The following is a 288,358-nucleotide window of genomic DNA, read 5'->3' as shown; positions in this document are numbered from 1 at the left end:
TATCACTTGGCTTTCTGTCATTTGCAACCAAAATAGTTTTAATTACTACAATCAACTTCTGAAATTCTTTATTCAACTGGTATATTGTTGAAAGATTGCAAAAGGGAACATGTGCAATCATGGCTGCTTATGATTCACCAAAGCAAATAAAATTATCAAACTTGAACAGAAGATTAAAGAGGGACTTCCCTGGTGGTGCAGTGGTTAAGAATCCTCCTCCCAATGCAGGGGACATGGGTTCGAGCCCTGGTCCGGGAAGATCCCACATGCCAAGGAACAACCAAGCTCACACACCACAGCTACTGAGCCTGCGCTCTAGAGCCCGCGTGCCACAACTGCTGAAGCCCGCGTGCCTAGAGCCCGTGCTCTGCAACAAAGAGAAGCCACTGCAATGAGAAACCCGTGCACCACAACAAAGAGTAGCCCCCGCTCGCCACAACTAGAGAAAGCCCCCACACAGCAACGAAGACCCAACACAGCCCAATATAAATAAAATAAAATAAATAAATTTATTTTAAAAAAAATATTAAAGAGATTCCACAATTACTAATTACCCACATAATGCAACCACAAGAAAGAGGGTGAGTCCAGGTTTTCTCTTACTTTTGCCTGTCCTAGCAAAGGAAAAAGAAACCAGAACCACATGATATCTACCAGTTACTCAGAAATGAGCAATAATAGGACAAAAATCACTTGAAGCATGCTATCAAGTGACTAGAACCCCAGTCTCAGCAACCCTAGAAGACAGCAAATTTTTAGGGATCCCCTCCCCCCAAACTCTCTTATAACATACCTGTTCCTTTGAGATTTTGATGGGATTCTATTTTCCTATTCCATTGGGCTGGTCCAATGTGTGTTCTTTCAAACACCACCGAGCAATTCTCAGCAGACACTGACTGGGTGTCCTACAATTTAACTCAATTCTGACACTATCTACCTGGACATAGTGTCAGATCCCCCAGGTTAAGGGCTTAGTCCTATGAGACTGCACCTCCCTCCCCTAACCTCAGGTGCCAATGGCAAGTCCAGGCTGTCACCTGGGCCTCTGGCCCACTAGATAAGAGGTTTCCATCACCCCCTCTTTGGGTTCAAGTAATTTGATCGATCAGTTCATAGGACTCAGAAATTTACTTATTTTACCAGTTTATTATAAAGGATATTTTAAAGGATACAGATGAACAGCCAGATGAAGAACATAGGCAAAGTACATGGGAAGGGGTTCAGGGCTTCCATGCTCTCTCTTGGGGGCACCACTATTCCAGCACTTCCATGTGTTTACCAATCAGGAAGCTCTCTGAACCCCATCCTTTAGGGTTTTTATGGGGACTTAATTACATAGGCATGGTTGGTTAAATCATTGGCCGTTGGTGATTGAATTCAATATCCAGTCCCCCTCCCCTCCCCAGAGGTGAGGATATGGGGGTGGGTAGTGGGACTGAAAGTTCCAGCCCTCTAATCACAAGATTGTTTCCCCTGGCAACAAGCCCCCATCCTTAGGTCACCTAGGGGTTTTCCAAATGTCACATCATTAACATAACATAATTTTCTCTCTCTTCACTTAGTAAGTTCCAAGGGTTTTAGGAGCTCCATGCTAGGAATGGGATGAAGGCCAAATATATATTTATTATAAATCACAATATCACAGCAGAGAAACAATTTCCTTCTCAAGACATTGATTATGTAAATGTTTTTCAGGATTCCCCCTCCACAGTCATGAGGCTCTAGAATTTGGAATGGGGCCTAGCTTTACTTAAGAAGGTGTTCTTCTAACCCCCTTTCCTTTTAACCCCTTAAACATCCTTCTATTAGCTATTTTGACAATGAATCCATTAGGAACTTCCAATTAAACAGGTTTCCAGTTTTAAATAAAAGAAAATCATATTCTCTATCACCAGTACCAATTCAGTCAATCCTTATTATTCATATTAATAGGAATAAAATGTGTATTATCCCAAGCAGCAGATAATACCAATTTAACTTTTACAGTTAAGTGTGTTATCTGCTTTGTAGATTCTCTAAGATCTCTTCCCTACGATTATACTACAGGATCTTAAGTTATAAAAGAAGTATCAAGTTGGAAGGAACTTGAAGCCAGGAATAGAAAAGGAAATATGAGTTTTGACTATTAGTAAATGGGGGGGATGTGTACATCTTAATTTTAAATATAAAAGATTTTTGGATAACCCACTTATCTATCTCTTTGTGTGGAAAACCAAATAACTAATACAGCTGGCTTTGGAATGCAGTTTCACACTCTGGCATATGCATGCATACATACACATTCACCAAACTCTCAAATGCTTCTTCTCTATATGTTTGACTCTCTATTAGTAGGCTTTAATGAGAAAATACTAGCTCCTATTTTATAAAGAAGATATTATCTTAGCCTTGTTTCCCTCCCAAAGCAGAACCTGAGGCAAAAACTTCCTTGTAGGTAGGTTATTTTGGAATATGGTTCCTAGGGAACAAGACTGCAGGACAGGAAAAGCAAAACAGAAAGAAAGCAAAGCCTTCTGTTATTGACTTGGCCTTTACTATGAGCAGCCAGTACTTGATCCACCATGACCTTCCAAGGAGCCTTATTTCAGAAGTGTCCTGGGGATAAAAGATGAAACAGAGGGATATACCTGCTCTTCTCTCCCATTGGTCAAGGGTGGCTCAAGTAAGAGTTTATTCCTCTGAATTTTGGGGTTGTATATTTGTATGTACAGAGCAGTATCCCATGATGTGGTATCAGAGAAGTCATAGGGCAAGAAACTAGAGGTGCATGACCATGGCATGAGCCCAGAAGCCCTGCATGAAACAGATTAAAGTCTACAGGAACTAGCTGCAATAGAAGTAGCTCAAGTAAGAAGTAGACCTGACGAATTTTTTTAAGTAATGCACAAAGCTGTCCAACACAAATAAGGTCATAGGATTTGAAACCAAGAGGCAACTTTCAGAAATGCTTCTTTTGTCAAAATGCTATACATCTGCTCATGAACATGCTCCCAACATCTTGCGTCAACTAAAGAGGAAAGGAGAGTTTCCTCTGTATGGTCCCTGTCACCAGAGAGAAATGTAGTGATTTTATCTAGCACAAACTTTCAGCAAGGAAGACAGATGGCATATTCCTGAAGCATGATTTGATTGTTTGATGGGGAGATAAAAGACAGAGTATCATGAATTCAACAAATACAAGATCATGCATGGCTAAAAATATTCAGCAACAAACTAAAAAAAAAATGAGAAAGCTCTTGGGTAATCATTATTTTTCATGAAGAATAATCAAGAGTCTCCAGGATAAACCATTCTCAAGGCTCAAAAGCAGCAAGACTCCCTGAGGTTCAGCTTAAAATGATCTATTGGTATCATATTTACAGTGGACATCCCATAAGAGAGGTGCAAAATTAGACAAGATACTCTGTACAAAAATGGGAATTTCTCTTAATAAGGTAAAATTCACTTAAGATGTCCATGTACCAACTAAAGATATGACAAAAAGCAAGGTAAAAAAATGAAGTCTGCATTTATTCATTTGATCCTTGCTAGTCTTGAAATAAGCCATGACTATCTGAGTAAGACCCTAAAGGAAATTAAAGTATGGAGTTTAGGAAAACAAGGTAGCTGGCAGACTGAAAAGAAAAGATTGTCTTTCCCTTAGGGTTTCTATGGGAATTGGAGGTTAAACTCAGTTTATTTTGCAGCAGGCAAATATTTTATATATAGTATTCCACAGAATGGAAGAAGCTCCCTTTGTCAGTCAACCAACTTGAACCAAGAAGGTTGACACCAAGGCTGTTCACACCCCTTACCACACACTGGAGGCTGCTGGACTCTCCTCCAAGTGAGTCAGCAAATGCCAAAAATGTCAGGACAGTAGGCAGAATTTCCAAGGAGGAAGTGCTTTATAAATGCTAATGTAATTATCTTGAAAATTGTGAACCTAAGTTTTTTTTATTCTCCCCATAAATCATGTTTGCCATTAAGGCCAAGCCACAAGACTTAATGCCTTAATGAAGGAGGCAGGGCCATGTAGAACAAAGATGTCTACAGAAGAGAAGAAGGAAGTGACTTAGAGGAAATCCCCACCAGAAAGAAAGGGCAGGTCATATCCTATCTGGAGGGGAAAAGCAGACTGGGGGCAGGGGAGAGTGTAGGAGGAAGAATTTGTCTGGTCCCTAAGGGCCCAAGCACTCCTGTCTCACTGATCCTTAGCTCAGGCAGTGGGGACAGACAGTGAAAGGATAGAAACCTAAGATAAATAAAGAGGAGGCAGTAAAAAAGTGATTCAGACAGGCCTGTAGGCCAATGTGAGGACCCAAAAATGTAGCTGAGGGTAAGGACTCTCAATTCTGCATCATACTTCCATGGAAAGGTAACTCTATAATAGAGGCTGGACCAGGGGTTGGACATCCTGGGCAGGGCTACTAGATGGGACTTAGCCAAGACCTGAGGACCTGCCAAGCCTAGGAAAACCTGGGAAAAATGGAGTCAGATGCAATCCTAGCCATAAACTTCTGCAGCAAAGTCAGCATGGTATCCAGAGTCCAGGAAGAGCATAAATCTCTCTCCTCCCTTCTGCCATGAAGACAAATGAGCTACCCTCATGTCTAGATACAATGTTGGCTGAGAAAAAAAAAAAAACTCTATGAACTTGAGTTTGGGGGTAAAACAAAGCAAAACAAAAAACAATACATACACACACACACACACACACACACACATAGATATGTATAAATTCCAAAAATGAGACTATTACCATTAATTGGCATGCTTAAGTTCCCTTGTCAGCCTCCAGCAAGATGTAGACTTGACAGCAAAATGAAATAAATTATAGAAAATAATACTATAGCATTTGCACATCTGACTTGTGTCATTCATGACCAATTAGATTATGCTGAGGTAATAACCCCACATCTCAGTAGTTTAACACAATTATTTCTTTGCTCATGCAACATGTCCATTTTACATCAGTGGGGTTATGGGTGGGGCGTCTCTTGTCCACATTGCCATCATTCCAGAACCAGAATAGTGAAGGCTCCATCATCTGGAATATTTCAGGTTCTGCAGGCAGAGGTAAGAGAGAAGTGGAGGGTCTTACACAGCAGTAATTAGATACTTTGGTTCACATGACCTGTGCCCATAGCCCACAGGTCAGACTAGTTACATGGCCCCATCCAAATAGAAGACAGATGTACAAGAGTAGCTTCTGTGGGCCAAGAAGAGAGGCGAACAGGATAGGGTGAGCATTAGAAGTCTCTACCACATAAGGCAGAGACTTATCCTACTACATAAATTATTTTTTTGAAAGATTAAATTACCCAAATTTCATGTTATCTCCCAGAAGGCAAAATGGAAGTACCCCACGCACCCAGGTCACCTTTTCTTTCTCAAATTTATCTCAGAACTGGTCTGGGCTTCTTCATCCTTAATCCAATCTCCCACTGCTACCATCCTTACAAATCCTTTCCACGGTGCCTGCATGAAATTACCCATTCCTGGGAAACTAACTTCTCTATTCTTGGTTCCCTCACTTTCCCTTGACTTCCAAACACTTCCTGGCCTTTACCAAGTCCACCTGGACCCTGCAATGCTCTCATAGCACCCACTATTCCCCTGTATGCCTCTGCTTCTGAAGCACCCATGCAGCCAAACCCCAACATTTGTAGGACTTTCATAGCCCAACATCCTGCGGTCCCAATAGTCAAAGGCTAATTAAAATAGAACTAATCAATAAAGTTCAGTCTCAGCTGTCTGATACTTTGAAAACTGCAAAAATCTGGTCCATTTAAACTGTATTAAGATTTGAAATCAATTCTAATATTTTATGACCTAAATGCTTTTTATTTTTTAAAAAGCTTTCTTCCTGGGCTTCCCTGGTGGCGCGGTGGTTGGGAGTTCTCCTGCCGGTGCAGGGGACGCGGGTTCGTGCCCCAGTCCGGGAGGATCCCACGTGCCGCGGAGTGGCTGGGCCCGTGAGCCATGGCTGCTGAGCCTGCGCGTCCGGAGCCTGTGCTCTGCAACGGGAGAGGCCACAACAGTGAGAGGCCCACGTACCGCAAAAAAAAAAAAAAAAAAAAAAAGCTTTCTTCCTGCTTTGTGTCACCTTGCTCATGAGTGCTGATGGGGAGCCTAGAACTTCCTCTGATTGGACCATATATGAGCAAAGCCAGGAAACGTCACCCTGATGTTTGTCCCCATAGCATACGCACTGCTTGGAAATCTGAAATCATCCCAAATAACTCGCCAAATTTGCCCACATATTTGCATTCGCTTTACCATGAGCTTCCGTAACACCAAGGATTTCTTTCATTTCCCTCCCAGTCTTTATCTAGAGGTTGTGAATCTTTCTAATCTACCCTCTAACCTGGACAAAGACAATAATTTCTTCTAAAAATTGGTCCATGGTGCTGACTTAGTATGTGGGGAAAGAAGAGCTTTGCCCCAGATTTAAATCTTCAGAGGTAAAGGGTATGATTTAGCCTGATTCTTTTTGCACATGTCTGGAGGGAAATTGGTGGAAGTTAAGAACAGAGTGGATCAGGGAATTCAATGCCCTCTTGTCAGGGAGGGGAACAGCTTCATAGGAAAGCTTCTCTCTTATATGGGTGATGTCTGCAAACTCCCAAGGGCCTTCAGTAATTGTTTGCATCTTCACCATATGTCACTTCCTTGTGCCCTTCTGAGAAGTCATCCAGCAAACTGTACAAATACTGCCTTAACGAGACTGTGAACCTGAGATACAGATACAGACCTTTTCCTGAAGCAACATTTTCATGGTCTGCAAAGTAGGAAGGAAAAAAAAAGCATTCCTAAAATTAGTGACGCAAGTCCTTACCTCAACCTTCAATCTCTTCTCAGAGGTGTTTATCTCTTCTCTACTTCCCTCCTCAAAAACTCTTTGAATTTAATAGCTTATGTTCCTGATAGTCACTAAATCTTTAGCAGATTGTATTTTCTCAAAGATGGATGTGCACCAATATATATATCCCATTCCATATGCTCCTCTTGCAATGTGATTGACACTCTCCCCACTGAGAGGCAGGACCTGTATTCCTTGATCTGAACCTGGGTGAGCTTGAGACTGCCCCTACAAAGAGACTATGGCAGAAGTGAAGCATGTGACTTCTGAGGTTAAGCCAGACAAAGGAGACAGCGTCCACCTGGCTCTCTATTTCAGGAAACTCACCCCTGGAACCCAGCCACCATGCTGCAAATAAGTCCAAACTAGTCCATGCAGAGAGACCACATGGAGAAGCCCGAATGGAGAGAAACTGTGGCCCCAAATGGCACCTAGTACCAGCTGCTAGTTGAGTGCACGAGCCTTCAGATGATTCCTGCTCCCAGCTTCACATCTTCTACCTGATGCCCCAGGCATCAGGGAAGAGGAAGCCAGCCCTGCTGTGCCCTGTCCAAATTTGTTACCCACAGAATTTGAGAGCATAATAAATGTCTGCTTTATTCCACTCAGTTTTAGGGTAATTTGTTTTGCAGCCATAGTAACTGTAACAAAACCTTTCCTGATATTTTATCTTTCATTTAATCTTTAGATTACTCAGAGTGACTTTTGCAAACAATCTAAACATTATATAACATCCAGAGTAGTGAAAGGATTATTTCTGCCCATCCACATTTCAATGAAATAAGATTTTGTTCCTCCATTTGGAAAACGAAGGCAATTCTCAAGGTCATGGATGAAAACAAAACAGCTGGAATGTTTCCTATCTTTATTTCTTATAGGAAGACAATGTTTTTTAAACTAAAACTCTGTTTTAGTTTGATAAGGCCCTTGAGCCCACAGAAAATATAGTAGTTATTTTTGTGCCTCCTTGGCTTCCTTTAATTTCCAAAGAGTTGAAAAGAGTGGAGAGCAGTTTCAAAAAGAGACCAATAGGGCTTCCCTGGTGGCGCAGTTGTTAAGAGTCCGCCTGCAGATGAAGGGGACGCGGGTTAGTGCCCCGGTCCGGGAAGATCCCACATGCCGCGGAGCGGCTGGGCCCGTGAGCCATGGCCGCTGAGCCTGCGCGTCCGGAGTCTGTGCTCTGCAATGGGAGAGGCCACAACAGTGAGAGGCTCGCGTACCACAAAAAAAAAAAAAAAAAAAAAAAGAGACCAATAGTAACTTCAGGGCCCATTAATCTGAGAGGGAACCAGAGCAAGTGGCCTGCAGGGCTGGTTTTCATAAAGATAAAATTAGTAAGAACCTCTTTAGTAAGGAAAAGGGTGGGTGAGGAATAAGTGAGAAATGTCATGAAAATATAAAATAGTAATAAGGGATAAAAACTTTCCAATAACCTTTCTGTAATTGAGAGACAGTTTTCATTTTAACTCACATTTTCATCAAAGTTACAAGGAAATTCAAACTGAACTTCTTTTTTCTGTCTACACTCCCTCACCCTCCAGTAACTCATCTAGCCTCTAGCTTTGAATCTTTCCTCTTTTCTCACAAGTCCCAAATTTGTATCTTCAGCCCAGATCTTGTCCCTACACTCTAGACTCATATCCATCTGCTACCCAGCATCTCCACTTGATGTCTAACAGGCATCTCAAGTTCAGCTTCTCCAAAAAACAGACTTCTGATATCCCTCCCCAAACCTGTTCCTCTCCCGGCCTTCTCCACTTTAGGTGATAGAAATTCTACCCTTCCAACGGCTCAGGACAAAAACCTTGACATCACCTTGACCTCACTTTCACAAACCACAGCCAACCCATCAGCAAATCCTGATGGCTCTAGCCTCAAATCATATCCGGAATCTAACCATTCTCACGACCTCCACCACTGCTAATTCCATCCAAGCCAACATCATCTCTCATCTGGATTGTTGCCACAGCCTCCTAACAGGTCTCCCTGCCTCCATCCTTTCTTTCCTGTGGTATGTTCTCACCCCAGGAACCATAATAATCCTTTAAGAATATAAGTCAAATCATGTGCTTCCTCAGATTGGAATCATCTACTGACTTTGCATCTCATTCAGAATAAATGCCCCAATCCTTAAAATGTCAAATAAGACCCATCATGATTGGCACCCTATTACTTCTCTCTTACCCCTCTGCCCCTGGCTCACTCTGCTCCAGGCTCACTGGCTTCCTGACTGTTCCTAGAAGATACCAAGTACCCTCCTGCCATGGTGCTTTTGGACTTGCTCTTCCCTTTTCCAGGAACACCCCAAACTCCAACCCCACCCCATATCTGTGTGGCTCATTTCGCACCTCCTTCACCTTATCAACAAAGAGGTACCTCACCACCCTATTTAGAACAACAAATACCATGCCCTCCAGATTCCTCTTCCCAATTTTATTTTTCTTCAAAGACCTTATTACTCCTCAACATTAAATAAGTAAATAAACAGACATGTTTGTTCATTCACTTACTGCCCATGTTCCCCATTTAGAATGTAAGTTCCATTAGAGCAAGGTTTTTTTTTTAGTCTATTTTGCATATGGCTGAACTTCCAGTGCCCAGAGTAGTTTCTGGCATATAATAGTCACATAAATGGTCAGAATAACATACACCTGTCGATGAATGAATAAACAAACAAAGGAACAATTAGACCATAGTTGATTCACAGCCAAGCACCACCTGTGCTGAAGGCAGAAGACACATGGAGAGCTTTAGAGAATGCCCACATCTGCCTGGCCAGCTCCTGGGTACACAAGTTGCTCTGGAAATTCTCCTGAGTGCAACGTGATGGCAGTTAGACTTGAGGGTCTTGGGTCACTCTTGTCTTCACCCCAGGGGACACAGCATTGCTCCATGAAAAGCATAAGCTTTAGTATCCAGAGACTGGTGTTAAAGCCCACGAACTGTTTGGATGATTCTAGACAAGTCACTTAACCACATTGAGTCTTGGTTTCCTTATCTGTAAAACAAAAACAATATCAGTTATTTTTCATAACAGATGCAATAAAGATTAAATGAGGTAACATATGGAAACAATGATCTATAAATTATAAAGGGGTAAATAAAAATAAAGGTTGTAATTATATAAGAAAACAACCTTGATTTGAGCCTACTTAGTAATTAAAGCAGAGTCACATATCCAGTGTAATTGATGGGTACCTGATTAGTCATATAAATGGCCAAAATGACTGGTTGGTTATTGCTGTGAGACTTAACTGGCCTAAAAGGGGAGGCAACTGGGAAATTTTTTAGTACCCACAAGTGGTGTGTACTCTACATTCATTATTTCATTTTATCCTAATAAAAATTCATGGGAGGTAAGTATTACAGAAGTCACATTAAAGTGATAAGTGAGGTTCAGAGAGTTTAAGTAACTTGCCAAAACTCCCTTGGTCAGGTAGCTAGGAATTACAAGGCCATTTCCAAATCACCAAGTCATGTTCTTGGACTTTAAAAATTAAAACTCCCTACCAGTGATTTTTAAATGTGTTAAAGACAGGTTATCCATATAAAATGTAGATGAAAGGGATATTACAGAAGAATATGAAATATTTCATCAAAATTCATAGAAAATGAGAAAAGCCTGATACAAAAGGATACATACTCTTTGATTCCATTGAGATGAAATTCTAGAACAGACAAAAGCTGTGGTGATAAAATCAAAATAGTGATTAATTCATGTGTGTTGGGTGTGGGGGGCAGGGATTGCTTGGGAAGGGGCTATGGGAACTTAATAGGGAGATAGAAATCTCTTTCACCTTGATAATGGGTTATATGGTGTATATATTTGTCAAAACTCATCAAACTGTATACTTAAGACCTGTGCATTTCACTGGACATAAATTGTTGTCTTAGTGTGTTCTGGCTGCTTTAATACTGGTAGCTTATAAACTACTGAAATTTATTTCTCACATTTCTGAAGGCTGGAAGTCCACAGTGCTAGCATAGTCGAGTTCTGATGAAGGTCTGCTTATGGGCGGCCGACTTCTGGTTATGTCCTCACATGGTGGAAGGGGCAAGGGAGCTCTCTCTGGGGTCTCTTTTATAAGGGTATTAATCTCATTCATAAGGGCTCTATGAATTTAAGGGGGGATACAAAATCATTCAGACCATAGCAATTGAATTTTTAAGGTTTAAAGTCATGGAAAATTGATTTTTTTAGGCTTGGAACCCGAGTGAAAGGTAAAGGCACTGTTTTAAGGACTTTTATTAAACCTCAGGAAAATCCAGTGATGTAGTTTGGAAATCTAACTCATCTCCAAGATGAAGAAGTTGAAACAATATACAGTAATTTTTATGGTCCACACAGTCAAGAGGGGTGGAGCTAGGATTCAAACCCTAGTGGGATGTAATTAACCCCCCACTACAGCTGTCTCTGAAGATGGCTTGTTATGACAACAATGAAGCTGGAAAAGGGAAGTTTGGGTTCATTTTTTCCAAATATATACCAAGTCTTTAGCCTCAGCATCATGTGGATAAACAGAATACATGAATACTTAGTAGCCAGTCCAGACCTTATTCAAAGAGGTGCCTTAGTAGGAAATTACAAGGAAAAATGATAATCTGTGGCCCATAGGGATAGAAATGATTAGATTGTGTCTCTTATACTACAATACATCTTATTTGTTTCTTCATATTTTACCTTACTTAAAAATTTTAAAAAACATTTAATCTTATCTTCATAGGAATAAATAAGGTAAGCATATGGCTTTGAGTTGTAACAAAGAATGAACATTAGATTGAATAGCCACCATAACCAAGATTAAAATCATTTCAAATGAACCCCATTTAAAACTAATGTGGAAGCTTTAGCCACATTGTATCATGTGGCCTATTTTCAATACACCTCCCTTTGTACAATAGCTTTGATTTAACGTGGGAGAAGAGGCAAGAATAAAAATGTCTCAGAATAGATAGGAGCCTTATGGAACATTATTCCCCTAAAGTCCCTTCCTTTAATGACTGAATTCACTACATCTTCCTTAGAAAGGCAAAATGGTAGGTAATTTCAATTCAAACAACCATGCAGAACATAGCCAATTTAGCAGGTCACAAAAAAGAATTCAGAGGAAGCAGGGAAGATATTAACCACCATAACGAAACAACAGAAGATAAATAATAGAATCTCGCTTACCACACAGGTCTCTAACTATAGGGAATAAAACTTCCTTGATATTTTTCTCAAATGAGACATTAAACAGAAAGGCCTTGGAAGAGAGAAGCATTTATTTGGGTGAAAGAAACATAAAATAGTTACATGATATAAATAATGGTAATACTAAAGAACATAACTGGCTCATGCAAGCAAAAACTTTTGCAAAACCTCTAAACTACAGTGCAGAGGAGTTCAGGTTTGTTACAGGAGGCCTTAAAACAGTGCTGTCCACTAGAACTTTCTGTGATGGTAGAAATGTTCTTTATCTGTTCTGTCCAATGTGGTAGCTGCAAGCCACATGTGGCTAGTTGAGCACTTAAAATGTGGCTAGTGTGACTGAGGAACTGAAGTTTTAATTTTATTTAAGTTTAATTAATTTAAATTTAAATAACCAAATGTGGCTAATGGTCATTGTATTGGACAGTATAGCATGGTTTCAAAGAAATAAACATTTGAGACTAAACCCCATCAGGGGTTTCAAAGAAATCCCTGATGACTCTGTCATTTCCCAAACTGACTTTTGGACGTTAATCAGTCTGTATGGTTTAAAGAGTTCAATTTGTTGTAGACACCTGCTGTTCCCAGGGGTGAAACTTATAGCCATGTCTGATGAAGGTTTGCCTCATAGTAATGAAATGGATTGTGACATTCAGAAACACTCTCACTCCTCACCTTGGCCCATGAGATTCCCAGAGTATGGTCTTACACAGAGTTGATGTAGTCCTTTACCTGATTCTTAGATTCTAAACCAAGAAAATAAAAAGGTCTCTGATGGGTTTCTTGGGAAGAAAATAAAATTGGTCTGACAGCCTGGCCTCTCTTCAGCAAGAGCTTGTTGCTGTTCTTAATAGATTTCTTCCATGTGGCCAGCTCTGCCACATGCTATAATGCTATAGCATTATAATCCTCTAACTTTCTATCCTCTACCAAATAAATTTAGTCCTTGGTAGAAACCACCCATGGAGTCTATGTGGTGAAATTCACTTCAACTAACCAAAGCATTAAGCTTTTGTTATGAAGATCACAAATTTAGCTAAAGATGGAATGCAGATTTCATTTAATCAACTGGTAATAACTGCCTGGAGCAGTTATTAATAATAAATTAATAATATCCCTAATCTTACATATAGAAAATCCTTAAGACTTCACCAAGAAACTATTAGAACTAATAAATGAATCTAGTAAAGTTACAGGATAGAAAATCAACATACAGAAGTCAGTTCCATTTCTATACACTAACAAAGAACTATCTGAAAGAGAAATAAGGAAAACCACATTTACAAGAGCATCTAACAATAAAATACTTAAGAATAAATTTAACCAAGGAGGTGAAAACTCTGTACTCCTAAAGTTATAACACACTGATGAAAGAAATTGATGAAGAGGCAAGTAAATGGAAAAATACCCTATGCCCATACATCAGAATAATAATATTATTAAATATTATTATTAATAAAATGTCCACACTACCCAAAGACATCTATAGATTCAATGCAATCCCTATCAAAATTCCAATGACATTTTTCACAGAAATAGATACTTCAATCCTAAAATTTGTGTGGAACCACAAAAGTCCCCCAGTAGCCAAAACAATCATGAGAAAGAAGAACACAGCTGAAGGCATTACATTTTCTGTTTCAAACTATATTACAAAACTATGGTAATAAGAACAGTAAGTTAGTGGCATAAAAACAGACACCCAGACCAATCGAACAGAATCAAGAGTCCAGAAATAAACCCACACATATACCATCAACTAATATTTGACAAACCAAGAATATTCAATGGGGAAATTATATTCATATAGAGAAGAATGAATTTGGATTTGTATCTTACACAACTCAGAAATATTAACTCAAAATGGATTAAAAACTTACATTAAGACCTGAAACCATAAAACTCCTGGAAGAAAACATAAGAAAAGCCTCCTTGGCATTGGCCCTGGCAATGATTTTTTGGATATGACACAAAAACCACAAGTAACAAAAGCAATAAACAACAAGTGGGACTACATCAAACTATAAAAAGCTTCTGCACAGCAAAGGAAACAATCAACAAATTGAAAGGGCAACCTACAGAATGGGAGAAAATATTTGTAAGCCTCTGAGAAGGGGTTAATATCATAATTACATGAGGAACCCATACAATTCAATAGCAATGAGACAAATAATCTGATTTTAAAATGGACAAAGACTTGAATGGACATTTTTCCAAACAAGACACACTAACAGCTAGCAGGTATATAAAAATGTACTCAACATCACTAATCACAGGGAAATGTAAATCAAAACCACAAAGAGATATCACCTCACAATTGTTAGATTGGTTATCATCAAAAAGCCAAGAGATAACAAGTGCTGTTGAGGATAAGGAGAAATCACTGTGCACTGCTCATAGGAATGTAAACTGGTACAGTTACTATAAAAAAAGTATGAAGTTTCCTCAAAAAATTAAAAATATAACTACTGTATGATCCAGAAATCTGACTTCTGGGTATATATTGGAAGGAAAAGAAATCACTATCTTGAAGGGATATCTTCAATCCTATGTTCATTGCAGCATTAATTATAGCCAAGAAATGGAAACTACCTGTCTGTCAATGGATAGATAGATGCATAAAGAAAATGTTCTGTGTGTATATATATATGCGATGGAATATTATTCAGTCATAAAAGAAGGAAACCTTGACGTTTGCTGTAATGTGAATAACACTTGAGATCATTATGCTAAATAAAATAAGTCTAACAGAGAAAAACAAATACTGTATGATCCTTATACAGTATCCTTATAAATACTTATATGTGGAATCTAAAAAAGCTGAACTCATAGAAAAAGTAGATTGATGGTTGCCAGGAGTTGGGGGGTGGGGGAAATGGGGGTATATTGGTCAAAAGGTGTAAACTTTCAGTTACATGGTAAATAAGTTCTGGGGGGTTAATGTACAGCATGGTGATTACAGTTAACAATATTGTATACTTGAAAAAAACAATAATGTCCTGAGGTGCCTTGAAGTGCACTTACGTTTAGTGGAAAATCATGCTGTAATCATTTAGTAATATTTTCCATGGGCTCACAAATGGGGACTTGTGGCTTCTGAGCTGTCTATCTGCCACCCCTATGTGAGCCAATGTAGTGATACACAGTTGAGGAAAACATAATCTAAACACATTTGCCACTAAATATCCAACAAGAGAGCATTATAGATATAACAGAGCACAGAGATAATATAGATCAATTGCAACGGGAACAATTGTGGCTGGCATCATGGAAGAGGTGGCATTTGAGCTGGATTTTGAAAGATGCATGGATTGTAGAGTGATAATGTGGAGGCATTACTGACAATAACAGACACAGGGATGCACAGCATGTCAGAGGAAGGGCAGATGTGTGACAAAGGTAGAAGGAGGTACACTGAAAGATACTGCTGAAAAGACAACATGGAGCCAAATCCATAAAGGCTTTGGATGTCATGCTACAGAACTTTTTTAAAAAATAAATTTATTTATTACTTACTTATTTATTTATTTTTGGCTGTGTTGGGTCTTCGTTGCTGTGCACGGGCTTTCTCTAGTTGCGGTGAGTGGGGACTACTCTTTATTGCAGTGCGTGGGCTTCTCATTACGGTGGCTTCTCTTGTTGTGGAGCACGGGCTCTAGGCATGCAGACTTCAGCAGTTGCAGCACATGGGCTCAGTAGTTGTGGCTCACAGGCTCTAGAGTGCAGACTCAGTAGTTGTGGGGCACGGGCTTAGTTGCTCTGCAGCATGTGGGATCTTCCCGACCCAGGGCTCGAACCCATGTCACTGCATTAGAAGGTGGATTCTTATCCACTGTTCCACCAGGGAAGTCCCAGAACTTGTTTTGTAGTGATAGGTAACCAGCAAAAAATTTTGAGCAAAGCTGTAGCATGGTCAGATCTGTATTTAAGAAGACAAGTTAGACTGCCATGAGCAGGACGGGTAGGTGAAACAAGACATCAAATGTAGCAGGACATTCTATTAATTTTCTGGTAATATACGTTTCAAAAATTGAGTTCAGAGGCCTTCTTATAACCATGACTGCTGGTTGCCAACCCAACGACCATTTTCTCTTCTTTATTAGTTTATAAAATCTTACTGTTGTTCAGGCAGGAAAATGCACAAAGAAGTTGGGCCTTTCACCTTACTTCAGGAATTGAATCATTGTTGGTCCATAAGATTCATTGCTTTTTGCTAGAGATTTTTTTCAATAGGCACAGAAAAGGCATTCAACAAAATTCAGTGTATGTGCATGATAACTTTTGGAGGTGACGTATATGTTTATTACCTTGATTGTGGTTTCATAGGTGTATGCATATGTTCAAATTCATCAAATTTTATACATTAAACGTGTTTCTTTGTATACCAACTATATTTCAGTAAAGTTGTTTAGAAAAACTCTTGTCAAAGCAGGAATAGAAATGAGTTTCCCCCATCCAATAAAAGCTGTCAAAAAAATGTGTAACTAATGTTTTCCCTAATAGTGAAATACCGAACGCTTCCACCCCAAGATTGGGAGCAAGGCAAAGATGTCTGCTCTCACAACTTTTACTAAACATTGTCCTTAAGGTCTTAGTTGTTCACTAAAACAAGAAAATAAGTAAAAAGCATAAAGTTTAGAAGGAAGAAGTAAAACTGTCTTTATTCACAGTCAACAGACTATATGTAAGAAATGTTTTAAATAATCTACTAAAAAACTGGTAGAATGAATAAATGAATTAACAAAGTCACAGAAAGAAAACAAGATCAATATACAAAAATCAATTGTATTTCTATATTTTAGAAATAAACATTTGGAAGATAGTCTTAAAAATACCATTTGAAGTATATAGCCAAAAGCATTGAAAGCAGGGATTCAAACAGATATTTGTACATCCATGCTCATAGCAGCGTTATTCACAATAGCCAAAAAGTGGAAGAAACCCAAGTATCCATTCCAATGATAAATGAATAGATAAATAAAATAGGACATATGCATACAATATAATATTATTCAGTCTTAAAAGGAAGGAAATTCTGACACATGTTACAACATGGATGAACCTTGAGGACATTATGCTAAGTGAGATAAGCCACTCACAGAAGGACAGATATTGTATGAGTCCACTTACAGGAGGGACCTAGAGGAGAAGTTACAGGACTCAAATTCATAGAGATAGACAGTACAATGGTGGTTTCCAAGAGCTGGGGGAAGGAGGAACTGGGGATTATTGTGTAAAGGGTACAAAGTTTCAGTTTGGGAAGATGAAAAGAGTTCTGGAGATGGATGGTAGCAATGGATGCACAACAGTGAGAACATACTTAATACCACGGACCTGTACGTTAAAAATAGTTAAAATGAAAAAATTTTATGTTATGTATACTTTACCATAATTTTTAACTTCTTTAAAAATATCGTTAACAGGTCTAAAGGAGGGCCTCTGGAGGCTGCAGTTCTGGAGTTTGGAGGTATCCAGTGTTCTGCTTATGCCTCTGGACCGTCTCCAGCTCAGCATTGCATCTCTCATTCAGTTGTCTCACTATCCCCAGTGGTGTTCAAGGATTCACACTGATTTCCACAGTGCAGTGCTAACCATGGCAAGATGTGGCCGAATAGGTCTGCTAATGACAGCCTGACTTCATGTGTCAAGGTCCTGAATGCTCTTCCTGCTACCTTGTGCATTTATTGATTCTTTGGAGACACCTCATAGCTGCCATGTGGATGACAGGCTCTTGGTGTTCCAGCCAGGCATCAGGGCTGGGCCCCTGAGGTGGGAGAGCCAAGTAAAGGACGTTGGTCCACCAGAGACCTCCCAGCTCCATGTAATATCAAATGGCAAAAAACTCCCAGAGATCTCCATCTCAACGCCAAGACCCAGCATCATTCAACGACCAGTAAGCTACAGTGCTGGACACCCTATGCCAAACAACTAGCAAGACAGGAACACAACCCCACCCATTAGCAGAGAGGCTGCCTAAAATCATAATAGGGTGACAGACACCTCAAAACACACCACCCGATGTGGACCTTCACACCAGAAAGAAAAGATCCAGCCTCATCCACCAGAACATAGGCACTAGTTCCCTCCACCAGGAAGCCTATGAAACCCACTAAATCAACCTAAGCCACTGGGGGCAGACACTAAAAACAACAGTAACTATGAACCTGCAGCCTGCGAGAAAGAGACCTAAAACACAGGAAGTTAAGCAAAATGAGGAGACAAAGAAAATCAGCAGATGAAGCAGCAAGGTAAAAACCCACCAGACCTAACAAATGAAGAGGAAATAGGCAGTCTACCTGAAAAAGAATTCAGAATAATGATAGTAAAGATGATCCAAAATCCTGGAAATAGAATAGAGAAAATACAAGAAACGTTAAACAAGAACCTAGAAAAACTAAACAGCAAACAAAAAATCATGAACAGCAAATAAACGAAATTAAAAATCCTCTGGAAGGGATCAATAGCAGAATAACTGAGGCAGAAAAACGGATAAGTGACCTGAAAGATAAAAGAGTGGAAATAACTACTGCAGAGCAGAATGAAGAAGAAAGAATGAAAACAATTGAGGACAGTCTCAGAGACCTCTGGGACATACTAAACACACCAACATTCGAATTATAGGGGTCTCAGAAGAAGAAGAGAAAAAGAAAGGGACTGAGAAAATATTTGAAGAGATTATAGTTGAAAACTTCCCTAATATGGGAATGGAAATAGTTAATCAAATCCAGGTAGCACAGAGAGTCCCATACAGGATAAATCTAAGGAGAAACTAACTGACACATATTAATCAAACTATCAAAAATTAAATACAAAAAAAATTTTAAAACAGCAAGGGAAAAACAACAAATAATATACAAGGGAATCCCCATAAGGTTAACAGCTGATCTTTCAGCAGAAACTCTGCAAGCAAGAAGGGAGTGGCAGGACATATTTAAAGTGATGAAAGGGAAAAAACCTACAACCAAGATTACTCTATGCAGAAAGGATCTCATTCAGATTTGACAGAGAAATTAAAACCTTTACAGACAGGCAACAACTAAGAGAATTCAGCACCACCAAACCTGCTTTACAACAAATGCTAAAGGAACTTCTCTAGGCAGGAAACACAAGGGAAAGAAAAGCCCTACAATAATAAACCCAAAACAATTAAGAAAATGATAATAGGAACAGACATATCGAAAATTACCTTCAATGTAGATGGATTAAATGCTCCAACCAAAAGACATAGACTGGCTGAATGGATACAAAACAAAACCCATACATATTCATTCTACAAGAGATCCACTTCAGACCTAGGGACACATACAGACTGAAAGTGAAGGGATGGAAAAAGATATTCCATGCAAATGGAAAGCAAAAGAAAGCTTGAGTAGCAATTCTCATATCAGAAAAAATAGACTTTAAAACAAAGCCTAATACAAGAGACAAAGTAGGACACTACATAATGATCAAGGGATAAATCCAAGAAGAAGATATAACAATTGTAAATATTTATGCACCCAACATAGGAGCACCTCAATCCATAAGGCAAATACTAACAGCCATAAAAGAGGAAATTGATAGTACCACAATTATAGTAGAGAACATTAACACCCCACTTTCCCCGTTGGACAGATCATCCAAAATGAAAATAAATAAGGAAACACAAGCTTTAAATGATGCATTAAACAAGATGGACTTAATTGATATTTATAAGACATTCCATCCAAAAACAACAGAATACACATTTTTCTCAAGTGCTCATGGAACATTCTCCAGGATAGATCATATCTTGAGTCACAAATCAAGCATTGGTAAATTTATTAAAATTGAAATCATATCAAGTACCTTTTCTGACCACAACGCTATGAGACTAGATAAAAATAACAGGAAAAAATCTGTACCAAATACAAGCACATGGAGGATAAACAATACACTACTTAACAACCAAGAGATCACAGAAGAAATCAAAGAGGAAATCAAAAAATACCTTGAAACAAATGACAATGAAAACACGACAACCCAAGACCTATGGCATGCAGCAAAAGCAGTTCTAAGAGGGAAGTTTATAGCAAAACAATCATACCTTAAGAAACAAGAAACATCTCAAATAAACAACCTAACCTTACACTTAAAGCAATTAGAGAAAGAACAAAAGAACCCCAAAGTTAGCAGAAGGAAAGAAATCATAAAGATCAGATCAGAAATAAATGAAAAAGAAACGAGGGAAATGATAGCAAAGATCAATAACACTAAAGCTGGTTCTTTGAGAAGATAAACAAAATTGAAAAACCATTAGCCAGATTCATCAAGAAAAAAAGGGAGAAGACTCAAATCAATAGAATTAGAAATGAAAAAGGATAAGTAACAACTGAAACTGCAGATATACAAAGAATCATGAGAGATTACTACAAGCAACTCTATGCCAATAAAATGGACAACCTGGAAGAAATGGACAAATTCCTGGAAATGCACAACCTTCTGAGACTGAACAAGGAAGAAATAGAAAATATGAATAGACCATTCACAAGCACTGAATTTGAAACTGTGATTAAAAATCTTCCAACAAACAAAAGCCCAGGACCAGATGGGTTCACAGGTGAATTCTATCAAACATTTAGAGAAGAACTAACACCTATCCTTCTCAAACTCTTCCAAACTATAGCAAAGGGAGGAACACTCCCAAACTCATTCTATGAGGCCACCATCACCCTGATACCAGAAGCAGGCAAAGATGTCACAAAAAAAGAAAACTACAGACAAATACCACTGATAAACATAGATGCAAAAATCCTCAACAAAATACTAGGAAACAGTATCCAACAGCACATTAAAAGGGTCATACACCATGATCAAGTGGGGTTTATCCCAGGAATGCAAGGATTCTTCAATATACGCAAATCAATCAATGTGATACACAATATTAAAAAACTGAAGGAGAAAAACCAAATGATCTTCTCAAGAGATCCAGAAAAAGCTTTTAACACAATTCAACCCACATTTATGATAAAAACCCTCCAGAAAGTAGGCATAGAGGGAACTTTCCTTAACATAATAAAGGCCATATATGACACCCACAGCCAACATCGTCCTCAGTGGTGAAAAACTGAAACCACTTCCACTAAGATCAGGAACAAGACAAGGTTTCCCACTCTCACCACTATTATTCAAAATAGTTTTGGAACTTTTAGCCACAGCAATTAGAGAAGAAAAAGAAATACAAATCAGAAAAGAAAAAGTAAAGCTGTCACTGTTTGCATATGATATGATACTATACATAGAGAAACCTAAAGATGCTACCAGAAAACTACTAGAGCTAATCAATGAATTTGGTAAAGTAGCATAATAAAAAATTAATGCACAGAAATCTCTTGCATTCCTATACACTAATGATGAAAAATCTGAGAGAGAAATTAAGAAAACACTCCCACTTACCATTGCAACTAAAAGAATAAAATATCTAGGAATAAAGCTACCTAAGGAGACAAAAACCTGTATGCAGAAAATTATAAGATACTGATGAAAGAAATTAAAGATGATACAAAGAGATAGAGAAATAATACCATGTTCTTGGATTGGAAGAATCAACATTGTGAATATGACTCTACTACCCAAAGCAATCGACAGATTCAATGCAATCCCTATCAAACTACCACTGGCATTTTTAACAGAACTAAAACAAAGAACTTCACAATTTGTATGGAAACACAAAAGACCCTGCATAGCCAAAGCATCTTGAGAAAGAAAAACAGAGCTGAAGGAATCAGGCTCCCTGACTTCAGACTATGTTACAAAGTTACAGTAATCAGGACAGTATGGCAGTGGCACAGAAACAGAAATATAGAACAATGGAACAAGATAGAAAGCCCAGAGATAAACCCATGCACATATGGTCACCTTATCTTTGATAAAGGAGGCAAGAATATACAGTGGAGAAAAGACAGCCTCTTCAATAAGTGGTGCTGGGAAAACTGGACAGCTACATCTAAAAGAATGAAATTAGAACACTCCCTAACACCATACACAAAAATAAACTCAAATGGTTTAAAGACCTAAATGTAAGGTGAGAGACCATCAAACTCTTAGAGGAAAACATAGGCAGAACACTCTATGACATAAATCGTAGCAAGATCCTTTTTGAGCCCCCTCTAGAGAAATGGAAATAAAGACAAAAATAAACAAATGGCACCTAATGAAACTTAAAAGCTTTTGCACAGCAAAGGAAATCATAAACAAGACGAAAAGACAACCCTCAGAATGGGAGAAAATATTTGCAAATGAAGAAACTGACAAAGGATTAATCTCCAAAATTTACAAGCAGCCCATGCAGCTCAATATCAAAAAAACAAACAACCCAATCCAAAAATGGGCAGAAGACCTAAATAGATATTTCTCCAAAGAAGATATACAGATTGTCAACAAACACATGAAATAATGCTCAACATCATTAATCATTAGAGAAATGCAAATCAAAACTACAACGTGATATCATCTCACACTGGTCAGAATGGCCATCATCAAAAAATCTAGAAACAATTAATGCTGGAAAGGGTGTGGAGAAAAGGGAACCCTCATACACTGTTGGTGGGAATGTAAATTCATATAGCCACTCTGGAGAACAGTATGGAGATTCCTTAAAAAACTAAAAATAAAACTACCATAGGCCCCAGCAATCCCACTGCTGGGCATATACCCTGAACAAACCGTAATTCATAAAGAGTCATGTACCACAATGTTCATTGCAGCTCTATTTACAATAACCAGCACATGGAATCAACTGAAGTGTCCATCAACAGATGAATGGATAAAGAATATGTGGCACATATATACAATGGAATATTACTCAGCCATAAAAAGAAATGAAGTTGAGTTATTTGTAGGGAGGTAGATGGACCTAGAGTCTGCCATACAGAGTGAAGTAAGTCAGAAAGAGATAAACAAATACCATGTCCTAACACATATACATGGAATCTAAAAAAAAAAAAAAAAAAAAAAGGTCACGAAGAACCTAGGGGCAAGATGGGAATAAAGATGCAGACCTACTAGAGAATGGACTTGAGGACACGGGGAGAGGGACGGATAAGCTGGGACAAAGTGAGAGAGTGGTAGTGTATATATGGACATATATACACTATCAAATCTAAAATAGATAGCTAGTGGGAAGCAGTCACATAGCACAGGGAGATCAGCTCAGTGCTTTGCGACCAGCTGGAAGGGTGGGAGGGAGGGAGATGCAAGAGGGAGGAAATATGGGGATATATGTTTATGTATAACTGATTCACTTTGTTATAAAGCAGAAACTAACACACCATTGTAAAGCAATTATACTCCAATAAAAATGTTTAAAAATATCATTAACAGAAGGGCACAAACACACACACACACACACACACACATAATTTAACAAATGACATGCAAGTCCTATACACCAAAGCCCTATATGCAAAACATTGCTGAGCAAAATTATAGAAGGCCTAAGTAAATGGAGCAAAAAAAAAAAAATGTTGGAAACTCATCCTACCTGATTTCAAGACTTATTATAAAGGTACCGTAATCAAGACAGTGTGGTATTGGTAAGGATAAATAGATTAGTAGAACAGATTAGAAAGCCCAGAAATGGACCACACATTTATAGTCAATTGATTGGAACAAAAGAGCTCAGGCAATTCAACTGGGAGAAAGAAAGTCTTTTTAATAAAGGGTGCTGGTACAACTGGAAAAGTACACGGAAAAATATTAACATGAGATGAATTATAAACCTAAATACAACAGTTTAAACTATAAAGTTTCTAGGAGACACACATATGGTCTGGGTGGTAGCCCAAGAATTTGCATTTCAGACAAGTTTCCCAGATGATGTGCAGGCTGCTGGCCCAGGGACCACATTTTAACATTGTTTTTTAACAGTGTGGAGCAAGAAAAAAAAAGTGATAACATTTTTTTTTTCACTCAACTCTTCCCCTTGAATAATTAGAAAGTAAAATAGTAACTTCTTAGGAATAAATTGAAACTATTAATAATTTAGGATTAAGTAGAAATGATAGAAGCTGTGAAAAAACATCTTTTTCAGCCATGTTGAATTTAGGACTAGGAAATAACAGTTTTCTGAGAAGCCTAACTGGATACGGTATACCAAGAGAAATTTACTGCCTTAACCCAAAGAAAAATAGTCGTGCATATAATATGTACCCTTGCTTATGTGCCCAACACGAAGATAAGATATTCAAGTACATTTCAGCCTGGCAGCCCATTCTGCTAGGTCATGCTCCATGATGAAATGTCATTGCCATTTCCCTGGATTAGAAAAAAGCCTTCTGTATGGAGACTTCCCTAATGTTCTTCTGTGATTTGCCATTACAATCACTCTCCATGTCATGCTTCTTTTTGCTTTTTTTTTTTTTTTGCGGTACGCGGGCCTCTCACTGCTGTGGCCTCTTCCGCCGCGGAGCACAGGCTCCGGACGCGCAGGCCCAACAGCCATGGCCCACGGGCCCGGCCTCTCTGCGGCACGCGGGATCCTCCCAGACCGGGGCACGAACCCGCGCCACCCGCATCGGCAGGCGGACCCTCAACCACTGGGCCACCAGGGAAGCCCTCTTTTTGCTATTTTCTTTGAAGCTTTAGCCAGGCAGTTTGCAGCTAGTACATATTCCTTAGAGCAGTAAACAAGCTTTAAACAAATAGGTAGTATCAAGGAATTTTGTAGCTTTATAAAGGGGACCTTACAGATGACGATCTTACAGAGAGGCAGAGAGAGTGCAAGGCTTTAGAGCATGGGCTATAGAGTTTGGCAGCTCTGAGTTAAAATCCTGCTCTACCATTTAACTAGGAAGGATTTCTAGAGCAGTTTCTTCAACCATTTAAGGTCTCAGTTTTCTCACATGTAAGAAGAGAAAATCTCTTGTGAAGATTAAATGGGACAATATGTAGAAAGTACTCAGCCCCTTGCTTGAGCCTAGTGTGAGTAACTATTGTAAGTATAATTGGGATAGTATCTTAAACCATATAAATGTGCATTTCTCCTTTGTATTTCCATATGAAGCATCTCCTTAGCCAGTATAAAGCATTAATCTGGGGAAGGGGATGGCCAGGGAGTATGGAGTAGAAAGGGAAAGAAAAGACAATTAGGAGATTTATTGCAGAAACATAAAGAAAATAATTAATATTCAGATTCTAGCAGGCAACAAAAATGTTTTTGAGCACAAACTGAGAGAGAGAGAGAGACGAAAACTGAGGTGCTGAGCATTTTATCTGAGAGACTGAGTGTTGACGTAAAGGGGCCATGTGGTAGGTTTCTTGCCAAACTGATTGCTGTCATGCCTCTCTTTGTATCCAAGCCCTTTGCACCATGACTTTGCATGCCTCCATCAGGTGAATGGTCCAGCAGACTAAACAACAAGTGCAAAGACACTGAGGCAAGAAGGAGCTTGACAGTGTTCAAGAAACACAGAGAAGGCCAGTGTGGTTGGAGTGCAGGGAGAGGGACTGGGGAATGATAGAAAGTGAAGTCAGAGAGAGGACAACACCAGACCATACACAGCCTTTGAGACTAGAAATCTCTGGCAACAGTAGAAGGAAAAGCCCAAATCACTGTGGCCTGCTTATACATGAGTACAGAAGGACCTATGGTTAAAATATCAAAATGCTTTCATTCCAGTTGGTAAATAGCCACTGTGCTGATCCCACCTAAAAGTCCCCTCAGCTCTGGCCAGCCATGCCCCTCCCTGAGGGCCATAAACCTTCCAGGATCCTGTAATTTAAGAATTCAGGGTAACTAGAAGCCTCTAACCCTGATCTAGTGCCATGACTACAGATGCGTAACATTATCCCCAGGCAAAAGGAAGAGCATTTCTTTATATACATCTTTATGAAGTTCAAAATAAACATGTATTCATTCACTTAGTAAATATTTATTAAGTACCAACTATGGGCCAGGAGGTATTAGAGGTGTCGGGGATGAGTGAGAGTAAACAGACCAGTTTCTGCCCTCACAAAGCTTAGAGTTTGTACTTTAGGCCAATTATTGCCTGTAGGGAGTAATTTTTAGGCAGTGGTTCTTAACCTAAACTACACAGCAGAATCACCAGAGCGTTTTTAAAAGTACTGATACCTAGGTCCCACCCCAAGAGGGTCTGATTTAATTCCTCTGAGTAGTGGCCAGGGCATTGGAAATTTCTAAAAGTCCGCCAGCTGATTCAATGTGCTACCAGGGCTGAGAACTTCTCTCCTAGAGATATGAGCCAACGTGGATGACAGAGTGGAACTGTGACATTTTAGTAAAATTTATGGTTGCAAACCTAGAGAGTTAAGTCTTCACTGCATTTTAATGCATAAAGATAAATCAAGATGGAAACATGATTCTTTCAAAGGTGTTTTTCAGAAAGTTCTGGAGGCCGTCTTTGTAGAATGGTGTCCTGACTAATGCTGCCTGGCAGTCTGACCCAATGTTAGGCAGGTCAACTCCACGTATTCTGCCAATACTCAGCAAAACTCTGGGCTTTGTGAAATAGAATTCCTGAGGAGAAGGACCTGTAAATGTGAACACTCCTATCCTTCTCTTCCCCCACCCATGACCTGTCTGCACGTCCCACCCAAAGCCAGCAGTCAGTCTGAGGAATGGGTGAACGCCCAGGACTCCATGCCATAGCTAAGGAATCCAGCCCTTGGGGTCAACAACCAAAACTTGAGATTGCTTTTCACACGGATTTATTACCTCTCCAAACCACTTTCCAGTTGCTTCCTTCAGCTGTCCATCAAGTGACAAATGTTTAGGATGAAACAGAATGAGAAACTCCTTGAAAAGATTTGACCCAAAGGAGAGTCGAGAGGAGCTATGGAAAGGGAAACATGCACCAAACGCTGGGCTGCAGCATAAAGATTTTTCTAGATTCATTAGGTCACAGAGAAGCATCAAAGCACATTCTAGGACAATGAATGTGCTCAGGGCTAGCTCTTGATTATTCTGTCCTAATGAAGGGGGACAATGATGTGAGTTTTCTGAAACAGCGGCTGATTTTAATGAGCGGTTTGGTTTTGACTCTGGAAATCACTACTAGGTAAATAAAAACGTACCCAGCATGTCTGACCATTTTTCAGCTGGGCAGCTTGGAATGTGGCCAAGAATGTAGAAAGAAAATGGCTAGCATTTCAAAATTCATCTGAGAAAACCCACAAAACAGAAGCATCTTAGTGGAAACAACAGAGCTCTGAATTATGATTTAGAAGGCAAGAATTCTTGTCTCTGGTCTATCGTGACCAGGTGTGTGACATGGGTAAGTAACTTCTCTTCTCTCTGTGCCTCAGTTTCCTCACTTTTAAAATGAGGGGACTAGACTTAAGTGATCTCCAGTAGAACAGATGGGTAAAATGGAATTTAATATCTGAGAGAGAGAGAGAAAAAATACTGATGTGTGAAGCATGAAGACCACTGTCAGGGAGTAACCAAGTTTGTATTTGGAGCCCAAGACACTCGTAGGGGATGAGGGCAGGAGGGGATCAAGACGCTTACACTTTTTCTCAAAAATTATAACTAGTCAGGGCGAACTGGGGATTGCCCTGATCTATTCTTAGAGTCAGGGAAGGGCCACGAGAACCCTAGGTAAACTCACCACCAAGGAGAAAAGACAGGACCACCAGCCCAGCTTCTGCACCAACTTAGGAGTTCAAAAGTGTAGTGCACACTGGGACCAGACCCAACCTAGGATCAGGGAGCAGGCTTGAGTCCTGGGGAAGTGGCCATGTGAGTGAGGAGCTATAATGATGGGAATCCAAGCCAGGTTTGCCTGAAGCCCACCACTGGCTGAACTTACTCCTGAGGGCTGGGACCTTCTCTTTGGTCCTTTAAAGAAGAGCGGTGGCCAAAGCAAGCTACACTAGCGGCTTCCCCTAGAGCCACCAACCTCTGTGGAACGACAAGAGTCCCCAGTCTCAGTTGGGACTCCAGAAGTTGAAACAGAAATGACCAGGAGAGCCCTGGCCTATTAGAGGAAGGGGATCCCAGCAAAGGTCACTGTATTTCCTGTTCACTGGGCATGCGAGAGCTCCCATATTCAACTTTGGGACCCCACCTGAGTGGTGCCTTATTTGCATCCCAAACTATGAATTGGAGCACTCCAGTTATAGATCTATAAGATCCCTTACAGCTCTAATATGATGTGGTTTTAGTGTACCCACACTAATATCACAAAGACTGACTTTATTTCAGAGTTTAGCATATAACTATCCCCTTAAGTTTGTAGACATTGGGACTCCTGTCTAAAAATAGGGAGAAATGGGTAAATTAGGGATCCATCTGTGACCATTACATAGCTTAAAATAAACACAAAAGGCGTATAACTGCTAATGATCCATGAATTCACTCCATATGCATGCATTAGAGATCATTAAAGTGAAAGCTGGGAATGCAAAAGATAATTATATAGTTTGAATATCTAAAAATTTTTCCTCATAGAGGGCATATTTGTATGTATGTGTAAAATATAAGTGTATTACCCCCAAATGGAAACTGAAACACATGCTTGCTTTAGTGGAAGGTGATCATTATATTAATTTCCTGTTTCAAATGGCCTTAGACAATAACCATCAGCTTTGTAAACATGCGGACCTCTTGATCCAGCAATTTCATATGTAGAAATTTAACCTGATGAAAATTTTCACCAGTATACAAAAACAAATATATATGAATGTTCATTGTCACAACATTGTTAACAACGAAAAAACTGAAAAGAATGAAATATTCATTAATAAGGGATTAGTTAGATAAATTAGCAGGCATCCATATGCCAGGATACTCTGAAATTATTAAAAATAGTCAAATGTACTTTTATAGCAGAGAAATAATTTTATGTCAACTGAGGGAGCTGACATTTACAGTTTGTATGTTTACCCCATATCCATTCCCTGCCTCAAATCAAATCTACATTGAGGCTGAGGCCTTCCTTGTGTCAGGGAAGTTTGGTTACAAAGAGTGCTGATCACAAAAAGATAATTCCTCACACAGGTCAGAATGGCCATCATCAAAAATTCTACAAACAGTAAATGCTGGGGAGAGTGTGGAGAAAGGGAACCTTCCTGCACTGTTGGTGGGAATGTAAATTGGTGCAGCCACTATGGAGAACAGTATGAAGGTTCTTTAAAAAACTAAAAATAGAGCTACCATATGACCAAGCAATCCCACTCCTGGGCATATATCCAAAAAGATAGATGCAGCCCAATGTTCACTGCAGCACTATTTACAATAGCCAAGACATGGAAACAACCTAAATGTCCATCAACAGATGAATAAATAAAAAAGATGTAGTATATTTATACAATAGAATATTACTCTGCCATAAAAAAGAATGAAATAATGCCATTTTCAGCAACATGAATGGACATAGAGATTATCATACTAAGTGAAGTAAGCCAGACAGAGAAAGACAAATATCATATGGTATCACTTACATGTGGAATCTAAAAAAAAAAAAAAAAAACAAATGAACTTATATACAAAACAGAAATAGACTCACAGACATAACAAACTTATGGTAACTAAAGGGGAAAGGGGGGAAGGGAAAAACTAGGAGTTTGGGATTAACATAAGCACACTGTTATACATAAAATAGATAACCAACAAGGACCTACTGTATAGCACAGGGAACTATACTCAATATTTTATAATAACCTATAAGGGAAAAGAATATGTATATATTTATATATACATATGTGAACTTGAATCACTTTGCTGTCCACCTGAAACTAATGTTGTAAATCAACTATACTTCAATAAAAAAAAAACACAAAAAGATAATTCTTAGTGCTTAGCACCAATGACAAGAGACCCAGAGAAAGGTATTCTCACCATCCCACTGGCACACTTTTGAGAATGAAAGTGAGTGCTATTAATAATGACATGGAAATAACCCAGACTGTTCTGAGGAAACAGGGACACACTACCTGGACCTTTCCCTGAAAGTTAATTCATTTTCTTATAAACCAAAGACAAATGTCATCTTTTAGTAGATAAGGCCCTTGCTCTCATGGAGACTTAGGTGAGGGGAGATGGCAAATAATAAAGAAAACAAAATAATGAACAAGATAATCAGAGACTAATAAAGCTTTGAAGAAAAAAATTTTAATGGGTGAAGTGATGCAGGGTGGGGAGGTAGAGTGGTCAGGAAGACCTGCTTGAGAAGAAAAGATGTGGTGGGAGATCTTAATGTCCAGAGAGGGTTGGGCATGCCAAGATGTGGGCGGAGCACTCCTGATGGAAGACCAATGACCAGTGATGCCCGAGGCCTCTGATGTGTTGAAGGAATGCACCCTGTGAAAGCAGAATTTGTTGGAGGGTTAATCAAGGGGATGACATGATCTATATCACGGTCTAGGGGAAGGAATGAGAAAGAAGGAAACAGAGCCAAAGATACCTGATGGAGGGGGATGGATGATGTGTCTGGGGAGAAAATTAGTAAAGGCAGGAAAAGGGGGGTGGGTGGGAGCACAAGAAAGAACCATCCCAGCAACTGCTCCAGACTAGAGGTAGTATAGCTGGTGCTGATACTGGACAGTGCCAGGACTGGCTCACCTGAGGGGCTCAGGAGTTTTTCTAAAACTCCAGGGAGATCAGAGGGAGATAGCAAGAAAACCTCGGATTGGAGATGTGTAGCCTTGCCAAGAAAAGGCTAGTGCAGAGTTCACTCTTAATCTACAAACAGCAAATGCTGGAAAGGGTGTGGAGAAAAGTGAACCCTCCTGCACTACTGGTGGGAATGTAAATTATACAGCCACTATGGAGAACAGTATGGAGGTTCCTTAAAAAACTAAAAATAGAACTACCATATGATCCGGCAATTCCACTACTGGGCATATACCCAGAGAAAACCATAATTCAAAAAGACACATGCACCCCAATGTTCATGCAGCACTATTTACAATAGGCAGGACATGGAAGCAACCAAAATGTCCATCGACAGATGAATGGATAAAGAAGATGTGGCACATATATACAATGGAATATTACTCAGCCAGAAAAAGGAACAAAATTGGGTCATTTGTAGAGACGTAGATGGACCTAGAGAAGTCATACAAAGTGAAGTAAGTCAGAAAGAGAAAAACAAATATTGTATATTAACACATATATGTGGAATCTAGAAAAATGGTACAGATGAAACAGTTTGCAAGGCAGAAATAGAGACACAGATGTAGAGAACAAATGTATGGACACCAAGGGGGAAAGTGGTGGTGGTGGTGGTGGGATGAACTGGGAGATTGGGATTGACATATATACACTAATATGTATAAAATGGATAACTAATAAGAACCTGCTGTATAAAAAAGAGAATAAAAAAGAAGAAAAGGAAGAGGGAGGGCGAAATGAGGAGTATGGGATTAACAGACACAAACTACTATACATAAAATAGATGAGCAACAAGGATTTACTGTATAACACAGGGAACAATATTCGATATCTTCTAGTATCCAGTAATGGAAAATAACATGAAAAAAATATATATATATATAACTGAATCACTTTGCTGTACACCTGACCCTACACAATATAATACATCAACTATATTTCAATTAAAAAAATCTGTAACAAAGGATATATTAAAAATTTTAAAAACTCACACAACTGTACACCAAAAAGAGAGAATTGTACTGAATGTAAATTTAAAAATAAATTTTAAAAAGCTTTGGAGAAGAACCGTTTCTCACTAGGAATTCTGGTCTGAAGCATCGGTGCAAGGCCTCTGCCCAGAGCAACCTATGAGCAAATGAAACTAGACAGAGCACAAAGGAAAACAAAAGGTACTACAGACCCGCCTCTTTGCCCTGGAAGTGTACTTGCGGCATGTTTCTCCAGGCCTTCAGGCTTGGGTCTTGGACTGGAACTACACCACCAGCTTTCCTGGACCTCCAACTTGCAGAGGTATTTCTCGGCTTCCAAAATCAACTGTGTGGTTGACAGGGTCTTGTTGCTCTGGCCAGGTGTCAGGCCTGAGCCTCTGAGATGGGAGAGCCCAGATAAGGACATTGGACAACCAGAGACGTCTTGGTCCCACATAATATCATTCGGCAAGAGCTCTCCCAGAGATCTCCGTCTCAATGCTAAGACCCAGTCCACGCAATGACCAGCAAGCTCCAGTGTTGGACACCCCATGCCAAACAACTAGCAAGACAGGAACACAACCCCACCCATTAGCAGAGAGGCTCCCTAAAATCATAATAAGGCCACAGAGACCCCAAAACACACACCAGACATGGTCCTGCCCACCAGAAAGACAATATCAAGACTCACCCACGAGAACACAGGCACCAGTCTCCTCCACCAGGAAGCCTAAACAACCCACTGAACCAACCATACCCACTGGAGGCAGATACCAAAAACAACAGGAACAACAAACCTGCAGCCTGTGAAAAGGAGACCCCAAACACAGTAAGTTAAGCAAAATGAGAAGACAGAGAAATACACAGCAGATGAAGGAGCAAAGTAAAAACACACCAGACCAAACAACTGAAGAGGAAATAGGCAGTCTACCTGAAAAAGAATTCAGAATAATGATAGTAAAAATGATCTAAAATCCTGGAAATAGAATAGAGAAAATACAAGAAACGTTTAACAAGGACCTAGAAGAACTAAAGAGCAAACAAACAATGATGAACAACACAATAAATGAAATAAAAAATTCTCTAGAAGGAATCAATAGCAGAATAACTGAGGCAGAAGAACGGATAAGAGACCTGGAAGATAAAATAGTGGAAATAACTACTGCAGAGCAGAATAAAGAAAAAAGAATGAAAAGAATTGAGGACACTCTCAGAGACCTCTGGGACAACATTAAATGCATCAGCATTTGAATTATAGGGGTCCCAGAAGAAGAAGAGGAAAAGAAAGGGACCGAGAAAATATCTGAAGAGATTATAGTTGAAAACTTCCCTAATATGGGAAAGGGAATAGTCAGTCAAGTCCAGGAAGCACAGAGAGTGCAATACAAGATAAAGCCAAGGAGAAATATGACAAGACACATATTAATTAAACTATCAAAAATTAAATACAAAGAAAAAATATTTAATACAGCAAGGGAAAAGCAACAAATAACATATAGGGGAATCCCCATAAGGTTAACAGCTGATCTTTCAGTAGCAACTCAGCAAGACAGAAGGGAGTGGCAGGATGTGTTTAAAGTGACGAAAGGGAAAGACCTACAACCAAGATTACTCTACCCAGAAAGGATCTCATTCAGATTTGACAGAGAAATTAAAACCTTTACAGACAAGCAAAAACTAAGAGAATACAGCACCACCAAACCAGCTTAACAACAAATGCTACAGGGAGTTCTCTAGGCAGGAAACACAAGAGAAGGAAAAGACCTACAATAACAAACCCAAAACAATTAAGAAAATGGTAATAGGAACATACATATAGATAATTACCTTAAATGTAAATGGATTAAATGCTCCAACCAAAAGACGTAGACTGGCTGAATGGATACAAAAACAAGACCCGTATATATGTTGGGTACAAGAGACCCACTTCAGACCTAGGGACACATACAGACTGAAAGTGAGGGGATGGAAAAAGATATTCCATGCAAATGGACATCAAAAGAAAGCTGGAGTCCAAGTGGAGCAAGTGAGCTGAGTGGTTGTGTAGTCGCGTCCCGGAGACCAGTAGCGCTTGCAGCATGGCTGACTGACTGAAGAGCAGATTACAGAATTCAAAGAAGCTTTTTCACTATTTGACAAGGATGGTTATGGAACTATAACAACAAAGGAATTGTGAACTGTAATGAGGTCTCATGGGTAGAATCTCACAGAAGCAGACTTACAGTACATGATTAATGAAATGGATGCTGATGGTAATGGCACAATTGACTTCCCGGAATTTCTGACAATGATGGCAATAAAAATGAAAGATGCAGACAGTTAGGAAGAAATTAGGGAAGCATTCCATGTATCTGATAAGGATGGTAATATCTATATTAGTGCAGCAGAGCTCCGCCATGTGATGACAAACCTTGGAGAGAAGTTAAGAGGTGAAGAGGTTGATGAAATGATCAGGGAAGCAGATACTGATGGTGATAATCAAGTAAACTATGAAGAGTTTGTACAAATGATGACAGCAAAGTGAAGACATTGTACAGAGTGTGTTAAATTTCTTGTACAAAAACGTTTATTTGCCTTTTCTTTGTTTGTAACTTATCTGTAAAAGGTTTCACCCTACTGTCAAAAAAATATGCATGTATTAGGACTTCATTCCTCCATGTTTTATTCTCTTATCTTACTGTCATTGTCCTGAAACCTTATATTTTAGAAAAATTAAACAAGTAACACGTTGCATGTGGCTTACTCTGGATATATCTAAGCCCTTCTGCACTTCTAAACTTAGACTGAGTTTGTCAAATGAGGGAACATGTGGGTTATGCCTTTTTTTTTAAGTTGTTTTCTTTAGGAACTGTCATCATGTTGTTCTTGAAGTGTGGAGCTGTAACTCTGTGTGGACTATGAACAGTCAACAGTATGTACTTAAAAGTAGCACTATTGCAAAATTGGTGTTTTATCCAGGACTCATACACTATCTTTTTGTACTGCTGGTCCTTTACCAGAAGCAATTTCTTTTATTGTTACTTGCTTGTTGTTTTAGCCACTTAAAGAAAATCTGCTTATGGCACAATTTGCCTCAAATCGACTCCAAGATGTACATTTGTTTTCCAATAAAAATTACAATTTACCTAACAAAAAAAAAAAAAAAAGAAAGAGAACTAGAGTCACAATTCTCATATCAGACAAAATAGACTTTAAAATAAAGACTATTAGAAGAGACAAAGAAAGACACTACATAATGATCAAGGAATCAGTCCAAGAAGAAGATAAAACAATTGCAAATATTTATGCACCCAACATAGGAGCACCTCAATACATAAGGCAAATGCTAAGAGCCATCAAAGGGGAAATCAACAGTAACACAATAATAGTAGGGAACTTTAACACCCCACTTTCACCAATGGAAAGATCATTCAAAGTGAAAATAAGTAAGGAAACACGAGCTTTAAATGACATATTAAACAAGATGGGCTTAATTGATATTTATATAGGACATTCCATCCAAAAACAATAGAATACACTTTGCTCTTAAGTATCTATGGAGCATTCTCCAGGATAGATCATATCAAGCCTTGGTAAATTTAAGAAAATTGAAATTGTATCAAGTAACTTTTCCGACCACAATGCTATGAGACTGGATATTGATTACAGGGAAAAAACTGTAAAAGATACAAACACATGGAGGCTAGACAATGCACTACTAAATAACCAAGAGATCACTGAAGAAATCAAAAAATACCTAGAAACAAATGATAATGAAAACACGATGACCCAAAACCTATGGGATGCAACAAAAGCAGTTCTAAGAGGGAAGCTTATAGCAATACAATCCTACTTCAAGAAACATGAAACATCTCAAACAAACCACCTAACCTTACACCTAAAGCAATTAGAGAAAGAAGAACAAAAAACCCCAAAGTTAACAGTAGGAAAGAAATCATAAAGATCAGATCAGAAATAAATGAAAAAGAAATGAATGACACAATAGCAAAGATCAATAAAACTAAAAGCTGGTTCTTTGAGAAGATAAACAGTTTTGATAAACCATTAGCCAGAGTCATCAAGAACAAAAGGGAGGAGACTCAAATCAATAGAATTAGAAATGCAAAAAGAGGAGTAACAACTGACACTGCAGAAATACAAATGATCATGAGAGGATCAACTATATGCCAATAAAATGGACAACCTGGAAGAAATGGAACAATTCTTAGAAAAGCACAACCTTCCGAGACTGAACCAGGAAGAAATAGAAAATATAAACAGACCAATCACAAGCACTGAAATTGAAACTGTAATTAAAAATCTTCCAACAAACAAAAGCCCAGGACCAGATGGCTTCACAGGCGAATTCTATCAAACATTTAGAGAAGAGCTAACACATATCCTTCTCAAACACTTCCAAAATATAGCAGAATGAGGAACAAGCCCAAACTCATTCAACGAGACCACCATCACCCTGATACCAAAACCAGACACAGATGTCACAAAGAAAGAAAACTACAGGCGAATATCACTGATGAACATAGATGCAAAAATCCTCAACAAAATACTAGCAAGCATGGGATGAAGTGAGACAGTGGCATGGACATATATACACTACCAAGTGTAAGAGAAGATAGCCACTGAGAAGCAGCTGCATAGCACAGGGAGATCAGCTTGGTGCTTTGTGTCCAACTAGAGGGGTGGGATAGGGAGGGTGGGAGGGAGACGAAAGAGGGAGGAGATATGGCGATATATGTATACATACAGCTGAGTCACTTTGTTATACAGCAGAAACTAACACACCATGGTAAAGCACTTATACTCCAATACAGATAGTTTTAAAAATAATACTAGGAAAAAGACTCCAACAGCACATTAAAACTATCATACAACATGATCAACTGGGATTTATCCCAGGAATGCAAGGATTCTTCAATATATGCAAATCAATCAATGTGATAAACCATATTAAAAAACTGAAGGATAAAAAACATATGATCATCTCAATAGATGCAGAAAAAGCTTTCAACAAAATTCAACATCCATTTATGATAAAAACCCTCCAGAAAGAAAGCATAGAGGGAACTTTCCTCAACATAATAAAGGCCATATATGGCAAACCCATAGCCAACATTGTTCTCAATGGTGAAAAAATGAAACCATTTCCACTAACATCAGGAACAAGACAAGGTTGCCCACTCTTACCAATATTATTCAACATAGTTTTGGAAGTTTTAGGCAGAGCAATCAGAGAAGAAAAAGAAATAACAGGAATCCAAATTGGAAAAGAAGATGTAAAGTTGTCACTGTTTGTAGATAACACGACACTATACATAGAGAATCCTAAAGAGGCTACCAGAAAACTACTAGAGCTAATCAATGAATTTGGTAAAGTAGAGGATACAAAATTAATGCACAGAAATCTCTTGCATTCCTATACACTAATGATGAAAAATCTGAAAGAGAAATTAAGGAAACACTCCCATTTATCACTGCAACAAAAAGAATAAAATACCTAGGAATAAACCTACCTAAGGAGACAAAAGACCTGTATGCAGAAAACTATAAGACACTGATGAGAGAAATTAAAGATGATACAAATAGATGGAGAGATATACCATGTTCTTGGATTGGAAGAATGAACTTTGTGAAAATGACTCTACTACCCAAAGCAATCTACAGATTCAATGCAATCCCTATCAAACTAAGGCATTTTTCACAGAACTAGGACAAAAAATTTCACAATTTGTACGGAAACACAAAGGACCCCGAATAGCCAAAGCAATCTTGAGAAAGAAAAATGGAGCTGGAGGAATCAGGCTCCCTGACTTCAGACTATACTACAAAGCTACAGTAATCAATACAGTATGGTACTGGCACAGAAATATAGATCAATGGAACATGATAGAAAGCCCAAAGATAAACCCATGCACGTATGGTCACCTTGTCATTTATAAAGAGGCAAGACTATATAATGGAGAAAAGACAGCCTCTTCAATAAGTGGTGCTGCGAAAACTGGACAGCTACATGTAAAAGAATGAAATTAGGACACTCCCTTACACCATGCACAAAAAAAAAAAAACTCAAAATGGATTAAAGACCTAAATGTAAAGCCAGAAACTATCAAACTCTTAGAGGAAAACATAGAACACTCTATGACATATATCACAGCAAGATCCTTTTTGACCCACCTCCTAGAGAAATGGAAAAAAACCCAGAAATTAACAAATGGGACCTAATGAAACTTAAAAGCTTTTACACAGAAAAGGAAACCATAAACAAGATGAAAAGACAATCCTCAGAATGGGAGAAAATATTTGCAAATGAAGCAACTGACAAATGATTAATCTCCAAAATATACAAGCAGCTCATGCAGCTCAATATCAAAAAAACAAAAAACCCAATCCAAAATGGGCAGAAGACCTAAAGAGACATTTGTCCAAAGAAGATATACAGAGCCAACAAACACATGAAAGGATGCTCAACATCACTAATCATTATAGAAATGCAAATGAAAGCTACAATAAGGTATTACCTCACACTGGTCAGAATGGCCATCATCAAAAAATCTACAAACAATAAATGCTGGAGAGGATGTGGGGAAAAGGGAACCCTCTTTGCACTGTTGGTGGGATGTAAACTGATACAGCCACTATGGAGAATAGTATGGAGGTTTCTTAAAAAACTAAAAATAGAACTACCATTTGACCCAGCAATCCCCCTACTGGGCATATACCCTGAGAAAATCATAATTCAGAAAGAGTCATGTAGGGCGGAGGGGAAGATGGTGGAAGAGTAAGACGCAGAGATCACCTTCCTCCCCACAGATATACCAGAAATCCATCTACACGTGGAGCAACTCCTACAGAACACCTACTGAATGCTGGCAGAAGACCTCAGACCTCCCAAAAGGCAAGAAACTCCCCACGTACCTGGGTAGGGCAAAAGAAAAAAAGAAAAAACAGAGACATAAGAATACGGACGGGACCTGCACCAGTGGGAGGGAGCTGTGAACGAGGAAAGGTTTCCACACACTAGGAAGCCCCTTCGCAGGCGGAGACTGCTGGAGGCGGAGGGGGGAGCTTCGGAGCCGCAGGGGTGAGCACAGCAACAGAGGTGCGGAGGGCAAAGCGGGGAGATTCCTGCACAGAGGATTGGTGCCGACCGGCACTCACCAGCCCGACAGGCTTGTCTGCTCACCCTCGGGGAGGGCGGGGCTGCGAGCTGAGGCTTGGGCTTTGGTTGGAGTGCAGGGAGAGGACTGGGGTTGGCTCCGTGAACAGAGCCTGAAGGGGTTAGTGCACCACGGCTAGCCGGGAGGGAGTCCGGGAAAAGCTCTGGAGCTGCCGAAGAGGCAAGGGACTTTTTCTTCCCTCTTTGTTTCCTGGTGTGCGAGGAGAGGGGTTTAAGAGCGCTGCTTAAAGGAACTCCAGAGACGGGTGCGAGCCGCGGCTAAAAACGCGGACCCCAGAGACGGGCGGGAGATGCTAAGGCTGCTGCTGCCGCCACCAAGGGGCCTCTGTGCGAGCACAGGTCACTATCCACACCCCTCTTCCGGGGAGCCTGTGCAGCCCGCCATTGCCAGATTCCCAGGATCCATGGACAACTCCTCCGGGAGAACGCACGGTAGGCCTCAGGCTGGTGCAATGTCACGCTGGCCTCTGCCGCCGCAGGCTCACCCCGCTCTCCGCACCCCTCCCTCCCCCCGGTCTGAGTGAGCCAGAGCCCCCGAATCAGCGGCTCCTTTAACCCCGTCCTGTGTGAGCAAAAAACAGACGCCCTCTGGCGACCTACACGCAGAGGCGGGAACAAATCCAAAGCTGAGTCCCTCTGAGCTGTGAGAACAAAGAAGAGAAAGGGAAATCTCTACCAGCAGCCTCAGAAACAGCAGATTAAAGCTCCAAAATCAACTTGATGTACCCTGCATCTGTGGAATACATGAATAGACAATTAATCATCCCAAATTGAGGAGGTGGACTTCGAGAGCAAGATTTATGATATTTTTACCCTTTTTCCTCTTTTTGTGAGTGTGTATGTGTATGCTCCTGTGTGAGATTTTGTCTGTATAGCTTTGCTTCCACCATTTGTCCTAGGGTTCCATCTGTCCATTTCTTAAAAAAATTTTTTTCTTAATAAATAATTTTAATAACTTTATTATACTTTACCTTCTTTCTTTCTTTCTTTCTTTCTTTCTTTCTATCTACTTCTACTAACTCTTTCTCTCTACTTTTTCTCCCTTTTATTCTGAGCCGTGTGGAGTCTCTTGTTGCTGCAGCCAGGAGTCACTGCTGTGCCTCTGAGGTGGGAGAGCCAACTTCAGGACACTGGTCAACAAGAGAGCACCCAAATCCACATAATATCAAACAGCGAAAACCTCCCAGAGATCTCCATCTCAACACCAGCACTCAGCTTCACTCAACAACCAGCAAGCTACAGTGCTGGAAAACCTATGCCAAACAACTAGCAAAACAGGAACACAACCCCACCAATTAGCAGAGAGGCTGCCTAAAATCATAATAACTCCACAGGCACCCCAAAACACAACACCAGACGTGGACCTGCCAACTAGAGAGACAAGATCCACCCTCATCCACCACAACACAGGCACTAGTCCCCTCCACCAGGAAGCCTACACAACCCACTGAACCAACCTTAGCCACTGGAGACAGACATCAAAAAAAACGGGAACTACGAACCTGCAGCCTGCAAAAAGGAGACCCCAAACACAGTAAGATAAGCAAAATGAGAAGACAGAAAAACACACAGCAGATGAAGGAGCAAGATAAAAATGCACCGGACCTAACAAATGAAGAGGAAATAGGCAGTCTACCTGAAAAAGAATTCAGAATAATGATAGTCAGGATGATCCAAAATCTTGGAAATAGAAGAGACAAAATGCAAGAAACATTTAACAAGGACCTAGAAGAAGTAAAGATGAAACAAGCAACGATAAACAACACAATAAACGAAATTAAAAGTACTCTAGATGGGATCAATAGCAGAATACCTGAGGCAGAAGAACGGATAAGTGACCTGGAAGATAAAATAGTGGAAATAACTACTGCAGAGCAGAATAAAGAAGAAAGAATGAAAAGAATTGAGGACACTCTCAGAGACCTCTGGGACAACATTAAACGCACCAACATTCGGATTATAGGGGTTCCATAAGAAGAAGAGAAAAAGAAAGGGACTGAGAAAATATTTGAAGAGATTATAGTTGAAAACTTCCCTAATATGGGAAAGGAAATAGTTAATCAAGTCCAGGAAGCACAGAGAGTCCCATACAGGATAAATCCAAGGAGAAACATGCCAAGACACATATTAATCAAACTGTCAAAAATTAAATACAAAAAAAGCATATTAAAAGCAGCAAGGGAAAAACAACAAATAACACACAAGGGAATCCCCATAAGGTTAACAGCTGATCTCTCAGCAGAAACCCTGCAAGCCAGAAGGGAATGGACATACTGAAAGTGGTGAAGGAGAAAAACCTGCAACCAAGATTACTTTACCCAGCAAGGATCTCATTCAGATTTGATGGAGAAATTAAAACCTTTACAGACAAGCAAAAGCGGAGAGAGTTCAGCACCACCAAACCAGCTTTACAACAAATGCTAAAGGAACTTCTCTAGACAAGAAACACAAGAGAAGGAAAAGACCTATAAAAACGAACCCAAAACAATTTGGAAAATGGGAATAGGAACATACATATCGATAATTACCTTAAATGTAAACGGACTAAATGCTCCCACCAAAAGACACAGATAGGCTGAATGGATACAAAAACAAGACCCTTATATACGCTGTCTACAAGAGACCCACTTCAGACCTAGAGACACATAAAGACTGAAAGTAAGGGGATGGAAAAAGATATTCCATGCAAATGGAAAGCAAAAGAAAGCTGGAGTAGCAATTCTCATATCAGACAAAATAGACTTTAAAATAAAGACTATTAGAAGAGACAAAGAAGGACACTACATAATGATCAAGGGATCGATCCAAGAAGATGATATAACAATTGTAAATATTTATGCACCCAACATAGGAGCACCTCAATACATAAGGCAAATACTAACAGCCATAAAAGGGGAAATCGACAGTAACACATTCATAGTAGGAGACTTTAACACCCCACCTTCACCAATGGACAGATCATCCAAAATGAAAATAAATAAGGAAACACAAGCTTTAAATGATACATTAAACAAGATGGACTTAATAGATATTTATAGGACACTCCATCCAAAAACAACAGAATACACTTTTTTCTCAAGTGCTCATGGAACATTCTCCAGGATAGATCATATCTTGGGTCACAAATCAAGCCTTGTTAAATTTAAGAAAATTGAAATTGTATCAAATATCTTTTCCAACCACAACGCCATGAGACTAGATATCATTTACAGGAAAAGATCTGTAAAAAATACAAACACATGCAGGATAAACAATACACTACTTAGTAACGAAGTGATCACTGAAGAAATCAAAGAGGAAATTAAAAAATACCTAGAAACAAATGACAATGGACACACAACGACCCAAAACCTATGGGATGCAGCAAAAGCAGTTCTAAGGGGGAAGTTTATAGCAATACAAGCCCACCTTAAGAAGCAGGAAACATCTCGAATAAACAACCTAACCTTGCATCTCAAGCAATTAGAGAAAGAAGAACAAAAAAACCCCAAAGCTAGCAGAAGGAAAGAAATCATAAAAATCAGATCAGAAATAAATGAAAAAGAAATGAAGGAAACAACAGCAAAGATCAATAAAACTAAAAGCTGGTTCTTTGAGAAGATAAACAAAATAGATGAACCATTAGCCAGACACATCAAGAAAAAAAGGGAGAAGACTCAAATCAATAGAAATGAAAAAGGAGAAGTAACAACTGACTGCAGAAATAAAAAAGATCATGAGAGATTACTACAAGCAACTCTATGCCAATAAAATGGACAATCTGGAAGAAATGGACAAATTCTTAGAAATGCACAACCTGCCAAGAATGAATCAGGAAGAAATAGAAAATATGAACAGACCAATCACAAGCACTGAAATTGAAACTGTGATTAAAAATCTTCCAACAAACAAAAGCCCAGGACCAGATGGCTTCACAGGCGAATTCTATCAAACATTTAGAGAAGAGCTAACACCTATCCTTCTCAAACTCTTCCAAAATATAGCAGAGGGAGGAACACTCCCAAATTCCTTCTGCGAGGCCACCATCACCTTGATAACAAAACCAGACAAGGATGTCACAAAGAAGGAAAACTACAGGCCAATATCACTGATGAACATAGATGCAAAAATCCTCAACAAAATACTAGCAAACAGAACCCAACAGCACATTAAAAGGATCATACACCATGATCAAGTGGGGTTTATTCCAGGAATGCAAGGATTTTTCAATATACGCAAATCTATCAATGTGATAAACCATATTAACAAATTGAAGGACAAAAACCATATGATCATCTCAATAGATGCAGAGAAAGCATTTTAAAAAATTCAACACCCATTTATGATAAAAACCCTGCAGAAAGTAGGCATAGAGGGAACTTTCCTCAACATAATAAAGGCCATATATGAGAAGCCCACAGCCAACATCATCCTCAATGGTGAAAAACTGAAAGAATTTCCACTAAGATAAGGAACACGACAAGGTTGCCCACTCTCACCACTCTTATTCAACATAGTTTTGGAAGTTTTAGCCATAGCAATCAGAGAGGAAAAGGAATCCAAATTGGAAAAAAGAAGTAAAGCTGTCACTGTTTGCAGATGACATGATACTATACATAGAGAATCCTAAAGGTGCTACCAGAAAACTACTAGAGCCAATCAATGTATTTGGTAAAGTTGCAGGACACAAAATTAATGCACAGAAATCTCTTGCATTCCTATACACTAATGATGAAAAATCTGAACGTGAAAGCAAGAAAACACTCCCATTTACCACTGCAACAAAAAGAATAAAATATCTAGGAATAAACCTACCTAAGGAGACAAAAGACCTGTATGCAGAAAATTATAAGACACTGATGAAAGAAATTAAAGATGATACAAATAGATGGAGAGATATACCATGTTCTTGGATTGGAAGAATCAACATCGTGAAAATGACTCTACTACCCAGAGCAATCTATAGATTCAATGCAATCCCTATCAAACTACCACTGGCATTTTTCACAGAACTAGAGCAAAAAATTTCACAATTTGTATGGAAACACAAAAGACCCCGTATAGTCAAAGCAATTTGGAGAACGAAAAACAGAGCTGGAGGAATCAGGCTCCCTGACTTCAGACTATACTACAACGCTACAGTAATCAAGATAGTATGGTACAGGCACAAAAACAGAAAGGTAGATCAATGGAACAGTATAGAAAGCCCAGAGATAAACCCACGCACATATGGGCACCTTATCTTTGATAAAGGAGGCAGGAATGTACAGTGGAGAAAGGACAGCCTCTTCAATAAGCAGTGCTGGGAAACCTGGACAGGTACAAGTAAAAGTATGAGATTAGATCACTCCCTAACACCATACACAAAAATAAGCTCAAAATGGATTAAAGACCTAAATGTAAGGCCAGAAACTATCAAATTCTTAGAGGAAAACATAGGCAGACCACTCTATGACATAAATCACAGCAAGATCCTTTTGACCCACCTCCTAGAGAAATGGAAATTAAAACAAAAATAAACAAATGGCACCTAATGAAACTTCAAAGCTTTTGCACAGGAAAGGAATCCATAAACAAGACGAAAAGACAACCCTTAGAATGGGAGAAAATACTTGCAAATGAAGCAACCGACAAAGGATTAATTTCCAAAATTTACAAGCAGCACATGCAGCTCAATAACAAAAAAACAAACAACCCAATCCAAAAATGGGAAGAAGACCTAAATAGACATTTCTCCAAAGAAGATATACAGACTGCCAACAAACACATGAAAGAATGCTCAACATCATTAATCATGAGAAAAATGCAAATCAAAACTACAATGAGATATCATCTCACACCAGTCAGAATGGCCATCATCAAAAAATCTAGAAACAATAAATGCTGGAGAGGGTGTGGAGAAAAGGGAACACTGTTGCACTGCTGGTGAGAATGTGAATTGGTTCAGCCACTATGGACAACAGTATGGAGGTTCCTTAAAAAACTACAAATAGAACTACCATATGACCCAGCAATCCCACTACTGAGCATATACCCTGAGAAAACCAAAATTCAAAAAGAGTCATGTACCAAAATATTCATTGCAGCTCTATTTACAATAGCCCGGAGATGGAAACAACCTAAGTGCCCATCATCAGATGAATGGATAAAGAAGTGGCACATATATACAATGGAATATTACTCAGCCATAAAAAGAAACAAAATTGAGCTATTTGTAATGAGGTGGATAGACCTAGAGTCTGTCATACAGAGTGAAGTTAGTCTGAAAGAGAAAGACAAATACCCTATGCTAACACATATATATGGAATTTAAGGGAAAAAATGTCATGAAGAACCTAGGGGTAAGACAGGAATAAAGACACAGACCTACTGGAGAACGGACTTGAGGTTATGGGGAGGGGGAAGGGTGAGCTGTGACAAAGCGAGAGAGAGGCGTGGATATATATACACTAACAAACGTAAGGTAGATAGCTAGTGGGAAGCAGCCGCATAACACAGGGAGATCAGCTCGGTGCTTTGTGACCACCTGGAGGGGTGGGATAGGGAGGGTGGGACGGAGGGAGACGCAAGAGGGAAGAGATATGGGAACATATGTACATATATAACTGATTCACTTTGTTACAAAGCAGAAAGTAACACACCATTTTAAAGCAATTATACCCGAATAAAGGTGTTAAGAAAAAAAAAGAGTCATGTACCACAATGTTCACTGCAGCACTATTTACAATAGCCAGGACATGGAAGCAACCTAAGCGTCTATCAACAGATGAATGGATAAAGGAGCGGCACATATATACAATGGAATATTACTCAGCCCGAAAAAGGAACGAAATTGCGTTATTTGAAGTGAGGTGGATGGACCGAGAATGTTTCACACACAGTGAATTCAGAAAGAGAAAAACAAATACTGTATCATAACACATATATATGGAATTTTAAAAAAAACAGTTCTGAGGAACCTAGGGGCAGGACAGGAATAAAGATGCAGACATAGATAATGGACTTGAGAACATGGGGAAGGGGAAGGCAAGTTGGGACGAAGTGAGAGAGTGGCACTGACTTATATACACTACCAAATGTAAAATAGATAGCTAGTGGGAAGCAGCCACATAGCACAGGGAGATCAGCTCAGTGCTTCGTGACCACCTAGAGGGGTGGGCTAGGGAGGGTGGGAGGGAGATGCAAGAGGGAGGAGATATGGGGATATATGTATATGTATAGTTGACTCACTTTGTTATACAGTAGAAACTAACACAACATTGTAAAGCAATTATACTCCAATAAAGATGTTAAAAAAATAAAATAAATAATAAACCATTCTCCCCCCCCTAAAAATAAAAAGGTACTACAAACAAAAGTGAGGTTTTGAAAATAGGGTTTATATCACATATTTACATTTGGATTTCTCTGACTACTCTTCAAGATTTAAATAGTCGTGAAGATGGACTAGAAAAAGTCTTCCATTTCTGTATTTTTCTGCTACTTCTTTGTATTTCCTGCTATTATTTTTCAAGTAAATGATGATAACTTATTGAGGTAATAAAGTTTCTTTACTATAAAAAAAAGCTTTCAAAGAAAAGAAAAATAATTTACTTTTAATCATATTCATTACAATCACAATTTATCTCAGGCTTAGTCACTGGGAATTGAGCTGACTTGAAGCTCTAGGCAGAAGAGGTAATTTAGGTTGTTGGATTTTTCCTCTGTATGGATATGCTCCACAGTGATGAATACTTTGCCATTTGATCTTTTCTGGACTATGTGTCATGTTCCATTCGTCCATTTTGCCAATAACACACTGTCTTGATTTATAAAGACTTTATAAAAAACTTAGTTTTAGAGTAAGTCTTAAAGTCAGGCAGTGTGAGTTCTCCAACTTTGTTCTTTTTCAAAATTGTTTCACCTATTGTGCAATTTCATATTTTAAAAACTTATTTTAATATTTTGTGGAAACGTTTTTATATTTATTAAATATAGCTGCTTTGTTTACTTTTATCTGAAAAAAAAGGAAAATAAAAGAATGAAGCGCTGTCAGTAAGGGATACTTTGGGCTGAAAGTGAATCTGTCATTTCTGTGCCTTAAACAAAGAGGGGGTTTATTTTTCCCTCACATAAGAGAAGTCTGAAGATAGGTGTCTGCTAGCATTGGTTCAGTGGCTCAACAGTGTCAGGGCCCACGTCTCTGTGGTTCTCTTGACCTCTCCCTCATGGTCACAAGATGGCAGCTACACCTACTGCCATCTTGTCCATTCACGGTAGAAAAATGTAACTTTTGTCTCCCTGTCCAGAATTCTGTCAAATGCCTCCTTTGGCTTCAAGAGAGGTTGGGTATGGTATTTTTGTCTTTCAGTCTGTGAAATAGACATAGACCAGAAAGAAGGGGTTTGATATGAGAGTCAGGAGTACCAACCTGAGGTGTTGGCCACCAAAGATTGAGGAGAGGTTTTAAAAAAGCTTTTCATTGAATTCTGCACCCCCCAAAAATATTAGCAAATAAAGCAGTGATTTAGAATCCAAATGAAGCCACATCACTTTCCTTCTCAGTGTTGCACAGGAACCACCTCAGAGCCTCCTGATCCTGCCTCTCATGAGCATTAACTCTCCCCCAGCACTCACATAGGCCTTGAGAGTCAGAGACACCAGCTAGAAAAACAAAGCTAGTGTATTGCTGAAGGACAAGAGTGACATTGTGACCAGGCTACAGCATAGCTCTCTTTAATAAACTTTCAACTAAAGAATGTTGGAATTCAATGCATGTCCATGAATTGCCTGTTTCAGTCCCTGAATGGGGAAAACTTGGCATTTCTTCTTTCTCTCATTCAGTAAATATTTATAGGGCTCCTATGTGCCAGGCACTGGGTGTTTTTTTATTCTTCTTCCTTTTATTATTGTTCCTTGTCCTGTTTTCTTGGATTATTATTCTCTCCAAGTGTCTATGGGGATACGTGTAAAAGTATACGACAATATGTCAAACCTGCAGAGCGCAGAGCACTGTCAGAGCACTGCTCACACTCCGGAGAAGGAAAGACTGAGAAGGCGTGAAGGAATCAGGATGCAAGAGAATACCTGTGAGGAATGGTGTTTCTTACAATACTCATGTGCTTATTCATGCATTTATTTGTTCACTAAATATTTATTGAGTCCATTTGCTAGATTCTGGAGATATTCTGGTGAATATACAGATAAGGTCTCTACCTTCATTGAGCTTAAACTTGTTGTGGGACAATATTTTTGAAATATGAACCAATGTTATTTCTCCCAATAGTTCACGTTTTCTTTCCCTCCTCCCAATCAAGTAGCTAGGCTATGCTCATTGCCTCAGTGGAGAGATGAAATAAGCAGAAAGCAGAGAATAAAAGGAGATTTCCTATACTTTAGGGGAATAGAAATGACATTAAGCATAAACAGTATGTTAGCATGAATGGACCACACCCATACAGACACCTCACTAGATGGCAAAGATTCATCTGAGCTGAAAGGGGGAAGAGAGATGGAGGGCAAGGGAATTGCCACAGAGGCCAGCGGGGAAAGGAAGGAGCACTCCAGACCTGAAAAGGCTGTGGATGAGCACAGCTGTATCTCAGCCCAGGGCCAGAGTGAGGAGAATTTGTGGGCACCAAGGAACCAGATGGCAACCAGGCTGCATTTACCCAACACAGAGGGAGAACCCACCACCCACACTGGGTCTATACAAACTATCCTTTCCCCAGGCATCCAAACTCCGTGCCCGCCTCTTCTTCCTGGGCACACAGTTATGCTCTATTTCCCAGTCTCCCTTGCAAAAAGATGAAGTCATATCATGAAGCAGGGAGTTCTGGCCAATGGTCTTGAGAAGAAGTGATATACGCCATTTCCTATCCTGTCCATAAATACTTCCAATACAATCCCCATGCTCCCTCTTTCCTGTTCTGCCAGGTATAAATGACAGGTTACAAGGCCACAGGAAATGGCAAAGCCAAAAGGTGGAAGGAGCCTGGGTCCCCAAGTCCCTTCTTGGAAGAGTCCCTGAGTTTCTGGTCCCACTCTGACCAGAAACATCTGTGTTATGTGAACTGAAGTTAATTTTTCTTGTTAAGCCACTAAAATGTTGAAGTTTGTTACAGAAATTTTAGCCTACTCTGACAAATATTCCAAGCAACGCCCCCAGCTCAAGTAACACTTTCCTGTCCCTGGACCTAGTTCACTCCTTACCCAAGTTAGTCCATGAGGACAGGTACCTCACTGCAAAATACCAGGACACGGTAAGCACCCTCCCCCAAAAGAAGGTGGGGCCCTCACAATCTACCACGTGGTATGATGAGAAAGGGAAAGGTCCTGCTCTTTTACTTGTGAAGCTAAACAGAACCTGCTTAAGATTTTCCCTGAGCTAGAAGAATTATTAAGCACACAAGCATCACAGTGTAGAAGGGGAAAGAAATATGCAACAAGCAAGTGTAGAGTTATATGCTGAGCTCCATGGAAGAAAAATAAAAATAATCTGGAGAGAATAATAGGTGAGGATATAACTTATATTAGGGAGGGGGAATGAGTGAAGACTTCTCTGAAGAAGGAACAGTTGAACAAAAACCTAAAGGGGGAATCACAGCCAAGCAGGTTAACAGCCAAGGGAATAGCATTCCAGGCAAAAGGAACAGAATGTGCAAAGGCCCTGAGAAAGGAAAGAGGTTGGCTTATGTGAGGATCTGAAATATGCTAGTATAGCTGTGACACAGAGAAAAGAGTATGATATGGGGATGGAGAAATAGGCAGAGGCAAATTCATATTGCCCCATGTAGACTTGGCTCTTGATTTTGCATTTTATTACAAGAGCCTGGGAAGGTGTTGAAATATTTTAAGGAGGGATCATGGTCAGGACTGCACTTTTAAAATATCAAACTGGCCAAGATGGAGACTGGTTGGGAGGGAAGTAAAAGAGGAAGGAAAGAGCCAATGTAAGAGGCTATTTCAGCAATCCAGGCAAGAGATTAATGGTGTGTTGAATTAGAGGGATGGCAGCATGTATGTGGAGAGAATTGGATGAGTCTAAGATATACTTGGGAAGCTAAATAGAATGGAGCTCTTGCATTCAATATCTTTAAACTCTAGTGAGAGATGGGAGCAGGAATAAGTGGTACAAGACAGTTCTCAGCTGGGCGCTCTAAGGGTTGAGAGGATGTGGAAAATGACAGTAACAGCAGCTTCTCCTGTCTGAACCACCATAATTTGAGCAGGGTGGTTTGGAGGAGGTGGAGGCTGCAGGGAGAGCTGGGCTTGGAATCAGAAGGTTGTAGCCCAGTTGGGTAGGTGACTGTGTGCTCACTCAGCTGTGCTGTCATGCCAGAGGGATAGAGCCCAAATAGGTAAGCGACTCAGAAACCTAACAAATAAGGCCTCTGCCTGGACATGATCTAAACACTATGGAGGAGGGTGGCACTCAAATAATTTCACCCTTTACCCATCCTTATTAGCTAATGATAATAATAATAAGAGGAAGAATAGCTAATATTATGGAGCTCTTTGTGCCAGGCCCTGTGCTAAGGAATGTGTTACATTCTCTCATTTCAGCTCACTAGAACTTTAGTAAGATAGCTATAATCATTACCACTGTTTACTAACACTAGTGCCTAGAAATTAGAACCTTGTACAAGGCCATGTCTTTAGTAACTACAGTAGCAAATATTCAAACCCAGCTCTGTCTTGAATCCAGAGCCAGGCTTCTACCTGTATCATCTAACATGTTGAGAAGGATTCTGAAGATGCATTTGGGTTCAATGGGGCAAAGTCAGGTAGATGCAGTCTGGTCAGTCATGTATTTGCCACCTCTGTACTGAATACTTCCAAAATATATCAATCCTATTTAAATAAAAGTATAATAGGGCTTCCCTGGTGGCGCAGTGGTTGAGAGTCCACCTGCTGATGAAGGGGACACGGGTTTGTGCCCCGGTCCGGGAAGATCCCACATGCCGCGGAGCAGCTGGGCCCGTGAGCCATGGCCGCTGAGCCTGCGCGTCCAGAGCCTGTGCTCCACAACGCGAGAGGCCACAACAATGAGAGTCCCGCGTACCGCAAAAAAAAAAAAAAAAAAAGTATAATAGATGCTAGGATTAATAAATCTGTCTCTCCTAGCTGTCTTACTATAAAGTGAGTGCCTTATAACCATGCTGCCTTATTCTAAAAGATAAATCAATATGGATTTCATCCAACTTACAATAACAAAAGAAAATTGTAATTATACTTTCTAACCTTATAGAATATCATATTCTAATATTTCTAATATGTCATTCTAATATGTCTAATGTCTGGTTATATTTTTCAGCCCAACTAACTAGAAAAAATATTGTTTGAAGAATCCAATACACAGAGGCCTCTAGACACCTTAACACAACAATTCTAAAAACATTATGAAATATTAAAAACCTACTTTGAGATCCTCTTCTCTTTAGAGCTCAACTGGAGAGTCACATCAGGCTAGAAAATGGTTCTGGGGCAAAGGCAAGCTTCGAGCTGTCAGGGAAAGGCTGCATTGAAACAGAACTGCATCGTCTCTAGGAACTCAATGTTAACTGATAAAAACCAACATTGTTGTTCCTGAATGCTCTCATGAGAAAAGAGCATTTTAAACTACTAATGTGGTTTTCTTCTCCTCACCCCCTTTCCTACCCCCAGGGGAGAAAATGTTTATTCTTCTAATATAATTTCTTTCTTCTTTATGTCACCAACTGCCTCGTGATAGTATTACACTTGACTTCTCTTATTGAGAAGTTGCCAACAACCAAAAGATAATTAGCTTAGTTTTTCAGACATATAAAAATGCCAGAGAGCAGACCATGCACATTTAATTGTAAATAGTGTCTGACTGCTCATATCTCAATGAAATTTTCTGGGGTTGTAAACAGTTTTGCATCTTAAAGAATGCTTTGTGCAATAGAATGTTTTGCTGAAAGGAGCTTGGTCCCTAACTTTTAGGGAATATAAGTGGGATAGGGCAGGTAATCAGCAGACATTCATGAAATGTCTACTTAGTCAGGCACATTGCTAAACTCTGAGGATACACAGAAGAGAATTGACAGTGTAATAAAGAAGGGAGAGAAGATCTGTACAACACCTCTTAGAGTGAGCAAAAGAGACTAGTATAGATATTAGAGTAGTTCTCGAAGTTGTGATCCCCAGACAAATATCATCAGCGAGGAGCTTGTTAGAAATGCAATTCTCGGGCCCTACATGAACCCTACCGTGAGGGTGGGCCTAGAAATCACCCTCCAGGTGATTTTAATGCACACTAATATCTGGTAACCACTGGTTTAGCAAAAGAGATGACAATAAAGTGTAATTGCTTAGATCTTGTATGGGTTACTAATATCTAACCAAGAAATAATGAACTTAGATGCTGGGGCCTTTCGGAGTGACGTAACCCAGCCCTTATGAGGCAGGTTTGAGGTTTCAGTCATGCCAACATCTAAGGCCATTGGGTGTCCCTCCAGCTTTGATTCTTGATACATTTCTATATTAGTTTCCTATTGCTGATGTAACAGATTACCACAAATTTAGTGACATAAAACAACAAAATTTATTATCTTTCAGTTCTGGGGGTCAGAAGTCCAAATTCAGTCTCATTGGCCTGAAGTTGAGGTGTAGGCAGATCTGCTTCCTTCTGGAAGCTGGGGGAAAATCCATTTCCTTGTCTTTTCCAGCTTCAAGAGGCCACTTGCATTCCTTGCCTAATGGCCCTGCATCACCTTGACCACTGCTTCCCTCATCACATCTCCTCTGACTCTGTCCTTCCCACCGCCTTCTTTATAAGGACCCTTGTGATTATACTGGGCCACCCACATAATCCGAGATAGTCTCCCCATCTCAAGCTGTTTTACTTTAACCACATCTGCAACAACCCTTTGGCCACGTGGGTGGCATACTCACAGGTTCCTGGGATTAGGACATGGACATCTTTGAAGGGCGTTATTCAGTCTCCCACAACTTCCCCTTCAGTGTTGTTGGGAGAGCAGGGAAGAGGGATGGGGCAGGAGGTATTGAGTTAAAGAGTTCATAGGTGGATAGGATTAATAAGTTAGTTCATGTTAAATAAATAAATAAATAAAGTCTGTGGGTTCTGGAAAAAAAATAAGTTATTTCAGTTGTTAGGTTGTTTCACTCTGTTGGGTAGCCATTTCTCCAATAAAATCTCAGTCAAGCATGCGTGGCTGGGGGCACCCAAAAAAAGCAGAGTCAGTATGGTCAGCAAGGCCCAGCCCTCCTGAGCAGGCCTGCTTATCCCTGTGTTCACCTGTCTACTGGACATCACTTGGGCAGACCCAGAACTAAACTCTTCATTCCTCGTCCCTGTCCTGCCACACCCAAGCCAACCTGTTTTTCCTCCATGAGTCCCCAACCCAGAAACCTACACCATATCTTAGGCTCCTCTTTCTCTTTCACTCCAAAACCCCCACCCCCACCCCAGCCGCCCCACATCAAATCAGCCACTGAGTTCTATCAATCCCACCTCCCAGATATCTCTCTTCATCTTCCACCACCCTGACCAGGCTTGTCTCAAGGGGCTCACCATTCCTTACCCCAAGTTTTTGCAAGGGCCTCTTAACTGGTTCCCCTGGTTCTGGGAGTGCCACCTTTATCACCACTGCTGGGAGAGTATTTCCAAAACATAAATCTGTCACCCTTTTTCTCTGCTGCTTAAAACTCCCTAATGCCATCTTAGAATAAAGACCAACCCCTTAACAAGGTGGTTAAGGCTCTTCAAGAGCACCCTTAACGTACCTGGTCAGCTTCATGTTAGCCATTCCCTCAACAAATTATTTACAGATCCCAGAATGTACCTTGACCCCTCACACCTCCTACCTTTTGGACAGGCTCTTTTCTTTGCTGGAACATCCTCATTCAATTCTGTACCTGGCTGGAGTGACAACTCTTTAAGCCTTCCTCTAGGCATATTGCCCTGGCCTCTTACATCTAACTTAGCACCCACTACTCACCCTGGAAGCACTTATTACCCTAAATTACAGTTGATGATTTAATTGTAATCATCTCTCAGACCATTAGACTGTGAGCTCCTTAAGTGTAAGGATTATTCCCAGGGCCCAGCACAGTGCAGGGCACACAGTAATTGTTCAATACATTTCTTAGTTGAATTGAGATATTACATTGGGAAATGCTAGCTAAGAAAACAAAAAGGAGTGGGAGTTAGGAGGAGAGTTAGGATAGAGTCCTAAGTGCCTAGTAACTGGAGCAGATCAGAAAATTTTAGGGGACACCCATTGGGACATATACCCATGAGGACATAAAGAATAAAAAGAAAAGACTTTCAACAATCTCAGCTGTTCCTGAGGATCAAATCCAGAGAACAGACAAGTAAGAAAGCCACCCATGCCATTCAACACAGCAGCTTCAAGTGGAATATAGAAGGTACAGAAGAAGGTGAGGGAAGATGGTCCGGCTTACAGGGTGTCAAGTACTTTACTGTGCTTGAACTTTACTGTGCATCACAATGTGGGGAGACCTTATTCAAAATGCATATCCTGGTTCAATCAGTCTGGAGGTGGGGGACCTCAGAATCTGCATTTTTATCAAGCGTTCTGACCAGTCACTTTGAGAAACACTTGAATATGTTGCAGTAAGATACTGACTATAAACTACATTCTAGAGAATGTTGAGATAAAAAAGGAAGAATATGGGCAGTATATAATTTGAGGGTGTTAGGTAAAAATGTCAGGAGGTGTGCATCAGTAACAGCCAACCACTAGGAAATGTGTGTGTGTACACACTTACACACACAGGGATTTGTTATGGGGATTTGACCTTACGGAATTATGGGATCTGCACAAGCAGTTTCTGTGAGGCTGTCTTTGCGTCTGGAGCTGGAGCATGAAGTCCACAGGGTAAATAGAAGGGAAGATGGATGGAAAGTGGAGGAGATCAAGAGCAGGCCAGAGCCCACAAACATGAGCTGGAGCCCCACAAGGATGGACTGAGACCCATGCCATTTCTCGCTGCCTCTGAGTGGTGTGGTATTGTCCCAACTTCACAACTTCAAAAGTTGGAACCTTCCTAATGGAGCTAAATTCATACACCTGGCCTAGGAATGGGAGCACGGAAGGAGGGTCCAGGGGAAGGTAGGGCAGTTGCAGACCAGGCTGCTACCTCACGGCAACCACGGCAACCATGGCAACTGATAAGTGGCAATGTGTGCAAGCTACAAAATGGCTGCTGCTTCACTTCCACCCACCCAATCTCCCACAAGAATCTCACTTTGGCCCAGATAACTAAAAATATACAGGGAGGAGAATTCTGGGAAATGCAGTTCAGCTTAGTCAAGTTAACACATTACAAACCCACCACAAGGGTGTGTGTGTGTGTGTGTGTGTGTGTCTGCGTGTGTGTCTCTGTGTGTGTGTGTCTGTGTGTGTGAAGAAAGGACAGGGATCACCAGATGGAAAGGCTGGGGAGTCAATTAAGAGGGATAATTGATTGAGCAATAGCCCAGCAAAATAAGGAAGGCAAGGGGTCTGGGCTTTGATGTTTGAAAGGAGGGACATCCTTCCTCTATCATAAATAGAAAGAAGCAGGGTAACAGGAAAAGGGAGGGCAGGGCTGGAGTGGGGAGGAAGTGGGGTATCTTGCACCAAAGCACACTCGTTAGAAGAAAAGGAAAGGAGGCAGACAACTTGAGACCCCATGTGGGGAGCACGGCCCTTCTCAAAGATAAAGAACAACTTGTGTCACTTTCATTCTGAGGGTCCTCACATAAGAAAACTTTCAAGAGCAACCAACTCAAAGAAAATCTGAAGTCTTCTGGTTGTGGATACAGGATGAACTAATGTTCTTCCAAAACCCAAACTGTGACATAATTTTGAAATATGGTTATTAAGCACATCACTGTGAAGTTAAGGATGGTTACAGAGCTCACATCTTAGCATATGGTCTGCTTCTTCCTCGTTGAAGTTGTTGGCAGCATAGCTGCTCACAGCTTGGTGTGCTGTGCTAGCATCAGCATGAGAATTTAAGGAATGCCACGCCATGTCAGCCAGTCCATCTAAGATTTCTGGCAGAGAGAGGCCCCAAGGGGAACTTCATGGGCAAGGCAGAGCTCTTCTTTAAAACTTAAACCTACAAGTTAAGGATATACCCAAACGCCAACAAAACTTCCCTAATCTGAGTCTATTGTGAATGAATGGCCTAATTCACCTTCAGCCAATTTATTGTCTTCACTTCTTCTTGGGGTAGTGATTTCTCTTAGTTGACTTTCTATGCAAAATGGAACAGTTCCTCTTTTTATTAACTTTAACTCTTCTGGTTTCAGGCTTCAAAGAAGCCCCCCAGCTCTAATAGACAAAATTTGATGAGCAAGACCCATTCAAACTCTCCTTACTTGATTTTATGAACTTCTGGTCATGTCTCCTTGACCTTTTACTTTCTGGACTAGAAAATGTTTGTTTGTTTGTTTTTTTCTCCTGAAAAGAATCCATTTGGAGAAAAGAATTAGACTTGAATATAGATTATCTGGACTTCACTTGCAGTTTTCCTACTTGCTTGGGCAAATTAATCTCTGAATCAGTTTCTTCATCTTTAAATGGAGATATCAACAGGTACTTCACATGTTAATTATAAGGATTAAATGAGAAAATACAGGTGTTAGGGCATAAGCTAAAAAGAACCTAAAATATAGAGGCTTAAGTAAGACAGAAATCTGTTTCTTATGTAGTATTTGGAATTAGTGGCTGGTAGGTGTCTCTACATTCTCAATATACAGCTCTCATTTGTGGATGGGTTATCTCCCAGCCAGCAGTGTGAAGGACAGAGATAGTGGTGGGAAAGAGCTTCCTTTTTAAGGTGTGACCCAGAGACCACACACATCACGGTTGTTTATACCCCACTGGCCAGAATGTAGTTATGTGGCCACATCTAACAGCTAGGGAGGCTGGGAAATGTCTCTATCTGGATGGACATATGCCCAGTTAAAATTGTGGGGAAGTGGTTTGTTATTAAAAGGAAGGATAGAATGGATATTGGGGGATAATGAGCAATTTATATCAGCTACCCTGTCACTATTACATAGATTTCTATTATGGTTTAAAAAAATATGACCTCCTATTTCTCATCCCCCTTCCTATGGACAAAGAATCCCATATAGCCTGCAACTTGAAAGAATAGAAGATGAGTTTTTTGGAGGCAGAGAACCATGTCCTACTCATCTCTACATCTTCAGAACCTAACACAGAATTATTCTTAATAAATGGTTATCAAAGTGAAAAATCATAATCATTCCTAGAGCCCCCATCTGGGTTAAACCCTTTTTGTAGCATGTGGATTGTAGACTTTCCAGCTGTAATGAGCTGTATATATGCCATATATATAACACTATTGGCTTCACCTACCATATGATCCAGTAGTTTGCATAGTGAAGCACTTAATATGTTCTTGGTGTGTTGTATTTTTGAGGAGAAAAGAGTAAAATCTAAAAAAAAAAAAAAAAAAAGCCTAGCTCCTAAAGCAAGGTCATGTTCTCTCAAGGTGACTATTTAAACCAAACATGAGGCCATTAACTTTAAAAATGTTTACTATTCATTTTCTTGGCAATCAGAGGAAACCTGACACAGAAACAGCCACTGGGAGCCATAGTCTGGTGTACTTAGCTATGTGATAATATCCTGTAAACCCCCTTTCTTCATAACTAGTCCCAGAATGGAATTGTTTTGCCTGAGGTTGGGGAAACCAACTGAAAGTTTTCACAGAATCTCAAATCTTAGATTCTGCCAGTTATGTGTAGTTGCATAAGGTGAGTAGTGTGGGGGAAAACTGACTTAGCTACATAGAGGAAGGAAATATACCTGGAAAACAGAAAAGAACTTAACATTATTGGGCATCTATCCCATATCTGACATTGTGCTAGAACGTTATTTAATTTAGTTCGGATAACAAGTTTAAATGAGATAGGCTTTGTTACATGAAGTTTAAGGTTAAAGAAGTTAAATAACTTATAAAAGATCACTGTTGCACATTGGGTTTCTAGGAAGCAGACACTGAGACAGAGGTTTGTGTTCAGCAAATTTATAGAGCGTATCCTCATGATTAATACCTAGAGAAGAAGGGAAGGAAGCAGGGTTGGACAGAGGGAGGATATGGGCTTCGATGCAGTCTCAGTGAGGCCTCAGCTGATCCCATGGGGAGCCCTAGAGCTGTGATGGCCCTTAAGAGTTGTTCCAAGTTGGGGTGAGGGGGCCAGGATTTTATACTCCATGACAACAAGTTGGATGCAATCTATAGCACTTGCAGCAGCAGGAGAAAATAAATTCTTCAGTCCTAAATAGGGATCCGAGCAACACAACTCAAATTCCGCTATAGTTAAACAGCTTGGAAGTAACAAAGTCAGAATACAAACACAGCTCTGACACCAAAGCCCATACACTTTTGTACTGGCTTGCCCCGATAGGCAATCAGCTAGTTGGTTAGTTATACATTCTAACATTTTAGAAAATGGTAAACAGGAAAATAATTTGCATTCTGGTTCTGGAAATATGGACTTCGTGTCTTACATCATGAGATTTTTCCAAGTTTTATGTAAATAATTCAACCTTGGATCCACTGTTTTTTATGATTAACACCTTTAATAAGGTTATACACAAAAATTTCCTTACTTCTTAAACTAGATCCAACCAAAACAATAAGTATGCTAAAGACTTAACACATACCCTATCTAGGCTGATTCATTTGATAACTTCCAAATGCTTCATCTTAGAATTCTCTTAGAAATTGGGAATCACTGAGTAGCATAATTTGTGTCAGATGTGTGGCATTTGTTTCTAAATATATTTGATCACCTAAGGCCTAATGTTTAAGTTCAGATATTGGTTCAGAACTCCCAGGGGAAAAAGATGTACAAGGATTCAGAAAGACAGTAAAATGCATATGCCTCTCACCTTGACATGGAAGCCTGAAAAGTATAGCTAAAATTTATCAGCCATGTTCTTCAACTTGAAAGTTATCATGACTGAGCCAAAGTAAAACCCATGGTAGATAAAGCATTCATCCATTCTCTCTGTTTACAGAGAACCTATGCCATACAAGGATCAGTGTTAACTACTCTAAGCACCCTGGCCATGACTTAGCTCTTTCAGAGAAATTTGATCAGCTTTCCAGCTGCATCATAACAATATCTTTTTGCTGTCTTGTTTTAGAACAAACATTCTATGTAACAAGTGAAGCCAAATATCCTTGTCAAATGTTTTCATGTATATACAATTATATACAATGTTTCATATATATATATTACATATGTAATTATGTCTAATGTTTAGATGGTACAAAGTTCTGCAATTTGTGATTACGGAAATCAAAAGAACTGGCATTTTTGTTACAATCTCCCTTTCAAACTAGCATAAGAAAAAGCAAGTCATGTATTTCAAAGTATACACTGAAAAAGATTAAAATTAAGAACATCTGGAAAATTTTTCACTTGTATATGGCATTGTATTATAATCGGGTCCTGCCATCCTCCACAGTATCCCTACCCCAGACATTGAAATGTTTTCTTTCTTCTAGTACAGTGGTTCTCATAGTGAGGTCCCTGGACCTCCAGGCATCAGCATCACCTGGGAACTTTAGAAATGCAAATTATTGGGTCCCTCCACACTCTCCTAAATCTGCAACTTGGGAGGTGGGGCTGAGCAATATGTGTGTTAATAAGCCCTCCAGGTGATTCTGGTACATGCTCATTTCAGAACCATGGTTGTAAGATTACACATTAAACTATGTTTTTCAATTTCCACTCAATATATGTTTATTTGGAGTCATGTAATAAGTGCTATACATTATTCAACCTTTGTCACTGGCACTTGTGCATCATGTCTCATTATTTTAAATACATATTTACGTAATACTGCATATTATGTATGTTGGACACAATTGTGTTTTCACAAGCTCTCCAGGCAATTCTGATGCATGCTCAAGTCTGAGAGGCGCTGCTCTAACTCATTATCCTTTAGTCCTGCCCTAAACAGAAACCTGGCATGATCCACAGCAATAAATATAAATGGTGTACTCATCTTTAAAGAACAAGAGGCAAGCAAAGATCTAAGAATTCTTGGCAGCAGAGAGCATAATTTTGCATTTCCAAGCAATGAAATGCATCAGCTAGAGTGGCAAATTCTGCATAAACATTTGGGTTTGAATCTCCATTCTTTAATCTCCTGGCTGTTGCTTCTCAGGAAATCATTTAATCTTTACAATAGTTTGTTTCCTTGGAGGGCTTTGCCTTGGGCATCTTTATGGTACCCTCCAGCTCTTATGTTATGATTCCAAGCACCTCAATCAATATGTATATTATCATTTTCAGAGATACCCATATTTTTCCATTTCATGCTGTTACTCAAAAGCATATCAAAACTCTTAGAACTCATGATAAGAATACAACCCAGTTAAAAAGTGGGCAAAGAATCTGAATAGATATTTATCCAAAGAAGATACACAAATGGCCAATAAGCATATGAAAAGATGCTCAACATTATTAGCCCAGGGAAATGCAACTCAAACCCACAATGAGATACCACTTCACACATGGCTGTTGGGAATGTAAAATGGTGTAGCACCTTTGGAAAACAGTTTAGCAGGTTCTCAAAAGACTAACAGACTTCCCATATGACCCAGCAATTCTACTCCTAGGTACATACCAAGAGAATTGAAAACATATGTCTATGCAAAAAGTTGTATGCAAATGTTTATAGTAGCATTATTCAGAATAGCCAAAAAGTGGAAACAATACAAACATCCATCGATGAATGGATAAATAAAATGTGATGTATCTATACAATGGAATATCCTCCAACAATAAAAAGGAATGAAGTAAGGATACATGTTACAGTATGGATGAAACTCAAAAATATTATATTAATTAAAAGAAGACAGTCACAAAAGACTACATATGATTTCATGCATATGACATTCCAGAATAGGCAAAACCATAAAAATCTGTAGATACAGAAAGAGTCGTGGCTACCTAGGGCTGGCAATGCTGAGGGGAAATGGGGGAGGGAGGTGACTGTTAATAAAAAAAAAAGTTCTGAAACTGATTGTAGTGCTGGTTGCACAGCCCTGTGAATATACTGAAAACCATTGAATTGTACTCTTTAAATGGGCGAGCTGTATGGTAGGTGAATTATATCTCAATAAATCTGTTACCAAAAAATAAAAGAATATTCTCTCCTGGTCAATTTCTCCCCTTGTCATATCAAATGGCCATCAGTGAGACTAAACTAATGTCTTTATGAGTATAATAGTCTGGAATGAAGTACCATCCTACTGTTATTTAAGTCACTATTGGAATACTCAAGCAATGTATTAGATGCAATGTAGATTGGTCAACTCATGATAATTCTATGTAACTTTTAGTCAAACCTAACTCCTAACAAAAGGCATTTACAAAGATAAATGCTAGAAGCCATTTCTTTTATTATTATACTGTAAATGACCATTGCAAATTAATGGCACACTTTGAACTGGGCATAAACAGGACATCTACAGAATGAGCAAACATTTCTCAACTCTTTCTTTAATCCTTGAATTCATTCAGTGTGAATTCTAAAAGTGGATGTGAGGGGGTTACAAAAAGGAAACTTTCTTTCTTCTGAAGCTCACTGCCTTTTTAAGTTACACACACACAAATGGTGCTTTGAAAACTTCAGCTAAATTATGCACATGAAAATAAACAACAATCTAGAAAGCAAATTCCTAAAAGACTACATTGATGAGGCTAATCACAATAACAAATTGGGCTTACAGAGCATGCTGAATGTCTGTGGACAATTAGCCCTACCTGTTTTATTTGCTCAAGTTTCAGGTAGACCAAAAGACATTCCTTGTGAAAGTCTCCATGACTAATTTTTCCTTAATCAAATCAGGAATGCAAATTTCCTTTCCTAATAAATAACACAGAGCCAGAGGACATAATTTTCACTATCGAAAGGACTCTGGATACATGAGGACATTTCAGAAATCTGGGCCAAATGGTATTTTAAGACTTTAAGAGCTAATAAGAATCTGTGTTATGTTTAACTGCACATTACAGTGAAACAAAATCTTTAAGCTGTGAGAACATAAATAGTTGATTGCTGCTGGTTAATTATGGCCTAGCCTATCAGACTGACAAAAAATCATATCTTCAGAGACTGCTGTTTGTATAATTGTTAACATTTGAGGGAATGAGGAGCTGCTTTAAAAAGCTGAAATTTATATAGATTCTATCCTTATGAAAATGTAAGCAGGCATACATTTTTGCATATAACTTCATCAACATACCCCAAGAGGGTTCCACGAAACCCCCTTTCGTGAGTTTAAGAACCCACGAAAACTTGAAAAAAGAACTAGAGATAGCACGACACACTCATGGCCATAATAAAAAAAACTTCGACAACACCAAATGTTAGCAAGGAAATGGAAAAACTGGAATTGTCACATACTTTGGGAAACCATTTGGCAGTTTCTTAAAAAGTTAAACATGCAACTACACTGTGATTCAATAATTCCACTCTTAAGTATTTACCCAAAAGAAATGAAAACATGCATCTATACAAAGTCTTATATGAGACTGTCCTTAGCCCATTCTTGATAGCTAAAAACTAGAAACAACCCAATGGCCATTGACAGGAGCATGGATAAATAAATTATGTTATATTCATACAATGGAATCCTATACAGAAAAATATAAAAGAATGTGCTACTTATATCCACAACAATGTGGCTAACTTTCAAAAACATTATCCTGAATGAAAGAAGCCAAGCACAAGAAAGTATGAAGTTCTAGAACAGGCAAAACTAACACACTGCAGTAGAAATCAGAACAATGGTGTTTCTTAAGGGTGTGATGGACTAGAAGGGGGTACATAGGATCTTTATGGGTGTTGGAAATGTTCTATATCTTGATGGAAGTATGGGTTACATAGGTGTATGCATTTGTCAAAATTGATTGAACTGTATATTTAAGATCTATGTGTTTCAATTAATGGAAAGTATACTTTAATAAAATATTTTTTAGAAACAGAGATGAATCAGGGATCTGTAAGTATAAGTAAGAGAATTCAGACTTTTTTACTACATATTTAGGCCAGTATTAGTAAAAGCACTGGAAGAGATAGTACTGGAGAAGCACTGGAGAGACAGTATTGCTTCTTTAAATTGATTGCTCTAGTAGAAATATGACTGTATTTTGTACAGTTTATTTAGCATTTTCCTACATCTTTCATTTGATTCTCATGGCAACTCCATGGGGGAGGTAGTATGATCACCCTCCCCATTGTGCAGATGATAAAATTGAGGTTCAGAGAGGTTGAGGGTTCTGTCCAAGGTCACACAGTCCACTTGCAGCAGAGCTAGGGCCAGAACCCCTATTTTCTAAAGGAGGTTTTGTGCTCATTTTACCTCTACATTTTTAGAGAGAAGAAAGTTATGATAGCCAGAGAAATAACTGAGTTAGATTCTAGAACATGGATATTACTTAGTGAATTAAAAATCCAATGAATTTGACACACATCGTTAAGAGGTTCTAGCCCCTTGTTTTTAGGGTTCAATAATACCTTGTTCACTGAAAAAGCATGGCTGGACCATGCCAACAACTCTCTGGGTTAGTGTGAGTTTCTCTGTTACTCACTATCAAGTTTCACTAATCATTTTAAGGAGACATGTAATTAAGAGGTACAGGTGAAGCAGGGAGGAGTCCAGGATACGGAGGGTGGTTCCCCAGGTCCTCTCTTCCTACATCAGACATGTACTCTTTAGCCCATGGCAGAGATGTGTGGGTTACCTTACACAACAGGGAGACTGTAGGTTATGAATCATCTCTATTTTTACCCAGATCATTATGACTTAAATGGAATCCTCCAGGGAGCCATGATTCATAACTCAAAGACTCTAAATTAGTCTTCCATAAGCAATCCTAATCCAGGATCAATTTTGCTAAAAGCATTCCATAAATGGGGTGTCTCTTGCTAGTCAGTCTCATTAGTTTATTTACCAGGAGCCCGATTATCAGCATGTTCATAAAGAGATTACATTGGGTCACTTGTTTTCTTTATCTTCCAGGAGTGTCCTCCTGGTTACATGAGATAAAGGATGATAGGCTAGCTGCTTAATTTCTTCCCCCAGGACTGAAATCCAAGTGATACACCACAGACCACAGTCCAGTGCTGCCACCACTTATTTCTCGGAATCTCGTATCATAAGGAGGCTTTTCATGATGAGACTGGAGGGCACAGAGCTGGTGAGGCACATGTGAGCAGAGCCATCCCAAGGACCAGGTAACTAGGCCATGATGCTGGCAGTGATTTAGAGGAGTGAGTGATGGGGGGACTAGTGCTATATAAGTAGAACAATTAAATGTTGGAGCCCACTTTTTTTTTTAACATCTTTATGGAGTATAATTGCCTTACAATGGTATGTTAGTTTTCTGCTTCATAACAAAGTGAATCAGTTATACATATACATATGTTCCCATATTTCTTCCATCTTGCAACTCCCTCTCTCCCACCCTCCCTTTCCCCCACCCAGGTGGTCACAAAGCACCAAGCTGACCTCCCTGTGCTATGCGGCTGCTTCCCACCAGCTATCTATTTTACGTTTGGTAGTGTATATATGCCCATGCCACCCTCTCACTTTGTCACAGCTTACCCTTCCCCATCCCCATATCCTCAAGTCCATCTTCTAGTAGGTCTGTGCCTTTATTCCCGTCTTGCCCTTACGTTCTTCATGACCTTTTTTTTTCCTTAGATTCCATATATATTTGTTAGAATACGGTAATTGTTTTTCTCTTTCTGACTTACTTCACTCTGTATGACAGACTCTAGGTCCATCCACCTGACTACAAATAACTCAATTTCATTTCTTTTTATGGCTGAGTTATACTCCATTGTATATATGTGCCATATCTTGTTTATCCATTGATCTGTTGATGGACACTTTGGTTGCTTCCATGTCCTGGCTATTGTAAACAGAGCTGCAATGAACATTTTGGTACATGACTCTTTTTCAGTTATGGGTTTCTCAGGGTATATGCCCAGCAGTGGGATTGCTAGGTCGTACGGTAGTTCTATTTTTAGTTTTGTAAGGAACCTCCATACTGTTCTCCATAATGGCTGTATCAATTTACATTCCCACCAACAGTGCAACAGGGTTTCCTTTTGTCCACACCCTCTCCAGCATTTATTGATTGTAGATTTTTTTGATGATGGCCATTCTGACTGGAGTGAGATGATATCTCATTGTAGTAATGATTTACATTTCTCTAATGATTAATGATGTTGAGCATTCTTTAATGTGTTTGTTGGCAATCCGTATATCTTCTTTGGAGAAATGTCTTTTTAGGTCATCTGCCCATTTTTGGATTGGGTTGTTTGTTTCTTTGATATTGAGCTGCATGAGCTGCTTGTAAATTTTGGAGATTAATCCTTTGTCAGTTGCTTCATTTGCAAATATTTTCTCCCATTCTGAGGGCTGTATTTTCACCTTGTTTCTGGTTTACTTTGCTGTGCAAAAGCTTTTAAGTTTCATTAGGCCCCATTTGTTTATTTTTGTTTTTATTTCCATTTCTCTAGGAGGTGGGTCAAAAAGGATCTTGCTGTGATTTATGTCATAGAGTGTTCTGCCTATGTTTTCCTCTAAGAGTATGGTAGTGTCTGGCCTTACATTTAGGTCTTTAATCCATTCTGAGGTTTTTTTTGTGTATGGTGTTCGGGAGTGTTCTAATTTCATACGTTTACATGTAGCTGTCCAGTTTTCCCAGCACCACTTATTGAAGAGGCTGTCTTTTCTCCACTGTATATTCTCGTCGCCTTTATCAAAGATAAGGTGACCATATGTGCATGGGTTTATCTCTGGGCTTTCTATCTTGTTACAATGATCTATATTTCTGTTTCTGTGCCAGTGTCATACTGTCCTGATTACTGTAACTTTGTAGTATAGTCTGAAGTCAGGGAGCCTGATTCCTCCAGCTCTGTTTTTCTTTCTCAAGATTGCTATGGCTATGCAGGGTCTTTTGTGTTTCCATACAAATTGTGAAATTTTTTGTTCTAGTTCTGTGAAAAATGCCAGTGGTAGTTTGATAGGGATTGCATTGAATCTATAGATTGCTTTGGGTAGTATAGTCATTTTCACGATGTTGATTCTTCCAATCCAAGAACATGGTATATCTCTCCATCTATTTGTATCATCTTTAACTTCTTTCAACAGTGTCTTATAATTTTCTGCATACAGGTCTTTTGTCTCCCTAGGTAGGTTTATTCCTAGATATTTTATTCTTTTTGTTGCAATGGTAAATGGGAGTGTTTTCTTGCTTTCACTTTCAGATTTTTCATCATTAGTGTATAGGAATGCAAGAGATTTCTGTGCATTAATTTTGTATCCTGCTACTTTACCAAATTCACTGATTAGCTCTAGGAGTTTTCTGGTAGCATCTTTAGGATTCTCTATGTATAGGATCCTGTCATCTGCAAACAGTGACAGCTTTACTTCTTTTCTGATTTGGATTCCTTTTATTTCTTTTTCTTCTCTGATTGCTATTGCTAAAGCTTCCAAAACTATGTTGAATAATAGTGGTAAGAGTGGGCAACCTTTTCTTGTTCCTGACCTTAGTGGAACTGTTTAGTTTCTCACCATTGAGAATGATGTTGCTGTGGGCTTGTCATATATGGCCTTTATTATGTTGAGGTAAGTTCCCTCTATGCCTACTTTCTGGAGGGTTTTTATCATAAATCGGTGTTGAATTTTGTTGAAAACTTTTTCTGCATCTATTGAGATGATCATATGGTTTTGGTCCTTCAATCTGTTAATATGGTTTATCACATTGATTTCCGTATATTGAAGAACACTTGCATTCCTGAGACAAACCCCACTTGATCAGGGTGTATGATCCTTTTAATGTGCTGTTGGATTCTGTTTGCTAGTATTTTGTTGAGGATTTTTGCATCTATATTCATCAGTGTTACTGGCCTGTAGTTTTCTTTTCTTGTGACATTTTTGTTTGGTTTTGGTATGAGGGTAATGGTGGTGTCATAGAATGAGTTTGGGAGTGTTCCTCCCTCTGCTATATTTTGGAAGAGTTTGAGAAGGATAGGTTTTAGCTCTTCTCTAAATGTTTGACAGAATTCGCCTGTGAAGCCATCTGGTCCTGGGCTTTTGTTTGTTGGAAGATTTTTAATCACAGCTTCAGTTTCAGTGCTGTGATTGGTCTGTTTATATTTCTTCCTGATTCAGTCTCAGAAGGGTGTGCTTTTCTAAAATTTTGTTCATTTCTTCCAGGTTGTCCATTTTACTGGCATACAGTTGGTTGTAGTAATCTCTCATGATCCTCTGTATTTCTGCAGTGTCAGTTGTTACTTCTCCTTTTTCATTTCTAATTCTGTTGATTTCAGTCTCCTCCCTTTTATTTTTTTTTGATGAGTCTGGCTAATGGTTTATCAATATTGTTTATCTTCTCAAAGAACCAACTTTTACTTTTATTGATCGTTGCTATCGTTTCCTCCATTTCTTTTTCATTTATTTCTGATCTGATCTTTATAATTTCTTTCCTTCTGCTAACTTTGGGGGCTTTTTTTTTGGCGGTACGTGGGCTTCTCACTGTTGTGGCCTCTCCTGTTGTGGAGCACACGCTCTGGACACGCAGGCTCAGTGGCCATGGCTCCCAGGCCCAGCCGCTCTGCGGCATGTGGGATCTTCCAGGACCGGGTCATGAACCTGTGTCCCCTGCATCGGCAGGCGAACTCTCAACCACTGCACCACCAGGGAAGCCCTCTTTGGGGGATTTTTTGATCTTCTTTCTCTAATTGCTGTAGGTGTAAGGTTAGGTTGTTTATTTGAGATTTTTCTTGTTTCTTAATGTAGGATTGTACTGCTATAAATTTTCCTCTTAGAACTGCTTTTACTGCATCCCATAGGTTTTAGGTTGTCGTGTTTTCATTTTCATTTGTTTCTAGGTATATTTTGATTTCCTCTGATTTCTTCAGTGATCTCTTGGATATTAACTAGTGTATTGTTTAGCCTCCATCTGTTTGTATTTTTTACAGTTTTTTTTTTCCTGTAATTGATATCTAGTCTCATAGCATTGTGGCTGGAAAAGATACTTGATACAATTTCAATTTTCTTAAATTTATGAAGGCTTGATTTGTGACCCAAGATATGAGCTATCCTGGAGAATGTTCCATGAGCACTTGTGAAGAAAGTGTATTTTTTTTTTGGATGGATTGTCCTATAAATATCAATTAAGTCCATCTTGCTTAATATGTCATTTATATCTCATATTTCTTTATTTTCATTCTGCATGATCTGCCCATTGGTGAAAGTGGGGTGTTAAAGTCCCCTACTATAATTGTGTTACTGTCAATTTCCTCTTTTATGGCTGTTAGCATTTACCTTATGCACTGAGGTGCTCCTATGTTGGGTGCATAAATATTTATAATTGTTATATAATCTTGGATTGAACCCTTGATTATTATGTAGTGTTCTTCTTTGTCTCTTGTAATAGTCTTTATTTTAAAGTCTATTTTTAAAAAAAAAATAATAAAGTCTATTTTGTCTGATATGAGATTTGCTACTCCAGCTTTCTTTTGATTTCCATTTTCATGGAATATCTTCTTCCATCCCATCACTTTCAGTCTGTATGTGTCCCTAGGTATGAAATGAGTCTCTTGTAGACAGCATATATCTGGGTCCTGTTTTTGTATCCATTCAGCCAGTCTATGTCTTTTGGTTGGAGCATTTAATCCATTTACATTTAAGGTAATTATCGATATGTATGTTCTTTTCCCATTTTCTTAATTGTTTTGGATTTGTTATTGTAGGTCTTTTCCTTCTCTTGTGTTTCCTCCCTAGAGAAGTTCCTTTAGCATTTGTTGTAAGGCTGGTTTGGTGGTGCTGAATTCTCTTAGCTTTTGTTTGTCAGTAAAGGTTTTAATTTCTCCGTCGAACCTGAATGAGATCCTTGCTGGGTAATCTTGGTTGTAGGTTTTTTTCCCTTTCTTCACTTTAAATATGTCCTGCCACTCCCTTCTGTCTTGCTGAGTTTCTGCTGGAAGATCAGCTGTTAACCTTATGGGGATTCCCTTGTATGTTATTTGTTGCTTTTTCCTTGCTGCTTTTAATACTTTTTATTTGTATTTAATTTTTGATAGTTTGATTAATATCTGTTTTGGCATGTTTCTCCTTGGATGTATCCTGTATGGGACTCTCTGAGCTTCCTGGACTTAATTGACTATTTTCTTTCCCATATCAGGGAAGTTTACAACTATAATCTCTTCAAATATTTTCTCAGCCCCTTTGTTTTTCACTTCTTCTTCTGGGACCCCTATCATTTGAATGTTGGTGCATTTAATGTTGTCCCAGAGGTCTCTGAGAGTGTCCTCACTTCTTTTCATTCTTTTTTCTTTATTCTGCTCTGTGGTAGTTATTTCTACTATTTTATCTTCCAGGTCACTTATCCGTTCTTCTGCCTCAGGTATTCTGCTATTGATTCCTTCTAGAGTATTTTAATTTCATTTATTGTTTAATTCATCATTGGTTGTTTGCTCTTTAGTTCTTCTAGGTCCTTGGTAATGTTTCTTGTATTTTCTCCATTCTATTTCCAAGATCTTGGGTCATCTTTACTATCATTAACGTGAACTCTTTTTCAGGTAGACTGCCCATTTCCTCTCCACTTGTTTCGTCTGGTGGGTTTTTACCTTGCTCCTTCATCTGCTGTGTGTTTCTGTCTTCCTATTTTGTTTAACTTACTGTGTTTGGAGTCTCCTTTTCACAGGTTGCAGGGTCATAGTTCCCATTGTTTTTGGTGTCTGTCCCCAGTGGCTAAGGTTGGTTCAGTGGGTTGTGTAGGCTTCCTGGTGGAGGGGACCAGTGCCTGTGTTCTGGTGGATGAGGCTGGATCTTCTCTTTCTGGTGGGCAGGACCGAGTCCAGTCATGTGTTTTGGGTTGTCTGTGGCCTTATTTTGATTTTAGGCAGCCTTTTTGCTAATGGGTGGGGTTGTGTTTCTGTCTTGCTAGTTGTTTGGCATAGGGTGTCCAGCACTGGAGGTTGCTGGTCATTGAGTGGCGCTTGGTCTCAGCATTGAGACAGAGATCTCTGGGAGAGCTTTCGCCATTTGATATTATATGTGGCTGGGAGGTCTCTAGTGGACCAATGTCCTGAACTCGGCTGTCCCACCTCAGAGGCTCAGGCCTGACACTCGGCCAGAGCACTAACACCCTGTCAGCCATACGGCTCAGAAAGAAAGGGAGAAAGAACGAAAGAAAAGGAAGGAAGGAAGGAAGGAAGGAAGGAAGGAAGGAAGGAAGGAAGAAAGGAAGAAAGAAAGAAAGAAAGAAAGAAAGGAGGGAGGGAAGAAAGAAAGAAAGAAAGGAAGGAAGGAAGGAAAGAAAGATAGAAAGAAAAAAGATAACATTATTAAAATATAAATTAAAAAAATTATTAAAAGTAAAAAAACTAAAAAATAATTTAAAAAAGAAAAAAAGGAAGAAGAGAGAAACTAAACCAAAAAGCCAATCCACCAATGATAACAAGCGCTAAAAACTATACTAAAAAACAAAAAACATAAACAGACAGAACCCTAGGACAAATGGTAAAAGCAAAGCTATACAGACAAAATCACACAAAGCAGCGTACACATACACATTCACAAAAAGAGAAGGAAATATATATATATATTTTTTTTTAAAAAAGTAAGAGAGCAACCAAATCAATAAACTAATCTACCAATGATAATAAGCTCTAAATACTGAACTAAGATAAACATAAAAACAGAAACAAATCAGATGCAGAAAGCAAACCCCAAGTCTACAGTTGTTCCCAAAGTCCACTGCCTCAATTATGGGATGATTTGTTGGCTATTCAGGTATTCCACAGATGCAGGGTTCATCAAGTTAACTGTGGAGATTTAATCCACTGCTCCTGAGGCTTCTGAGAGAAATTTCCCTTTCTCTTCTTTGTTCACACAGCTCCTGGGGTTCAGCTTTGGATTTGGCCTCGCCTCTGCATGTAGGTCACCTGAGGGTGTCTGTTCCCTGCCCAGACAGGATGGAGTTAAATGAGCGGCTGATTAGGGGGCTCTGACTCACTCAGGCTCGGGGAAGGGAAGGGTACAGAATGTGGGGTGAGCCTGCAGCAGCAGAGGCCAGTGTGATGTTGCAACAGCCTGAGGTGTGCCGTGTGTTCTCCCAGGGAAGTTGTCTGTGGATCACGGGATCCTGGCAGTGGCGGGCTGCACAGGTGTGAATAGTGACCTGTGCTAGCACACAGGCTTCTTGGTGGCTGCAGCAGCAGCCTTAGCATCTCAATCCCATCTCTGGGGTCCGTGCTGATAGCCGTGGCTCGTGCCCATCTCTGGAGCTTGTTTAGGCAGCGCTCTGAATCCCCTCTCCTCGCACACCCCAAAACAATGGTCTCTTGCCTCTTTGGCAGCTCCAGACTTTTTCCTGGACTCCCTCCCAATTAGCTGTGGCACACTAGCCCCCTTCAGGCTGTGTTCGTGCAGCCAACCCCAGTCCTCTCTCTGGGGTCTGATCTCCGAAGCCCGTGCCTCAGCTCCCAGCCCCCACCCATCCTGGCGGGTAAGCAGACAAGCCTCTCAGGCTGGTGAGTGCTGCTTGGCACTGATCCTCTGTGTGGGAATCTCTCTGCTTTGCCCTCTGCTCCCCTGTTGCTGTGCTCTCCTCTGTGGTCCGAAGCTTCCCCCCCCACCCCCCATCTCTGCCAGTGAAGGGGCTTCTAGTGTGTGGAAACTTTTCCTCCTTTACAGCTCCCTCCCAGAGGTGCAGGTCCCATCCCTATTCTTTTGTCTCTGTTTTTTCTTTTTTCTTTGGCCCTACACAGGTACTTGGGGAGTTTCTTGCCTTTTGGGAAGTCTGAGGTCTTCTGCCAGCGTTCAGTAGGTGTTCTGTAGGAGTTGTTCCACATGTGGATGTATTTTTGCTGTATTTGTGGGGAGGAAGGTGATCTCCACGTCTTACTCCTCTGCCACCTTGAAGGTCCCCAGAGGCTCTTTAAATAAAAGATGATGCTGTTGAAAAGTGGGCATCCATGAAGTGGAGTGGAAAGTAGCACATTTAGATCTTTATCATACCACTTCCCTCTTGAGTCTGTCCTTTGAATCACAGACAACTTCTCAGCCAATCCACATTAACTCTGATCTTCATGAATGGGATGCAATACTTGATAGCCAAGTTCTTTTGGGGAGGAGGCAACACTACCAGCAAAAGCTTCTGCCCCTGTGAAGTGTGACCTGACCCAACCGGAAGAATGCTGCTACCAACAAAACATGCCCAATCAGTGTAACCTGGAGTCCACTTATTGAAGACTCACTACCACAAACTTATAACATTACCTTCATTTTACTGATGTGGAACTGAGGCTCAGAGAGGTTAAGTAACCTGCCCAAGTTCACAAAACAAGTGAGGAAAAGCCAAGATTTAAATACAAAATTGCTTGAGGCCTAATCTCAACTTCACCATTCCGCAACCCCTATATTCACCATGCTTATAAGGCTGGAGCTTGGACTCTGCAAACCAACATTTCAGTTTTTCCACGTGCTCACTTTGAGGCAATGCCAATTGGGGGCACTAGAGGGAGACTGCAAAGTTGGTGGAGGGAGAAAGGATGTGCTTTCTCCTGTTTGCTTCCTGTTACTCTAAGTGTCACCCCAGAAATGCCTCTTCACCCCAACATTAGCAGATTCTTCCTGTGGCAATAGCTGAATCTAGTTTGTAGTTTCTTTGACATGTAAAACTAGCCTCAGGAACACTTGCGCCAGCCATCCTGGGCCACCTCCTCAGAGGTCTAGGTCCCAGCCCCCAGGACCATCCTCTGAGTTTCCAAGTTTTAATAATTCTAACCTCTTCCACCTGTTTCCCCCAAACCTGGGGGGAGAGTGGCTGCATCCTGCAATTATTGTCTCTGATACCTCAGTGTTCTCTTTTTTACTTTTTCAATTATGTAGCTAACAATTCTTTAAATTTCACTCCCCACTCACGTCCTCCATTTGCCTCTATAAGGCAGAGTGGGACTGTCCCTTCCCCTTACTCAGATCCTACCAGACTAGCTTTCATTTTATTTAGGGTGTGGGGTCCTAGGAAGGAAATTGAAGTTTATTTAGTAGTGTCTGCTGGAACTTTTTGGTCACTGAGTATTCTTAATTTGATATATATTATTTTTCATCAACTCTATTGAAATATAATTTATGGAAAATAAACTGTATTACTTCAAAGGATACAATCTGATGCATTCTGACATATATATACACGGGAAACCATTGATACAATCAAGATTCACCCCCAGCCAAGGTTTCCTCATGCCCTTTTTCAGTCCCTCCCTCTACCCGGGACCCCAGACAACCAACCACTGATCTGCAATTAGCTTGCATTTTCTAGGATTTTATATAAATGGAATCATACTAGTATGCAGACTTTTGTGTCTGGCTTCTTTCACTCAACATAATGATTTTGAGATTCATTCATGTTGCTGCATTTATCAATCATTCAGTTCTTTTTATTGCTAAGTAATAATCTATTGCACAGATGTACCATAGTTTGTTTATCCATTCAAGTGTTGATTCACATGTGGGTAATTTCCAGTTTGGGGTTACTATAACTAAAGCTGCTACGGATATTTATGTATAAATCTTTGTATGGTAAATACCTAGGCACAAAGATATGTTATTTTTAAATTGAGTTGTAACATACATAAAGTGCACAAATCATAAATATGCAGACTGACAATTTCTTATATTTATATACACCAGTGTAACACCACCCAGATTGATTTAGAACATTTTCAACACACAGAATGTCCCTCTGTTGTCCTTCCAAGTCATCAGACTCCTGCAGAGGTCATCACTATTCTGACTTCTGTCTCCATTGATTGCTTTTTCTTGTTTTGGGACACCATATAAATGGAATTATAGAATATGTACACACCCTTTGTGTCTGGCTTCTCTTGCTCAGCATGTGTGTGAGATTCAGTCATGATGTTAAGCATAATTGGAGTTTATTCTTTTTATTGAAGTGCTGTGTTACACTGTATGGATATACACTTATTTATTCCCTTGTTGATGGATATAGGGTTGTTCCCAGTTTTATTTCACTTATAAATATAGCTAATATGAACATCCTTGTACACACCCTTGGTGAACATATAATCTCATTTTTCTTGGCCCAGGAATGGAATTGTTGGATAATGGGGTAGGTTAATGTTTAGCTTTCCAAAGTGTTTTTATCAGTTTACACACCTACCACCAATATATGACAATTTCAATTACTCCATATCCTCCTCAATATTTAGCATTGAGATCTTTTTAATTTTAGTCATTCTAGTAGATGTGTCATGCAATCTCATTGTGATTCTAATTTATATTTCCCTGATGAAAAATTATGTTGGGAACTTTTTCATGTACATATTGGTCATTTGGAATATACTCTTTTGTGAAGTGTCTATTCAAGGCTTTGTCCATTGTAATTGGGCTATTTATCTTTTTATTATTGATTTATAGGAGTTCTTTACATATTCTGAATATAAAGCCTTTCTTAGATTCATGTACAACAAATACATATATCCTAGTCTGTGGCTTACATTTTCATTCTCTTCAGTGTATTTTGATGAACAGAACTTATTTTAATAGTTTAATGTAACAACTTTTATGACAAGTGTTATTTGTGTCCTCTTTACAAAATCTTTGCCTATCCCAAGGTCACTTAACATCAATTTAAGATCACTTAGCTACATAAAATTTCAGGGTTTCAAAGGCCAGGGCTCATGTACTGTGTAATAAATCTTGGGTCCTACCCCCTAGTAGACAGCCCTGACATCATACATGAGGGGTGAGTGGGAGCAAGAAGAGCAGTTTGGGGCAAGACAATGGAGACAGATCTCAGGAGAGATGGAAAGGTTATGAAGGGAGATGTGGAGATGTGGAAAGACAAGATGGAGAGAAGCAGAGAGAGGAAAAGAGAAAGAGGGTGAGGAGGGAAGGGATGTCTTCCCAGCCTGAGCAAAGTATGCCTCTGTCTCAGGAATCCCAGCACTCTGGCAAAGCAGGGACCCACCAAGTGGGCAGGACTCGAGTCAGGGAAACAAACAAGATCAGAAGTTCCTTCCCCAGACCTCCTAACCCTCCCTCCCCTCTCTGTGCTCAGGCTAATAAGCACTTACCCTTGAAAAACACTTTTTAAAACATCGGCTTATTTTGTTATAAGAAATCTTCATTTCCCAAGAATGTGCTGAGACATCATTACATTAAGGTGTATCTGAAGCCACAACTAGGTTTTGACCAATATCCAGAAATTAAACCTGACAAAATGTGTAGTAATCATAAATGTGGACTTTGAAGTCATATAAACCTAGGTGCCTTTATTTACCCACTCCTGTCCTTGGGCAATTTCATAAACTTCTGTGAGTCTCAGTTTCTTCATCTATTAAATAAGCATTTATTTATTCATTCATTAGCAAATATTTATTGAGTGCCTATTATGTGCTAGAGACTATTACTGTCCAATAAAAATTATTTACTCCCATGAAGATTGCCTTCTAAGGGGAAGCAGACAATAAACACGATGAAACAGCATAATGTATAGTACGTTATACAGCGATAAGTAGGGAACAACTGGAAGAATGGATTTGCTGTTACCTAGGATGGAGAAGGCTGCAGGGGGTGCCAGATGAGGGGAAATATCAGGGCCTTTGGGTACATTATGTTTTAGATGGCTAAGGAGATGTCAAGACACTTGGATATATAAGTTCAGGGAAGAAGTGCAGATTAGAGATACACGTTTGGAAGTCACTAATGAATAAGTAGTATTCAGAGCCATAAAACTGGAGGAGATCATCCAAGGAGTGATTGTAAAGAAAGAATATGAAAATGTGGCTCCACTCACAGGGTTGGTGGTGGTGGTAATGTATGTGTGTGTGTGTGTGTGTGTGTGTGTGTGTGTGTGTATGAGGTTTAGTTGGATTAATACTAAGTGCTTTATTTATTGAGTGCTTAATATGCACCAGATGCTGTGCCAAGAGTTTTATATCCCTTAAATCATTTAATTTTCTAGGAAGTAAGTGATATTATTTTCTCCATTTTAAAGATGATGTTACTGAGAAAGTTTATATTTGCCCAAAGTCATGGAATTAGTAAGTGATAAAATGGGGATTTGAACCCAGAACGCATGTCCTTAATCCATATACTTCACCTCACATAATCTAATATAAAAATCTAATACCCACTGGTCATTCTAATACGTTATAATCACTTAATTAAATGCCCCCTCCACTATATATCAGTTTGTGCCTTGGATGATAACTTGTCTGACCATTGTTTGAGATCCTCAGTTTCAAATGGGCATATTAATAATAATAATGACTCTTCTGCCCAACTAATAGAGCCACTGTGAGGGCCAAATGAGGTAATGTCTAAAGAATTATATCTCCATACCTGTTACAGAACATAATCGCTATCACTGCAAAATAAGCCTGAGTTTTGCAAATACAGGATCGGATCAAATTAGTTCTGTTCATAAAATATACACTCCAGGTGCACAGAAGCATTACACTTTAGACAAATGCTATTCTTTGCATGATATGTTTGATCTTGACTCGGGACTTCAGCAACTGGCAGCTCATAAACTGGAACATACACTGAAATATGTGCAGAAATAAAAACAGAAAATTTCCACAATGGCAAGAATTTTTTTAAATCGATGTTTTGAATTGTTTTTTTCAGTTACACTATTGGAATGTCTCAACATTAAATTATCTTTTTAAGTTTCTGGACTAATGTAAAAGCACTTTAGTTGGGTAAGAATTATTTGCTTCCCTGTTTCTTGATTTTAATATTAGGAAATATCTCCATACATAATACACATTCCCATAGCTAGAAGGAATTTGACCTAGGACCTCAAATGCCTGCTTCGTGCTTTTTTAAGGAGGTAAAAAATAGGTAGACAAAGTGTGGAATTTGAAGTCAGAAGACGAGCGTTAAGTTCTTTTTTAAAAAATTTATTTATTTTTTGGCTGCTTTGGGTCTTCGTTGCTGCGCACAGGCTTTCTCTAGCTGTGGCGAGTGGGGGCTACTCTTCGTTGCAGTGCGCAGGCTTCTCATTGCAGTGGCTTCTCTTATTGCAGAGCACAGGCTCTAGGTGCGCAGGCTCAGTAGTTGCAGCTCACAGGCTCTAGAGAGCAGGCTCAGTAGTTGTGGTGCACGGGCTTAGTTCCTCCGTGGCATGTGGGATTTTCCCAGACCATGGACTGAACCCATGTCCCCTGCATTGGCAGGCAGATTCTTAACCACTGCCCCACCAGGGAAGTCCCAAGCAATAAGTTCTAATATGCTAGCTAAACCTTTCCATGGCAAGTTTAAAATATTTTTTTCTTCTCTTCACAGTGCCTGCTCACAGATATGGCAGGATGTTAAGACTTGAGCAGAACATCTCCTTGATCTTGGGTTATTTCACTGACCACCAATAAGCAGAGTTTTGTTAGGAACTTTTCACTCAAAACAATATAAGATGGAAAATACAGAACTACAATTGACTAAACATCCACTGGTCCCCCAGTTATATGCTTATCGTTGTACCCCATACACTAAGGAGATAAAAAGAATAAATAAAAGTTGTGGTCCTTGCTCTCTAACAGCCACAATCTATGATCAAAACCACACATAGATGAAAAATAATTTTAAAGATTTATAAGCCAGATTTGAACAAAAATAAACAATATGAGAATGACCATGCTTCTTAGTATGTGGAGGAAACTCAAAATGAGGAAAAATTATTATAAAATCATCAGGAAGGAGTTCATGGAGGTTGATTGGAGATAGCTATATCCATCTGCACCATTTTATTTCCTACCAGACAATTTATTAGTTTCTGCAACCACAGGCCTTGGGTGATTTTGATTGACATTTCATTGCTCTGTGACTTGATTTCTTCATTTAACAAACAGAAAATCAAACTCCTCATTTCTTATATAAATCTCAGGGTGACAGCTGGAGAACATTGGGAAATACCTCATATTATTATTGCAGATATATTTGAGATAAAATGCAGATAAATTAAATTATATGTCATAGACACTTATAACTATGATAATTAAGAGATAGCCCAGTGAGTCAACTTACCTCTGCAGCCTAAACTTAAGATAGGTGAAAATAAAGATCTTATGACAAGGTAGATTCACATAGAATTGTGAATGAAGCTTACAAGTTTTTAAACATTTCAATCAGCACTTTTAATGTATCAGGAGTGGGATGTTGAGAAATAAATCAGTAAAGTGCTTCTAGCAGGGCAATAAGGGCTTTTTTTTTTTTTGAGAATTAAGGTTTTTTTTAAAAATCAGGTCAAAATTAATTAACTCGATTGCTGCCAGGAGCATCTGAACCATTTATTTTTCCTGTGTTAATTGGACAGCAGAGATTTCCCTGGTGAATTCCTTAGTGAAAGGTGTAGAAGAAATTCTTCCATCTAATTCAACCTGTGAGAAATGGTCCAGGAAATGTTTGTCAAATAAATAAATCAGTAAATGAATGAATTAATCAATCATTAAAAATAGACATTTATATGCTGAAAATTATCCTGCTCTTTTGAAGGAATGATCTGTAATTAGTACTGTTTTTGTCAAGTATTTTTCTGTTCTAAAATTAAAGTTACAGGGAGTGTGGCCAAGATGGCAGAGCAGGAAGACCCTGAGTTCACCTCTTCCTGCAAGCACACCAAAAATATAACTACTTAAAGAGCAAATATCTATGAGAATGACCTGACGACTAGCAGAAAAGGTTTTCCACAGTTAAAGATATAAAGAAGGAACTACCACAAGATTTGTAGGAGAAGTGAAGATGCAGTAGAGTCAAAACACACACTCCCAGGGAAGCAAATCACAAACAGAAGGATAATCACAATTGCAGGGGTTTTCCCAAAGGAGTGAGGGGTCCAAGCCCCACATTTGGCTCCCCAACTTGAGGGTCCTGCATGGGGAAGAAGAGCCCCTTGAATGGCTGGCTTTGAAGGCCAGTGGGGCTTGTATACATGAGAGCCACAGGGTGTAGAGAACAGAGATTCCACTTAGAAAGGGTGCATGAAAAATCTCATATGCTCCAAGACCCATGGCAGAGGCAGTGATTTGAAAGGAGCCTGGGGCAGACCCACCTGCTGATCTTGGAGAGCCTCCTGGAGAAGCAGGAGGCAATGAGAACTCCCCCTGGGGACACAGGTGCTGGCAGCAGCCATTTTGGGGATCTTGTCTACCATGAAGACACTGATACTGACAAGCACCATTTGGAGTGCTCTTGCTAGCCTAATAGTGCCCGGGGGGCTTACCTGCCCGCCAGCAGGCCAGCACCAGTCCTGGGACCCTCCGAGGCTGAGTAGACAGCTGCACAGGGACCTGGCTCCACGCACCAGCAGATGGCAGCCACTGCATAAGGCAGGGCCTGGCAGCCAATCAGGCCAAGTCAGTCCCACCTATCAGCTCACCCACAGTAGTCATCCCCACTACAACAGAAGGACCCACACCCACACAACTCACAAAGGAAGCACCCCTAGAGCATATAGCTTCTTTTTTTTTTTTAAAGAAGATGTTGGGGGTAGAAGTTTATTTATTTATTTATTTTTGCTGTGTTGGGTCTTCGTTTCTGTGCAAGGGCTTTCTCTAGTTGTGGCAAGTGGGGGCCACTCTTCATCGCAGCGCGCAGGCCTCTCATTATCGCGGCCTCTCTTGTTGCTGAGCACAGGCTCCAGACGCGCAGGCTCAGTAGTTGTGGCTCACGGCTCTAGTTGCTCCGTGGCATGTGGGATCCTCCCAGACCAGGGCTCGAACCCGTGTCCCCTGCATTAGCAGGCAGATTCTCAACTGCTGTGCCACCAGGGAAGCCCATAGAGCATATAGCTTTGATGACCAAAGGGGAGTGTGCTGCTGGGCCCCATAAGATGTATCCTACATAAGGTCATTTCTCCAAGATCAGGGAAATGACCTACCTAATACATAGAAATAGGCACAGAGAATTAAGCACAATGAGGACAGAGAGGAACAAGTTCCAAATAGAGGAACAAGTTCCAAATGACGGAACAAGACAAAACCCCAGAAGAAGAACTAAGTGAAGTGGTGATAAGCAATATCTGATAAAGAGTTCAAGGTAATGATCATAAAGATGTTCAACAAACTCAGGAGAAGAATGGATGAACACAGTGAGAAGTTTAACAAAGAGTTCGAAAATATAAAGAAGAACCAAGCAAAACTAAAGGATACATAACTGAAATTTAAAAATACACTAGAATGAATTAATAGTAGTTTAGATAATACAGAGGAATGGATCAGCAGACTACAAGACAGAGAAATGGAAATCACTCAAGCTGAACAGAGAAAAAAGAAAAAAGAATTTTTTAAAATGAGAAGAGTTTAAGAGACCTCTTAGACAACATGAAGCATACTAACATTGCATTATAACGATCCCAAAAGTAGAAGGAAAGGCAGAAATCTTATTTGAAGAGAAAATTGATGAAAACTTCCCTAGCGTGGAAAAGGAAACAGAAATGCAGGTCCAGGAAACAGAGTCCCAAACAAGATGAGCCCAGACAGGTCCACACCAAGTCATATTGTAATTACAATGGCAAAAATTAGAAATAAAGAGAGAATTTTAAAAGCAGCAAGAGAAAAGCAACTAGTGACATACAAGTGAACTCCCACAGGACTATCAACTAAGTGTTCAGCAGAAACTTTGCAGGCCAGAAGGGGATGGCACAATATTTTCAAAGTGATGAAGAGGAAAACCTACAACCAAGAATAGCCTACCTGGGAAATTTTATATATATATATATAAAATTTATATATATGTATATAATATATATGTAATATGCGTGTGTGTGTATATATACAGGCTGTTATATATGAAACTCATGGTAACCACAAACCAAAAATCTATAATACATACACACAAAAAATAGAGACAGGAATCCAAACATAACACTGAAGATAGGCACAAAATCACAAGAAAAGAGAGAAAAAGAAGAAGAAAGCAACAGAAAGAACTAAAACACAACCAGAAAACAAAATGGCATTAAGTATATACCTGGCAATAGTTACTTTAACTGTAATTGGACTAAATATTTCGATCAAAAGACAAAGAGTGGTGGAATGAATACAAAAGCAAGACCTATATATATGCTGCCTACAAGAGACTCACTTCAGATCTAAAGACACACAGAGACTGAAAGTGAGAGGATAGAAAAATATATTCCATGTAAATGAAAAGAAAGCTAGGGTATCAAACTTATATGAGACAAAATAGCTTTTAAAACAAAGACTGTAATGAGACAAAGAAGGACATTGCAAAATGTAAAGGGATCAATTCAAGAAGAAGATATGACAATTGTAAATATAAATGCACCAACATAGGAGCACCTAAATACAAAATGCAAATATTAACAGACATAAAGGGAGAAATTGACAGTAACACAATAATGGTAGGGGGATTTAACACCCCACTTACATCAATGGATAGATCATCCAGACAGAAAATCAATAAGGAAACAGTGGCCTTAAATGACACATTAGACCAGATGAACTTAATAGATATATACAAAGGCAAAATACACATTCTTTTCAAGTGCACATGGAACATTCTGCAGGATGGATTACATGCTAGTCCACAAAACAGGTCTCGATAAATTTAAGAAGACTGAAATCATATCAAGCATCTTTTCCAATCACAATGGTATGAGACTAGAAATCAACTACAAGGAAAAAAACTGCAAAAAACACAGACGCATGGAGGCTAAACAATGTGCTACTAAACAACCAATGGGTCACTGAAGAAATTAAAAAATACCTAGAGACAAATGAAAATGGAAATGCAGCAATCCAAAATCTATGGGATGCAGCAAAAGCAGTTCTAAGAGAAAAGTTCACAGCAATTCAAACCTACCTCAGGAAATAAGAAAAAAATCTCAAATAAATGATCTAACCTTACACCTAAAGGAAGTAGAAAAAGAAAAACAAACAAAACCCAAAGTTAGTAGAAGGAAAGAGATCATAAAAATCAGAGCAGAAATAAACAAAATAGAGACCAAAAAGAAAAAGACAAAGAAAAGATCAATGAAACTAAGATCTGGTTCTTTGAAAAGAAAAATAAAATTGATAAAACTTTATCCAAACTCATCAAGAAAAAAAGGGGGCCCAAATAAACAAACATAGAAATGAAAGAGAAGTTACAACCAACATCACAGAAATACAAAGGATCACAAGAGATTACTACAAACCATTATATGCCAATAAAATGGACAACCTAGAAGAAATGGATGAATTCCTAGCAATGTACAATCTCCCAAGACTGAATCAGGAAGAAATAGAAAATCTGAACAGACTGATTACTAGTAAAGAAATTAAATCAATAATTTAAAAAAATCTCCCAACAAACAAAAGTCCAAGACCAGAGAGCTTCACAGGTGAATTAAACCAAATATTTAAGGAAGAGTTAATGACTATACTTTTCAAACTATTCCAAAAAATTGAAGAGGAAGGTATGCTTCCAAACTCATTCTATAAGGCCAACATTCACACTGATAACAAAACCAGGCAAAAACACCACAGAAAAAGAACACTATAGGCCAATATCCCTGATGAACATGGATGTAAAAATCTTCAACAAAATATTAGCAAAAAGGATCAAACACCATAATCAAGTGGAATTTATCCCAGGGATGCAAGGATTATTCAATATCTGCAAATCAATCAATGTGATACACCACATTAACAAACTGAAGAACAAAGATCATATGATCATCTCAATAGATGCAGAAAAAGCTCTTGACAAAATTGCACACCCATTCATGATAAAAGCTCAATAAAGGGAACATACCTCAACACAATAAAGGCCATATATGACAAGTCTACAGCCAACATCATATTCAGTGGTGAAAAGCTGAAAGCATTCCCTCTAAAATAAGGAACAGACAAAGATGCCCACTCATGACACTTTTATTCAACCTAGTATTGGAAATTCTAGCCACAGCAATCAGACAAGAAAAAGAAATTTTAAAAATCCAAATATAGGGACTTCCCTGGTGGAGCAGTGGTTAAGAATCTGCTTGCCAACGCAGGGGACACGGGTTTGAGCCCTGGTCCGGGAAGATCCCACATGCCGTGGAGCAATTAAGCCCATGAGCCACAACTACTGAGCCTGGGCTCTAGAGCCCACATGCCACAACTACTGAAGCCCGTGTGCCTAGAGCTCATGCTCTGCAACAAGAGAAGTCACTGTAATGAGAGGCTTGTGCACCGCAATGAAGAGCAACCCCCACTTGCTGCAACTAGAGAAAGCCTGCACCCAGCAACAAAGACCCAACACACACACACACACAAATAATTTGAACTGTAAAAGAAGTAAAACTGTCACTGTTTGCAGATGACATAATACTATATATAGAAAATCCTAAATACACCACCAAAAAAACTATTAGAACTAATATTATCAAAAAGATAACAAATAACAAGTGTTAGTCAGGATGTGGAAAAAAGGGAACTGTCATGCACTGTTGGTGGAGATGTAAATTGGTGCAGCCTCTATGGAGAACAGCATGGAGGTTCCTCCAAAATTAAAAATAGAACTACCGTATGATCCAGCAATGACTCTTCTGGGTATTTTTCTTAAAAAAAAAAACAACAACCAAAAGCCTAATTCAAAAAGATATATGCACCTTTATGCTCACTGCAGCATTATTCACAATAGCCAAGATATGGAAGCAACCAAAGTATTCATTGATAGATGAGTGGACAAAGAAGATGTGGTATATGTATACAATTGAATTACTCAGCCATAAAAAAGAAGGAAATCTTGCCATTTGTGAAAACATGAGTGGATCTAGAGGGTATTATGCTAAGTGAAATTAGTCAGCCAGAGAAAGACAAATTCTGTATAATTTCACTTATATGTGGAATCTAAAAAACAAAACAAATGAACAGTCATAACATACAGAAAGAGAGTCATAAATACAGAGAACAAACTGGTGGTTGCTGGTGAGGGGAATGAATGAATTAGGTGAGGAAGATGAAGAGTTACAAACTTACAGTTGTAAAATAAATACGCCACAGGGATGAAATATACAGCATGCAAAATATAGTCAGTACACAGACCTACTAGAGATTGGACTTGAGGATATGGGGAAGGGGAAGGGTAAGCTGTGACAAAGCGCGAGAGAGGCATGGACATATATACACTACCAAACGTAAGGTAGATAGCTAGTGGGAAGCAGCCGCACAGCACAGGGAGATCAGCTCAGTGCTTTGTGACCACCTGGAGGCGTGGGATAGGGAGGGTGGGAGGGAGGGAGACGCAAGAGGGAAGAGATATGGGAACATATGTATATGTATAACTGATTCACTTTGTTATAAAGCAGAAACTAACACACCATTGTAAAGCAATTATACTCCAATAAAGATGTAAAATATATATATATATATAGTCAATAATATTGTAATAACTTTGTAAGGTGACAGATTTTGTATGGTAACTAGACTTATCATGGTAATAATTTTGTAATGTATAAAAATATGGATCACTATGTTGTACACCTGAAACTAATATTTTTAAGTCAGTTATACTTTAAAAAATAATTAATTAATAAAAATAAAATTGAAGTTACAGGATTCTAGAAATTCACTTTGAGGTAGTTACCTGAGGGACAAGTCCTCAAACAGAACTTAGGGTTATAAGCAAGCTCAAAACCTGTCAATATTCTCAGATCTGCCCATAAGCTGAGAACTTCCTGACATAAAACCGAAATTTACCATGAGGTTTACTAAGTTGCTCTAGCTGAAAAAGAATGAAACAAGAAGTCTGTGCTGGAGGCAGCTGAGAAGCAAAAGAAAACTGAAAGGGCCCTTGGAATAGGGGGTTATCATTAAAGTCCTCTCAATTAGGCTTACACCCATACCTAGTAGATAAATAGAACAGACCTAGACACATGCTGGTGAATACGGCTCAGACAGGTTGGATACGTTGGAAAGAAATGGACCAGAGGTGAGGCTAGGACTTCCAGAAGTCATCTCTCCCTGTAGTAGCTCAAGGAAGAGTAAGGGAGATGATATTCCACCAGTGGGCTGGAGCTCAGGGCAGCTCCGTGTGGGGAGGAATAGATAGTCCTGTTGTAACAAAGGGGCCAGTGGAACTTCAAGGAGGAATTTAGGGCAGCCCAGGGCCAGGGAATGCAACTCTAGGATCTAAATCCAGGGTAAGTTCCTACTAAAAGTTTGTTAAAGATATTAAAATGTTCCCCAAGAGGCCAGATGCAGTAGTAGCCCAGAGTGGGGGAAGCCCTGGATGGACTCCAATACCCAAAATCTTACTTGACAGCTCCTCTCAGGGCCCTCAAATGACCTTCAAACTCAACATATCAGAAACAAAAAACTCATGAAAAACTTGTTTCCTGAAAGCCAGGTCTCAGCCCTGATGCCCCTTCCCTCACCCTCCATATCCAATTCCTTTTGTCTGACCATTTCTCTCCATCTCCATCATGATGCTAGTTCAAGCCACTCCCTTTGTTTGTGTGGATTTAGAAGTAACCTCCTAAAGAATATCTCCTGAACCACTTTTGTCTCTATAGTAATCTGTTCTCACCCGCTACCAGAGAGGGCATCTTTTCAAAATGCAGATCTAGTCATGTCATACCGTTGGTCAAAATGCTTTAAAGCATTCTCACTACTTTGAAGATAAAGGAGAAACTCCTTATGACAGTCTACAAAGCCCGGAATGCTCTGGCTTCTACCCACCTCTCTATAGCCTTTCTAGCTCCACACTGCCCTCAGCCATCTGTTCTGGCCATTTTGTCCTTCTTTAAGCCCTCTGCACTCACTAGATTCTGTCTAGCCAAAGGGCCTCTCATCTAGGAAGTCCACCTTATCCTTTCAGACTTTAGCTCAAACAGCTTCTCTCCAGGAAAGCTTTCTTGACCTCCCTGGCCAGGTTAACTCTCTCTTTTCTGGGTGACTTATACTGGGAATTGCTCTACAGTTGCAATTTAACACTGATTCACACAGTTTGTTTTTATTACTATTTCTCTGTAGATTCCCTAAGCTCCATGAGTGCAAGGTGAGGGTCTGTTTATTTCTCACCACTAGACCTCAAGCTCTCAGAAAACAGCAAACGGGCCAAGCATTGTTGAAAAACAAAAATGAATGAATGGCACAGAAATGTAAGCCAGAAAGAGCCAGGGACCACCTGAGTGTCTTTCTTCCTGTTTCTGATCTCCCTTATATGTGACCAGTAATGATTTTAAAACACAGTTTGTCACAAAATGCTCCCCTAGTCCAGGAACTCCTTGGTGAATGTCCTAAGACCTCACTGACGCAGAGCGAGATTCCTGGTTATAACTCCATCAAGGGACAAGGCTTTGGGCACTGTCAAGTCAGCATCTGTAAGTCTTGTTGATGAAATTAGGATTTTTCTTCTTGCAATGTAAGTGTAATTTTAATGGCAGGTCATCTTTGAGATGTATAGAGTATAAAAATTGTGAAACCTAGGACAATGGGAAAATATTCTCATAATTGTGTTTAACATGTTAGGCTAGAAATGAAAGAAAAGTTATTTTTAAAGACCTTATTAATGAGATAATCTAGAAGAATCATTGCTAGAAAAATAATTTTTAATCAAATGTAACATCTACATGTATTTTCTGACAGAGAAGAAATTCTCTTTCAAAGGCTTCCATATTAACAACTCATAAAAGATAGAACAAGTGAGGAATCATACTTTCTGATTGTTTAATTCACTTTTTAAAAAATTATATTAGCACTTTAATATCCATGCTTTTCAAGGTGGAAGTGAAAGGTATTAAATACTTGACATTGTGATTACTTCTTTTTTTTTTATGTTTCAGACCAAGACTCTCTACTTCTTCCATCAAAGTTCTCATATTTAATATATTATTTTCAAATAATCCACAGTAAATATCCATAATATGCTTCCTAGTATGACTCTAGTCATTTAAGAACTTTAGTTCTAAAGTCCACGTGTTTGTTTGTTGAATGAAAAGTCTGCTCTTAAGTGTTTTTAGAAATTCCAAAAGGTTCTGTTTTGAAGCACCAAACCTAATGAAAAATAAACATGCTTTTACAGGCAAAACACACATACTCATGCACATGTGCACATAGATAGATATACCTAACATAAAAGTTTTAGAATATCATCAGTAATACTAACAGAACTCACTTACTGAGTGAGTGTGCCAGCACTGGGTTGAACAATTTATAGATATTATCTCCTCCCACCCACTACAACTTTGTGAAGCAGACTATATTTCTGTTCCCATTTTATCATTTAAAAAATTCTGATAAAATACTAAGGCTATACTAAGAGTTAAAATATACTAAGAGTTAAAATACTAAGGCTATACTAAGAGTTAAACAAATTGTTTGAAGTCATAGCCATTAAGGGTGATAACCTTGGTTAAATAAAGCGGTCTGAAATGGAACAATTAATACATAAACAAACTAAATTGTTTATTGTTAATCAATTTTTGGCAGGGTTGCCGAGGGTCTGACTTTCTCATACACACATCAGCATAACCTAAAATACCAAGGACTGAAAGAAGGCAATTACTACAGAACAAACAAGATGCTGATTAGTATATCATCCTTTCCATCCCAAATAAAAATGTCATTCATCTCACTCACATAATTCAAAAGCTAAAAAAATAACCCTGTAGAAAATACCAATTAGTAGTTTGCAGTGAATAAATGTTGACTTTGTCTCTGATTAATGCTCTGGAAATAATGAGAATTGGTTCCAATAAAGTGGTCTTTCCTTGTTGCTAAATTTCAAGGAGTGCAAATCAAAAGTTCAACATAAATAGACAAAATCTTCAGGAAACTGGGTGATAGTCACCATTCTGAATGACTATTGTCATCCTGTTTGTGTTTCTATTTCTCACAGGAGTTTTAGTTAAAATCTTAAACAGTCTCATGCTTGAAAATTTTGTCTTTCCTGATTTAACAAGAAGCCCCATGCAGGGGCAAAATTTGCAAAGTAATTACCATGGAGTGGTCACATTATTTCAATATTCGTCAGGGACCATCTTTATCCCTGTAGAACATATGTGTGCTCATTCTACTCTACTGCTCTGTGCCCCCAAGACCCTCAATGCTGTTCTTGATGCAGTCAACATCATTCTTTTAAGCATTATAAAGCATATTCCTTAAAAATAATTCTGTGGAATCTACTCTACTGAACTGAGACACATATCAAGTTAATGTCAAAGCTACATTGGCAATGCACTAGAATGTTAGAATAGAGTTCATTTCTTCACTCTAATCATTATTTAAGCAATCATATTTCTGATTTTATAATTCTCTTTTGGGAGTTGTGATACATATTTCAAAAATCCCCTGAGAACTGGAATATTTCTCTCTTGACCTAGAAAAGGGAAACTATAATAGGTTTTCAAAATGAAAACACCCAGTATTACCTTTGCCTAGTGTGCTACAAAAGGAACTCATTAGCATTCAGTCACTGAGGGACCTCTGGACCAGGTGTCAGGAACTGAATTCTAGATGCTGAGCACTCCGCCACTCACCTTTTCGACCTGCTAAGGGACTCATAGGTGTTCTCCGTCCAGAACCAAGCTTATTCACCTCTGAAATGGGCTCACAGTAAAAACCCTACACCAACTCATTTATATCAGCTGCACAAAGAGTCATTGGTCCAAAAAACAAAAAATAGACACTTGATTCAATAAAATGTAAACTATAACTGCCAGTATTGGCACTGTAGTTTATTCTATGAGAATCTAATTAGAATACTTTAATGTTCTGTAGGAAAGTACAATGGGGGAAAATGGGCAACTTTGCTAAGCTAGCCTCACCGAGTTAAATCTATTGATGGTACTTTAATAATCCTGCATTTAATATCTTATTTCCTAATTAATTTTCAGAAAGATTCTCAAAAAACTTCAGATTTCCCTATTTTCCAATATGTCTATATGGATAGTTATGTGTGGAAGAAAGATGTTTTCAGGGAAAGTAACTAAATTAATAGCATTTAGTTAGGTCCCTTTTAACTGATAACTAGTAGAACTATATTTTGTCCAAACAACAGTCCATCTAACTTAAAATAAATCTAGATAATAACAAGCTTTCTACACAGACAACAGAAAGGAGTTTACTCCACAAAGGCCAGTGGATTGGTTCCATTTGTCATGCTCTGCAGTGGTTAACAAGAGTGTAGACAGGATGTTTATCATTGTTAACACTAGAATTTTTTTTTTTAACGTCATCATTTCAACCACTTACTTAGTTTGCCATAACAAAGCACTAGCTTAGTTTTATTGATCTTTGCTATCGTTTCCTTCATTTATTTCTGATCTGATCTTTATGATTTCTTTCCCTCTGCTAACACTGGGGTATTTTGTTCTTCTTTCTCTAATTGCTTGAGGTGCAAGGTTAGGTTGTTTATTCGAGATGTTTCCTGTTTCTTAAGGTAGGATTGTATTGCTATAAACTTCCCTCTTAGAACTCGTTTTGCTGTATCCCATAGGTTTTGGGTCATCGTGTCTCCACTGTCATTTGTTGCTAGGTATTTTTTGATTTCCTCTTTGATTTCTTCAGTGATCACTTCATTATTAAGTAGTGTATTGTTTAGCCTCCATGTGTTTGTATATTTTACAGATCTTTTCCTGTAATTGATATCGAGTCTCATAGTGTTGTGGTCGGAAAAGATACTTGATACAATTTCAATTTTCTTAAATTTAACAAGGCTTGATTTGTGACCCAAGATATGATCTATCCTGGAGAATGTTCCAAACGCACTTGAGAAAAATGTGTATTCTGTTGTTTTTGGATGGAAAATGTCCTATAAATATCTATTAAGTCCATCTTGTTTAATGTATCATTTAAAGCTTGTGTTTCCTTATTTTCATTTTGGATGATCTGTCCATTGGTGAAAGTGGGGTGTTAAAGTCCCCTACTATGAATGTGTTACTGTCAATTTCCCCTTTTATGGCTGTTAGTATTTGCCTTATGTATTGAGGGGCTCCTATGTTGGATGCATAAATACTTACAATTGTTATATCTTCCTCTTGGATTGATCCATTGACCATTATGTAGTGTCCTTCTTTGTCTCTTCTAATAGTCTTTATTTTAAAGTCTATTTTGTCTGACATGAGAATTGTTACCCCAGTTTTCTTTTGGTTTCCATTTGCATGGAATATCTTTTTCCATCCCCTCACTTTCAGTCTGTATGTGTCCCTAGGACTGAAGTGGGTCTCTTGTAGACAGCAAATATATGGGTCTTGTTTTTGTATCCATTCAGCCAGTCTGTGTCTTTTGGTGGGAGCATTTAATCCATTTACAATTAAGGTAATTATCGATATGTATGTTCCTATTCCCATTTTCTTAATTGTTTTGGATTTGTTATTGTAGGTCTTTTCCTTCTCTTGTGTTTCCTGACTAGAGAAGATCCTTTAGCAATTGTTGCAAAGCTGGTTTTGTGGTTCTGAACTCTTTCAGCTTTTGCTTGTCTGTAAAGGTTTTAATTTCTCCATCAAATCTGAATGAGATCCTTGCTGGGTAGAGTGATCTTGGTTGTAGGTTTCTCTCCTTCATCACTTTAAATATGTCCTGCCAGTCCCTTCTGGCTTGCAGAGTTTCTGCTTAAAGATCAGCAGTTAACCTTATGGGGATTCCCTTGTGTGTTATTTGTTGTTTTTCCCTTGCTGCTTTTAATATGTTTTCTTTGTATTTAAATTTTGACAGTTTGATTAATATGTGTCTTGGCATGTTTCTCCTTGGATTTATCCTGTATGGGACTCTCTGTGCTTCCTGGACTTGATTAACTATTTCCTTTCCCATATTAGGGAAGTTTTCAACTATAATCTCTTCAAATATTTTCTCAGTCCCTTTCTTTTTCTCTTCTTCTTATGGAACCCCTATAATTAGAATGTTGGTGCGTTTAATGTTGTCCCAGAGGTCTCTGAGACTGTCCTCAGCTCTTTTCATTCTTTTTTCTTTATTCTGCTCTACAGTAGTTATTTCCACTATTTTATCTTCCAGGTCATTTATCCGTTCTTCTGCCTCAGTTATTCTGCTATTGATCCCATCCAGAGTATTTTTAATTTCATTCATTGTGTTGTTTATCGTTGCTTGTTTCCTCTTTAGTTCTTCTAGGTCCTTGTTAAATGTTTCTTGCATTTTGTCTCTTCTATTTCCAAGATTTTGGATCATCTTTACTATCATTATTCTGATTTCTTTTTCAGGTAGACTGCCTATTTCCTCTTCATTTGTTAGGTCTGGTGCATTTTTATCTTGCTCCTTCATCTGCTGTGTGTTTTTCTGTCTTCTCATTTTGCTTATCTTACTGTGTTTGGGGTCTCCTTTTTTGCAGGCTGCAGGTTCGTAGTTTCCGTTGTTTTTGGTGTCTGTCTCCAGTGGCTAAAGTTGGTCCAGTGGGTTGTGTAGGCTTCCTGGTGGAGGGGACTAGTGCCTTTGTTCTTGTAGATGAGGCTGGATCTTGTCTTTCTGGTGGGCAGGTCCACGTCTGGTGGTGTGTTTTGGGGTGTCTGTGGACTTACTATGATTTTAGGCAGCCTCTCTGCCAATGGGTGGGGTTGTGTTCCTCTCTTGCTTGTTGTTTGGCATAGGGTGTCCAGCACTGTAGCCTGCTGGTCGTTGAGTGAAGCTGGGTGTTGGTGTTGAGATGGAGATCTCTGGGAGATTTTCGCCGCTTGATATTACGTGGAGCTGGGAGGTCTCTTGTGGACCAGTGTCCTGAAGTTGGCTCTCCCACCTCAGAGGCACAGCACTGACTCCTGGCTGCAGCGCCAAGAGCCTTTCATCTACACGGCATCTCGGACTGATCCGGTAGCTCCGCATAGCCAGCCCTCTCAAAGCACTAGCTTAATATGCAGCAGTGAGCTTTCCTTCTGATTTAAAAGCTGTATGCATCTCTGACAGTTATGAGCAATGCTTTTTATGGCTTTGTTTGCCTTTTTCTAAAATGAAATGACAATTCATTTTCCATAAATAAGCTGAACAGTCTTTGCAGCAGATATTTTTCCTTTGAAGTAAATTTAAAAGAGATTTTCAGATGTGTATATATATTTTTTCTTAAGTTGCAAATGGAAAACAACTCCAAAAGTTTTGCCTTGTGACATCTGGTAGAAAGCCTTGTAAAGCTGGATCCACTCTACAGGCAAATGACAAACCCTCTCAAAGTCATAATTTACAATTCTTTTTGAACAGATAATTTTCCACATGTTAAGATTTGGTGGTTTCTTTCCTGTTATATTAGAAACACAATAATAAAGCCATTGCTTTAGAACAAGAAAGCCTGTTGACTCTTGAGCTAACAGATTTTATAAAAAGTACAAATTTTGAAGTGTCCTATTTTTCATTTGGAGGTAGCTATACTTTTTAAAATTTACTTGCTTACTTCCTATACTCAATGTAGAGCTATGGAAAATCTCCAGAGTAGAAGGCAAGAGACTTCAGGTTCTGGTCTGGGCCATAGCATTAGTTTTTAAGAAACACTAGTTTTTGAGAAAAACAGTGAAACTCTTTGGGCCTCAGTTCTCACAACTATAAAACTAGGCAAGATAGTCTTCAAATCTTCCAGGTCTACAACTCTGTGACTCTATGATTTCATAACCCAAAGGAGGTAATTTGATATAAGTAAGATGGCTTGAGTCCATAAGGAATATTTGTGAATTCTAGTATTAATTACCAAGGGAAGTAACTGCCCATGGTAAGGTTTTAGAAAGCACAGCTGTGTCTGATAGTAAAGGGAGTGTTTAGAAAGCATCCTATTAATTAAGGCTTTTCTTTCTTCCTCAATTTTCCTAGGGTATTGTATACATTGACAATTGAATCTGCTTTCAATGACATGTCTTTTCTCTTAAGGAACTGTTTTTATTAGATATAATAGATTTATTTTTATCATAAATATAAAATGATACATGTTATCTCCTACAAATATATAAAAAGAAAGTGGATCTCTAGCCAGCACACAATATGTAAGTTAAAATAGCTTATAGGCATAATACTTTGCATTTAATTATTCTATACTATCATCTAGGAGTCACATAAATTTTTAGTATTTACCATAGGTATGTGGATTATCTGTATTTTATACATAGGGAAACAGGCAGAGGATAAACATGGGACCTACTCTTGAATACATAGTAATCTCTGAGCAGGTCAAAGATGAAAGTCCTTACTCTCCCATCCCAGTGGAAGCTATTATGCTTAGCTCACCATTACTACCTTCCCCCTGCCTCTGGAATTTTATAATTCATACATTTCTAAATATCTTTATAGCACTGACAAAAAAATTGACTAGAACCACGAACAACATAAAAAATCATAAGCAAAAACCACAAGCAAAAACTGGCAATAATATGAGTATAAAATGAAATGAGACTAATACCTTTAATATGTAAATTTGTGGAACAAACAGGAAATAAAGGTAGGATCCCTATTGATAAATCATGGACATGTGAGCATATTATATGATCTGGCTTTCAAAAATGAGGAAAACAAGTTTAATAAATCTAATTTAAAAGTACAAACTCATTAATAATAAAAGAAATACAAATTGACACTATAAGAAATATCTTCTTTAACATGCCAAAGGAAAAAATATTTACAGAGGGCTAATACTCATTGAGAGGATATGATGAGATCACTATTCTCATATGCTGCTAGAGGGAATTTAAGTTGTCACATTTACTGGAAAGCAATTTGGGGATACAATGTGTATTAAGTGTCTTAAAGATGTTCCATAGTTTTGGCCCAGTGATTCCCATTCTAGGAATGCACCCAAAAGAAATAATCTAAAATGCACATATATATGCAAAAACCCCACCATTTTCACTGCAAATATTATTTATAACAGAAAACAACCTAAATGTCCCAAAATAAAGGAATAGTTAAATAAATTATGGCACATCCATAGCATAGAAAGTTATACAGCACCTAATACCATTCATGAAGTACTTTCAGTGACATGTGAAAAGGTTGATGAAATAGAGGGGGAACAAATTGCAAAGCTATATACACAGTGTATCTAAAGTATGTTAATATTTATGGTAGATCATAGACCTAAACATAAAAATAAAACCATAAAGCCCTTCAAAGAAAAAATATGAGTATATTTTCATAACCTGAGAGTGGGCAAAGATTTCTTAGAATGTAGAAAGTGATAACCATAGAAGAAAAATTTGATAAATTAGATTTCATCAAAATTTAAAACTTGTGCTCATCAAAGGACAACATCAAGAAAAAGAATAGGCAAGCCACATACTTAACAGAAAATATCCACAAATCATGTCTGACAAAGGACTTATATCCAGAACATATAATGAATTACTATAACAACAACAACAACGACTACAGCATAATAATAATTTAAAAATAAGCATACTCACAGCAGACACTTCACAAAGGAAAATATACAAATGGTCAATAAGCACATAAAAAAAGTGTTCCACATCATTCATCATTACAGAAATACAAGCTAAAATCCCACTACACATCCACTAGAATGGCTAAAATACCAAAGACTAAAAATAGCAAATGTTGGCAAGGATGCAAAGCAACCAGACTCTTACACATACCTAGTTGGAATGTAAAATTGATACAATCACTTTAGGAAAAGGTTTGGTAGTTTCTTATGAAATTAAACATACACATATTCTTTGACCCAGCAATTCTACTCCTAAGCATTTATCTGAGAGAAATCAAAACTTATATCCACAAAAAGGCTTGTACAAGAATGTAAATAGCAGCTCTCATCACAACAGCCAAAAACTGAAGTCAACTCAAGTGTCCATCACTATGGGAACAGATAAATTGTGATGTGTTCATGCAACAGAGTCCTACTGAACAATGAAAAGGAATTAACTACTTTTCATACAACAACATCGATGAGTCTCACAGATATAATGCTGAGCAAAAGAAACACAAAGACAACATACTGAGTCATTTCACGTATAGGAATTTCTTAAACAGGTAAAACAAATATAAGGTGTTACCATGTGATACTGCAATCCCAATCCTGGGCGTATATTCAGAGGAAACTCTAATTCGAAATGATACATGCACCCTAATGTTCATGGCAGCACTATTTACAATAGTCAAGAAACGGAAGCAAGTAAAACTCCATTGACAGATGAATGGATAAAGGAGGTGTGGTATATATACACAATGGGACATTAATCAGCCATAGAAAAGAGTGAAATAATGCCCTTTGCAGCAACATGGATGGACCTACAGATTATCATATTAAGTGAAGTAAGACAGAAAGACAAATATCATATGATATCACTTATATGTGGAATCTTAAAAACTGATATAAATGAACTTACTTACAAAACAAATAGACTCACAGACATAGAAAACAAACTTATGGTTACCAAAGCGGATAGCGGGAGCTGGGGGGAGAGATAAATTAGGAGTTTGGGATTAACATATACACACTACTATATATAAAATAGATAAACTACAAGGACCTACTATATAGCATAGGGAACTATATTCAATATCTTACAATGATATATAATGGAAAAGAATCTGAAAAAAAATATTTTATATATATATATAATCACTTTGCTGTACACCTGAAACTAACACAACCTTGTAAATTAACTATACTTCAATTAAAAAAATAAATATAAGGTAAAGTAAAAAATATTGTCTCAAGAATGAGAAGAAGAGCAAATAGGGACGGTCTGGAAAGAGACATGAGGGGTTTTCTGGGTAGGTTAAAATGTTCTCTATCATGGTAAGATATGTGTATTGGTCTGATAGGACTGCCATAAGAAAGCACCACAGACTGGGAGGCTTAAACAACAGAAATTTATTTCTCACAATTCTAGGGACTGAAAATTCAAGATCAAGGTGCTGGAAGGTTTAGTTTCATTCTGAAGCCCCTTCCCTTGGCTTGTAGGTGGCCACTATCTCCCTGTGTGCTCACGTGGCCCTCTCTGGGTGCAGAGAGAGATCTCTGGTGTCTCTTCCTCTTCTTATAAGGACAGCAGTCCTATCAGATTAAGGACCCATCCTAATGACCTCACTTAACCTTATTATATGCCCTATCTCCAAACACAGGCACAGTGGGGGTTAGGGCTTAAAATTATGAACTTTAGGGGACATAATTCAGTCCATAAGAGAACAGTTACATGAGTAGATCCACATGCCAACATTGCACAGTTATCATTTGTCTTTTCAATGTTCATAAATTCTACCTCAAAAAAATTATAAATTGAGGGTTGGAGAGTGGATAAAGGAATAGATGAAACAATAATTACATGAAATAATAATTAGAATGTTGAACAATTTTGAACTTTGTTGATATGTACATAAGGATTCAGTATTCTACTTTGTGTAAATCATTCTATTTACTTTGTATATGTTTTACAGTTTTTATAATAAAAAGTCTAATAAACAAAGGAAAATGACGTGTCAATGGAAGATACTTTGTAGAGATGACAACTTTGTGTGACATTCTCCTGAGTTGAGCTCCATCTTAGGTATGTTTGTATTGTGTTTCTTGGGCAGGTCATCTTCTGGGCTTGATTCACTCATCTAGAGAATGCACTCATAATATAGACTTATTGAGTGTTCATTAGGTGCAAGGCACTATGGTGGGCTTACCTGACATTATCACCAAAGTCCTATTCAGTATTTAAATTCTATCACCATTTTATGTCATCAATGCAGATCACCCTCTCTTTTGCTACATATAATTCTCATGACTTTTAACCTTTATATCTTGTGTTTATTTTTCCTTCCTGTAGAGATAAGATTCAATAGGCCAGTGCAGCAGTCATCTTTCAGCAGATTTGTTTTCTACTGCAATCTTTTGGTCTAGTGAGATTTCTGGAAGATACATTCAAGAAAATAGGTGACACCCACAGCCAATATAATACTCAATGGTGAAAAGCTGAAAGCCTTCCCACTAAAATCTGGAACAAGACAAGGATGCCCACTCTCACCACTTCTATTCAACATAGTATTGGAGTCCTAGCCACAGCAATCAGACAAGACAAAGAAATAAAAGGTGTCCAAATTGGAAGGGAAGAGGTAAATGTGTCATTATGTGCAGATGACCTGATACTCTATATAGAAAATCCTAAAGACTCCACACAAAAACTACTAGAACTGATAAAAGAATTCAGCAAAGTAGCAGGATACAAGATTAACATACAGAAATTGGTTGCATTTCTCTACACTAAACAATGAAATATCAGAAAAGGACTGTAAAAAAAGTCCTTTTTAAAAAATTCTATACCATTTATCATATTTTTAATTAATTTTTATTGGAGTAGAGTTGATTTAAAACATTGTGTTAGTTTCTGCTGTACAGCAAAGTGAATCAGTTATATATATACACATATCTACTCTTTTTAAGAATCTATTCCCATATAGAGTATTGAGTAGAGTTCCCTGTTCTATACAGTAAAACAATCCCTTTAAAAATTGCATCCAGAAAATAAAAATATGTAGGAATAAACCTGACCAAGAAGGTGAAAGATTTATATGCTGAGAACTATAAAATATTAATTAAGGAAACTGAAGGTGATCCAAAGAAATGGAAAGATATCTCATGCTCTTGGATTGGAAGAATTAATATCGTTAAAATGGCCATATTACCCAAAGCAATCTATAGATTTAATGCAATCCCTATCAAATTACCCAGGACATTTTTCACAGAACTAGAACAAATAATTCTAAAATTTATATGGAACCATAAAGACCCAGAATTGTCAAAGCAACCCTGAGGGAAAACAACAAAGCAGGAGGCATAATCCTCCCAGATTCAGACAATACTACAAAGCTACAGTAATCAAAACAGCATGGTATTGGCACAGAGACAGACATGTGGATCAATGGAACAGAATAGAGAGTGCTTAAATAAACCCACACACCTACTGTCAATTAATCTTTGACAAAGGAGGCAAGAATATACAATGGAGAAAAATTCTCTTTAGCAAATGGTATTGGGAAAGTTGGAAAATGCATATAAATCAATGAAGCTAGAACACATCCTCATGCCATACACAAAAATAAACTTGAAATGGCTTAAAGACTTAAATATAAGACAGGATACCATAAAACTCCTAGAAGAGAACATAGGCAAAATATTCTCTGACATAAATTGTAGCAATACTTTCTTAGGTCAGTCTTCCAAGGCAACAGAAATAAAAGCAATAATAAACAAATGGGACCTAATCAAATTTAGAAGCTTTTCTACAGTTAAAGGAAACCATAAACAAAATGAAAAGACAAATTACAGACTGGGAGAAAACATTTGCAAATGATGAGACTGACAAGGGTTTAATTTCCAAAATATACAAACAGCTCATACAACTCAATAACAAAAAACAACCAACCCAATCAATAAATGGGCAGAAGACTTAGATAGACATTTCTCCATAGAGATGTAGATGTACAGAATGGACATGTGGACACAGAGGGGGAAGGGGAGGGTGGGATGAATTGGGAGATTTGGTTTGACATAGATACACTACCATGTGTAAAATGGATGGCTAGTGGGAACCTGCTGTATAGCACAGAGAGTTCAGCTTGGTGCTCTGTGACAACCTAGATGGGTGGGATGGGGGGGGTGGGAGGGAGGTCCAAGAGGGAGGGGATATAGGTATACATATAGCTGATTCACTTCATTGTACAGCAGAAACTAACACAACATTGTAGAGCAATTATACTCCAATAAAAAAAAAGAAGACATACAGATGGCCAAGAGGCACTTTTAAAGATGCTCAAAATTGCTAATTATTATAGAAATGTAAATCAAAACTACAATGAGGTGCCACCTCACACCAGTCAGAATGGCCATCATCAAAAAGTCTATAAATAACAAATGCTGGATTGCGTGTGGAGAAAAGGGAACCCTCCTACACTGTTGGTGGGATGTAAGCTGGGGCAGCCACTATGGAAAACAGTATGGAGGTTCCTAAAAAATAACAACTAAAAATAGAGTTACCATATGATCCAGCAATCCCACTCTTGGGCATATATCCAGACAAAACTATAATTCAAAGAGACACATGCATCTCTATGCTCATTGCAGCCCTGTTTACAACAGCCAAGACATGGAAACAACCTAAATGTCCACCGACAGATGAATGGAAAAAGAAGATGTGGTACATATACCCAATGGAATGTTACTCAGCTATGAAAAAGAGTGAAATAATGCCATTTGCAACAACATGGATGGACCTAGAGATTATCGTACTAAGTGAAGTCAAAAAGAGAAAGACAAATACCATATGATATCACTTATATGTGGAATCTAAAATATGACACAAAAGAATTTATCTATGAAACAGAAACAGACTCACAGACCTAGAGAACAGACTTGTGTTGACATGGGGGAGGGAAGGCAGGGAAGGGATGGATTGGGAGTTAGGGGTTAGCAGATGCAAACTATTATATATAGAATGGATAAACAACAAGGTCCTACCGTATAGCATAGGGAACTACATTCAATATCCTGTGATAAACCATAATGGAAAAGAATATAGAAAAGAATGTATGTGTATGTGTGTGTACATGTGTATAACTGAGTCACTCTGCTGTACAGCAGAAATTAACACAACATTGTAAATCAACTATACTTCAATTAAAAATATACAAAAAATAAAAATTAAAAAATAGTAGAATAACTAAAAAAGAAAATAGATGACAATATGGAGAATTTTATGAAAGGACTGAACTCTTTTCAAGGAATTAAACTAAAATTCTAATATAAATAAGCAAATATAGCTAAATGAATAAATATGAGAATTAAATAGATGATTCCAAAGGCAGATTAAAGTCAGTATAAGTGAGGATTAGTGAAATTGAAGATAGTTAGTATAAAACATCCAGACTGAAGTATGAGAATAAAATAATAGAAAATGTAGAAAACAGATAGGAGACATATAAGGTAAAGTGAAAATGTCAAACACACATTTAATCAAAGAACCAGAATAGGAAGAGAGAGATTTGGGCAAAAACATTATTTGAGTCAAAGAGATTGGCTAGGATTTGTAAAAATTATCAACCTAAGATATCGAGGCTTCAGCTCAAGAAACTAAAATCCCAACCAGGATGCAAAAATCATAGTCAAACTGCTGAAAATGAAAGATAAAGAAAGGATCAAAAAGCAGGTATGCAAGGCAGTGGTAGGGGGGACACTATCTTCAAGGTCTCAGTAATAAGACTTATAGCTGAATGTGAAACATAGTAATGAAAGCTAGAAATCAGTGGAATGACACATTTAAAATTAAACAAACCTGCCAGTCTAGAATTCTATATTCAGCAAAAACATCCTTCAAAAAAGAAAGTGAAATAAAGATGTTTTAACACAAACAGAAATGGAGAGTGTTTGTCACCAGCAGACTTTTCCTAAAAGAAGATTACTAAGGGAATTTTCAAGTGACCCAGATGGAAGCAGGAGAATGCAGCAAGGAATGAAGAGCAACAGAAAGGGTAAAAAGGGCATAAATATGAATAAGCATCAACTATATAAAAAGAATTGCGTCTTATAGGATTTTAAATATATATGTGAACATAATGCCTGACAACAAAAGCACAAAAGTTAAGGAGAGTACATAGAGTTTAAGTTTTTAAATTCTTGCATTATATGAGAAATGCTAAAAGTTCTAATTCATAATAAACTCTAATAGACCACGGATACATGTTGAAATGTTTATAGCAACCATGAAAAGATTAATACATAAATGTATAACTAGCAAGCAAATACTGAGAGATGGAATAATATTTTTAAATACTTGAATCTAAATGAAGGTAAGATATAATTTTTTTCCTTTTAAATGGAAGTAGAACTCCAGAATCTGTTGGATCTAAGTCTTTGATTTATTTTGAGGAAAAAACTTTTTAAAAGAAGAGGAAAAAATAAAAAATTAAGTCATGACTATTGACAATAAATATTGTCAATTTATATGTGGCTTCTGTAAGTATCGCATTTAAGTCCATGAAGTTACTAACGAAAAATTACCCAGGACAGGAACTTTGCCACAGAGTTCAATCATATATAGAAATTACTTCTAAGGAAAGAAAAGTAATTTCAAAAACATAGGTAGTTCTGGGGAAGCCAATTTACTCTAAGAAGTTGAAACATTCAAGATAATTTAATGTGGAGAAAACACAAAAATTACTTTTTAGGAGATGATGAGATGCCTGATATTTTATTTCTTAAGGTAAAGAAGGATATAATTTACTCAAAGGATGTTTGTTCATAATCCAAGGAAATAGTATTTGATAGATGTGGTTTTATCCTCTGAGATCTCACTGCAGCAATGTTCTGTGAAACCATATTAAAATTAAGAATTTTTATTCTTTTAGTAACTGGGTAAATCTCCCAATGTAGAGTTCAAAGAGGATATTTTTACATGAATATATTATCTTTATAGCAAAATCTTTTATTTTTGCTGTACGTGGGCCTCTCACTCTTGTGGTCTCTCCCGTTGCGGAACACAGGCTCCGGACGCGCAGGCCCAGCGGCCACGGCTCACGGGCCCAGCCGCTCCGCGGCACGTGGGATACTCCCAGACAGGGGCACGAACCCAAGTCCCCTGCATCGGCAGGCGGACTCTCAACCACTGCGCCACCAGGGAAGCCCTATAGCAAAATCTTTTAAAAGAATTAATTATATGTGTGTATGTACACGCACACGCACACACACAGGCATGAGTGGAAGTAACTGACATCCACAGTTATTCTATAAACTGAAATTTCAAGATGACTTAAATTTCTTGATGAAGGGCCACCAACATCTTTTATAAGGAAATATATTAACTACTTACATATTACATATTACCTACTTTTTAAAAAATGGAAATTAAAAAAGTATTACATACTTTCCAATATACTTAAAACAACTAAAAATAACATATACTTTTATTGACAATTAAGGAATAATTATTATTGACATAAATTATTATACTATCTTACAATGTTCAAAGGGACAACAGGAATGCTAAACTCCTTTTTTAAAAATTCTACACTACCCCCTTTAAAAAAAAAATTCTCCTAATTTTTACAGTTTCCCTGCTTCCTCCTTGACTTCAGACCACAATTCCTGTTTTCACTGCTGCAGTGTTCCTGCCCTGTAATCCACTGTAAATTTGGGAGCCAATATCTAACATAACAGTTCATAGGACCTTCATGGCAACCTCAGATCCTCTCCTGTGAATTAGGTGAATGTTGGCCACGGAAAGTGCAAGGACTTTTACAGACAACACTTTTCTCCTTTTCCATTTATGGCTTTTGGGTGGAATTTCCCATAGGTGAGGTTTCCCTATAAGTGAACTATATGGAAGTGACAGCTATATGTTCATTGACTTTTATTAATGATGCGTATAATGTCAGACCTACTTCCATCTGAACGTCACCTTTTAACTTATTCAGGAAATTGGTTCTATTTAGTTCCCAGATGCAAGTGGGTAGGGTGGGGTGGGAGGTGAGGGAACAAGGAGCTACCATCGACTGAGAAGGGATCATGTGAAATAAAGCTCAGTCACCCTGTGATATCAAATATAATTCTTATAGCCAGCCTATGACACACCTATTGACAACTCCATTTTACTATTAAGGAAAAAAAAAAAGACTTGCAGAAAAAAGGCAAAGGTAAACTGACTTGCCAAAAATCACATTGCTAGAAAATAGCAGAGCTGAGATTAAAACCCTGGTATGTTTCAGTGCCTCCTTTTTTTCCCTTCCACTACACCAAAGCTTTGGAAAATCTCAGGGATTAACTGGAAAGGATGAATGCTGGAGAATGTTCTATGGTGAAAACATAGCTCCAACATTCTGAGCAATATTGTTGTGGCTCTAAAACTGCACAGAGATGAAAAAGATGGCATCAAAATCTAAAATCCTCTAAAGAAAAAGTGAACAATACTTTTTAATTTTTTAAGCATAAATTTCCTTTATTAAAATATAGTAGACATTCAGAAAAATGCAAAAATCATAAGTTTAAATCTCAGTTAATTTTTATAAAGTGAACAACTCATGTTACTACCTCCCAGATCAAAGAGTAGAACGTATGGCACCCTAGAAGGCCCAGGCTCTTTCTCACACACAAAGAAACTACTACTCTGACCTCTATCATCATAAATTATTTTTGTCTGCTTTGGAACATGCTATGAAATGACATCATGAAACATGAACTCTTTTGTGTCTGCTTATTTCACTCTACATTTGTGAAATGTAATTATGTTGTTGCCTGTTGAAGTAATTTATTCATTTTCATTATTGTGTAGTATTCCTCTGTGACTATACCACCACATATTCATCCACTTTACTGTTGATGAGAACTTGGATAGTTATGATACTACTTTTCACATTCTGGTACATGTCTTTTGGCAAACATATGTATGCATCTCTGCAAGGTTTGTGCCTAGGACCAGAATAGCTGGGATATGCAGCTTTAAGAGATACTAGGTGACAATTTTCCAAAGTGCTCATGTCAATTTACACTCCCTCAGAGTAGAAAAGTTACAGTTGCTCCAAATCCTTGTCCTTGCAGACACTTAAAATTGTCTGTCTTTTTCACATTTTTTCCCAGCTTTTTTGAGATATGATTGAAAATAGCATTGCATAAATTTAAGGTATACAAAGTGATAATTATATATATATATATATATATATATATAGTGAAGTGATTACCACAATATGGTTAGTTTACACAACCATGAGCTCATATGTTACCATTCTTTTGTGTGTGTGGTGAGAACATTTAAGATCTACTCTCTTAGCAAATTTCAAGTATACAATATTTTAACTACAGTCATCATGCTATACATTAGATCCCCAGAACTTATTTATCTTATAACTGATATTTTGACCAATATCTCTCCATTTTCTCTACCTCCCCCACCTCTGGTAATCACTATTCTACCCTCTGCTTCTACGAATTCAACTTTTTTAGATTCCACACACAAATGTAATCTAAAAGTGTCTTTCTGTGTCTGGCTTATTTCACTTAGCATAATGCCCTCCAGGTTCATACACATTACTGCAAATCGCAAAATTTCCTTCTTTCTTCGGGCTGAATAATACTCCATTGTGTATGTATACCACAGTTTATTTATGCATTCATCCATCAATGGACATTTAAGTTGTTCCCATGTCGTGGCTATTGTGAATAATGCCGGAGTGAATATAGGGTGCACATATCTCTTTGAGATAGTGATTTAATTTCCTTTGGATATATACCCAGAAGTGGGATTGCTGGATCATATAATTGTTCCATTTTTAATTTTTTGAGGAAGCTCCAGTGTTTTCTATAATGGTTGTATTGATTTATAGTCCCACCAACAGTGGGGCATAATTGTTCCCTTTTCTTCATACCTTCACCAACAACCATCTTTTGTCTTTTTAATAATAGCAATTCTCATAGGTGTGAGGTAGTATCTCATTGAGGTTTTGATTTGTATTTCCCTAATGATTAGTGATGTTGAATACCTTTTCGTGTACCTGTTGGTCATTTGTATGTCTTCTTCAGAAAAATGTCTATTCAGGTCCTTTGCCCATTTTTTAATTGGATTAATTTTTGCCATTGAGTTGTATGAGTTCTTTATATATTTTGGATATTAACCCTTTATAATTTCTCCCATTCCATAGTTCACCTTTCATCTTGTTGATTGTTTTCTGTTTGTTGTTGCTATACAGAAGCATTTTAACTTGATGTAACCCACTCATTTATTTTTGCTTCTGCTGCCAAGACCAATGTCAAGGAGCTTTTCCTCTATGTTTTCTTTGAGTCTTCTTTCCTTTTTTCTTAGCCCAACTAAAGTTTTATCAGTTATGTTTATGTTTTCAAAAACACAACTCAGTTTTGTTGATCTTTTCTATTGTTTTCCTATTCTCTGTTTCATTTACTTCTATGCTACTCTTTATCATTTCCTTCTGTAGGTGTCCTCTTCATAGTGTTTAACAGGCCACAAACATGAACAGGGGTGATATCTAAGATTTCATAACCTGAGGATGGATATATTCCTAGAAAATCCGAGTTAATATGCTGAGAGCATGGTTCCACAGAATACAAAATACAATGGTATTTGAGTTGTTTTTATTCTGCACTAAGCATAAATAGTATTCTGTGTGCTGAGCTGAAACAATATCACCTTGTCTAACATTGTTTCTTGAGAAAATATGGTTCAAATACTAAATACTATCCATATATTTCTTATGAAGAAATATAGTTCTTTCTTGCAACAACAGATCTCATCTGACTCCCCAGTGTCTGACTTAAGTCAGAAAAGGCATATCCTTTCTCAATTCTATAGAGTAGTGAAGAAGACTACATTTCTTCTCTGTAGGAGCTGGTTAAATCTGGCTCCTTGACTGCTTCCTGCCATGTGGGTCATAAGTGTGGGTAAGAAGTGATGTTACTAATGACAGTCTGAAGTGGACATTGGGTACCAGATTTGGAATGGGGGGTTCCATAAAAGAAATTAAGGTTACATTCAACTCTACAGCTGAATGTGAGTAGGGATGGGAGGAGTGGGGAGAACAGTCCTGAACTTCAGAAACAAAGGGACATGCCTCAGCAAGCAAGAAATAAATGGCTTCTTGCATCTCAGAGGCTGCTTCTTCCCCAGAAAAATAGGCCTATTTTATTTATTAAACAAATGTCCAAAATGTGCAGTATGCTTTAGAACCACAAGTAAATATCTTTGATAGCATATTCTTAACAAGACCCACTGCAGCTCTTTTCAATGCATGGCCTTCTATATACCCATACATTTCCTTAGTCCAAGGCAAAATGGCCCAGGGCAACCCTATCTTTAGAGAACATACTTCATGAGGAATGGATACTCCATATTTAAAATATTCTTATCCAACTTCCCTTCCACTGCATCTGTGTATGTTGCCTGTGTTTCAGCCTTGTACTCACCTAGGCATTAAACCCCTCGCCTTCACCAATTTCTGCAAAAACAAATAAAAATCAAAAAAATCAAAAAATCAAAAATCCAATCACAGCAAGTTTTTTGTGAGAGTGGAAGTTTATTGAAGATTTTGGACATTTTGGGGAAGTACTATACAACATTCCACCAACTCTCTACATTCTTCCTTCCCCTTTTTCCATGTCTTCAATCTCTTCCCCTTCCCAGTTCAAAATAATTCAGTATGGCCCTCTATCAGTCAGGGCAGGCTGGGATGTGCTGTGGTACAAAACAACCCCCAAACCAGTCACTTAATACAAACATTTATATGGGAATGAGACCTTCATTGATGTGCTTTGAAAGTACCCACAGAGATAATCTGAGCCTAAGCTCTACGTTTATATCTTTTGTACCATGGATAGTTACTCGGATACTGAAAATATTACAATATGCCGAGGAGGACGTTATAGTTCCCTAAAAGGGGAACTGTATTTTGGTCTAATGGTTGCTAAATAAGAATTTACTTCAGAATCATGTGGGAACTTTTAAAAATTCAGATGCCTGGGCCCCATCCACAGATATTTTGATTCAGTAGATTTCATGTGCGGTCCAGGACTCTAAATTTTTAACAAGCTCCCCACGTACTTCTGAAAATTATCCAGGTTTGAAAACTACCCCTCTAGTACAGGGGTCATCAAACTACAGCCCTTAAGCTAAAGCAAACCCTGCCATCTGTTTTTGTAAATAAAGCTTAATAGGAATGCAGACATGCCCATTCATTTATATCTTGTGTATGGCTGTTTTGTGCTATAATGGCAGAGTTGAGTAACTGAGACAGAGACCATATGGCCCACAAAATGTAAAATATTTACTATCTGGTCCTTTACAGAAAAAGATTGCAAACCCTTACTCTTGTCTATTTCATGACTAATTTCCAGAGTCATGTGATTACTTGTGATGGGAATTAAGTAAGGCAATGCAGATGATCACTACTGAAAACAATAATACCTGGACTGAATTCTTTACAATCTTTATCTTCATATGAGAAAAATGATTGTTTTTTATATACAAATTACCAGCCAAATTTTTTCCTGAGTTATACTGTCCCCTAATGGTAGAAATGTTAAATCACAGATGCTTAATCAGATTAGATGTTCCCCATTGTTAATCAATTCCTGAAATCAGTCACTATAGACTTTGTAGCAAGGGACTTCAGGAATCAGTTCAGGTGGTAGAACTGAGCAGGACTAAACGCGCTCAGAGAAGGTGGGCAATTTTAATGAGAACTAGAATCCCTTCCCTCTGTAAAATTCCTTTCTCTTCAAAGACTATTACTCTTTGCATATGCAATTAGATAGTCATTTATCCCAAGGTGATACATTTCTTGAGGACATTTCAGCCATTTGTGATGCCATGTCCATCTCCAAAATTGAAGCACAATACTATCAATATGGTCAAAATCACATGTGTACTCACTATGATGAACGGTGATGAAAGGAAAGAAAGCTTAAACAGGAATCTGGATGCATACACATAAATGCCAAGATGGTTACCAAGGCGGATTGCACCCATGTTGGCAATAATGAGTCAGCAGAGGATGAAACCACTGGTTTTCTCCTTGACTAATGATTAAAATCCTCTGAGTCGCTTTTAAAACATGATGATGGCCAATTCCTGACCCCCATCAGAATTACTTGGGACATCTCTTAAGGTGATGCTGGACCTTTGTAAGGTGGACCACACTTTGCGTAGGAATGAATTAGATCATCCCTAGCCACTAGCTACCATTTTCATACAAACTCAGTGGTTCTGAGACCTTAAAGTATGTAAGTATCACTTGGAAGCTAACTAAACATGCAAATTTGCAAGCTCCAGTGTCACAAATTAAAACTCAGTGCGGAGACGAGGGGAAGATGGCGGAAGAGTAAGACGCGGAGATCACCTTCCTCCCCACAGATACAACAGAAATACATCTACATGTGGAACAACTCCTACAGAACACCTACTGAACTCTGGCAGAAGTCCTCAGACCTCCCAAAAGGCAAGAAAGTCCCCACGCACCTGGGTAGGTCAAAAGAAAAAAGAATAAACAGAGACAAAAAGGATAGGGACGGGACCTGCACCAGTGGGAGGGAGCTGTGAAGGAGGAAAGGTTTCCACACACTAGGAAGCCCCTTCGTGGGCAGAGACTGTGGGAGGCGGAGGGGGAAGCTTCAGGGCCACGGAGGAGAGCGCAGCAACAGGGGTGCGGAGGGCAAAGCGGGGAGATTCCCGCACAGAGGATCGGTGCCTACTGGCACTCACCAGCCCGAGAGGCTTGTCTGCTCACCCGCCGGGGAGGGCGGGGCTCGGAGCCGAGGCTCGGGGGTTTCGGTCGGAGCGCAGGGAGAGGACTGGGGTTGGCGGCGTGAACACTGCCTGCAGGGGGTTAGTGAGCCACGGCTAGCCGGGAGGGAGTCCGGGAAAAGTCTGGACCTGCCGAAGAGGCAAGAGACTTTTTCTTCCCTCTTTGTTTCCTGTGCGTGAGGAGAAGGGATTAAGAGCGCTGCTTAAAGAAGCTCCAGAGACGGGCACCAGCCGCGGCTATCATCGCGGACCACAGAGACGGGCATAAGACTCTAAGGCCGTTGCGGCCGCCACCAAAGAAGCCTGTGTGCGAGCACAGGTCACTATCCACAACCCCCTTCCAGGGAGCCTGTGCAGCCCGCCACTGCCAGGGTACCGGGATCCAGGGACAACTTCCCCGGGAGAACGCACGGCGTGCCTCAGGCTGGTGCAACGTCATGACGGTCTCTGCCGCCGCAGGCTTGCCCCGCATCCGTGCCCCCCCTCCCCCCCGCCTGAGTGAGCCAGAGCCCCCGAATCAGCGGTTCCTTTAACCCCGTCCTGTCTGAGCAAAAAACAAACGCCCTCCAGCGACCTACATACAGGCAGAGGCAGGGCCAAATCCAAAGCTGAGCCCCTGTGAGCTGTGAGAACAAAGACGACAAAGGGAAATCACTCCCAGCAGCCTCAGAAACACCGGATTAAAGCTCCACAATCAACTTGATGTGCCCTGCATCTGTGGAATACATGAATAGACAACGAATCATCCCAAAATGAGGAGGTGGACTTCGAGAGCAAGATCTATGATTTTTTCCCCTTTTCCTCTTTTTGTGAATGTGTATGTGTATGCTTCTGTGTGAGATCTTGTCTGTATAGCTTTGCTTCCACCATTTGTCCTAGGGTTCTATCCGTCCATTGTTTTTTTTAAATTTTTTTTCTTAATAATTAATTTTAATAACTTTATTATACTTTACCTTCTTCCTTCCTTCCTTCCTTCCTTCCTTCCCTCCATCCCTCCCTCCCTCCTTTAGACAACGAATCATCCCAAATTGAGGAGGTGGACTTTGAGAGCAAGATTTATGATTTTTTCCCCTTTACCTCTTTTTGTGAGGGTGTATATGTATGCTTCTGTGTAAGATTTTGTCTGTATAGCTTTGCTTCCAACATTTGTCCTAAGATTCTATCCATCCCTTTTTTTCCTAAATAATTATTTTTTAATTCAAAAACTTTATTATATTTTATTTTACTGTATCTTCTTTCTTTGTCATTTTTCCTTCCTTCCCTCCTTCCTTCCTTCCTCCCTCCCTCCCTCCTTTCTTTCCTTCTTACCTTCTTTCTTTCTTTCTTCCTTCCTTCCTTCCTTCCCTCCTTTCTTTCTTTCTTTCCTTCTTTCTTCCTTCATAGTTCTACTAATTCTCTCTACTTTTCCTCCTTCTTATTCTGAGCCGTGTGGATGAAAGGCTCCTGATGCTCCAGCCAGGACTCAGTGATGTGCCTCTGAGGTGGGAGAGCCAACTTCAGGACACTGGTTCACAAGAGACCTCCCAGCTACACATAATATCAAATGGTAATAAACTCCCAGAGATCTCCATCTCAACACCAGCACCCAGCTTCACTCAACGACCAGCAAGCTACAGTGCTGGAAAACCTATGCCAAACAACTAGCAAAACAGGAACACAACCCCACCCATTAGCAGAGAGGCTGCCTAAAATCATAATAACTCCACAGACACCCCAAAACACAACACCAGACGTGGACCTGCCAACTAGAGAGACAAGATCCACCCTCATCCACCACAACACAGGCACTAGTCCCCTCCACCAGGAAGCCTACACAACCCACTGAACCAACCTTAGCCACTGGAGACAGACATCAAAAACAACGGGAACTACGAACCTGCAGCCTGCAAAAAGGAGACCCCAAACACAGTAAGATAAGCAAAATGAGAAGACAGAAAAACACACAGCAGATGAAGGAGCAAGATAAAAATGCACCAGACCTAACAAATGAAGAGGAAATAGGCAGTCTACCTGAAAAAAAATTCAGAATAATGATAGTCAGGATGATCCAAAATCTTGGAAATAGAAGAGACAAAATGCAAGAAACATTTAACAAGGACCTAGAAGAAGTAAAGATGAAACAAGCAACGATAAACAACACAATAAACGAAATTAAAAGTACTCTAGATGGGATCAATAGCAGAATACCTGAGGCAGAAGAACGGATAAGTGACCTGGAAGATAAAATAATGGAAATAACTACTGCAGAGCAGAATAAAGAAAAAAGAATGAAAAGAGCTGAGGACAGTCTCAGAGACCTCTGGGACAACATTAAACGCACCAACATTCGGATTATAGGGGTTCCATAAGAAGAAGAGAAAAAGAAAGGGACTGAGAAAATATTTGAAGAGATTATAGTTGAAAACTTCCCTAATATGGGAAAGGAAATAGTTAATCAAGTCCAGGAAGCACAGAGAGTCCCATACAGGATAAATCCAAGGAGAAACATGCCAAGACACATATTAATCAAACTGTCAAAAATTAAATACAAAAAAAGCATATTAAAAGCAGCAAGGGAAAAACAACAAATAATACACAAGGGAATCCCCATAAGGTTAACAGCTGATCTCTCAGCAGAAACCCTGCAAGCCAGAAGGGAATGGCAGGACATACTGAAAGTGGTGAAGGAGAAAAACCTGCAACCAAGATTACTTTACCCAGCAAGGATCTCATTCAGATTTGATGGAGAAATTAAAACCTTTACAGACAAGCAAAAGCGGAGAGAGTTCAGCACCACAAAACCAGCTTTACAACAAATGCTAAAGGAACTTCTCTAGACAAGAAACACAAGAGAAGGAAAAGACCTATAAAAACGAACCCAAAACAATTTGGAAAATGGGAATAGGAACATACATATCGATAATTACCTTAAATGTAAATGGACTAAATGCTCCCACCAAAAGACACAGATTGGCTGAATGGATACAAAAACAAGACCCTTGTATATGCTGTCTACAAGAGACCCACTTCAGACCTAGAGACACATAAAGACTGAAAGTAAGGGGATGGAAAAAGATATTCCATGCAAATGGAAAGCAAAAGAAAGCTGGAGTAGCAATTCTCATATCAGACAAAATAGACTTTAAAATAAAGACTATTAGAAGAGACAAAGAAGGACACTACATAATGATCAAGGGATCGATCCAAGAAGAAGATATAACAATTGTAAGTATTTATGCACCCAACATAGGAGCACCTCAATACATAAGGCAAATACTAATAGCCATAAAAGGGGAAATCGACAGTAACACATTCATAGTAGGGGACTTTAACACCCCACCTTCACCAATGGACAGATCATCCAAAATGAAAATAAATAAGGAAACACAAGCTTTAAATGATACATTAAACAAGATGGACTTAATAGATATTTATAGGACACTCCATCCAAAAACAACAGAATACACATTTTTCTCAAATGCGTTTGGAACATTCTCCAGGATAGATCATATCTTGGGTCACAAATCAAGCCTTGGTAAATATAAGAAAATTGAAATTGTATCAAGTATCTTTTCCGACCACAACGCCATGAGACTAGATATCATTTACAGGAAAAGATCTGTAAAAAATGCAAACACATGCAGGATAAACAATACACTACTTAATAACGAAGTGATCACTGAAGAAATCAAAGAGGAAACTAAAAAATACCTAGAAACAAATGACAGTGGACACACAATGACCCAAAACCTATGGGATGCAGCAAAAGCAGTTCTAAGGGGGAGTTTATAGCAATACAAGCCCACCTTAAGAAGCAGGAAACATCTCGAATAAACAACCTAACCTTGCATCTCAAGCAATTAGAGAAAGAAGAACAGAAAAACCCCAAAGCTAGCAGAAGGAAAGAAATCATAAAAATCAGATCAGAAATAAATGAAAAAGAAATGAAGGAAACAACAGCAAAGATCAATAAAACTAAAAGCTGGTTCTTTGAGAAGATAAACAAAATAGATGAACCATTAGCCAGACACATCAAGAAAAAAAGGGAGAAAACTCAAATCAATAGAAATGAAAAAGGAGAAGTAACAACTGACACTGCAGAAATAAAAAAGTTCATGAGAGATTACTACAAGCAACTCTATGCCAATAAAGTGGACAATCTGGAAGAAATGGACAAATTCTTAGAAATGCACAACCTGCCAAGACTGAATCAGGAAGAAATAGAAAATATGAACAGACCAATCACAAGCACTGAAATTGAAACTGTGATTAAAAATCTTCCAACAAACAAAAGCCCAGGACCAGATGGCTTCACAGGCGAATTCTATCAAACATTTAGAGAAGAGATAACACCTATCCTTCTCAAACTCTTCCAAAATATAGCAGAGGGAGGAACACTCCCAAATTCCTTCTGCGAGGCCACCATCACCTTGATAACAAAACCAGACAAGGATGTTACAAAGAAAGAACTCTACAGGCCAATATCACTGATGAACAGAGATGCAAAAATCCTCAACAAAATACTAGCAAACAGAATCCAACAGCACATTAAAAGGATCATACAACATGATCAAGTGGAGTTTATTCCAAGAATGCAAGGACTCTTTAATATACACAAATCTTTCAATGTGATAAACCATATTAACAAACTGAAGGAGAAAAACCATATAATCATCTCAATAGATGCAGAGAAAGCTTTCGACAAAATTCAGCACCCATTTATGATAAAAACCCTGCAGAAAGTAGGCATAGAGGGAACTTTCCTCAACATAATATAGGCCATATATGACAAGCCCACAGCCAACATCATGCTCAATGGTGAAAAACTGAAAGCATTTCCACTAAGATCAGGAACAAGACAAGGTTGCCCACTCTCACCACTCTTATTCAACATAGCTTTGGGAAGTTTTAGCCACAGCAATAAGAGAAGAAAAGGAAATAAAAGGAATCCAAATCGGAAAAGAAGTAAAGCTGTCACTGTTTGCAGATGACATGATACTATACATAAAGAATCCTAAAGATGCTACCAGAAAACTACTAGAGCTAATCAATGAATTTGGTAAAGTAGCAGGATACAAAATGAACGCACAGAAATCTCTGGCATTCTTATATACTAATGATGAAAAATCTGAACGTGAAATCAAGAAAACACTCCCATTTACCATTGCAACAAAAAGAATAAAATATCTAGGAATAAACCTACCTAAGGAGACAAAAGGCCAGTATGCAGAAAATTATAAGACACTGATGAAAGAAATTAAAGATGATACAAATAGATGGAGAGATATACCATGTTCTTGGATTGGAAGAATCAACATTGTGAAAATGACTCTATTACCCAAAGCAATCTATAGATTCAATGCAATCCCTATCAAACTATCACTGGCATTGTTCACAGAACTAGAACAAAAAATTTCACAATTTATATGGAAACACAAAAGACCCCGAATAGCCAAAGCAATCTTGAGAACAAAAAACGGAGCTGGAGGAATCAGGCTCCCTGACTTCAGACTATACTACAAAGATACAGTAATCAGCACAGTATGGTACTGGCACAAAAACAGAAAGATAGATCAATGGAACAGGATAGAAAGCCCAGAGATAAACCCACACACATATGGTCATCTTATCTTTGAAAAAGGAGGCAGGAATGTAAGTGGAGAAAGGACAGCCTCTTCAATAAGTGGTGCTGGGAAAACTGGACAGGTACATGTAAAAGTATGAGATTAGATCACTCCCTAACACCATACACAAAAATAAGCTCAAAATGGATTAAAGACCTAAATGTAAGGCCAGAAACTATCAAACTGTTAGAGGAAAACATAGGCAGAAGACTCTATGACATAAATCACAGCAAGATCCTTTCTGACCCACCTCCTAGAAAAATGGAAATAAAAACAAAAATAAACAAATGGGACCTAATGAAACTTCAAAGCTTTTGCACAGCAAAGGAAACCATAAACAAGACCAAAAGACAGCCCTGAGAATGGGAGAAAATATTTGCACATGAAGCAACTGACGAAGGATTAATCTCCAAAATTTACAAGCAGCTCTTGCAGCTCAATAACAAAAAAACAAACAACCCAATCCAAAAATGGGCAGAAGACCTAAATAGACATTTCTCCAAAGAAGATATACAGACTGCCAGCAAACACATGAAAGAATGCTCAACATCATTAATCATTAGAGAAATGCAAATCAAAACTACAATGAGATATCATCTCACACCAGTCAGAATGGCCATCATCAAAAAATCTAGAAACAATAAATGCTGGAGAGGGTGTGGAGAAAAGGGAACACTCTTGCACTGCTGGTGGGAATGTGAACTGGTTCAGCCACTGTGGAGAACATTATGAAGGTTCCTTAAAAAACTACAAATAGAACTACCATATGACCCAGGAATCCCACTACTGGGCATATACCCTGAGAAAACCATAATTCAAAAAGAGGCATGTACCAAAATGTTCATTGCAGCTCTATTTACAATAGCCCGGAGATGGAAACAACCTAAGTGCCCATCATCGGATGAATGGATAAAGAAGATGTGGCACATATATACAATGGAATATTACTCAGCCATAAAAAGAAACGAAATTGAGCTATTTGTAATGAGGTGGATAGACCTAGAGTCTGTCATACAGAGTGAAGTAAGTCAGAAAGAGAAAGACAAATACCGTATGCTAACACATATATATGGAATTTAAGGGAAAAAAATGTCATGAAGAACCTAGGGGTAAGGCAGGAATAAAGACGCAGACCTACTAGAGAATGGACTTGAGGTTATGGGGAGGGGGAAGGGTGAGCTCTGACAGGGCGAGAGAGAGTCATGGACATATACACACTAACAAATGTAGTAAGGTAGATAGCTAGTGGGAAGCAGACGCATGGCACAGGGATATTGGCTCGGTGCTTTGTGACAGCCTGGAGGGGTGGGATAGGGAGGGTGGGAGGGAGGGAGACGCAAGAGGGAAGACATATGGGAACATATATATATGTATAACTGATTCACTTTGTTATAAAGCAGAAACTAACACACCATTGTAAAGCAATTATACCGCAATAAAGATGTTAAAAAAAAAAAAAAGAGGCATGTAACAAAATGTTCATTGCAGCTCTATGTACAATAGCCAGGAGATGGAAACAACCTAAGTGCCCATCATCGGATGAATGGATAAAGAAGATGTGGCACATGTATACAATGGAATATTACTCAGCCATAAAAAGAGACGAAATTGAGCTATTTGTAATGAGGTGGATAGACCTAGAGTCTGTCATACAGAGTGAAGTAAGTCAGAAAGAGAAAGACAAATACCGTATGCTAACACATATATATGGAATTTAAGAAAAAAAATGTCATGAAGAACCTAGGGGTAAGACAGGAATAAAGATACAGACCTACTGGAGAATGGACTTGAGGATATGGGGAGAGGGAAGGGTGAGCTGTGACAGGGCGAGAGAGAGGCATGGACATATATGCACTAACAAACGTAAGGTAGATAGCTAGTGGAAAGCAGCTGCATGGCACAGGGATATCAGCTCGGTGCTTTGTGACCCCCTGGAGGGGTGGGATAGGGAGGGTTGGAGGGAGGGAGACGCAAGAGTGAAGAGGTATGAGAACATATGTATATGTATAAGTGATTCACTTTGTTATAAAGCAGAAACTGGCACACCATTATAAAGCAATTATACTCCAATAAAGATGTTAAAAAAAAAAAAAGTCACTTAGTGGTACCCAGTGAGCAAATAGTTTGGCCTGAGGAGTCCAAGATGGCTTCATTTCACATGCCTTGGCTGGAAGGCTAGGCCAGCTGGGACTGTTGCCTGGAATGCCTACACACAACTTCTCCAGTCTGGCAGCCTTGGCAGTAGGTCTCCTTACATGGCAGCTCAAGGTTCCTAGAGAGAGTGTTCCAAAATACAGAAAGTGGAACAGAGTCATTTCTGCCATAGTCTACTGGTCAAAAAAGTTCCAGTGCTCAACCAGATTCAAGGGGAGGAGTCATAAACAGGCTGGAGTCATGGCTGTGTGACCTTTGAAAAATCTCAAGTGCAGCTGTATAGAAACCTGAACTCAAAAGGAGTTCATGCTTGGTTTATTGTTGTCTTGAAATTCTTTATAATTTTTGAACAAAGGGCACTACATTTTCATTTTGAACTGGGTCCCACAAATTATGTAGCCTGTCCTCATCATAAACCTCACCTTTCAATGGATAGAGTATTAAAAATTTTGTAGCCATCTTTTACGGGCCATAAGCTGCCTGCCAGAGACTTCATTCCGCACCATAGTTCTGTATTCAAAATTATCCTTTCAAAATGAAGACTGATGTTTGTGGGTTAAATTCACCATAAAGAAGGGAAACAAATTATGAGGTTGGAAACTGGAACAAATTCTGTGATAAGTTTAGGATTAATAAATATGTTGGAAACCAACAACACTGAGTATCTGCTGGCACCCTGTAACTGGTCACCTCTGGGCTCACTCACTCAGTTATGTCACTTAGGCATTAACCAACAGTTATCCAAGATCAGTATGTGTGCTGAATTTATCCATATTGTCCTTGATGAGAAAGACAGCCAGTAATCACTATATAGAAAGGAGTCTCCATGGTCTCAGCAAACCTGGATTTGTTTTGGGGGGGTATCTGCAAAACTATGTAAAGGTTATTAGGGAAGGCAGTGACAACTCCTATGCTTTTTGAGAACCCCAGCCACATCTGACATCTCTTTGGGTCATCAGTCATTTGCACTGCATTATGTTCTCAGCAGGAGTTCAATATGATTGCTGGTGATGAATCTAAGCAACAAATGGCATCATAACAATAACAACTACCAAAAACCAAGATGAATAGAATGGGGACACAATTAATGGAGAACAAGGTCAGGAAAAGTTAAGTACAGTATTTTGCACAAAGGCAAAGATTATTGAATTGAAAATATTGATATGATAAACTCTTGAAAGGTATTATTATCCAGGGAAAGTTTCTTAGAGAAAGAAGCTAGACTTTGAAAGAAATGAGGGTTGGCAGAGTACTGAAAGGAAATAGAAACTACATTGGTATGAGGACAAGAAGAAAATCAGCCCAACTAGGGTGGAAGAACGTGGGTAGACGGATGTTACTGGATAAATTAGAGGTGAGGAAAGGAGAGTCATTGCTCCAGGGCACTGGTCCTAGGCTGCGGAATCTGAATTTACTCCACAAGTTATGGGAAATTACTGTAGTTTGCTATTGGTTTGGAGGGAATGAGTGATGGCTTTTTATTTTAGTATGCAAGTATAATAGTGGAAGTCTCCAGCTGATGCACATTCCAAAGGAGGTGGCAGAAACCTAGTGAATGATTCCCTGAACCACTGATCCACATTGAGGGTACAAGTATTAGAAGCTGGTGATCAGAAAGGACTTTAAAAGAGAGGAGTTCTTGAGATACTTGATGGTGGGAATGTTTCCCCTTATCTCAGGAGACTATTTGAAGAAGTTAATATGTATCTCTTGGAGTTTGAAGAACACAGTGGCCTGGTATCTGATTCCCTCCTGAAGAAAATTTATAGGGTAAAAGAAAGGATGACTAGCTACTTTGATGGAGGTAGTGAGAACTGGCCTGCATTCCCAGAATTCTTTGAGGTGAAAATGTGTTTCCTGTTGTGGTAGATGTTGTGATGCCTGAAAGACTTGTTCCTCCAGCCACTGGAAGTGATGCCAGCAGACAGTCCTCAACTGTCAGTCTCCTAGGGGATTGCTTTGGCTGAAGAAAGCTGATGACTGTCTGGTATGGGGGTACAAAGTCCCAGCCCCCCACCCCAATTTAGAACAACTCTGCAGAGCTATCCCAGGATCAGAACTCCCTGTAGATTGGCTAAGGTATCTGTCGAGGCTGCAGCAAAGCTCAGCTTCTCCCGCTGACCAATTTTGCTTCTTTCCCTTCCTTTCTACAGGTGTTGATCCCAAGGACACTCCCAAATAAACATCTTGCATGGTTATCTCCATTTCAGAATCTGTTTCCCAGGAAACCTGACCTGTAACACCTGTAGATCAGATATGGACCCCACCAGTAAGTCAACTAGCATGAATTATCTTGGGTCTGCCCAAGTGGGACCCTGTAGGGAGGAACAAACATCAGTGGACAGGATCCTTAAAGTATCACTGAATTCCTTACAGCTGGGGAAGCAGTGAGCACCAGCTGGAATATAGCTGCACCAGCCCAGGTCAAGAAAACTGAAGATTAAAGATTTCCAGTTATGAGGGGGAAAGAGTCTTTGAAGAACTTACAAAACTATCTCTGAGAAGAGCCAGTTTTAACCATTTGCCAAGTCCAAAGAGCACAAACATCCAGTTCACAGCAGTGTCAATCAAATAAAGCCTTTCCCTCCCCTCTCCTGTCCTCCTTCCCAGGGCTCCAAACCTGGAGAGGTTAGAAACCCGGCGGAGGGGCAAGAACACAAGGTACCATAAGAGAGAAGACGCCAACCCCACACTTTTCTTGACTTAAAAGTTTAAAACTGTTTTCCCATCTCTCTCCATTTTTCATGATATCCCTCAAATACTGTCATAGTCTATCCTTTCCTTTATTTGGTGAGATGCCCCATATTCCTGTGAAGTGTTGTCTGCAGTGTCCCTTGTTGCAAAAAGTCAAAACCTCACCTTGTCCGTAGGCCCTGACGTAGCGCTGTGGTGGAACTGCGCGACCGCCACGCTGCTCACTCCGCCCAGCTGCTCACTCCGCCCCGCTGCTCACTCCGCCCACGCGCGCTCCGCTCTCACTCCCAGCCCAGCCCTGCTGCCCCGCCCCATCCGTTCCGCTCCTCTGGCCCCGCCTAGCCACCCTGCCCCGCCCCATCCCTGTCATCCGCCCACTATCCCTCCCCTTCTCGATGCGCTCGCCCCGCCCCTTCCTGCTGTCCCGCCCCGTCTCACTCGTCTGGTCCCGCCCCCTCCTGGTAACCTGGTGGCAAGGAGCGGCGGCCGCCGGCGCCATGGGGACTGCCTCATCGCTCGTGAGCCCCGCCGGCGGGGAGGTGATCGAGGACACGTACGGGGCGGGCGGCGGCGAGGCCTGCGAGATCCCGGTGGAGGTGAAGCCCAAGGCCCGCCTGCTGCGCAGCTCGTTCCGCCGGGGCGCGGGGGCGGGGGCGGGGGCCGGGCCGGGTTCGCTGCCCCGCGGGGCGGGCGGCGGCGGGCTGCTGGGGGCCAGCTTCAAGTCCACTGGCTCGTCGGTGCCCGAGCTGGAGTACGCGGCGGCCGAGTACGAGCGGCTGAAAAAGGAGTACGAGATCTTCCGGGTCAGCAAAAACCAGGAGTTGTTATCCATGGGCCGCCGCGAGGCCAAGCTGGACACGGAGAACAAGCGGCTGCGGGCAGAGCTGCAGGTAACGCTGGGCCCGGGCGCTCACCGGAGACGGCCGCGACACCCGGGAAACTGAGCCCCGGGGCCGCCTGCCCACCTCCCCGCAGCCTCTTGGCCGCATTGCCAGTTGGACCCCTGGACGCCTGACTGCTCTGCATTTTAATTTGAGGGGACGTACTGTCTTGGGGTCTAAACTGATTCCTTAACTAACCGCCCCCCCCCCTTTTCTATTTCTGGTCCATTCATTCAGATGCCTTGAATCAATTAGCCTGAAAGTGTCCTGAAGCAACAAATGCTAATCTCCAGAGAAGTAGGTCCACACGGGGCACACATATACACCAAAGACTTTGGTGACATCTGTTGAGGAAACTCATCAAACCCTTCCTAGGAGTTTTTAACCACGCCTCGCCCTCCCACCCCTCCACCCCCCCCCACAAATTTACATACCTCGGAGGGGGGGCTTTTTTTTCAGTTTCTTTTTTTTAAAAATTTTTTTAAAATTTATTTTTATTTATTCTTTTAAATATATTTTAAAATTTATTTATTCTTGTTTTTTTGGCTGCGTTGGGCCTTTCTTGCTAAGAGCGGGCTTTCTCTAGTCAGAGGCAAGGGTGGGGGCTACTGTTCATCACCGTGCGCAGGCTTCTCACTGCCGTGGCTGCTCTTGTTGTGAAGCACGGGCTCTAGGCACGCGGGCTTCAGTAGTTGTGGCACACGGGCTTCAGTAGTTGTGGCACACGGGCTTAGTTGTTCCGCAGCAGGTGGGATCTTCCTGGACCAGGGCTTGAACCCGTGTCCCCTGCACTGGCAGGTGGATTCTTAACCACTGCACCACCAGGAAGCCCCTATTTTTGTTTCTTTGTGAAGTTCCATAGCTGTTGGATTTCAGTGATCTTGAAGTGAATTTTTCTGGCAGCCCCTGATTTTCACCACCTTAACTGCTGTGGTTGAAAATGTTCCCTAGGTATAGTCAAATTTCCTTAATCCACTTGATTAAATTACTCTAAAAACAATTATTACATGCCCTTCCTGTAATAGATCTATTTTAACTGATTATTAGGAAAGTTATTTTTTTGTGAGCAAAGGCGTGAGATTTTGTGTCATCAGTTTGGGGCCCCTCTGAGGGTTGTAGTTTGTTTACTCTATTTTTCTTTACTATGGAAGAGACTTCTGGACAGCCCAAGTGTTCCTGAGCTCATTACAGGAGGAATAGAATAAATACCTCAGACCTGATTTTTCTAGAAGGAAGAAGCCTTCTTCCTTCTAGACTAGTCCTTCTAGTCAATCCCTCTCCACCCCTACCCCACTCCCATTAGCTGTTGTCTAATTAGCACTGTTATCTGAGAATACATAAGCAGTTTTATCTGTTGTCTTACAGATTTTCCTATTGGGCAGTCTTAATGCACTTGCATATATGAAGTGGACTTATGCATTTCAGATATCTGATTTCATGCATCCAAGCCATTGTCTTGGATTCACTGCATATTGCAAAAGACTGAGGTGGAGGTAGAAAAGAAAGCCAGACCAACTAGGGTAGAGTGCACTAAGTGTTGACAAATGTCACAGTCCCAGGTTATTTCCTGTTACCAATCCTGATTCCTTATGTAACCCTTTTGATTCCTTTCTCACATATCTAGACATTTTTTAAAAACCTTCTGTATTTATTTAATCCATTCAGTCAGACATTTACTGGAAGCCTATCGTGTATCAGGCACTGCTAGTGCTTGGGGCTAGCAAGAGGAGTAAGACATGGAGCCAAGGAGTGCACAGTCTCACAGAAGTAATTATCCTTCAGGTTAAGCCTTACAAGTTGTACTTTTTGTTCTCTTAAAGATGGGAAAGCTGAGGTGTAGTGAAGATTAAGAACTAGTGCAGTATTTCAAAGAAAAAGCATTAATTTCCATTGAAAGCTTAATGTCAAATATCTTCATTTATAGTTCAAGCATATTTGCGTTTTTTTTTTCCATTATGTGTTTGAATAGAATGGCAATATGCAGTTCTTGATAACTGGTGAAAAAGTAAGTAGATTGTTAAAATTCTAAGATATTTAATATGTATATAAGATAATGTAAAATTTGGGAGGCATGCTATTTTTGTTATAAATAATGAGGTAAATTATTCCAGGCACTTCAGAAAACTTACCAGAAGATACTTCGGGAAAAGGAAAGTGCTTTAGAAGCAAAATATCAAGCAATGGAGAGAGCAGCTACATTTGAACATGACAGAGATAAAGTTAAGAGGCAATTTAAGGTAAATTTCATACATCTTTATCCCCAAAGTGATATGGAATAAAAGCAGTATATTTTAAAAGTTCATATAATACTGCGATGAATAGCCAGAAGTAAATGATGTAGGAGCCATGAAAGTTATAAGAACTAAACTAAAGCACTTTTTACATTTTTGAGTTGGACGAGGTAAACTTAAGGTAGTTTCAAAGAAAAGGTATAAAAGTGAACATTTTAATAGGGATCTGGGGGGGAGCGGGAAAGGAAAGTGTTTCTATTAGGGGAAAGCATTTAGAATGTTTGGGGATGTTTTCTATGGATAAGCATTACTGGCATTAAATGGGAGGGGGACAAATTTGCTAAACATCAGGTAGCACACAAGGCAGCTCCACACTACAGACACACATCCTGCTGGAATTCCAGTGGGTTCCAGTTACAAAACAGTGATGTAGAGGTACTCAGATTATTCATCCTACAAAAGGGGAGATCAAGGACCAAATGAATATTGATTTTGTGAAAGAAAGAATTTTCTCTTAAAAGTTGCTGATACAATTTTTGATTATGGAAAACGGTTTCAAAATTAAAATCCTTCTTTTAAAGATTTTTAGGGAGACCAAGGAAAATGAAATTCAGGATTTATTGAGGGCCAAGCGAGAGTTGGAGAGTAAACTTCAGAGGCTACAGGTTCAGGGGATCCATGTATTTGATCCTGGAGAGTCTGATTCAGATGACAACTGTACAGATGTTACTGGTAAATTTATTTCCTATATATAATATTTTGAGATTTCAATATAGGTATAATGATTATAGAGCCAACTTTGAATCCTTTTACTTATAAGTAATTGCTGTGACAAATAGAGTTGCACTTTCTCTTTCTCAGTTGTTATGACAGCTCTTTTCTATGAAGTCCATGATGTAGAGGCTGAGGTTCCTTCTCTCTCATTGTTCTACCAACCTTAACCCATAGCTTTTCTCTCTCTGGTCTAAGCCCCTCTAAGTCCCAACATCACATCTACAATTTAGCCAGGGGGAGGGAGGGAATACCTTACTTTCCTTGAAAGCACAATCTGAAAGATATACAGATTACTCCTACTCAAACCCCATTGGCCAGAACTCTACCTAGGAAGATGGGAAAGTGTAATCATTAGCGGAAGAGCCATGTATCCACATAAAATTTGGGGTTGTGTCACTAAAGGAAGAAGGGAAGAATGGATGTTGGAGGACAGTAGTCTATGTCACATTATTTTTCCACATAATTGATATATTCTTTACAACTATCAGAATATCTGCATAATATTTCACTGAGTGGTTTCCAATGCAGTTTTGTGAAATACTTTTAAAGTTTTTGTTTTACAATTAAACATAGAAAGTGTTTTTTCTAGAAATAAAGAAAAACTTGGAATCATAGACTGAAAGGGTCCACTGTGTTCCAAGGAAATAATAATGAAGTGTGATTGATTTTGAGAAATATTCTATTTTAAATGTGGTGGAAAAATGCAGTCACTCTACCATTTATTAAAAAAACTATAATTATATTCTTACAAACATGTATTTTGGAGTGAAATATGGCAACTAGCATCCTGGGACTTTTATTACTAACTTTTGAGAAAAAAAAGTGAAGTGATTCTTAATGGCATTAGTCCTCGTGATTATTTCAGTATTGACATATGTTAAAATGTACAGGGTTTCAAAACTATTATATTCTAATTCTCTTAGCAAGTTAATAAAAACGAGTTAATATTTCCTCATAGGTCTTTCTTCCTATTTCGATATAAACATGAAGAAGGAATGCTTGAGGGAATGTCACTCATTATTTGTCACCCACAAATAATAATCTCAGTTTTGCCAGAGATTTAGCCCAAATACCAGTTTACTTATGTTTAGTCAAGGATGCCATGAATTATTATTTATTAAAAAAAAATCAACATGTTCATAAGTACTTATTGATTCAGACAATTTTTTTTGCTCTGAGAGGTTAAAGAAAATGTGCTCTTTACATCCTTAGCTTACATCCTAATGAATTACCAATATTAATTACTGGTGTGCTAGTAATAGTCTTCCTTTGAAATTCTTTCTTTCACATTTTACACTGATACCTAAATCATATAGTTAGGAATGTTTTTTAGAATTTTTTTGTTGGGGGGTGTTTTTAACTCCTCTCTGTTATTATAATTCTTTTGGTTATTGTATTCCTAATTTCTTTTCATCTTTCTCTTTTTAATCCCCTTTTTAAGTTTGAGGTGATAACCAGAATTATGTTAACCACCACCTTAGAACTTGCCAGAAGTTGGTGGCAAAGTACTTTCAAAATCATTGTTTTGATTTCAAAATCAAACTTTGAATAGCTGTTGTATTTATAATATTGTTGTATTTTTTGCATTAGAAATCCATTGAATATATATGATAAGTTTTTGAAATTCCAATATAGTTTGGTTTTCATCAGATGAAATCTCTTGCTTTTACAGCTGCTGGACCCCAGTGCGAGTATTGGACTGGTGGAGCCTTGGGAAGTGAGCCCTCCATAGGGAGTATGATTCAGCTTCAGCAGTCTTTCCGGGGCCCTGAGTTTGCCCTTAGTTCTATAGATATAGAAGGACCCTTTGCTAACGTCAACAGAGGTAACACACGCCCTTTGCCAATTACCTTGGTTAATGGTAGTGACTGTTTGTGTACTATAATCTTATGCTGGGAAAACTGCCATCAGCAGAGCATGAGACTTGTGTTCTGGGTGTCTTCCACTGTCAAACCATCATGTACTCGTGCTTGTCACTGACCAGGAATGATGAAGTTACATAATTCACATCAGGATCAGTTGATGCCTCCCGGCCAGACTGGCCAATAGGTTCTAATAACTGAATTTCTGGTCTGAGTTCTCGGATATTTTAGTTGAGCGGTGAGAGCCTAATGTAGATTAACGGAAAAACAGTAGTGTTTAGTCTTCCCTCTGCATCTTTGATGGTGTTGAAGGTTAGAGAAGTTGTGGAGTAGAATACAAAACTTCAGTTATATAATATAGTATTCTTATTCATTATCTTTTATATAATTTGGTATCGAAAACAGCTCTTAAGATCTGTTCAGAATTTCAATACCACCTCAGATCTGAAATGTTATAAGTAGCTCCACTCTTTTCTTAAAACTTTGAAATATAGGGACTTCCCTGGTGGCACAGTGGTTGGGAGTCCACCTGCCAATGCAGGGGACACAGGTTTAAGCCCTGGTCCAGGAGGATCCCACCTGCTGTGGAGCAACTAAAGCCAGGGCTGCTGAGCTTGTGCTCTAGAGCCCGTGAGCCACAATTACTGAGCCCACGTGCTACAACTACTGAGGCCCACGCGCCTGGAGCCCGTGCTCCATGACAGAGACAGGCCACTGCAGTGAGAAGCCCATGCACCACAACAAGGAGTGGCCCCTGCTCACTGCGACTAGAGAGAGCCTTGCGTAGTGGCCAAGACCCAATGCAGCCAAAGATAAATAAATGAATAAATAAAATTTTTTAAAAACCTGAAATTATTTATCTATTAGCAAAATGAAAATTATTTTTTTAATTATGCATTTTGAATTAGTCAAATATGTCTTAAAATATTCATTCTCACTAACTATCTTTTGGTTATTTTTTGTACCGTTCTTGAACTTTCTTTTTGACTCAATGTATTTCAAAAATAATAAGTAGATAAAACTATAGGCCAGCCTGGGAATGTAGGCTCTCCTCAAGTAGCAAACTAATTGAACAGCCCATGTTGCCTAGTTCCCTGACATTTGACTGGAGCCACGGGTACCCCAGCAAAGACCACTGGTGACATTGATTGCTTTATGCCCCAGGATAGAATTTGAGGTTAGAGAACTGATTGCCTTCTGATACCTTATTCTAGATGCTTTGTCGGTATTACAAGTGAGATCAGATGATGCCTGTTGTTTTCTTTCAGACTTTTGGGGAATCATCTTGTCAAATGTTTTCTAGTAATTATTTTTCGGGAACTTATGAGAAATTTTATTTTCAGATGACTGGGATATTGCTGTAGCTAGTTTATTACAAGTTACCCCCTTGTTTTCACATTCTCTGTGGAGTAACACTGTCAGATGTTACCTCATTTATACAGATGAAACCCAGCCCGAAATGGATCTTTTCCTTAAGGTGAGGGCATTTATAAATTCTGTATTCACTGATTTAAAATAAAGTTAATATTGTGTCCTGGTTATGATACTACTGATTGCCTGAACCAAGTAGTTTACTACCCACTAGATTATGTCTTAAAGAGTAGGAAGCATCTTGGGCTTTTCTTAAGAAAACGTCTTACTCAGTATTATCAGTATATTCAAATTAAGGCCTTAGAACTTTATGCTTTTGAAAACTTCATTACACGTTCTCCACAGTGTTTACGGCCCTTACTGATGGTTCCTGCTATAGTTAATACCTGCCAGCTCTATTCTTGAATCTGTTTCAGATTATGTCAAAATTTAATCCTTGTCATGGTTTTAAATTTTTCAAGGCAGCCATTGGGGTTAATCTAAGGCAGGGGTCAGCAAACTACAGCCTGTGGGCCAAATCTGGCCTGCAGTCTGTCTGTGTATGACCTAGAGCTAAGATTGGTTTTTACAGTTTTAAACGGTTGAAAAAAATCAAAAGAAGAAGAATATTTTGACATGAAAATTATATGAAATTCAAATTTTGGTGTCTATAAATAAAGTTATATTGGAACACAGCCACGTGCAATGTATTGTCTCAGGTTGCTTCTCACTAATGGCAGAATAAATTATGATGGAGACTAAATGGACCACAAAAACCTCTGCCAGAACAGCCAAGTTCTTAAGCTGTTATTAATTTGCCATCTGGCCCTTTACAGAAAAGTTTACCAACTACTGTTCTAACTGAATTTTAAACAAATATGCATGTCACATGCTATACCTGCTATATTAACATCATCCAGATTGTTGATTAATAAGTTCATTTAGCTTTCCTTTTTGATAATACTCAGTTTTGGTAAAAAGACAAAGTATTTTGAAAACCAAAGCTTCTACTCATTGAGTATAGGCTGTTCCCAAACACATGTTGAGGGAATTACTAACTTATTGCATAATAATAATCATCATACTAAGTGCCTTAATTTGTTATAGACCAACATATTTTTATATCTGTTTGCTTTAGTGTTCTAATATATCACGGCGGACACTTTTTACTATATAAATCTGTGGATTTACATTTTTCACCCTATAACAATAAACAAAAGTCATTTGTAATAATAATAATAAATAACTACCAAAGCAAAATAGTCTAATACTTTACTCCTGTTGTTTTAGGTTTATTATGAGATAAATCATTTTCTGAGCTAGGAAACAGGAAAGTTGCTAAGCTATTACTATTTTTATTTTATAGAGAAACTTGCCTTTTCTCTTAAAGATTTTCTTTACGATGTGATCATATAATTTTTAAAGTTTTAAATCAGAGAATATACAACATAACCTTTTTGATTTTAAGTAGTATGAATCTGACTAGATCTTTAGTTAAATAAGCTGTGCTTTCTTATGTTTTAATTTGTTTTTAGGACTATTCACCTAAACTTAAAAGAATGTGTGAGACAATGGGATATTTTTTCCATGCTGTGTATTTTCCAATTGATATTGAAAATCAGTACCTCACTGTAAGAAAATGGGAAATTGAGAAGAGTTCATTAGTTATCTTATTCATTCATTTAACCTTACCAAGGTAAGCTGAAAATTCTATAATTTATTATAGAAGTTAAACTCATAAATAGAAATTGAGATTACCAGATGAACTTGAAAGATAAGTTCTAATTGCATTCTTACAATCAAAAACAATCCATGAAATTCAGTAAATTCTATGACTTTTAATATGTGAATAAAATAAAAAATTAAAAGTTTCACGCTGTTAGGCTTGTTAATAGGTTATAAGATTAACATCATTAATGTAAAGATCATTTTAATCAGACGTCAGCAACCTATGGCCCTCAGGTCAAATCCAGTCAGCCACCTGTTTTTATAAATAAAGTTTTATTGGAGCCCAGGTATGGTCATTCATTTATGTATTGTCTACAGCTGCTTTCACACTACAACAGCAGAGTTGAGTATTTCAGCAGAGACTGTATGGCCCACAAAGCCTGAAATGTTTACTAGCTGACCCTTTACAGAAGAAGGTGGTGACCCCTGATTTCAATAATCAGCATTAACCTTCATTATTTTCTTTCTTCAGATACAGATTGAGAGGCACTTGAACACTTGCATAGGTGTTAAATCATATTTTTAATTCTCTGAGGAGCTAACTACTTAAATCCAGTAAAGTGAGCAGTTTTCTTATAATGTGAAATATAATCACATCAATGAATCTAGTCTGCAAATGAAGCTTTTTTTTTTTGTTACCAGTTAGATATATAGATAGAAGACAAAGTAAGATAGATAGGAGGTTAAATAAGAAGTTAATTTTTCTTTCTATATTTTCTATCTGATTGGATTTAATCCTTCCAAAGCATTTTTCTCTTTTTATTGAGGACCAACTCTGACTTTAACTGTGTTTGGAAGTGTTTGGAGCCCTAAGCTTTATGAGAGTTCCTGCAATATAACCTATCATTGATCCTTAAGACTCTACCCGGAGACCAGGTGGCCAAGGAGCTACCTGGTCAAGGAACCTTTTCCCAAAATAAGTTTAAGGATTCCTTCAACTTGATTTCCTTTAGTTGGAGTCCTTTACCTCCCCTTCCCTCTTTTATTTTCCTGTTTTGTTTTTATATTAAGAATATATCTGGGGCTTCCCTGATGGTGCAGTGGTTGAGAGTCCGCCTGCTGATGCAGGGGACACAGGTTCGTGCCCCGGTCCGGGAATATCCCACGTGCCGCGGAGCGGCTAGGCCCGTGAGCCATGGCCGCTGAGCCTGCGTGTCCGGAGCCTGTGCTCCGCAACGGGAGAGGCCACAACAGTGAGAGGCCCGTGTACTGCAAAAAAAAAAAAAAAAAGAATATATCCTGTTTTATTCTTTAATATCTAGGTAGTATTTTATCTTAGGTGATAGTATATCTCACTTGTTGTTTTTCTCTTGTTAATGCTTTAATCCTTAAAACTATGTTGTTTTTTCTTTCTGTTTTCTTCTTTTTGCTTTTTTTCTCTGTTTCGTATTGGGGCTGGTATTTTAGTTTTTTACGCAAATTCTGAATCATATAATGGCTTTCCCCTGTATACACACAGTAATTTGCCTTTCTAGACAAACTTTCATTTAATGCTTTTTAGAAAGGGGAATTGTTTAGTTTTCCTTGTGGTGTAGAAAACACTAGTAGGTTATTTGAAGATTTTTCTGGAATTTAAATAGGAATGGTACAAACTGTAGTTACAGTACATTGAGCATAGTTAGAATTTTTTTTTAACCTTTACCACAGTCAAGATTTTAATAGCTATCTAACCTTCCCCATCTGCCTCTGGATCTTTCTTACAGTGTATCTGGGGTATAAGGATTCAGATCATTTATTGAATGAGTAGAGGCTAAAGGATTAGAGAAGAGAAAAATCTTGAAACCTTGAGGCTGATGATTTTTGTGTTTTAACTTGAAATTATATAATTGTGAATAGAATTAGGTTTTCCATTTATTTGCAAAGTCTCATGAGCATGGACCATTATTTTGAGCAATGTTTAACAGTATTTTTGAGAAGTTTTTTTTAAATTAGATTTTAAAATATTAAAATTATGTATGCTTTAAAATTTAATTTATTGTACCTACTCTCATTGTCTGCTAGTGAATATATTATACTTTAATATTGACACTAAGCTAGAACAGAGCTATAAAAACAACCATTTTTGGAAAGTTTCGCTTATTCTGCAGCGGGGCCTTTTCTGGCCACTTGTCATTGTAGTAAATCCCCCTTCTTGGCACTTAGGTTAATTGACTAACTGTGTGCTGCTACAGTGCAGCATAGCACAAGAAATACTGATTTCCAATCTAGCCTGTTATTGGAAGACTGTGAAGAAGCTTTTCTGAAAAACCCTGAAGGCAAACCACGATTAATTTATCATCGTTTGGAAGATGGGAAAGTCAGTTCTGACTCTGTCCAGCACCTGATTGATCAAGTTTCTAACCTGAACAAGACCAACAAAGCCAAGGTAAAATTCATAGGTTTTTTTTAAGAACCTATGCTTGGCAGAGAGAGGCGCTGGCGTGTTTGGGGAGAGGAAGGAAGCCAGCGGGGCTGGAGCAGAATGAGTGAGGGGAAATAAGTAGGAGCGGTCATCGGGGCCGATGCTGAAGAACCTTGTTTTTTTTACTTAGAGTGAGGTGGGGAGCCATTGAAGGATTTAACCAAAGAGGAAGAATTGACTGTGTTGAGAATCGACTGTGGTTTGGAGGGAAGGTAGTGGGATAGGGCAGAGGTGGAGAGCTGTTGCCGTCATCCAAATGAGAGATGCTGGTGGCTTAGACCAGGGTGGTGGTAGAGGATGTGATAAAAAGCAGTAGGGGGCTTCCCAGGTGGCACACTGGTTGAGAGTCCGCCTGCTGATGCAGGGGACACGGGTTCGTGCCCCAGTCCGGGAAGATCCCACATGCCACGGAGCGGCTGGGCCCGTGAGCCATGGCCGCTGAGCCTGCGCGTCCGGAACCTGTGCTCCGCAACGGGAGAGGCCACAACAGTGAGAGGCCCGCGTACCGCAAAAAAAATAAAAAATAAAGCAGTAGGATTCTGGATAAATTTTGACAGAGCCAATAGATTTCCTAACAGATTAGTTGTGGACTATGAGAGAAAGAGAGGCATCAACAGCAATATGTGCCTCAAAAGTGTATGATCTGTAGTGGATAAATCAGAATCTCTACTGTGCTTTTTTCCCAAGCACAGAGTCCTTCTATCTATTATTGACCAAGGATTAGTGTAAGGAGGAGCCTTTTCATGGTAACCTTTCCTGAAAGCATTGGGAAAAGCCAAAAACTGATGATGAGTAGAAGGATTTGATCATCCCTAGATGCGTGGTAGGATATATTTTAGAATAGAGATTACAGGCTTTGCATTACTAACTTGGTAAATGTTTAATGTAAATGTTTATAGTAAATGTTTATAGTTAGTGTTAAGAATACAATCAAAAACAACCCTAGGATTTTGACGAAGTTTCTGTTTCTCTATGCCTAGCCAGAAAATAAGATCAAATATGAATACAGGCATTTTTCTTGAGGCCAGCATAACATAGTGAAGAGTCTAAGACAAGAGTACATTTTTATTACAGTTAATCTCCAAAGCCATTTCATTCTTTGTTTGAATTATTTTAGTACCAGCCTAGTTCACTAGGTGCCACGACGAAAGATATTAATCTTTATCTTTTTTCTATTTATTCTATAAATATTGCTTTTAAAAATCAGTATACTAGAGGATGAATTTTTTTATATAGGAGTCAAATAAGATCCCTCTACTATGATTATAAATTTAAATGTAGCAAACTTCTTTGCTTTATTGGCATAAAGATGGATTTTGAAGGTTATGTGTATTGAATGGTACAGAATACATAAGATGAAATTAAAGTAGCTGTTTAACTCATGTGTGTGTGTCAATGTGTTGGCATGCATACGTGTGTATACACATGTGTACGTGTGTATATGTGTATATGTGTGTGTGTTTACAAAAAAAAACATGACCTTTATTCAGGACATCAAGAGAAGGGACACTCAGCAGAGTGATTAAAACAATAAAGGCTGGTGTTGGGCTTTTCCCAGCTTTGGAATGTTCATACCCACAAAGGTGAATTGATTAGCAAGGTATCCACAAGTTCTTACCTGAAGCAGAAGTGTGAGAATTCAGCCATTGGAATTTTCCTGAAAAAAGACCATTCCTTTCACCCTGGGCCAAGCCCCCCAGCCAAGCAGGGGAGGAACTGAGAGTGACAGTTGGGGCGGCGGTGGGGGGATTGCCTTGTCCTCTGTACCAGCTCCCCGACCTGTCCCCCAAGTGAAGGTCGTGGAGCTTCCCTCCGCCTTGGCACGTGGCTCCTCCCCCCACCACTCCTCTGGATCATTCCATAAGTAACCCACAGATTTGTTGAGCACCTACTGTGTGCCAGGCCCCAGCCCACAGGGGAAAGCAGAGGGGGTCCCATTGTCTCCCACAAATGAAAGGTTGGTTCCCTCTGACCACTACAACCTGGGACCCCAACCCTTCCATATTTCCTCAGGTTACCCTGGTTACCCTTCCGAAACAAACAGGCAGAAAGCAAGCACTATTCAGGGAGGGCTTTTATATGAACCTATGTGTTCAGGTTATAGGACAAGAAGAAAAAAATAAAAACTATTTCCCCCAAGGCTGTGAGCTGAAAAGAATCAAGCCAAACTTAGGAACATTTTCCACACTCTCTGCTCCACATGATAAAGTTTATTTCTGTTTGCGTCCAAGTGCTGGCAGGGACAGAGGCTCCATGGCCTCACTATGCACCGTGGGGTCGCAGACGCTGCTACCAGGGCCCCAGCACACACCATCCCACCTATCTGGTTCCTTAACAGGTTCCTGCTGTCACATGTCAAAATGGGCAGGTGTGTGCATCATCCAGACCAAAGTGGACTTTCAGTGGTGACACCAGGTTCTGGACAGAGTTTTGGTATCACCAACTCCAGTCACTTTCTCAGATGGACACATAAGCAAAACAGAAAGCATACTTTTTGTTTTATTTGCAACATTGTTCACACTAAATCCGTTGTGTGACCTTAGACGAGTTTTTTAACTTGCCTCAGTTTCCTCTTCTATGAAATGGAGAGAATAACAGTGCCTCCCTTGTAGGGTTGTGAGGGTAAATGAGCTAATATATGCAAAGTACTTAGAACAGTTCCTAACATATAAGCATTCTAAAAGTGTTTACCGCCCCCTCCTCCTCCTGTTAGTCTTGTTTTTTTCTTGTTGTTAAACTTCTTTTTTTCCCCCCAGATCATTGATCACTCAGGAGATCCTGCAGAAGGAGTCTATAAAACCTATATTTACGTAGAAAAGATTATTAAACAGGTAAATGTGCATTCCCTGTAAGATTTCTGCTCAAATATCTTAAGAGTGATTTCAATAAAATTGGGTTTTCCAGAGAAAATCCCGTATTTGGTTTTTTTTGAAAACAATACCGGGGTAAAGTGCCCTCTTTTCTGGCAAGAGTCCATCTGGTGGTATTATTGTGTTATTCCCAGTACCATGTATCTGTATCTCTCAGTTGTCTCACAAACGATTTGATGTTTTAATATCCGTTAAGTATAAAATGGATTACAAAAGTGGTAGGTAAAAAGGAAGTATATGAGGGATAATGTTCACCCTATTCAACAGAGAGTCTCCTTAGATTCTGTGTGCACCTTGAGTTTTTGTATATTAGAAAAATCTGTCTTGAATTTTTCTACCACATTATCCCCGTAGCAATAGAGAGGGGTGAAAACACACCTCTAGGTGTCTGAGATCATGGATCACAGAGGTGTCTCAAACTGAAAGTTTCTATGATGTCTCAGTATTATCTTGAAACTTTATGCGAATTATATATTCTGCTTGATGTTTACCTGTCCTTTTTTACTATTAAAAATCATTTAAAATTATGTATCAGCAAAAATTCTAATAATGATAAGAAAAAGAAAAATAATTCCCTATCTTCAAGTAAAATGGGCACCAGATGTTTAGCTTGTGTTTATCCTTACCTGCTGGCCCCTCCCTCAGGGTACCAGGGACCCTATTTGAGAAGTAAGGGATTAAATTGCTTTTTTAAATTAACTTGTGTTACAAGTATGCAGATTTGTTATCAGAGAAAAAGAGTGAGCCCCAAAATAAGATGAATTGAACAGAGTAAATGGCAGTAAGTGAAAATGGACATATTGACCAACTTTACCATTTGTAGGACAACATATTTTCAGTGATTAATATAAAGACTAGACATCATAGCAGAGATATTTGATATCAAGAAACCCCATCTTAGTAATTAAATGCTTGTAAAAATGTAAAGCAGCATATTTCTTAGACATTAGCACGGTCTTTAAAATTGTTCACCAGCCAGATATAACCAAAGATACTGTGTAACATTTTTCAGAAACCAGATTGCCTCTAACTTTATTTTTAATGAATGAGAGTGGTGTTTGTTTTTATTATTTTAATATTTCTTTACTTCTTTTCTTTATTTTTAAACTATTGCTTATTTTTATAGTTATAAATTGATCCCTGGAGGTACCATACAAAGGCCATAGGTTTGGGCTTGCCCTCCGAGGTAGGTGAGGGCCACGTTAGGCCTGTGTGCTGACAATACTGTACAAGGTCTTCACTTCCTTTGTTTGCTTTTGTGTGCTTGCTCTTGGTGTTCAGGACATCCTGGGCTTTGAAACTACAGACCTGGAAACTAAGGATTTGGGCAGTGAAGATTCTATTCCAGAAGAAGATGATTTTGGTGATGTTCTGTGGGACATACATGATGAACAAGAGCAAATGGAAGCTTTTCAGCAGGCTTCAAATTCAGCCCATGAGTTGGGATTTGAGAAAGTAAGCATTTGGAGTATTGTTCCAACAAAGATCAGTTACTGCTTAAAGGCTGTATCATAATTGTGGTTTCACCTAATTATAGTCAAGGTTGAGGATTGTGTTAGTATCTGCCCTCATGGCTTAATTATCCATGTTGAGACATGTGCTTAGGTTTGTATCATATGAAAGATGTGTGAGATTCAAATATACTTACGAATATCAAACATGTTTAGTTACAGATTAGGATTTATCAACTACATGTTTATTATGCTACCATTTGCAATTCGCCAGACCAAGTTTAGGATACCTAGGAAACTTGATAAAAATAGGAAGGCTCTCTATTGTTCCAATTCTTGGAGGAATCAAAATATCAAACATTCAGAAAACAAAGCAGAGTAGTTAATGCAGTAGGCAGGTCAGTCCTTCAGCATCCTTAAACATTTAAGCAAATAAACAAAACTAGAAGTGCACAAAGAATCTGTGTTCAAGTTCAAAAATACTTAATAATATTTTAAAATTAATATAAGAACTAATATCTTGAAGAATATTACAGTAGCTGTCACAGCTGTATTTTTATAGGATTTTTAATGACTTTCATAATTTAGACTGTCAGTGTTTATGTCCTGGTTCCACCATTTCCTCACTATGGATTTTGATCAAGTTACTTAGCTCTAAACTTTGACTTTCTTGTCTGTAAAATGAGGATAATTAATAACACCTATCTCACATGGTTGTTTGGGGTTCTAAATCAGGTCATGCACAAAAAGCACTTGGCACGGTACCTGGCATATGGTAAATGTTAAATTGTTGTCATTTTATAAGAGAGGAATTGCTATCACTATTTTATTATATAAATGAAGGACCTAAGGTCCAGATTATAGTTTGCCTAAGAGCATACAGGGTGTAGATTGCAGATGTGAGATTTTAACCTAGGTCTTCTGGCTCCAAATCCTATGCTTTCTTCTATGGCAAGGGGTCTTAATGTGGGAAACATGGGTCTATAAATGGGCTTTAGTTGGGACCACGAACTAAATTGTTAGGATTTACAAGGTCATAAATCAATTAAGCCCTTTTCTTCTTGAGAAGTATCATTTCTATGAGAAATATTTGAATTCCTGGGGAATATGATATGACAAACAGAAAAATTGATAGAAAAACTATACCAAGTAATTATTTATTGTAGTTGCTGGAAATTTCTGCTACCCTAAAGCTCGCATAAACTACTTATTACACATTCTTTTGACTCCTCATCAGCTATCATTTAGACCACTGGTACACTTAAGAAACATCCTAACCCCCAAGATGACTTTGGAAACTCCTTTATAACGACTGAGATATTTCAGTTTTCTGAGCATGTCCTTTTCAGCTCTGAACGAGGTTTTCCTATCTGGGGAAAGCCTAGGAAATAGGAGTTCTCAGACTTTGCATGGAACACATGCAGTTTCAGAAAGATCTCAGGTGTCCTAGCTTGGTTCTCAGTAGCATGTTGGGAGACTCCAAGGCCCCAGACAAGACCCTCTCTTGTTTCTCTGGAAACTGAGACAGGACAGGTGTTCTTCTGGACAGGTGTTCTTCTGACCAGGAGATGTAGGGATGCCTGCTGGTGCCCTCAAGGCCACCTGTGGTACTTTCCATGGTTCAGGAACTTGGGGTAATGCAGTAGTCTCTCTGCAGCATTCTGCAGGACATCTGAATGGTGCAAAGCCCCATGGGGATCTGAAAGGTTGCCCCTCATCCATTAATACTATGGTAGGAGAAATTGGGGCCCATTCTTAGTTTTACTACTTTGGACATATTTAACCAGCCATAAAAATAAGCAGTTATGAGGGTGCTATTGATTAAAAGTAGATTTCATTTTTTCATGCAGCTTTTCTCCACTGATTTCAGAGGATAATCAGAAATTGACTCTATTTAGTGTTCTAAGAGGCATGTTCTTTTTCACAATTTAAATTCATTTTTATTTCTAGTATTACCAGCGCCTTAATGATCTAGTGGCAGCACCAGCACCAATTCCACCCCTTCTTGTATCTGGAGGACCAGGCTCTGGAAAGTCCCTTCTTTTATCAAAGTGGTATGATTCAGTGCAATTAAATTGTTATCGTTGTCATCATTTGAATTACTGAGCTCGTTCAACAAAATGAATTATTGGATGTCTACCTTGCTACAGGGCCTGTACTGAACATTAAAAAAGCAAAAAGAGTAATATAACAGACTCATGCCCTGAGATATATACAAGTTGAAAGTTAGAGAGAAGATACAGAATGAGAAAGGAATAGGAAATGTGAGCATTTGTGATTGTGTACATAAATTATGTAGGTCAGAGCTAAGGGAGTGGTCACTGTGGCATGGAGTTAGGTGAATTATAGAGGGCATGTGCCTTTATTTTCAATTACTGGCTTCATCGTAAAAGTTTCATTGGGATTTTAAATATTTGAAACAAGACAAAGACTGACTATTTAGAGTGGAATAAATCATAAAGAATATCAAAATAAAGGATAATCTTTACTATGAATGCAAACTAGTTCTTCAAATTATGGACTAAGGTTCATATAAGCTAATAAACTCTTAGTTTTATTTTAGTTCATCATATTATTGAAAAACAAGTGGTAAGACCATTTCCTTTCACTTATAGTTATTATTTACATTGAGGAGTTGGTGTATGTTGTTTCCTTTTTATTGCCCTGTTATTCAGAGTTATGTTTGGAAATACTATTTTTGTACTTAACAAAGAAACTTCCTTTTTCCTTTAATAACATACTTGTAATTAAAGGTTAATGCTCACTTTACTAATACTTTAACCTCAAATGTATAGTGTTTTGGTTTACGTTAGTAACACCAATTTGTAATTAAAATGAAGCTATAATTTTTAATGGTTTATTTAAAAGAATCTAAAAGTGGTGTAAAAATGGAAATTTCCCGTATTAATTCAAAATTGACTGACCATGTAATTACTAACAGGTAGCATTTGATGCTTAATGTATTGTGAATTCTTTTTTTGTTGACCGTAAAGGAGCTTCATCAGTCTTATAAAAGGTCTTTTTCTTTCAGGATTCAGTTACAACAGAAGAATTCCCCTAACACACTAATTCTTTCTCATTTTGTGGGGAGGCCCATGTCAACCAGCTCAGAGTCTTCCTTGATTATTAAACGACTGACTCTAAAGGTAGAAAAATACACCATCTTTTGGAGTTATCAGAAATTTTATTTAGATTCAGAAGTTGTCAGGCCTGAGTACCTGATGATAAACCAATTTTCAGTATTACACATTTGTTTTGGTTTTGCATAAGGTTAAAAATTATACTCAATGCAGCTGGGTCCTTTTGGTGACAATTTTGGTTTAAAATGCAGAGACAGAAATACTTCTCACCAGTTGTGATACAGTGTAGCTACTTTAATTTGCATGTGTTCTCACCTTGTAGTTGATGCAGCATTCTTGGTCAGTATCTGCTCTGACATTGGATCCTGCTAAGCTTCTGGAAGAATTTCCACATTGGCTGGAAAAACTGTCTGCCCGTCATCAAGGCAGCATCATCATCATTATTGATTCTATAGATCAAATTCAGGTATGTTTTCACTTTTTAACCTATTGATATACTCAGAAAGAGACAAAAATATTTGTAGTGACTATAGCAAACATTTAAATCATATGTTTGTGAGAAGAAAATGTTGATGTTGTTTCTTTTATTTCTGCTTAATTTCTAGAGAGGAAGCATGTAGATTATATATATATATATATATATGCCAGTAGTTGCTAGTATCTTATTGGGAAGGACAAACTGTATTTTCACAATTAGCAAATATTGTTCATTTTGACATGGTTTTAGGGCCTTGACATTTCCTTACATGCCCAGAATTCAGATCAGTGATAGTAGTGTTTTGCCACTTGTTCTTCTAATATTCTGAGATAAATCATCCAAAAAATAAGATTTTATCCTTAATAATAATGAGAAATTTAATGAGAATTTCAGTTTACTTTGGGATCTGTTATTGGGTTGCTTTTGAAATATTTTGAATTAATAGATGGAATTTTGTTTTTATATTTTTAAGCAAGTTGAAAAACACATGAAATGGCTGATAGATCCACTGCCAGTGAATGTAAGAGTAATTGTTTCTGTGAATGTGGAAACATGCCCTCCAGCATGGAGGTAAGTGCTAAATTTAATTCTTTCAGATTACATGAACTTTTTAAAGTATAAACAAAGAAAGGTTTTTGATATGTGTATTTCTCATATTTTTCATATGATGTCAGTGAGGATGGGGAGAAGTGGACAAATTCAAGAAAAGGATGCAATCTATAGGATTTGGTGGGAGGTTAGATCAGAGATGTGAGAAAGAAAGCTAGGATAGCTCCCAGGTTTCTGGCTTGAGAAATTAAGTAAACTATGGTTCCATGAACTGAGATGGGAAACACAAAGGATGGGCAGGTTTGTGGAGCAAAGGTCATGACTTTTGTCTTTGGACATGGTTTGTTTGAGTTGCCGATTGTAGCTCCAATTGGTGATGTCTAGTAGGCAGTTAAATTTATGGGTGAGGAAAACGGGGAAGGCCGGGCTAGGAAAAATAGACCAGAGACCTGTGGTCCTGAAATGTAAGCTCACCTTAACAGTCCTCAAAAAGGGATGCAGTGGTTGAGTTCTGTAAGGCAGTGTTTCTTGACCTATTTTTGCCTCTCCACCCTAGGAGCCCGTTAGTGATTTTCTTCCTAATCACCTACCAAGAAGTGTTAATACCATACATATATCATATATCAATTCATGAATGTAAATAAATATGTGTGTATATTTCTGCTTTATGCATAAAGAGAGTAAGATTTCCCCTCCCCAACAAACAATTTTCACCACGCCATTGAGAATGGATGTTGTAGGGTGTAAATTCTAATTGGATTACAAGTAATCTGTGGACGAAGACTGTCTGACACTATTCCTCACAGACACTAATACCTGTGTTGTTTTACTGATGGTATAGAACTGGAAATGTTATACACTTCGTGTATAAGCTATTTATAACAGTGTTTGTTGTGATTAATTGCTAAAAAATGAAATACTATTAATATGATTAACAGAGATTAATTTTGTTTATTTTATGAAGGCAGTATAAAAATTTAATTCTTGTAATGGACTTTGATTAGTCTTGTGGGTAGATTACAGCAATTTCATTTTTCTTTTCTTTAAATAAAAGGTTGTGGCCTACACTTCATCTTGACCCTTTAAATCCTAAAGATGCAAAATCTATTATAATCGCAGAATGCCACTCTGTAGACATTAAACTGAGTAAAGAGCAGGTAAGTATTTTTAATTTTGCTGCTTTCTTTTACTCTCTATAGCTTTCCTTATAAAAACACCTTATATGAGACTTAAAATTCAATTTAGTACTCTATATGGTTCTAAGGAAAATTGGAACTTAGTAATAATTACTTTCTTAAATGCATTTACTCTTAAACTAATAACAGATATAGAAGAAGCAATAAAAAAAACTTTGGTCTTAAAGTTTACTATATTATATTAAGCAGTATTTTAAAAGCAAAAAAGCATTTGCATGTTGATGGCATCTGTGGTCCAGTACCACACGGCAGTGATGCCGCTGATGAGGTGGCAGGAACCGTGTTATTTCTGCAGGGATATTTGTTGATGGCTTGGTTGTAAAGACCGCTTAATTCCAGGGTGGTTTTGTATTTCTGTTTTGTTTTTTGGTAAACTGGTGCAGGAGAAGAAGCTAGAACGACACTGTCGTTCTGCTACAACCTGCAATGCCCTTTATGTCACTCTTTTCGGCAAAATGATTGCGTGGTAAGTGGTGGTTATTTTATGTCATCTTCAGCATGTTTGTGTTTGCTGCAGAACGCTTCTTCACTGTGTGAAACTGAAAACTGATCATTATGACAATCTCTTGGGCCACTAAGATTCTGTGTATTCTAACAGTGATACTAACAACCATGAGAATGTGACTTATGACTGAAGATTGCTGCTAGTCCTTGAATATCAGAACTTGTTGGATATATCTGTCTGGTTTTCATCACAATAACCTTCTCCTGACTGGAGGTTGCAAAAGAAGGCCATCTTTGGCCTCAATTTGGGGCCTACCCAGGAGTGCTCATTGTCGCCTCCTTGAGGCCCGTAGCTTTGAGAAAGTGAGGAGACAACTAAGGCATAAAAATGTTATTTCAGGTGTCTTTCACTATCAGTAGGTAGGTATGTAGGTAGGAATTTTTAATTGTCTCTGTTCCCACGTCCTGATAAACCTTTCATCTTACAATTGGTCTTCTGTTTTAGAAATCCATTCATAATTTGCCTTTAGATAAGCAGTAGAGTTTTACTACTTTTACTTCTTCTTCAGTACAGCCTCACCTACTCTGTCTGTTCGCAACCAGAGGTAAAAAGATCAACACTTGTTTTGGTATTCATCACAGTAGGTTGTAATCCTAGCACAACTCATATTCTAGACACTAAATCTAGTACTCTTGTCTCTTAATTCCACATTCTCACCTGAAGCACCAAATTTGAAACGAAAAAAATCTTCTGAAACTTTGAATTGTCCATGATATTTGATATTTTCATTGTCCCCAGAGTTGTGGCGGTACATCTGTGAACATCAGTGGCTTGCATAAGTACAGTTCGAGAGTCATGCATTTCCTAATAGTTATTGAAATTATCTCTTTTAAGAGGGACTATGGAACCATTTTTTTGTTTTTTCCCTATTCTTTGCATATCTTTGTATTTAAAAAGGAAACTACTGGTAAATATTGTGTAATATTTTAAAACAAACCCCATTTACTGATTTTCTTTAGCCTGATGTTTTCCAAATTCTGGTTCTATTTTTTTTAATTTAATTTGCATGGCTAACTAATAATACTTATTTATAATTATTTTCCTGCTTCCTGTATGTAGGCAGCATGCCTCTAGGTGATAAGAACCATGTCTTACTCATTTTTATGTTCCATAATGTATAGTAATTACTTGATACATAGTTAAGTCCCAGCATATGTTTATTGAATTGAATTAAATGGTAATACACTAAAATAACTGTGATGACTCTAGCAGCCCCATAAAACTAATGTTTTCCTGTGTCATGTTTTACTGAATTCCTGTTGTTATCAGTTAAACAGTACAAAACATAGAGTTAAAATAGAGCACTGTTTTTATTTACCCCAAGTTTTTCACAGATGTTGGCAGACTGTAAGAAATTAAATCTGTTCTCAATTCCAACAGTGCTGGGAGAGCAGGCAATTTAGATAAAATCCTTCTTCAGTGTTTCCAGTGTCAAGATACTGTTTCATTATATAGACTTGTTCTTCGATCTATCCAGGAGTCCATGACAAATGATATGGATAAAGAGCTAATGAAACAGGTAAAGTGTAATAAACTTATAAAGTGAAGATTATTTTGCCTTGTTTGTATTTGTGTGTGAATTGAAGTAAACAGTAAATCCGTGTAATGCTAAATATGTTTCGAGCATATACTATACCCACTACCATAGTGTGCTGTGGCCAGAAGTGATATCTCGGGGAATTTGCATTTTCCTGATTATCATGGAGAGTTTTCATCTTTTCATGCTTCTTGGTTATTCTTGTTTCCTCTTAGGTGAATTGCTTGTTCAAGTCCTTTACCCATTTTTTAATGGAGTTGACTTTTTCTTGTTGATCTGTTAGGAGTTTTTAAATGTTCTACATATTGAATACAAATCCTTTGTTATAGAGTTTGCAACTCAGTGTCTTTTTCCTGTTCTTGTCTTTTAACTTTATGGCGTCATTATACAAAGTTTTATTTTAATGAAGTCAGATTTATCAACAGTTTCTTTCATGGCTTATGCCTGTTGTATCTTATTTTTTTTAATCCTTTGCTATCATAAAAGTATTCTTATATTTTTTCCCTTCAAAATATTTTATAATTTTGTTCTTCATGTGTGAGTCCTTAACTCATATGATATATTTTTATTTATTGTGTGAGGAAGGAATCTACTTCTTTTTTTTTTTTTTTTTTTAGCTACATGACTTGCGGGATCTTAATTCCCTGACCAGGGATTGAACATGGGCCACGGCAGGGAATTCCCAGGAAGCTACTTCTCAGTCTTTTAAAATACAGCTAGTTAATTGTTCATTGTACTTAATACATCTTTTCTACTGATTTGGAATGCCATCTGTCAAATATCAAGCTCACATATAAACAAGAGTCTGTTTCTAGGCTCTTCTGTTCCAATTTACTATTCCTTGTCAATACCACTGTCTTAACTATTAGAACTTTAAAGTAAGCTTTGATATTTGGTTAGGCAAACCCCCTCTTAATATCTTCCATAGTTGTCTTGGCTAATTTCCCACATGTATTTTTAGAATTGGCTCAGCAAGTGCCATGGAAACTCTATATGCAATTTTTTTTTTTACATCTTTATTGGAGTATAATTGCTTTACAATGGTGTGCTAGTTTCTGCTTTATAACAAAGTGAATCAGTTATACATATACATATGTTCCCATATCTCTTCCCTCTTACGTCTCCCTCCCTCCCACCCTCCCTATCCCATCCCTCTAGGTGGTCACAAAGCACCAAGCTGATCTCCCTGTGCTATACAGCTGCTTCCCACTAGCTATCTGTTTTACGTTTGGTAGTGTATATATGTCCAGGCCACTCTCTCGCTTTGTCACAGCTTACCCTTCCCCCTCCCCATATCGTCAAGTCCATTCTCTAGTAGGTCTGTGTCTTTATTCCTGTCAATATGCAATTTTAATTGTAGTTGGGTTGGATTTAGAGGCTAAGTTGGGGGAAATTATCATATAAGTCTTCTCCTTCATGGAAAGCTAAATAGCTCTCCATTTATTTAGTCATCTTCTTGAATGACGATTATCAATAACATTTTATCTTCTTCCCCATAAAAGTCTTAAACATCTTCTGTTAAAATTTGTTTCTAAGGACTTTATAGTTAAAATAACATTTTAAAATTGTTTGTTTCTGGTTATTCAATTTAATTTTTGGAAATTTACTAGCAACCTTGCAGAACTCTTATAGTTTTAACCTGGATCCATTTTTATGTCTATTTCTCAGGTTGGGGGTTCCCCTGGGTTTGACTTTTCATTCTGCCTCTAAGCCCACAGTCTTCTGTCTGTTCGCTGTTTCCCTCAGGCACTCCATCACTAAGGGGACAGCCTTTGAAAGGTCCCTGTGTTGGCAAGCATTCTATCATAGTTCCAGCTCCTTGCTTCACAGAGCTTAAAGGCTCCCCGTCCATCCTGACGGTGGGTGTGAAAACCCAAGCTAAGTTAAGAGACTGTTGCTTATCCTCTCTCCTCACTTCACCCAGGGACAGCAGCTCCAGCACTTAGCCCTCTAATTTTCAGTTTCCTATTTATTTGGGATACTTGGGGGATTTCCCTTTCTTTTCTGCAGGTTCAGTTGTGCTTTTGGAAATGTTTTGTTACATGTTATCTGACATTAACAGGCATTTGTAGTAGGAGGACTGTTTTCTTCCACCATCTTCCCAGAATCAGAACTCTGTCATTAGTTTTAATAATACATTTCCTGCAGTTTTAATTTTCACTAAACTTTTTCTATATGTGTGTTATCTTTGGTGTGCTAGACTTTATATGTACACTATCTTATTAGTGCCTTTTGGAAAGTGTGTTTTATTTTAAGAAATCTGTTTCTTAGTTTATTAAATCACTTGAATGATAAATTCAAATAAGTTAAAAAGTTTAAAAGAATTGTGGAAATTTTAATGGCTGTTAGTTACTAATAGAAGTGCTTTATAATCATTGTTAATTCTTTTTTCTCCCTAGATTCTCTGCCTTGTAAATGTTAGTCACAATGGTGTGAGTGAATCAGAATTGATGGAATTCTATCCTGAGCTATCCTGGGCTGTCTTGACCTCCCTTATTCACAGTTTACACAAAATGTGTTTGTTGACTTATGGTTGTGGTTTGCTCAAGTTTCAACATCTACAGGTAAATGTTATCTTAATAAGGTTTTTTCACTTATTGAAATGTCCACATATCATCGCATATGTATTATGCTATATAATACCACATCATTTCAAATATTTCAATTACAAGACAAAATTGAAATCTCAAATTTGGCATTACAAAAATTTTTTCCAGTGATTTTAGGTTAGATACCAAATTTGGCTAATATTATTCCTATGAAGTAAGTACCTTTGTGAAATGGCTATTACTTTAAAAGGTAGTTTTTTCAATTTTATATTTCATTGAATTGCTGGTATATTATATATGTTTTAAGAACTTGGGCTCTGTAAGTCACTCTGCCTCAATACACAGCCCAGCTCTTCACAGCTTAATGTAACCTTGGGCAAGTTCTCTGAGCCTTGGGCAGATGTTTGCAGCTTACCTCAGGGGTTGTAAAGATAATTAATTGAGGTGGTAAATAATTAATTGATCCTGGTAAGGTCCTAGACATGATGTCTAGCACATAGTAAATAATGACTAATATAACTTTTTTTTTTCCATATTCTAGTTTGCATCTGCTGATACCAAACTCCTGATCCTTCCCTCTCCCCACACCCTTCCCTTTGGAAACCACAAATCTGTTTTCTGTGTCTGTGAATCTGTTTCTGTTTCACAGATATGTTCATTTTTGTCATATTTTAGATTCCACATACAGTATTTGTCTTTCTCTTTCTGACTTACTTCACTTAGTATGATAATCACTAGGTCCATCCATGCTGCAAATGGCATTATTTCATTCTTTTTCATGAATGTCCATCTGTCAATGGACATTTAGATTTTTTCCATGTCTTGGCTATTGTAAATAGTGCTATTGTGAACATAGGGGTGTATATATCTTTTTGATTATAGTTTTGTCTAGAAATATGCCTAGGAGTGAGATTGGATCATATGATAATTCTATTTTCAGTTTTTTAAGGAACCTCCGTACTGTTTTCTATAGTAGCTGCACCAACTTACATCCTCACCAACAGTGTAGGAGGGTTCCCTTTTCTCCACACCCTCCCCAGCATTTGTTATTTGTAGACTTTTTAATGACGGCCATCTGACTCGTGTGCGGTGGTACCTCATTGTAGTTTGATTTGCATTTCTCTCATAATTAACGATGATGAGATAATTTCACGTGCCTATTGGCTATCTGTATGTCTTCTTTGGAGAAATGTCTATTTAGGTCTTCCACCCATTTTTTGATTCTGTTGCTTTTTTGTTATTGAGTTGTATGAGCTGTTTGTATATTTTGGAAATTAAGCCCTTGTTGGTCGCATCATTGGCAAATATTTTCTCCCAGTCTATAGGTTGTCTTTTTGGTTTTTTTATGGTTTTCTTTGCTGTACAGAAGCTTGTAAGTTTGATTAGGTCCTGTTTGTGTATTTTTGCTTTTATTTCTATTGCCTTGGGAGACTGACTTAAGAAAACATTGGTACGATTTATGTCAGAGAATGTCTTGCCTATGTTCTCTTCCAGGAGTTTTATGGTACCATGTCTTTTATATTTAAATCTTTAAGCCATTTTGAGTTTATTTTTGTGTATGGTGTGAGGGTGTGTTCTAACTTCACTGACTTACATGTGGCTGTCCAACTTTTACAACACAACTTGCTGAAGAGACTGTCTTTTCCCCATTGTATGTTCTTGCCTCCTTTGTTGAAGATTAATTGACAGTGGGTGTCTGGGTTTATTTCTGGGCTCTCTATTCTGTTCCAATGATCCGTATGTCTGTTTTTGTGCCAATACCATGTTTTTGATTGCTATAGCTTTGTAGTATTGTCTGATGTCTGGGAGGGTTTGTTCTTTTTCCTAAGAATTGCTTTGGCAATTCTGGGTCTTTTATGGTTCCATATACATTTTAGGATTACTTGTTCTAGTTCTTTGAAAAATGTCATGGGTAATTTGATTAGGATCACATTAAATCTGTAGATTGCTTTTGGTAGTATGGCCATTTTAACAATATTAATTCTTCCAATCCAAGAGCATGGGATATCTTTCCATTTCTTTGAATCATCTTCAGTTTCCTTTATTAATGTTTTGTAGTTCTCAGTATAAAAGTCTTTCACCTCCTGGGTCAGGGTTATTCCTCCATATTTTTTTTTTTTGGATGTGATTTTAAAAGGGATTGTTTTGTTTTTTTTACATTCCCTTTCTGGTGTTTCATTATTAGTATAAAGAAATGCAATGGATTTCTGTATGTTAATCTTGTATCCTGCTACCTTACTGAATTTGTTCATCAGTTCTAATAGTTTTTGCGTGGAGTCTTTAAGGTTTTCTATATATAGTATCATGTCATCTGCATATAATGACAATTTTAACTCTTCCCTACCAATTTGAATACTTTTACTTTTTTTCCTGTCTGACTTCTGTGGCTAGGACTTCCAATACTATGTTGAAGAGAAGTGGTGAGAGTGGTCACCCTTGTCTTCTTCCAGATTTTAGCGGGAAAGTGTTTATCTTTTCACCATTGAATATTATATTGGCTGTTGGTTTGTCATAAATAACTTTTATTATGTTGAAATATGTTCCCTCTATACCCACTTTGGAAAGAGTTTTTATCGTGATTGGATATTGAATTTTCTCAAATGCTTTTTCTGCATCTATTAAGATGATCATGTGATGTTTGTCTTTTCTTTTGTTGATGTGGTGTATCATATTGATTGATTTGCGTATGTTGAACCATCCTTGTGACCCTGGGATGAATCCAACTTGATTGTGGTATATGGTCTTTTTTATGTGTTGTTGGATTCAGTTTGTTAACATTTTTGTTGAGAATTTTTGCATCTATATTCATCAAAGATATTGACCTGTAATTTTCTTTTTTAGTAGTGTCTTTGTCTGGTTTTCGTATCAGGGTGATGGTGGCTTCACAGAGTGTTTTTGGGAGTGTTCCTTCCTCTTCAGTCTTTTAGAAGAGTTTGAGAAGGATTGGTATAAGTTCTTCCTTGTACATTCAGTAGAATTCCCCTGTGAAGCCATCTGACCCAGGACTTTTGTTTGTAGGGAGTTTTTAAATTACGGATTCTATTTCACTTCTAGTTATCAGTCTGTTCAAGTTACCTATTTCTTCTTGATTCAGTTTTAATGGGTTGTATGTTTCTAGAAAGTTGTCCATTTCTTCTAGGTTGTTGAATTTGTGGTAATTGTTCATAGTATTCTCTTACGGCCTTGCACCAAAAAATATTAAACCCACACAGCCTACTCAGGGATGCTGCCATGTAAAAATAGCCCTCCAAGACCACAGTAGAAAATTGTTTCTCCTAAACTCATAGAGCAAGAGAAATATAAGTAAAATGAATCAGAGGAACCACTCCCAATTAAAAGATCAAGAGAATTCCTCTTAAAGAACAAACAACGAAACAGACCTCTTCAGTCTAATAGACACTGAGTTCAAAAAAGAGGTAATGAAAATACTGAAGGAATTAAGAAGGACTATTGATAGAAATACAGATTACTGTAAAAAGGAACTAGAAACTATAAGGAAGAGCCAAGAAAAATTAGAAAATTCACTTGCTGAAATCAAAACTGAGCTTAAGACAATGAATAGCAGAATGAATAATGCAGAAGAATGAATAAGTGATCTGGAAGATAGAATAATGGAAATCACCCTATCAGAACAGCAGACAGAAAGACAAATGAAAAAAAAAATGAAAGCAATATAAGAGACCTATGGGATAATACAAAGCATGCCAATCTATGCATAATAGGGATCCCAGAAGTAGAAGAAAGAGAAAAGGGGATTGAAAATGTATTTGAAGAAATTATGGCTGAAAGCTTCCCAAACCTAAAGAAGGAAACAGATATCCAGGTTCAGGAAGCACAGAGGGTCCCAAACAAGATAAACCCAAACAGACCTACACCAAGACATATTATAATAAAAATGGCAAAAGTTAAACATAAAGAGAGGATTCTAAAGGCAGCAAGAGAAAAACAAAGAGTTGATTACAAGGCAACCCGCATAAGGCTATCAGCTGATTTCTCTACAGGAGTGTTGCAAGCCAGAAGGGAGTGACAAGATATATTCAAAGTTCTGAAAGGGAAAAACCTGCAACCTAGGAAATTCCACCCACCAAGATTATCATTTAGAATAGAAGGAGAGATAAAAATTTTTCAGCCAAGCAAAAACTAAACCTATACTAAAGGAAATATTGAAAGATCTTATCTAAATAGAAAAGAAGTAAGAATCTAGGGAAGAGAAAACCACAATTGGAAAGTAAATCACTTAAATAAGCCAGTACACAGATTAAAAAAAACAATTTTACAGAATCACACATGAACCACAGCAAACAGCAAAAGGACAAACGTGAAGATGTAAAAAAGGACATCAAAATCATAAAACATGGGAGAAGAGCATAAGAAAATGTAGATTTTTTTTTCTAGAATGTGTTTGAGCCTATGTAACTACCAGTGTAAGGCAAGTAGATATAGGAAGGGGTTAACATACTTGAAAAACAGGGTAACCATAAATCAAAAACATACAGTAGACTCACAAAAACCAAAAAGAAGAGAACTTAAGCATAATACAAAAGAAAATCATCAAACCATGAAAGGAAAAAGAAAAAGAAAGGGACAAAGAAGAAATATAAAATCAATGGGAAAACAAGGTTTAAAATGGCAATAAATACATATCTATCAATAATTACTTCAGCTGTCAATGGACTAGATGCTCCAGTCAAAAGACACAGTGGCAGTTTGGAGAAAAAAACAAGAGCTGACAATATGCTGCCTACAAGAGACCCATTTTAGGGCAAAGGACACACATAGATTGAAAATGAGGGGATGGAAAAAGATATTTCATGCAAATGGAAATGACAAGAAAGTGGGGTTGCAATACTCATATCAGACAAAATAGACTTTAAAACAAAGGCTATAAAGAAAGATAAAGAAGGACACTATATAATGATATAAGGATCAATACAAGGAGAGGATATTACACTCATCAACATATATGCACCCAATATAGGAGCACCCAGATACATAAAATAAATACTAACAGACATAACAGGAGAAATTGATGGGAATACAATAATGGTTGGAGATTTTAATACCCTACTCACATCAATGGACAGATCTTTGAGACAGAAAATCAATAAGGCAACAGAGATCCTAAATGATTCAATAGAACAGTTAGACTTAATTGATATTTTCAAGACATTACATCCCAAATAAAGCAGAATACACATTCTTTTCAAGTGCACATGGAACATTCTCTAGGATTGACCACATACTAGGGCACAAAACAAGTCTCAACAAATTTAAAAGTATAGAAATTATTTCAAGCATCTTTTCTGACCACAAATGTCATGAAACTAGAAATCAACCACAGAAAAATAAATGAGAAAAAAAACAATTACATGGAGACTAAGCAACATACTACTGAAAAACCAGTGGGTCAATGATGAAATCAAAGAAGAAATTTAAAAATGCCTTGAGGCAAATGACAATGAAAACACAACCATACAAAATCTATGGGATGCAGCAAAAGCAGTTCTGAGAGGGAAGTTCATAGAGATAAGAAAAATCTCAAATAAACAACCTAACCCACCACATAAAAGAATTAGAAATAGAACAAACAAAACTTAAAGTCAGCAGAAGGAAGGAGATAATAAAGATCAGAGAGGAAATAAATAACATCAAGATTTAAAAAACAATAGAAAAAAATCAGTAATACCAAGAACTGGTTCTTTGAAAGGGTAAACAAAATTGACAAACCTCGGGACTTCCCTGGTGGCATAGTGGTTAAGAATCCACCTGCCAATGCAGGGGACACAGGTTCAAGCCCTGGTCTGGGGAGATCCCACGTGCCGAAGAGCAACTAAGCCCCTGTGCCACAGTGACTGAGGCTTCACTCTAGAGCCCATGAGCCACAACTACTGAGCCCACGTGCCACAACTACTGAAGCCTGTGCACCTAGAAGCCGTGCTGTGCAACAAGAGAAGCCACCGCAGTGAGAAGCCTACACACTGCCACAAAGAGTAGCCCCCACTCACCACAACTAGAGAAAGCCCGCGTGCAGCAACTAACACCCAATGCAGCCAAAAATAAAATTAAAAAAAAAAATTTAAAACATTGGCAAACCTCTGGCCAGAGTCACCAAGAAGAAAAGAGAGAAGACCCAAATGAAACAAGAAATAGGAGAAATCACAACAGATACCACAGAAATACCAATATAATTCTTATCATCTGCAATGCCATGGTTGATTTATACATATAAACAAATGTAAATGAAGTCTTTCACTTGAGTATGCTGTGTTATATATGCAGGTGTGGAATGTTTGTAATTTCACAGGCTTATCTTTCTCCTTTATCGTATATCACTTAAATATAATTTGCTCTTTTTAGTACTTTTGCAAAACACATTTCAGATTTTTAATGTATTCACCAGAAGTTTGAATTGAATTATATTTTGAGTTCTTACAGGAATTCTCATGTCAGTTTATCACATAAATATATACCAAATTTTAAAGTATTCTAATGCTCTTTCTATTATACAACTATAACATTGAAATAATTATAAATTTCTTTTTACAAATTCATTGTTAGATTGTACAGTGACTTACAGAAAACAGACTGTAATGTTTTTTCTTCTTCTCCATAGGCTTGGGAAACAGTGAGACTAGAGTACATGGAAGGTCCCACCATTATTTCTTCATATAGGCAAAAGCTAACCAACTATTTCACCATGCAGCTAAGGTATTGTAAATGTCCATGTTGTTTTTCTGTAGCTTCTGCAACACGCTCTACCTCTGTGTCCTTATTTCTCTTTCTTGTGTAACTTAATGTATAAAAATTTCCTTATTATTTTAAAAGGTTAAGTCCTCTCCTATTCTGTTAATGCCAAAAGAACAAAAGATGATTATGTAAGTCAGTCTTTTAATATTATGCTGAAGATTTAAACTTAAGTGGTATCAATGCAGGATCATTTTATTATTTTTATTTTATTCTAGTTAAATAGTTTAAGTAGTTTAAAAATATGTGTGTGTCTGTTTATACCTGTGTGTGTATATTTGTGTCTATTTATGTTTTTTTTAATAGTTCAATTTTAGGAAAATAAACTTTAGAGTTTGGTCAGTGGTCCTGAATATCACTTTGTTTTCATAGTTAGATTGGTCAAGTTTCTGATTTTGACCTAGTTTTCTCAGCATCAGATTATACTCAGAGTCAGGGATATATCTCAAATGTCTCTCTCCTACTTCAGCATTTGTCTGTAGCCTTTTAAAGTGATCTAATTGTAGCAATGTATTATTGAATGTTGTCCCTTCTCTTCTAATAGTCAGGACCGAGTGACTTGGAGGAGTGCAGATGAACTGCCTTGGCTATTCCAGCAGCAGGGAAGTAAACAGAAGCTGCACGATTGCCTTCTTAACCTCTTTGTGTCTCAAAACCTCTATAAAAGGTAAGAAACTTATTTGTAGGACACCTTTTCCCAGAAAAACAGATTTTAAACAGTTGTTCAGTGTAACAAAGAAAAATGGCATTCTTCATTTAAAAATTAGTCCAGTTTCAGTGGTAACTGAAGTATAAAACAGTGTGGGAGAAATTTTAATACAGTTTGCAAATTGCCACAACATCTACTTTTTCCAAGAGGTAAACAAGAAAGATAGAGTATTGCAGTTTTCATAAAATCAGACCTGGAATACTCTTGAGATAGCTTTGTATCTTAATCTTTCACTGAAGCAGGTTTAAATCCAGACCACCCAGAGAGGCGGTTCATGATGTCTGCCTCTCAGGGTATTCAGATATTTCAAAGTATAGCCTTCAAAACAGACTCTGGGCTCTACAGAGAATCTGACTAGTGTCAGAATTTAAAGAAAGGATTACCCTTTTTCCTAAATGTCTTTTTTTTTTTAATTTTTTATTTTGTCTTTTTGGCTGTGCCCTATGGCATGTGAGATCTTATTTCCCCGACTAGGGATTGAACCCTTGCCCACTGCGGTGGAAGCACTGAATCTTAACCACTGGACGACCAGGGAAGTCCTTCGTAACTGTCTTATTGTCTCTCCTGGTGTGTTTGAATTTGCCTCTGGCAGAACCACCTTTTTCTGAGACAACCTTCTGATCTCTAAGCCCTACGAGGGATTTTTTCTGTCTCACCTGGAAATTTACTCACTTTTCATAATTTATTTATTTTATTTTATTTACATCTTTATTGGAGTATAATTGGTTTAAAATGGTGTGTCAGTTTCTGCTTTATAACAAAGTGAATCAGTTATACATATACATATGTTCCCATATCTCTTCCCTCTTGCGTCTCCCTCCCTCCCCTCTAGGTGGTCACCCCTCTAGGTGGTCACAAAGCACCGAGCTGATCTCCCTGTGCTATGCGGCTGCTTCCCACTAGCTATCTATTTTACGTTTGGTAGTGTATATATGTCCATGCCACTCTCTCACTTCGTCACAGCTTACCCTTCCCCCTCCCCATATCCTCAAGTCCATTCTCTAGTAGGTCTGTCTCTTTATTCCTGTCTTACCCCTAGCTTCTTCATGACATTTTTTTTTCTTAAATTCCATATATATGTATTAGCATACGGTATTTGTCTTTCTCCTTCTGACTTACTTCACTCTGTATGACAGACTCTAGGTCCATCCACCTCATTATAAATAGCTCAATTTCGTTTCTTTATATGGCTGAGTAATATTCCATTGTATATATGTGCCACTTCTTCTTTATCCATTCATCCGATGATGGACACTTAGGTTGTTTCCATCTCCGGGCTATTGTAAATAGAGATGCAATGAACATTTTGGTACATGACTCTTTTTGAATTACGGTTTTCTCAGGGTATATGCCCAGTAATGGAATTGCTGGGTCATATGGTAGTTCTATTTGTAGTTTTTTAAGGAACCTCCATACTGTTCTCCATAGTGGCTATACCAATTCACATTCCCACCAGCAGTGCAAGAGTGTTCCCTTTTCTCCAAACCTTCTCCAGCACTTATTGTTTCTAGATTTTTTGATGATAGCCATTCTGACCAGTATGAGATGATATCTCATTGTACTTTTGATTTGCATTTCTCTCATGATTAATGATGTTGAGCATTCTTTCATGTGTTTGTTGGCAGTCTGTATATCTTCTCTGGAGAAATGTCTATTTAGGTCTTCTACCCATTTTCGGATTGGTTTGTTTGCTTTTTTGTTATTGAGCTGCAAGAGCTGCTTGTAAATTTTGGAGGTTAATCCTTTGTCAGTTGCTTCATTTGCAAATATTTTCTCCCATTCTGAGGGTTGTCTTTTGCTCTTGTTTATGGTTTCCTTTGCTTTGCAAAAGCTTTTAAGTTTCATTAGGTCCCATTTGTTAATTTTTGTTTTTATTTCCATTTCTCTAGGAGGTGGGTCAAAAAGGATCTTGCTGTGATTTATGTCACAGAGTGTTCTGCCTATGTTTTCCTCTAAGAGTTTGATAGTTTCTGGCCTTACATTTAGGTCTTTAATCCATTTTGAGCTTATTTTTGTGTATGGTGTTAGGGAGTGATCTAATCTTATACTTTTACATGTACCTCTCCAGTTTTCCCAGTACCACTTATTGAAGAGACTGTCCTTTCTTCACTGTACATTCCTGCCTCCTTTATCAAAGATAAGGTGACCATATGTGCGTGGGTTTATCTCTGGGCTTTCTATCCTGTTCCATTGATCTGTCTTTCCGTTTTTATGCCAGTACCATACTGTCTTGATTACTGTAGCTTTGTAGTATACTCTGAAGTCAGGGAGCCTGATTCCTCCAGCTCCGTTTTTCGTTCTCAAGATTGCTTTGGCTATTCGGGGTCTTTTGTGTTTCCATACAAATTGTGAAATTTTTTGTTCTAGTTCTGTGAAAAATGCCAGTGGTAGTTTGATAGGGATTGCATGAATCTGTAGATTGCTTTCGGTAGTAGAGTCATTTTCACGATGTTGATTCTTCCAATCCAAGAACATGGTATATCTCTCCATCTATTTGTATCATCTTTAATTTCTTTCATCAGTGTCTTATAATTTTCTGCATACAGGTCTTTTGTCTCCTTAGGTAGGTTTATTCCTAGATATTTTATTCTTTTTGTTGCAATGGTAAATGGGAGTGTTTTCTTGATTTCACTTTCAGATTTTTCATCATTAGTGTATAGGAATGCAAGAGATTTCTGTGCATTAATTTTGTATTCTGCTACTTTACCAAATTCATTGATTAGCTCTAGTAGTTTTCTGGTAGCATCTTTAGGATTCTCTATGTATAGTGTCATGTCATCTGAAAACAGTGACGGCTTTGCTGCTTCTTTTCCGATTTGGATTCCTTTTATTTCCTTTTCTTCTCTGATTGCTGTGGCTAAAACTTTAAAAACTATGTTGAATAAGAGTGGTGAGAGTGGGCAACCTTGTCTTGTTCCTGATCTTAGTGGAAATGCTTTCAGTTTATCACCATTGAAGACGATGTTGGCTGTGGGCTTGTCATATATGGCCTTTATTATGTTGAGGAAAGTTCCCTCTATGCCTACTTTCTGCAGGGTTTTTATCATAAATCTATGTTGAATTTTGTCGAAAGCTTTCTCTGCATCTATTGAGATGATCATATGGTTTTTCTCCTTCAATTTGTTAATGTGGTGTATCACATTGATTGATTTGCATATATTGAAAAATCCTTGCATTCCTGCAGTTAACCCCACTTGATCATGGTGTATGATCCTTTTAATGTGCTGTTGGATTCTGTTTGCTAGTATTTTGTTGAGGGTTTTTGCATCTATGTTCATCAGTGATATTAGCCTGTAGTTTTCTTTCTTTGTGACATCCTTGCCTGGTTTTGGTATCAAGGTGATGGTGGCCTCGTAGAATGAGTTTGGGAGTGTTCCTCCCTCTGCTATATTTTGGAAGAGTTTGAGAAGAATAGGTGTTAGCTCTTCTCTAAATGTTTGATAGAATTCGCCTGTGAAGCCATCTGGTCCTGGGCTTTTGTTTGTTGGAAGATTTTTAATCACAGTTTCAATTTCAGTGCTTGTGATTGGTCTGTTCATATTTTCTATTTCTTCCTGGTTCAGTCTCGGAAGATTGTGCATTTCTACGAATTTGTCCATTTCTTCCAGGTTGTCCACTTTATTGGCATAGAGTTGCTTGTAGTAATCTCTCATGATCTTTTTTATTTCTGCAGTGTCAATTGTTACTTCTCCTTTTTCATTTCTAATTCTATTGATTTGAGTCTTCTCCCTTTTTTTGTTGATGAGTCTGGCTAATGGTTTATCAATTTTGTTTATCTTCTCAAAGAACCAGCTTTGAGTTTTATTGATCTTTGCTATCATTTCCTTCATTTCTTCACTTATTTCTGTTCTGATTTTTATGAATTCTTTCCTTCTGCTAACTTTGGGGTATTTTTGTTCTTCTTTCTCTGATTGCTTTAGGTGCAAGGTTAGGTTGTTTATTCGAGATGTTCCCTGTTTCTTAAGGTAGGATTGTATTGCTATAAACTTCCCTCTTAGAACTCGTTTTGCTGCATCCCATAGATTTTGGGTCGTCGTGTCTCCATTGTCATTTGTTTCTAGGTATTTTTTATTTCCTCTTTATTTCTTCAGTGATCACTTCGTTATTAAGTAGTGTATTGCTTTGCCTCTATGTGTTTGTATTTTTTACAGATCTTTTCCTGTAATTGATATCTAGTCTCATAGTGTTGTGGTCGGAAAAGATACTTGATACAATTTCAATTTTCTTAAATTTACCAAGGCTTGATTTGTGACCCAAGATATGATCTGTCCTGGAGAATGTTCCATGAGTACTTGAGAAAATTGTGCATTCTGTTGTTTTGGGATGGAATGTCCTATAAATATCAATTAAGTCCATCTTGTTTAATGTATCATTTAAAGCTTGTGTTTCCTTATTTATTTTCATTTTGGATGATCTGTCCATTGGTGAAGGTGGGGTGTTAAAGTCCCCTACTATGAATGTGTTACTGTCGATTTCCCCTTTTATGGCTGTTAGTATTTGCCTTATGTATTGAGTTGCTCCTATGTTGGGTGCATACATATTTACAATTGTTATATCTTCTTCTTGGATTGATCCCTTGATCATTATGTAGTGTCTTCTTTGTCTCTTCTAATAGTCTTTATTTTAAAGTCTATTTTGTCTGATAGGAGGACTGCTACTCCAGCTTTCTTTTGGTTTGCATTTGCATGGAATATCTTTTTCCAACCCCTTACTTTCAGTCTGTATGTGTCTCTAGGTCTGAAGTAGGTCTCTTGTAGGCCACATATATATGGGTCTTGTTTTTGTATCCATTCAGCCAATCTGTGTCTTTTGGTGGGAGCATTTAGTCCATTTACATTTAAGGTAATTATCGATATATATGTTCCTATTCCCATTTAATTAATTGTTTTGCGTTCATTATTGTAGGTCTTTTCCTTCTCTTGTGTTTCTTGCCTAGAGAAGTTCCTGTAGCATTTGCTGTAAAGCTGGTTTGGTGGTGCTGAACTCTCTCAGCTTTTGCTTCTCTGTAAAGGTTTTAATTTCTCCATCAAATCTGAATGAGATCCTTGCTGGGTAGAGTAATCTTGGTTGCAGGTTTTTCCCCTTCATCACTTTAAATATGTCCTGCCAGTCCCTTCTGGCTTGCAGAGTTTCTGCTGAAACATCAGCTGTTAACCTTATGGGGATTCCCTTTTGTGTTATTTCTTGTTTTTCCCTTGCTGCTTTTAATATGTTTTCTTTGTATTTAATTTTTGACAGTTTCATTAGTATGTGTCTTGGCATATTTCTCCTTGGATTTATCCTGTATGGGACTCTCTGTGCTTCCTGGACTTGATTAACTATTTCCTTTCCCATATTAGGGAAGTTTTCAACTATAATCTCTTCAAATATTTTCTCAGTCCCTTTCTTTTTCTCTTCTTCTTATGGAACCCCTATAATTCGAATGTTGATGCGTTTAGTATTGTCCCAGAAGTCTCTGAGACTGTCCTCAGTTCTTTTCATTCTTTTTTCTTTATTCTGCTCTGCAGTAGTTATTTCCACTATTTTATCTTCCAGGTCACTTATCCGTTCTTCTGCTTCAGTTATTCTGCTGTTGATCCATCTAGAGCATTTTAAATTTCATTTATTGTGTTCATCATTGCTTGTTTCATCTTTAGTTCTCTTAGGTACTGGTTAAATGTTTCTTGCATTTTGTCTATTCTATTTCCAAGATTTTGGATCATCTTTACTATCATTATGCTGAATTCTTTTTCAGGTAGACTGCCTATTTCCTCTTCATTTGTTAGGTTTGGTGTGTTTTTACTTTGCTCCTTCATCTGTTGTGTGTTTTTCTGTCTTCTCATTTTGCTTATCTTACTGTGTTTGGGGTCTTACTGTGTTGGGTCTTACTGTGTTGGGAACCTGCAGGCTGCAGGTTCGTAGTTCCCATTGTTTTTGGTGTCTGTCCCCAGTGGCTAAGGTTGGTTCAGTGGGTTGTGTAGGCTTCCTGGTGGAGGGGACTAGTGCCTTTGTTCTTGTGGATGAGGCTGGATCTTGTCTTTCTGGTGGGCAGGTCCACGTCTGGTGGTGTGTTTTGGGGTGTCTGTGGACTTACTATGATTTTAGGCAGCGTCTCTGCTAATGGGTGGGGTTGTGTTCCTGTTTTGCTAGTTGTTTGGCATAGGTTTTCCAGCACTGTAGCTTGCTGGTCGTTGAGTGAAGCTGGGTGCTGGTGTTGAGATGGAGATATCTGGGAGATTTTCACCGTTTGATATTATGTGTAGCTGGGAGGTCTCTTGTGGACCAGTGTCCTGAAGTTGGCTTTCCCACCTCAGAGGCACAGCACTGACTCCTGGCTGCAGCACCAAGAGCCTTTCATCCACACCACTCAGAATGAAAGGGAGAAAAAGAAGAGCAAAAGAAAGAAAGAGAGAGAGAGAGAGAGAGGGAGGGAGGCAAGGAGGGAGAGAGAGAGAGTGAGAGAGAGAGAGAAAGAAAGAAGCGAGGGATGGAGGGAGGGAAGGAAAGAAAGAAAGAAAGAAAAGAAAATAAAGATAAAATAACAAAGTTATTAAAATAAAAAATAATTATTAAGAAAAAAAATTTTTTTAATAAAGAAAAAAACAAAAAAAACGGACGGATAGAACCCTAGGACAAATGGTGGAAGCAAAGCTATACAGACAAAATCTCACACAGAAACATACACATACACACTCACAAAAAGAGGAAAAGGGGAAATAATAATATATCTTGCTCTCAAAGTCCACCTCCTTAATTTGGGAAGATTCGTTGTCTATTCATGTATTCCACAGATGCAGGGTACATCAAGTTGATTGTGGAGCTTTAATCTGCTGCTTCTGAGGCTGCTGGGAGAGATTTCCCTTTCTCTTCTTTGTTCTCACAGCTCCAGGGGCTCAATTTTGGATTTGGCCCCGTCTCTGCGTGTAAGTCGCCGGAGGGCGTCTGTTCTTCGCTCAGACAGGACGGGGTTAAAGGAGCAGCTGCTTCTCGGACTGTGGCTCACTCAGGCCGTGGAGAGGGAGGGGTACGGAGTGCGGGGCTAGCCTGCGGCGGCAGAGGCCATCGTGATGTTGCACCAGTCTGAGGCGTGCCGTGTGTTTTCCCGGGGAAATTGTCCCTGGATCCCGGGACCCTGGCAGTGGCGGGCTGCACAGGCTCCCCGGAAGGGGGTTATGGATAGTGACCTGTGCTCGCATACAGGCTTCCTGGTGTCGGCAGCAGCAGCCTTAGCGTCTCATGCCCGTCTCTGGGGTCCGCGATGTTAGCCGCGGCTCACACCCGTCTCTGAAGCTCCTTTAAGCAGAGCTCTTAATCCCCTCTCCTCCGCACCAGGAACATAGAGGGAAGAAAAAGTCTCTTGCCTCTTCGGCAGGTCCAGACTTTTCCCGGACTCCCTCCCCGTGGTGCACTAACCCCCTGCAGGCAGTGTTCACGCCGCCAACCACAGTCCTCTCCCTGCGCTCCGACCGAAGCCCGAGCCTCAGCTCCCAGCCCTGCCCGCCCCGGCTGGTGAGCAGACAAGCCTCTCGGTCTGGTGAGCGCCGGTCGGCACCGATCCTCTGTGCGGGAATCTCTCCGCTTTGCCCCCCGCACCCCTGTTGCTGTGCTCTCCTCCTTGGCTCCGAAGCTTTCCCCCTCCGCCACCCGCAGTGTCCGCCCGCGATGGGGCTTCCTAGTGTGTGGAACCTTTCCTCCTTCACAGCTCCCTCCCACTGTGCAGGTCCCGTCCCTATCATTTTGTCTTTGTTTATTCTTTTTTCTTTTGCCCTTTCCAGGTACATGGGGACTTTCTTGCCTTTTGGGACGTCTGAGGACTTCTGCCAGCGTTCAGTAGGTGTTCTGTAGGAGTTGTTCCTCGTGTAGATGTATTTCTTGTGTATCTGTGGGGAGGAAGGTGATCTCCGCGTCTTACTCTTCCGCCATCTTCTCCTCATACCCACTTCTCATAATTTAGATGCATAATTTGTTTTACTTCTTAGTGAACTCTCTCAAATTTCTTTGTTTCACCTTATAGATTATTTCTGATCTCATCCCAGTTTTTCATGATTTCATTTGAAATCAGATTCATCCTTTAGTTTACCATCTCTCCCATCCTTCTTAATACCATCAATAGATGAATAAGCTTACTTTTATCATTCAATTCCTTGATGAAAATACAAAGCAGATATTCTGACAGTTTGCCTGTGTTTCATTAGTCTTCTCTTCTGATTTCTATCATTTAAAATAATTTTGGGGTGAACTCAGCAGTTGACTGCATATCATGAAATGTCTAAACAGGGTTATGATAGGTTTCCATTGGTGAGTAACCATAATGATATTAATGGTAACAGCCAACACTATGGAGTACTTGCTACAGGCCATAATCTCCTTACAGTAACACCTGAGGCAGGTGGTGTCGGTGTGCCTCTTCTGCAGATGAGGATGATGAGGTGTAAGAGAGCACACAGCTAGGCTGCTGTGGACTCAGATGGCAGTTCCAGTCTACACCCTTACTTCACTACACTGGACTAGCCTACTAATAAACTATCGATAGCTTGATATGAATTATGACATCTTCACTCAATAGTGGGGTTTAAAGTTTCTTTTTTCATTAAATTACTGTTATTTGTTGCAACAGAGGACACTTTGCTGAGTTGCTGAGTTACTGGCAGTTTGTTGGTAAAGACAAAAGCGCGATGGCAGCAGAATACTTTGATTCATTGAAGCAGTATGAGAAAAACTGTGAAGGCGAGGAGAGCATGATTTGCTTAGCTGACCTTTATGAAACCCTGGGGCGATTTCTCAAGGATCTAGGCCTTCTCAGTCAGGTAACTTCAACAGGGAGTTAGAGACTGTGTGGGTTTTCATGTTTACTCTTCTCTCCTTCCTAGGAGTTAATGCAGCTTTTATTTGTTGTGCTAATCAGATCTTACAGCATTTCACTCACTTTAATTGGCCTTTAACCTTTTTCTTCCCCCAGGCTGTGGTGCCTTTGCAGAGGTCTCTAGAAATTCGAGAAACAGCTTTAGATCCAGATCACCCACAAGTAGCTCAGTCCCTCCACCAACTAGCAAGTGTGTACGTGCAGTGGAAGAAGTTTGGCAATGCTGAACAACTATATAAACAGGCATTGGAAATCTCAGAAAATGCCTATGGTGCGGACCATCCACATATTGCTCGCGAACTTGAAGCACTTGCAACTTTGTACCAGAAACAAAATAAGTAAGATTTCAATTGGTAATTCTCTGGTTTTATGACAGGGAGTTACAGTTCTTAATGTACTTATGTGGGAGGCTTTGTTTTGTGGCTGTGTATTTTTCCATATCCCATATTTTCCTTATCCTATATTCTTTCGAATCCACCATGTTCAAATATTATTCTTGGTCTGGGGGGTGAACAGAATATTAGAACTACAAGATTCATCTCTATTTCAAGATGTGCAAAGGATAGAGCATGGACTTTGGAGTCATATAGTTAGGTTTGAAACCGGGCTTCTTCGCTAACTCTGTAATATTGAGTGTACTACTAATACAGGGGGCAGCAAACTGTTGCCCACATGCCAAGTCCAGAAGGTCCCCTGTTTGGGACGTAGAGTTGTAGTGTAACACAGCCACATTTTTTTCATTTACATGTTGTCTGTGGTCGCTTCCATGCTTCAACAGCAGTTTTGTATTTGCAACAGAGACCACGGGACCCACAAAGCCTGAAATGTTTACTATCTAGCCTTTTACAGAAGAAGTTTGCTGATCCCTAGTATAATAATCCCTCCAAATGATATCTCTTCCTCTATGTGAAATCATTTGTTTTGCTCAGTCAGAAATGATACATATTGGAATTTTTCTTTTAACTTCTAGAAGTATTGTTTCACACAGATTTTGTGTGATTTTCACATTTCTATTTGACAAAAAAATAACCTGTGTGGAAGCTGATATAGCAAACTAAAGTTTTGGATTTTCATTTAGTTAGATCACCCTTTAGAGATTCAAAATGAGTTTAATCAGTTAAAAACAGTTAAATGTCAGCTACTTGGAGGACTAGATTTATTTTGTTAGATTTTGTTTTATGAAAGTTTTTGTTAAAGATTTTTAATTCCATATGACTATCACTTCTAGAAATAATCCTGTATTTAATTAGCCAAAAAAACTTTACACTGGTGGTTTCATTTCACTGAAGTATGACACTTTGGACATATGTTTCTTTCGTTTGACTTTTTTTTTTTTTTTAAGATATGAACAAGCTGAACATTTTAGAAAAAAATCTTTTAAAATTCGTCAGAAAGCTACAAGGAGAAAAGGCAACTTGGTAATGCAGATTTCTTTTGTGTTGTGTTTTGAACAAAAAGGAATTAGAACATCTCTGAATATCATAATGTAGATGCATAAACCTCACATATTTAAGAACTTTAGATTTTAAAGTGACTTCTACGGAAGTACTGATTAACATTTTCTTATTTATAATACATGTTTAAATATTAGTATCACTGAGAAGTACAAATTAGTAGACTTTTAAAAAGTGGAACTATGTATTGTGGTAATCATTTTACACTACATACGTATCATCATGTTTTACACTTTAAACTTACACAATGTTATATGTCAATTATATCAATAAATCTGGGGATTTTTTTTAATTTTTAAAAAGTAGAACTATTCAGTTAATTTAAAGTTAATTAAGATTTTAGAAGATGGACTTAAAAGCTGTATCAATTCTTTAAAGGGTTGGAAAACAGAATAAAAAAAATTTACTAAACACTTTATGTTAGATTCAAATGCCAAGAAATTATTACCCTTGAGTGCAAAAAATTTTTCATTTATCTAAGCTGCTAGTAAGATCTAAATATAGCATATTTGTTTGTTTTAACTTAAAATGCTATGTGCAATTTTTTAAATTGAAATATATTTGACATCTAACATTGTGTAAATTTAAGATGTACAACATGCTTATCTGATGCATTTATATATTGTAATATGATTATTACCATAGCGTTAGCTAACACCTCTATCACATCACATAATTATCATTTCTTTTTTGTGGTGGGAATAATTAAGATCTAGTCTCTTAGCAAGTTTGATGATTTTAATACAGTATTTTTGCTTGTATTCGCTATGCTGTACATTTGAGCTCCAGGACTTATTTGTCTTCTAGTTGCAAGTGCTATTTGCAATTTTAAGTACCCAATATTTAAATGTTTAGTAATAGGATTAATAAATATATGCATGTTAATTGTTTCCTAATCTTTTTGAAGCACTTTGGGATTCAGTTCATTTTGCTAAAATAATCTCATAATTATTTTCACAAAATAGTTTTTTAATGAATTTAAGAGTGTGATGCTACATGGAAGTATATATATTTTCATAAATTATTAGATTAATTCAGTATGATACTTAAAGTAATTGTAATCTACTTTAAAGGGAAAAAAAAGGAGAAAGGATTTTTTCAGAACCCTAGTATATTGCTTCAGAATCAAAGATTGCACTTACTTGGTGATTGTTGTGAATTTCTTGTGTTTGCTGCAGTATGGATTTGCCCTTTTACGTAGACGGGCCCTACAGTTAGAAGAGCTCACGTTAGGTAAGGATACACCTGACAATGCTCGGACCCTCAATGAACTGGGTGTGCTCTACTATCTTCAGAACAACCTGGAGTGAGTACCTTGGTGTTAATAATGAAAACAGGTATCCATTTTGTCTCTTAGATACAAAGCTGTTTTACATTAATATCAAGCTAAGCTGGAAAAAATTGATAGAAACCATGCCGAATTTCATGTATGGTATGTTATGAACATGGCCACACTTAACAAGGACCATGACATTTTCTTTACTGTTTCCTTTCACATTGTTTCTTTAGTAACTAAAAAGTTATTCTCTAGCTTCCCTAGTATGTTTTATATGTTTATGAAAAGTGAGTTTGTGTAGATATTGTACATAAGATCTCACATAAGAACAAACTTGGGACTAAAGAATGTAGATGGCTGCTAGTTTTATTCTTCAGTTTATTTGAGCATAAAAACTCACAAAGGCATTAATATGTATGACAGAGGTGTTTTTGGACTTCTTTGTATGTCAGAAAAATATAACAAATTTGACACTTTGGATACCAGAAAAACACAACAATATTTAGCCCACTTCACAAAGGGTTCTTTAATTAAAAATTATTTAGTACTACAAAGGGAGAAAGAAAGAATACCAAAATGTTTTGAGTTTGGCCTAGTAATTTTTAAAGATAAAAAAATTTGTTTTGGAAACTATTTATGGGTTTGTCTTTTAGAAATGAAGTGGAGAATTGAGACAATCGTCCAGATACTTTAGGCTTTCACACTATCAGGAAAGCATTTTTAGTTTTTGGAAAAGGGCAGGAAGAGATGAGGGGGTGGGAGAGAGGGGGAGAGGATTTTGAGCTGAATCCTTCATTTTAACTATCTTGGATTTAAGAATAAAAGTGCTTCAGTTCTCCACCTAACTATGGCTAGGGATTCTCACTTCTAGAGAATAAATTGTTTAAACCATTTGTGGCTTTTGTTCATAGAACAGCTGACCAGTTTCTGAAGCGTTCCTTGGAGATGAGGGAGCGAGTTCTAGGACCAGATCACCCTGACTGTGCCCAGTCTTTGAATAATCTGGCGGCTCTATGCAATGAAAAGAAACAGTATGATAAAGCAGAAGAACTTTATGAAAGAGCCTTAGACATTCGGAGACGAGCATTAGCTCCTGATCACCCTTCTTTGGCTTATACAGTGAAGCATCTTGCAGTCTTGTATAAGAAAATGGTAAGTAATCCTTGGCATGCCTACATGTGTTTTATAATATACCAATTAAGCCATAATTGCTATTAGCAAAATAATTTATCTTCTGATGGATAGACTATTCCTATGAGCTTTTAAATCATAGTGATTTAATTTTTAAACAAGTAGCTGAGTAGAACATTTAAAATATTACTTCATCAAAGAGACACAAACAGATGGAGAGATAAACCATGTACTTGGATGGGAAGAATCAATATTGTGAAAATGACTATACTATCCAAAGCAATCTACAGATACAATGCAATCCCTATCAAATTACCAATGGCATTTTTCACAGAATTAGAACAAAACATTTTACAATTTGTATGGAGACACAAAGGACCCCGAATAACCAAAGCAATCTTGAGAAAGAAAACCAGAGCTGGAGAAATAAGGCTCCCTGACTTCAGACTATACTACAAAGCTACAGTAATCAGGACAGTATGATACTGGCACAAAAACAGACATATAGATCAATGGAACAGAATAGAAAACCCAGAGATAAACACACACACCTACGGTCACCTAATCTATGACAAAGGAGGCAAGAATATACAATGGAGAAAAGACAGCCTCTTCAATAAGTGGTGCTGGGAAAACTGGACAGCTACATGCAAAAGAATGAAATTAGAACACTCCCTTACACCATACACAAAAAGAAACTCAAAATAGATTAAACACCTAAATGTAAGGCCAGACACTATCAAACTCTTAGAGGAAAACATAGAACATTCTTTGACATAAATCGCAGCAAGATCTTTTATGATCCACCTCCTAGATTAATGAAAATAAAAACAAAAATAAGCAAATGGGACCTGATTAAACTTAAAAGCTTTTGCACAGCAAAGGAAACCTTAAAAAAACAAAAAGACAACCCTCAGAATGGGAGAAAATATTTGCAAACAAAGCAAATGACAAGGGATTAATCTCCAAAATACACAGATAGCTCATGCAGCTCAATAACAAAAAAACAAACAACCCAATCCAAAAATCGACAGAAGACCTAAATAGACATTTCTCCAAAGACATACAGATGGCCAACAAACACATGAAAAGATGCTCAACATCACTAAGTATTAGAGAAATGCATATCAAAACTACAATGAGGCATCACCTCACACAGGTCAGAGTGGCCATCATCAAAAAATCTACAAACAACAAATGCTGGAGAGGGTGTGGAGAAAAGGGAACCCTCTTGCACTGTTGGTGGGAATGTAAATTGATACAGCCACTATGGAGAACAGTATGGAGGTTCCTTAAAAAACTAAAAAGACAACTACCATATGACCCAGCAATCCCACTCCTGGGCATATCTCCAGAGCAAACCATAATTCAAAAGGAGGTATGCACCCCGATGTTCATTGCAGCACTATTTACAATAGCCAGGACACAGAAGTAACCTAAATGCCCATCGACAGAAGAATGGTAAAGAAGATGTGGTACATATATACAATGGAATATTATTCAGCCATAAAAAGGAATGAAATAGTGCCATTTGTAGAGATATGGATGGACCTAGAGATTGTCATACAGAGTGAAGTAAGTTGGAAAGAGAAAAATAAATATCGTATAATACTGCTTTTATGTGGAATCTAGAAAAATGGTACAGATGAACTTACTGGCAAAGCAGAAATAGAGGCACAGATGTAGAGAATAAACTTATGGTTACCAAGCGGGGAAGGGGAGGGTGGGACAAATTGGGAGATTGGGATTGACATATATACACTACTATGTATAAAATAGGTAACTAATGAGAACCTACTGTTTAGCAGCACAAGGAACCCTACTCAGTGATCTGTGGTGACCTAAATGGGAAGGAAGTCTAAAAAAGAGGGGATATATGTATAACTGATTCACTTTGCTGTACAGCAGAAACTAACACAACATTGTAAAGCAATTATACTCCAATAAAAATTAATTTTAAAAAATAAATAAAAATATTATTTCAGACTTAACTGGTTTAGTTTTTAAAAATACATTCTAAATACAAATGCATTTGTCAGCACTCTAATTAGAATTTATTCTTCTGTTACATTTCAGAAGTTCTAAAATTCAACCAGGATTAGGTTTGCTGTGTTAAGCTACCAGAAACATAACGAATCACCCAAATGTTAGGGCTGAAGGAGGAGTCTCTTGTAGCTGGTTAAATGACCATTTTAATTTCATTCTTTCTTTTCTTTGCTTGCAATTAAATGTAACCATTCTTTACCATAGGGTTCTAGCCTGAGTGATATTTGGAGTGTTTATAGCTGTTCTCAAAAAAAAAAAAAAAAAAAGAGAAGCAGAGAAGTCTGCTTTCATTTAGCACAGTTACAGAGTTAGACTGTATTTAGACTTTGTTTGTGGGAAACTTGCTGGTCCTCCTGGTACTGAAGTTGATGTCTTAGTATGAAGGATCCATAGTTGCTATTTCTGCCTAACTTTCAAGTAAAAAGAAAGAATAATCTGGAAAGGATTTGGTGGAAAACAAGTTCTTATTTTGATGCTATCTCTAAATTATGTACAGTAGCAAACATACTTTTTACTTCATCAGAAATAGTAATAATGGATGATCCTAAAGGACTTTCTGAGTTATCAAAGAAAATGTTTTCATATTCAGTGTAGCTGTACTTACATGTTCTATTTGATGTCAGTTGTCTATAAACTTAACCATTAAATTGGGAGGAAATGCTTCTGAACTTTTTTCCTCAAAATTACTTTTTCATAGAAAATTATATTTATGGAACAAGCTCTGATCAGAAAGTATTTATTGCTTTAATATTTTTGTTAGATTTCACTTTTGTTTTTTAGGGGAAACTTGACAAAGCTGTACCTTTGTATGAGCTGGCTGTTGAAATCCGGCAGAAATCCTTTGGCCCAAAGCACCCTAGTGTAGCTACTGCCTTGGTGAACTTAGCTGTTCTTTATAGCCAAATGGTAAGTTCCCACACTGTAATTCTTTATAAGTGAATGGTTTTAACGTATGAAATATAGGTAAACATGTATTAGATCTGGCACAGTAAAAATAATTAAAGGACATTTAGGTTATCTACTAATGTTCCCTTTAATACTTGAGAAATTATTGAAGTTATATTTGTAAGATAGTCCCTTCCTCTTAGTGTAAAACACTGAGTGTTTAGTTCATTGCATAGGCTTATTTTTTTTAAATTCTGGAGACTCCCTACATCTCTATATCTAATATTGTTCTTAAGCTCTGTCATTTGCCTGTGATGAGTGAAAAACAGGTATGGTACCCTGTGGGCAAAAACAGGTTTGTGCTTATATAATTGGATTAATGTCATTGGATACCAAGCCGAGTCTAAAACTGAAGTTTCTGACTTTTTATTATACTGCTTCTCCCATTATTATTCCTAAATTAATCTGTTTATCCACATCTTGTAGGAGGATATTAACTTTTTAAAAGTGCTTATTACCCAAGTAGGTCAGCTTAGTCTAGAATACCTTAATAGTAATTTCAGAAACGCAGTGTGTTCAAGTGACCATTGTTTCTTTTTTAATAAGAAAAAACACATTGAGGCCTTGCCGTTATATGAAAGAGCATTAAAGATTTATGAGGACAGCCTGGGTCGGATGCATCCTCGAGTTGGAGAAACATTAAAAAATTTAGCTGTGCTTAGGTAAGAATTTTTCACTTTCCTCATGCAGCCAAAACCCCTTTTAAAACATCTTTGATTCATCATAGAGCACCACAAAATATTTATTGCTGATATGCTTTTTCTTGTAGTGGGAGGGGTTGTTTGGGGTTGATCTATATACTTCAAGAGATACTGAAGTAATATCCAGAGTGGAATGAAGGTGACATGATCTGTTTTGTAGAGGAGTGTATCACGGCAAATAGAGAAGGACGGTTTACATTTGCAGCTAACTGGCTCTAGGGTAATCTGGGCAATTTGCTATCCTCAAAGCTGATTTACCATTAAGTACATGTTGATTTTTGCATTATGTTTATCTCAGGATGCTAACTTCCCTTAGCAGTTTCACTGCATCCATTACAACATAGTCTTAATGGTGCCCCTATGAGACACTTAACAGCACAAGACAGAAAGGAGAAGAGTTTGGGTATTCTGTTTTATTGGTCTGCCTGAATGAATGCACTGGAAAAAATGAGCAATTATCAACAACTTGTTTTTCTGTATTCTATAATATCATCTAAAATTGTTAAAAGGTTATAATCTCATTTTGAGAATTTTTTTTGTCTCAAAGCTATGAAGAAGGGGATTTCGAAAAAGCTGCTGAACTATACAGAAGGGCAATGGAAATAAAAGAAGCAGAAACGTCTCTTTTGGGTGGAAAAGCTCCTTCCCGACATTCATCAAGTGGAGATACGGTTAGCTTAAAAACAACCCATTCTCCTAATGTTTTCCTTCATCAAGGACAAAGGTAATAGCAGCAACTACAATTCATTGCAAATGCAACTTAGGATAAAATAATTAAGAAACATTTGGAACATTAGAATTTAAAACTTATAAAAATAGTTTTTAAGAAAACTTATTTTTGTGTGATTTAACTGATATTTGTATGAAATTGTATTGGACTACATTGAAGTTTGAGTCATGATTGTTTTGATTTTAGTTCTTTAAAAGAATTAATTTTCCTATTGTGTGGGAACCAAGGATGTAGACACATTAGAATCCTAAGATGACATGAAGAGTTGATCATGGAGAGTAGACTGGTCTCTGTTCTACAAGAGCTGGCAAAGCAGCCAAGACAAGCGGTTCAAGAATTCCGTGATTCTTCTCCTCTCTCAAGTCACTTTAGCCTCATCATTCCTCATCTTGCTTTTCAGCAGCAGTCTGGCCCAGTTCTCTACCTCAAAGAAAAGTTTCAAGGAGTAAAGGGATAATGTTGACGGAAAGTATGAATTGTCTTCTGTAAAACGAACTAGTAATAGGAATCTCTGACTGCTACATTTTTTTTATTCTACCTTTTCAGTCAGCAGATTGGGCCAAGCCCTCTGCTTTCCATGCTCTCTACACTGTATATTGTTTTTACTGTGTAGTATGTACCTGCACAATCTGAAGTCATTAATGCAGTAACAGGTCAAGCTCTTTGGCATTCTTTGACCTTTCCCAAAATATGGACATGACCTTCTTTCTTAAATGGCCTAAATCTATGTCTTCATTTATCTTAGACTCAAAGTAGTTGGCCATTTTATACTGAAAATTAAATATTTTTATAGATTTTATAAATATTGCCAATTTGGGATAATGTTTTGTACCATTTATGTATTTATATATAAATAAAATCTTCAATTTTAATACTTGTAAGATTCCAACATGTATTAATTGTAAAGGTGAAAGATGTAATAACCATATTTCACTGTTTTAGAATAAAAGTGGAATTTCAAGTTCTTTTTCCCACTCCAGTGTATATTGGGTTGGCCAAAAGTTTCGTTCGTTTTTTTCCGTAAGATGGATCTAATAGCACTTAGTTGTCTTTAACTTCATTCGTAACAATGTTGTTAAATTGTATGTGACAGCTATCATATCAGTGTGCATTTTAAAAAAGATTTATCAAAATTGGTGAATTTTTGTATAGCCATTTTAATATTGAAGATGGAAGAAAAAAGCAACATTTTCAGCACATTATGCTTTATTATTTCAAGAAAGGTAAAAACGCAACCAAAACGCAAAAAGGATTTGTGCAGTGTATGGAGAAGGTGCTGTGACTGTTTGAACGTGTCAAAGTAATTTGCAAAGTTTCATGCTGGAGATTTCTCGGTGGACTACGCTCCACGGTTGGGTAGACCAGTTGAAGTTGATAGGGATCAAATCGAGACATTAACTGAGAACAATCACATTATACCACGTGGGAGATAGCCGATATACTCAAAATATCCAAGTCAAGCACTGAAAATCATTTGCACCAGCTTGGTTATGTTAATTGCTTTGATGTTTAGGTTCCACATAAGTTAAGTGAAAAAAACCTTCCTGACCGTATTTTCGCATGTGATTCTCTACTTAAACGTAATGAAAACGTTCCATTTTTAAAACAAATTGTGACAAGCGATGAAAAGTGGATACTGTACAATAATGTGGAATGGAAGAGATTGTGGGGCAAGTGAAATGAACCACCACCAACCAAACCAAAGGCCAATCTTCATCCAAAGAAGGTGATGTTGTGTACATGGTGGGATTGGAAGGGAGTTCTCTATTATGAGCTCCTTCCAGAAAACCAAACAATTAATTCCAACAAGTACTGCTCCCAGTTAGACCAACTGAAAGCAGCACTCCATCAAAAGCGTCCAAAATTAGTCAACAGAAAACACATTATCTTCCATCAGAATAACGCAAGACTGCATGTTTCTTTGATGACCAGGCAAAAACTGTTGTTATAGCTTGGCTGGGAAGTTCTGATTCACCCACCGTATTCGCCAGACGTTGCACCTTTGGATTTCCATTTATTTCAGTCTTTACAAAATTCTTGTAATGGAAAAAATTTCAATTCCCTGGAAGACTGTAGAAGGCACCTGGAATAGTTCTTTCCTCAAAAACATAAAAAGTTTTGGGAAGATGGAATTACGAAGTTGCCTGAAAAATGGCAGAAGGTAGTGGAACAAAAGGGTGAATACGTTCAATAAAGTTCTTGTTGAAAATGAAAAATGTGTCTTTTATTTATAATATAATAATACAAGAGGATTATATTTATATAATTAAGAAAAATGTTGAACATTACAAAAAAGACTGGAATGTTGTCAGTATTCACTGAGTAGTTTGCTCAACTTGAGCTTCAGTGACTCCGTAGGATTTTGGTTCATGTTCTCTAAGGCTTGGCTACTCAAGGTGGTCTGTGAACCAGGATCATCAGCGCCACATGAGAGCTAATTAATTCAGACAGCCTCTCCCCAGATTCATATGCACATATGTTTGAGAAACAGTCGTCTAATTCTAAGGCACGAGAGTGGTGACTTAAAAGAAATGAGGTAGGATCTTACAAAATGAGCATCATTCTTCCCCCTTCTGGGAGAAATTCAAGAGGGAAAAAAGAAGATAAATATAACCATAACACATCTTTCTGGTTATGGCCAGCTGTGAAAGGCACAAAGTAATTGAATTCACAAATATACTAGCTGTGAAGGGCACAAAGTAATTGAATTCAAATATACCAGACATTGATTTTAGAATTAATCTTTTAGAGTTTAAAATTTGATTATTTAGTGGTATAAGAAATTTAACACACTATAAGTAATATATTAAATTTAAATGGCTTAAACTTTAGGAAATAATCTGAGATTAATATTTTAGAAGAATCCTGAAAAAAGGAAAAAATAGCAAAAGAATAATATGCATTTCTTTCTTTGTTCCTATAAAATTTGGACTTAAAAAATATACAAAAAGTGAAAACTTATATTATTCAAAGTGACTTTATGGTAAGTTTGTTGGGGGATGATGACTACTTCAAAAGGTTTAAGTTTAAATATAATTTAAGACTATATTTTTAAAAAAGGACTATATTTTGGTCTAATTATACTATCAACTCAAATGTTTTCATGTAGAATGCCTACTTAAAAAGATAAAAATAGCTGAGACAGTCATTTCTTTGTATTTGAGGTACTCAAATAGGATAATTATGTGCACATTAATATACACCTTTCACAATGAAAAATGTAGCTTTCAGACATTTATAAATCGGAATTGGTAGGCTCCAAACTATGGTAGTTATAATTTTCATTCATTAATACTTTACAGAAAGAAAAATATTAAAAAAAATGTGATGGGGTGGTCAAAGCTTCATTAATATTGTTAAATGTTTATTACCTTTTTGGGTTGGTCAGTGTGTTTATAGGTATTCAGGGAGTAATTTTACATAAAGAAACGCATACTACATTACTTTTTTTTTTACTATTTACATAAAGCATTTGAGTAATACCACAAATTAACTTCCCACTAACAATTAACAAGGAATTAAAGTTGAACATATTGTTTGTTTTACTGTAATTTAGAGCCTTTGTGCTAAGGCAATTTTGGGAGTGTTTCCATCTTTCACACTAGAAACAATAGTGTTATAAATCTGGTCAAGCACTATGGGTTTATTTAGTAATGTAAAATCCAGTGATGATTTTCATAGCTGCCTACATATACACAAGTTTTCATGGCATACAGATTGTCAAGAGAGCTCTCTAGGTTACAAAAGATACTTGTTACCAGATTTTTTCTGCTAAAATAATAACTTTAATGGAAGATATAAGACAAAAAAATTAGATAAGATTTGGTACAGTATAAGACACCAGCAGGGTACAGTGCCAAATTAAGAACAGATAAAAAAAGGTCTTTAGAAGATAGCAGGTTCTAATATGTATATGTATAACTGTTTCAATTTGTGTACACCTGAAACTAACGCATATTGTAAATCAACTATACTCCAATAAAAATTTTTTTAAAAAAGGATAGTAGATTCTAGCTATTTATCAAACTATATAAACTTATAAGTAAAAGCCTTACCAAATTAGTGTACCAGAGGTACCAAATTAGTATACCAAAGGAATGGGACTTAGAAAGACTGCATTTCTTTTTTGAAATTCAAAGCATCTCTAGAAACTAGAAAAGTTATTTTACAGATGACTACACGAAAAATTTAAACAACAAATGACCTACTAAGGCAACGTAAATATGTTTCAAGGCTAGAAAAACTATCCCCATACTTTCCTGACATCACTCTAAACATAAGAATCGCAGTATGCTAAAATCTCAAAGCTAATATATTAAACATATTTGATATTTGGGGCTTTCTGAAATTATTTTTAGAATTTTACTTTACAAGTGGGAAATGCACTTTTAATTTTTTAATGACATTTTCCTCCTAGACATAGAATTTAGACATTTATATCTTTTCAGAGCAAAAAAGTCATCAAAATAGGAGACTAGCATAGTACCAGCCTACAGATAATGGTTACACATGCAGGTGTCTTTATTAGTCTCCAAACCATTAGGAATTTATTTCCAACAACGTTCTCTAAGTCTTCATTATTTGTATGCAAAATCCAGAGAAAACCAGTTTATCAAATTACGATTTAGTGGTCACAGTCAGGGAAAATACACTCTTCCCTGTGAAGAAATACATGTCAGTCATTGCAGAGGCAATTTAGACCTCTTTTATTGTCTGTTAACCAGGACAAACCTTTGCCAATGTCTAATTACCCACGGAATCAAATTCAAATAAAATAAAGTATTAGAAGGTAGCCCATATGATGGGTATAATTTAGATGATCTTAGCCTAAATTTATCTTTTGCTCAATAAAGCACACTGACTCAGATATATGTTCCATAGATGATATGCTTTTTCTTAATCAGTGCAGAAATATAATTTGTACATCCTGAAAATATCTTTATCTGTCTATCCATGAAGAAAGCTTCCTCTTATTTGCCTCTGTCTTGTTTTGAATATATAATTCAGAGGTTTACAAACTTTTCCAATGACTGTATTTCAGCTTGTGTTTCATCAGGAAACATTTGAAAGGATGTTTTTATTTTATAGGTTTACTATTTGAAATTCATTGTTGCTCAAGTTAGTAGTAGTGGGCAGTTTTCCTGTAGAGAGCAATTCCAAACACAATGAGTAGATGCCTGCTGGCTCTAATCAATAGGTTGTACCTCTTGTCCTTTCCCTATATTTGACCACACACTATTCTGTTGTCCATGGCCTCAGGCAAATCAAATTGGTCCTTTCTTCCCACCCCTCCCAAAAGGCCAAAACAGTTCAATGGCTAAGTTTTAAATAAGATTTATAACTGCCTGCAATAATCCTTTGAAGTTTTCTTACTAGAATGAAACATGAGTTTTAGGAGAGTTTCTGATTTAGTTGAAGGTGGGGGGGGAGTAACAAGCAATAGTCACAGCATTTTTAAACAGTATAACAATTCAGTGAAGATTATACATCAACTGATGTTGCCCTAAGTTTTCTCAGTTTTAAATGATTTTCTTTTTAATTGCTAGGGAACAGGTTTAGACACAGGAAATATAATACAGGCCAGTCCATTATTTACATGTTCTTCATCTTGGCCATGAGGTCTTCCAAGCTTTCACCAGAATCTTCCACTGTTACTTCAGGTACAGGATCTTCTTGCTATCCATAAATGAGGGAAACATGGTGAAAAAATAACCAATTAAATAAAGTTCTTAATGCTTAGGAACATATAATCAGTAAGCCTTAACCATGTTCAACAAGTTTACAAAGTACAATTTCTTTAATAAATATGCCTTCTAATTTTTAGGATAGACAAGCAGTAATTTCAATGTTCTTGAGATCTCTACAGAAGTGGTATTTTTAAATGATATTGTGGCTAAAACTTATCAATATACAAAAAAAATGGTACTGTCATTTAATCAAAATCTATTTCACTTGATCCACAAATGAGTGAGCAAAACTATTTTACATCTATGTTTTCAAACAGTTTAAACTGTGCTGTGCCTGTATTTCCATATTAACACTGAATAACTCTCTCTTTCACAAATCTTAATGCCTATAATGTAAAACACCTAAAATAGGAAATACTGCATTGGCATTATAAAATAGGTTGAAGATGAAAGAAAATAAATAGAAATTTTCTCTTATATTTACTTATGGTAAACATTTTAGATGTACCTTTTGCGGAACTGTATATGCCACTGTAATTCCTTCAGGTAAGTCAGGAATTGGACCTGAAGAATTTTTCAGTTCCTCTTCTGAAACCTCAGATACCAACTCAATACCTGTAAGGTTAAACTTGATCTTAAAACAGTTTTTAAGGAACTTAATGAGCAATAATCATTCAAAACTTGTATATCGGGCTTCCCTGGTGGCGCAGTGGTTGGGAGTCCACCTGCCGATGCAGGGGACGTGGGTTTGTGCCCCGGTGTGGGAGGATCCCACGTGCCGCGGAGTGGCTGGGCCCGTGAGCCATGGCCACTGAGGCTGCGCGTCCGGAGCCTGTGCTCCGGCAGCGGGAGAGGCCACAACAGTGAGAGGCCCGCATACCGCAAAAAAAAAAAAACTTGTATATCTTAATTATAATCAGTTTCCCTCCCATAAAAGATTGTTTTATGCTGCCATTTCAATTTATGAAACAATTCTTACCCCACTCATTGTCGTCATGTATTATTTCTTCCTCTTCTTGAACAACCTCCTGTGTGGGCAGTGCTGCTACCTTTTTCTGTAGAAATCAAACAGTATCAGTGTTTTTACTCATTTTCAGTTCTCTGAAACATCAGTCAGAATTGATCAGAACCAAGAATTCAGATAGGCTTTTTTCTAAGGAAGACATACAGATAGTTAGCAGACACATATCACTAATCATCAGGGAAATGCAAATCAAAACCAAAATGAGGTAACACCTGTCAGAATGACTATTATCAAAAAGACAACAAATAACAAGTGTTGGCGAGGATATGGAAAAAAGGGAAACCTTGTGCACTGTTGCTGGGACTGTAAATTGTTGCAGCCACTAAACAGTATGGAGGTGCTTCAAAATATTAAAAATACAACTACCATATGATCCAGCAATTTCACTTCTGGGTATTTTTTTTTAAGAAAACAAAAACACTAACTCAAAAGATATATGCAGGCTTCCCTGGTGGCGCAAGGGTTGAGAGTCCGCCTGCCGATGCGGGGGACACGGGTTCTTGCCCCGGTCTGGGAAGATCCCACATGCCGCAGAGCAGCTAGGCCCGTGAGCCATGGCCACTGAGCCTGCGCATCCGGAGCCCCGCGTACCGCAAAAAACAAAAAAACAAAACAAAACAAAAAAAAGATATATGCACTCCAATGTTCACTGCAGCACTATTTACAACAGCCAAGACATGGAAGTAACCTAAGTGTCCATCAACAGATAAATGGATAAAGAAAATGTGGTACATATATACAATGGAATATTATTCAGCCATAAAAAAGAATCTTTACTATTTGTGACAACATGGATGGAACTAGAAGGTATTATGCTAAATGAAATAAATACCATATAATCTCACTTAAATGTGGGATCTAAAAACAAAACAAAATGAAAAGAGACAGATACAGAAAACAAATGATGTTGCCATAGGGGAGGTGGGGAGTGAAACAGGTGAAGGGGATAAAGAGGTATAAACCTATAATTATATAATAAATAAGTCATGGATAAAATTTACAGCATAAGGAATATGGTCAATAATATTGTAATAACTTTGTATGGGGACTGATGATAACTGGACTTATCATGGTGCTTATTTCATAATGTATGCAAATGTCAAATCACTATGTGGTACACCTGAAACTAACATAATATTGTATCAATACATCAAGTATATTTTAGTTTAAAAAAATTAAAATTAAAAAAAAAATTTTTTTAATGAATTCAGACAGTTTTATCTTACCAAAAGCAAGAAAGGACTTTGAACAGAATTTTCATGTTAAATTATGGTGAATAAATTAAACCTTTAAAAATCCAGAATCCATTTACCTTGTATTCCAAATCTAAATAATTTTTTCTTTTTTAAGTTATTGTCCTATGCAATATGATCTCTCATGCATTGTGACACATTGACATATACCTTATATTCTTCCTGTTGCTTCCTACAATTTCTGTCATCACACTGAGGATTTGGCTTCATGGACATAGTAGGGAAAAAATCCTGCATTGCATTGTATCCAAGGTAAAAACTAACAGTACCAAAATTTAACAGAAACCTAGAAAAACAAATCAAAGTAGACTTAACTAAAGAAATAAAACCATAAAAGTATTAGAAAAAAAGTAACTGACTTTTTAAAAAATGACTTTAAAGAAGGTAATGATTTTTGTAACAAGCAACCCAGAAAACAAATTTCTTATCTTGTTTACAGGGCCTGGCTTATAGTAGATTTTGTTGAATGAATGCAGTGAAGAAAGGCTACTCCATTTCATCAACCATAGAATGCACTATTATTTTTTGAACATGTAATAAAGATAAAATGCTGCCAATTAAACTATGACATGTCAACAACTTTAAGAAGCATATTAATTTCACAGAAGTTATGTGGCAGAAGTGTATCTTAAAAATCTCTGAGATATGGTACTAAATCTAATTTTTTAAAGTTGTTTATATATAACTTGCTGCAAAGTTTACAATCTTAAATTTGTATTAAATCTCAATAAAATGTTACAAAAGTATTCACCCATGTAATATTCACTACCAGATCAAAATATAGTTGGCACTCAGTATCTATGGGAGATTGGTTCCAGAACACCCCCCACCCACAGGATACCAAAATTAAGCCCCTTATATAAAGTGGTATAGTATTTGCATATAAACTGTGCACATCCTCCCATATATTTTAAATCATCTCTAGATTACTTATAATACCTAATACAATGTAAATGCTATGTAAATAGTTGTAAATACAATGCAGATGCTATATAAATAGTTGGAAGCTTGTGGCAAATTCAAGTTTTGCTTTTGGAACTTTCCGGAATTTTTTTTTTTAATATTTTCGATCCACAGTTGGTTGAATCCACAAATGCAGAACCCAAGGAAATGGTGGGCAGACTGTATAGTGCATTTCCAGTATGCCATAAAGCTCCCTGTGCTCCCCTTCCAGTCAAATCTGATTCCTTTTAGAAGCTTACAGAAAAGCTGAAAAATCATGTACAAAAGATAAACAACAAAAGGAAAAAATCTGCGAATGCATGTTCTTAATATACAACAAGGAAAGACAAAAAAAACTGAGCAAAGGATGTGAGAAGACAATTCACAGAAAAATATAAGTGCTCAACCCTTTTCACAACTGGAAATTAAAATGAGATACCCATTTTTCACCTATCAAATTGACAAAGATAAAGGAGTTTGATGACTCTAACACCACATACAAAACTAAACTCAAAATGGATTAAAGACCTAAATGTAAAACTGGGTACTATAAAACTCCTAGAGAAAAACATAAGCAGAACACTCTTTGACATAAATCACAGAAATATTTTTTTGGATCTGTCTCCTAGAGTGATGGAAATAAAAACAAAAATAAACAAATGGGACCTAATTAAACTTAAAAGCTTTTGCACAGTGAAGGAAACCATAAAAAAAATTAAAAAACAACCTACGGACTGGGAGAAAATATTTGCAAACAATGCTACCAACAAGGGATTAATTTCCAAATATACAAACAGCTCATATAGCTCAATATCAAAAAAACAAACAACCCAATCAAAAAATGGGCAGAAGACCTAAACAGACATTTCTCCAAAGAAGACATGCAGATGGCCAATAGGCACATGAAAAAATGCTCAACATCATTAATCATTAGAGAAATGCAAATCAAAACCACAATAAGGTATCACGTCACACTGGTCAGAATGGCCTTCATCAAAAAGTCTACAAATACCGCAAAAAAAAAAAAAAAAGTCTACAAATAATAAATGCTGGAGAGGGTGTGGAGAAAAAGGACCCCTCCTACACTGTTGGTGAGAATGTATATTGGTGCAGCCACTATGCAGAACAGAAGTTCTTTAAAAAACTAAAAACAGAGTTATCATATGATGCAGCAATCCCACTCCTGGGCATCTATCCAGAGAAAACTCTAATTCAAAAAGATACATGCACCCCAATGTTCACAGCAGCACTATTTACAATAGCCAAGACATGGAAGCAACCTTGTCCATCAACAGATGAATGGATAAAGATGTGGTATATATATACAATGGAATATTACTCAGCCATAAAAAAGAATGAAATAATGCCATTTGCAGCAACATGGATGGACCTAGAGATTATCAGACTAAGTGAAGTCAGACAGAGAAAGACAAATATCATATGATATCACTTATATGTGGAATCTAAAAAATTGATACAAATGAACTTATTTACAAAACATAAACAGACTCAGACATAGAAAACAAAGGGGATAGTGGGAGGGGGGCGAGGAGGGAGGAGGATAAGTTAGGAGTTTGGGATATACACACTACTGTATATAAAATAGGTTAACAACAAGGACCTAATGTATAGCACAGGGAACTATACTCAGTATCTTGTAATAACCTATAATGGAAAAGAATCTGAAAAAGAATATATATCACTTTGCTGTACACCTGAAACTAACACAACACTGTAAATTAACTATACTTCAAAAAAAAAAGTTTGATGACACCCAATGTTACCAAAAATGTGGACAAACCAGGTACTCCCACACTGTCATGGAAATGTACCAACCTTTTGAAGGAGAAATTTAGTAATATCTGTCAAAGTAAGTATTGCATAAACTTAGAAATTCAAATTCCACTTCTAAAAATTCACACTGTACAAAAATCTACTCTACAAAGATATATGCAAGATGCTTTTTGCAGCACTTAATAATAGCAAAAGAATCTGTAAGTAGCCTAAATGTCCATCAATAGAGGGTTGGCTAGATATGACACACTGGTAAGAGAATACTTTGTAGCCATGATTTTTTTTTCCCTTCTTCATAACATACTGTAAAATGTTGTGTTTAGATTAAGACCTACTGAAATTTGACAGGCTATTTGTCTCATCTGAAACAGCCCCAGACAGTTGCCTTGAGGGTTCTTATGTATTCTGGTATTTCTTTGCTGATGGCTGATAAATGATATTAGAGTGCCTCCCTGTAACATGTTGCAATTTGTTTTTTTGTTTTTTTTTTTTGCGGTACGCGGGCCTCTTACCGCCGCGGCCTCTCCCGTTGCGGAGCAAGGCTCCGGACGCGCAGGCCCAGCGGTCACGGCCCACGGGCCCAGCCGCTCCACAGCACGTGGGATCCTCCCGGACCGGGACACGAACCCGTGTCCCCTGCATCGGCAGGCGGACCCTCAACCACTGCGCCACCAGGGAAGCCCTGCAATTTGTTCTTATTATACTGGATGCTTAAGAAACATAACTAAGCTTATTAACATTGTAAAGTGAGGGAAAAAAATGGCCTGAGTCAAGGCACAACTAAAGCAGTTCTGCTTTTCATAAAGTATGAGTTGGTTCAAAAACTCTATGACAGGGCTTCCCTGGTGGCGCAGTGGTTGAGAGTCCTCCTGCTGATGCAGGGGACACAGGTTCGTGCCCCGGTCCGGGAAGATCCCACGTGCCGCGGAGCAGCTGGGCCCGTGAGCCATGGCCGCTGAGCCTGTGCGTCCAGAGCCTGTGCTTCGCAACGGGAGAGGCCACAACAGTGAGAGGCCCTCGTACCGCAAAAAACAAAAAACAAACAAAACAAAAAACCTCTATGACATTAATGTTAGCTTCAAAGAAACGTTTGTCTTTATTAGTTATAGTTCAGATGGTGCGGTTGCTGGGTATCTGTTTACGGATAGCAGAGATATAACCCTAGTTAATGTTTAATCACATTCATATTATTTTTAGAAATGTTAAACCAAGACAGTGGAAGCGAGTGTGTTTATGGGTCTTCACCCTTTGGCCAGATGTGCAGAAATTTAAATCATTTGGTTAATGCTTCATAAATAAATATACAATACCACTGTACCATTGAACAAGAACTATGCCAAATAGAGAGTAACACAAATATATGTGTGTTGATATATGTAATATTAATATATATTTAAATTAAATATATTTATATATAAAAGTATACACATATTATACATAAAATTTTTAAATATGTGTATTTAAAATTAAAAAAACAAATTAAATACTTAGCTAGTCATTCCAATATTTGAAATGTTTGTCAAAAGCAAACAAGACTATTCAGAAAAATTATCCTTCACTCACTTTAACACATTTTGTACCAAGATCCCAGCAACCACTCCCATAGTCGTAGGAAGACTGGCTGCACAAACACCTTCTCGTTTCAGAGTCTTCTCATCAATATTTGCAGCAACTACAAGCGGTGGAGCACACTACATGAAAAAGAATAAAAGAAAATATATTTCAAAAGAAAGGGAAAAAAGTATAAGTTATTCCAAATAATATTCCATCAAATTCATTCAAAGTTTGGTCTTTTCTTCGAATTGTAAACATTTTCAATGCCCCTAGGAACTCCAGTACTTAACAGTGAAAAATAATAACCCAAAATGAATCATGCATACCGCAAAACAAGCAGATTCTCCAGGAATTATGAGCTGTATATGCCCTGAAACTGCATTTTCACTGACCCCAGACTCCATCCATGTTTGTCCAAGCTCATTACAAGCCTTAATAGAAATAGGTGAAAACACAAGAAAGAACATAAAAAAGCAAGAAGTAATTTACCGTTAAGTTCTTTTCATGAAAAACTGGAGTTTAAATGAATTACAAAGAGTTTTTAAAAATTAATTTTCAGAAACAAAGAAGAAAGTTGTAAATAATGGAATTCCTTAGCAATCGCCACTCTCCTTAAAAAAGAAACTGATAGCATTCAGGTAAGCAGTCAATATAAATATCTAATTAAATTGAACCATAGTTTATTGGATTTCTTATTAGATTAATGTAAAACTTCATTTTTCTAAAATAATTTCAGCAACAAAAAAATGCAAAATGTCATTTGCAAAGTTGAAAACACAGTAATTCAAAAGAAAAAGAATTCAGTTTTAGTTTTGAGAAATCATGTGTGTAGGGCAATTTATACACATTTATACATTTACTTAAAATAAATCAACAAAAGTAAAAACCAATGCCGACCAAGAATAAGACAGTATTATAAGATATTCATTCATTTTAAAAATTGTACATCAGAATTATCTGCTGTTTTAGTTTGCTCTATTGGCATAAGAGAGAGTAGGATACTGAAATATATGCCACACCAACAAGGCTAGATAGGTCACATTAGAATAAATTTCAAAAACAGGATGAGAGAACATTAAAAACAAACAAAACACATTATCAAAGGGTTTAAATGCAGAACTATTTTCAGAATGCGGAATATATACTGACAGAATATACAGGAAAATAGATAAATCCATGAATATAACACATTATACAATAGGAATACTCACTGTATTTATTGTCATTCGAGCTTCAAAATTGTCCACACAGCTAAGAACTAGGTCAACAGGTTTTCCTTCTTCTAATCCACCATTACTAGGCAAAGAAAATAAATTTTATTTGAAAAAAATCAGGACACAAAATACACTCTAATTAGACTTTATTTGTTCAGTCAATACATTTAGTCTTTCAGTATATGTTTGAGTATAATTATAACATAGCATTTAATATTAAAGACCCAGTATACATTGAGTATTCACTATTAAGAACATAATATCAATGATATTACAGTATTTCTTATACAAGATGTAAAAGGGTGTGAGAAATATAAAATCTGTTCACAAAAGTTACCATTTCCCTATCAGCTTTCACAGACTTTTACTCATGTTTCACTACAAATGTAAATGTAATAAAGTTAACTGAATACAATCGAATATTTCAATGGTGTTAGTCTGCAGAAAACCACTTTCAGATAGAAGTATAATCTATAACACAGAACTCATAATTGAGGCCCCTTGTTATATCATAATAACAGGTTTTTTTAGATTTGTTTTTATTGTGTTGTTACTATAGTTTTTTGGACAATATATGTTTTTTACTGAGCTCCCAATACATAAAAATTACACAAAAAATTTAAAAACTATTTTAAAAACAAAATATATATCAACCTACCAACTCAGTGAATTAATTAATCATTGACAGATTTTCTAATAATACTTAAAATGAGCTGGACATTGTGCAAAATATTCATAAATAAAATTTTACCTTATTCTATTCATGAAATGTTCAAAGTTTTCTACTGTGGTTATATTGTAGTTGTGTACTTCAAAAAGAACATCAGGATTAATGTTCCTAAGAGGGAAAAACGGAATGATTATAAAAACTACTAGTAAAACAGTAAGAGAAAGCAAGATAAAGAACTAAAAGAGCTAAAAATCATTTAACAGATGTTAGAGAAATGGCATTCAAGCCACTCAAAGAAAATCCAAAGTCCTCTTCTACCTCTTTTGCCCCACTTCAAGGACCAGGTTCAAAACACGTAGCCTGTCAGAAGGATTACAAAAATATTCCCACAATCTATGTGTTGGGAATTAAACCTTTATTACCTCTGTTAGCTACAGTTCAGCCTGACAGAAGAGCTTCTTTGTTTCTTATCCAATTCAGTGCAAATATGTTTAGGACCACAAAGAACCGTCCTAGAGTAAGGGTTGGCAAAGTCTGGCTCTTGGGCCAAATCTGACTACCACCCTGCCACCTTTTTTTTTTTTGTAAGTTCTGCAAGCTAAGAATAGTTTCTACATTTTTAAATGGTTGCAAGAAAACAAAAAAGTCAAAAGAAGAACAATATTTCATGATGTGAAATTTTATATGAAATTTAAATTTCAGAGTCCATAAATAAAGTTTTTATTGGAGCAGTCGTGCTCATTCACTTTTATTGATATATTGCCTACAGCTACTACAACTGCATAGTTGAGCAGTTTTGACAGAAACCATATGGCTCTCAAAGCATAAAATATTTACTCTCAAAAAAGAGGCTGCCAACCCAGATCAAAGAGGTAAGAAAATTCTTTTTGTATAAGTGAAACCTGCATTTTTATAAAGGAAAATACAGGTGCATTTATATGTTAGTTTAACTCATACTAAATACACACAGGAAGATTTCACCAATTTCACTGCCTTCAACTGGTATTCCATTTACCTCAAAGTATGTTCTGCTGCTTGAACTTTACTTAATCCTGCTTGATGAGGCTGGAAGAAAAGTCTGTTCATATTGGCCAGTTCCACCTTGTCATAGTCAAAGAGTAGCAACTAAAATGAAAATAGTGGTATTCTGATGAAAAACGTACCAAAAAACAAACTAAAAGTAACAAACTAGTCAGCTTTCCACCTGATGGGTTTAACTGTTTGACAGTAATAATACTAATTCTGAAATACTAGGTGCCATATATTAACTCATTTAGTGACCATACAATATATAGGTACTCTTATCCTCGTTTTAGAAATAAGACAACTAGGGTACATGCCCAAAAGCCACTCAGCTAATATGTAGTAAAAATGGGATTCAAATTCAGGCATTCTCAATCCAGCATCTGTACCCTAAACACAACACTGTACTGCCTCTCTAAATGATTAGCTCAAAAATTAATGTTCATTCCATTTCATTGTAATTTTTACAAACTGCGCCAAAATCCTACTTCATTCCAATGTTTGGCTAAAAACCAAGAACCCATTAGATAAATGAAATTTTTAAATAAGATAAAAACAAATGCTGTAACTTAAAACCATAGTATAACACAATTCCTTTCATGAATAAGGCACTATATATACTCATGCCACGGCTAAAACATTATTCCAAACAGAATTATTAACCAATCAGTTAATTGTTGTTTCCTGCTATATATTTAGGCATGACAGCATTTGTCAAACACACTCACACAACTTTAAAATGGCCGAAAGGTCCATTTCTTATCAGTAAGAACAGGTTGAACCCAAGTATATCCACAGTTCCTTTTTTTTTTAATTATCTAAAATTAAATTTTTATTGGATGAGACTAAGAGTAGATTAGACATTGCAGGGGAAAAAGAGGATCAATGAACTTGAAAGCAGAGCAATGCAATTTATCTAAAGTGATGGGAAAAAGAACCAAAAAAACAAGAAACAAAAAACTGAGCCTCTAGACCTATGGAATAATTCAAAGCAGTGTAAAAATGATATACAGTTCCCGAAGTCCCTTCTTTATCTAAAATTCTGTGACTTTGTAATATAATTCTCAGCACCCTAAATCTAACAATAAAAACAAAAATGGGATTTTCTTCTTCTCAATTCAGAAACTAAAAAATGTTTACCCAGCCCATAAAAACAACACATAGGTAACTCTCAGTATTTTGCTAGAAAAGATATCACTTATACTCTCTATGAAACTTTCTAACCCTACCTAGAGTCTCCAAAATTTGGTTTACTTAACCTCAGTCAACAATATTTATTAGGTCAGGCCAAGTTTTAAATTTGAGTTTCGGCCTCATAGCTGGTTTATGAGTAAGTTGTAGGAAATCCTATATTTGGGGACAGGAGGTGTGAGTAGTAACCGTGTCACTAATTAGATCTGCTTCTGGGTAAGTCACTTTCACTGTTTAGGACTGTATTCTCATCTGTAAAATAAGGCAGTTGATCTAGATCTGGTGATTCAGTGTGCCCCAGGAACACCAGAACTTTCAGGGATAAGAAGTGGGCTCTGGATCTCCAATCCTCCACTTCCCTACGCAACCCCATGAAACAGCTTCTTGTTTCTCTGTTTTACATATTGAAGAAAGAGTTCTGAAACTTACCTATGTAGATCCTTAGCTTACAAACTTGAGTTTACACTGGAACCACTGTATTTAAAAATACAAATGTGTAGGTCTCAACCCCAGAGGTTCTGATTAACCTATTATGTGGTGCAGTCCGAACCTAAGAATTTTTTTAAACATACAAGGTGATTCTAATTACAGAAATATTTGCTAACTGTTCTAGACCCTTGTTACTCAAAATGGGGCCTGGGATAACCCCATCAGCATCACCTGAAGCTTGTTAGAAATACTGGAGTACTTCCACAACTTTAATATGCCTACGAATCACCTCGAGTTCTTGTTAAAATATAGATTCTGATTCAGCATGTCTTGGGTGGGGCCTAGGAATCTTCATTTATAACAAGCTCCCAGGTGATGCTGTTCTTAAAGCATGGTCCCCGGAACAACATCATCAGAACCACCTGGGAACCTGTTAGAAATGCACATTCTTAGGTCCACCTGAAACCTATAGAATCAAAACCACTGGGGTAGAGTCCGACAATCTGTTTTAATAAGCCTTCCAAGTGATTCTAGTGCACACTCAAACCTGCGACCGGCAAATCTCCATGATCTCTACCACCCTTGATCAATCAGCCAAGGCATATATGTCAGGTATAAGCAATTACTGGCTAGCTTTTATAAACTTCTTGAAAGCCTTTAAAATGTTAAACATTTTTAGTATTTTGGTGTTGTCTTTTCTATATTGATAAATAAGTGCCAACTTTGAAACCACTTCCTTTTAAGAATTTGGGGCATGGAGTGGACCAACATATTAAAAAGCATTGATAAAGCAAACATTTTTCCACAAAGTTTAGCAAAATGATATACAATTGTGGAAAACTTATGTATTCAACCACTATCTATCTAACATCATGGACTCTGGCTTTACAAATCTAAGATTGGTAGGCTGATTTCTGGTACAAAGTTAACTTCTCCTTCCTACCCAATCAAATCAATTTTAGAAAATAGTATGGGACTTCCCTGGCAGTCCAGTGGTTAGGACTCAGCACTTTCACTGCCATGGCCCTGGGTGTTCAATCCCTGGTCAGGGAACTAAGATCCTGCAAGCCACACGGTACAGCCAAAAAAAAAAAATTTTATAAAAAAGTAAAAAAAAAAAAAAAAATATGGGCTAAAAAAATTCTGGAGCATTCACCATTTCAAATTCAAGAGTAAGAAAGGTACATGCTTTCTAGTTTGTCTTATATAAAAACTGTGTTTAAAAAAATTTTTTTGGATGTTTCAATGTTTCACTACACACTTTATCAATTTAACAGCCTTCTTCCTAAACTTGTATGTCTAAAACACTTAAATCCCAACAGAAAAGTTCCTGAACAAAATCAGATAGTCCTTGTTTAATTAGTAATAATATTAGCTTCCTTTTGGGCGGGTTTATGTCTTAACCCCACCCACTGGGGTAGAAAAAACAACCTGAATAAATACACCACAAATCATGGACCTAGAGTCTGTCATACAGAGTGAAGTAGGAAAGAGAAAAACAAATATCGTATATTAACGCATATATGTGGCATCTAGAAAAATGGTACAGATGAACCTATCTACAGGGCAGGAATAGAGACACAGACATAGAGAACAGACATGCGGACGCCGCAGGGGGGGTTAGGGAGGTGGGATGAATAGGGAGATTGGGATTGACCTATATACACTACCATGTGGAAAACTGCTAGTAGGAACCTGCTGTATAGCACTGGGAGCTCAGGTTGGTGCTCTGTGGTGATCTAGATGGGTGGGATGCGGGGGGATGGGGGGTAAGGGGGTGGGAGGGAGGTGCAAGAGGGAGGGGATATATGTATACATATACTGATTCACTTCGATGACACCAGAAACTAAAACAACATTGTAAAGCAACTATACCCCAATTTAAAAAACAAAAAAACCCGGGATAGAAAAAAATTAAATAAATAAATACACCACAAATCAATAAGCCATTAGTAAGGAGAAAAGAAATTCTAATTTGTACCTGATTTACTCCAGAAGTGATTGGGTTCCCTAAATGATAGACAAAGAGAGATGTTTTTACCTTACCAATGCCACATCTTGTCAGCATTTCAGCAGTCACACTGCCAACTCCACCAACACCTACTATTGCTACAGCAAAGGTACGGATTTTCTGTAAAATGCAAAATTATATATGTATTGGTTAATATTCTTCATCGGGGCTTCCCTGGTGGCACAGTGGTTAAGAATCTGCCTGCCAATACAGGGGACACGGGTTCGAGCCCTGGTCCGGGAAGATCCCACATGCCGTGGAGCAACTAAGCCCATGCGCCACAACTACTGAGCTTGCGCTCTAGAGCCCACGAGCCACAACTACTGAAGCCCGCACACCTAGAGCCCGTGCTCTGCAACAAGAGAAGCGACCGCAGTGAGAAGCCTGCACACCGCAACAAAGAGTAGCCCCAGCTCGCCGCAACTAGAGAAAGCCTGCGCGCAGCAACAAAGACCCAATGCAGCCAAAAATAAATAAATAAATAAACAATAATGCTTCATCGGAAATGTCATCGGAAGTTATTTTCATTTACTGAAATCATCTTCAAAAACTTGGAAGGGTTTATCTTACCTCATAGTCACTTACAATTCCCATTCGTTTCAATGCCATCAGGCGGCTTAAAACAAAGGAAAGAAATATTTTAAGGCTTACAAACTTTTAATTAATAGTGATATAGGTAAACATACATCATCACAGAAAATAAACTGTGAGAGAAGAAACAGTAAGTGTGAGAGAGAGAGAAATCTTTCAGCTAATTTTTACCAGATGAAACTAAATTACTTCAGCACTGATGCCTGAATACCCTCCCTCCAAGATGTAGCCTGTGCAACAAGATTTTTTAAAAGTTCCTCATACATTCTAATGTGCAGTCAAGATTGAGACCTATTGACTCAAATGTTGTTTCCAGAGAATGGGTCAAAGTGAAATTTCAACATTTTCCCATGCTTATTAGTATATGTAAATATTTAATGTTTAACTCAAATTTAATGTTTAACATCAGAATAATCTCATGGCTGGAATTCCATTCACTTGTTGCCTCTGCCCACAATGGATAATGTCTACTTTCAGTAAGCACCTCTTATACCAAGGACTCTAAGAGGTATTTACCTAGTTACTGCTAGTCTGTTATCTTCTTCAGTATTTTAGGGTTTTTTTAAAATACATATACTTTAAAGCTATACACATATACATACAATCCCCATTAGTTTACACTTTAAGAGTCAAATAGTTCTATTAGGCTTGTTAGGAAACTCAGCAGTGTTCTGGCCTGCACCCCCATTTTCCTCTCCTCACTCATTTTTAACTCTGTTACCAGGATATCTCTAAGTAACATGCTAACACTGTTATTTCTTGATTTTCAGGTTTAGGTACTATCTGAAGATTTCACTCTTTATCATTAAACACAAATATTTCCCATCTCACCAGCCTCTTGATATTGTTATATGGTCATTTTGGTTAGATGTTAATACTGTTCACAACTGGACAATGTAGTATATTAGAATTTACCCTTTCCTGTATGATCCCCACCCTTGAAGTTAATAATTGTGTTTGTTCTTATGTTTACTTTTCTATGTATTTTCACAAATTCAACCCCAGTTGTCTAAAATTCCTCTAGATACAGTCATATACATGAGGTGTTCTAGCAATTTCTTCTTAAAGATATACTAGAATCTTCTGACATGTCCCCATGTGCACATTTACTGCACATACAGCTCCCATCCTGCATTCTCCCTTCATCATATTACAAATTCTCTTCAATTCTTCATCCTGTATTAATCTCCTGCTTCTGGTACCTTAGAGCTCAAAGGTTCTAAAGTGTGGCCTATGGATCAGTGGCCTATGGAATTTGCTAGAAATATCATTTCTTGAGTCCCCACCCTATAATCACCAAGCGAATCAAACTTTGGATGTGGGGCCTAAACAATCTGTGTTTGAACAAGCTCCCCAAGTAATTGTGATGCACACTAAAGTTTGAGAGCCTCTGCTGTAGATTATTTCTTAATTTATTCTCTTGCTATGGTTGGAAGAACATCTTCTCATAGCTTTGTAAAGGGTACAAGGAAGGTAAATTTTGAGAACATGTGTGTCTGAAAATGTTATTTACCAAACTTCTTAAAAATGTTTTATCAAAATTCTATTTTTAGAAATGTATTATAAAAATGACAAATTGAAGGGTACATAATCGTTGAAAGCTACACCTACACACACACACACACACACACACACACACACACACACACACACACACTTAGTTGACAGTTTAACTTGGTATAGAATTCTGTTAGAAACATTTTCCTTCAAAATTTCTAAGGTGTTGGGGAGGGGGAAGGGTGAGCTGTGACAGGGCGAGAGAGAGTCATGGACATATACACACTAACAAACGTAAGGTAGATAGCTAGTGGGAAGCAGCCGCATGGCACAGTGATATTGGCTCCGTGCTTTGTGACAGCCTGGAGGGGTGGGATAGGGAGGGTGGGAGGGAGGGAGACGCAAGAGGGAAGACATATGGGAACATATGTTTATGTATGACTGATTCACTTTGTTATAAAGCAGAAACTAACACACCATTGTAAAGCAATTATACCCCAATAAAGATGTTAAAAAAAAAAATTTCTAAGGTGTCTTCTAGCTTCTGAAATCTCATGATGTCCCTTAGAGTGAATCTATTCTCATCAATTGTGCTGAGTACTTGTTGGACTCTTTCAAATAGGAAACATGTTTTTTCAGTTCTGGGAAATTTCCTTGAATAACGTGATGATGTCCTTGTTTGGTTGGTTTGTTTTTCCTGGACTTTCTGAAACTTCTATTATTTGGAAGTCGGACCTCTTGGACTAGTCCTCTACTCTTAATTTCTTTCTCCTATTGTCCACCATTTTAGTTTTCTGCTCTGTTCTCTGGATTTCTTTCAACATTATTTTCCAAATCTTCTATTGAGATTTTCACTTTTGTTATCATTCTCCATTTGCAAGAATTCTTTTCAATTATCTGAATGATTTCTTTTTGTAGTAACTTGTCCTGTTTCATTTATATAACATCTTTCCTTTCTGAAGATACTAATAATAATATTTGGGTTGTGTTCCCCTTACATAGTCTATTCAAATAACTAATTTTATTTTCCTTCTTTCACATTAGGAGCTTCTCTCATCCTTTATTCTGCTCATATTTAAAAGCCAGACACTAATAAAGGCAAGGATGTGGGCATTGCTTGTTTGACTTTGGGCTTCACTGTAGGGTGATCAGTTGAGAAACCCACAATGTCAGTGTCTTTCAGTCTCTCTTCTTGGTGCTCTCAGATTCCCCAGAGAAGAATCTTTCAATTTCCAGCCTGAAAAGTCTTTATGCCTGTAAGTTTGGGGGTGTTATATGGAAGAACAAGGTTGGGAGTCCTAGCATTCAGTATGTAAACATTTAGTTAATCCCCTTTCTTCAGGTATGAAGACTTGCTTCAATTATTAATATAAATCCTCTATTTTACTCTCCAATGAGTAAATCTCTAGTCTTCTCTCCTGACAGAGAAGAGGCATTTGCCCAGCTACCCAAAGTGAAGTAGTGAACCTGGGTTGTTTCTTCAACAGATTTTCAGCCATATCTTTCTTAGCCCTACCTTAAGCCCTTCTAGAAATACTATGCCTATTCTTGAGCTTTTGGGGAATTCTGTGGTATAAACTGGGTTGCAGCCTTTAGAGTCAATTTCTTTGGATCCTTTAAATCAGTTATCAGTCATCCATCCCTTTTCTAGATTCTAAAACTGTCTAACTATAATCTTTTAAGTACAGGGACTCACCCATCCCCCAATTACTTATAGAAACCCCCTTTTTTCAGTGGGGGTTTATTCCTTTTTAAAAACTCCTTTACTTTCATTTTAGTGGGATTGGGTAGACAGTGATAATATATGCCTGTGATCAATCTGCCATCTTTACCTTGATGCTCTCTTTAATCTTTATATATAATGCTGAGAAGAATGCAACCTCCTTTTATGAATGGGGGAAAAGATTCAGGTTAATTAACTTGCCCAAGATTAGCTAAATGGCAAACAATTATTCAGAGCTGGGTTTTTGAGCCAGTATTTAAAACCAGGTTTTCTAATTTCAAAGCCTCTCCTCACCTCTTCATTTAGTCAACATGCTTCTAATTATATTACATACCACACAATTTTACAGTTACTTGTGTTGATCATTATTCTACAACCAGTGAATCTCCCAAACTAAAGCAAAAGGTCTTTGAGAGTCAGGGGCTTTATATTATATTTCTACTGTATCACCTGATGCAATTAAAATGATGTAAGAGACCTACAAATCCCTCTCCTATATTTTTTCTGATAACCATGTATCAATACTTTATCATATTTCTTACCACTCATATTGCAATCCCATGTTTACTTTTCTATCTCACACTCATCTGGTAACCTCTGGAGAGAAATGACCATGTCTACTTTGTATTCCCAGTGTCTATGCATAATAATAAGTGGTAGATAACATTATCCAGCTGGAGATGAAAAGGTGCTCACTAAATATTTGCTGAATGAACAACAATTCAAAAACTTAAGGCTGACCTTTATCAAATTTCCATGTACTAGTGCAGAGCTTTGGGTGACAACTGCCATCTCCTAAGTAGCAGTTTTAATAAAGACAAATGGTGCAAATAATATAGAAAATACTAAATGTTTAAATTTGAGTTCTGAATGTTAGGTTTGTGGTCATTACAATGTCAAGGAATCATCTCACATTAAAATGATATCTGAAAGATGATTCTAAGTATATGATCGGACTTCCCTAGTGATGCAGTGGTTAAGAATCCGCCTGCCAATGCAGGGGACATGGGTTCGAGCCCTGGTCTGGGAAGATCCCACATGCCACAGAGCAACTAAGCCCATGCACCACAACTACTGAGCCTGAGGTCTAGAGCCCGCGAGCCACAACTACTGAGGCCCACGTGCCACAACTACTGAAGCCCACACACCTACAGCTTGTGCTCCACAACAAGAGAAGCCATCACAGCAATAAGAAGCCCGTGCACTGCAACGAAGAGTAGTCCCCGCTCAACTAGAGAAAGCCCGCGCACAGCAACAAAGACCCAACGCAGCCATAAATAAATAAACAAACTTATTTTAAAAAATAAATATATGATCCACATTGCTTTTCTTGGAGGGAATATTTCAAAATTTTCATTTATAAAATTGAAAAATGTTTAAGAATGCCAAATGGAATAGTTCCCACTCATTCTAATTAGAGATGTCAATTCATGCTTATTCAACCTCTAAAAATTTTGGATGGTTAACACCTCATATCTCAAAACTAAAAGAAAAAGAAATTTTTTTTAACATAGTAAGATAGGGCTTCCCAGGTGGCGCAGTGGTTGAGAGTCTGCCTGCCGATGCAGGGGACACGGGTCCGTGCCCCGGTCTGGGAGGATCCCACATGCCGCGCAGCAGCTGGGCCCGTGGGCCCGTGAGCCATGGCCGCTGAGCCTGCGCGTCTGGAGCCTGTGCTCCTGAACGGGAGAGGCCACAACAGTGAGAGGCCCGCGTACCGCCAAAAAAAAAACGTAGTAATATTAATGAGAGAAAAGCAAGAATCTGGCATGATTTCACTTAATTTGAGTTAAAATGAACTCTTTTGTAATTATGGAACAATTATAATTTTGGTCAGGTTTTTCTATTACAAATAAAATTGTAATTAACATCTTTGTGCCTAAATACTGGTCTGCATTTTAGGTTGTAAAAAAAAAAACCACGCAAAAAAAAAAAATAATAATAAAGGGCTTCTCTGGTGGCGCAGCGGTTGAGAGTCCGCCTGCCAATGAAGGGGACACGGGTTCGTGCCCCGGTCCGGGAAGATCCCACATGCCGCGGAGCGGCTAGGCCCGTGAGCCGTGGCCACAGAGCCTGCGCGTCCGGAGCCTGTGCTCCGCAACGGGAGAGGCCACATCAGTGAGAGGCCCGCGTACAGCTAAAAAAAAAAAAAAAAAACCACGCACCCTAAGACTTCCACTGAGGCTTTATATGTCATAAATAAAACCCTTCTTTAAAATCCAAACTCTCCTGCTCTTCGAAGAGAAAGAGCAACAATATCTTTCCTGTTTCACCTACTCTAAAACTATCCAGTTTTTAGCCACACTACTTAATGGCTTATTTATTTTTACTGGGGAGACAGTTCCATGTGAACTTTGGAGTAAAACAAACCTAATGCCAGTCCAGGCCTTTTTAGCTACTGTTAGCTCTATGACCTGCGGCAGGTCACAGCAGCTCTCTAAGCCTCATTTTTCTCACTTATAAACTAGGGATAAAATAATAGTAGCAATCTCCTAGGGTTGTGGTGAAGAGGAAAAGTGACAGTGCACGCCCGCTGAATTAACAAATCTTAGGAAAAGAAGAAAGGAGAGGAGCAGACAGGCCTGGGGAAGTCCAATGGTTTTAGAGCTAATCCAGCTCTTTCCACCATGCCCCCAATTTAAGAAACACTGAGAAGACTTTATGAAGCTCCCAAGTTTATGCTTAGCGGGTTTTACATCTGGTGTCTTTTGAAAGTTTTTACTCTCAGTTTTACGCTGAGCGAGGAAGACTAATAGAAGCAGGGGCGGTAGTTAACTGAATACGCGTCCTCAGCAAGCACAGGAGCAGCACCATATGGCTGATTCAGTTGGCTTTTTTAAAAAAAGGAAGAACACGTTTCACCAGTACTAAGACTTGGTCTTGCCCGTTTGGGAACAGGACCCTAGAACAAGAAAAGGGAGGTGCGAGGCCGTGTGAGCTGGACAGCAGCGGGGAGCGCCTCACTCCTGACCACCTGAAGACGGTGACCTCGCCCCTCTCCCCGCCCCGCCACGCAGGTCACCTGTAGGGGTTGGAATCCACCACCTCGGGGCTCATCTTTTCGATGCGGGCCCGACCGCCTCCTCCATCGCCGCCCCCCAGGGCCCGGCGACTTCTCTCCTGGGCCAGTTCCCGCTCCAGCTCCTCGACCCGCTGCTGCAGCCGCTCCACAGACTCGGCCATGGCTGGGACCCCGGCCGCCAGCGCTCCCAGCCCCGGCCGTCGACGTCGCCGCCGCCCCACGCTGTTGGCCTGCTGGGCCCGCGAGGGGTATGTGAGGAGGCACCTTGCGGCGGCCTTCCTAGCCCACAACCCTGAGGAAGCCCTCCCAGCGCCTCCCGGACTGACCGTCTCCGCCGCACCCGCGAGCCTCTCAGCGCGCCGCTTCCGGTGCGTTGCAGTCATCGTTCCCCCTCAAGGAAAAACCAGCCCTTTCAGTTTCCCTCTTCGCCCGGGCCGAAGCAGGGCCCGGGTCATCAGTGTCCAGAGCCGGCGGCCTGCGATGTTGCCTTTCCAACCGGGCGGCCAGGAGGATCCCCAGGATCTTTTATTCCTGGGCTCGAGGTCCTGACGGGCCCTTTTCTGAACCGGACCCTATAGGTCTTCCGCCTGCCGGTGCATTAAATTTGGAGGCGGAGGAGGCTTCGGCGATCATATTTACCCGTAGTGACTAAAGTGGTTTTGCTTTCTTTAGAATTGAGGCCTCCAACTCTGAGGCTGACTGAAACTTTTAAATCCAAACACACGAGGCCCTTCTGGCATTTCCTGACACAGCCCAAGTCCTGGGCCAGTGCTGCCCAGCGGCGGCACCGGGGTGGGGGGTGGGGGTGTGATTGGCTGGAGCCGCGGGCCCGCCTCCGCGCGGGCGTCTCGGACTAGCCCCAAGCTGTGGAGCGGCGCTCCGGTGCCAGAGGTATCCGAGCCGAGGAGACTTGTGGTTTCTCTGACTCTATGGTCTGAGGCGGCAGCACTGATCATGGAGACCGGTGCCTCCCGCGAGCCCGAGACGGCCGAAGTGCTGCCCCAGCACAAGTTCGACTGCAGGTCTCTGGAGGCCTACCTACACCAGCACTTGCCCGGCTTTGGGGCCGAGCCCGAGGCCAAGCTGACCGTTGCCCAATACAGGTATCGACGCCAGCCTTCTCCGCCAGCAAAAACAGATCTGTGCCTTGTGTTTTTCTTCCTCTGGCCTTGGTGTGTTCCCAGTTTCCCCCATCCTGTTTCTTTTTCCGCAATGACTCACTCTGAAGGCGAGAGCTGCCGTCACCCGTCCCTTGCATTACATTCTGAGTATTTCCAATTCAAGGGCAGTGATGGAAGCACGATAACATTCACGATTCCAACTACAAGAAGGAATCTTTGTTAACAACTATATTCATTGAGGCAATTAAGGTTGGAAGGTCTGTGGGATATAAAGAGGCCTTCGTTCAGCGTTTGTCCTATAACCTTTTTTTCTGAGAAGCGGATGTAATTTCGTTCACATTGGCATATTCTTGGAGGCTGAGTTAATGGTACCAGTTGGGGGGGTCCGAATTCTTATCCTAGATCTTCCATTTAACAAATCACAGCACCACTTTGGGCTTTAGTTCTTTCTGAAGTAGGGGTATAGAACTGGATGACCGTTCTGAGAGCACTGTTCCCCACCGTGAATCTGGCTCTAGTCTGATCTTGTATAATAGAAAATAATTTTCAAATAGACTTTATTCTAAAGATAGTATTTTGATAAACAGAGCTATAGAAGCAGTCCTGGCTTCCAGAAAACTAGACGTGCCACTTACTGACTGGGAATTTAAATACTATGGTACATGAACTCTCTGAGAACTAGTTTCATAATCTGTAATAAATATCTGCCTGTTCTGCTTGATCCTGATAATTAAATGAAGTAATACAGGTGAAATGGCTTAACACTGTAACAGAACTGTATACCAGTGGCATTTATCACTGACATTTATGCCAAATTAAAAACAAAAAAATAAAAATAAAAGGCACCGTGTCACAATAGATATTGTAGGATGAAGGAGAAGGTGGAATAAAATATGGCTGAGGTTTCTAGCCTAGAAGCCTTGTGTTATAAACTAACAGCTCAAAGTTCAAATTTGCTATGGGAATCTGAACAAGTTATTTAACTCTTTTGAGCATTGAATCCTCCTTTGGCAAAATGGGGATAGTCATATTTCTCTCCTAGAGTTGTTGGAGAATTATCTAACTGAGAGTTCATTCTGAATTAAGTTGAATGTTAAATAAACCAGAATTGTGCTTGATAAATGGAATTAGTTGTGGCGTAAATAGTATATATGTGTGGAACTATCTCCACAGAGAATACACAGTTATTTCCAAAACACATGAAAAAGTTTATGAAAATTGAAGACATGTTAGGCCACAAAGGAAGTTTCAGAAATTCTAAGGCGTCATTCTTAAAAAAAAAAATTCAGACTATAAATGCCAAAAGTTTAGAAATCAAGAGAAGATAGCTAATAAATACATTTTAGAAACTAATTGAAATACAGATTAAAGAGCCAATAATCTACAGAAAATAATGGAGTTTATTAAAGTTCAGTATGCAAAAATCAATTGCATTTCTTGACTTTAGCAACAAAAATGTAAAATTATAATTTTCAGAAAGATAAAATTAATAAGAGAAACAGAAATATAAATTTCTCAAATATTAATCGAATAAAGTATGTGCAAGACCTTTGTAAAGGAAATTATAAAACTGTATTAGGACCTTAAAAAGAACTAAGTAAATTGAGAGATGCCATGTTCACGAATAGGAGAATTCAGAATTGTACGTTTCTCTTTTTTCCCAACTGATCTATAGATTCAGTGCAATGACGATCAAAATCTTAATTTTTTCCCTAACTTGAAAAATTACTCCTAAATTTTATGTACAAGAGCAAAGGGCTAAGAATAAGCAAAAACACTCCTGAAGAAGAACAAAGTGGGAAATTTGAATTAAGATGACACATTATTAGCACAGAATAGACAAACAGATCAATAAAATAGAGTCCACAAAAAGACCCGCATGTTTATAGAACTTTGACATATGACAGTGCTGGCACAGAGAATCAGTGTGTGGGGGGTTGGAGGGAGAAAAGATTTTTCAGTAAATTATACAGCAATAATTATTATCTGTATGAAAAATTGAAAGTAGACCTGTCCCTTACTCTACCTCACACAGTTCCAGGTGGACTACAGACTGGAATGGTAAAGGCAAAACTATAAACATTTGGAAGACATATAGGAGAAGATCTTTATGACTTTGGAGTAGAGAATAAAATCTTTAAAAAGACAAAAGCACAAACCATGAAAGAAATGATTGATAAATTTTTAGTGAAAGAATCCTTAAAGTGAAAGAACAAAAGAAAATATTTTCAGTGTATATAATGGATAAAAGATTAATATCCAGAACATATAAAGAACTACAATAGCCCAACAGAAAAATGGGCAAAAGACTTGAAGATACTCAACCTCATTACACTGTAATAATTGGGGAAATGCAAATTAAAATGACAAGATACCATTTCACACCATCATATTCACTTTTTTTTTTTAATCTGACAATATCAAGCAGGATATGAGATAACAGGGACTCATCCACTATTGGTGAGGGTGTGAATTAGTATAACTGCCTTGGAAAACAATTTGGCACAGTCTTGTAAAGATGAAGATAGGAAGACAAAGCCCCATGACAAAGCAATTCTATTCCTAGTTTTATACTCCTGAGGAATTCTTGTACCAGGGTATCAGGAAATAATCTACAAAAATGTTCATTGCACTGTTTGTAATAGCAAAAATACAGGAATAAAACACGATGTTCATCAATAGTAGAATGGATGAATAAATTGTAGTATATTCACGTGATGCAACACCATACAGCAGTGAACATGATTCAGCTGCATCTATATACAACAACACAATCAAAAACTGGACAAATAAGCAGTATATTGTTTAAAGAGATAAACTTCAAGGGAATGATATATTTAAAAATCAAGACAGTAGTTACTCTGAAGGGACAGGGAATTCCCTGGTGGTCCAGTGGTTAGGATGCAGCGCTTTCACTGCAGTGGCCAGGGTCAATCCCTGGTGGGGTAACTAAGACCCCTCAAGCAGCACGGCACAGCCAAAAAATTTAAAAATGAAGGGAGGAACACAAAGAGAGCTTCAGAGATACAGTAACTTTTTTCTTTCTTAAACTGGGTAGTGAGAACACTGGTGTTTGTTGCGTTATTCTTTATGCTTTACAAATTTTGTAAATATTTTTAATCTATGCAAAATTTATTTTTAGAATTTGCAAAAGTTAAATCATATTAGAAATAAAAATATTTAGATTTAAACAATAATGAAGACATTGTGTAACTTGATAGAACAAAACTTATGATTTCCAGCTATGTGCATAATATGTGCCTGGCACTGCTCCAACCACTGGGGATATAACAGATAAAAAAATCTTGCCTTTTTGGAACGTCCATTCTATTTGGAGAAGAGAGATGATAAATAAAATCACTTTCTAAATATTACAGTGTAGAAAAAGGTGATGTGTATCATGGAGAGAAACAAAGGAGAATAGGAAATGTTTAGGAGGAGGGAGAAGAAAGGCCTCAGTGAGAAGGTGGCATTCAGCAAAGAGAGATGGGGATGTGAGCCATGGGGAAAGAGTATTCCAGACAGAGGGAACAGCAAGAGCAAGGGCTCTCCAGTGGGTGGAGAGACTACAGGCTAATGTGCCTGGAGTTGTGTAAGCAAGGGCAACAGGAATTCTGTTGGCTGTTATAAGGGTTTTGGCCTTTACGTTAGTCGAAATGGTGAGAGATTAGGGATTTGGGGGCAGTGGAGGGAAGTGATTTGTCTTTTTTTTCTTTTTTTTTTTTTTTTGCTGTACGCGGGCCTCTCACTGTTAAGGCCTCTCCCGTTGCGGAGCACAGGCTCCGACGCGCAGGCTCAGCAGCCATGGCTCACGGGCCCAGCCGCTCCGCGGCATGTGGGATCTTCCCAGACAGGGGCACGAACCCGTGTCCCCTGCATCGGCAGGCGGACTCTCAACCACTGCGCCACCAGGGAAGCCCTGATTTGTCTTTTTAAACAGAATCTCTTTGCCTATTGTGTTCACTGAAGGAGGCAAATACAGGGAGACCAGTTTGGAGTGTATTGCAATGACCCAGTACAGACCAATTAGTGGTATGGACCAGGGTAGTAGTGTAGGATAGGTGCAAAGTGCTCATATTCTGGATTTATTTTGAAGAATTTACTGACTGATCAGATGTGGGGTGTGAAAGAAAAAGAAGAGGAGACAAATAGTGTTCCATTTTTGTCTTGGCAACTGGAAGGATGGAGTTATCATGAAATGAAGTAGAGATGACTGTAGACAATCAGACTGGAAGGCAAATATCAGGAACTCAGTTTTGCAATGTTAACTTTCAAGATGCTTTTTGGAGTGGATATGTATAGTAAGCAGGCAGGTATATGGGTCCAGAGGTCAGGGCAGAGATCTAAACTAGACATTTACATTTGGGAGTCATTGAGATAGAGAGGGTATTTAAAGCCATGAGATCTTACCTAGATGATGAGTCTACATGAAGATACAGAAGGTCTAGGAACTTATTCCCAGGCATCCTAATATAAGAAGTTAAAGAATTAAGGCAGAACCTACAAAGGAGTCTCAGAAGGAGTGGCCAGAGAGATGGGGAGAACCATGGTCTGATACCATAGCAGTATTAGTGACCTTGAAAAAGTAATTTCAGTGGAAAGATAGGAATGAAAGCTTGATTGAAATGGGTTCAAGAGAAAATAGGAGGAGAGGAATTGGAGCAAGGAATATAAACAACTCTTGAATTTTTCTACAAAGGCGGAAATAAATGTCTTTCATAGAGGGGGAAGTGGGGTCAAGAGAAGTCTTTAAAAAAAAAAAGGCAGCATGTTTATATGCTGATGGCAGTGATCCAGAACAGACAGAAAAATTTGTGTAGGTGAGAGGGCTAGAACGAAGTCCTTGAGTGGACAAGAGTAGGATGGGATCTAATTCACAAGAGAAGGGATTGTCCATAGATAGGAATGTAGACATTCTTCTACAGACTCTGTAGGGAAGAAGAGTATATGGGTACAGGTGCTTCTATGCAGTAGATATGGTAGTGTAAGCTTGTGGAAGTTCTCACCTGATTGCTCCTATTTTCTCTGTGAAATAGGAAACTAGGTAATCAGCTGAGAGTGAAGATGGTGGGAAAAGTGTTGGAGGTTTGAAGAAAGAGGAGGAATTGTAAAATAGTCATCCAAGAGCATGGGAGAATGAACAGGCCAAGGAAGTATATTATGATAGCTGGCAGCGTTCACTTTGAGGTTCATAGTCATGAATTTGAAGCAAGAGTAGTTATTTTAGTAGATATTGTTGATACTTTGCCCAGATTCTCTTGGATTCCTTTTTACTGTTTCCATGCACACCCTGGTTTGGTGGCTTCTGCTTCCAGTAGCCAGCACCTATGGCCTTTTATAGACTGTTCTTGCTTACTGGAGCCTCTTTTGCCCTGAATGTTGTAGTGCCTAAGATGGCACTGGAATGGAGGTACGAGTGGGAATGAAAGAAAGGAAATTATGATCAGAGATAGAAATGCTTAAAAAATAGGATAATGCAGTGCTTGAGTTGTTATTTATAAGGTATAGGGTGTGTCCCATAGAATGAGTGACAGTTCTCTTGGATATATACCTAGGAGTGAAATTGCTAGATCATATGGCAGCTGTACCTTCAATAAGAAGCTTTTAGTTTTCCTTTTATATTTCACCTAGGTCATTTACCATCATAAAACGCCAGTGCTTCATATATGACTGCCTTATCAAAAATGCATCCAATCAGACATTTGGCATTAAAAAATGTCTTTGTAAGGTTCATTGCAACTTGACTCTTTGGAGCATCACAAATAAATTGTCCCATGTCAAGACAGACAACACAGCTTGAAGTGGTCCCATTTCCTGACCATTGTGGCAATGATCTCCACTTCCCTATGCTAAAAGGCACCCCCCACCCAGGATTAGATGGTGCCAAGATGATTGCTGGGGAGGATGGGTCTGGCTTATCAGAGTTAGAAGTAGACACTGGACGTACTGCTGCATTCAATCTGGACTGCTCTTGTTCTTTGCAGATGGAGGCTGGAGGCCTAGGGAGAAACTTCAGAAAAAAAATGTTTTTAACTTTCCCCTATTACCTGTTACCTCGGATTAATTCATCTGTTTTTTTTAGTTTAAGGCCTCTCTTTCATGCTGTTGAATTATTTAAAAGCTGTGTAAATGAAGGTATAGATTGAATAAGTTTGGTAGCTGGAGTGTATTTCCTTAGTTCACGTGAGAATTTCTGTTCACAGGGCAGAGAAAGCCAGTGCCCTGGTGTCTGAGTCACCTGGGGCACTGTTGCACTTCCTGGCCCAGATATCCACTCTAGGACCTTGCTTATCAGAATTCCCACTTTAGAGAGCTGTACTTGGAGTCCTCTCTCCAATGGCAGATGACAGAATACCAATCCAGCTGTTCCAGCATCCTTTAATTAATTTTCTGACTGATCACCTACAATCTCTTCTCCCAGCCTTTCTTTGCTTAGATCTAGACATTGTTCTAGGTGCACTTCTGATGAAACTCATAATTTGCAAGTAGGAAGTGTGGTCTTCTCTTCTACCTGTGTAGGTTGTAGATTCTCCAGCTGCCACTGTGTTACCATCTGCTGTATATTATCCAAAAGCTCATGTTCTTAGCTGCTGATAGCACCCCTCTTGGCTTTCTAGCATTGAAATGGGTTCATTTTCATTTTGTGTTTTCTTTTGAAATTTCAGCAGGATTTGGGGAAAAGGAAAAATATATCTTTGTTATTGACCTTTTCTCTACTCTTATCTAGATCAGGACAGTCCAATCCAACCTTTTATCTCCAGAAGGGCTTTCAGGCATATGTACTCAGAAAAAAACCACCTGGTTCACTTCTTCCTAAAGCACATAAGGTATGGTATACAAACGCAATGATAAATTCCTTGTTGACTAATAAATGGATTTTATACACACAAAACAATTTAAATTGCTTTTAAAAATAATCTCAATTATTAAATATAGAAAATGCATTTTATTTCTTAGATGAAAATTTCACTTGAATTGTATCCCCCCCCTTTTAGTTTTTATTAAGGATTTGAGTTTGAAATCTGAGGCTGTGTTTAGGCTGTTAATTCTGAGCAATATCCAGTCCTCTTATGGATTTGATTCCTTCCTATACAATTAGCTAGAAATACAGTCACCCAGTAAATATTTTCACTGCTACTCATTTATAGATATTTTGTACTTTGGTTAAATTATGTTTTAAAAAGTACAGTATTATATCTTATAACAATATATACTCACTGAATACTTTAATATATTTGATATGACAATTCCCTGATCTTCTGGTGATAAAAAGAAATATTTAAATAATCATTTTTATAGTATTCTCTAAATTGACAGTGAGAATTATAAAAGATTTTTGTTGAAAACTGACTCTGTTTTCAGAAAAACAGATATTATCTATGGATTTTTAGAGAAGAGAACATTAAAAGCATAATGCATATTTTGAATATTATTATAATCATGTATAACAGGTGCTTCCTAGGCCCAGCTGACTAGAGATGGGCCATTGAAGCGTGGATTTAATATCACAGTAATGGAAAATGCAGATTCTGACCTTCTTAGTCCCGTATCATATTCCCAGAAAATAAAGTGACTTGGATGCTTAAGATAGAAAAATTTTGCTAACTTTTATTAAGCCTCAACACGGCATGGCTGAAGGAAAATCCCCACTTGTAGGGAGAGATTTATGCCCCAATAAACAACTGGGTTTGTCTCCTCTTGATAACGACCTAGATGTCTGGAAGACATCAGAACATAACATAATGCTTTCAGCCCAAGGATCTGGAGTACTTTTGTTTCAACTTCCTTCATTTTTTCCAAATCTGCATTGGAAAAAAGCAGTGTTCCCACACTGCCATCCACTTTATGACCAGCCTCCACCACTCTACCCCACCCCCCTTTCCCAGCACCAGGTGGTTATAAACACTTCTTTCTATAGCCATTGGCACCACTGGCTGCTCTTACCTTGGTTATGGGTTTAGTCACTTCCCTGCTGTAGTTATTGCAGCAGTAGCTGCTTTATCCCTGTTGTGAGAGTGAGCTGCATGGTTTCTTCTCCTTAGAAGTGGTCAGCTACCACTGCCTGAGTCTGGGGAAGTGGACTTTGCAGGTAGATGAGTTGGCATCAGAATTCTGCAGTAAGCTGTGTCCCTGGGTCCTGAGTGATAAGCCTGTACATCTGTCCTGGTTAAGGAAGCCCTTTTCTTCTCCTGTCTTATTTGGGCTCCTGCTTCAGAACCAGCTTGCTTCTCATTGCCTTCTTACCCAGTAGTTATCTTGAGCTCCATGGCAGCTCTGGGTACCGGGAAGGATCCCCACATTCCTGCCTTGGAAACAAGTTCCTCCATTGATCTCCCGAAGGAGTGGGTGCATTTCCTTTCTACCGGCACCCACTGGCCTTCCCCAGCATTCTGTACTTGACTGTGCCCAGAGTGTTGGAATAGAGAGCCCCCATGGGAAACTGGAGTTGGGGGAGTTGGGGGGCTGGGGAGTAAAAGCAAGAGTGAGCCAGCAAGCAGGGAACTGATAAGAAAAAAAAGGGATGTTCTTATGATGATACATGCGAAATATTGTGGTCGGGAAATGTCACCTTCATATTATCAGAGTTAGGAATAAGCCCCATGCATGTACCTTTCCTTTTAGCCTAATTAAATGATCAATTTTTAGTGCTGGCCTAATTTATAATTGTAATAATCATACTAAGACTACTTTATTTTTTTAAAGCAATTATTTTTTTGAATTTTATTTATTTTTTTATACAGCATGTTCTTATTAGTCATCCATTTTATACACACCAGTATATACATATCAATCCCAATCTCCCAATTCATCATACCACCACCACCACCCACCGCTGTTTTCCCCCCTTGGTGTCCATACGTTATTCTCTGTATCTGTGTCTCTATTTCTGCCCTGCAAACCAGTTCATCTGTACCATTTTTCTACGTTCCACATATATGCGTTAATATACGATACTTATTTTTCTCTTTCTCACTTACTTCACTCTGTATGACAGTCTCCAGATTCATCCACATCTCTACAAATGACCCAATTTCATTCCTTTTTATGGCTGAGTAATATTTCATTGCATATATGTACCACATCTTCTTTATCCATTCGTCTGTCGATGGGCATTTAGGTTGCTTCCATGACCTGGCTATTGTAAATACCACAGCAATGAACATTAGGATGCATGTGTCTTTTTGAATTATGGTTTTCTCCAGGTATATGCCCAGGAGTGGGATTGCTGGGTCATATGGTAATTCTCTTTTTAGTTTTTTAAGGAACCTCCATACTGTTCTCCATAGTGGCTGTATCAATTTACATTCCCACTAACAGTACAAGAGGGTTCCCTTTTCTTCACACCCGCTCCAGAATTTGTTGTTTGTAGATTTTCTGATGATGCCCATTCTAACTGGTGTGAGGTGATACCTCATTGTAGTTTTGATTTGCGTTTCTCTAATAATTAGTGATGTTGAGCAGCTTTTCATGTGCTTCTTGGCCATCTGTATGTCCTCTTTGGAGAAATGTCTATTTAGGTCTTCTGCCCATTTTTTGATTGGGTTGTTTGTTTTTATAATATTGAGCTGCATGAGCTGTTTATATATTTTGGAGATTAATCCTTTGTCCATTGATTCATTTGCAAATATTTTCTCCCATTCTGATGTTTGTCTTTTCGTCTTGTTTGTAGTTTCCTTTGCTTTGCTAAAGCTTTTAAGTTTCATTAGGTTCCATTTGTTTATTTTTGTTTTTATTTCCATTACTCTAGGAGGTGGATCAAAAAAGATCTTGCTGTGATTTATGTCAAAGAATGTTCTTCCTATGTTTTCCCCTAAGAGTTTTATAGTGTCTGGTCTTACATTTAGGTCTCTAATCCATTTTGAGTTTATTTTTGTGTATGGTGTTAGGGAGTGTTCTAATTTCATTCTTTTACACGTAGCTGTCCAGTTTTCCCAGCACCACTTATTGAAGAGATGGTCTTTTCTCCATAGTATATTCTTGCCTCCTTCGTCATAGATTAGTTGACCATAGGTGTATGGGTTTATCTCTGGGCTTTCTATCCTATTCCATTGATCTATATTTCTGTTTTTGTGCAAGTACCATATTGTGTTCATTACTGTAGCTTTGTAGTATAGTATGAAGTCAGGGAGACTGATTCCTCAAGCTCTGTTTCTTTCCCTCAAGACTGCTTTGGCTATTTGGGGTCTTTTGTGTCTCCATACAAATTTTAAGATTTTTTGTTCTAGTTCTGTAAAAAATGCCATTGGTAATTTGATAGGGATTGCACTGAATCTGTAGATTGCTTTGGGTAGTATAGTCATTTTCACAATGTTGATTCTTCCAATCCAAGAACATGGTATATCTCTCCATGGTATATCTGATGGTATCATCTTTAATTTCTTTCACAAGTGTCTTATAGTTTTCTGCCTACAGGTCTTTTGTCTCCCTAGGTAGGTTTATTCCTAGGTATTTTATTCTTTTTGTGCCAGTGGTAAATGGGAGTATTTCCTTAATTTCTCTTTCAGATTTTTCATCATTAGTGTATAGGAACGCAAGAGATTTCTGTGCATTAATTTTGTATCCTGCAACTTTACCAAATTCATTGATTAGCTCTAGTAGTTTTCTGGTGGCATCTTTAGAATTCACTATGTATAGTATCATGTCATCTGCAAACAGTGACAGTTTAACTTCTTCTTTTGCAATTTGTATTCCTTTTATTTCTTTTTCTTCTCTGATTGCCATGGCTAGGACTTCCAAAACTATGTTGAATAATAGTGGTGAGAGTGAACATCCTTGTCTTGTTCCTGATCTTAGAGGAAATGCTTTCAGTTTCTCACCATTGATGTTTGCTGTCAGTTTCTCATATATGGCCTTTATTATGTTGAGATAGTTTCCCCCATGCCCACTTTCTGGAGAGTTTTTATCATAAATGGGTGTTGAATTTTGTCAAAAGCTTTTACTGCATCTATTGAGATGATCATATGGTTTTTCTTCTTCTATTTGTTAATATGGTGTATCACATTGATTGATTTGCATATATTGAAGAATCCTTGCAACCCTGGAATAAATCCCTCTTGATCATGGTGTATGTACCTTTTAATGTGTTGTTGGATTCTGTTTGCTAGTATTTTGTTGAGGATTTTTGCATCTATGTTCATCAGTGATACTGGCCTGTAGTTTTCTTTCTTGGTGGCATCTTTGTCTGGTTTTGGTATCAGGGTGATGGTGGCCTCATAGAATGAGTTCCTCCCTCTGCTATAGTTTGGAAGGGTTTGAGAAGGAAAGGTGTTAGCTCTTCTCTAAATGTTTGACAGAATTCACTGTGAAGCCATCTGGTCCTGGACTTTTGTTTGTTGGAAGATTTTTAATCACAGTTTCAATTTCATTACTTGTGATTGGTCTGTTCATATTTTCTGTTTCTTCCTGGTTCAGTCTTGGAAGGTTATACCTTTCTAAGAATTTGTCCATTTCTTCCAGGTTGTCCATTTTATTGGCATAGAGTTGCTTGTAGTAGTCACTTAGGATGTAGTAGTCTCTTAGTATTTCTGCGGTGTCTGTTGTAACTTCTCCTTTTTCATTTCTAATTTTATTGTTTTGAGTCCTCTCTCTCTTTCTCTTGATGAGTCTGGCTAATGGTTTATCAATTTTGTTTATCTTCTCAAAGAACCAGCTTTTAGTTTTATTGATCTTTGCTATTGTTTTCTTTGTTTCTATTTCATTTATTTCTGCTCTGATCTTTATGATTTCTTTCCTTCAGCTAACTTTGGGTTTTGTTTGTTCTTCTTTCTCTAGTTCCTTTAGGTGTAAGGTTAGATTGTTTACTTGAGTTTTTTCTTGTTTTTTGAGGTAGGCTTCTATTGCTATAAACTTCCCTCTTAGAACTGCTTTTGCTCCATCCCTTAGGTTTTGGATCGTCATGTTTTCATTGTCATTTGTCTCTAGGTACTTTTTGATTTCCTCTTAGATTTCCTCAGTGGTCTCCTAGTTATTTAGTAATGTATTGTTTAGCCTCCATGTGTTTGTGCTTTTTACGTTTTTCTCCCTGTAATTGATTTCTAATCTCATAGTGGTGTGGTCAGAAAAGATGCTTGATATGATTCCAATTTTCTTAAATTTACTGAGGCTTTATTTGTGACCCAAGATGTGATCTATCCTGGAGAATGTTCCGTGTGCACTTGAGAAGAAATTGTAATCTGCTTTTTTGGATGGAATGTTCTATAAATATCAATTAAATCTATCTGGACTGTTGTGTCATTTAAAGCTTGTGTTTCCTTATTAATTTTCTGTTTGGATGATCTGTCCATTGGTGTAAGTGAGGTGCTAAAGTCCCCCACTATTATTGTGTTACTGTCAATTTCCTCTTTTAGAGCTGTTTGCAGTTGCCTTATGTATTGAGGTGCATATATATTTATAATTGTTATATCTTCTTGGACTGATCCCTTAATCATTATGTAGTGTCCTTCCTTGTCTCTTGTAACATTCTTTATTTTAAAGTCTATTTTATCTGATATGAGTATTGTTACTCCAGCTTTCTTTTGATTTCCATTTGCATGGAATATCTTTTTCCATCCCCTCACTTTCAGTCTGTATGTGTCCCTAGGTCTGAAGTGGGTCTCTTGTAGACAGCATATATATGGGTCTTGTTTTTGTATCCATTCAGCAAGCCTGTGTCTTTTGGTTGGAGCATTTAATCTATTCACGTATAAGGAAATTATCGATATGTATGTTCGTATTACCATTTTCTTAAATTGTTTTGGGTTTGTTTTTGTAGGTCCTTTTCTTCTCTTGTGTGTCCCACTTAGAGAAGTTCCCTTAGCATTTGTTGTAGAGCTGGTTTGGTGGTGCAGAATTCTCTTAGCTTTTGCTTGTCTGTAAAGCTTTTGATTTCTCCATCGAATCTGGATGAGATCCTTGCCTGTTATAATAATCTTGGTTGTAGGTTCTTCCCTTTCATCACTTTAAGTATATCATGCCACTCCCTTCTGTCTTGTAGTAGAGTTTCTGCTGAGAAATCAGCTGTTAACCTTATGGGAGTTCCCTTGTATGTTACTTGTCACATTTCCCTTGCTGCTTTCAGTAATTTCTCTTTGTTTTTAATTTTTGCCAATTTGATTACTATATGTCTCAGTGTGTTTCTCCTTGGGTTTATCCTGTATGGGACTCACTGCGCTTCCTGGACTTGTGTGGCTATTTCCTTTCCCATGTTAGGGAAGTTTTCGACTATAATCTCTTCAAATATTTTCTCTGGTCCTTTCTCTCTCTCTTCTCCTTCTGGGATCCCTATAATGCGAATGTTGTTGCATTTAATGTTGTCTCAGATGTCTCTTAGGCTGTCTTCATTTCTTTTCATCCTCTTTTCTTTATTCTGTTCCACAGCAGTGAATTCCTCCATTCTGTCTTCCAGGTCACTTATCGGTTCTTCTGTCTGAGTTATTCTGCTATCGATTCCTTCTAGTGTATTTTTCATTTCAGTTATTGTGTTGTTCATCTCTGTTTGTTCATTAATTTTTCTAGATCTTTGTTAAACATTTCTTGCACCTTCTCAATCTTTGCCTCCATTCTTTTTCCGAGGTCCTGGATCATCTTCACTATCATTATTCTGAATTCTTTTTCTGGAGGGTTTCCTATCTCCACTTCATTTAGTTGTTTTTCTGGGGTTTTATCTTGTTCCTTCATCTGGTACATAGCCCTCTGCCTTTTCATCTTGTCTACCTTTCTGTGAATGTGGTTTTTGTTTCACAGGCTGCAGGATTGTAGTTCTTCTCGCTTCTGCTGTCTGCCCTCTGGTGGATGAGGCTATCTAAGAGGGTTGTGCAAGTTTCCTGATTGGAGGAACTGGTGATGGGTAGAGCTGGGTGTTTCTCTGGTGGGCAGAGCTCAGTAAAACTTTAATCCAGTTGTCTGCTGATGGGTGGGACTGGGTTCCCTCCCGATTGGTTGTTTGGCCTGAGGCGACCCAACACTGGAGCCTACCCGGGCTCTTTGGTGGGGCTAATGGCAGACTCTGGGGGGACTCACGCCAAAGAATACTTCCCAGAACTTCTGTTGCCAGTGTCCTTGTCCTCACGGTGACACGCAGCCACCCCCCACCTCTGCAGGAGACCCTCTAGCACTATCAGGCTGGTCCAGTTTCCTATGGGGTCACAGCTCCTTCCCCTCGGTCCCAATGAGCACACTACTTTGTGTGTGCCCTTCAAGAGTGGAGTCTCGGGCTTCCCTGGTGGCGCAGTGGTTGAGAGTCCACCTGCCGATGCAGGGGACACGGGTTCGTGCCCCGGTCCGGGAAGATCCCACATGCCGCGGAGCGGCTAGGCCCATAAGCCATGGCCGCTGAGCCAGCACGTCCGGAGCCTGTGCTCCGCAACGAGAGAGGCCACGACAGTGAGAGGCCCACATAACGCAAAAAAAAAAAAAAAAAAAGAGAGTGGAGTCTCTGTTTCCCCTGGTCCTGTCGAAGTCCTGCAGTCAAATCCCACTAGCCTTCAAAGTCTGATTCTCTAAGAGTTCCTCCTCCCGTTGCCATACCCCCAGATTGGGAAGCCTGACGTGGGGCTTAGAACCTTCACTCCAGTGGGTGGACTTCTGTGGTATAAGTGTTCTCCAGTTTGTGAGTCACCCACCCCACAGTTATGGGATTTGATTTTATCATGATTGCGCCCCTCCTACCATCTCATTGTGGCTTCCCCTTTGTCTTTGGATATGGGGTATCTTTTTTGGTGAGTTCCAGTGTCTTCCTGTCAATGATTGTTCAGCAGTTAGTCGTGATTCTGGTGTTCTTGTAAGAGGGAGTGATAGCACGTCCTTCTACTCTGCCATCTTGAACCAATCTCTCACACTAAGACTACTTTTAAGGAAAATACTAAGGAAATTATTATCCTCTGGGTTATTTGTTGATACTGTTTTAAAATTAATTTCTAACCTTAATGTTAGTTCACAAGTAATTATTAAATTTTCTGTATTTCTGATTTTTAATTATCTATCGTCCTATTTAGATTGATAGAGAATTTAAAGTCCAGAAAACTTTGTTTTCAATTGGATTCCCCGTTCCCAAACCTTTATTGTACTGCAGTGATGCTTGTGTCATTGGAACAGAATTTTATGTGATGGAACATGTACAGGTAAATTAACACTTAATTGTACTTTTTGTTGCTTTTATTTTTAATTGTGATATTAGGTGGTAATAAGTGATAGTATATTAGTCTACATTGTAGGTAGTTTGCTTTGGAAGGGCTTAAACTTTTTTCTTTTTCTTAAAACAACAGATATTTATTCTCTCAGTTCTGGAGGCTAGAAGTTTGAAATCAAGGTGTCAGCAAGATTGGTTCTCTATGGAAGTTTTGTTTTGTTTTGTTTTTTAAATTTTTTAATTGAGATATAGTTGATGCACAATATTATTTAATTTTTTAATTGAGATATAGTTGATGCACAATATTATATAATTATATAATTGAGATTTTTTAATTGAGATATAGTTGATGCACAATATTATATAAGTTACAGGTGTATTACATAGTGATTCAGAATTTTTACAGTTATTATAAAATCCTGGCTCTATTCCCTGTGTTGTATTAAACTTTCATTTTATTTTGAGCACACACAGTTTGAGCGGGTTGAAGTAAACTAGGAACAAATTTAGTAATTAGGGCGTATTGGCTTAGTCTTCCTCTAGGTGTCAGTAAAGAGCTATATGTAATGGCAATAACTAAACCGTCCAAATAGTAGGGGAAAAAACTACTCCAAATAGGACATCAATCCATTAAAAATAAATCCAAATTGTTTTAAGGGTTTTTTTTCGGTAAGATGTTACTTGAGATTAGTTTTTGTCCTTTAAGTTCATCTTGGTGTATCCTTGTATTTTCCCTTTGGCATGTACACTCTTATGTAAAACATGTTTCACAAATGACAGTTCTAGCGCATTCTGCAAAGAATTGGTTTTGGTTGTAAGACTGTATCCTGATCTTTTTTGTAGGCAACAGGGGATGATGACACAGCAAATAATTGGTATGAAAAGATTTATTTTGTTTTATATTATCTGTTGTAATTGCTTCCATAGGGCCGAATCTTTCGTGATTTCACAATTCCTGAAGTTAGCCCAGCAGAACGCTCAGCCATATATGTGGCCATGATAGAAACCTTGGCTCAGTTACATTCCTTGAATATACAGTCACTGCAGCTGGAAGAATATGGTAGAGGTGCTGGGTACTGCAAAAGACAGGTAATGCATCCAAACAAAGTGCTCCTTTTCTCAAGTTGTTGGAAATAATATTAGTTAAAATAAAAACCTATTATTTTATACTTTTCTGAAACTTGGCTATAACTTTTAATATCAGCCATCAGATTGACTTGTTTTAAACATAAAATAATTTTGTATTTTTAGATCAGATTTTGTTCAGCAAAAGCTTCTATAACAGCATGTACATAAATGCAGATTTAAAGCTGTTTCTATCTCTTCACTTAATTTACCAATATATTTTCTATACAATTTTCCCTTTTTAAATTAGTTTAACAGATATTTATTAAGCATGAATGTATGTTTAATATGTGCTGAATACTGTGTTAAATATCAGGAAAATAGAAATAAGTTCTTCCCCTAAAGGAACTTATGGTCATTTTTGAGACATCTATACCTGAATCTCATTTACATGCGACTTGAAAATGGTATGAAAGAGTATATAATCTGGCAGTAAATTGTTTGGTACTCATCATGAAAACTGTTCCATTCAGACGATAGATATCAGTATGCCCTTGCTTAGGTTGGGGAAAGCTTCCTGGGAAAGATATGTCTTGTACTGTGTATTTAAGGAAGGATAAAATCTAGAGCAATAGGGAAGAGATGGTGAGCATTTCAAATCAAAGAAACAGCAAGACCAGATATGTATGGGGCTGTTTCCCTTTGTATGTCTTTTTAAGGGGGCAGAAGGGAGAGAAACGGGAACTAAGGTTTAGGGAATACTCCTTACGTGCCAGCTCCCATGCTAGGTGAGTTGTTAGACCTAGTGTTTTTTAATCTTTGTAACAACCCTAATACATAGGTATTACTACCCCCATTTTGCAGATGAGGAAACTGAGGCTTGCAGGTATTAAGTAATATACAAATAAGTGGCTTAGACACAATTTCAACCCAACTCTCTGAGATTCCAAAGATGAATATCTTTACTGTACTAAATTGAACAGAGATACCTTAGAAAGTGGGGAGAGAGATATAAGTAGATAAATAATATTATTTCAGTTGATGGAGGACTTTGACAATAGGTTGTCTTATTTGCATTCAATTCTAAGAACAATTAAAAAAATATTTGCATTTTTCATATCTGTAATATATTTTTGAAGATTCTTTAGAAAATTCTATGGGTAATAAGAAAGGGGATTAAAATGAAAAATAAAGATCTCCTTTCTTTTTCTAGTCCCTATATTACATTTTTCAGGGATTACTTGTTTCTTGTGACCCTTCCAGAAATTTTCTTTGTCTATTTTTTTGGTATGTACGTATGTGTGTTTGTGTGTGTTCTTTTTTTTTTTTCTCCTTCCACAAAATATTTGCTGAATAAAGACTAGAACCCACGTCTCTTGATTCCTAGGCCAGTATTTTTTTTCCTGATAAAAGTCTAGGTAAGTAAAATGAAAATAGATGGAAGAGAAACTTAAATGTTGAAGTTTTCAGGCTGATATGAGTGTTTTAGGCTAATATGAGTATCACGGCATTTGTCCTGAGCATTTAACACTAAAACAAAATTTGATATAATTGAATTTTGTTTTAATTTTAGAATTGCTGAATCTTACATTCCACTTTCAGCTCTGTCATTTTTTTAATTTGTATATCTTTAGGTATCAACATGGACAAAGCAATATCAAGCTGCAGCTCATCAGGACATCCCTGCCATGAATCAACTATCTGACTGGCTAATGAAAAACTTGCCAGATAATGACAATGAAGAAAATTTGATTCATGGAGATTTCAAACTAGATAACATAGTTTTCCACCCTAAAGAGGTATTGGAAGCCCTGTTTATAAAAAATTGAGTATGTCTGATTTGGGATACACGTACTAAGTAGATGTTCCCCCAGAGCACTGAAGGAGCCCACCCCATCCCCATTCCTCCCCTATATTCAAAACTAACATTACCACTCACAACTTTTAGAAATAAGTCCTGCAGATATTCTGGCATAGGTATCTGCCCACCTATAAAAGGCTGGGGTCTAATCACCTGATTTACTACTTTAAAAGGATTTGGGAATTTACATGCATGTTGCTGTTTTCTTCAAAGAAATTTTTCAGCTACTAAATATATTTAGCTTATCCACGTTCTTGCTCTTTCTTCTGGTTCATTTTCATTTTTTTCCCTATCTGATAAAGAATTTTTTTTTTGATTATTATAAGCTCAGAGAGGACAGAATTCCAAAAGACTCTTTTGAGGCTTCAAAAGAATTTGTATGAGATTAATGTAACCTTGCCCTGTGTAAATGTACACAGTGTAATCTTTATAAAGAGTACAAACAAATCAGAGCTATAACCCTCCTCCACTGAGCATAGTGAGGCCTAGGATTGGAGGAGTGTGGTGGGAATGAAGAAAGTACTTCAGTTCGTCTCTCTTTACCTGTATGCCTTTGGACAAGACATTTATTTGGCCCTTAGTATTCTGATATTGATGTGAATGATTTACAGTTCCCTGAATCTTCCTTCTCAGGAGAAAATTTTCTGGGTTCATTAGTTTTCTCAGAATGCTAAGATGTTTTAGGGCAGGAAGAGCTGTTCTAAATTCATGTGCTAAGCTTCTGAGTTTCATGTTCTTTTCACACAGGAAGAGGACAGGAGGAAAATAACATTATATATTGCATTGCTGTCATAATTCAAAGTACTACTATATCAATTGAAAGTTCAAATGTAATATAAAGACATACGAGCACATGCACCATCAAGACAGAAAATTTTTCATAGAAAAGTCAGTTTGGGTATTTAAATTATGTATATGTAATTATATGTATGTGTGCGTATGTAACTTTTTGTTAATGGCATGGATGAATTCTGAATTATAACTTAAATATAGAATAGGAAAATTAAATATTGCTAATTTATAACCTGGAAAAATTAGAAAAGCATATACCTTAAAACAGCAGGATCTGGTCTATATTTTATCTATTTCTTTGGTTCATTAATATTTTTGGAGCCTATCTTTGAATAAGTCAGCGTTCTTTATGTTTTCTATCAATATAACTACAGTACTTTTACATTCATTACTTAAGCAAGGAAGGAAAAATTCAGACCTAAATCTCCTTAGTTATGTGTTGTCTACCAAAATGTTTAAATATGCTGAAATTAAATATTAAATATGCTGAAAGTAACGGCAGGTAAGTTCCAAATAGTTATTCCCTTTTTATATTTAATCTCATGTTAGAAAAACGTTTCTTATAGGATTAAAGTTGCCAAACAGGAATCATCTAACTTAAGTTCTGTGGAGGCAATGCTAATTTGTTACATATATCATTATCTTTTATGTTTTAGGGTTATATAGTAGCTAGTAAAATGTCTTCTACTTTATACCCAGTAATCCCATAATTATTAGTTAAATCAAAGTTAATCAATTTCTGTCTCATATAAATATGTGTAGCTAATTTTTTATGGAAGTAACATACAGTTGACAAAGTACAAGTCAACTGGCATTTATTTATTACCAACTATGTGCTCTGAAACATGGGGTTAGAAGGAAAAACAGCTCTTAATGAGCTCAAAACACAGATGGAGAGAAAAGATACTCGGGTAACAGCAGAGAACAATATATACCCAAATGCTAAAGTATATCATACAATAAAACTAAGAGAGTAGTCAAAGAAGGAAAACGTTCCCACTGTGGACTGGCATTAAAAGCTATGAAACTTTAGAATTTAATTCTAGTCAATAGTTCCATCTCATTTTTTAAATTTCATAAATAAGTAGGAAATTAGACTATGTTTTTTCATGAAGGCACTTCACAAATTGGAAAATCAGTCCCTGGATGTGTATATATATGTGCTCCACTGTATATATTCCTAGGGATATGATTGAAAGCTTTTTATTTTTCCTTTGAGGGTAAGGATTATACCTTTAATTAATTTTTTTCTTACCTTTGTTTCTAGAGTCTATATGGTAGATGCTCAATAAATGAGGGCCTAGACTAAGAGCTCCTATAAAGCAGTAAATGCATCTTATTCATTTCTGCAGGTAGTTACATGTTTCTGAATGAATCTATGTTAAAAGAATTGATTTTAATTAATCACTAAGGTACTATTTCCATCTCATTTATTTATGCTTAATTTTTATTCTCTACCCCTTTCTGTGCCTCAGTTTTTATTGTAACTTTTTATTTGGAAATCATTGAAGACTCACAAGAAGTTGTAAAAATAGTAGAGGGGCCTGTGTATCCATCATCCAGATTCCCCAAAGAGATCTCACACAACTAGAGTATATTATCAAAGCCAGGAAATTGACATTGTGTGACTTGTGTGCCTTTTGGATTGGGAAAAAAAAATTTCAGGGTTCCCAAGGAGCTAAAATGAGGTAATTGATATGGAGCAACTAGCTGGTACCTGGCACAGCTGGTGCTCAACTTATTTCAGTTCTCTTCTTTTCCATTCTTTTCCCTTCTGTTTTTATATTCTGCTTTTCTAAGATGGCCTATCAAGCTCTATTCTTTAGAAAAAATTAGGGTAAAAGTAAATCTTTACTTTTAGTAGATATGTACTAAAACCTAAACAGTAGTTATAGGGGATGAAATTATAGGAGATTTATAAGTTGTACATTTCTGTAAGGTTTGAGGTTTTATTGTTCTTTTTTCCCCAAGACAACAGCATATTTTATTTTTGTTGTCAGAAAGCACAACAATTAAGAAAGAAAACATGAACAATTTTAAATGATAAACCATCTAGGAATGTGTGTGGTAAGCCAGTAAAGAATTACTAAAGGGAATAACAAAACTAAAATATATCACTCAATTTCACAATCCCTAGTTATTTTCTAGTTACTGATATGTAAAGTATTTGAAGCATGTTTGAGCAAGTGTTTCAGTAGTACAAAATGCTTACTGCAATGTTTAAAAGAAATCCAGTTTTCCTGGAAAATATCGTTAATTTTCCAAATATAAATCTTACCCATCTGGCAGAGAAATGTTTAAGATTTTGGAGTTTAATGTACATATTACCATTTCAACTTGAAAAATAAATATATTTAATAAACCCATAGATATTTTATCTGCATTCATTAATTAGTAGTCAGATGTATTTACGATAAATATAAGGACACTGTTTCTTCTGAAGTCATCTGCGTTGCAGTCTTTTATATGTCGTCTTATGAAAAAAAAGTTTGTTATGCAAAACAAAACTTGTGTTTTTAATGGATTTTTCTTTTTAATTCCCCCACTATTTCTAAGATGTCAGTGTAGTTAGAGAAAAGCTTAGTTATAAAACTTAATTTTATAGCTAGAAAAGACATGGGGATTAGGTTTTTTTCCAATCTTTTTACTTTTCAGATTTTTTAAATACCCTTAATATGCTCTTTGGTCATAAAGCCAGGTTTTGAACTCAGACCTACTGACTTCCAATTCCATATGATTCCTTCCACACTGTACTGCTTCTAATCTCTGTTGGAACTGGTCAATGTTGGTAATCTAGAAACTGAAACCCTTGTCTTTGACCATAGCCTCACTACCTTCTACTTCTTTTATTTCTTTATACCTCACCTGAGAGGCTACAAATTTGATTCCTCTTACTTTAGAATCCATGAACCCCTTATGACTTCATTTGACTTCTCACCTTGCCTGGCCCAGGTGGGCATGATCAATCATTTCAAGAACTACCTTCTTTATTATCAATGAATTAATAATTTTTTGACTGTGGATTTGTGTGCGAGTAATGTAAGAGTTATAAACTTTCCTGACCTTATATTGTTATTCCAGAATCTTCTCACCTCTTGACTTTATATATAATCTCCAACCCTGATCTTGGTTCATTGTATTTTTGCTACAGAATGAAGTCGTAAAGTCACGTTAACAGGGTCTGGGACATATCTATGCTGCATAATTTCATCTAGGTTGTAACTGCATCTCTTTGTAAAATCTGTGACATTTTTTTAAATGGCTTTTTCAAATCTTTTCTATTCTTCTCGAACTATCAAGTTGCCTTTTACATCTAGACTCCCACTCTCACATTTAGACTTGATTCGTTTTTGTCCTTTTAGTCACTTTTCAGCACAAGCTGCTTTCTAGGGATTACATACCCCTGGAAGTTCTCTTGATGTTGTTGAAGACATTTCAGTCCACTACACAATGTTTCCTTCATGCAGACTGATGGGTGACATTTTTCTTAAGCCATTGCCAAGAAAAATTGTTACTTTTTAAAAATTAAAGTATAGTCGATATATAGTATTATATAAGTTACAGGTATACAGTATAGTGATTCACAATTTTTAAAGGTTATACTCCATTTATAGTTATTATAAAATATTGGCTATATTCTCTGTGTCCTTATAGCTTATTTTATACATAATAGTTTGTACCTCTTAATCCCCTACCTCTAAATTGCCCCTCCCCCCTTCCCTCTCCCCATTGGTAACCACTAGTTTGTTCTCTAAATCTATAAGTCTGTTTCTTTTTTGTTATATTCACTAGTTTATTTTTTACATTCCACATATTAGTGATATCATGCAGCATTTGTCTTTCTCTGTCCAACTTATTTCACTTAGCATAATACCATCCAAGTCCATGCACGTTGTTGCAAATGGCAAAATTTCCTTCTTTTTTATGCCTGAGTAGCATTCCATTGTGTGTGTGTGTATATATATATACACACACACACACAATTTTATATATATATATAAAAATATATAGAAATATATATATATAATGTCTTCTATATCCATTTGTCTGTTGATGGACACTTAGGTTGCTTCCATATCTTGACTATTGTAAATAATGCTGGTATGAACACTGGATACATGTAACTTTTCAAATTAGTGTTTTTGTTTTCTTCAGCTATATACCCAGGAGTGGAATTGCTGAGCCACATTATAGTTCTATTTTTAGTTTTTTGCAAAACCTCCATACTGTTTTGCACAGTGGCTGCACAAATTCACATTCCCACCAACATTGTATGAGGGTTCCCTTTTCTCCACATCCTCACTAGCATTTGCTATTTGTGTTCTGTTTGATGATGGCCATTGTGACAGGTGTGAGGTGATATCTCATTGTGGTTTTGATTTCAGTTCCCTAATGATTAGCGATGTTGAACATCTTTTCATGTGCCTGTTGGCCATCTGCATTTCCTCTTCAGAAAAAAGTCTATTCAGGTCTTATGCCCATTTTTTAATCAGGTTTTTTTTTTAATATTGAGTTGTATGAGCATTTATATATTTGGGATATTAACCCCTTATTGGTCATATCATTTGCAAATATTTTCTCCCATTCAGTAGGTTGTCTTCTTATTTTGTTGATGGTTTCCTTTGCTGTGCAAAAGCTTTTAAGTTTAATTAGGCCCCATTTGTTTATTTTTGCTTTTATTTCCTTTGCTTTAGGAGATAAATCTAAAAACATATGGCTACAATTTATATCAAAGAGTGTGGTCTGTTTTCCTCTAGGAGTTTCGTTTCTAGTCTTACATTTAGGTCTTTAATCCATTTTGAATTTATTTTTGTATGTAGTGTGAGAAAATGTTCTTATTTCATGCTTTTACATGTAGCTGTCCAGTTTTCTCAGCACCAGTTTTTGAAGAGACTATCTTCTCCATTATCTGTTCTTCCCTCATTTGTCATAGATTAATTGACCATAAGTGTGTGGATTTATTTCTGCATTCTCTGTTATATTCCATTGATCTTTGTGTCTGTTTTTGTGCCAATACCATACTGTGTTAATGACTGTAGCTTTGTAGTATAGTCTGAAGTCAGGGAGCATGATTCCTCCACTTCTGTTCTTTCTCAAGATTGTTTTGGCTATTCGGGCTCTTTTGTGTTTCCATAAAAATTTAATTTTTTTTGGACACACTGCACGGCTTGTGGGATCTTAGTTCCCCTACCAGGCATTGAACTCGGGCCCTTGGCAGTGAAAGCACAGAGTCCTAACCACTGGATCTCCAGGGAATTCCCTCCATATAAATTTAAGAATTATTTATTCTAGTTCTGTGAAAAATGCCATTGATATTTTGATAGAGATTGTATTGAATCTGTAGATTGCCTTGAGTAGTATGGTCATTTTAAGAATATTAATTCTTCCAGTCCAAGAACACAGTATACCTTTCCATCTGTTTGTGTCATCTTCATTTTCTTTTGTCAGTGTCTTATAGTTTTCCAACTGCAGGTCTTTTATCTCCTTAGGTAGGTTTATTCCTAGGTATTTTGTTCTTTTTGATGCAACTGTAAATGGGATTATTTCCTTAATTTCTTTTTCTGATAGTTCATTGTTAATGTATAGAAATGCAACAGATTTCTGTACATTAATTTTGTATCCTGCAACTTTACCAAATTCATTGATGAGCTCTAGAAGTTTTCTGGTGGTGTCTTTAGGATTTTCTATGTATAGTACCATGTGATCTACAGAGTGACAGTTTTACTTTTTCCTTTCAAATTTGGATTCCTTTTATTTCTTTTTCTTGTCTGACTGCTGTGATTAGGACTTCCAATACTATATTGAATAAAAATGGCAAGAGTGGGCATCCCTGTCTTGTACCTGATCTTAGAGGAAATCCTTTCAGCTTTTCACTGTTGAGTATGATGTTAACTGTGGGTTTGTCATGAATGACCTTCATTATGTTGAGATATGTTCCCTACTCTATGCCCACTTTCTTGAGAAAAATATCATAAATGGATGTTGAATTTTGTCAAAAGCTTTTCCTGCATCTATTGAGATGATCATATGATTTTTATTCTTCAGTTTATTAATGTGGTATATCACATTGAGTAATTTGAAGATATTGAAAAGTCCTTCCATCCCTGGGGTAAATCCCACTTGATCATGGTATATGATCCTTTTAATGTGTTATTGTATTTGGTTTGCTAGTATTTGGTTGAGGATTTTTGCATCTATGTTCAGCAGTGGTATTGGCCTGTAATTTTCTTTTTCTATCATATCTTTGTCTGGTTTTGATATCAGGGTGATGCTTGCCTTATAGAATGGGTTCAGAAGTGTTACTTCCTCTGCAACTTTTTGGAATAGTTTTAAAAGGATAGGCATTAACTCTTCTGTAAATGTTTGGTAGAATTCACCCATGAAGCCATCTGGTCCTGGACTTCTGTTTCTTGGGAGTTTTTAAATTACTGATTCAATTTCATTACTGGTAATTGATCTGTTTATATTTTCTATTTCTTCCTGGTTCAGTCTGGGAAGATTGTATCTTTCTAAAAATTTGTCTGTTTCTTCAAGGTTGTTGATTTTATTGGCATAGAGTTGTTCATTGTAGTCTCTCATGATTCTTTATATTTCTGTGATGTCAGTTGTAACTTCTCCTTTTTCATTTCTGATTTTATTGATTTGATCCCTCTCCATTTTTTTCTTGATAAGTCTGACTAAAGGTTTTATCAGTGTTGCTTATCTTCTTAGAGAACCAGCTTTTAGTTTCATTTATCTTTTCTATTGATTTTTTAGTCTCTATTTCATTTATTTCTGCTCTGATCTTTACTATTTCTTTTCTCCTACTGACTTTGGGTTTTGTTTGTTCTTCTTTTTCTAGTTCCTTTAGGTGTAAGTTTAAGTTGTTTATTTGAGATTTTTCTTTTTTCTGAGGTAAGCTTGTATCACTATAAACTTCCCTCTTAGAACTGCTTTTGCTGCATCTCATAAATTTTGGATCATTGTGTTTTCATTTTCATTTGCCTTTAGGTAAGTTGTTATTTCCTTTTTGACTTCCTCAGTGTTCCATTTGTTGTTTAGTAGCATATTGTTTAGTCTCTTGTGTTTTTTGCAGTTTTTTTCTAGTAGTTTATTTCTAGTCTCATAGCGTTGTGGTCGGAAAAGATGCTTCATATGATTTCAGTTTTCTTAAATTTACTGAGGATTGTTTTGTGGCCTAGTATGTGATCTATCCTGGAGAATGGTCCATGTGCACTTGAAAAGAATGTGTATTCCGCTTTCAGATAGAATATTCTATATATATCAACTAATGTGTCATTTAAGGCTTATTGATTTTCTGTCTGGATGATCTGTCCATTCATGTAAGTGTGGTGTTAAAGTCCCCCACTAGTATTATGTTACTGTCGATATCTCCGTTTATGGCTGTTAATATTTGCTTTATGTATTTAAGTGCTCCTATGTTGCATGCATATGTATTTACAATTGTTATATATTCTTCTTGGATTGATCCCTTGATCATTATGTGTAGTGTCTTTGTCTCTTGTAACAGTCTTTGTTTTAAAGTCTATTTTGTCTGATATAACTTTTGCTACCCCAGCTTTCTTTTGATTTCCATTTGCATGGAATACCTTTTTCCATCCCCTCACTTTTGTCTTTGTGTGTCTTTAGATCTCAAGTGAGTTTCGTGTGTGCAGCATCTATACAGGTCTTATTTTTGTATCCATTCAGCCACTCTGTGTCTTTTGATTGGAGCATTTATTTCACTTACATTTGAGGTAATTAGTGATACCTAAGTTCTTATTGCCATTTTGTTAATTGTTTTGGAATTGTTTTGTGGGTCTTTTTTTTCCCCTTCTTTTGTTCTCTTGTCATGTGATGTGATGAGTATCTTTAGAGTTATGTTTGGATTCCTTTTTCTTTTTTGTATGTATATCTATTGTAGATTTTTGGTTTGTGGTTATGATGAAGTAGGTGGGTATACTTACATATATATATATATGATTGTTTTAAGTTGCTGACTGCTTAATTTCAAATGCATTTTAACAACCCTGCGTTTGTACTCTCTTCCTCTCATGATTACTGTTTTTGATATCATATTTTACATCTAATTGGTTGTGTATTCCTTACCTGCTTATTGTGGATATTAATGATTTTACTACTTTTGTCTTTTAATCTTCCTACTAGCTTTGTGCATGGATAATTTCCTACCTTTACTTATGTTTGCCTTTACCAATGAACTTTTTCATTTCATAATTTCCTTGTGCCTAGTTGTGGCCTTTTCTTTTTTGCTTAGAGAAGTTTCTTTAACATTTCTTGTAAACCTAGTTTGGTGATGCTGAACTCTTTTAGCTTTTGTCTGTCTGTAAAACTTTTGATCTCTTCATCAAATCTGAATAAGAGCCTTGCTGGGTAGAGTATTCCTGGTTGTAGGGTTTCCCTTTCATCACTTTATTCTTTTTTTTAAAATTTATTTCTTTAATTTATTTCTTTTTGGCTGTGTTGGGTCTTCTTTGCTGCGCACTGGCTTTCTCTAGTTGGGGCGAGTGGAAGTTACTCTTTGTTGTCGTGTGTGGGCTTCTCATTTCGGTAGCTTCTCTTGTTGCAGAGCACGGGCTCTAGGCGTGTGGGCTTCAGTAGTTGTGTCTCGCAGGCTGTAGAGTGCAGGCTCAGTAGCTGTGGTGCACAGGCTTTGTTGCTTCATGGCATGTGGGATCTTCCAGGACCAGGGCTCGAACCTGTGTCCCCTGCATTGGCAGGTGGATTCTTAACCACTGCTCCACTAGGGAAGCCCTCCTTTCACCACTTTAAATGTATTGTACCACTCCCTTCTGGCCTGTAGAGTTTCTGCTGAAAAGTCAGCTGATAACCTTATGGGAGTTCCCTTATATGTTATTTTTCGCTTTTCCCTTGTTGCTTTTAATAGTCTCTCTTTATCTTTGCTTTTTGCCATTTTAATTAAAGTGTGTCTTGGCATGTTCCTCTTTGGGTTAATCCTTTATGGGACTCTACACTTATGGGACTTGCATGTCTATTGCCTTTCCCAGGTTAGGGAAGTTTTTAGCTATTAAGTCTTCAAATATGTTCTCATCCCCTTTCTCTCTCTCTTCTCCTTGTAGGACCTCTATAATGCAAATGTTATTGTGCTTGATGTTGTCCCAGAGGTCTCTTAAACTGTCCTCATTTCTTTTCCTTATTTTTTCTTTTTTCTGTTCCACATCAGCAATTTCCACTACTCTGTCTTCCAGCTCACTGATCCATTCCTCTATATCATTTAGTCTACCATTGATTACTTCTAGTATATTTTTCATGTCATTTATTGTATTCTTCATCTCTGTTCAGTTGTTCTGCATATTTTTTGACTCTTTGTTAAGAACTTCTAACTTCTCACTCTGTGCATCCATTCTTCTCCTGGGTTTTTTCATCATCTTTACCATCACTACCCTGAACTCTTTATTAAGTAGATGTCCTGTCTCCACTTCACTTAGTTCTTTTTCGGGGGTTTTGTCTTATTCCTTCATCTGGAGCATGTTCCTCTGCCACCTCATTTTGCCTAAGTTGCTGTTTGTATTTTTATGTATCTGCTAAGTTAGTTACATTTCCCAACCTTGGAGAAGTGACCTTCTGTAGCAGATGTCCTATGCATCCCAGCAGTGCACTTCTTTCTCATCTCCCAAGCTATATGCTCTAGGGGTTCCCCCTATGAGGGCTACCTGGAACCTTCTCTTGTGGCCAGCTGAATATGTGGGCAGTCTGGTAGGTTTGGTTAGCCTCCAGTCTGGTTGGTTGCTAGGCTCTGCCTTGTGTGGAGGCTGCCGGCTGCTGGTTGGCGGGGCTGGGTCACAAGGCCGCTGACTGAAGAACTAGCCCAGGGGGCCCCAGGGCTAGTGCTGGCTCACTGGTTGGCAGAGTCAGGGTCCAGAAGACTCCATGGTTGTTGCCCACCTTCCTCGTGGGTGAAGCCAGGTCCTGGGGTTACTTCCGGACTACTGGCAGGCAGATAAGGTCCTGGAGTTGGTTGCAGGGTCCAGGGATTCCAGAGATGGTATCAGATTGCTGCTGGTGGGGGGTGGGTTTCTGACACAGGGTCTGGGGTGTCCAGAAGCTTGAATTAGCCTGCTAGTGAGCAGGGCTGGGGCCAGGCTTGTCCCAGGGCCAGGGTCTCTGGCCTGTTGGTAGATGGGCTGTGTCTGCAGGCTGCTGGATTGTGGTTTTCTTGCATCTGGTCCCTGCCCACTGGTGGCTGGAACTAGGTCCTGGGCCCTCTGGTAGGCAGGGCCACATCCAGAGGCAGCTGTGGGCTTAGGGGGTCTTAAGGCAGCCTGTCTGCTGATGGGTGGGGCTGTGTCCTTGCCAAGTTAGTTGCTTGGCTTGAGGCGCCCCAGCACTGGTGACTGCAGGCTGTTGGGCCAGGGCAGGGCTGGGTCCTGGGGGTAATAAGCCAGAGGGAGGATTCCACAATGGTGCCTGCCAACACCAATGTCCACATGGTAGAAGGAGCTCCCAAGAATGGCTGCCACCAGTGTCTGTGGCCCCAGGGTGAGCTGCAGTTGCCTCCTGCCTCTCTGGGAGACTCTCCAAGATCAACAGGTAGGTCTGTCCCAGGCTCCTATCAAATTATGGCTTTTATTTTGGGTCCTGGAGTGTGTGAGATTTTTTGTGCACCCTTTAAGAGTGAAGTCTCTGTTTCCCCCAATCCTTTGGGACTCCCACAATTAAGCACCACTAGCCTTCAAAGCCAAATGCACTGGGGGCTCATCTTCCTGATGCAGGACCCCCAGAATGGGGAGCCCAACGTGGGGCTCAGACCTCTCACTCCTGTGGGAAAACCTCTGCAGTGTAATTATTCTCCAGTTTGTGGGTCATCCACCTTGGGTTGTGGGCCTTGACTATATTGTGAGTCCACCTGTCCTACCCACCCCATTGTGGTTCCTTCTTTATGTTTTTAGTTGTAGAAGATCTTTTCTGGTTGGTTCTGGTCTTTTTCATTGATGGTTGTTCTGCTTATAGTTGTTATTTTGGTGTGCTCCTGAGAGGAGGTGAACTCATGGTCTTTCTACTCTGCTGTCTTGACTGATCTCCATGAAAATTGTCACTCTTGAGCAGCTGGGTTTTTTTGCTTTGTTTTGAAGTACAGTTGATTTGTAATATAATGTTAGTTTCAGTTTCGGGTGTAAAGCATTGTCATTCAGGGTTTTTGCAGATTATACTCCATTATAGGTCATTATAAGATAATGGGTATAATTCCCTGTGCAATACAATATATCCTTGTTGCTTATCTGTTTTATATATAGTAGTTTGTATCTGTTAATCCCATACCCCTAATTTGTCCCTGTCCCCTCCCCTTTCACCTTTGTAACCACAAGTTTGTTTTCTATATCTGTGAGTCTGTTTCTGTTTTGCCTATGCATTCATTTGTATTATATTTTAGATTCCACATGTAAATGATATCATACAGTATTTGTCTTTCTCTGTCTGACTTATTTCACTAAGCATAATATTCTCTAGGTCCATCCATGTTGCTGCAAATGGCAATATTTCATTCTTTATTACGGCTGAGTAATATTCCATTGTATATATACCACATCCTCTTAACCCAATCATCTGTTGATGGGCACTTGGAAGCGATCCAGGTGCAGCTGGTTTGTTTTTAATCTACATGCACTATAAACATTGTGACTGATTATGCTTCATACTTTATTTTGTCCATAGAAAACTCAGAGCAAATTCTGCTGTCAACGCTAAAAACTATATATCAATATGACCTGTGACATTTAATTTTATGTAATGACCTACTCTTAGCTTTATCACTTTATTAAAAATTATTATATTTTTTCCTACCTCCTTCATCTATTGTCAGTCCTACTGTATTGTATGTGTTTCTTTTGTTTTGAAAAGGTAATATACATACATATTAATAAAATTCAAGGGACTTCCCTGGTGGAGCAGTGGTTAAGATTCAGCCTGCCAGTGCAGAGGACATGGGTTTGATCCCTGGTCCAGGAAGATCCCACGTGCCGCAGAGCAACTAAGCCCGTGCACCACAACTACTGAGCCTGTGCTCTAGAGCCTGTGAGCCACAACTACTGAGACTGTGCACCACAACTACTAAAGCCTGTGTGCTCTAGGGCCCGTGTGCCACAACTACTGAGCCCGCATGCCACAACTACTGAAGCCTGTGTGCCTAGAGCCCGCGCTCCACAACAAGAGAAGCCACTGTGATGAGAAGCCCACGCACCACAATGAAGAGTAGCCCCCGCTCACCACAACTAGAGAAAGGCCATGTGCAGAACGAAGACCCAACACAGCCAAAAATAAATTTAAAATTTTTTTAAAAATTCAATACGGCAAAAAGCATACCTAGAAAATAAAACTCAAGGTAGAAGATAATCAACAAAATGAAAAGCTTCAGTTGTGCTGAGGTTTCAAAAAAACTCTCAGAAATCATTTTAAGTTCTTTAGCAGCAAAATGAATTAGTAAATGTTCACCTCATCCACTAGAAGTTATGCTATGCTTTTTATAGCTCTGTACACAAACAGGAATAGACAGGATTCTAATAAACCATGGCTAATTAATTTATACTAATTGATAATTTGATGACCCATCAGCTTTTCTCACTGGCTATTGTTTTATAGCTTTGTGGGTAATTACTTTTAAAATGTTTCAGATTTCTTGAAACTTAACTCCAGGGAAAATGTTCAATTAAAAAAAGCTAAACATTTATAGCATAATTAAGTATATCATCTTCTTTTCTTTGGACGTCAAGAGCACAGAAACAAACAGAATGGTATAGAGAAAAATGCGTCCAATCCCTTTTTTAAGCAAATTTAACAAATCTAGCATATATAGTAACTTATAATTCAATATAACCACAACCATAAAAAGTCTTATGAAGTCAAATCATAGAGGAAGCAGTGATCAATTTTTCCCATAGTCATAATGGTAAATTTTTTATTGCCTGCTATATGCCAGGCTCTGTACTTATTCATTGAATAAATACATTTTGGCCACCTACTGTATGTCAGGTACTTCGCAGCTAGACACTGGTAAACAAAATGGACATGTTACCTGCTCTTATTTCATCTTCACACTAACTCTATGCAAGAGGTGTATGTTATGGCTGCAAAAATTGAGAATCAGAAATGTTAACTAGCTTGTCCAGAATTACACAGCCAGTAAATGGTGGAGCTAGGACTTGAATACAGGTCTGTGATTCCAAAGACCACATTTTTCCTTTAAGCTACAATAATGTGTTCAAATGTATGAGAGAAGCAAGGGAGTGCAAGCACACACAAAGTTACATAAAGGCATGAAACCCAGTAACTTGCATTGCTTAAGTGAGCTTTGCTGTTTTATCTGGCTTAGATAACCTTCTCTAGATTATTGCAACAGCCTCCTCATTGCCTCCCCTACAGTCTATCCAAAACATAGCAGCTAGAGTGACCTTAAAATACAAATCCTATCATATCACTCCTCCCGTACAGAACCCTCCAATGGAGTGTCTCCTCCCATATTCCATCCCTTCTGCCTCAGTCCCTTGAAGTAACCATAGCCATTGCTATCAGTTTGGTGTATATTCTTTCAACTTTGTGTATTCATTTGTACCCTTTTTATTTAAACAAATAGGATCATACTATGCATATTATTTTACAAATTGCCTTTTCCCCTTGTATTTGCAGTTGAATGTCCTGTGTTCTTAACATAAAGCTATATAGTCCCTTGATACATATTGTTACAAAATAGAATGAGGAAAGCTTTCCGTGTTATTGGTTCCAAATTACACAACTCTTTTATCATGTTGCTATATAATGGTGGATTTTGTATTCATAAAACAAACAGCATCTTTTATAACAATTATAGTTTTATATCTATAGCATGAAATAACTTACTTTAAAAAATTACTATTGTCATAAGAGTGTAATATTTGTTATGTTGTAAGATTCATTACCAGAGAATAGATTCTTAAATTATAAGTAATTGTTAGAATTTCTTCTTTACTATAGTTACTCCCAGTTGAAACTTTTCAACTGCTTTTGCCTCCGTTCATTAGTAGACATGTTAAGGCTGTGTAAAGTAAAATGCAGAGCTGTTGGCCAGCAATGGAACAAGGGGACTTGGCTCTATTTGATAAATGAAATGTGCCGCTGTGGGTAAAGACTGCAAACTACAGCCTCACATTTGCTTTTGATGGAAAATATGATTTTCATTATATTCTATTTCATTCATCTCCTTATTTTAGTTGTTTTGGATTTACTATATTAAAACCTTTTTATTTTTAATTACAGTCTCGAGTTGTAGCTGTACTAGATTGGGAGCTTTCAACCATTGGTCATCCTCTGTCAGACTTGGCTCATCTCTCTATGTTCTACTTTTGGCCAAGGACCATTCCATTGTTAAGTCAAAGTCCTCATTTGCAAGAAAACATAGGTATGAAAACATAGTGTTGCCTAAACTGCTATTAATATAAAATTATATTTATTTTGCTTCATAATTAATAAAAAGATTATATTGCAATCTTAGATAAATAGCTTTTGTTTCTTGAAATGTTTTTAAATCATTTTATTCTATCGATTTTTTTGAATGTATCATTCCACTTCTAGTAATTTGTTACAAAATATAATCATTTGTATATAATGTTCTTTTGGAAATCAACATTTAGAGCATATTTTGTTATATGGATTATAATTATATGGATAATAATGTTTTAATTATAATATTATATTTTATTATATATAATTAATAATATAATACATTATATTATATAATATAATTTATACTATATATAAGTAATATAAGTAATAATATATTATAAGATTATATTATATTATAGTTAATATTTTAATTATAATATTATAATTATATAGATTATAATGTTGTTATATGGATTAATGTTTTGTTATATGGATTAATTTTATGTTCAGTTTTATATTTATATGCAATATGACATTTTAAAATATTCACCATGACATTCTTATTAAAGTTTATAGTATATACTGTTTTTATAGGGGTACCATCAATGGAAGAACTGATTTCAATATATTGCCGCTGCAGGGGAATTAATTCTAATCTTCCTAACTGGAATTTCTTTCTTGCCCTTTCATATTTTAAAATTGCTGGAATAGCACAGGTAATTAATTTTTTAACATGTGTTTCACCATTACTTATTGATGTACTGTTGACAATATTTTTGGTCTTTGGGGGTTTTATATTCCTTTTTTTTTTTTTTTTCTTTTTGGCCACATAAAGGCTCAGCTTGTGGGATCTTAGTTCCCCTACCAAGGATTGAACCCGGACCTCTGGCACTGAAAGCACAGAGTCCTAATAACCATTGGACCACCAGGGTATTCTCTTATATTCTTATCTTTAGATCAATTTAGTTTCCATAATAACAAATACCAGACATGGATAAAACAGAAATCCAGAGTTTACAGAATAGGAATTTGGCAAGGGAAAAATTTGAGTAGCAAAATGTGGTATCACTTTTTGGTATAATAAACGAAAAGATGGAAGAAGGGAGAGAGAAAGACATAATAACAAAAACAGAAAAAGCATGTGAGAATTGGTTATTTCCTGAATATCCAATATAAGAAAGAGTTAAACTCCTTATATGATATCTGATTCAGATCATAAAACCCTATTAATCAGGGCTGATGATGAAGGAATTATCATTGTATTTCCCAAAGCCAGCACAGTACCTAGCATACAGAGCCTCTTAATTATGTGTTTGAGTGAGTAGATAAGCTCACTCAAACACATAATTAATTGTCCATTTTCCATTTTCTAATAATGTGATAGTTATGTGATAAATTTTGAGAGAAAACTGAACATAAATTCAGTTTTTTAAATTTACAGTTTAGACAATTGCATTCTTCATTATACTAACTCAGCTCCCTTATACTTTGAGTCTTAGTTTTTTTAAGAAATTGAGATGCTTCATCTCTGGTAAGGGGTTAGGGCTTGGAGGAAGAACAAGTAAATAAGAGATTTTAGAAACAAAAAAGAATGGGAAAAGAAGGATTAACGAAAATTATGGTTATTTTTCCCTGTCCTCAGAGTTCATGCTGTCCTCCAATAACTGAAATGTCTAGGAAATAGTTGTCTTACATCTCATCCTGTAGTTTAGAATCATATTAATCATATTAGTTAATCATGTTGATTGGATGCATTTCTCAAAATAGGGTTTATGGTATGTTTCTATATCTGTCAATTTCCAAAGTGAGATAACAGATAGGCTTTGAATTTAAAATGTATTTTCATTTCAAATAAAAGCTTGACATGGTTTACGATCGAAATTAATATGTATGTCATAAACTGTGTAGTTAGTAGCCTTAGAGATGATCATGAACATTCCATTCTAACTAGAAATGTGAAATTGGAAATGACGGAAAGACTGCTACAGTGTTTTATTGTACAAAGAATTATATAAAGAAATTAATGAAATTCAGTTGATTGTGTTTGGGACAGGGAACAGGAGAGTATATTATGTTGGAAACACAGAACATGGAGAATTAACAAAGAAAAACAGATGAGCATTCAGCTAACACTGTTCAACGGAGAATAGTTTCACCTAAATTAGGGGTCCAAAAAATGAGATAAAATATTCTTAGAAGTCTCTCATTGCCTTCTCTTTGGTTTTATAGTTTTTAATTTTATTTTAGTTTCTTTAGATTTTTCTCCACTGTGTAGGGAGAGCAATGATCTTTAGAGGTGATATGACTTGCCAATTTGGTATCTTTAGTAACTGCTAAACTCATTTTAAAGTTTGGTTTGATTTCCAGTTATAATTCTGTTATGATGAGAGTATGTTAACCAAATGATACAAGTGTAAGTCTTTAACTTGGAGTGGTATAATTATGCCTGCATGTAAATTAATAGAACTGATAGTCTGATTTATATCTTAGTACCTTGTAAGTTTAGTGATTCACGTAGCTGGGAAACTGTGGAAAGACTGGATAGTTGAAGAATAGTTTTCCATGAATTTTAATCACTTTGTATTAATTTACTTATAGGGAGTATATAGTAGATATCTTCTGGGAAATAATGCATCTGAAAGTAGCTTTCAGTTTGCCAATATTGTGCAACCTCTGGCAGAAACTGGATTACAACTCTCAAAAAGGTAAGAAAATATAGATTCTGTGGCTAACTCAAATTAGAGCCTTTATTAGCTATGTGAAGGTCATAAACTTTAGGGGGATAGGGATTGTTTTTATTGCTTACAACACCAGAATTGCTGCTGCCAATCATGGTAAAAAATTTTTTAGTAAATCTCTTTTATGCTTGAAAATAAATTGACCTCAGATTTAAAGAAAATACCCATTTAATGATTAAAAGAGGTTTGTGGGTTTTTTTGCAATTTGAATGTATAAACCTTTAAGATATTGATAAAATTCTCAAATGTTTCCTTCTAATATTTAAGTTACTTACATATACCTGTTTAAAGTTATGTATTATATAAGATGATTTATTAAGTTTAGAAATGTTGCTCTCTTCCACCATGACATTGCATGAAACTGTATTCAGACATTTCATAAGAGTCTTTGAAATTCATATCTCCATTAGTGGAGCACTTTTGAGACATCTAATACACTTTCTCCAAACACACTGCCATCTAACAGGTGTGATGGAGGGGAGAAATAAATTAGGGGGTTGAGATTAACATATACACACTACTATATATAAAATAGATAATCAACAAGGACCTACCATATATCACAGGGAACTCTACTCAATACTCTGTAATAACCTATATGGGAAAAGAATCTGAAAAAGAATAGCTATATGTATATGTATAACTGAATCACTTTGCTGTATACCTGAAACATTGTAAATGTTGTAAATCAACTATCCTCCAATATAAAGCAAAATTTAAAAGAAACAAACAGAAAAAAACAGTGTGATATATAGCACTTACTGAATGCACGGATGATGCTGTCCCTGGAAATTCTGCCCAAGCCACAAGTATCCATGGCATATCATTAGGACAGTTGTGTTTTACAGTTCATCTCATACACGAATATTTGTAATCTCCACAACATGACAAATGATGATGCTGCTTTTCATAATGATATTTAAAGGTCTTGTTTATAATGATATCCAGCAGTTGTATTTGTGAGGCATATACTAAGAGTAATTATTAAATTTGTATTCTATTTCTTTGCCTTCTTGTTTAGAGATTCTGATATGTGGCTTCAATAAAGATTTTAAACTCCCATTGATTGAGGTCATGCCAGGCTTATGTTTTCTCCAAAAAGTGCTTTAAGCACTAAAGTTTAATGTTTAAAATAAAGTGATTCTGCATTCCTTCCATAACATGAAAGACAAAAACTCCAAAATATGGAAACTTCTTCTGAGAGATGTTTTTGGGAAACTGGGGGAAGACATTACATTCTATTCAGAAATCTATAATAATGGTTTTGCACATCTTTGTAACTTTTTTTTTATAAAGAACTTTCAGTACTGCACTTCCACAGACTGATACTACCAGACAATTGTTTGTACAGACTAGGACAGGCCACGAAGTTCTTACTAGGGTGAAGCAGTTCATGAAACAACACATCCTCCCAGCTGAAAAGGTAAGTATTCTATAAACAAACAGAATGTATTTGTGCTCCAAGACTATTGAAGAATTACTTCTGTTATCTCTGCTTCTAGGAGTACCATGGTATCATTTCTTTGCAGTCAATCCTTACCTAGATGCCCCTTCTCACCTTAGCACTGAACTGCTGCAGAACCTGATCCTGAGAAATTCCAAGCTTCTAAAATATGCCAAGGGAATGCCACAGATAAATCTGTGGAATTAAAATTAAGTTAGAGGGAATTAGCAGTTTACAAAGTTGAGATCTTTAAATATTTTAGAGTAAAATGCTACTTTGGGGGTCTTTTCCTAAGGCAGTGACTTTCAGCCTTTTTTTTCTTTAATGGGCCCCTTTGAAAATTGAGAACTGTAGGATAAACAAGAGAGGCATACCCAGAAAATTTTGTATATCATTTCAAGCTGTTCACAGATACTACCATCACTCCCCCCACAAGCTACTATTTTAAGGTGTTAAGTTTCAGTAAATTCACTGAGAGTAGACAAGTTATGTGACACATTCATTCATTCAGTTAACAAATAATTATTAGGTACCTAATAATGGGTTAGGCCATTGAAAGTAAAAGGAAGAATAAGAAGACAGGGCTTATGCTTCTACAGAGCTTATACTTTAGCATGAAAGAAAGACATTAAGTAAGAGATGATAAATGCTGTGAAGAAAAGATAAAAATTATTATAAAAATTTATATATATAAAATATACTATATATAAAATAGATAATCAACAAGGACCTACTGTATAGCACATGGAACTCTACTCAGTACTCTGTAATAACCAATATGGGAAAGGAATCTGAAAAAGAGTATATATATATGTATAACTGAATCACTTTGCTGCACACCTGAAACTGACACAACATTGTAAATCAACTATACTCCAGTATAAAATTAAAATATTTTTTAAAAACAAAATTCTGAACTTTTGGGTGTTAAAAAGAAAATGCAACACTTTGAGTTCAAGATGGCAGACTGAAATCAGCATTTACCTCCCCTCACACAAATAAAATCCTCTTGAATTAACAATAAAGAAATTTTTTTAAAAATGGAATTGGTAAAAGCACAAAAACAAAAGTACACATCGCAGGACTAAAGGTTTTGAAAAGAGAATGGAAAAAGATTTGGGAAGCAGAGTGGATCATACCAAAGAAAAAACCTTAACACATCTCAGAAGAATTTCTAAGTAAGAGAGGACTGACTGTAACTCAGGTGGTAACTTTTTTTTTTTGTACAATGGAGTCCCCTATGATTGCCTGTTGTGGAGAGCAAGAATGAGAAGAGGAAGAGAAATCAAGATGTTTGATTTAAGAATTAACCTGTAATAGGTGGCCTGCTTGAGTTGGTTTCTAACACTCCTGGGTAGCAATGGTGTTTGCCCCAGGAAAAAGGCTGCCAGAGTACTCTAAAAAAGCATATGATGTGTTTCAAAGAAGCCAGGGTTTCAAATGACAGTTTCTCTCCATTTTTTTTCTTTTTTTTTTTTTGCTGTATGCGGGCCTCTCACTGTTGTGGCCTCTCCCATTGCGGAGCACAGGCTCCGGATGCGCGGGCTCAGTGGCCATGGCTCACGGGCCCAGCCGCTCCGCGGCATGTGGGATCTTCCCGGACCAGGGCACGAACCCCCGTCGCCTGCATCGGCAGGCAGACTCTCAACCACAGCGCCACCAGGGAAGACCCCTCCATTTTTTTTTTTCCAGTGGTGGGTTTGGTGTAGACCCCAGCTTTCCTATCAGCCTTCCTGATTTATTCAAAGGAGACTCAAATTGGGAGAGGAAACCAAGTAGCCATGTTCTTTCATTCATAAATGTAAATGAGCGATCCAGGGAAGCATGTAGCACAGAAGAGGTGTTACAAATTGGATTGTGATACATCTGAACCTCATATCATGCAGCTACTAAAATATTTACAAAGAATTTGTAATAAAGGAAAATGCTTTATGATAAAAAAAAGCACTCTAGTTTTAAAGGAAAGATTATCAACATTTTGTGTGACAAGGAAAGCCATAATCATTTTGTGTCTGCAGATCTTTCAAATCTGGAATATATCTACATCTAATAATGTGAGCTTTTTCTTTCTTTAAAAACTTGTACTGACATCCATAAAAACATTTTATCCTGTAGAATGACTCTGGACTGTACTAATCCCTGTTTATGAACATATGCACTTGAAAAGTAATTAGCTTTTTCAAAATAGAAGGGGGGAAAGCCTATAAAATTCTAACCAATATGATTATAACTACATATATAAAAACTAAAACAGTGATATCTAGAAAATAAGATTGTATTATATAATACACTAACATCTTGATAGTACATATCTTTAGCTAGTAAGACTCTTGATGACTTTTTCTTAATACTTTATGTATTTTTCCAATTTTCTATAATGGGAAAAAATAAGGTCCGTTTATGCTATGCTAATGACCTTTTGAAACTCCTTGGATATCATAAAGTAAGAACATCAGAACCATCATCCATTTAAATGTTAAAAGGCAATTCTTCCTCAGGGGAGGAGGGGAAATTGGTTGAAGGTAGTCAAAACTACCTTTAACTTTCAGTTATACTAGGGATGTAATATACAACATGATAAATATAATTAACATTGCTGTATGTTATATATGAAATATGAGTTCTCATCACAAGAAAAATATTTTTTCTATTTCTTTAATTTTGTATCTATATGAGATGATGTATATTCACTAAACTTATTGTGATAATCATTTCATTATGTATGTAAGTCAAATTATTATGCCCTATACCTTAAACATATACAGTGCTATATGTCAATTATATCTTAATAAAACTGGAAGAAAGAAAGAAATTTTTAAAAAAGGGCAATTCTTGCTATTTAAAATGGATGAGGAGTCCTAATAAAATAGCATGTAAAACAGGAACTAGCAACATGACATATCTGAGAACACACTTTTAACATAATGATAACATTAGTCATATTTTCCTACTGAGTTTAATAATATACTAGTGAGGAACTGTTGCTTCTTTTTTTCTAACTGACTTAAGTTTAAAGTAAAAAACATATTATATTGCAAAATTATTTGTAGGCTCAGATTTAAGATTCTGAACCAACATAATACAAAGCAGTATCTCAATCAGTAAATGAGAAAGTTAGATGTTAAAGGTGATATTTGGGGAGAATTGATCAGGCACAAAGCATATTTTCTGCTTTCTTTTTTCATCAGTAAACTCTTGTTCGTACTTAAAGAATTAAAGAAAGCTTCTTTGTAATGAGATATTTTATTTTAATTCTGACTCCTACCATACCACAGATAGATTTTGCAAATCTCCAAATCGATAGACTTTAGAACAGGAAGTATTAAATAATACAAATTTTTAAATAATTATATAAATGGCATAATTTAATTTCTCAGAACTGTAGTGTCATAGAGAGGTAGTCACAGATGGGGAATTTGTACATGTATTACGTAACATATATCTTATCAAACACAATTGCATTGACTGTTTCCATAGTAATGTGAGGGATGGAAATAATAAACAACCCTAAACAGGAAATCTTCCAACTTAACTGACTTCCTGACAGAATGACAAGTGCTATTCATCCTGGTGCCTGTGAAAGAGCCATCCTTTGTCTTCTTGAAGTTTTAACTAAATATAACTGTATTCTATAAAGCAGAAACTAACACACCATTGTAAAGCAATTATACTCCAATAAAGATGTAAAAAAAGAAAAAAAAGAAATCTACAAATGCACTATATCATCCATATCATTTTAGTTTATATATTTAAAAAATATATAGTTTATATATTCAATAAAAAAAATTTAAATAGAAAAGATGTATATAACTGTAATCTAGACTAGCCATGCTTCAATAAAAGGAACATTTTAACATATTACTTATATGACTGTAAATTGGTGGAACAATTTTAGAAAATAATGTTGTAATTTGGAGTTTTGGCCAATGTTCATAGCCTTTAATTCAGTAATTCTACTAGCCTATGTGTAGAAAATAAGTACAGAGATGCTTTAATAGCAAAATATTGGAGAAGGCCCTTATAGTCCAATATTTTCGTTCATCTTGATTTAGTTGCACAAATTAGAGATTATTGTTATTATGTGGCTAGTTTTTAAATATCTATTTACTCATGTATTTATCATCTTATTTACTATTCCTTGTTACAACTCAGATGTTTCTTTTTGGATCAAGCTCCTTTAATGAGAATCTGCTAATAAAATTTACCTTTTTTTTTTTCCTTTTATTTTCCTTTTTTTGCCTGAGAAAAGGGAAGTAATGATTCTCTCTGTATCATCATATCTTTTAACCACTCATATTTTCCTTCTATTGAATTTCTGTGCTTCATTCAAGAAAGGAATAATTTCTTCAGATCCTTCTTTCAATTTATTATTATTATTTTTTTGGCTGTATCTAATCTACTTTTCAACCTTGCATAGAGCAGTGGGTCTCATTATTTGGATTGTGTCAGAATTGCCTAGAGAGCTAGTTAAGATTACAGAAATAGAAATACAAAAGTAGACTCACTGAAGTAGGATAGGGCCTGGGCTTTTGTGTTTTACCAAGTGATTCTGATGCCACCAAAGTTTGAGAACCACTGCCATTTAATTTTTAAGTTTAATTACTGTGGTTTTACTTTGCTTCAAGTTGCATTCGGTTCTTTTTCAAATTTGTCTGGCCAAGTTTGATAGTCCTTTGTCATCCTTTTAATTCCTTCCTTTATTTTTTAAATCTACTGGACACAAATACTTTATATTCTGTGTTTGATCATTATTCTATCTGTGGCCTTTGCAGGTGTGATTCTGTTTTGTTGAACTATTGTTTTTGTTAATTCTTGCTAATGGTGGCTTGTTACCTTGAATGTTTAGTATTTTTTCATTCTGCACTCATGTTCTTTGGAATGGAATTTTATCTGCAGGGATTAGTTAAGACTTTTTATAAAAGCTCTTTTCCTCCAGAGTGAATTTACTTTTGCTTCTGCCAGGTGCTTTCAAGCATTGTCACCAGGAACACTGTAAACTTAATTTTTGACTCAAAATTTTAGGGCCCCATAGGTCTGTGAATTAAGATCTCAAACTTGGGTGAAGACAGGCTCAGGTTAGAAATGTTTCTTTTTTCTCTTCCGTCCTGTGAATGGCCTTTATTCCCTTGGTCTACCACTGAGGGGTGGGTTTTTCGTTTTGCTTTCTATTTTTTTCCAGTTAGGTTTTGCTGATCAGGCATCCTGGCTTTGGTGGAGGGAAGTGGTGAGCTCTGATCCTCCCTCTTGCCTTGTGTGGGGCATTTGGTTTCACCTCCTGACCCCTGCCTATGTAGCCCACTGCAAACTAGGGCCCAGGCGAACATAGATCAGCCTACATCCGCCAGACAAAGTTGGTTCCAGTGCTCACTCACACCTGAAGAGTCAGGCTTTTGTATTCCTGGCCTCTGAGGAATTTCCTTATTTTCTTTCCAGCATAGCTATGTATTATTACTACATGTATTTTTAAAATTATTTTTAATATTTTACCCAGCATTTTTAGTTGTATTATCCTGGGAGGGGATTCTATGACCGTCTAGTATGCCACATTGCTGAAAATGGAACACTCAAATCTTGGTATAGGATTTTGAAAGTTAATCCTCTAATATAGAGGCAGCATAATTTTGTGAGGAGCAAACATCTAGAATTTTTTATACTTCTGTGTCTGGTCTTAGAAAGAAATTTTACTGATTCAGTAGCAGCTGAAAAAGCTTCTTCACCTAAACATGTTTACTTTGGATATTAGCAGTTTATGGCATTATTTACTTTTCTAACTTTAACTAATGAACTTTTTTCCTTTTATACTTTAAGGAGGTAATTGAGTTCTATGTTCAAAATGAAAATGCAGTAGACAAGTGGAAAAAACCTTTAGTGATTGATAAACTCAAGGTAAGAAAAATAAGAGAACCTTAAAAGTGGAGAATTTATATAGAGGCATTTTTTGAGACCTTTGTTTGTTGTTGCTTCTGTTGTTATATATGTAGAGGATAATTATATCAATTATAACTTTTTAAAAAGAAAGTTAAAAATAGAATCTGTAATATACAAATTAGGTTACATAGTGTGTTGTGTATGGTATGTGATGAAGACAGCCTCTTAACAGCTGTTCAAATTAAAAATACAATCAGCACTACTCACTTGAGACTGAAGTTGAGGCAGGGTATTTTTCCCACATGGGCTTAATTCAATTTCATGTTTTCAGATTTTAACACATGTTAGAAATTGAAATGGACAAATAGTATATTTGGCATAATTATGCTCAGATGTAGGAGATTTTATAATCACTGTGATTCAATAAGAAGTACTCAAGTAAGCAAATTTAGTTTTTCAGCCAAATCTAAGGAAGCTTAACTGTTAAGAAATTGTTGATTTATAATGAATTAATAACTACTTGCACTGTAGAATACAATGAAATAAATAATTTCATAAGTTCAAAAGGCATAAATAGCAGTATCTTTTAAAAATAAATAATTTTAGGTCATGATAAATTATGATAACTCTGGCATATTCATCACCTTGACAGGAAATGGCCAAAGCAGAAGGCCTCTGGAACTTGTTTTTGCCAGCTGTAAGCGGTCTCAGCCAAGTAGACTATGCCTTGATTGCTGAAGAAACAGGAAAATGCTTTTTTGCTCCAGATGTCTTTAACTGCCAAGCACCAGGTTACTACATTATTTAAAAACAGAACTTTTCTCAGATATTTTGAGCAGTGTTTAAAATTTCTCTATTTTATGACAAGGAAGTTTTTCTACACAAAGTCATTGATTTATAAATTTGTCTATAATTTTACTTTCAGTTACTTTTATTTAAATATTTTAAAAAATGGACCTAAAGTTCTCATTGGATTATTCTTTTATTAAACATCATTACATTAAGAGTATTAGTGAATAGAAGTCACCACCAAAGGGATTGGCCATATAAGGTTTCCAGTTTTCTAACAGTATTAAACATATCTATGGTTAGTTAGAATGGATAGAGTTTTAAATCTTTTGGTTAGCCTCACTATATCTCCATTTACTCACCAATTATTTATCAGTTGCCTACTATATGCCAAGCACTATTTTAGCAACTATCATGAAATAAAATACACAAAGATTCCTGCCTCATGGAGCTGGCATTCTAATAGAGAGAGACAAAAATAAACAATAGCTAGGTTAAATAAGTAATTATATAAGTAAGTTTGAAGATGAAAAGTGCTTTGGGGAAAAAAAACCGGCAAGGTAGGGGAGCTCTGGAGTGCTGAGGGACAGGTAATGTGTATAACAATTTAAGATGGAAGGCTCAGAATAGGCCTTGTTAGGAAAATGACATTCAGTAAAGACTTAAAGAAGGTGAGAGAGTTAATCATGCTGAGATCTGGGGGAAGAGTTTTCATAGCATAGAGAACATAAAATGCAAAGGCCCTAAAGCAAGAGTGTGACTGGTATATTTCAAGAATAGCCAAGGAGGTCAGTGTGGCTGGGAAAGAATAGCAAAAGATATCAGAGAGGAAAGGGCCTTGTATGTTGGGACTTATAGGGCAGGTGAGTGCTTATACTTTCAGTGAAATGGGGATTTGAGCAGAGGAGTGACAAGATGTCACTTCAGTTTTAAAAGAATCCCTTTGGCTGCTATGTTGAGAATTAACAAAAGGAGAGAAGGAAGTAAGCAGGGAGTCTTGTTGTGATGGTCTTGGTGAGAGATGATGGGGATTTGTTCAAGGGAGTAGCAGTGGAGTGAGAAGTGGAAAGATTCTAAATATATTTTGAGGGCAGAGCCAAGAGGATTTCCTGATTGATTATGAGGTATTAATGGGGGAATCAAGGATGCCTTCAAGGACTTTGGCATGAAAAATTGGAAGGATGAGGGAAGGAGGCCAACTTTTCTTTAAAAAGGTAATATGGAAGGAATAAACCAGGAATGTAGTCTTTAGAAGGTGTTTTCGAACCCAATTTGCAGAAGGAACCCCCTAAAAAGCTTTGAAAAAATCCGGATTCACAGGCTTCATCCCTGGAGATTCTGACTCAGTAGGTCTAGGGTAGACCCTTGATATGTCTTTTGTCTTTTTTCCCCAAAGTTACTGTGGTTATTTTTGATGCTTCCAGTCAAGGACTGGTATTTGATTTGTAGTAGAAGGATAATTGTATAATATCCTATAGTGTCCCTGCACAAGTTAGTCCTCGTTTTGCCTTTTGTGCTTATTGTATGGCCCTGGTACTGAAGCCTCCCAAAAAGAGTTAGTGAAGCGGGGAAGTGCCCAAAAGAGGTATGTTTGATGTCAGAGAAAACACAATCTAGTTGCTTCTCGAAGTGTTTCCACACTGGACTTTGACTCTCATTTCTCGGGAATTATTAAGATAATCCATAAACTTCTGATAATGGTTGAACTTGTCCCAGATATGGTTTTCTCTCTTCAAAACACTGATTTGTCTATTTACTGATGACTACATTTTAATCCAATAATGAGGCTACTGTAAAAGTAAATAAATCTATTCACAGAGTTTCTAAAGATTTTATCTCTTTATGTGTAGCTATTATATCATGTTACATAGGTAGCATAATTTTGTGGAAAGAGACTGGTAGTCTTTTGCTTAAAACTTTTTTTATTGCCACTCATAGTAAGATATATTTTATATTGTGACCCAATATGTAGTGTATGAAGCTGTATGTGTGTGTTCATGGATTGATTTATGGAAATGAGGAGGGGAGAGACATATATTACTGAAAAAAGGCTTCATGAAACAAGTTTCCCTTACTACATGAATTCATATATTTTCCACTGAGTCTAGTCTAATGTATTCTATTTTGATCTATTTTCATTTCTCAGAGAATGCTAGTCATATTCCATTGAATTAATTTTATGACAAACTAATGGGTCATAATATGAAAAATAATGCTATAGAAGGCATCCATTGCAGATGCAGCTCTGCCGCTATTTTTCCATTTGACCTATGAACTTTTCACTAGATGGTCATAGACTTTTTTCTAGTATTAAAATTTCATTAGTCTATCGGTTATAATATGATACCACCAAACTGCTGAAATTTTAAAATTGGCAACGGAAATACATTTTCTTTGACCAAAGTATGATAAGCAACTGTCCTCAGCAAACAAGATGTATAAAACCATAGGTAGAAAACTAGGCATTTTCTCTTTGTAGTGGAGATATATTCATGAAGGCCTTTGGGCTATTGTGTTTTAGAGCACTGTGTTTTGCTTTATACAAAGCAGATAAAGAAGGGAATATGATTGATGTTGATTAAATACTTAAGAGTTTTCTTAAGTGTATATGAGATGAATTTCTACTCAAGATACCCAAATTATTTCCCAAATAGTTATAAAATATTATGGGACACATATGTAGTCTTCTGATTTGCCTTTTGTTTTGGTTTGGTTTTTTTGCCCATCAATAAGTCATACAATATTGTATATTGGAATGTTGAAAATAGTCATTTTAATTCTAAAGCCGTTACTAGAAAATTTGGAGGCCTTTAGGCTAATTTGGGGGAAATTTTTTTTTTTGTACAAGTAATTTATCTAGGCTTTTTTTTTTTTTAACGAACCTATAAATGATAACTTTGGTTTGTCAGATTCTCAGAATAAACTAATTTTTGGAAAGTTTTTATTCAATATTTACCTCATTCAAACTACAAGAAACACTGGATTTAAAACAAGCAAAGAAAACAATGAACTTCATTAATTATAATTCAAGACTCATTTTCTCCCTCAGTTGAAAAGAATTTTAAGCTTGTGTTAATCTACTAGGAATTGTGTGCATTTTAATATAACTTGGGCCCTGTTAGGAGTGCCTGAACAGAGTACAAACATGTTTTGAGAGACTTAACTTAGACTTAGCTCAATTTTTATAGGCATTTCAATAGCTGTCCTTAATATCATTGTAAGAGATGATATTGAAAAATTCTTCCTCAAAATCTTATAAGTAATCAGCATTCAAGAGAAAGGTTTTAGAGAGTATTTTTAGAAATTTGATGGGAATGAAAATCAGAGAAAGGCATCTAGAGCATTTTGCTCCACAGCAGACATGAAGCATTCTTTTTCACCTGAGAGTGATACTGCAGTGTATCATGTATTGCACAATGCCCTCTGAGGGCTGGAGAGGGTCTTTGAAGTTATCTATTGTCATTTTCTATCCAGGGCAGGGATTCCATGTTTAGCATCCTTGAGATATTACCTAGTACTTTTCTAGGTGGTATGGGATCACAAAAGTAAGAGCAGTGTTAGCGGTAAAAAGACAATAATTACTATGTGAGGTCAAAGGAAGGAGATATTTCTGATTGGGTAGCTGGAGAGTCTTCACAATGGAGATGGCTCAGAAGCAGAAGTTTACTTAGGAGTGACAGGTAGAATTTCACCAGAGAGAAGGCCTGGCCCAAGCAAACATGTGGAAGTTAAAAAGCACAAGGTATGTTTGAGGAACAGGAGTCTCAGTAATAAGTAATGTTAATTGTTCTCTAAGAGCATTGCAGTCACTCCAAGCAGAGTATATTTGCAAGATAGCAGGGAAAGGTTAGGCCAGTAAATTATTTTCCTCAGTCCTAATTGAGTTAAAACTCAGAGCCATGCTTCATTGGGATGAAGTAGACAAGTGTCTGTGATTCAGAACAAGTTGAATAAATAGGCACCAAATGCCATGTACTTGTAACTACTTATGACATACCTTCCTTGTAAATTGTATTTACTATTATGTTTAGTCTACGGCCATGCCACCCTGAATGCACCCAATCTCGTCTGTTATGTTTCAAAATATTTTTGTTAGTAAATATTTGCTCTAAAAAGATTCATGTCTGTTTTCTATATATAGTTTGGATTTCACATTGATAAATTTTTAAATGCAAAACAAGTGCTTTTCCTTATTACGTGTAGACACAGGGAACATGGAGGTGCTTCACCTATATGGAAGTGAGAAACAGAAGCAGCAGTGGCTTGAGCCTCTTCTTCAAGGGAGCATTGCCTCTTGCTTCTGTATGACAGGTAAGAGCAATTCAGTCACATTCTCCCATTGGGCAGCCACTCGTCCCAGTTATTATGGAGGAACTGAAGAAATGTGGGACGTGGCTCTGTGTTTCAGGCAAATTTGCCTGTGACCAGAAATGTGAACATGTTTGTTGGAGCCCAATTTTAATTTTTGGCATTTTTAAATGTGCAGAATAAAATTGTCCTCCCCTTTGGGAGGACACCAGATGATGTTTTCTGGTAGCCTGCTTTAGGCATTAGCAGCAGAGTAAACCTAGTTTTATAACCTTGTGACTTGCATCTAAAATTGCCATCTGTGGGTGTTTAAGATCTTTTTTACCCTAGTGTATGAAATATTGATCTTTGTGATAATTTTATATTGACACTTAAAAACTACTCAACTCTTCCATAAACCCAGAAAAATAGAACTTTCACCAGTGTTGGTCATATAGCTCAAATTATAATCATGTAGGGTAATTAAACTAGGAGCATGTTAATAAAAATGGGTTTTGGTGCATTTGTACATAGGAAACAGTAATTAAGCACTCTTCAAAGGACAAAATCATTGTTCCATATTTGAGTTTAGAATTAAACTCAATTTCATCTGGCCATGATTTTGGCCAGATTTTATTGTCCTTCTCTAACATTGCATACATTTATAATAGCAAAACTGATCTCCATTTAAACCAGTAAGAGGCCTTTATTGAATACCTGCTGTATGCTGTGTTATCTACAAAGCTCTAATTAATTACAAAATAAATAGAGTACACACCTCCTTTTCTAAAGAAAGAGGGTCTCTAGTTTTAGAAAGAGAACACATAAAATATCTTAAGGATCCATTCAAAAGAGCAGCACATTAACAAGTGCAGATTACTATGATTGAGAGCTAGCCTCTAAGTTCTAAAATGCAATGCAGTAAAGCAGTCTTGTAAAAGTGTCCTATGGAAAACTTTCTGAAGACATTAAGTGTTGAGCAAGCTTTATAGAATGCAAAATAAATAGATTGGTGAAAGCATTCCTGATGGAATTTGCAGTTAGAAGTTGTTTAAGATACTACAGAAATAGAGTCACAGATGTCAAAAACAAATTTATGGTTACCAAGGGGGAAAGCGGGGGAGGGAGTGGGGAGATAAATAGGGAGATTGGGATTAACATATACACATTACTATGTATAAAACAGATAACTGCTGAGAACCTACTGTATAGCACAGGGAACTCTACTCAATACTCTGTAATGACCTATATGGGAAAAGAATCTGAGAAAGAGTGGATATATGATTCACTTTTCTGTACAGCAGAAACTAACACGACATTGTAAATCAACTACACTCCAATAAAAATTAATTTTAAAAAAAAAGAAAAAAAAGAAGTTGTTTAAGATACTAAACCTATGGTGGGGAAATCTGGCTTGCAAATATGTAGTACAGATTTTCATTGTGGGAAGTAAAGAACGATTTTTTTTTTTTTCCTGTACTTGGGCCTCTCGCTGTTGTGGCCTCTCCCGTTGCGGAGCACAGGCTCCGGACGCGCAGGCTCAGCGGCCATGACTCACGAGCCCAGCCGCTCCGCGGCATGTGAGATCTTCCCGGACCGGGGCACAAACCCGCGTCCCCTGCGTCGGCAGGCGGACTCTCAACCACTGCGCCACCAGGGAAGCCCAAGAACGATATTTTTAATGCACGTTTGATGATTGGAGAAAAGATTGAGTTGTATCCCAAGTCATATATCACTGAGGATGCCAAGAACACAATTCAGATAGTTGATCTATCTTGAGTTGTTCTAAATACTTCATTTATTCATTTTTCCAATGCACATTTATTGAATACCTACTATGTGTAGGTTGTAGAAGAACCAGGGGGAATGGGGGAAGGGTAGGAAGATGAAAAAGACAAAGATGCCTCTGTCCTGAAAGAGTTCACATTTCTTTAACTAAGGGTCTTTTGTAAACTAATGGTGTCTGCCTGCCTGTAAATTCAGCCTTTGCTTATTTATAGAGCCCGATGTAGCTTCAAGTGATGCCACAAATATTGAATGTAGCATCCAGCAAGATGGAGATAGCTATATAATTAACGGCAAGAAATGGTGGTGCACTGGTGAGTATTCTATTGATTCTTCGTGCTAGATACTGTGCTAGAATAATAAGATACATAGTTATTCATTTCATGACCACAGTTCTTTAAATTCTGTCTTTGAAAGCATTTTCAAATTTAGAAATAGTTGATAAAAAGAAAAGTAATTTTAAAACAATGTCTTGATTGGGCAATGTTTATTTAAGAGCAGAAAACGTCTTTTTTTTTACAGTTTGTGAGAGAAAAAATTTATATTAGTGCACACTATTTTTGACCTTTGTCATTTATATCAAAAATTTTAATAGGGGCATATTACATGGACTATAATAATTTATATATAATTGTTTTTAAAGAGATAAGCAGCCCATATTATTAAAAATAATTTATTGTGGTACATATTTTCATTGTTTAAAAATACAAGTATTTAAGTGAAAAATAAGAGTCTTGGGGCTTCCCTGGTGGCGCAGTGGTTGAGAGTCCGCCTGCCGATGCAGGGGACACGGGTTCGTGCCCCGGTCTGGGAAGATCCCACGTGCCGCGGAGCGGCTGGGCCCGTGAGCCATGGCCGCTGAGCCTGCGCGTCCGGAGCCTGTGCTCCGCAACGGGAGAGGCCACAACAGTGAGAGGCCCGCATACCGCCAAAAAAAAAGAGTCTTTAGACATAGGAAAATATATTATTTAGTCAACCCTCAGTAATTGACTCACGTAAATGGATGAGCCCTTTAGGCAGTTATAAAAATTGAAACCTAGATAAATGTGATTGTCTGAGGATTGCTTCTAGAGTATAAATGATAAATCTAACAGGATAACCAGCTTATTACTAAAGAAAGTTGACATCATAAAAGCAAATTACATGTTTAGAAACTTACCAGTAATATATTACAATAGCCAGAAAAGCTTTTTGTTTTTGTTTTTGCTTTTTTTTTTTTGATTGCCAATTGTTATTCTTTCTGGAGTTTTATGAAATCTCTTACAAATTAAGAAACAAGAAAAAGAAAAAGACATTGAATTTTGCTGCATAGTTATTCAAGTACTAAAATTATGCAGGGAAATTGTTCTTATATTAAAATTTAGATAATTTAAAATAATTATAAATGCCCCTTAATTTAAATTTCTTTAATAATCTGTTTTAAATGACCTAACTTATAGTGTTTTTCTTATGTATGACTGTTACTACTATTTTCCTATATTGTTAATTTTAATTTCCATGTTTTATGCATTTATTTTTTGTTTCCTCTTTTTCTTGGCTTCTACCTCACTCCCCTTCCCCACCCTAACCTCTTCTTTGTTATAAGTTGCCACCACAGTGTTTGAGATTTGAATTTCAGAGAAATGCAGATGTTTGATCTGAGGGAGAAACCTCATTCATGTGTATCAAAGCAAGAGACAGAGCAGTTTTATATTTAAATGCTGAAAGTACTGGTTGGCTCTGTAGCATCTTCAGAATCGAAAGGAATCTCCTCCACATTTTGTCTTTGTCTTCTCCAGGACCCATATTTCTTGGCAACTTTCATGATGTAGATTTTAAAAGAGTTTCCCATAAAAACATACAGGACCGGGTTGAGGCAGCTGTGAAAGAGTGCAATGCTCTCTGTGATTTGGATGGCAACATCCATACGTTTGCTCATGTCGCAGTTGGTGATCAGGGAGTAGATGATATCTATGGCTTGGCAGAACTTGACAATGTTAAAAGGCAGCTGAGTGACAAGGAAAACTATGACCACTGTGAGCAGAATTTTGAGGGGCCGAGATTTTGTAGTGTTTGGCATCTTGATGAGCGTCTTTGCCGTGATGAAGTAGCACACTGCCATAATAAGAAAGGGTATTACAAATCCAACGCAGATTTCCAGCATTTGAATTGATGCTTTCATTGATGTTCCTAGGTGGTATGGAAAGATGGGAATGCACCTAGCCTTGTGATTTACTGTATAAAAAACCAGCTGAGGTATACTCAGCAAGATGGCAGCCATCCAGACACAGGAACAGATGAGCCAGCATTGTTTTTGCACTCCCGATTGACTGGGAGCTTTAGTTACTGCCCAATATCTGTCTATGCTGATACAAGCCAGAAACTGCATTCCAGAGACAAAGTTGACCGTGTACAAGGCTGAAGTGACTTTGCACATGATTTTCCCTAAAACCCACCCATGAACTGCATTAACTGCCCAAAAAGGCAGAGTGAATAGAAGGAGTAAATCTGCCACTGCCAAATTCAGGATGTACACATCTGTTTTGGTTCGCCTCTTTTTGTAATGGGCATAAATCGCCACTATTATAGAATTGCCTGCAAGTCCAATGATGAAAGCTATTGTGAAGAAGGCAGGCAGGAAAACTTTTGCAAATTTTCTGACCTCTTCTTTTATACAGATCACTTCATACTGACTATAGTCATGAGTGTCATTCATTTCATTTTCCTCATAATAGTAATCTGTTGACTGGTTGTGTTCCAAAGCCATGGCTCCAATCTAAATGGCAAAAAGAATACAGGATATTTATTTTAATATTTCTTAAGTGGAAACGCCTTTGATCTAGCATATGTTTTATTCTTTTATTAGAGAATAGATTGTTGCCATAACATATGTGAGCCTGAATCTGCCACTCTTTGAAACTCTTTAATGGAAGCCACGTTGGAATATATCCCCAAGAGTAGTTTTTCATCCCTTGTTTTTACAAGTTTGTGTACAGGAGCTGGGATTTACAGAGGGAAGATAAAAATAATACCCTGGGGAATTTTATTAATCATTAAACCCTGTAACTTTTATATATACAACTTTGTGATTCTTACACAGTATATTGACAATAAATTAAATTTTAAAATTAAAATAATTTTATTTATTTAAAATAAATATTATTTTTATATATTTATGAATTTATTTTAAAATAAGTTAAATATATTATCTCAGCATTTTACTTAATTTTACTGGTTGGCTTTTATAAAACAAAGTCTCCTCTAGTTAGCTTCCCTCCAAAACCTGTCACTACATGCTGATTGTAAACTACTATTTGGTAGCACTGTTGTTCTACTAGTCACCTAAGCCTTCAGCCTGTACCATCCTTGATTTATCTCTTATCTTCATCCCTGATTTCCAGTCAGCCCCTAAATTCTGATTTTACCTCCCAAATAGGTCTCAAATCTGTCTCTTCCTTTTAATCTGTGCTCCTTGACACATCCACACAATTCAACCATCATTATTACCTGGCCTATTACAATATCTTCCCAAGTGGCATCCTACTGTTCTTCTTTTTTTTTTTTTTTTTTTCCGGTACGCTGACCTCTCACTGTTGTGGCCTCTCCCGTTGCAGAGCACAGGCTCCGGACGCGCAGGCTCAGCGGCCATGGCTCACGGGCCCAGCCGCTCCGCGGCCTGTGGGATCTTCCCGGACCGGGGCACAAACCCGTGTCCCCTATATCGGCAGGCGGACTCTCAACCACTGCGCCACCAGGGAAGCCCCGTCCTACTGTTCTTATTCCTCCTTACCACCTCCTTATCAAAACATTTTTCTTACTGCCATCAGAGTGCTCTCTCTCTAAAATGTCAATCCATCACTGCTGCTTATTAGCTCCTCACCTGAAAGACACATCCCTTCATCTGAAAGATACAATCTAAGCTCCTTACCATGATACCCAAGGCTCCTTCCATAATGTTGTCCTACCCATGGTTCCTGCTACATCTCTCTACTGTGCACCCTGCACGGTAGACAGCAACAATATTGATTTGCCAGCGATTTTCTGGCACACACCATGCTACAGCACATGTCTACATCATTACTCATTCTGTTCTTTTATCTGATGGACTATTTCCTGCCCTTCCCTTGAAGGGCCAGTTCCTACCCAGTTAACTTAGATGTCACCTCTCCAGAAGACTTTCCCGATCCAATAACTGTATCTGCATATCTCTCAGAGAACTGACCCCATCCTATGGAAGACATGTTTCTCAGACTACCTTTTCCCTCTGTGCTCTAAGTTCCCTAAGACTATGACCTGTTGGATTTATGTTTATAATTAATACCCGAAGAGAGTGCCAGGCCCACTCTAGGTGCCCAGCAAATATTTGTCAAACTAAACGTTTTACCAATAGGTTTAAAGCTATTACTCTAGAATGGAAGGATGATACTGCAGGAATCTCATGTCTCTTCATTAAGTTATTCTACTGTACTGGCTATTAACACCCTGTAGTATTAAGATAAGCTTGCACAGAATTCACAAGTTTTAAAATATATATAATAATAACTTTCAGTGTTTTTATTATAGTGCTGAGTTTTGTTATACTTTTTCCTTAGCCCTTCTGTCTCCCTTTATCCTTAAAGTTATTTGAAAAGTTCCAATCTGGAAGACTACTTTAGTCTTCGTTTTCTTATATGTTAATTATTAATAGGTAGGAACTTTGTTCTTTCCTTCTCTTTTATCACACAAATCTTGAACCCAGTGATAAGGTATAATATGGCCAAACAGTATAAGATATTAAGGAAAGATATTTTAAAAGAATTAATCATGCTAAAAATATGAATAAATAAGCGTAGGAATGGAAACTATTTGCAGAAGTGATCCTTCTGGCAGAAACATAGAAACACATTTAAATGCCTTTGTAATTATCATAAGAATAAAAAAATTTAACAATAAAACAAAGCAGGAAAAAATGATATAGCAAAACCTATTATTAACAAAGTTTTATAGGCAAGTAATCGTATTAAAATAATATTTTCTTCTTGCTATGTTCATATTTTTGTTTTAAGGTTAACATGTATAACTTTTCAAATAGCTCTTTTCTGCACATGTAAACTTTTATGCATACATAAATATACCAAACCTTTGGGCTTAAAAAAAAATCATATACAAGTCTGAATGGAAGAAGAAAGAAAAAACCAACCTGTTTCTGTCAGCAGACAGGAGCAATCTTGAGTGCAGAGAGTAAGATAGAATGACCTCTCTAACTCAGCATACTTTTATTTTCGTTTTATACCCCGCCTTTGTCTTACATCCAGTAAGGCTTTCAGGAAATTTAACCTTGTGAGCACTTGATCTTTTATTTTATGTATAACCATCCTGTGAACTCAAATCCAAGTTCTTAAGTGTCCTAGGTTACAAACTTGAAGGAATTCAATCTCGTTTCAAAAACTACAGACCTTTCGAAGTTTCCACTTAGCCAAAGGGAACAGGAACGTGCCTGCAGCTGAGGTACTGACTGCCAAACCAAAAGAATTCACCAGAGCGCCTCAAGGCAGCTAACAAGTATTTACTTGTAGGTAGCATCTAGAAAAATACTCTCTAAAATTATTTTGTCTAGGAAAGAAAACAAAAAATGATTGTAACCTAGAAAGTTATCTTTGTGAAGACTAAATTATCAAAAACTAAATTTTAAGTAATCATTAGGTATTTATAGTAGAATTTAAATCTTTATACCACATCATTTTGTATTTTTCTTAAACTATGAGACTCCCCTTGGCCTCACTGTACTCCTTATCTGTCCTTGACCCCAGAGTATGACTTTCCCCACAACTTTAAATTCTTGTTCCTTCCTGTAATCTTCTTCAATGGCCAGCTCCAAACTTTCAAAATCCTTCTGTCTGGAAAGGCTATCTCTGGCTATCTCCCCCTCCCCCTACTTCCAAACAAATGAAAGTTAGAGAAAGAAGATAAATGTATGCAGATTTAACCCTTGGCCTTGACTCTCCCTATATTTGCATAACAGTTCCCTTATTTACTTTCTCTAGGCTCAGTCTCCCCCTTCAGAAATTATTTCAGACCAATGCCATTTTTTCTAAAAGCAACTGATCTAACTTTCCTGTTGATTCACAGAAAAGAGACTCTAGAGCACTGGGGCCTTCATCTTCCCACAGTGTGTCTGGGGATACAGCCAACTTCTCCTCCTTGTTATCCACCAGTCTTTGAGAAGAGTTATTTGCATGCAGCTAAACCATCTCACCAAGAAAAAAATGCCTGACCAAATGTAAAATAGATAGCAAGTGGGAAGCAGCCCCATAGCACAGGAAGATCAGCTCAGTGCTTTGTGACCACCTAGAGGGGTGGGATAGGGAGAGTGGGAGGGAGGGAGACGCAAGAGGGAAGAGATATGGGGATATATGTATATGTATTAGTGATTCACTTTGTTATACAGCAGAAACTAACACACCATTGTAAAGCAATTATACTCCAATAAAGATGTTTAAAAAATAAATAAATAAAATAAAACACTTCCAAATTGAAAAAAAGAAAAAAGTGCCTGGATTTGTAGTGTTAGACATTTTCCATGGTGTAAACACTCCCACCATGGCCAATTTCAGCTACCAATGTGAAGTCACTGAGGGCAAAGTTGCTAAGAGATGAGCATATCAGCCTTCCTCAGCAGACTCTAGCACAATTCTTCCAAAAGAGGCATCTCTTCTCCTTACCATGGCTGATCATTACTCTGATCTCTTGCTGCTTGCTGAGGGATACTGCTCTTAAATTTATCCCTGCCCTCTCTAGACTCTCTGGTCTTTTGCCTTCTCTTACCTCTTATTCTTCTTTATCTTACGTATTTTGGGAGCAGGAGGAAGCAAACAAGCAACCTTCCACTAAATTCTTAGAATGGCCTACCCTCCATCCCTCATTGCCTCTCTGACTTATTTCCTTCTCCTCCTCTTTGCTTGCTTATTCTGCCACACCAACCTCCTTGCTGTTTTGAAATGTGCTAGGCACATTCCTTCTTAGGGCTTTTGTACTGGCTCTTCTATCTGCCTGGACTGTGCTTCCTTTCAGTACTTGCAACGCTCACTCCCTCATGTCTTTCCAGTCTTTGTCCAATCACCACCTTCTCACTGAGGCAACCCCTGATTATTCTATTTAAAATACCCTTCACAAACAAAACAAATGAACAAACATAACAAAACAGAAACAGAGTTATAGATACAGAGAACAAACCGATGGTTGCCGACAGGTGGGAGGGGGATGGGGGAGGAAAGAAATAGGTAAGGGAGATTAAGAGATTACAAACTTTTTTTTTTTTTTCTGTACGCGGGCCTCTCACAGGCTCCGCACGCACTCACGGGCGCAGCCGCTCCGCGGCACGCGCACGTGGGATCCTCCCAGACCAGGACACGAACCCGTGTACCCTGCATTGGCAGGCGGACTCTCAACCACTGCACCACCAGGGAAGCCCGAGATTACAAACTCTTAAAAAGAGATTACAGGGCTTCCCTGATGGTGCAGTGGCTAAGAATCTGCCTGCCAATGCAGGGAACACGGGTTCAAGCCCTGGTCTGGGATGATCCCACATGCCTCCGAGCAACTAAGCCCACATGCCACAACTACCGAGCCTGAGCTCTAGAGCCGGAGCTCCGCAACAAGAGAAGCCACAGCAATGAGAATCCTGTGGGCACCGCAACGAAGAGTAGCCCCTGCTTGCCCGAAGACCCAAGGCAGCCAAAAATGAATAAATGTATAAAAACAAATACATCTTTGTTGATATGTATACATTTAATACATTATTCCATAGCATACATCAAATTTTCAAAAAAAAAAAAGGATTACAAACTTCCAGTTGCAAAATAAATGAGTCATGGGGATGAAATATATAGTGTGAGGTATATAGCCAATAAGTAAGTAATATCTTTGTATGTTGACATATCATAACTAGATTTATCATAGTGGTCAGTTTAAAATGTTTAGAAATATCCAGTCACTGTGTCGTGTAACAGGAACTAACATAGTGTTGTAGGTCAATTGTACTTCAAAAACAAACAAACATAAAAAAAAGAGATCAGATATGTGGTTGCAAGAGGCAGGTGGAAGGGGAAGGGAATTGGATGAAGGTGGTCAAAAAAGGTACAAACTTCCAGTTATAAGATACACAAGTAGTAGGGATGTAATGTACAACATAATAAATAGAATTAACACTGTTGTATGTTATATATGGAAGGTGTTAAGAGAGTAAACCCTAAGAGTTCTCATCACAAGGAAGAAAATATTTTTCTATTTCTTTCATTTTGTATCTGTGTGAGATGATAGATGTTCACCAAACTTATTGTGATAATCATTTCATGATGTATGTAAGTCAAACTTATACAGAGCTGTATGTCAATTATATCTCAATAAAACAGAGGGCAAAAATTAAATAAATAAATTAAACTAAATACCCTTCACCTGCCTATACTCCCAATCAACCTTACCCATAGCACTTTTCATGTGCTAATGTACCATATCATTTATATTGTGTTTGGTGTCTAATGTATCTCACCCTGTATTAGAATATAAGCTTCATCAGATTAGGGACTTTTGTATAATTTTTCATATATAAATATATAGAATAGTGCCTGGCACATAGTAGATACTCAATAAATATTTTGAATTAATAAATAATTCTACTTTCCCTTCTGATTATTGTCCCATTTTACTTGCCCTTGATGCTGTAGTTCTTTAATGACTAATTAAATTTATGAATGAATGAATGAATCAATCAACCAGTCAGTGCTTAAGTAACTTATCTTCCACAGACTTATAAATTTAGCAATGCAGTTGGAATTTTAGATCCAGATCTTTAGCCTTAGACGATTTCTACTTTTTCATACTATCCCTTATGCATATGTATAATTCCATGATGTCATCTATTATAGAATTTTGATACATATTTATAGATATTTAAAAGTATCTGTCCTTTTCCTTCATTTCCTCCCCCATGTACTTTCAACCACATACTTTCTTGTAAATAGGATTCCCTTCTTGTAAATCAGTTATAAAGCTATAATCTTTACATCTTTTCAATTCGGTCATTATTTTTGCTGACTCAAACACATACCCAGCCCTTGGGGCATAAAGGGTCTCAGGATCAAGCTTCCTCTGGTAGTATATAGTGAGTCACACCTGTGTATGAAACATGGTGAAACTAGCTCACTGACTGACCTTTTCCTGTATTTTCCTCCTCAACAGAACTAGAAGAGGTGTTAATAGGGAATACTTGACAACATTTGAAAGTCAATCATAAAGCTTGGAGGATAGGGAAAGGCATCACTTACCTTAGGCAACTTTTCAAAGTATTTACTTGATGCTTCTTTAGCACCTTTTTTTTTTGCGCCTCTCTTCCACTTGCCTTCCACCATAAGTTTATTCCAACTGGCTTCTCACCATAAATTGTCTCTCACCCTTCCTCACCGGTCCTAACAGCAATGTCCCTTGTTCCTATAGAATCTCTCTCTCCACACCCATTTCTCATTTTCTTCTTGTAGTGCCATTTTTCTCAGTATTAGGTGCTTGGGAAGCAATCTGACTAAACTATATTTTACATTTTCACTGAAAATGTCTTCGATATTAAGATACAAATTGAGCATTATTTAATAATCTTATGATTACTCTTTAGTGTCCATACTACCTATTGAATTCATATTGTATATGAGTTTTTTATTTAGCATTTTTGCTTAAGCATTTTCACGTTATTCAAACTCACTATAAATGACATTTTTCGTAGCTAAATAATATTTTATGTGGATTACCATAATTTGACTTACCATTCAACTGCTATAGGACTTTGAATGTTTCCAGCATTTTGCTATTACAAATAATGTTATAGAAAGCATCTTTATAGATATGGTAGGAAACTGCACTTAATCTAATCTTCCTGAGGGATGTTGAAGAATGGGACTAACCATGTATAACTATCCCTTTTCTTATTACACTAAAGATAGCATTCTGTAGAATAATCTTAGAGTTCTTTCAATTAAGTGCATTGAAAGCTTCCTCATTCTTTTTAGAAGGGTTCCATTATGTGGACATACCATATAATAGTCTCCTATTGATGGGTATTGATTTATGCCCAATTCTTTGCAAGTATAAACAATACTACTACAGTTAATAATCTACATCTGTCAGTTCATTCAGAAACAGCTATACCTGTAGGATAAATCCCAGAAGTTGAATTGGTGGATCAAAGGATAAGCGAATCTGTAATTTTGATGGATATTACCAAATTGTACTACATAGGAATGGTATTACTTTGCACTTTCACCAATAATATATGGAAGTGTCTATTTCCCTAGAACGTTGCCAGTTGAATGTGTTATTCCACTACCATCTTGCTGTCTTAAATGACTTGTAACAGATTCAGTACCCTTCCCCTGCCCTTGCCAGCTATGTGTGAGATATTTTCCCTAAATTGTTTTTTGCTTTAATTTTGTTTCCTACTGTACAATAATTTTATACAGGTAAACCAGTCAATCTTTTTCCTTTGATTTCTTTTTTTTTTTTTTTTGGCTGCATGCAGGGATTGAAGCCGGGGCCTTGGCAGTAAGAGCTCAGAGTCCTAACCACTGGACTGCCAGGGAATTCCCACATTTATTTTTGAGGCTCAACATTTCTTTCCCATCCAGAGATTTCATAGATACTAAATTGTTTTTTCTTCTAGTTTTTTTAATGTCTTTTTAAAATAAATTTATTTATTTATTTTTGGTTGCATTGAGTCTTCGTTGCTGTGCACGGGCTTCTCACTGCGGTGGCTTCTCTTTTTATGACACATGGGCTCTAGGCGTGTGGGCTTCAGTAGTTGTGGTGCGTGGGATTCAGTAATTGTAGCTCATGGGCCTTAGAGCACAGGCTCAGTAGTTGTGGCGCACAGGCTTTGTTGCTCCGCAGCATGTGGGATCTTCCCGGACCAGGGTTTGAACCCGTGTACCATGCATTGGCAGGCGGATTCTTAACCACTGCACCAACGGGGAAGCCCTTTAATGTCTTGATTATTTAAATTTTTTTTAAATTTTCAATTCTGATCTATTTGGACCTGATTTTGATCCAACTATATTTTGTAATAGTGACAGCATGTAACATTTATTGAATACTTATTAAATGTAAACCTTCCTAGCAGTAGAGTAAGTGAATTTCAAAGGTTGTTTCCCCTATTAATAATAGCACATATTCCAAAGGCACACATGAGATTGTTTTTTTTTTAACTGAATGATAAACTTTTTCTTTTTTTTAACAAGTGGAAATTTCATTTTAAAATGTTACTTAACTCATATTGGTTTTTTATTCGTATTTGAATTAAAACTAAGTATTAATGCTAAGACCAAATGAAGTTTAAGTATTTCACCTTAGAAGTTCAATGTTGGTAGAAGAAATAACCTTGAGACTTTGTACATAGCTAACTGCACTTCACATTATATTATTGTTTATATCACTTTTTTTTATTGTTACAGACCATATCCATACCCAATAGTCATGTTTTTCTCTACCTGTCATCTTTCCTTGCGTTAGAGAATGATTTTGTTTGATAACCATGTGGTTGTAAGAGCCTGTGAAATTAAAACTCATCAGCAAATATCAGTAAAATGTCCTTTTCAGCCTGACTTAATCCTGGCACTTGAACAGTCTTGAAATACCACAGAGTCTGGATTAAAAACAAAATTATCTTATCTATGCCATCTGTTTTCATTCATGAAGGCCTGTGACACAGCAGATATATTTAGATGTTTTCTGGTCTATTCAGATTTCCTTTAATATATTTAATTTATGACATTTGGTATCCTGTTCATTAACTAAAATAACATGAGAGCAAAAACTCCCTTTAGAAGAAGGACATTTCTGTTGCTGCACCTGCCAAATTATGCTTGTAGCTAAGATGAGATGATATATTTGTGAGAGAGTTTTCCCATTTTCTGAAACATCAAGGTTAAATCAAAATATTTCAAAATTTACAGCTTATATATTCACCCTTACTTCCTCTACTTAATGACCCCAAAAAGGAGAGCCAATTTAGAAGTTTTATCTTTTAAGAATCTGAATTGTTTTCCATATTAGATTGAGCAAAGCAGAATTAAAGAATTATTTGCCTTGTTTCTTGAGTTTCTTCAAAATTTACCTGATATCTGAAATCTGTTGGGCACTTACATAAAGCTGTGACAACAATTTTTTATGATAGAAAGAACAAGACAAGAAATACTATTGGGAAATATTAGAGAGAAATATAGAATTGGAAAAAGATGGCTTTTGGTTAGGGTTTGAGGGAATTGTAGAGAAGATTTTACTTTTGAAGGATTCAGCTTCTGTTTATCTAGAATTAAAATCCATGAAACCTTAAAAGATTTACCCAAAATGTTCTTGATTACCAGGATAGAAAGTAGACAAAGAAAAGATCTGTAATGAAAATGAACCCCAAGTCATACCATTATGTCCTAATCTGATTTTCAGAAGTACACCCACCAAGGAGACACTGTGTTATATGGGGCAAGTGGCCTGACTCTTCAGCCTAAGGGCCTCAAGTCTTCCTACGAGTAAAAGCTTAAAAACCCCAAGTAGAAAAATATCCAGTTGAAAAATTAAAAGTAAGCCTTTCTGGAAAAGACTCTTTTCTCAATAATTTCTAGCTAAGAATCAAAGCATGATTACATATTATTGCAGAGCCAGGACGAATCAAGGGTAAAAAAAATTCCCCCAGCCCAGTGTTTTCAGATAAGAAATTTCAGTTAAGATGCACAGTGTAATTTAAGTATTATCATCTACCATTTGAATCATCCTGATGTTCTGAAATCTTCTTTCAGATTTTATCTTTATATGATTTCACATCTCCTAAAACCACTTTTTATAAGAAGTTATGTGTTTAACTTAATCTGACCCAGTTGCTTGCAGTCTTATAATTAGAACACCAGTTAAATGGTAGTTTCCCTGAGGCACTAGGTGCTTAGACTGGTGAAAATGAAACTTACTTTTTGCAAGAAGGCCCCTTTGGGGAATTGCCATAGACCTTAAACTGTAGTTAAATAAAAGTTTACATTAAAATGAAAATAGCTTTATATTTTCAAATTTTAACCCTTAATAAATCAATGAATGAAAACCTAGGCTTACTGAAGGTGGAATCAGAGCCTCATATATGTGGACAGCTCCAAGTAAACCATCTTCAGCTACTCCATAGCGTAACTAGGGCAAATGATGTAATCTGGGATGGGTACTGAAATCCTCAACTAGACTCACCCTCACCCAGCCCCATGGCTGGGGAAATTAGGTCTTTCTCAGTCACTGGTTGGGGAGTAAATATCATGAGTTTTAGTACTTCTTGTCCATATGTCAGAAAATATGGTATCTAAACAGGAGGAAATATGTTAGAAGAAGTTCACAACCTTTCTAGCATGCTGATGTCTGAAATGGTATGAATGGGAGAGCTGTCATTTTGTCTTAAGGGCTGCAGTTCTTTCACGGCTTCTTTATTTATTTATTTTTTTATTTTTATTTTCTTTTTGCGGTACACGGGCCTCTCACTGCTGTGGCCTCTCCCGCCGCGGAGCACAGGCTCCGGATGCGCAGGCCCAGCGGCCACGGCCCACAGGCCCAGCTGCTCCACGGCACGTGGGATCCTCCCAGACCAGGGCATGAACCCGCGCCCCCTGCATCGGCAGGTGGACTCTCAACCACTGCGCCACCGGGGAAGTCCCTCATGGCTTCTTTGACTTCTGGTTATTTTCGTGCAGCAGCTCTCATTGAGAAGTCCATTCTTGGCCTTGGCTAGTGATTTTTCTTGGGTGATACACAGTTTTGTACATAGCATTATTTTTTTTAATGAATTAAGGGTTTTCTTCCTGTATGTTTGTTTGTTTGTTTTCCCAGAGGTAAACTTAGAAAGATTAGAACTTTTACGGTGAAATGTCAGGCTAAAAATTTCTTTTTATGATGTATTGTTCTCATTTTCTCTCTGGTTTTAGGAGCTGGGAATCCAAAGTGCAAAATTGCAATTGTTATGGGAAAAAGTAACAATAACTGTGTAACCAGGTAATAAAACAATAGTGATTGAGAAATCTATGAGGAATAAGAGTAGGTCTTTCTCTGTATCCACTTAATTTACTTAAAACGCACCATTTGGGCTCACAAATCATAATAATATAAAATATATTATGACATTAAATGTCACATGTTTGTATTTCACAATTATTTTGCTAAAACATGTATTTAGAAAACGTTTTAGGGAGTGTTACTGTACATTCTTCACTGTGGAATTTCCTGTATTAAAAGTGTTGCTGAATCCTCAAAGCTGTTTGGATCAGATTATAAGATATATAAAATTTTTCAAAACTGTTTGTAAGTTAGACATTTAGATCCAAGGCAATAGTTTTGAAATGTTTAGTGTATTGAACATCAGTTGCCAGTTACCACTTTGAGCAATGAGAAGCCTCAGTTAAATAACTTTCACATATTTTAAAATCATCATTGTTCCAGATCACAGCCTGCATCTGAATGTACTTAATGTATGTTTTTTACACAGTTCCCATTCTAGACATCATTGCTTACATAATTACATGATAACAACAATGAAAAAATGACAGTTGAGACTCTGCCTAACATCTGTTTTATTTTTCCACTTAGCACACTTTTCCTAACATCTGTTTTTCTTTTGACCAGACACAAACAACACAGCATGATTCTTGTTCCCATCAACACACCTGGAGTAGAAGTAATAAGGCCCTTGTCTGTTTTTGGCTACCTGGGTAAGTACTCAGTCAACCTGTCCTTGTATTTGCAAGCAGGAGGACTAGAATATGCAGTAACACTGAAGGGACTAAATAGCATTTTTTTTTTAAATATTTATTTATTTGGCTGCATCAGGTCTTAGTTGTGGCACACAGGATCTTCATTGCGGCATGTGGGATCTTTCGTTGCAGTGGGCAGGCTCTCTAGTTGTGGTGCGCAGGCTCTAGAGAGCGCAGGCTTAGTAGTTGCGGCACGTGGGCTTAGTTGCCCCGCAGCATGTGGGATCTTAGTTCCCTGACCAGGGATCAAACCCATGTCCCCTGCATTGGAAGGTGGATTCTTAACCACTGGACCACCAGGGAAGTCCCCAGATAGCATTTTAATGCACAAGATGGGTTTTTAGAAATTTTTTGACGCTTAATAAAAATACGAGTGGAGTTCAGAATAGAACAAATAAAAAGAGAGGTGGTGCAGCATTCTACCACGTTTTGTTTGCTTTTGGGAAAGGGCAGACTAGTATTCAAGGAATAATGACTCTGTCTGCCAGTCTTCTCTTCATCATCCAGGAGAATAGATTAATGAAATACACCTGGAAAATTAAATCTAGGTAACCCATAGTAACATTCATTTTTGTTTTCAAGTTTAGCTTTCTTAGTCAATCAACCTCAAGAGCTATTAATAAGCAATGGGTTTTGACTGATTTGATGCAAAACTTTTCCTTCCTTCTGTCCTTGGGTGGAATTTCTAAGAAGCAAGGATACTTTTGCTCAGGCTCACGTTCACTGTTTCCTTGCCAATCAGGTTGCTCACTCAGCAAGTATTTGTTGAGTGCTGAGCACCGTTCCAGGTACTTAAAATACATTAGTGAACACAGTAGACCAAGATCTCTGCCCTTGTGGAGCTTACATGCTGGGGGAAGGAGACAGAGAATAAATACAAACATGTAAATAAGAAGTTATATAGCTGTCAGCCAGTGATAAATGTTATGAAAAAGTTTACTGAACTTCAGGTTTTGTGGTGATGCTGGCTTTCTGTTTATTGTTGAAAGTGGCTAATGAAAATACTCAAGTAGTGGATATAAGACTTGCAGTTTTATGGAACATTTGGCATCATCACTTTCTGTAGGCTGCAGCTGGAGAATGCACCCACAGGTTAAGTGTGTTGGCAAACATGAAAAGATGCCCAACAACACTGATTATTAGAGAAAAGCAAATCAAAACTACAATGAGGTATCACCTCACACTTGTCAGAATGGCCACCATCAAAATATCTACAAACAGTAAATGCTGGAGAGGGTGTGGAGCAAAGGGAACCCCTCCTGCACTGTCGGTGGGAATGTAAATTGATACAGCCACTATGGAGAACAGTATGGAGGTTGCTTAAAAAACTAAAACTACAACTACCATATGACACAGCAATCCCACTCCTGGGCATATACTCTGAGAAAACCATAATTCAAAAAGACACATGCACCCCAGTGTTCATTGCAGCACTATTTACAATAGCCAGGACATGGAAGCAACCTAAATTTCCATCAACAGATGAATGGATAAAAAAGATGTGGTACATATATACAATGGAATATTACTCAGTCATAAAAAGGAATGAAATTGGGTCATTTGTAGAGATGTGGATGGACCTAGAGAGTGTCATACAGAGTGAAGTAAGTCAGAAAAACAAATATTGTATATTAATGCATATATGTGGAATCTAGAAAAATGGTATAGATGATCTTATTTGCAAAGCAGAAATGGAGACACAGACATAGAGAACAAATGTATGGATACCAAGGGAGGGGGGAGGAGGGAGGGGGGAGGAATTGGGAGATTGGGATTGACACATATACACTATTGATACTATGTATAAAATAGACAACTAATGAGAACATATTGTATAGCCCAGGGAACTCTGCTTAATGCACGTGATAACCTAAGTGGCAAGGAAATCCAAAAAAGAGGGGATATGTGTAGCTGATTAATTTTGCTGTACAGTAGAAACTAATACAACATTGTAAAGCAATTATACTCCAATAAAAATTAACTAAAAAAAAAAAAGGATTGAATTATAAAGAAAAGAAAAGTGTTGGCAAGATGGGGATAAACAAGCTCACTGTGCATGGGAAGTCACTGGGTTGCAGAGCAACAGCCTGAAAGACCACCAAAATGAGTTTATAATGTTGGTTGGCTACGGATACCCTCCATTGTAGAGCCTATGTTTGAAATTTCAGTATGACAATTTCACCAGCACCTCTCCAACTCCCTGTGCCAAGGCCAAAGGAAACAGTGTGGACATAATTGATTATTAATATCTATTCTGACTGGGAAAGGGTATGGAGTTAGCATGAGATTATCTGAAGAATTTGGCAGGGAGGAGGGGTGATATAAAGACAAAATGTGAATGTGTTCCCAATCTCAGTCACATGCCAGCATTTTCAAGAGGCAAACACACAGTGAACAAGCCTAGACTGGGAGCAAACATACCTGAAGGCCCAGCCTCAGCTTTGTCTCTAATGCTGAACCTGCTCTGTCCCTTCAAGCAGGTTCTTCACATCATCAGGCATTGGTTTCCACAATGGTCAAATCAGAAATTTAAATTACTTTATTCACTTTCAATTTTTGAACCATTGGAACTTTTTTTTTCCGAGCAGAATTTTCTTTGGAAGCCCATATATAAAAAATTTCAAAGAAGAAGCAATAATAAAACAATAATAAAATAGTCTGATCGGAGCTGTGGAGCCGTCTTCCTTTTTCATAGCTCTACAACTTCAGAGAATGAGTTCAGAAACCTCTTGATGAAATGATATCTAAAATCTCTTAAAATTTCTAAAACAGTTGATAAGTTTTCTGGCCTACACAGTGCTGGGGGTTCAGGGCTCTGGTCTACCTAGGAATGTATGACATTATGGCCTTTAAATTCCACTATCTTTGAGTAATTATATTTCAATAGATTAATTATCTGTGACTGTTTTATGGTCAATTCATTTTGCTTTTGAAAATTTTATTCTCTATTTTATAGACAGTTTCCATGGAGGACATTTTGAGATCCATTTTAATCAAGTGCGAGTTCCTGCCACCAATCTAATACTAGGTGAGATAAGTTTGGAAAAATGATTCTCTATTATTTTGTTTTAAAATATTTTCAGGTCTAAATCTGGAAAAGATACAAAGTATACCATAATTTAGATACTTTCGCCTCTTATTTACTCCATTTATAAAGGAAAATTTTTTCCTTTGGTGGATTTTCTTCATGGAATAATAAGGTTTTATTTAAGTATTTGATGTGGTGTCACATCAGTTGAAAACACAGCTAAATACAAAAATTATACAATTCAGAGCAACACACTTTTTCCTAAAACGTGATCTTCAAGCCTCTACTTGTTTTACTAAAACCTCAGTACTTTCTGAATTCAAGTCATATACACATTAGAAGCATAAATAACTTTGAATACTGTATGCCTAGAATGGCTCCATCCTCTTGCTTGTTGGAATCCTACTCAACCTTCAGGGAACACCTCTGATGCCACCTCTTTCAGGAAGGTTCTTGTATTCCTCATCTCATCCACTCAACAAGCCCCTGATCCTGCCAGGCCCTAAGGTTACCATGATGAAGAGACAGCATCTCCCTCCTTTGCCTTTCTTGTCCCTCTCCATATCCCTTATCCCTAGCATCCTTGCCCCTCTTCTAGGTTCTAAACTTGGGTCTGTGTCTTATCTACATTTGTAACCATTGCAGCACTAACAAAACAACTTATGCAGAGTAGGTACTCAAAAGACAGTTCTTAAATTTGATCCAAGTTTTTCATGATGGTGGTTTAAAATACATAGAAATCAAAGTTCCATAAAGGTATAGTGAACCTTATTACAGAACTGACTTTTTTCCTACTGGAATGCCATTTTTATTGAGGGCATCTCATTAGTTTCTCAGGATTTGTGTAAATAACAAAAGAAATAGGCTGTGGTCATGTTATCCTTTCTTTCTCACAGGTGAAGGTAGGGGATTTGAAATTGCCCAAGGCCGCCTTGGACCTGGCAGAATCCACCACTGTATGAGAACAATAGGTTTGGCTGAACGTGCTTTGCAGATCATGTGTGAACGGGCAAAACAAAGGGTGGCCTTTAAGAAGAAACTGTATTCACATGTAAGGATAATTACTTATTTGAATTTATTGTAGCCCAATGTACTACACTAACCTTGAACCAAAACAGCATTACTTGGTCAGCAAGAGATTTCCTCTGCATAAACAAGGAGAAAATATGTTTTCCACAAAACATATTTATGTCTGAATTTAAATATAGTCTGACCAGAGGTAGTTATCTTTGTGAACGATTAAATAACTCTTTAAGTGCTTCAACACCTCAGCACACAGAGTGTGGACAATTCCTTCAACTTTCCCAGACTCTCGTTCTCTAGAGAACCTCGTACAGTAGCCTTCTGTACTAGTGTCTAGCCCTCTGTACTAGCCCTCTGTACATGTCCACTACTACTAGCCCTCCAGTAGTAGTGGACATGAGAGGGCTGTTGTAAGGAGGAAGGAAGCCTTGTCCTTTGGCTTTCTGGAAGGAATTAGGACAGATAAGTGGAGAGATATAGGAAAATAGCCTAAAACTCAGTGAAATAAGAGAGAGATAAAAATGGAATGGACTGCTTTAAAAAGAAGTGAGATTCCTGTCAATGGAGAAATGCAAGTAGAAATGGGATCAGCATTTGGTGGGATGTTCATGATATTTTGAATTCTCGTCTCTAAATTATGTACTACTGAGTCTGTTGTTTACAAAGTACAGTAAACAACATAGTTACATCTGGGCACTACAATCCAAATTAGACAATATTTATCAAGAGAAAAAGAGACGGTACTTCCCTGGTAGCGCAGTGGTTAAGAATCTGCATGCCAATGCAGGGGACACAAATTCGAACCCTGGTCCGGGAAGATCCCACATGTCGTGGAGCAACTAATCCCATGCGCCACAACTACTGAGCCTGCGTGCCACAACTACTGAAGCCCGCATGCCTAGAGCCTGTGCTCTGCAACAAGAGAGGCCACCACAATGAGAAGCCCACACACCACAACGAAGAGTAGCCCCCACTCACCGCAACTAGAGAAAGCCCGCATGCAGCAATTAAGACCCAACGCAGCCAAAGATTAAATAAATATATTTATTTAAAATATATAATTAAAATATATAGAGTAAGGCTTGAGAACAGTCCTTGGCGTAGAGGATGTTTTCACCAAACTACCAGTCTGTGTTACATGTGGACCTCAGACACCAGCTTATCTCCTCCTTCTTCTGCTGCCCTTTGCTCCCCTGCAGGAGGTGGTGGCTCACTGGATCGCTGAAAGCCGCATTGCCATTGAGGAGATCCGCTTGTTGACCTTGAAAGCTGCCCATAGCATTGATACTCTGGGCAGCTCTGGTGCTAAGAAGGAGGTGAGGCCCCTTGGACCACCATCTGCCAAGCCTTCTCCAAGAAGTTTGTCCCACTCTTTGGGCATTCCAGGTTTCATGGTGCCTTGAGGGCACTCAGAAGCTTCCATGTGATTTTGGTTTAAAAATTATAAATGTATAATTTATACATTTATACAATCACCCTTGCTAGTTTTCCTTTCACTGGGCTGCTTTAGGGAATGATTTTCAGGATGCAGAATATCTTCAGCTTTCTTGAGATGCAGCAAGAGAAGGCAGAGAAGGTAGGGAAATACCAAACTTCATACTGACTTGGAATTGTACCCGGTATGTTACTTTCTGCTAACCTCTTGACTTGGGCAAAGTATGTGACCTGTCTGCCTATGGCCTAGGGTTCTAGCGAAGACTGACCAAGTTGATACAGAATGCAGAGCACTGTGCTGCCACATAGAAATGTTTCATAGAAGACACCTCTCGTCCCCTGCCTTCTTATGTTTCTGGCTTATTTGGAATAAGAACATGATCGTTTAATTATAAAAGCAATGAAATTGCCAAGGGAAAACTGATTATCGAAGACTTTTTAACTCTTTATGATCCCTAAGGTGATGAATGTCACTTATCAGTTGCCTGAAATCCTTTTAGAAACAAGACAATACAAGTAATAAATAAGTTAATAAAATGTGATTTGGAAGAGATATCTCTTTCCAGAAGGTCTGTGTTGACTGAAATATGTCCGTTAGCTGCATTAGTGGATCTTTGTTGGCTTTCATCAAAGATTGTGTTTCAGTGGTGTGTGTATGTGGGAAAGTTCCCTTGTTTCTTTTCACAAAGAAAATACAGATTATATCAAATTCTATCACATTGTGTATTGTCTAAGAAAGGAACATTCTTTTTATATCTTGTTTATGTAGATTGCAATGATTAAAGTGGCCGCTCCTCGGGCCGTCTGCAAAATTATTGACCAGGCCATCCAAGTGTGTGGAGGTGCCGGCGTTTCCCATGAATACCCTCTGGCTAACATGTGAGTAGATGTCATTTAATCACCATCTACATTTGATGGGCTTGGAGTTAAAAAAATCTACAGATGGCTTGATACTAACTGTTTATGAAGAAAATAAAAATAGCTAACTTACTTTAAAGCATAATTGAAGGCTAACTGAGGCAATATAGGTATTTTACTATAGAGCTCAGTACCAATAAATAGTTTTATGATTACAATTGTCATTTCACTCATTCATGTTCACTTTTACACTGAGAAGATGCACTGAGGGTTCCTGAGCTGTAAATAACTCATGGGGGTTCACCCTGGAACAGGAAGGAGAGGAGGGGAGCAGAGCAAGGCTTAGGTATGCACTTAGGACACTTTACCACCCACACCCAGAGGCCGTGGCCAGACTGCGGCAGTGCATGCCAGCCACCACCTCATGTCCACATGTGCTTTCTGGGATCAAGAAGGAATACTCTCCACTGCCCATCACCACTGGGCATGGTGCCACCTTCTCTCTCACACTGGAGATAAGAGTCTGGTGCCCCATCAGTTTCCCCCATCAATTTTTAATAAGAAAGAACTAAATATATAGTACTATATATTTATAGTATATAAATGTTATATATTCTTCATGGCCTGTGGATTACCTAAGATATCTCCTAGTTCTAGCAAATACTAGTACCTACAGCAAACCAAGACTGAGATTAAGCCCACTGCACTGTGCCATTTAAGATTCCACTCCCAAGGTGAGGACTTGAAAATGGCATTTCACAAGCCCTTGGGCTGACTTTCCTTGATTTTCCCTGTGCAATTTTTCTTATCACTGCCTTGGCGAGATTTCAAACACTAATAATCTTGGCTTAGAATCAGAGTGATGATGTTAAAGCATCAGGTTCCTCTTTGCTAAGTCCTGCCATCCCTGCTCTTTGTGTTTTTGCAGGTATGCCCTAACGCGAACTTTGCGCTTAGCAGATGGGCCCGATGAAGTTCACCTCTCGGCAGTTGCAAAAATGGAGCTGTGGGACCAAGCCAGAAGCCTGAGGGCCAAGGTGTAGAATTCATCGGCTCCAGCATTTGTATCTCATTCAGCTTTTGCAGCAGTTTAAGCACAGGATTAATTACTCACTTTGGTAAAGTTTTGAGCATCTGTTTTTTTTTTTTTTTTAACATCTTTATTGGGGTATAATTGCTTTACAATGGTCTGCTTTATAACAAAGTGAATCAGTTATACATTGAGCATCTGTTTTAATCAATGGGTTTTGTCATTTCAAGGGTCACACTTAAAATTTTATAATTTCAAGGGTTTCAGTGAAAAAGAAATTTCATAGCTGTTGTCATTCAGTCTAACACCTAAGTGTATAGCATTTATTTTTAAACGCTTCTCTTGTAAAGAAATCATGAAATAAATTGGAGAACTAAAGCATAGCGTAAAAATATTTTCACTTCTTTACTTTCAGGAATTGTTCCACTTAAATAAATATTCAAGGAATATTTAATCACTACTTTGTAAAAAATATTGTGGGATCCCCTTTTTAACATTGGTTTTAGGGGCTGGTTTAACACTTTGTGGTAATGTTTGCACTGGAGAAGGATGGATGACTGATTGGGTCATTTTAGAGTTTGTATTGCTATAAGCCTCTTCATAATTCAACAGGAAGCATTTATACATAAAATCTGATTGTTACTAGAAGACATGGCATCTTATGAGAAAATATAATTAAGAAAAATTTTAATTATGTATAAAATGTTGATGCTAACAGTGGATAGTTTAACCTACAAGAAAGTTATGCAGTTTTGAGAGGAGATTAAAGACAGTGTTCTCTGAACACCATTCTGTTAATAGCAACACCCTAAGCCAACATCCTTGGGGCACTTTAAGTCAGTGCTGCCAAGGACTGCAGCCCAGGCCATGTTGTAAGTCTTGAGCACCTGAACTGTGGTCAGCATAACTGAGGAACTGAATTTTTGATTTTTTTAAATTTTAATTAATCCAAATATAGATTCTCAACTCAGTTACTGGAAAACTTTTAAGTATGCTTGGAATAACTTGGGTATGTGAATTGTCTTTTACAAATGTAAATTGTATGAAATCTAAATACAGAGCAAGTATTTTGAATGAAAATTTAACATCCAAATTAAGAAAGTATACAATATATACCAGATTTTGAAGACTCAGTATGAAAAAAAAATTAAATGTCTCATTAATACTTTTCTAATATTGATTACATGCTGAAATGGTAATATTTTGGATATATTGAGTTAAATAAAATATATTATTTAAATTAATTTTACCTGTTTCTTGTTACATTTTTAGTTTGTGGAATTGGAATAGTTACTGGCAAATTTTTTTTTTTTTTTTTTTGCGGTATGCAGGCCTCTCACTGTTGTGCCCTCCCCCATTGCGGAGCACAGGCTCCGGAGGCACAGGCTCAGTGGCCATGGCTCACAGGACCAGCCGCTCCACGGCATGTGGGATCCTCCCGGACCGGGGCACGAACCCGCGTCCCCTGAATCGGCAGGCGGACTCTCAACCACTGCGCCACCAGGAAAGCCCGGCAATTTTTTTTTAATTTTCAAATGAAAGTATTTTGAGTTTGGAAAGCTTTAAAACTGTTTTATTAGAAAGCATACACATCACATGAATCTATTGATGCGTAGAGATTATTTCAATCATTATTTAAATGTCATCTTGGAGTGGGGTTGGGCCAGACATTTACAAAGCCCATGTCATGTGGGCTTTGTAAACATTTGCCTTTGAGCCTTAACCTCACTGCACCTTGTATTTCTTTTTGTACGTTGGGATTAACTTTTAAACCTAGAAGACCCATATCTACTGAGGGCTTGTGTGGGAATCACTGAAGCCATATAGAAGCACTTTGATACTTGTGAACCACAATAAAGTACTTTATAAGGCATCCTTATTTAAAGTGGATAAAATCTTATAACCCAAGCTGGTCAACCTTATTACTAGTTTTAAAAGCTGTGACTTAGGAGAAATCAGGATTGTTTCTGAACAATTAGAATTAAAAGTTATATCTGGTAGTTGTAATTTTGTGATAATTTTTTCCTCTTTGAGAAAAACTGGCTGTGTTGGTGGTTGATTCATTTCAGTTGATCTGTTTTTATCTATGTCTGTCACATCCACAGCCATCCCCCCAATGTGATCCATATTCACCTCTCTCACCTACCTTTAATTTATTCAGATAAAATCATGTTAAAAAAGAGTAGTAAAAGTTGTTGAAACGGAAAATTCCAGTCTCCAAAGGATAAAGTAAGATCAAGGGAACTATGCCTCAGTCACAGTGAGTGAATGACTGTAAACATGGGAGTGGCAGGGCCATTTCTGGGGTCTCCTCAGGTTGTCACTGCGGCTCACTCTGAGCAGTCCACCCAGGACAATCAGCCCGGTTTTGCCAGGAATTTGAACCCACACAGCTGTAAAATGAGAAGTAGCCCTTCAGGGTGACCCCACGCGGGAAGGCAGGAAGAAGGGGAGAGCTCACCAGTCAGGGCTTTACCCAAGATTTGCAGTGTGGGCAGCAGCAGGAGAGGAGGGGCTGTGGCTGCCCGACAGGAAGTCACCATAAAGCTCTACACATAAGCAGTCACAGAAGGTGTAGCAGTGCTTATCCAAGGGAGCAGCCAGTTAAGGATCTCTGGGAGTTGACGTTCTAACCTTTTAAGAACACACAAGAGAAATTTCAGCTGATCACGGAAGAGCTGATTTCCTCATCAACCTGTTTACAAGGCTTCCCCCAGGTCCATGTCACTCCAGCTCTTCCCACAACTCTGATCTACTTACATGTTATAGGCATGTGTGCATTTTGTCGAAGAAAATTAAAGTGGGTGACAGCAGCAAAGACCAATAGTAGCATGTAGGTGATTCAATAGATAGGCTGCACAAGGCTTGCAGACAAATACATCTCCCATTTTTCTTGAATTAAGCTACAACAGTTGCTGGGAAATTCAGAACAAGGCACTTCTCACCCAGGCTTCTGAAGGATTTAAATTAGTAAAGTTCTTAAATAAAGGATATTATAAAAATGAAATGTATTTAAGAAAATGACTGCTATGAACAAATGCTTGATTTCAGTCAAGCCAGGTAGCCTCAGCCAGACCTCTCTTTTTCCCAGGCGCCTGATGAACCCTCCCCAACAAGCAGAGTGGAAGGGGTGCAGGCCAAGCAGTGGGCCTCCTGTTAGCACTTGGGACCAATGTTTGTCTGTTGCACCTATTTCCCCACTCTCCCTTTGCCTGGATTACTGTGGTAGTCTTCTAACTGGGCTTCAAATCTGTTCTCATAGCAGCCAGCCTGACCCTCTCAAAATGCTGCAGTGGCTTTCCATCTCACTAGGAATAAAACCCTAACCCTCACCTTGGCTGACAAGGATCCACTTGAGCTTGTCCCCAGTACCTCTCTGCGCTCACCCACCTGCCTCCCTCCAAACAGCTTCTGGACTGTGCTTCCAAGAGACCACGACAGACCACGACAGCTGGGCCTCGGAGTCTTGGCTCTCACTCTTTTCTCTGCCTGGGAAGACCTACCCTGAGATTACCAGACGCCTGCTCCTAAGTCACCTTGTCGAACGGTCCTTTCCTGAGCACTTGTTCTGAACCAGCACCACCTGCTGAAACTCTCCAGCCTCTTTACCTGCCATTCTTTTCACAGCACTTATCACTTGACATATCTACTTATTTATGGTCTGTCTTCTCACTAGAGTCCACTTTTTTTGTGTACTGGAACCATGCCTGGCTGGTATGCACTCAAAAAAAGTATGAATGAATGAATTCATGTACATGGATGCTCTCCTTGTCCCTGATTTGCAGTTGGCTAGAGGGCAAATCATTTACTTATAGGTCTGCAAACAGAACAGAGCAGAAGCCTGAGCACCAGCCCATGAGCACAGTGGTTGGACAACAGACCCAGAGTGGGTTATGGGTAACTGGAGAAACACTAGGGCTGAAAAGGGATATTAGTGCCCCAGAAGTGGGGTGCGCACAGCAGTTTGGACAGATCAGTTGATGAAATAGGTGTTTAATGAGTATTTTAACAATTCAGAGAATGCATGTTTACTTTTTAAAATTTTCTTGATGGGGAATGCAGCCTAAGCAGCCAGAGTGCTGTGATCAGCTCGAGGTACAGAGGGAAGTCAGAGTAACTAAGAAAAACAAAACCACATTCAGTGATTGTTAGAATTTTCCAAATAAACAATATTCTGGGAAGTGTCCTCAATTCAGGACAAAGAGCATTCAGGGTTTATGATCCTGACACAATATTTTTATTTCTTTTTTTGTTATCTCTTTCTCATTGTGATTATGTGATTATCATGAAGAAAATCCACAAACATTCTAGTGTAATGTTTTGTGTGGTTGCGATAAGCTCTGTGAAACAAGGGCTTTTATCTGCTTTATCTTCACCCCAAAATATGTGAGGAAACAAAGGGTGATTGTCCTGAGCAGTGCCTCTCTGGGGCCCACCTGACAGGTGGAGAATTGCATGTGGCCAGAAGCTCCTTTGCCCGCTGCATGGATGGTTGTTACCAGCCGGTGGAAAGTCCCGTTTCACTCTTTTAAACAAGTGAAAGTGGAGGCTGCAGATGCCTCCTCGCCCCCCTGCCCTGGCCTCTGTGACTTCCGTTTCTACTGGTTTTTCCTTACTGCATACCAGCCACACCAGCCTTCTGCTATTCCTCGGATACCCCAGATTTTTTTTAATTAGAAACGATATATATTGTTTCCTGTTAAAATAGGGCACTCTTATGAGAAACAAATGTGCAAAAAGAACATTCCTGTGTTTTCTCACTTATCCCAACAGACCTGGACTGTTGATTCCAAACCTTCCTCACTCTGTACAGGGGAAAGCTGTCCACCTACTCCCAGGAAATTAGGCTACTCTAGTTTTAGCTTTGATTACTCGCGTGTATGAAAAACATCAAAACCCAACTGTTAACAGGCTACCTGTCCCTAGGCACACAGGCCCAGTCCACTTGGATAGACAGACAGAGGTGAGCCTCAAGTCCACAGCCCCCTGTGCAGGCCAGGATTAGAGGTACCCTGGTAGTCAAGTGGGTGCTGGTGGCTAGGGATCGAAGAAGACCCCAGCTCCTGGTCAGCTGGCTGAAAACATGCAGCCTCCAGTGAGAGGCTGAGATCCCTCCTTTTTTTTTTTTTTTTAATAACTTTTATGTATTTATTTATTTTTGGCTGCGTTGGGTCTTTGTTGCTGTGCATGGGCTTTCTCTAGTTGCGGCGAGTGGGGGCTACTCTTTGTTGTGGTGCGTGGGCTTCTCATTTTGGTGGCTTCTCTTGTTGCGGAGCATAGGCTCTAGGCGTGTGGGCTTCAGTAGTTGTGGCACGCGGGCTCAGGAGTTGTAGCTCATGGGCTCTAGAGCGCAGGCTCAGTAGTTGTGGTGCACGGGCTTAGTTGCTCCGCGGCATGTGGGATCTTCCTGGAACAGGACTTGAACCCGTGTCCCCTGCATTGGCAGGCGGATTCTTAACCACTGTGCCACCAGGGAAGCCCTGAAGTCCCTTCTTAGCAAGGAATATATGGGTGAAGTAGGGCACCCATCTGGCCACAAAAGGTATCTGGTCTAGAAGCTCCGTAAATTCTCTTGTGATCCCTTAAACCGACAAAAGCGAATTCAAGTTTGAAAATGGCACAAGTTATACGAAGTAGAGAATGTCATTAAGGCAAGGGTCTCATCATGTCCTCACACAGACTCTGATCCCCCCCTCCCCCTCAGGACCACTGCTCCTTGCAGGCAACAGCTTCCAGCGTCCAGAAGCCTTGAGCAGCCTTCAGCATAACAAGTTGGGGGTGGCCCAACCCCACATTCTCAAGGCTTGCTCCCTTCCTGTAAATGTAACATTCTAGGTGTTCCCTCTGTGATCACCCTATCTAAATGTCTCTGCCCTTCTAACACATACACACACATACACACACACATGCACACATTCCTTACCCCCTTCCCTGGTTTGGCTTTCTCCTGAGAATGTCTGTCTTGTAACATACTATGTATCTTTCCTTTTTATTTGCCTTATGATCCCCCCATTTCCCAACAAGAAGTATACTTGTGTTTTTGTCTCATTGCTACACACTTAGTATCTAGAACAATGCCCAGGGAGTGATTAATAAGTCCTCACTAAACATCTGTTGACTGCCAGAGTGCAGGGATCCCAGGAACTTCGCTTTCCTTCCCATCTGAAGTATGGTAGTATGCTGTTTACTCACTGGCCATGCAGATGCTTAAAAGAAGATGCTCTAAAGCCATGCTTATCAATCCCCTGAGGAGTTTGAGCTGCCCCAGCCCAGTCCCAATCCAGTGCTGGTGATGGTGACCTCAGTGGTAACTGATGCACCAGGGATTCTGGAGAAATGAGGACCTAGAGACTCACTCCTTGCAAATCCTGGTCAGATCTGTTTTAGGGTGTCTGGCTGAAAACCCTGGAAAGAGATTGGCTAACGTGTGCTAAAGGGAATCTGCTAGGTGGGCATGGAAGCAGAAGACCAAGAAAGGCTGGAGGGTCTCACCAGGAGAGGACACAGGGAGGGAGAGCGACCGACAAGCAGGGCTGATCTCCCTTGGCCTCCCCCGCCTTCAGTCTGCGCCTCGCCCGCTGCCTCACCGGATCAAGCTCTGAGGAGCTGCTGGTTGGCCAAGCTCAGCTCACAGGCCACTGGGGCCTGTCCTGGGACAGGGAAAGAAAAGAGAAATATAGTGCCTGCCACATGTGTGATTTTAAATTGTCTAGTGCCACATTTAAAGAAGTACAAAGAAATGTGAGAAATTAATTTTAACAATATATTTTATTTAACCTAATATATCCAAATATTATCATTTCAATACATAATCAATATAAAAAATTACCAGTAAGATATTTTGCACTTTCCCCCCCAAAATCCAGAGTATATTTTACATTTACAACACATCTCAATTTGGAAGCTAACTTTTCAATGGAAATACTTGAACTGTAAAAAGTTAACTGTGGGTTTCATATAATTTATAGTTGAAAAAGTAGATCCACATACTTGAATTGTTCCAAACACATTTATAACTTTTCAAAAACTGAATTGAGCATCAGTTTTTAAACTTGAAGAAATTAATTTAAATGAAATTAAAAATTTAGTTTCTCAGATACATTTCAAGTGTCCAGCAGTCACACGTGGCCAGTGGCTACTGTCCTGGCCAGAAGGTTCCTGAGACACAGACCCGCCAATCACACTCAGTGCAGAAAAGGCCTTGAGGCATTAGATATGGAGAACAGATGCTGAGCAGCCAAAACCACTGTTTACTACTGTAGCTAAGGGAAGGTAGTGTTTTTATATCTTCTATGCTTTTGTCTGGTGCAGGAAAAAGTTAACTCCAGTGCATTTCCTGTATTTCAAAAAAAACAAACAAACAAAACAAACTCAAATGACAGGAACTGCTAAGCATCTCTAGTTTACCAAGGGTCCTGTGGTAAACAATTCCTGAAGATCATGTGAGGGAAAATTGCTGTTTGTTGAGGGTAGTTGGGGTTTCCAAGTAGGAAAAAGGCTTGGCTCTAATACACGGAAATAGAAGGGTGTAAACTCAGTCTCTTGAGATCACACAGTTGATTTGTGAGCAGAGTCCTCCCCACTTGGTGGAAATTAATGATGATCTTGTCATGGGAAATGGAGACAATACTTTTTATAAAATTCAAGCTGTGATCATCAATTATTCTCTCCCAACCCATCCTCTGCAAATTGTTTATGATGAGGTTTTTGGCTTGAGGGAAGATCGCTCCCAAATGGATTACTTGCTGCATTTCATTCCATTTAGTCCATCACAACTCCTGTTATCTGTCTCCAAGATGCCAAACAAACTTTCTACTACTCAGGGACTAAGCCATGAATGCAGCTGGAGGGACGGCCCACTCATCAGGTGTGGATGTTCAGTGCCTACAAGGGCAGGCTCCCTTCTCCCAGTGCTGAGAGCACACAAGCCTCCATTCACAGCCAGCTCTCACAGGTGACCTCAGGCCAGACCCACCCAGACCTATGGACCCTGGCGGTCTCTCTGACCATTTTGCCTGAAGTTAGATTTAAATTCCAAATCCATTTGAAACCTCTTTGCAAGAAGTCTCCTGCCAACCCATCAAGACAGCTGGACCAAATCCCAAAGGAGTAAATAATTTGACAGGCAAGCGCATAATATGTTGCGACCCTCACGTACTTAGTTAATGATTTTATTTGTTCTTTTTTAACCTCTCTTTTGCTGACAAAGTTTGAAAAGCCATCCAGAAGAAAAGAGAGGCAGAAGCCACCAGTCACAGAAGCTTTGCCATTTGCTCCAAGTGGAGCATGAGTGCTGAGGGAATTAAAATAGTTCCTTCCTATTCAGCGTTGCTGCCTCATGATTCTTTAAAGTATTAAATCAAAAGGACTTTGTATTTATATCTAGATGAAGCAACACATTAGACCAACTGGAATTGAGAGAACACCAGATTAACTTTAGAGCCGAGGCGGAGAACACCCTCGTCCCAGGCAATTCCCCCAGTCCTTCCTGAGTGCCCGTGGGGATGCACTTGCCCACAGACCCATGTTGTCCTTGCCCTCAGGAGGTCTTTCAGCCAGCTGACAACTCCCTTAACCTAAAACTCCCACCCATATCTACAAGAAAATGCCAGGTTTTCATCAATCACAATCTTGAGAAAATAAACTGGTACTTACGTGGAAAACGTTGGAAAATATTTTTAGAATTTCTAAGATCCCATTTCCACTGTAGAAAGTTGAGGACAGTGCACAAGATGAGTCTGAAGCAACTTCAGCTGAAGGACCTAGAAGCAGGAAGCAAAAGAGGATCACAGGTGGGATTTCTCCTCATTTGGGACCTCTAGTCCCAGCCCCAAACCTCAGGGGATCAGATTCTGAGCAGCTGGCACTGTTGAAAATATTGGGTTGGCCAAAAAGTTCGTTTGGTTTTTTCTGTAACATCTTATGGAAAAAACCCAAAAAACCTTTTTGGCCAACCCAATACCTAGATGTCAGAGGAGACCGCCCTGGAACAGGAATTTGTAATTTTGTAAACAGCCCACGCAGCACTGGCTCAGACCCAGCCCGGGGCTCTATTAATGCCAATTGGCAAAAGTTGCTGTTTGCTGTTACCATCAATTTTATACCACATGAATTTGGGTTTTTTTAATTGTGAAAAATGGATTTATACAAGCACAGTTCAATTCATTCACCAAGTACTCATTGAATGCTTGTTATGTTCTAGATATAATACTAAATTCTGGGGGATATAAGATGGACAAGACAGACATAATCCCGGCACACACAAAACTTACTTCTTATGGGGAGATGGTCAAGTAAATACAATGATTTTATTAGTGGAGTCCATGATATCAGGGGGTCACTGGAGGTTCCCAGACCTTAAGAACAAGAGGTGTGGGAGAAATGTTCTGGGTGGAACAGTATACGGGAAGGTTTGGGGGAAAAGGCTGGCAAGCTCTAGAAACTGAGAAGTTCACTATTTTTGGAATGATACAGAGAAAGTAGGAGAGAGGATGCCAGAGAGAGAAGGAGCTGGAGTATGAAGGGCTGCAGGGCCAAAGACGAGCCACTGGACTTGGTCCTGAGAGCAGTGAGGAGTCACGGAAGGGCATTGAACATGGGATCAAAAAGGTCATACCTGGTTTTAGAACTGTTGCTCCATGAAAAATGTACTGGACTCAGACCATGTTAGAAGTCAGACACCAGGTAGGATCCTGTTGCCCTGAACCAAGGCAACTTGTTGGAAGGGTTCACAATGGGGAGACAGACTGGATATAGACCCTAGAGATATTTAAGGTGTAGAAGAAACAAAACGCAGTTAATTGAAAGCGACATGGTGAGAAAGAGGATGAAATCAAGGACGATGTTCATGGCTTGGTGTGGCAACTGGCTAGGATTGAATGTTCACTCTTTTATTTAATGGATTTTATAAGTTTTATTTTTCACTTTAAACGTTTGATGTAGCTGGGATATACGTGCATGTAAGTAAATGAAGTAGGGCCACTCTGTGGATCATTTCTTATACGGGGGTGGAGGGGAGGGTATCTATATGAGGGCTAGCCAGTTGCTTGATTAATCCATTTCTCCTCTCTCACCCCCCCACACACATGTCTAGTGGAAAGGCCATCTTTACCACATGCTGTCTATCATGTACTTGGACTGAGAGTTTGTTTGCTTCTGTTGACCTTTTGTTTACAGTGCCTATGCCACACAGTTTTAATTTTCTGTAGCTTTTTAATATATTTTAAAATCTGGTTGAGCAATTCGTTATCCAATTTCTTTCTTGTAGTTCTATAGTATTCTCACAAGTGAGCCATAAAATCATTTTGTTGGGATTTTGACTGAGATTGCATTGAGTTTACTTTAGGGACAACTGACACCTCTACAATATCGAATCATCCTCCCCAGGAATAAGACCTATTCCTACCTATTCCATAATTCCTCTATGTCCCTCAGTAGAGGGCTAGTCTTCATAGAAATCTTGCACATTTCATGTTAAAGTTATTCCTAAATATCTTGTTCCTTTAGTTGTTGTGGATAATATTTTTTCTATTGTATTTCCCACACTGTTTGAATGTACAAAATCTGCTTTTTTACCTTTTAAAAAATTGAAGTATAGTTGATTTACAGTGTTGTGTTAGTTTCTGCTGTACAGCAAAGTGACTCAGTTATACATATATATATTCTATTTTCATATTCTTTTCCATTAGTTTATTATAAGATATTGAATATAGTTCCCTGTGCTTTACAGTAGGTCCTTGTTGATTATCTATTTTATAGATAGTAGTGTGTATAAGTTAATCCCAAATTTCTAATTTATACTTCCCCTGCCCCTTTCCCCCTCAGTAACTATAAGTTTGTTTTCTGTTTGTGAGTCTATTTCTGTTTTGCAAATAAGTTCATTTGTATCATATTTTAGATTCCATATATGTGATATTTTTATTTGTAAATAAGTTCATTTGTATCATATTTATTTATTTTAAGATTTTATTTTGATGTGAACCATTTTTAAAGTCTTTATTGAATTTCTTACAATACTGCTTCTGTTTTATGTTTTTGGGTTTTTTTTTTTTTTTTTTGGCTGTGAGGCATGTGGGATCTTAGCTCCCTGAGCAGGGATTGAACCCACACCCCCTGCCCAAATTGGAAGGCAAAGTCATAACCACTGGACCACTAGGGAAGTCCCTATCATATTTTAGGTTCCACATATAAGTGATATCACTTAGTGTGATAATCTCTAGGTCCAGCCATGTTGCTGCAAATGGCACTATTTCATTCTTCTCTATGGCTGAGTAGTATGCCATTGTAGGTATAGATATGTACCACATCTGCTTTATCCATTCACCTGTAGATGGACATTTAGGTTGCTTCTATGTCTTGGCTATTGTAAATAGTGCTGCTATGAACATTGGGGTGCATGTATCATTTTGAATTAGAGTTTTATCCAAATATATGCCTAGGAGTGGGACTGCCATATTGTATGGTAGCTCCATTTTTTAGTTTTTTAAGGAATCTCCATACAATTCTCCACAGTGGCTGCACCAATTCACATTCCCACCAACAGTGCAAGAGGGTTCCCTTTTCTCCACACCCTCTCCAGCATGTATTGTTTATAGACTTTTTAATGATGGTCATTCTGACCAGTGTGAGGTGGTACCTCATTGTAGTTTTGATTTGCAATTCTCTAATAATTATCGATGTGGAGCATCTTTTCAAGTGTCTGTTGGCCATCTGTATGTCTTCTTTGGAGAAATGTCTATTTAGGTCTTCTGCCCATTTCTTGATTGGGTCATTTGTTTCTTTGATATTGAGTTGTATGAGCTGTTTTTATATTTTGGAAATTAATCCCTTGTCAGTTGCATCATTTGCAAATATTTTCTCCCAGTCCATAGGTTGTCTTTTCATTTTGTTTATGGTTTCCTTTGCTGTTCAAAAGCTTATAACTTTAAGTTCCATTTGTTTATTTTTGCTTTTATTTCTATTGCCTTAGGAGACTGACCTAAGAAAACATTGGTACAATTTATGTCAGATAATGTTTTGCCTATGAGTTTTATGGTGACATGTCGTATATTTAAGTCTTTCTAGGAGTTTTATGGTGACATGTCGTAAGCCATTTTGAGTTTATTTTTTTGTATGATGTGAGGGAGTGTTCTAACTTCATTGATTTACATAAGACTGTCCAGCTTTCCCAATACCACTTGCTGAAGAGACTGTCTTTTCTCTATTGTACAGTCTTGTCTCCTTTGTCTAAGATTGATTGACAGTAGGTGTGTGGGTTTATTTCTGGGGCTCTCTAGTCTGTTCCATTGATTCATATGTCTGTTTTTTTCCCAATACCACATTGTTTTGATTACTGTAGCTTTGTAACTGTCTGAAGTCTGAGAGTGTTTTGCCTTCAGCTTTGTTCATTTTCCTCAGGGTTGCTTTGCCAATTCTGGGTCTTTCGTGGTTCCATATAAATTTTAGGATTATTTGTTCTAGTTCTGTGAAAAATGTCCTGGGTAATTTGATAGGGATTGCATTAAATCTGCAGATTGCATCTGTAGTATGGCCATTTTAACAATATTAATTCTTCCAGTCCAAGAGCATGGGATATCTTTCCATGCTTTCCATAAAAAAGCAGCTTTTTAAAAGTTTTGGTTTTACTGATTTTTAATTTCCCTTTAATATGTATTGAGTTGTTAATTTCGTTTTTATTTTTAATCAAAGGTGTACATGTCTGAGTTCAACAGTCAAATCACTGTTCAAAGCTAGTCATGAAAACATCAGTGGTTCCTCCTTCCCCCCCTTCCAACATGCTAACTTCCTATTCCCGTAGGCAAACACTTTAAAACTTTTAAGCTAATTGATAAACATGGCTATCTACTTCTAAATAATGCAAGTATGCTACTACTCATCTCCCAGTTTTTATTTTGAAAAATTTCAAACCTTCAGAAAAGTTGCAGGAAGAGTAAAATGAACAGCCAAATATCCTTATCTAGATCTACATTCCTTTCTCTTTCTCTCCCCCTCTCTCTCCCTCTCTCTGTGCTATTTGACAGTTAGTTGCAGACATCATGTCATTTATCCATAAACAATGACCACACTTGGGGAATTTGATCTGGATAAAATACTATTATTCATATATAGTCTGGTATATTGCTAATCCTTGATTTTTTTCTAGTTTAGCCATTATTCAGTTGTCTTTCATCTTCTCCCCTACCAAACTTACACTCCCTCACACATCCTTCCTGCATTTCCATTCTCCCAATATAATCATGGTGGCATTATAATTATGTGAGTACCAGTCAGAATCTTACAGGTCATATGTACAATGTAATTTTGCTGTCCAATTCTTTTAAACTTTTCCTCAGGTACATCAACCTCCTTCCTCTTACAATGTTCAAACACGTAGGTTTTCTATCAGTTTCATCTTCTTGAAGAATTTGTTCCCTGAGCCTCTGGTCTGCTCTGGCCTGTTCCAGTCTGGTCATGCTCTAAGTCAGCTGCAAGCTGTTGCCTTACTTTAGGATCTCTTTTCACCACCATTTGGAGAATCCCACCTTGCTTTCTTGGCTACCCAACTTTGGTGGAAAACACCCTTCAGGAGCTTCTTACAAAACATTCATGGGAGGTAAATCTGAGACCCTGTGTATTTGGAAATGTCTTAATTTCCCCCCCTTCATTTAATTGGCAGTGTGACTGGATCTAGAATCCTAGGCTGGGAAATCATTTTCCTTTAGGCTTTTGAAGGCATCACCTCCTTGTCTTCTAACATTCAGTGTTATTGAGAAATCCAGGCTATTCTGATTCTTGTTCCTTTCTGAGAAATGTTCTCCCCTTCTCCTGCCACACCCTGGAAGCTTATAGGAAATTCATGTTTCCATATTGTAAAATTTCACAATGACATGAATGTGTCAGGGTTTATTTTCATCCACTGGGCTGGGCACTGGGAAAGTTTGACTTTTTGATTTTGTTCTCTGCTCATTTTAGTTAGCTCAGGATGCTATAACAAAATACCATATACTGAGTGGCTTAAACATACTTTATTTCTCACAGTTATGTAAGCTGGAAGTCCAAGATCAAGGCACGGACAGATTCAGCATCTGTTGAGGGCTGTTTCTGGTTTCCAAATGCTGCATTCTCACTATGTTTTCACTTGGCAGAAAAATCTTGAAAGAGCTCTCTGGGGTCCCTTTTATAACAGCACTAATCCCATTCATGAGGGCTCCACCCTAATTCCATCATCTTGAAGATTAGGATTTCAACATAAGAATTTGGCGGGGGGCGGGGGGGGGGGGCGCGGGGGGGCAGGGAACACATAGATTCAGTCCATAACATCTACTTTAAAAAACTAGTATCTGTTTCTGGATCTAGATTTTTTGGATAATGGGCCTCCTGGGCTGGGCCTCTTGCTTAACTTTTATTCCTGTTTTTCTATCTCCATCTTTTTACTCCGCTTCTTAAGGAAATTTCCTCAACTTTATCTCTCAATGTCAACTTTGTCTCTCATGGTTTTTCATTTCTGCTATTTTAATTTTTTAAAATGTACAAGACCTGGTTTTAATTCTCTGAATAAAAGTATTTTTTAAGTGGCATCCTGCTGTATTGTGGATGCAATGTTTATCTCTGAGGGTATTAACTAACAACAGCTTACTTTTCCAATGTTTTCTTCTTCCTTCTTTGTTTTCTCCAAATTGCCTTTTTTCCCCCTGTTTTGGCCTCTTCCATGCTTCTACATTCCTGCCTGGAGGTGTGCATTTGTCAGTATTCAATGTAATAAGGTCTGAATGCAAAGGTTTTCTACCATGCCAAGCTGTTCTAGGACAGTCCTGGTCACATGAAGAGTGTGGTATCATCCAGCTCTGAGCAAATGATAAAGTTTTCTGCTCTAAACTCAAGGGGTGCATAAATACCCTGAACTCATCTTGCTTGTTTTAGAGCTAACAAGATTGTCTCTGGCCAATTCTTGCATTTAAAGCCAGAGGATATGCTCCATTTCTTGTCTTGGAATGCTGGGGCTGTTTGGAGTCCTGTACAATATTAGTGTGTTAAGGGTGGGGTTTGAGCTTAAGTATCTAAATTTAGGCACAACCAAATATTTGTAGAATTACTTCCATATGACCTTTTTTTCTGAAGATAAATGACTCATTTCTTCAAGGACTCAAGCCACACAACTTCATAAGCCTTTCCCTGAAATAAAGAGACTGAGGACATGGGGTTCCTCTTCTCCTGCTCACAGACATTGCCACACTTGACAGGGGCCAGGGAATGAGGCAAATATTCCCTCACAGATATTGAATTTTATTATATGCCATTGGAGAGTAACTGAAAATTGTCAAAAATTTATACACAGTAATCACATAACCTTGTTTTTGTTTTTGCGGTACGTGGGTCTCTCACTGTTGTGGCCTCTCCCGTTGCGGAGCACAGGCTCCGGACGTGCAGGCTTAGTGGCCATGGCTCACGGGCCCAGGCGCTCCGTGGCATGTGGGATTTTCCCAGACCAGGGCACGAACCCGTGTCCCCTGCAATGGCAGGTGGACTCTCAACCACTGTGCCACCAGAGAAGCCCCACATAACCTTGTTATGAAAGCCATACACCTTTTCAGTGTTGAAAAATATAGGCATACGGGACTTCCCTGGTGATCCAGTGATAAAGAATCCGTCTTCCAATGCAGGGGACACAGGTTCGATCCCTGGTCAGGGAACTAAGATCCCATATGCCATGCGGCAACTAAGCCCAGGTGCCACAACTACTGAGCTCTCACGCCTCAACTAGAGAGCCTGTGTGACGCAAACTACAGAGCCCTTGCGCCCTGGAACCCACACACCACAACTAGAGAGAGAAAACCCGTGTACCACAACTAGAAAGAAGCCCATGCGCCACAATGAAAGATTCCGTGTGCCACAACTGACCCGACACAGCCAAAAATAAATAAATTAAATAATAAAAGAAATCTTTAAAAATATATAGGCATAAACATTAATTCTTTGTATGTATAACTGAGACTTTCCATTAACAGTTCTGAGGCCTTTATCTGCTCTTACAAAGTCATTTCCCTAAGCTGGGGCTTTGTAAAATGATGGAAATGTACACATTTTCTTTTGTAAGCCATATAGAAAAACAAACTTTTTAAACCGGCCACCCTATGTCCTGTATTCGTGGGGATCTGGAGCCCACAGTAACCCAGCCTCACCTTTTACTCCCTGAATTTGGAAGTTATGGATGGTCCAGATGTGAAGTTCTTTGCTCTAAATGCTAGATGATATATTAAACAACGTATGCAGTAAACACTAGCAATAGGAAAGTGCTGATGAGCAGGATAGAGTCCTGGGTTCCCATGGTGGAGGATAGAAAGAGTCTGTTTCATGATAAGTCCAGTTATTTGTGAGACAACAGTATCAAAATTCTTAGAAGTCATCTAGCACTGGGGTTAGAGAGGGACTGAGTTCTCTTATATAAAATATGTGCCTTTATACATTTTTGCATAGACTGCTTATCTTTTTTGCTTTCTTTTTAAAATTTTATTTATTTTAATATTTATCTTTATTTATTTATTTGGTTGCACCAGGTCTTAGTTGTGGCTTGCCAGTTGCTTAGTTGTGGCATGCGAACTCTTAGGTGCAGCATGCATGTGGGATATAGTTCCCTGACCAGGGATCGAACCTGGGCCCCCTGCATTGGGAGTGCAGTCTTAACCACTGGGCCACCAGGGAAGTTCCGGCTCATATTATCTTTTATGAGATTCTTAACAGTGAAATATTACCTGACCAGACCAACCTAGGCATTTTATTTTATTATTATTATTTTTTCAACCTAGGCATTTTAGAGAAGAAATCTATGCCCAAGATCAGAATCCCAAGCAGGGCAGATTCTACCTGTTAAGGTAGTGTTTTCTCCCCCTTCACCACCTCACCGTCTAGGAGGCTGGCACTGTCTAGGCCGTGTTAGGTGTTTGTGTTGATTATCTCTGATCTACAGAACAGAGGGAGGTGTTAATGAGCCCCATTTGAAGACGAGAGGTCACACAGTGAGGGCCAGAACCGCAGCCTGGATGGCCCCAACTCCAGGGCCTATGCTGGTTCCAGGACAAATTGCTGCCTCTCTCTTGCTCTCAATTAAACAGACTGGGTGAGGCAAGACCACAGGGAGACACAGAATTCAACCCAAAGTCCACACAACCACTTGGGGTTGATGTGAATGAGGACGGACTACTTGGGATGAACAACTAGGTCCTTGGGCATCCATTAGTGATTCTGATATAATCTGGATACTCAAAATTTAACACATTAAAAAATCAACAAAACAGGAAACACACATTTGGTCCTAGGAGCCAACCAGTTACCTACTTCTAACCCAGTGCCCATTCCAAACTTCAGTGTGTGCTGTAGACCAGCCTTGGAGGTTTGCCTTCCCAACTTCCGGACAGGCTATCAGTTCTTTACAAAGGTACTGAAGCTGAATTTATACTAAGTGCAACCAATGCTCAGGTGGCTCTGGTTCTGATCAGCTCTTGTCCTGCTAATCTGTGAGCAAACTCTCCTCTCCCTTCTGCTACTGGTCCTCCAGCCAGCACCAGTGTATCAGTCAGCTCAGGCTGCCATAACAAAATACCAGACTTGGTGGCTAAACAACAGACATTTATTTCTCACAGTTCTGGAGGCTGGGGAATCTGAGATCAAGGTTCTGGCAAGGTAGGTTTCATCTGAGGCCTCTCTTTTTGGCTTATAAGCAGCTGCCATCTCAGTGTATGCTCTCATGACTTTTTTCTGTGCACACAAGGAGAGAGAGAGCAAGCTCTCTGGTGTCTCTTCTAATAAGGGCACTAACCCCATCATGAGGGCTGCACCCTCGTGACCTCATCTAACCCTAAACACCTGCCAAAGCCCTTACTTCCAGAGACACTGGGGGTTAGGGATTCAACATATGAGTTTGTGGGGGCGGGGCACAAATATTGTCCATAATGACAGCTTTGCTGAAGTCTTGTCCTCTTCCCTCTCTTCATGAAAGCAGCAGGAGTGCACCTGATGGTGAAACTACCCCATACTGCAACAGCAGTTCAGTCATTTAAAAATACAACTGACTTAATTAACTCATTAGACAGAAAGCACATTCATCCCACTCTGTGTAACCCCTATTTTCGATCTCATTTCAAGAGGACTGAATACCTTTGGGTCAAATCTAATCTGCAGATACTTTTGTATGGCCCACTTGGTTTTAAAAACTTTGAATGGGTTGCCCATGTTTTAAAAGCCAACTTCACATGGAAATCCAGACTTGATACTATCTTCCTGAGCATGGGAGCATTTAGCACACTGCGACTGCTCTTCCCCCAGAAGGTCCCAGTGAAGCCAAGCAGAGGCTGCTCTCCAATGGGCACAGCTGCCATCCCTGTGCACCCACCCACCGGACTTTTGCAGGTCAAGGTTTTAGCTCTGGTCTCTTCATAGTGAAATGGAAACTGGAGGCTGGTTGCTGTTGTCCAGGCATCCCTGCCTGCTAGAAATCAGCCTTCCAAGGAATTCTGTATTCTCTAGCTTTTTCTAATCCACCAACTCCAAACTCTGAATTCTACATTTCATTTTATAGTGAGACTCATTTGACTGTGTAAACAGTCTGTGTTTTAGTTTTAGTACAGAACTCTTCAATCAACTCAGTTGTTAAGCGTCCTCAGTTTGGGAGTAAATTTAAATCATTCTCTGGGTCTTGCCTCTTGGACCTTATCTGATGGTACACAGGCAACAGCTTAAGGGAAAAGATGTTTTAGTGTGTAGGAAACAGATGGTTTTGCTGACCAAAAATTATGGAATCTCTGATTTTGGAGCCAAGATAATGACTTTTTAGTTAGTGATTACATAACAACATGACTATTTTAAAAACTAACAAAAAATTACAAATCACTTTATGTTGACCTAAAGTGTCCTTGGAATTTGTTTTACCCTATTCCTGATCCCAAGTATGAAGACAATGAGAAAATTTGCTATTGATACAACAGCTCACCATTATTATCACTCTTCTTAGGCCTCACAGTTCCCAACACCCTCTCACAGCCGTATTTAATCCTCACAACAGCCCTGGGAAGGATGGGTTAAGAATGATCATTATTTTATAGATAAGGGAACAAATGCAAGGGAGCCTTTGCATTCCTTGCTCACAGCCCCTCTGGCCACTAAAAGGGAAGTGCTTATACCATATAGGGGGCCATGCATTCCAAGCAGGTAGTTAAATTTCTAGTCAACAGTTTGCCAGAAGCAGACTGAGTTTATCTGCAATACTTTTTGCAAATTGCTCTTCCCCAAATCCTAGTAAAGTTTAGGCATTTAGAGACATTTCATCACATAACAGACAATATGCCTTAGGAAAGGGATCACAGAATTTCTGGACTGAAAAGCGTTCTGGAGCTGATTATCTAGTGACAATCCTCGGGCTTACATGACTTCCAAGAGTGGTCTCTTGCCCGTTTCCCGTGTTCGTCCCCTGCGTTGCTCCTTAGATGGGCTGTGTGTTACTAGTGTCTTTCAGTTTTGCCACCTCTCACCACCCTCCCCCACCAACAAACACACCAAATTGATCTCAGCTCACTGCTATTTTAAAACACAGCTCTCATTCCTGAACCACATCTGGGCCTGCATGCCGATGCCTCAGCTTGGCACTCAGGACACTGCCCAACTGGCCCCTCCCTAGGCCTCAGGTTCGGTTCTCTCTGGACCCCTATATGCCACCCACACCATACCACCCCACCCCTCCAGATATCCTATACTTACTTTCCTGTTACCCTGCTCATGCTGTCTCACTTTTCTCTCTCAGGGCAAATTTCCCCACGCATAAATCTCAGATAAAACCTCCACTCCAAAAGAGGACAGAGGACCAAGCTGAATTACACCACGACTGTGTGATCAGCAACTTCCAACTGTAGGAAAACCAACAAGTCAAATGGCCACAGGGACTTTGACAGACAAGTGGTGGGGAAAAGAAAGGGATGGAGGGGCAGCCAGATTGAAAGAGACTCAAAGACACATTTAAAAAAGAAAAAAAGCAAGACCAAACTCTGGTGTCTAGCAATGTACATGTGGGTGATGAACTACGAAGTCACACAAGGAAGTGTTGGACAAGTGGTCACTTTTGAAGGGAAGGGCTATGATTCTGATGAGGGCACATGTTGGGGCTTCTGGAGAGGCTGGCAAAGTTCTTGACCTGCCTGGGAGGTCAAGAGTGATTCACTAATTTGTTCAGTGAGATTTTCTACACCTGTTTTAGTTTACAATAAAAAATGTTTAAAAATGAAAAACAGGGGCTTCCCTGGTGGTCCAGTGGTTAAGACTCTGTGCTTCCACTGCACGGGGCATGGGTTTGATCCCTGGTCGGGGAAGTTCCACATGCCGTGAGGTGTGGCCAAAAGAAAAAAAAAAAAGTAATAACTCAAATATTAAAAAAAAAAAGAAAAACAAACTCAGTCTTCCTAGTCACATACACCTATTTGAGATTATCACTATCTCAGGATAGTGGCTCAGAAAACAGACTATGGTGTCAAGTAAAAGTAGTTTTAATTTCTTACTCTGTTACTTACTAGTTGTGTGACTTTCGGTAAGTTGCTTTGCCTCTCTGAACCTCATGTTCTTCACCTGGAAGATGGGAATTATATCAGCAACAAGCCCATAGGTTTGCTGAGGATTAATTGAAGTCATGCACATACGACACTTTATAAAATGCTTGGCATAATGTTCAATAAAGATGAGTTGGTGGTGGTGTAATGAAATGGGAGATTGGGATTGACATATATACACCAATACGTATAAAATGGATAACTAATAAGAACCTGCTGTATAAAAAATAAATAAAATTCAAATATAAAAAAAAAGATGAACTGTTATTGGTATTCAAACATCAGTGACTTGCAGATTTATTTAAATGGGCCTTTACTGTAAATATTCACAATATTTACGTTTAGTATTTA

At 38.0% G+C, this 288,358-nt stretch overlaps 4 protein-coding genes and 1 pseudogene across 19 annotated transcripts; 3 read left to right on the top strand and 2 right to left on the bottom strand.

The window, feature by feature from the left end:
* The first annotated feature begins 25,940 nt into the window (after positions 1 to 25,940).
* Positions 25,941 to 34,218, top strand: LOC113612076 (calmodulin-A pseudogene; annotated as a pseudogene).
* Positions 34,219 to 118,886: 84,668 nt separating this feature from the next.
* NPHP3 (nephrocystin 3) lies at positions 118,887 to 177,167 on the top strand. 9 transcript variants are annotated; one of them, XM_027091666.1, is made up of 28 exons: positions 118,887 to 119,321; positions 121,424 to 121,549; positions 122,125 to 122,275; positions 123,990 to 124,142; positions 125,523 to 125,656; positions 127,065 to 127,225; positions 129,466 to 129,622; positions 132,415 to 132,489; positions 133,810 to 133,983; positions 135,930 to 136,033; positions 137,011 to 137,125; positions 137,382 to 137,525; positions 138,010 to 138,107; positions 139,141 to 139,243; positions 139,666 to 139,748; positions 141,168 to 141,306; positions 143,724 to 143,888; positions 150,487 to 150,581; positions 151,162 to 151,284; positions 159,923 to 160,112; positions 160,265 to 160,506; positions 161,511 to 161,586; positions 162,801 to 162,928; positions 163,810 to 164,050; positions 166,856 to 166,981; positions 167,567 to 167,682; positions 168,269 to 168,445; positions 176,855 to 177,167. In XM_027091666.1, exons 1-28 carry the CDS (start codon positions 118,929 to 118,931, stop codon positions 176,883 to 176,885), a joined length of 4,020 nt encoding a protein of 1,339 aa, XP_026947467.1. In that variant the 5' UTR covers positions 118,887 to 118,928; the 3' UTR covers positions 176,886 to 177,167. The 9 variants fall into 9 exon arrangements, 6 of the variants coding, with proteins under 6 accessions (XP_026947467.1, XP_026947466.1, XP_026947465.1 ...); XM_027091665.1 differs by lacking the exon at positions 176,855 to 177,167 and adding an exon at positions 168,855 to 169,627; XM_027091664.1 differs by lacking the exon at positions 176,855 to 177,167 and adding an exon at positions 168,852 to 169,627.
* Positions 172,075 to 194,647, bottom strand: UBA5 (ubiquitin like modifier activating enzyme 5). Of its 6 annotated transcripts, none has more exons than XM_027091672.1 (12): positions 194,077 to 194,396; positions 187,814 to 187,859; positions 187,274 to 187,363; positions 183,605 to 183,714; positions 182,671 to 182,757; positions 181,917 to 182,001; positions 181,032 to 181,136; positions 180,715 to 180,842; positions 176,566 to 176,701; positions 175,118 to 175,193; positions 174,647 to 174,753; positions 172,075 to 174,127 (listed from the first exon to the last, which is right to left on the bottom strand). In XM_027091672.1, exons 1-12 carry the CDS (start codon positions 194,235 to 194,237, stop codon positions 174,044 to 174,046), a joined length of 1,215 nt encoding a protein of 404 aa, XP_026947473.1. In that variant the 5' UTR covers positions 194,238 to 194,396; the 3' UTR covers positions 172,075 to 174,043. The 6 variants fall into 6 exon arrangements, with proteins under 6 accessions (XP_026947473.1, XP_026947474.1, XP_026947478.1 ...); XM_027091674.1 differs by lacking the exon at positions 194,077 to 194,396 and adding an exon at positions 194,403 to 194,647 and having other exon boundaries at positions 172,077 to 174,127; XM_027091673.1 differs by lacking the exon at positions 187,274 to 187,363 and having other exon boundaries at positions 187,829 to 187,859.
* A 216-nt stretch (positions 194,648 to 194,863) lies between these two features.
* ACAD11 (acyl-CoA dehydrogenase family member 11) lies at positions 194,864 to 276,067 on the top strand. Of its 3 annotated transcripts, none has more exons than XM_027091670.1 (21): positions 194,864 to 195,179; positions 201,925 to 202,024; positions 210,170 to 210,295; positions 211,231 to 211,392; positions 213,003 to 213,167; positions 228,266 to 228,407; positions 228,986 to 229,107; positions 230,990 to 231,096; positions 232,426 to 232,552; positions 238,382 to 238,459; positions 239,094 to 239,232; positions 243,434 to 243,541; positions 245,518 to 245,616; positions 259,249 to 259,315; positions 259,943 to 260,028; positions 263,027 to 263,098; positions 263,995 to 264,149; positions 265,321 to 265,437; positions 266,325 to 266,434; positions 267,342 to 267,549; positions 276,056 to 276,067. In XM_027091670.1, the coding sequence occupies exons 1-20, from the start codon at positions 195,031 to 195,033 to the stop codon at positions 267,454 to 267,456; spliced, it is 2,346 nt and encodes a 781-aa protein (XP_026947471.1). In that variant the 5' UTR covers positions 194,864 to 195,030; the 3' UTR covers positions 267,457 to 267,549; positions 276,056 to 276,067. The 3 variants fall into 3 exon arrangements, with proteins under 3 accessions (XP_026947471.1, XP_026947470.1, XP_026947472.1); XM_027091669.1 differs by lacking the exon at positions 276,056 to 276,067 and adding an exon at positions 267,634 to 268,687 and having other exon boundaries at positions 267,342 to 267,539; XM_027091671.1 differs by lacking the exons at positions 201,925 to 202,024; positions 276,056 to 276,067 and adding an exon at positions 267,634 to 268,687 and having other exon boundaries at positions 195,082 to 195,179; positions 267,342 to 267,539.
* Positions 246,510 to 251,101, bottom strand: ACKR4 (atypical chemokine receptor 4). Its single transcript, XM_027091679.1, has 2 exons — positions 250,461 to 251,101; positions 246,510 to 248,057 (listed from the first exon to the last, which is right to left on the bottom strand). Exon 2 carries the CDS (start codon positions 248,046 to 248,048, stop codon positions 246,996 to 246,998), a length of 1,053 nt encoding a protein of 350 aa, XP_026947480.1. The 5' UTR covers positions 248,049 to 248,057; positions 250,461 to 251,101; the 3' UTR covers positions 246,510 to 246,995.
* Positions 276,068 to 288,358: the final 12,291 nt, after the last annotated feature.

The sequence above is a fragment of the Aethalodelphis obliquidens genome, unplaced genomic scaffold (genome assembly GCF_003676395.1).
Source record: "Aethalodelphis obliquidens isolate GAN/ISIS:26980383/991018 unplaced genomic scaffold, ASM367639v1 scaffold72, whole genome shotgun sequence".
In the NCBI taxonomy this organism is placed as follows: domain Eukaryota; kingdom Metazoa; phylum Chordata; class Mammalia; order Artiodactyla; family Delphinidae; genus Aethalodelphis; species Aethalodelphis obliquidens.
The sequence above is the reverse complement of the archived record's forward strand: the minus strand, read 5'-3'. Positions and strand labels throughout refer to the sequence as shown.

Excerpts from the sequence above, each read along its gene's own strand:
- NPHP3 (XM_027091663.1), top strand. The coding sequence starts at position 118,929 with ATGGGGACTGCCTCATCGCTCGTGAGCCCCGCCGGCGGGGAGGTGATC. Across the intron at positions 124,143-125,522 it reads CTTTGCTAACGTCAACAGAG|ATGACTGGGATATTGCTGTA; the intron begins GTAACACACGCC and ends TTTTATTTTCAG. Across the intron at positions 160,507-161,510 it reads TTGTACCAGAAACAAAATAA|ATATGAACAAGCTGAACATT; the intron begins GTAAGATTTCAA and ends TTTTTTTTTAAG.
- UBA5 (XM_027091672.1), bottom strand. The coding sequence starts at position 194,237 with ATGGCCGAGTCTGTGGAGCGGCTGCAGCAGCGGGTCGAGGAGCTGGAG. Across the intron at positions 181,137-181,916 it reads CTCGAATGACAATAAATACA|GCTTGTAATGAGCTTGGACA; the intron begins GTGAGTATTCCT and ends ATTTCTATTAAG. Across the intron at positions 180,843-181,031 it reads GAGAATCTGCTTGTTTTGCG|TGTGCTCCACCGCTTGTAGT; the intron begins GTATGCATGATT and ends TTTTTCATGTAG.
- ACAD11 (XM_027091670.1), top strand. The coding sequence starts at position 195,031 with ATGGAGACCGGTGCCTCCCGCGAGCCCGAGACGGCCGAAGTGCTGCCC. Across the intron at positions 211,393-213,002 it reads CTGGGTACTGCAAAAGACAG|GTATCAACATGGACAAAGCA; the intron begins GTAATGCATCCA and ends GTATATCTTTAG. Across the intron at positions 231,097-232,425 it reads GGATTACAACTCTCAAAAAG|AACTTTCAGTACTGCACTTC; the intron begins GTAAGAAAATAT and ends TTTTTTATAAAG.
- ACKR4 (XM_027091679.1), bottom strand. The coding sequence starts at position 248,048 with ATGGCTTTGGAACACAACCAGTCAACAGATTACTATTATGAGGAAAAT.